Here is a 256376-nt window from a genome sequence, read left to right as displayed (position 1 = left end):
GGAGAGAGAGAGTCAGAAACATCGATGAGAGAGAAACATCGACCAGCTGCCTCCTGCACATCCCCCACTGGGGATGTGCCCGCAACCAAGCTACATGCCCTTGACCGGAATCGAACCCGGGACCCTTGAGTCCGCAGGCTGACGCTCCATCTACTGAGCCAAACCAGCTTCGGCTACTGACAACCTAATTTAAAAGTGTTAGGTCGGAAGGGGGTCCAGTAGCTGATGCATGCCTCTGCCAGGCAGATGGTGACGCAGATACTGGGCCCTTCCTAGAATCCGTAACAGGCCAGTGCACCAGGTAAATGGTGACGCAGATACTGGTCCCACCCTGGAATTCCTAACAGGTCAGCTACCAGGCAGATGACGACACCTGGAAACCGTGACGACCCCCGCGCGGGAACTCCCACAGCTCATGCTCCCGGGCCCTCACTGAACAGCTGTATAAAAAAAGCGCACCCCTCCCTGTTGGTGCGGATCCACATGCCCTGTCTTTGGGGCCCGTGGATCACCCGGGGACTCAGAATAAAGCCTTTCCTTTGTTTCTTTTCTGATTAACTCAACTCTATTTCCTACGCCACCTCCTGAGCCACCTAACCTAACAAAAAGTGGGCAACAGATTTCAATAGACATTTCTCCAAAGAAATAGACACATGGCCAATAAGCATATAAAAAGATGGTCAACATCATTAGCCATCAGGAAAATGTAAATCAGGGGGTGAGTGAATGCTACCTCACATACATTAGGATGGCTGTATTAAAAACGGTAGATAATGTTTTCTGAGAATGTGAAAAAAAATGGAAGACTTGTGCTAGGGGGAGGAAATGAAACATGAGAAACTTACTGAATGTGTTGAGGGGAGGGACTGCGGCCTGGAAAAGGTTACCGATTGTATTAGGGTCAGGAACCGTGGCAGAGAAAAATTGCAAGATTGTCTTAGAAAAACAATATGTTATAATATGCTCCAGCCAGGTGTGACTCCGTTTACCTCCCCTTTGTGCTTATGAACTTTTTGTGAACTTCTAAGGAACAGCCAATGAAATGCTTTGCATTTTTTTAACACTGTTTTGCTATAAATTTCTGCCACATGCTCCAAAGCTCCCAGAGGGGGAGATAGGCGCTGTGGTCAGCTGGCCAGCTTAATAAAGGCTCTTAAATTTAAATTCTGAGTTGGTGGTCTATCTCGTTGAGCTAACCCATAACATACTTACACACTGGTAGGAGTATAAAATAGTGCAGCTGCTTTAAAAAACAGTCTGGCCCCGCTGGCATGGCTCAGTGGTTGGACATCGACCTATGGACCAGGAGGCCATGCTTCAATTCCCAACCAGGGCACATGCCTGGGTTGTGGGCTCACTCCCCAGTGTGGGGCATACAGGAGGCATCCAATCAATGATTTTCTCTCGTCACTGATGTTTCTATCTCTCTCTCCCTCTCCCTTCCTCTCTGAAATCAATAAAAGAACATCTTTTTTTAAAAAAAAAACACACACACAACCTGAGCATCCTGGAACCAGTTGCCTGATATCCTGTTGGTTCTGTATGGGGATCCCTGTTCGTGGCGTCAGATATGGGGGGAATGGCGTTCTCTATTCTTGCGACCAGTGCAGAGAGAGAGAACGCAGGGGTTGATGAAATCTTGAATAGAACGCGACGAGGTTTTAAGGAAAAAATGAATAAAACAAGACTGGGACAGAAATAGAGGAAAGCTGGGACCAGGTGTGACGTCTGCTTTCTGATAGATGAACAGGACCCAGAGGCAGTGCAGCAACTTTTATTTATTTATTTATTTATTTATTTATTTATTTATTTATTTATTTAAATTTTATAGTCAATTTGGTGAATGATCCAAGTTTGCTGGAATATATTTCATTTTTTAATTTTTTTATTTTTTTAAATTAAATCTTTATTGTTCAGATTATTACATTTGTTCCTCTTTTTTTCCCCCATAACTCCACTCCTCCCAGTTCCCGCCCCACCCTCCGCCCTCACTCCCTACCCACTGTCCTCATCCATAGGTGCACGATTTTTGTCCAGTCTCTTCCCGCATCTCCCACACCCCTTTCCCCCCCAAGAATAGTCAGTCCATTCCCTTTCTATGCCCCTGATTCTATTATGATCACCAGATTATTTATTCACTTGATTCTTAGATTGACTTGTTGATAGATGCATGTTTGTTGTTCATAGTTTGTATCTTTACCTTTTTCTTCTTCTTCCTCTTCTTAAAGGATACCTTTCAGCATTTCATATAATACTGGTTTGGTGGTGATGAACTCCTTTAGCTTTTTCTTATCTGTGAAGCTCTTTATCTGACCTTCAGTTCTGAATGATAGCTTTGCTGGATAAAGTAATCTTGGTTGTAGGTTCTTGCTATTCATCACTTTGAATATTTCTTGCCATTCCCTTCTGGCCTGCAAAGTTTCTGTTGAGAAATCCGCTGACAGTCGTATGGGTATTCCCTTGTAGGTAACTGAGTTTCTTTCTCTTGCTGCTTTTAAGATTCTCTCTTTGTCTTTTGCTCTTGGCATTTTAATTATGATGTGTCTTGGTGTGGTCCTCTTTGGATTCCTTTTGTTTGGGGTTCTCTGCGCTTCCTGGACCTGTAAGTCTATTTCTTTCACCAGGTAGGGGAAGTTTTCTGTCATTATTTCTTCAAATAGGTTTTCAAAATCTTGCTCTCTCTCATCTTCTGGCACCCCTATAATTCTGATGTTGGTACGCTTGAAGCTGTCCCAGAGGCTCCTTACACTATCTTCGTATTTTCGGATTCTTTTTTCATTTTGCTTTTCTGGTTGGGTGTTTTTTGCTTCTTCGCGTTTCAAATCTTTGCCTTGATTCTTGTGCTCCTCTGGTCTGCTGTTGGGAGTCTGTACAGTATTCGTTATTTCAGTCCGTGTATGCTTAATTTCTAGTTGGTTCTTTATCATAACCTCAAGGGTCTCATTAGATTTCTTGAGGATCTCACTACATTTATCGGCGGCTTCTAGATAGTTCTTAAGAGACCTTAAAAGTGTGGTTCTGAACTCAATATCCTCCATTGACAGTTTCGTCCTGTTTCTTTGTCTCCACATTTTTTATGCTTTCTTGGTACACCCCCTAGTGGTCTTTGTGCGCAGTCTTGTTGTAGTTAAGCCTTGATTGTTGTCGGCAATACTGGTGATTTGACCTCCAGGCTAACTGGCTGTGAGAGTCCGCTGTGTCTGCAGTGGGAGAGCTTCTGTGCTGGATCTCTAGGGCGGTGCTAATCTAGCGATTGCCTGAGGCTATCCGGCAAATGGCTCTGAGCAGGGCTTGGGCGGAGCGGGTCCCCGGGGATCTACAGGGTGGGCAGAGTGAGCAGTTATGGCGGCTCTCAGTTCCGTCCCCAGGGGCTCTGCCTCACAGAGTCCCAGCAACCGCTGCAAACCTCAGAGAGAAAGCTGCCTTCGAGTTCCGACCGAAGCCAGACAGTCCCGCTTCTCCCATTTGAGTCTGGGTCCCTACAGACTCACCCGGATCTGGAACTCAGAGTCTGAAACTCCCTCCCGATTGAAAACAACAACCACACCCTCCGCTGCCAGCCCGCTCCGCGCGCACTCCGCACCTTAGTATTTCACTTCAGCACTGCGCCTCCTCTGAGTCTGGGTATGATATTCTCTTTCCTCCTAGTTGTAGAATTTCCACTCAGCCAGCCTTCCTGTGGTTCTGGATGATGTCCGTTCCGTCGTTTAGTTGTTTTTTGAAGTGGTTGTTCGAGGCAGCAATTTCCGGTGTTAACCTATGCCACCATCTTGGTCTGGAATCAGCAACTTTTATTTATAGCCAAATACCAGGAAGTTTTACTAAGGGTGAATAAAAGGGGGAATGTGTGCATTTTTGTAGCTTCCTTGTAAACAGTCCCCGAATCGCATTCATTCCTGGTGCTTGACTAGATTTAGATAAGAACCCATTTCCCGGCACCTGACTTTGAAGGTCAACTGAGGCATTCCCACCTCTTGGTTAGACATACCCCCAAGATAAGGCTCTGCCTTCATCATGGGTTCAGTCGACATGAATTTAAAAGAAAGCCAGCGCCTTCCCTGGCAGGGGGCCTTCCACAGTTCTGTTTCTCTGGAGAACCCTGACTAATATAGATTTTTCCAAATCGATCCTTTAGATTTGCTCCAGATGACTTTTTTTTCTATTAAATTTAAATCAAGTGAATGTGTTTCTATTAAAAATAGCATTCCTGGTTATGATGTCTTTGGGCAAAGGATTTCAACCAACCTTTATGAAGACTGGAATTTCATATTAGAAAGCCACTGCATGGTATTCATAGTTACCCACCCAATAAACTGTATGTGGTTCTCATTCTATAGGGTAGGCTCAGGTATAAATCCCATTAAATCTCCAAGTACAGAATCAGCAACATGGAACCCCAACTGAAGATTGAATACTGATGGCCAGAGACCACAATCAGGTAAATGCCACTCTGGGAAGGCTGTGTTCGCCGTGTTTATTCTCTGGATGTGCTACATGTGAATTATAGCACAGGAAATATGGTTAGAGAGGGCAAAATCCAAGCTCCTGTTTCCAGGTTAGCATATGCTGTCTCCACCCAGAGGATGTGGAATTCATGGGAAGAACTGAAAACAAGCATTCTTCAGTCTACTTGGTGATGGGGTTGGAAGTGGGGCTGTGGTCCTGGGATCCTTTCCTTCACTTGCTGCCCTGGCTCAGGACCACCTGCACACCCACTATAAAATACAATAAGTCTCTTCCATCTACATTCCAGCTAACATTGTCCATGTCAGTAGGCACAGGTAGAAGACCTTCTAGAGCAGTGGTTCTCATCCTTCTGGCCCTTTAAATACAGTTCCTCATGTTGTGACACAACCATAAAATTATTTTCGTTGCTACTTCATAACTGTAATGTTGCTACTGTTATGAATCCTAATGTAAATATCTGATATGCAGGATGGTCTTAGGCGACCCCTGTGAAAGGGTTGTTTGACCGCCAAAGGGGTCACGACCCACAGGTTGAGAACCGCTGTTCTAGAGACAATGTCACCTGTTTGATACTGGATCTAAAATCGGATATGAACCTGTAATCTGCAAGTGCATTGTGCAGTAGGCCTTGCTGTTATGGGATGTGGTGGGCATAGTGCCTGTCAAGGGTTCCACATCGTTTTGTGGTTAAACACATGGGCTTTGCAGACCCAATATCAGGGTTCAAATCAAGATTCCATCTAATATAAACTCCATGATTTGGGGCATATCACTGAACTCCCAGATTTACTATTTTTGTTGTAAAATGAGGACTATAATCTACTTCATGCGATTGATGTGCGAATCAAAGGAAATGATTCATAATATCAGTGCAAATTCTTTCAAATGAAGGAAGTCTGCACTGTTAAAAAATAATAAATCAGATGTGAGTCTGGAGGTTGAGAATCCAAGCCAAGAAGGAGGAATTTGAAGTTTCATGTAATTGTTCAAATGCTTTCACTTTGAGCTGATTCTCTCTAGGATTTCAGTCAATTCCGGAGTCAGGTGTGTGTTTAAGGGACCCTTTTCAGTCAATAACCTACAGTGTACAAAACGTTTTTGGTTTTAGCGACTAACAAAAATTAAGTGTGTAATCTTCTCTCCCAGAGTTAACAAACTTCAGAGAGAGGTTCCATTGTCATACAGGAGAATTGGTCCCATGATGCTGTCAAAATCAGGTGTCATTTGTTCATTTATTTAACAGATATTTAGTGAACATCTTCTATGTGCCAGGCTCCATGCCAGGCACAGAGAATGCAACAGTGAACAAAAGGAACAAAAGCTCCCTGCCCTCAAAGAGCTTACATTCACTCATTCAACAAGTTCTTTGATTTTGCTACCTCTAAGGCATATGTGCTTTTTTCCCCCATTGATATTGAAACTTTATTGTTGCCACTTAAAAAGCAAAACTATGTAGTTCACAAATTGGGGAAACAAACAAACATAACAAAGCATAAGGGCCATGTATGTGGTAGTTTATTAACAGCCTGTGGTCTCACACTCCTTGGTCCATGTTCTGGCTCCATTATCAGCTTGGTGACTAGGGGCAAGTTTCCTAACTTCTTTTAAGGCTCAGTTTTCTCATCTGTAAAATGGGTATTATAATAATGGGATCTTCCTCATAAGCTTATCATGAGGGGTGGAGATAATCTATGTAGAGAGTTTAGCAACTAGACACATAAAAATTGAGCGATAAATGTTAGCTGTTAATAATAGCAAAAGTGTTTATAATACAAAAACAACAACACCTATTTTGATTATAGAAAAATCCCTTGGAAAAATGAATATTTAAGTGCTGATTTACTTCAGGGACCTAAATACAGACAACAGAAACTTAAGCTGTTATCTCTTTTCACTAACTAAAAATTGAAGTTGAAATAAAACATTTCTGAAATTATAATGTACGTCAATAAGGATGTGATTTGTTTCAAGTCTCTCAGTACAAACAGTCCTTGAGGTACAATGGTTTGACTTAGAATTTTTCAAGTTAATGATGGTGCAAAAGCAATACATGTTCTGTAGAAACTGTACTTTGAGTTTTGAGCTTTGATGTAGGGCTATAGTATGCAGTCTGATACTCTCTCATGGTGCTGGGCAGCAGCAAGCCACAGCTCCCGGGCTGTCATGCTTTTGCTGAATAACATTTCCTATTAAATGCCCATACTTTTTTTTCCTTTTTAAAAATTATGGGATCACTTGTTTTCAAAGAATAATCCCATGTACTTAGTTCATTAAAGCAATTTTCTACCATCAGCTGTCAAGTTTTTTTTTAAATGATCACTAAGTGTTCACCCTAAGATTATCAATGTTATGTGAATAGTAAACTTGTTTTGAAGATTTATGTCCATTTTATAAAGTTACTAGAGGCCCAGTGCATGAATTCGTGCATCTTGAAAGGGACTCTGGGCCACGAGGCTGCAATGGGCACAGGGGTAGGTTTCGACCCATCTTCTGGGCCCCCACCCGGCCCCTCACGCTGAGGCCTGGTCACCTGTCTGTCAGCAGCCCTGCTCCCACCACTGCTGCTCCCACTCATGGTGCCACCCGCTCACATCCACTGATGGTGTGGAGCAATTGATTCCAGCACCGGCAGTGGGTGCAAGCACTGGCTCTGGTACCAGCTGTGGGTGCGAGCAGAGCCAGCACCAGCAGCAGGTGCGTGCAGTGGCTGTCAGCCCCAATCGCCCCTCAGGAACAGAGGGAGGTGGAGAAGCCCTGAAAGGCAATTGGAGCCAGCAGCCACCGCTCACACTCACCGAAGGTGCTGAGCGATCGGGGCCAGCTCCGGGCACCAGCGATGGGTGCGAGCAGGGCCCGCAGCTGATGCGAGCACCAGGCAGGACAATGGGGTGCGGGAGCAAAGAATTTTCAGTAACCACCAGAGGCTCACCCGATGACAGCAACCAGCGCCCTGCCTTGGTTGCTGCCTGCTCCACCATCCCGCCGCAGCAGACGCCTGCCATGTTCCACATTCTGCCCCCTGCTGCTGACACTAGCCATGTTCCACGTGCGCCCCCTGGTGGTCAGTGCACATCATAGCGACTGGTTGTTCTGCCATTCGGTTTATTTGCATATTAGGGTTTTATATAGAGAGATCTCATTTGTACTGAAGAGTTTTAAAAAATATAACTTACATACATACTGTTAATTTTTCTCAAAGAACTTCTTAGAAATACAGTATAAACTTTTAAGAACCACAACAGAGTCCACTATGGCTCAAACTTTAAAGATTTTCTTTCTTTTTTTTTTAATCCTCACCCAAGGATATTATTCCATTGATTTTTAGGTAGAGTGGAAGAGAGAGGTAAAGACAGAGAGAAATACAAATTTTAGAGAAACACATCGATTGGTTGCCTCCTGCACCTGCCCTAACCAGAGCCCAGTCCAGGGAGGAGCCTGCAACCAAGGTACGTGCCCTTGACTGGAATCGAACCTGGGGCCCTTTGGCTCACAGGCCGACACTCTATCCACTGAGTCAAACCGGCTAGGGCTTTAAAGATTTTCTTAAAACCACCCCTGGCTGGTTTGGCTCAGTGGATAGAGCATCGGACTGTGGATTAAAGGGTCTCAGGTTCAATTCCAGCCTAGGGCACGTGCCTGGGTTGCGGGCTTGATCCCCAGTGTGGGGTGTGCAGGAGGCAGCCAGTCAATGATTCTTTCTCATCATTGATGTTTCTATCTCTCTCTTCCTCTCTGAAAGCAATAAAAAATAATAAAAAGGATTTTCTTGAAACCCACCACAAATACTGGCTCAAGACCAAATCCCAAAGTTACACCGCACAAGACTTTTGTATTGTTGACTATTACAAATGTACTCCATCCCCTCCCCCCCAACCTCCTCCACCCAGCCCCTCCACCCAGCCATGACCCCACTCCAGGCTTTCCCTTCCTATTGTCTGTGTCCTTGAGTTGTGTGTTTATGCATATATGTTCTTTGCTTAATCTTTTCCTGTCCCTCCCCCCCCCTCCTCTGAGGTCTGTCCGTGTTCCATGCATCCATGCCTCTAGGCTTATTTTATTCACAGTTTATTTTGTTTATTAGTTTCCGCATACAATTGAGACCATGTGATATTTGTCTTTCTCTAACTGGCTTATTTCACTCAGCATCATAATCTCTAGGCCCATCCAGGCTGTCAAAAAGGGTATAAGACATCCTTCTTTTTTTACAGCCACATAGTATTTCGTTGTGTACTTACACAACTGCTTTTTTATCCACTCATCTACTGAGGGGCACTTGGGCTGTTTCCAGATCTTAGCTATTGTAAATAAGGACCAGCACAAGATTTTATGTAAGACTCTACCTCTTTAAAAAAAAAAAAAGAGAGAGAGGCTGTCAAACGCATATCTGATGAGAACCCGGGGGCAGCACTCTGTCAACTGAGACAATGATTATCCCACACTGAGCAACATACATCTGCACAGAGCACCATCTCCAACGCAGCCATGTGTGATGACAAGGCTGTACATCCCATCCGCACATCTCCACTGCTCATGCCTTCTCCCTGATCTCCTCCACAATTAGAGTAGTAGCTATTTCTGGAGAAAGCCTAGTTTATCCAGAGAACTGTGGAGGATTTGTTTTCTGGTAGGCAGATGCTTTCAAGTGACAATTTAGCTGTCAATGAAAAATAAGTGAAAGGTGTTGCAAATTCTGTGAGATCTTAGCAATTCATGGGAGCTCTGTTGACATCGAATGTATCTCCCTCTCAGTTGCCTGGGGAACTGCATTTTAATGTCACACATCAAGCAGTTCTTTCCTGACTGTAATAGTAGTTTTTCTGATGCCATGATTAAAGCTGTTCAAATGTTTGGCTTCTGGCAAATATTTCCTGACATCATTCATGACAGTGATGGATCTGAACCAATTTTAATACATTTTAAAATCCCACTAACTTGTTAAATAACCAGAGAAAGAATCCTATCTAAATGGAAAATATCTTTATTTCCATAAAAGGTATCTAAAAATATGCATGTGACTCTATAATGGTCTGCTGTTTCAAGACCAGCGGTGGTCCTTTGCAGGATTACACCTCAGAGGCCAGCGTGACCTCTCTTTAGAAGGTGCCACATAGCGAGATGCAGCCCGGTACTGGCTGGACCAGTTACTACCGGTTCCTGGCAGTTACTTCTAGATGCCCACCCACTATTCTTTCTTCCTTTGTTTTGTTTGTTTTTCGTTTGTTAGTTTGTTTGTTTTTACTGGAAGATCTCCAACTTACTCCACAGAGTCAGTATGCCTGGATTTGGCCAAAAACACATTTTCCAAGCTCCCTGCAGCTGCAATGGTCAGGTGACACGGTTCTGTCCAATGAGTTATGGGTTGCTGGGTGGTGCTTCTGGGAAAGGCCTTTGAAGGGGTGCAGATAGGAGCTCTGCTGATAGGTGCCTTGTGCCCTTCGCCTCTTTCCCCTGCCAGGAGTGCAGAGGCCATGCTAGAAGTGGATTAGCCATCTTGTGCCCAGGATACCAAAAGCCCATGCTCCGCAGGACTGAACAGAAAGACATGAAGTTCCTGAGTCTCAGATGACTCCGCAAAGCCTCCATTCCAACCCTGGACCACCTCCTGCCAGGCTTCCCATTACCTGAGAAAAATGCAGCAACTTACTGAGCCACTCAATGTTTGAGTCCCTGTCATTAGCAGCCAAACACAATTCCTAACTGATAGATCATTTGGTACCTGTAAGTGGAATTCTTGGAGTGCCTCGAGGAAAGGAATTTCCTGAAGCCCCCAAGGGTTTATGGGAAGCTTTATGGATGATATAAAATAAGGGGGCTCCCCTCCAAGGTCCCATCTACATCCCTCCTGCATGGAAGAAGTCCAATCTTGTCTTCAGCGGGGCCAGAAGTCAGGCCACTGCCCAGAATTTCTGCTCCATATTAAAGTACAGTCAGTCCAGCATCCTGCATGTGGGGTTCGCACAGCCAGGGGCCATGCAGCTGCGTAAGGTCACATGGATATGGAGAGAGAATAGGTGAGCTCACGGGCAAGTCTGAGGTCATGGAGCAAAAGAGAACTGGAGCAGAGCAAGAGAACAAGAAAGGAGGGAACTCTTTCTGGGGATTTTAACTTTCCAAGATATAGCATGCTTCTGATGGGGTCCACCTCTTAGCCAATCCATTGTTCCCCAGGCTAGACTGACAGGCAAGCACCTGCCCCACATCACCCCAACTTCACTGCACACGCAGCCTTCTTCCCCTATGTTTGATTGCTTCCCCCAGTGACCTGCAGGGAATGGATCTTGGGTTTCCTGGGGAGCGAGAAGCTGTGGCTTCCTGGTGAGGCTGCCCAGATGACCATGCATATAATGTCTGTCGTCCCCTTTGCTTTCTTCCCTTTATTAATATTAACTAGCTGATTACGATGATAACAGAGTGCTGCAAGGAAAATAGGAAACTAAACATTTGGACAGAGAGCTTTAAAAGTCCACTAGTTGGAGATCAGAAAGCTAGTGACCCCATTTTGGCAAGGCATGGCATTTGGTCAAACTGTTTATTCTTTGCTATAATTTGATCATCTCTACGATAGCAGAGTAAGAAGAGAGATGGAACCTGGGTTATTAATATTACTGCTGAGTCATTCTAGAACAGCTGTGACACCCCAAGACTTCTTACTGGGTAAGAAAAGTGATTTGATATATATATATATATATATATATATATATATATATATATATATATATATATATATATATATATATATAGTGATCTTTTATATATATAGCTTTTTACATTATAAAAGACATTCTACCCTAGCCACATAAATGAGTGGAATAATTCCAATTAATGCATGGTGGCTAGGATATATAAACTATTTAATAAGAATTTGTTGACTAATAACTTATAAAGGGAAAATCTTATCCTATTCTTGTCTCACTTCAGATGTACATAATTGCCGTGCTTTTCTTTAATTTATATTGCTTATCTGCCCATTTATTATGCCTTGCCTCAAGAAAGTAAACATTTTACAGATTGATTGAATAATGAGATTAGACTTTGATAGTTCTAGACCAGTGGTTCTCAACCTTCCTAATGCCGCGACCCTTTAATACAGTTCCTCATGTTGTGGTGACACCCAATTTCATTGTTACAAATTGAACATGATTAAAGCATAGTGATTAATCACAAAAACAATATGTAATTATATATGTGTTTTCCGATGGTCTTAGGCGACCCCTGTGAAAGGGTCGTTAGACCCCCAAAGGGGTCGTGACCCACAGGTTGAGAACTGCTGTTCTAGACAAAACTGTGAGACAACCATTGTAACTAACACTTTTCTTCCCACCAACACTTACAAATTCTGCACTTTTTCTAACATATCTTGAATGCTCTATATGTGCCAAGCACTGTTCTAAGAACTTTATTAACTGATTTAATCCTCACCACAACCCTATAACAGGATTATTATTGTAACAGTCTGTAGGTGGAAATTTATTTTAACAGTTTTGTAGGTGCAGAGAGCATGGATAACTAGGTAATTTGTCCAAGATCACGTAATTAGAATTAGTGGCTGAGCCAGGATTATTGCAAGTGTTCTGGCTCTTAACTGCCACATGTTAATGTTGCTTTAGTGCATGCTTCTTCACTCTTCATCATCATCTCCACTCCAAACTTTGGGTTCTGTGATAGCAGCTATTGCCTGATGAGTTTGGGTTTTTAAGTTTTGCTTTGTCTTGCTGTGTCTTTCTTCTTCTTCCAACTTGTGAGAAGGTGATTCTGAATTCAGGCTTCATGGTCCCATGGAGGCAGGCTCTCTATAGGGATGATTAATTTATGCTTGATGCTTTTTAAAAAAAGATTGTAAGAATTTTTATTATTATTATTATAACACTAAGGCATGAACATTTGCTGATTACTATACTGACTAGTGTGGCAGAGAATTCTAGGTCTCCCTGTATCCCTTCGTCCATCGGTGGGAGACAGGGATTGTTACTCCCCATTTACAGAGGAAGAAACTGGTTTTTACTTGCAGAATATCAGGAATTTGTTCAGCCTGAAGCCCTACCTGGACCAACCTGCCATTCTAGCCCCCAGGGGGAAAAGGACAGTCAAGTTGTCAGCAATTTCTTTTTGCAAATGTAGCACCTGCCTCGGGAGAAATAGAATGGAGGGGCTCCCTTCTGACCTCTGGTTGGCTCTTGGAGACCCAGGATTGACAACCATGAGCCCAGATGCTTACCTTGACACTTTCTTTCACACACCGTTTGTCTACTACCTGTCACCTGGTCCTAAAACCCCAGCATGTAGCCAAATTCCAGTAGGATGCACATCAATTTCCATATTGTCAGTGCCCACCAGCACTTTCGTCCATAGCAATCTGTGTGTGGCAGCCCTCCTCCCCACTTCACCTTTCACAGCTGTCCTGTTCTGACTTTACCAAAAGGAAGTAATCTGCCTCAGGTATCCGAATATCTTTCTATGTTACACTGCCCCAGGCATCCTGCAAAGGCGCAAATCACAATGCTGGCACCTGTGTAGAGCAGCGGTTCTCAACCTGTGGGTTGCGACCCCTTTGGGGGTCGAACGACCCTTTCACAGGGGTCGCCTAAGACCATCGGAAAACATATCTAATTACATATTGTTTTTGTGATTAATCGCTATGCTTTAATTATGTTCAATTTGTAACAATGAAAATACATCCTGCATATCAGATATTTACATTATGATTCATAACAGTAGCAAAATTACAGTTATGAAGTAGCAACGAAAATAATTTTATGGTTGGGGGTCACTACAACATGAGGAACTGTATTAAAGGGTCGCGGCATTAGGAAGGTTGAGAACCACTCGTGTAGAGAGAATGAGCATTAAGCAAGTTATGTTGCTCTCAATTATTTGCTTTCATCAAAATTGGAGCAACATCTAATCATGTTGTCACTTAAGATAATTTGTGATAGATCATTTTTCACTGTATAATTTGGATGCAAGGTAAATAATCTTGAGTTGTTGTTAAAACAAACTTCTTCCTATACCCATCTATTTAGTGCTTATATCTATAAAATAAAAAATTGGAGTAGAATTAATTCTGAATCTTGTCTCATTCTAGCAGCAAATCATATTCATCCACAGCTACATGAACTAGTGAGGAAGGTGAGGGACCAGTACTGTCATTAAGAAATAGGTTTCCATCCCTAACCTGTTTGGCTCAGTGGATAGAGCGTTGGCCTGCGGACTGAAGGGTCCCAGGTTTGATTCCGGTCAAGGGCATGTACCTCAGTTGTGGGCACATCCCCAGGAGGGGGTGTGCAGGAGGCAGCTGATCGATGTTTCTCTCTATCCCTCTCCCTTCCTCTTTGAATACAATAAAGATATATTTAAAAAAAAAAGAAATAGGTTTCCAATAAAATTATTTAATTTTGTGACATGTTTATTTTCTTGTGATACATTGTATGATGGAAAGGTAACTCAATCCAGAATAACTTGGAAAACATGTAGAGCCTTATGGTCCCAGGAAATATTTTTTTAAATTTATACACAAATTCTTTTTGTAGAAAGGCTTGACATGGACAATCAATAAGAGACTTCCAAATATAAAGGTTGAATAAAGATCTGTAGAGGGAAGAGAAATGGAAATATAAGTATAAGAAGAAAAATGAAGAAAAGCAAGAGCTTATTCAATAATTTGTATAACTAGATGGTGGTAGGGAACAAAGAACTATAGTATTTACTATAGTATTAAAGAATTATAGTATTCTATTGACTGCTCTTAGAATGCTGTCATGGCCTTGTTTTAAAGTGAGTGTTTAAAATACACTGCAATTTATATCTTTACAACTATTTAATCTTAGAAAACCTTTAGTTATCAACCTAACAATTGCGTGTGTGAGGCACAGGCAGTAGAGGGACACATATATCTCTAAAATTCTTTTGGAAGTGCTTGAACAAAAACAGATCTAAAGCCATGTCCAACATCCTTTGGAACCCACCCACAAAGAAGTTTCTTTTTGTTATTTATTTTATTTGAATATTTTTCTCTGACTACACACACACACACACACACACACACACACACACACACAAATGATCATTTGGCAGCTATGGTGAAAAGAGTCCAAGCTGCTGAATTTAGACGGATGTGGGTTCCAAATCCCAACTCTATACTTTACTGTGTGACCTTGGGGAAATGCTTAACCTCTCTGGGCTGCAATTTCCTCACTTGCAAACAGAGAAAAGTTGTTATGAGAATTAAAAAGAATATATGCAAAGGACCTTATAAATGTGTCATAATAAATATGATTAGAGCAAACAATCATTCCTATTCTTCCTTTTCTTCAAAATCTTTCTATCAGTTTTAATACAAAATATGAGCAAGCCTTTCATCTTTCTAAGGGAAGAAAAAAAAAAGCCTAAATGGTGTTTATTTGGCTGCACCTGTCTGTTCACTTAGTGTCACCATTTCCCAGGGATCAATATGATTGTTTGCCCCTGGACATAGTTTCCTGGCAACACACACCTTGAACTAATTCAGGTGAATTTCCTGTGTCATTTATGGTCACTTGGCTCCTGTATCAAGTGGCTCCTTGCAACCTTCCATAAATATTAGGTTTATGCTTGCTTAAGGGAAATAAGCAAATGTTATGTTTATACATCGTTTTTCTCTTGGGACTTTACAATGCTAAGCAAAGAACCATCCACTGAGGTCACCACAGTCTCTTTGAATGCAATTGGGTGGGTATTTTTGTGCGATGCAAACAGAGCAGAAAAGACTTATTCCCGGGGTTTTCTAACCTGAAGGAAAAGGAGTAATTCCTCAGTGAATCCTCAACAACTATTGTTGATGATCCGGAGAAGCACAGGAAATATCTGATTTTTCCTGCCCTGACATTTTCTTTTCTTTCCACTGGGAGTAGGCTGGCAAGGATCCTTAAGGCAAATCAACAGTCAGGAGTTATTGCCAAACCATTTAGCAAATAGTATATGAATTTTCCATGTTTTAAGTGTAAATATTCGTCGCTTTAAATTCCCTTTACCCTTCAAAGTCTGATTTTTAAAAAAATATTTCTTACTTGAATCCCTAAAGGCAGACATTAACTATAACATTCATTACATAGGTTTTTGTGATTACTAAGCAAGCATATATTTGTAATAATGATACAGTTCTTCACTAAAGAAATGACAGTTTTTCATGAGATTAAAGTCTCCCATAATCTCACCACCTTGTTATCAATTTTCTGTATTTCTTTTTAACAGTTTTCCTGTGTACTGTTGACAAAAGAAACATCCCAACCCGTGGAGACTTTTTATGAGTTTATCTGAGCCAAAACTGATGGCAATTGCTGGGAAATAAGAGCTCAAATACTCCAGAGAATGGCAGTTTTGTGGTTTCTTTTATACATTGGAGTTAAGGAGGGAAAGAAAGATTACATGAAAGTGAAAGAAAGTAAGGTAGAGAGTTGTTAACAGGATTATGTGCTTACTTGATAGGTCTGGAAAAGAGGATTACTTCTGGGATTTCAAAGGTGTGCTCACCAAGATGCACAAGAACAATGGACAGGTCTGGTTTACAAATCTTTAACTGAAGAAGTTATACTAGTAGGCCTGGGGCATGACTACCCACCATGACCTGCCCAGTTAGGAATTTATGATTTATTACAGCACCCCTTTTGCTTCCACAGAATTTACTGTAGTAAACAGAAAACCTGGGGGGGATGAGGACACATTTGTAATACCTTAACTAATAATAAAAAAAAAAAAGAAAGAAAGAAAACCACAGGACCACAATAGTGTCACTCATGCTGAAAGCCCATGAAGCCAAACCCAAATACCTGATCTAATTGCAGTTAAATCTCTCCCCAAAACATAATCAGCCTGGAATTTCCTGATCAAGACTACTGAGGTCATCTGCCTGATAAGACCCTCTGCCTTCCCCTGTGGGAAGGTGTCCTTGCCTGAAACAATCCACTCTTTAATTTCTTAGTCCCACCCTCTTTCTGGCTATGAAGTCCTTCCATTTTGTATAATTCATTGGAGCCCTTCTAGTTGCTAGATGGGATGCTGCCCAATTCATGAATTGCTTAACTAAAGCCAATTAAATATTTAAATTTACTAGGTTGAATTTTAACAACTGTAAGCTTTTTTTTTTTTTTTTTTCAATTATAAAATGCCTTGTGTGGAGAAAAGGAAAAAAAAAAAAAACTACTGGACTTTCTTTTTATTTTTTTAACATTCAATGATCTCTGAACTTCTTATTGGCCTCCTGCCCCGAAGGGGTGCCCCACCTCTGCTGCCTTAATGCCTCAGAACTTCGGTGTCATTGACCTCACACACCACTTTGCCAATCACAATCCTGCAGTGGCGTTCTTTTGGATGGATTGCATGCAATTGCTGTTGTCCAGGGCATCACCAAGACTGAAGTCTTCCCCTTCTTCCAGCAGGAGGGGGTTGGTGATGATCTCAGCCTCCAGGTTGGCCTTGATGCTCTGCAGGGACTCCTACTCCTGGGGCTGGTGCTGCCTCTTGGCCCTGGGCTGGGCCAGGTCTGACGCCAGCTGCTGCAGGACCCCGTTGAGCTGTTCTGTCTGATGGCACAGTGCATCTCCACCTCCCTGAGGATGTTCTCCATGCTGGCCTTCAGATTCCTCATCCAGTCCAGGTCAACCTCCAAGGCCTGGACAGTACATCTCAGCAGTTCCTATCTCAGCGGTCTGTGAGGTGACCACTGTGGTGCTCTCCTCAGTCTGCTGGGACCAGCACTTGTCTAACTCTTCTCCGTTCTCCTGAGCCAGCTCATCACACTGGGCCCAGATGTCTGCCATGATCTTGCTAAGGTCCTAATATTTGGGGGCATCCAACTCCACAGTCAACCCAAAGTTGGCAATCTGGTTTTTTAGACCATTTATTTCCTCTCCCCCCGCCCCCCACCGTGGTTCTTCTGCATGAAGAGCTGCTCTTCCTTGAGAGCCTTGATCTCTGTCTCCAGCCACAGCTGAATATTGGTGTCATCAATGACCTTTCTGAGCCCATTGAGTCACTCTCCATAGACTGGCGCATGGCCAGCTCCATGTCATACTTGACTCTGAAATCATCCGCAGCAAGACGGGCATTGTCAATGTACAGAACATTATGGGCCTTGCCCACAGAACTTACAAAGACCTAAGCTCTCCAGTCCTCAATGATCTTGAAATAATGCTCCCAGCCTGTGACATGGGGTTCCTTCTTCTCCAGGTATTGCCATATTTCGCTCTCCAGTCTCCAATTATCAGCCTCCAGGCTCCTCGGCCCCTCCAAGTAGGAGGTCATTCAGGCATTGCATTGTCTCCTTCTCACTGGATGTCCCCTATGCCCACCAGACACCCAGCCATCCCTGCAGCCAGGCCCCTGGGCCCCCAGCCAGCCTGCACACTGGTGGAGATCCGGAATCCTGAGCCACAGCACTGTGGAGCAACAGTACTAGCTCTCTCCTCTCACCTGTCTGGACTCCATGGTAAGGAGGTCCCAACACTTGAAAGAGACTTGCACTTAATTTCCTTGGCTCCAGGCCCACATCTCGCCCCTGCCCTGAAGCCTCTGTCAGGTTCCACAAGGCAGACTGTGCCTCTTCTGGGCTACAGCCCCTCCTCATCTTTTCTCCCTTGCTACTTACTCAATGTGTGGTCAAGACTGGAACAGCCTCCATGGCATCACCCGGGAGCTTGTAGATGCAGAACCTCTTGCCTACCCTGAACCTCCTGAATCATATTCTGCAGTTCAATGAGATTTCTTGGTGATTCTAGGCCAGTTAAGAAATGAACTGGTCTAGACTACAGTTTTCCTGCCTTGCTTCATTGGGCATCTTTCCCCCACCCCTAAATTTATTAAATTCTCTCATGCATGGGATGTCCCTCACCCCTTTCACTTCATTATCAACTTTGTGAATTTATTTGCTTTCTATTTTCATTTCTTTTCCTATTATTTAATGGGATCTCTAGAGGCAGAGGGGAAAAACTTTGTGGTCAATAATTCAGCAACTTGACAAGTTTCAGGCACAAGCCTTAGAACAGTAGAGCAATAAAAATATTTGCCATGCCCTGTGCTTGTTTTGCTAGTTTGTGTTTTACAGCTATCCTCTCAATAAGCACCCAGAAGTGAGGGATATAACAGATGTTTATGATCTTGATGGGACAATTCTTCATGGGGGAGTCTCCTGGTGCCCTGGGGTTGATTGCTTTACACCTGGAAAACTCAGAGACACTGCTGCCTGTAAGACGGACAGCCACCATTCTGCCAGAAACAGCAGCATTAAAGAATCAAATTGGAAATTACAACTGTGGGGCGGAAGAAAGTTTCCTCTACCCTAAAGGTTCTTTTGGCTGGACTGGTAGTCAAACACACATGAAACAGGCTAGCAAGAGAAAACAACCACATTTAATATATACATATGTATGGGAACCTGCACTTACATCAGGGAGTCAGAGACTCCACATTCATGAGAGGTTCAGAGACAGAAAGGGAAAATGAGGTAGATGTGACTTTCTGAGCTAGGGATGAGGTAAGTCACCTTGAGGCTTCAGAAGGTCATTGCAGGGAGAGCACACGTTCAGTGATTAGTAGTTTGCCCTGCCCTATAGATAGATTATCTCTGATAACACCCTATTATGAGCAAGGCTTCTGACTCACATACCTCTAGAGCAGTGGTTCTCAACCTTCCTAATGCCGCAACCCTTTAATACAGTTCCTTATGTTGTGGTGACCCCCAACCATGAAATTATTTTCGTTGCTACTTCATAACTTGTAATTTTGCTACTGTTATGAATCGTAATGTAAATATCTGATATGCAGGATGTATTTTCATTGTGACAAATTGAACATAATTAAAGCATAGCGATTAATCACAAAAACAATATGTAATTACATATGTTTTCCGATGGTCTTAGGCGACCCCTGTGAAAGCGTTGTTCGACCCCCAAAGGGGTCGCAACCCACAGGTTGAGAACTGCTGCTCTAGAGAGTTAACTTTCTCTTGAATCCACAGGGTCTAGTTGCCTGTAGCTCAAAATAATCTGCATATCACCGAGGTACATCCTGGGGTGGCTCTTATTGAACCTCTCCCTATACAAAGAAGACAAGGGGAATGGAACAGCGCAGCAGAGCGGCACAAAACCATATTTCTTTATTTTTCTGGGTGTGTTCTTATTTTTAGCATCACAACTGCTACTGTACAGTTGTCCCAGCCAGTCATCCAAGTATTTGTGGAAATTAACTGCAGTGTTATGAATGTTTCACAGATGGGTGAATCAAAGCTGATGAGAAAACAAACTGGTTCTGATCTTTTCACCATTTTTTGGAGATGAGTTTTATCTGACTGAAAAGAAGTATTTTCAATTGGAAACTACTACATAGAAAAAACATCTTTTTTTTTTTTTCCTGCTAGAAACTGAATACCCAACTGAAAGTGGCTTGAACGATGGTTCTCAAAATTTCCTGCACTTTGGAATTGCCTGGGAAACCTGGCTTCCACCTGGTGAGATCTGCTTTCATTCGTCTGGGATGTGGCCTAGGCATTGAAAATGATTCTCAGGTGCAACCAAGGTTGAGAACCACGGCTTACACAATGCAGATGCTAACTGTTCCACTCAACCAGCGGTCTGCTGGTGATGGGGTGGTGATATTGTAGGCATGGTTCGGGACTCAGTAATTCACCAAGGACGCAGGCTCTTCAACGTTCTCCTTATTCTTCACATGTTGTCAGTGTCTGCACTCTCAGACACAGATGGCTGTTTAGCTCCAAGCATAAAGTGTTAAACACAACAGGGAAAGTGGGATAGAAGCCATCTCCTCACTTCTCTTTGTCAGTGAAAAACACTTTCTAGAAATCCCCAACCCCACCTCACGCTGGAAATTTCTCCTTTATTTCATTGGCTAGAACACAGCCACCCATGGACCAGCTGCTAGCAAAGAAGCGTGGCTAATTTTTATTTTTAAGCGTGGCTAATTTCAATTAGCATGTTGCTTTTACAAAACAAAATGAAGGTTCTATTAAATTAATTAATAAGAGGAGCCCTAGCCGGTTTGGCTCAGTGGATAGAGCATCAGCCTGAGGACTGAAGGATCCCAGGTTCGATTCTGATCAAGGGCACATGCCTGGGTTTCAGGCTCAATCCCAGTGTGGGGTGTGCAGGAGGCAGCCAATCAATGATTTTCTCTCATCATTGATGTTTCTCTCTCTCCCTCCCCCTTCCTCTCTGAAATCAATAAAAATATATTTAATGAATGAATGAATAAACAAACAAATTAATTAATTAATTAATAGAGGGGAATGGCTGTTAGGTGGGCAACCAACAGCATCTGTCTCTGTAACCTTGTTATCCAAAACAAACTAGTAATAAACTCATCATTAACTTGTGGGATACCTCCAGGCTCCACTGGACCTGGTATTAGTTTATTTTCCTTTTGGAGCAGTTCTAACTATTTGTAAGGTGTATGATTTTGTGACTTCAATTTTTTTCTTAGAGGTCTAAGAACAAAGAGAAAATTTAATTTAAAAATAGGATAAAAATCACTCTATCTTGGTGATTAACATGTGTCTCCATTGACACGTTTATAAATCTATCTAAGATACATTATGGGAGCTACTGATCTTATTTTTCCTATTTCATGCTTTGCCATTTCATCACTTATCATATTCTTCCATTTCCCCCCAGCTTTGTTTTAAAGAGGAATAATTAAATTATAAGAAAATAAAAAATAATTGAATCACCTAAAAGGATGATGCAATGGTAATAAACAAACAAACAAAACCCACACTGTTATCCTTCAGTTTTCTTATTGCACTGCCCAAAGTATTGCATCCTTTTTCAAGAAGGAATAAAAGACTTGAGAAACTATTTTCATAGTTTGCTTTAAGGTTTAATAGGACAAGTTAAGAATTCAGAATTTTTCATTTTCCATCCATCCAAACTGACAGGATGATGTTTCAGAATTATTAGGTGAATCAGAAGATAAAAGCAAAGAGACAGATGCCAACACTCTAGACTCTAATAATGAGGATGGAATTACTCATATAAATGAAACCTGATTATGAGTTTTCAGATGATATTGTAGATGAATTTTCTCAGGCTCAAGAATCAATAAGTGGTCCATGTATTTCTATGGATAAAAAGAAAATGTGGTACTTTTTATCCTGTTACTCATTCAACAGGAAGCACATCATCACCCAATATTTTTTGGCAAGAACCTGGACCATCTTGTTTTGCTAAAAAAAAAAATGTGTAATGGTATTCTTTAATCTTTCTTTTATTGTTTGTGCACCAACATTTATTTGAAGGTTTGTTGTGTTTAAATTCTTGTTAGCATTTCTAATAAACGTTTTTCTTACTATCCCTGTATTCTTTCGGACATTAATCATGAAATAATTTCAAAATGGTGATGAGTATTTCTCTTTATGTGTTGACAAAGGTCACTCAAATTACCCAGCTGTGGGCTCCGAATCCTTTATCTGTGTCAACAAGAGAAGCATATTGATTATCTTGATTAGGAGAGGCACTGTGCCATGCTCTGAAGACAAAAACAGCAACAAAAACCAAAAAAAAAAAAAAGGAAGAAAACCAAACCCAAACAAACAAAAAACAGGCCTGCTCTTGAAGAGCTTATAACCCAGTCGGGAGTCAGGGATATAACTTTTCTCCAATCAGCTGTAAATGCCACATTAGGGTTTTTCATTGCCAGTTGCAGGATACCCTCTTTACCCCCAGCTTCCCCAGTGTTAACATCTTACACAACTATAGTGGAATATCAAAACCAAGAAACGGACATTGGAACAATCCATACAACTTAGTCAGATTTTACCAGTACAGACAGACGTGTGTGTGTGTGTGTGTGTGTGTGTGTGTGTGTGTGTGTGTAGTTCTATACAATGTTATCCCTTGTAAAGCCTTATGAAACCACCACCATAATCAAGATACTCAACTGCACTATCCACAAGACTCGCTCTTCTCACTTTTACAGTCATATTGATTCCCCTCCCCATCTTTAACTCTGGTAACCACTAATCTTTCCCCATCTCTGTATTATTTCATGAACATTACATGAATAAAATCATGCAGTGGAATGGAATCAAAACATCCTTTTGATTGGATTTTTTCACTCAGGATAACTTCCTTGAGGTTAATCCAAATTGTTGCGTGTATTGTTTGTTCCTTTTTATTGCTAAGTAGTACACTATGGTGTAAATGTGCCATAGTCTGTTTAACCATTTAGCTATTGAGGGACATTTGGGTAGTTTCCAGTTTGGAGCTATTAAAAATAAGGCTGCCATGAACAGTCGTGTACAAGAAGTTCCTGTGTGAAAATACATTTTTATTCATCTGGGATAGGTGCCTAAGAGGGCAACTGCTGGTTATATGGCAAGTTTGTTTTAGTTTTTTTAAAAAGACTGCCAAACTATTTTTTGGAGTGACTGTACCATCTTACATTTCCAGCAATAACAGTGATCTGGTTTCTCTGCACCCTCACTTGCACTTGTTATCACTATTTTTCATTTTAACTGCTATGATAGGTGTATAGTGATATCTCATTGCCGTTCAATTTGCATTTCTTTAATGGGAAAAAAAATACTGAACACCTTTCCATGTGTTAATTTGCCATCCGTATATCTTTAGTAAAATGTCTGGGTTTTGCTCATTTTCTAATTGGACTATATCTGTTTTATTGTTTAATACTGAGTTTAAGAGTTCTTTATTCTAAATATACCCAGTTACTGTTTTTAAAAAATTATAGTTGGCATACCTAACTATTTTTAATCAGCTGCTATAACATTTAATTTAAGGGTCAAATGATGTCATGAAAAGTCTCTATCTCATTGAACCACATTCATACTCCTCCCTCTTTAGCAAAACCATCGATATCAACTCCCATCCAGCTGTCTTCATAGAGGAACTCTGTGAGGGCCAGCTCCAACCCTGGGCAAAACATTTTATTTTTGCAGAGCCATGGAAGTGGCTGATGTTGACATGACAACTTTTCTGCTTTTAATTTTCCCCACTTTCACTAGACGGGTTTTCTTGCTCATTCATTTCTCTGCTTCCCCACAGCGTTAGCTTTCCCCTGCCATGGCCACAGCACTCACCTCTACATGCCTATGCAGCTCAGTTCCTCAGACTAACTGATTCTGCTTCTGTTGTCCAATTCCAACGTTCTGGGAAAGAGCTTGGACCCCTGGACTTGTAGTGCACCTGGGGAAGTGATGGCAGGGGACATGCGGCTCTCCTGGAGATGTGGCCTATGCAGTTCTCTGAAAAAACGGTACGAACAGGAAATGACTGTCACCTGTATCAGAGGGACCACAGGGAAGAGAAAGTCAAGAGAGACGAAGGGGTTCTCAGAGCCACCGCTCCAGTGGTAGAGGCACGACATAAACCAGCTCCAAAGCTCACACTATGTCGACGATGGCATTCATCCCACCAAAAATCTGGGTTTCTTGGTGAAGAATCAAGTATCCACAATTACAATAGAGAGACACATAAATTCCAATAGAAAACCATAGTAGGAGAAAACAGAAGACATAAACCTATTATATGAAATACTATTTATAATTAAAAGAAAATAGCGTTACTCCCTTTTAACAAGTTTTGCAGTAGTTTGAATTTATGCTTATATTATCCTTCTAATAAAAATACTTTTCTGTAAAAAAAAAAATACTTCAGGGTGTTTATGAGCCCTTGGGTGGTATGGCTTAGTGACATACAAAGTTAATTCCATAAAGTGATAGGAAAAAACAGAATGGCCCAAATCCCTTTGAACAAGATACCTGCTCTTATGCAAGAACACTCTAATTTTGTCCTTTAATCAGCATTAACTGACTTTCTAATGTTAAAACATGGCATTTTTAGGACTAAGTGAATGGGGTAACTAAATAGTACCTTTTTAAATTCAATCTTGGGTCTGTCCTGCTAAAATTTTTACTTATGAGTTTTCACGTATATTCATGAGTAAGACTGGTTTATAATTTTCCTTCTTGAACTAACCCTGTCAGGTTCTAATATCGAGATTATGACAGCTGCTGTCTTCAATAATGTGTATAAAATTGGGATTTTTACTTGACTCCAAATTCATTTAGCCTGGTGTTTTCTTTTTTAGAATAACTTTAAATACAGACTAACTTTTAAATTAGATTTTCTATTTCTTTTAGTTGGAATGACTTTACAGAGACATAATTCACATACCATACATTCACCCACAACATGTATAACTTAGTGGTTTTAGTAAATTCAAAGTTGTGCAATCATCACCACTATCTAATTCCAAAACATTTCATTAATCCAAAAAAAAAAAACCAACCCTGAAGCCATTGGCAGTCATTCACCCTTTCCTGATAACCCCTAGTCCTAGGCAACTACCACTCTACTTTCTGAATATTGATTTGCCTATTCTGGACACTTCATATTGTTGGAATCATATAATATACTAGAGGCCCAATGTATGACATTCATACACTCGGGGGGGAGGGTGGGGTATCCCTCAGCTCAGCCTGTTCCCTCTTGAATCCAACTGACTGATGGCTTAGGCCTGCTCCCTGCAGGATGTCCTACTGCAAGGAGCGGGCCTGAGCCTATAGTCGGACATCCTTAGCACTGCTATGTAGGCGGGAGAGGCTCCCGCCACCACTGCTGCACTCACCAGCCGTGAGCCCAGCTTCTGGCTGAGCGTCGCTCCCCCTGTGGGAGGGCACTGACCACCAGGGGGCAGTTCCTGCATTTAGGGTCTGCCCCCAGGTGGTCAGTATGCATCATAGTGACCAGTCATTCCACTGTTCAGTCTATTTGCATATTAGCCTTTTATTATATAGGATAATCATTGTGATTGGCCTCTTTTGATTAGCATGTTTTCATGGTTCATCCATGTTGTAACATGTATCAATACTTCATTTATTTTCATTGCCAAATACTATCCCATTGTATGGGTACACCACCTTTTGTTTATCAATTCATCACTTGGACATTTGGCCTGTTTTTACTTTTTTGGCTATTATAAATAATGGTGCTCTGAAGAGTCATGTACAGGTTTTTGTGGGGACTTGTTTTCATTACTCTTGGGTTTACACACCTAGTTGTGGAAACATTAGGTCATAGGATAACTGTTCAGTATTTTGATGAGCTGCCTAACCACCAGTTTACATTCTGACCAGCAATGTTTAAGGGTTTTGGTTTCTCCACATCCTTGTCAACATTTGTTATTGTCCATCTTTTGCATTATAGCCATCCTAGTGGGTGCAAAGTGATTACCTCTTTGTGGTTTTGATGTGCATTTTCCTGATGGCTAGAGATATTAACCATCTTTTCATGTGCCTTTTGGCCATTTGTATATCCTCTTTGGAGAAATGCCTATTTAAGTCCTTTGCCCCCATTTTTAAATTGGGCTATTTGTCCTTTTACTATTGAGTTGCAAGAGTTATTTACATGTTCTAGATACAAAAAACACTTTTTTTCCACTGTGTGAGTTGTCTTTTTTCTTTGTTAGTGTTCTCTGAAGCACAACCTTTTTTTAATTTTGATGTTGGCTTCATCTAGTTTTTGGGAGTGTTTTTTTAGACTGTGCTTTTGGTTATATCTAAGAAACCATTGCTTAATCCAAGATCAAAGATTTATGCCTATGTTTTCTTCTAAGACTTTTATAGTTTGGCTCTTACATTTAGGTCTTAATTCATTTGGGATTAATATGTTATGATATAGGGGTCCACTTTTTTTTTTTTTAATGTATCCAGTTAGCCCAGCACCATTTTTCAAAAAGACTACCTTTCTCCATTGAAATGTCCTGGCCACCTTGTCAAAAATCAGGTGACTGTAAATGTGAGTTTACTTCTGGACTCTCAATTCCATTCCATTGATCTTTAAGTCTCTTCTCATGCCAGTACTTCACTATCTTGATTATTATCATTTCATAGTAAGTTTTGAAACTGGGGAGTGTAAAATCCTCCAACTTGTGCTTTCTCAAAATTGTTTTGCCTACTCTGGATCCCTTGAATTTCTATATGAATTTTAGGATCAGCTTGTCATTTTCTGCAAAGAAGCCAGCTGGGATTTTGATAGGGACTGCATTGAAGCTGTAGGTCAATTTGGGGAGTATTTCTATCTTAACAATATTAAGTTTCCTAATCCATAAACATGAGATGTCTTTGCATTTATGTAAGTCTTCTTCTTCTTCTTTTTTTATATATATTTTATTGATTTTTTTACAGAGAGGAAGGGAGAGAGAGATAGAGAGTTAGAAACATCGATGGGAGAGAAACATCAATCAGCTGCCTCCTGCACATCTCCTACTGGGGGTGTGCCCGCAACCCAGGTACATGCCCTTGACCGGAATCGAACCTGGGACCTTTCAGTCCGCAGGCTGACGCTCTATCCACTGAGCCAAACCGGTTTCGGCTGTAAGTCTTCTTTTATGTCTTTCAACATGCGTAGTAGTTCAAAGTCTAAATTTCATACTTATTCATTAAATTTATTCCTAAGTATTTTAGTCTTTTTAATGTTCTGAGTGTTTTAATAAGCTCTGCTTTTGTAAGTACTTGTTCGTCTCTGTGTATTTGAATTGGGGATGATGTTTTTCCTCATTCTTTCCTGTATTAAAAAGTATGTGCTTCTTGACTGATCTTTTTTTTTTTTTAAATATATTTTATTGATTTTTTACAGAGAGGAAGGGAGAGAGATAGAGAGTTAGAAACATCGATGAGAGAGAAACGTCGACCAGCTGCCTCCTGCACACCTCCTACTGGGGATGTGCCCGCAAACCAAGGTACATGCCCTTGACCGGAATCGAACCTGGGACCTTTCAGTCCGCAGGCCGACGCTCTATCCACTGAGCCAAACCGGTTTCGGCTTCTTGGCTGATCTTACATTGGGGGAGGGGGTAAAAGCTAAAGGGCATTTTGGGGAAAATTTTAATATGAAACATGTTAGGCAACAATATTGTGTTAAATTTCTTTGGCAAAAAGATACAGTATCCATGTAAAGGACTGTCTGTGTTCCTAGGGGATACATGTAGTACTGAGGGGTAAAGTATCATCACGCATATTTCAAATGGTTCAAGAAAGACCCTGTTTATAAAGCATACATGGGAAAATGTCAACAGTAAGTCAATCTAGATAAGGGAATATCTGTATTCATTGTACTGTCTGAAATTTGCTGTAGATCTATATATATAAAAGGTTAAGCGACCATCCGACCAGTAGCTATGACACGCAATGACCACCAGGGGGCAGATGCTCAATGCAGGAACTACTGAGCTGCAGTGACTTGGCAGTGGTGGTTCTTGGATGATGCACCCCGGAACCAGAGAGAAGGGAACTCAATTCCAGAGTTTGTCACCCGCAAATCACCTTCTTGCAATCCGGGACCCCTAGTGGAATGACGGAGAGCTGGTTTTGGCCCAATCCCTGCAGGCCCGGCCAAGGGACCCCACCTGCCAGAGGGGGTCCGCAGATGCCCTTCGAGCCGCAGCGCTACCCCAGGTGCGGCCGGCCAGGAAGGGACCATGGGAGGTTAGCTCCAGGGCGTGTCCAGCCCATCTCACCCAGTCCCGCCCCGCTGGCCACCTTCTAATTAATTTCCTTTCAATGTGCACGATTCCGTGCACTGGGGCACTAGTCTATATATATAAAAGGCTAATATGCTAAGTGTCCCTCCGACCATCCGACTGGTCACTATGACACACACTGATCACCAGGGGACAGACGCTCAACGCAGGAGCTGCTGTGACATGCACTGGCCATTTACAAAGAAACGGCACTGCAGACCAGGCGTCAACAAACCAACACTCGGCTTCCTCTAAGTGAGACATAGGCCCCGCCACCATCCCGGAGTGACAGCCCACCAAGTTGCAGCCAACAATGTCGAGACCCCGTGGCACAAAATGTAGCCCACAGCCCAGCCCAGCCCGGAAATGGTTGCTGTGGGCACTGGGTAATGACATCATGTAGCAACGCCTGGCTTCCTCTCCCTAGCGACTAGCCCAGCCGTGGGCAAACTACGGCCCGCGGGCCGGATCCGACCCGTTTGAAATGAATAAAACTAAAAAAAAAAAAAAAAAAGACCGTATCCTTTTATGTAATGATGTTTACTTTGAATTTATATTAGTTCACACAAACACTCCATCCATGCTTTTGTTCCAGCCCTCCGGTCCAATTTAAGAACCCACTGTGGCCCTCCAGTCAAAAAGTTTGCCCACCCCTGGGCTAGCCTCCTTGGAGTGTCTTAAGCCCAGGAATACGACTTTATAGCCAGGTGTAAACATTTTACACTTTAATCAAATGTCTGTGAAGCATTTTCACTTGCCTCGTCTCATTTGATCCTCACAGAAGTCCTGAAGTAGGTAGATAGAAGACTCGGTAGAATCCTATTTTCTTTTCATTAGCCAGAAAATGGAGATTTAGAAAGTTTAGAAACTTGGCTGGAAGAACCAAGATGGCGGCATAGGTTAACGCCGGAGTTTGCTGCTTTGAACAACTACTTCAAAAGTGAAACTAAAAGACAGAACGGACATCACCCAGAACCACAGGAACGCTGGCTGAGTGGAAGTCCTACAACTAGGAGGAAAGAGAAATGCATACGGACACTCAGAGGAGGCGCAGTGCTGAAGTCAAATTCTGAGGTGCGGAGTGCGCGGAGCGGGCTGGCGGCGGAGGGCGCAGTTGTTGTTTTCAATCGGGAGGGAGTCGCAGACTCTGAGCACCAGATCCGGGCGAGTCTTTAGGGACCCAGACTCAAACGGGAGAAGCGGGACTGTCTGGCTTCGGTCAGAGCGAGTGCAGCTTTCTCTCCGAGCTTTGCAGCAGGTGCTGGGACTCAGAGAGGCAGAGCCCCTGGGGACAGGACTGAGAGCCGCCATAACTGCTCTCGCCGGCCCACTCTGTTGATCCTGTGCGACCCGCCCCGCCCAAGCCCTGCACAGAGGCATTTGCCGGATAGCCTCAGGCAAAGGCTAGATTAGCACCTCCCTAGAGGACAGAAGTTCTCTCACTGCTGACACAGCTGATTCTCATAGCCACTTGGCCTGGAGGTCAAACCCTCCCTGGTATTAGCTACAACAATCAAGGTTTAACTATAAGACTGCAAACAAAGACCACTAGGGGGTGCACCAAGGAAGCATAACAAAATGCGGAGACAAAGAAACAGGACAAAATTGTCAATGGAAGAAATAGAGTTCAGAACCACACTTTTAAGGTCTCTCAAGAACTGTTTAGAAGCCGCCGATAAACTTAATGAGATCTACAAGAAAACTAATGAGACCCTCGATGTTATATTGGGGAACCAACTAGAAATTAAGCATACACGGACTGAAATAACGAATATTATACAGACTCACGACAGCAGACCAGAGGAGCGCAAGAATCAAGTCAATGATTTGAAATGCGAGGAAGCAAAAAACACCCAACCGGAAAAGCAAAATGAAAAAAGAATCCAAAAATGCGAGGATAGTGTAAGGAGCCTCTGGGACAGCTTCAAGCGTACCAACATCAGAATTATAGGGGTGCCAGAAGATGAGAGAGAGCAAGATATTGAAAACCTATTTGAAGAAATAATGACAGAAAAATTCCCCCACCTGGTGAAAGAAATGGACTTACAGGTCCAAGAAGCGCGGAGAACCCCAAACAAAAGGAATCCAAAGAGGACCACACCAAGACACATCATAATTAAAATGCCAAGAGCAAAAGATAAAGAGAGAATCTTAAAAACAGCAAGAGAAAGAAACTCAGTTACCTACAAGGGAATACCCATACGACTGTCAGCTGATTTCTCAACAGAAACTTTGCAGGCCAGAAGGGTGTGGCAAGAAATATTCAAAGTGATGAATAGCAAGAACCTACAACCAAGATTACTTTATCCAGCAAAGCTATCATTCAGAATTGAAGGTCAGATAAAGAGCTTCACAGATAAGGAAAAGCTAAAGGAGTTCATCACCACCAAACCAGGATTATATGAAATGCTGAAAGGTATCCTTTAAGAAGAGGAAGAGGAAGAAAAAGGTAAAGATACAAATTATGAACCACAAATATGCATCTATCAACAAGTGAATCTAAGAATCAAGTGAATAAATCATCTGATGAACAGAATGAACTGGTGATTATAATAGAATCAGGGACATAGAAAGGGAATGGACTGACTATTCTTGGGGGGGAAAGGGGTGTGGGAGATGCGGGAAGAGACTGGACAAAAATCGTGCACCTATGGATGAGGACAGTGGGTGGGGAGTGAGGGCGGAGGGTGGGGCGGGAACTGGGAGGAGAGGAGTTATGGGGGGGAAAAAAGAGGAACAAATGTAATAATCTGAACAATAAAGATTTAATTTAAAAAATAATAAAAAAAAATTAAAAAAAGAAAGTTTAGAAACTTGACCCGACTGATAAGAAGGAAGAAATGGTGGAACTTGAAAATGACTTCAGGTTTTCTCACTGCGCAGAATATAGTCAAACACTGCTACAGTTAAATATTTCACTCTTTGTTCTCCCTGCGTGATCTACAATAATAATCTGCTTCATGTTGATATTTACTGCTGTGTTGCTGACAATTACCTGAAAGTTGGGGTGCTTCACTGGGCTGTAAAAAGTTTAGCTAAATCAGAAAGCAGGTCTAATTAAGCAAGTTTATCTATATATATAAAGCTCTTGCTGGCGCCAATTGCACGCATGTGTTTCCATCTGTCATTGTTGATCGTGAATTTGGTTGACACTTCTATTATAAACAAAGGGTCAATAGTGGTATTAAAATATTTCTTCTAATTAATTTCCTTTCAATGTGCACTAATTCGTGCACCGGGCCACTAGTTTAAAAATAAAAAACCAGGGGAAAATTATATCGTTCTATAAGAAAGCAGCTGGAAAACAAAAAAGTCCACAAGACAACCAGCCACTGATTAAGATGCTTTCTACATGGATGGGTCTCATTCTTTTGTCTAAAGGGATCTGTTCCATGTTAGTGGCAGTGGCTCACCACAGGCTGCTGCACTGATAGGAGAAGCTGTAGATTACCAGAGCTGGCAGGCATAATCCAGCGCTCACTCACTTGCTCTCTGGAATAATTAGATAATGCCCCTTTGACGAGTGTGGAGCTATAAAATAATCTCCTCTTTGATAAGCTTTTGCTACTGGCAAATAAAATTAAGCTATAACAAATTTCTACAGTACATAATAAGCTCAGAATAGACAAAATTATTGAAATCATGATGGTGGGTAATAAATTATTTCCATTTCCTACATTAAGCCCTAATTCCCTGAAACTTTTTTTTTTTTTTAAAAAGGTTTAATCTTATACAGCAAAGGCATCAGGATAATGGTTTCTTGATTTCAATGTTCTGATTTGTAAGTTAAACCAAGTCAATAGAAAAACCTCCCTTCAGCCAAATAAAGTAGGGGATGAAAATAACCTTTTGCAAATCCTTGGTATTATCAGGTTCCTATGGATCTGAAATAAAATACTCAAGGATTATATCCTTAAGTATTATACACTGTGCACAATAAGCAAGTTGAGGAAATAAAAACAAAAAATATATGTCTACAAACATGCTTTCCAAAGTATTATAAATAAACCTTTACTGCAGGATCTTGAAATCAAATCGTACTCACCATCAAACCAAATGACAAAGCAAGACAACTGCTGACATTTATATTAAACATTACTATGTGCCAAGAACTAAGTGCTTTTATCTCATTTAATTCTCACACCAATCCTATGAAGTAAAAACTATTATTATACCCACTAGAGGCCAGGTGCCTGAAATTCGTGCACGGGTAGGGTCCCTAGGCCTGGCCGGCGACCAGGGCCAATCAGGGCCTTCCAGCTGCAGGCCAGGGCCTTCCTTCCCCAACTGCCGGCTGTCGGCTGGGGCCTTCCTTCGTTCTGTGCTGCCCCCTGGTGGTCAGCGCACGTCAGTGAGCAATGGAACTCCTGGTCTCCAGGTCGAACTCCAGAGGGGACACTTTGCATATTAGCCTTTTATATATAGAGAGAAGATTTTATAGATGAGTGGACAGGGCAAAATTTACCCCAGGTTATTCAACTGGTAGGTATTGCAGTGGTTTTTCAAACCTGGGTAGTCTGGCATTGAAAACTGTGTAACCACTGTGCTATAATGTCTCCCAATACTACTTAAAAAATCAGAAATGTATTCCTTCCAAACCTCAATCATCATGAGATAAGGAATAGCCTTTGGCTCCTATACAGTGGGGCCTTGACTTACGAGTGTCCCGACTAACGAGTTTTTTGAGATACCAGCTGTCTCTCGGCCGATTTTTTGCATTGAGTTGACAGAGTAATTTGAGCTAACGAGCTCCTTAACGAGCGGTCTCGGAACAAATTAAACTCGTAAGTCAAGGTCCCACTGTATATCTAAATTTTCAACATATTTTGTTTCTTCTAACCTATAAAACTATCCTCAATTTTGAACCACCTGATTTTCTTTTACTACTATTCACCCATCCCACCCTTGTACCTTGCCCTCATTAAGTGGCTATATTTATATTAAGCTCTGCTTAGAATAATAACAAAAAAAGTATGAAATAATTGTCTTGTTTCTCAAAATAAAAAAATAATTAAACATTTTCCCTAATTTTTTTAACTACACTCTTATCAAGGCTTCCAACTTGCTCAGAAAAGTACCACTGATGCTCATAACCAGAGTACCTTACCAGGAGCACATCATGCTGGTTGCAGACTATCAAAACACTACCTTCAATTCTTTGCTTTCCTGTGTATGATGTATAGCAGGATGGGGTTGGAGGAGGAAATGATGGCAATAAATATAAAATATGTTTTTTAAAAACATTTCTATCCCATGGAAATACAATGTTAAGGCCATAACAAGTTAAATATGAAAATGTGAAAGTTTTATTTTTAAAAAACTAGGTTATGCAGATAATTAAAAGCCACATATGAAGAAATTTCCAAAACAAACAAAAGAAAACATCTCATCTACAAAAGTATTTACATGTTTAGGGCCCATATTAAAAACCATGGCCCCCTAGGTGCAGTATAGACAGGGAACAGTCAGTCCCTGGTAACCAAAAGAGAAAATTCCTACAAGGTATTTCAATGCTCAGGTATTAACACCTTGCCTTTGGTGGTTCTGAGGATAAACACACTGGGACATGCTAGTGGCCTCAAGTCAGTGACCACAACCACAAAGCTTCTAAATGGCCCTCTACTTGGGGGGCAGAGCAATCTGTAGAAATGATAGTTTTTACACATCCCCTTGCTACCTCCACCAGTATAATTACTATTATCTTATAAAGGCAAACAATTGTCTTTAAACTCTTTAAAAAATATAGAGTTTCCTAAAGACTTTTTAAAAGTCCAGATTCATCAAAGATAAATTAAAAAAAAAATCCATCACTTTCCAAAGGTCACTTCCTTACTCTATTCCTGCTTAAATGCAAAAGCTGACAGTTTCTGATTCGTAGAAAGATCCAAAGGTTTTTGCTTTTTAGGCAAATTGAGATTGTCCTTTGCTTTTTCTTCCTGGTGTTCAGTTTCTTCACTTTCGTCAGCCACATGTTTTCGCTTCTTTGCTTCAGCTCCATCACTTGCAGTTCCACCTTTGGCCTTGGCAGTCCATGCCTTTGTAAAAATATGGGAGGAGAAAAGATTTTTACTCAGTAACTAAGAAATAGGAAGAACATACTTTTATTTTTCCCAAGATTCCTGTTTATAAAGTAGCATAATTAGCACTTGAATTGTTAAGCTAATCATTAAGAATTCTCATTAAGAAATTTCTTATTACTTAATTGCAGAACACATTAAAAAATTTTACATTCTACCCCCATAACATTAATCTAAACTCAGCTTGTATTTAACCATATTAATTGCAAAATACTTTTTAAAACGCAACTTTTCATTTTGAGATTGTAGATCCACATGCTGTTATAGGAAATAATATAGAAAGATCCCATGTACCCTTTTCCCAGTTTCCCCTAATGGTAGAATCTTGAAAAACTAGTACTATATCACAACCAGGATATGAATACCGGCAACCCCCTTTTACTTCTACTTGGATGTGTGTGTTTAATTCTATTGTAGGTTCATGTATTTACTACCACACTCAAGATACAGAACAGTTCTGTCACCACAAGGATCCATCACGTTGCCCCCACTCCTCACCAAGGCCCCACCTCCTGGCAATCAGTACTCTGTTCTTTATCCCTATGACTCATTTCATCTGTCTCTTAAATCTCTCTTAATTTTTAATAGTTCCTCCTCCTACTACTACTTTATATTCTTCCCATCTTATTTACTGTAGAAAAGGGACCCTTTGAGCTATAGAATTTCTTACATGAGCAAACTGGATGTATGTAAATGTTTAAGGTTTATCTTAAAAATATTGATTACAATTTCAAGTATTCAAAAACAGTTACAACTTTTGTCAAGTTGCTTTCAGAAGCCATTTTACCTAATTCTTTAGAATTTTTATCCTTTTATAAACACCTATAAAAAATGAGAAACACAAAGTTGCTGACAAGATTCTAAATAAAGCCTGAGTTGGTTAGACCAGTTTCTAGCTTCCTCATTTTGCAATATGTTTACTCATAAACCAAGTTTATCAAGGTAAGAATCTATGTCCCCAGGTGACCATGCTGCACACTGCCATCCCTGGGAAAGTGAAGTCCCAGGATTTAATCGACACACCACACACATTCCTTCCCATTGCAACAAAAGCTGCTCCCAGCCTTCCTTCACATGCAGAAATTTATGTGAGGAGCAATAGGTACAAGCAACTTGTTCTAATTTCCATGTGAAAGGCTCGAAAAGGACACCAAAAACAGTATTCTCAGTGTAAGTAAATAACATTTATAAAAGTTCTGCTTACAAGACCCTAACGCAAGCATGTCAAACTCAAGGCCCATAGGCCACATGTGACCCACAATGAATATTTCTGCAGCCCAGCCAATATAATAGTATGTAAGAAATGTTTTAATAAAAATTTCATAACTTCATTTTTACAATATCCTGTTACACGTAATTATTAATAACAAACTACAACATTCACTAATGACTAATTACTATAATCGTGTTGCATTCATTTCCTTTACACGCCTTATACACAGGCATATCGTTTCTCTCCAGTAAAACTAACAGTGAATATTTTAGCAGCCGATTGCCACATCATTAGTCTTGGACTGACTTGTTTGGTGTGCACAACAGGAAATATTTCGCTTTTGGAAAACAAGAAAAATCGGTTTATTTGCGTTACACTTATTAATTTGTGCAGTTATTCAGTGTCTGGTTAATGTTCAAGAAAAAATATTAATTTTTATTAAAATGTTCTATTATTTTATGTTAACAATTGCTCATTTATTTCAGTGCTTTATATTCGGCATGTCTCTAATGAAATAAACCTACATTTCTATGAAAATTGAAGCTTTTGTTTTTTTGTGGCCCACATAAACTTAAACCTTGTTTATTTGGCCTGTGTTAGCCTGAGTTTGACATGCTTGCCCTAAAGTACTAGTCTAAAAATGTGAATTAATTTCATTCTTACTTGCTAATTTTATTTGCTTTTAATTTATAACTAATGCACTTTTTCTTGAGACATTCCCCTAACTTATAATATGCAGGAACTTATACAGATGTAAACAATATACCAGCCCCCAAATTAACCATTAGCAGTAAGTAATAACTACTACATATGCAAATGTCAGTTCCATGCTGACATTTTAGTTATTAAATTCCTTTCTATTCAAAGTTTGTTGAAGTATATTCAATTTTTGAAAACAGAAAAAAGTATCTATACTAATAAAAGAGAAAAATGGTAATTGGCGTACGACGATACCCTTTTCATTGGCTAATCAGGGCTATATGCAAATTAACTGCCAACTAAGATTGGCAGTTAACTGCCAACAAGATGGCGGTTAATTTGCATATGTAGGCACAATGCAGGGAGGCGAAAGGGAAAGCAGGAAGAAGCCCCCTGCCACTGACAGTGATCAGAAACCCAGGGGGGAGCTAAGAGCTGGGGGGCAGGGCAAAGGCGGCCCAGGGCCGCCTTTGCCCTGCCCCCCCAGCCATGATCGGAGAATCAGGTGCCTTTTCCGCCCTGGCCAGTGATCGCAGGAAGTAGGGGTGGAGCCAGCGATGGGAGCTGGACACGGTCGAAGCTGGCAGTCCCAGGAGCTAGGGGTCCCTTGCCTGGGCAAGGGGCCGATCCTGCGATTGGAGGGTGATGGGGGTCAACGCCTGAGGGCTTCCCAGTATGTGAGAGGGGGCAGGCTGGGCTGAGGGACACTCCCCCCCCCACACACCCAGTGCACGAATTTCGTGCACTGGGCCCCTAGTTTTCTATAAGAATCTTTTAAACTTGTGAATTCACTGAGATCTCAATCTCAACAAAATATCCTTACCTTCCTTTCTTCAGATGATAATACTCTAAATCGAAGCATTCCTTCTTTTATTATGTCTGCTTCATCTGAAAAGTCAGGGTTATCAGACAAAATATTACTTCTGTTTTCTTCCAGCCACATCTGGAACCCACTCTTTGGCCTACAAGAGCATAATCATGTAAGAAAATGTTATATTTGAGACACAATTTAAAGTGCTTTAGGATTTTTCAGGTTAGCAATCAAACACTACTCTTTGCATCACTGTATAAAGTAAGAGAGACAATTAAATACACTTGTTAATATTCTTATTACCTATTACTTAAAACTGCCTGGAGACTGCAGGAATAATGAACTGAAAATTTCTTTGTAAGGTCATTGAAAGGGATTACTCGCACTTGTACTTTCCAAGTGTGAGTAATTCATGAAGCAACCATGAATTCTGCACTTTCAACCCTTTTTCAATGTTGACAGGCTCAAGGTCTCCAATCCCACTTAGGCCTCTCTGGCCCAGTAAAATTACTCCATGTAGTCTTGGTAGGTTCTTTCTCCATTTCCCAAACCAGCTATTTGCAATCGTTAGGATTTCCCTCAAGCTCCTTAGCCATCTTCTTATCCTGGCTCTCACATCTGATCTGGGAGTGTAGGTCCTTTCTTGTATCATCATGTAAAACATGGACACAGAACATTTGTCGATTTTATTAGAGTTCATCCGACACAATTGCTTTTAGTTCACAAGTAAAGGTTTAATGCAAACATTTAATATTTATTTAGTACTTTTTTCTGTATATACAGTTATTAGTATAAAAAAACTGAATCTTAAAATATTCACTATTTAATATCTAAACTGAATTCAGAGCAAAATAGGAAAAATAAAAACCATAGCTTCCCCCTCGAATTAAACTGATTAACATAAGATAGTGATTAAATGGGACACTTATTAGTAAAAATACAATGATGACTTCTTCATTTTAACCAGTGCATCTTAAATAATTCTAGCATAACAGAGATCAAGAAATTTGGTAATGTATTGCAAGGGTGGAGAAACAAGATGTGTACAAAAAGGAACTCCAATATTGTTGGGGTGTATAAAATGATGAAACATCAATGCAGAACAACTTGGCAATATCTATCAGAATTACAAGTGCACATTAACTTGAACCATACAGAAATCTGTAGATATATGTCTATGTGAGAAATGGCATTCATATAATTATTCATTGCAGTACTATTTATACTAGCAAAAGACCTTTATCCCTAGAGAACTAAGTAAATTACGATATATCCATTCAACTAGTATAAAAAGATAAAACAAAACAAAATATTGTGTAACAATCTGAAATGACTTGCAAAAGCTGCTAAGTGAAAACCAGTAATGTACAGAACAATGTGTATGCTACCATTTCTGTAAAATGTAAAAAAAAAAAAAAGACCAATATAAGTGTTTGTATATGCATAGATTAATTCTGGAAGGCTATATAATAAACTTGTGGCAGTGACTATTTGTAGAGAGAGCAAATGGGTAGATAGGAAAAAGATTTATTCTTTGTTACACCTTTCAACCATGTTTCTCCAAGTAACTATATTACCTGTTAAAAAAAGAACTGCCCCACCGGTGTGACTCATTAGCTGAGCGTCAATCCTTGAACTCGGAAGTCAGTGTTCAATTCCCAGTCAGGGCACATGCCAGGGTTGCAGGCTTGATCCCCAGTAGGGGGTGTGCAGGAAGCAGCTGATCAATGATTCTCTTTCATCATTGCTATTTCTAGCTCTCTGTCCCTCTCTCCCTTCTCTGAAATCAATAAAAATCTATTTTTTTAAAAAAAGAACTAATTATAGGAAACGGCCAAGTAGCTCAATGGGTCACTGTGGTTCTCAACCTGTGGGTCGCAACCATCGGAAAACACATATAGCATATCAGATAATTACATTACGATTCATAACAGTAGCAAAATTACAGTTATGAAATAGCAACGAAAATAATTTTATGGTTGGGGGTTACCACAATATGAGGAACTGTATTAAAGGGTCGCGGCATTAGGAAGGTTGAGAACCACTGGATTAGAGCATCGTCCTGATATGCCAAGGTTGTAATTTTGATCCCCAGTCAGATAACATACAAGAATCAACCAATCAACCAATGAATGTATAAATAAGTGGTAAAACAAATCAATGTGTGTTTTCTCTCTCTCTCTCTCTCTCCCTCCCTCCCTCTCTAAAATCAGTAAAATTTAAAAATAAAATAAAAAGAACTCACTATAAAGTAAGCAATGTAAATAGACATAAATCAGTATTTGTGACTTTCTTAAAGTTACTAAGTATTCAGAATGTCCACTACTAGTGTCAATGTGTGATTTATAATAATAAATAACAGAGCTGTATAATTTTGTATTGCCGCTTCTGTATGCCTTTTACTGGGGGACTGCATCTTGAGAATACTAAATTTCTCTCTCTTTTTTTTTTAAATGTATTTTATTGATTTTTTACAGAGAGGAAGGGAGAGAGATAGAGAGTTAGAAACATCGATGAGAGAGAAACATCGACCAGCTGCCTCCCGCACATCTCCTACTGGGGATGTGCCCGCAACTCAGGTGCATGCCCTTGACCGGAATCGAACCTGGGACCTTTCAGTCCGCAAGCTGAAGCTCTATCCACTGAGCCAAACCGGTTTCGGCTAAATTTCTCTATGTACTGACCTTTGGTTTTCAGTGTTTTGAGGACACATAGTTGGGGTTTCAGATGACAAATTTTTAGGATTTTCTTCTTTCACTTCCTCGGTCTTATCAGCTTGGGAAGTCCTTTTCTGGAAATAGGATACTGCAGATGCCTGTAGAAGTAAACATAATGAGTACTGCAACAAAATCTAGTATGGTTTTATATGTTACAAACAAGCTTTGGAAAATGTGGAAAAATATTTAGAAATCTTATACCAACATGGTAAGTCCTGAAGTTCTCAAAAATAAGTATGCATACACACACACACACACATTTTCAAATTCCATGTTTTCTAAATGAATAAAATTATATGAGATGGAAAAGATACATAATAGATCTGTTTTACTGATAACAAATATAGAATGAAATCTGGGAGGTAAAATCAGAATACAGAACAAGAAAGGAGTAGAGCCAGGTACTACACCAGTTGTCATTAAAATGTGGGAAATTAAAAAAAACAGATAGATGCCAGAATCCCCAAGGTCTGGATATATATATATATTAGAGGCCCAATGCACAAAATACGTGCAAGAGTAGGCTTTCCTTCCCCCGGCTGCCAGCACCAGCTTCCTTCTGACACCTGAAACCCAGGCTTTCCTCCAACCGCCAGCAGGCACCCGGGATCCAGGCTTCTCTCTCAGCCTGGGCTTCGATGGAAGGTCATTTGGTCTAATTAGCATATTATACTTTTATTATTAATATATATACATATATATATATACATATATATATGTATTTTAAAAATGATTCTGAAGCAAAACCAGAATTGAGAACCTCTGCCCTTGCTAGGCAATCAATTTTAAACAACAGAGCAGAAATTTCCAGCAAAAGAACTAAATGAAATAGAGGCAAGCAAATTGGAGTTCAAACAAATGGTTATAAGGATGCTCAAGGAACTTAGTGAGAACTTCAACAATATGAAAAAGGACATAAAAAACATAAAAAAACCCCACAGAAATGAAGGACACACTTACTGAAATGAAGAATAATTTACAGGGAATCAACAGTAGTGTAGATGAAGCTGAGAATCAAAGTAGTGAATTGGAATATAAGGAAGCAAAAACCATCCAATCAGAATAGCAAAAAGAAAAAGGAATTTAAAAAAAACAAAAACAGGCCGAAACCGGTTTGGCTCAGTAGATAGAGCGTCGGCCTGCGGACTGAAAGATCCCAGGTTCGATTCCGGTCAAGGGCATGTACCTTGGTTGCGGGCACATCCCCAGTGGGGAGTGTGCAGGAGGCAGCTGGTCGATGTTTCTCTCTCATTGATGTTTCTAACTATCTCTCTCCTTTCCTCTCTGTAAAAACTCAATAAAATATATTTTTTTAAAAAAACAAACAAACAGAGTAAGAAACCTCTGGGACAACTTCAAGCATACCAACAATCGTATCATGGAGTTGCTGGAATGAGAAGGCAGCAAGAAACTGAGAACCTATTTGAAAAAATAATAACAGAAAACTTCTCTAACCTGGTGAAAGAAACAGACAAATACAAGTCCAGGAAGTATAGTCCCAAACAAGATGAACCCAAAGAGGCCCCACACCAAGACATCATAATTAAAATGCCAAAGGTTAAAGACAAATAGAGAATCTTAAAAGCAGCAAGAGGGAGTTACCTACAAGGGAGCTCCCATACACCTGTCAGCTGATTTCTCAACAGAAACTTTGTAAGCCAGAAGGAAGTGTTGCGATATATTCACAGTGAGGAAAACCAAGAACCAACCAAAATTACTCTACCCAGCAAAGCTATCATTTAGAATTGAAAGTCAGATAAAAAGTTTCCTAGACGAAAAAGCTAAAGGAGTTCATCACCACCAAACTAGTGTTATCCTATATAAGAGCCACAAAATATGGCGGCGCCCACAGCAGGGTGGGAGGAGGGGGGTTTCCATAACACAAGATGGCTGTGCCCACAGTGGAGGCCGAGTTCCCGTAACGAGCCTTAACGAGCAATCAGCAGGGACCTGAGGCTGCGCCCCCCTGGGGGGCTTGACGGGGACGCAGGCCACTCCCCCCGCCCTGGCACCAGGCCAGGGGACCTGAGGCCGCGCGCCCCCCGCCTAGCAGGGATTGACGGGGGACCTCAAGGTGTGCCCCCCCACCCCGGTGCTGGGCCTGGGGACCTCAGGCCGCGCCCCCCCCCCCCCCCAGCGGGGCTTGACAGGGGATTTGAGGCTGCGCCCCCCCTCCCGACGGGGCTTGATGGGAGACCTCAGGCCATGCCCTCCACCTGTCAGGGTTTTAGGGGGGACCTCAGGCTGTGCCCCCTGTCCAGCAGGGCTTGACTAGGGTGGGACTGGTCGGGTTTGGAGCTAGCCCAATGGGGGTGGGGCCGACCACGTCTGGGTCTCGCACGATTTCGAGGCGCACGTGGGTGGGCGGGAACTTGACTCTGGGTCCCCTGGTGTGCCCCTGACTCTGAAAAGAGGAACATTTTCATATACATTTTACTAATTTTCTTTCATCTCTGTGACACTTCTATTATAGAGAAAGGGCAAATAGCAATATTAAAATATTTCCTCTAATTAATCCCCTTATATGGTGCACAAATTTCGTGCACCAGGCCACTAGTATGAAATATTAGGGTCTTCTTTAAGAAAAAATAAGATAGCTCTACCCAGTTTGGCTCAGTGGATAGAGCATCAGCCTGTGGACTAAAGGGTTGTGGGTTCAATTTCAATCGAGGGCATGTACCTCTGTTGCAGGCTCAATTCCCTGACCCTCATCAGGGCTCGTGTGGGAGGCAACCAATGTCTCTCTCACATCCATGTTTCTCTCTCTCTGTCTCTCCACCTCCCTTCCACTCTCTCTAAAATATAATAAAGAGGGAATATGCAAATTGACCATCACTCTGCCACAAAGATTGCGGTGCCCACAGAAAAATATCCTTGGGTGAGGATTAACAACAAAAGATAAAAAATACAAGCAATAAAATAGCAATAAATACATATCTATTAACAATTGAATGAAAAACAAAATTAACAAACAAGCAGAAAAGAAACATACTTTCAGATACAAAGAACATTTTGGCAGTTGCCAGATGAGAGAGGGATTAGGGGGATGGGTGAAAAGGTGAAGGGATTAAGAAATACAAATTGGTAGTTACAGAATAGTCATGGGGATGTAAAATGTAGCATAGAGAATACAGTCAATAATATTCTAATAGCTACGTACGGTGTCAGATGGGTGTGAGATTTATCGGGATGATCACTTAGTAAGTTTATATCATGTCTAATTACTGGGGTGTACACTTGAAATTAATATAATATTGTATGTCAACCATAATTGAAAAATAAAAAATGATTAAGTGGCAAGAAAAACAGTTATAAACAACTGGAGCCTCCTGAAACAGTGAACAAACAGACAAAAAGTACGACAAACAGATCTGTGCCTTCTGCAGATGTGGGTAGTTGAAACAGTACCTGCTTAGATTTTGGCTTTGGAACTAGAGGCTTTATTACTGGAGACTTTTCATCATTTGTAGCTCGATTAAGTGCAGTAGATTTCTTATATGATTTGTTCATATTGTCTAAAATATTAGCAGAACGTCCTGAGTTCACTGAAATGGCTGGCTCTTTGGAATTGGCTGATACCTAAAGAGCAAACTTGTATAAGCATTTTATGTTTAAAGAAGTAAAAGAATCCCAATAAATTTATTCTTCCTTAAAATTTCAGTTAAGTTTATATTGTAGTTTCATTTTTGGAACTGAATGCATTTGGTACAACCCAAATTAAGATTGATCCACATATTCCCAAATATCACATCCCCAAGAAAAGCAGGGAGTATTTCAAAACAATAGGTACTTAGAAGATATGTAGAAAATATACCTTATAGCCCAAGTGTGAACTTGTACTGCTTTTGTCTTTGTTTTCACAAAGATCTGCTATAGTCTTTAATGCCTCCAATCTGGGGAGGGTCATCAGGTGGTTTGAAATATTTCTCTGTATGGAAATGTATTTAAATAGAAAATATTACTGGAAAGAGTTTACCTTGAAGGGGTTTACTCGTCCTGCGTTACTGGAGGTAACTGCACCTTTCATAAGAAAGAAACCTTCACTTAATAGTGATAAAACACAGAAGACATCTGACTTCTATAATAATAAATGAAACATTTTAATCTGTAGTATACAAAAATAAATGTACTTTGTAACTTTAAAAGTATTAACAATTGTATATGACCTCCTTCCTATTTCCAAGACAAAATAAAAGCTTTTAGATGGGAACTATACCAACCCAATACATGCAGATCTATCCTTTTCTCCTGTTACCACGGAAGAATGGTGTCTTATTTTAACTAAGATTAGTAATTCCTCTCCTTGTGCTTTCAACCTTACACCCTCCTGCTTTGTCACGAAACTTGTCCTATAATGGCGACACCATCTTAGACTTCCTTTCCCTCTTTATTGGCTGTTCAAGTTTCCCAACTTAAACAAACAAAATACAAACTCTCTCTACCCCATATCCCCTCCAGCCACCACTCTGTCTCACCTCCTCACATCAGCCAAATTTCTCAAGAGCTATCTACATGGCTATTCCCATTTCTTAACTGCTCATATATATTCCAACATCCAATACAATATGGCTTCCAGCCCTCCTAACCACCCTACAGAATCTGTTCTTGCTAAGAAATCAATAAAACTCTATGTAGCCAAATCTGGTGGATACTTTTCAACAACAAAAAAACCAAACTAACAAAACATAAAAAGAAAGCCCTAAAGGGTAAAGTATATTTGAGTAGATGTATCACTTTAGACTACTTACAAAATTTTTGTGATATTACAAAATTACAAATATTTCCTACCTGACTTAACAGCTGGTACATCAGAGAAATTTGCACTTTTGGAAAATGGGTTCTGTCCTATGGAATAATTAGATAATACAATATAAATGGGAATATAAAGTCACCCTCTACAATCAACATGATGTCTTGAAAAAGTATGGGTACAGTAGTCTCCCCTTATCTATGAGGGATACGTTCCAAGACCCTTAGTAGATGCCTGAAGTCAATAATAGCACATACAGGGTGGGCAAAAGTAGGTCTATAGTTCTTTGTATGGAAAATAATATAATAATTAACAAATAATAAAAGAATAAACTCTGTTTTGCATACTCGCAACTGTAAACCTACTTTTGCCTTATCCTGTACGTACCTGATAAAGTTTAATTTATAAATTAGGCACAGTAAGAGATTAGCAACAATAATAATAAAATAAAATAATTATAACAACATACTGTAATATGTTATGTGAATGTGGTCACTCATCTTGGGATCCTTGCTGAAGTCTTCTAAAGGCTCAATGCTTTCTAGTACAACATGCTGTCATTAGCCAGAACATTTTCTGTTCACGTCTTCTACTACATCTTAACTAAGCCCTCACCACACACCATGGCCATAACTTTTGCACTTTTGAGGTGTGACAGCAATACTAACACAAATTTCTTTTTCTTTTTTACCATAGATCTTACTAAGTTCAGCATCATACAATTTTTTCTTTCCTTATAAAGTTGAGAACTTTTATCTTTTCACTTAAAGGAAGAACTTTATAGCTTCTCTTTAGCATAACTTAATTGCCAGCATCACTCTTGTGCTTTGGGGCCATTATTAAGTCAAACAAGGGTTACATGAACACAAGCACTTCAATACCACAGTTGATTTAATAAATGAGTGACTAATAGGTGGGTAGTGTATACAATGTAAATACAATGGACAAAGGGCCAATTCACATCCCAGGTGGGATAGATCACACAGTGTGAGATTTCATCATGCTACTCGGAATGACACAATTTAAAGCTTATGAACTGTATATTTCTGGAATATTCCATTTAATATTTGAGACCGCAGCTGACTGTGGGTAACTGCAACTGCAAAAAGCAAAACCATGGATAAGGGGGATCTACTGTATTCAATTTTCCTAGCTAAGTAAAGTAGGGAAAACCCCGCACATATTTCTTATCTTTAAATTGCCTTGAAAATGTATCTTACCATGCTTAGGTACTTCTGATGTTTCTTCTGTATCATCAGCTTCCCCAGTGTCTTCCGCTTCTTCTTCAACTTGATTTCTGAGCCTTGGCTGGCTCCACTCTGTAGGAGTATTACTGTAACTAAAAGATAATATTATTCAATAAAGAGCTATATGCAAAGACCAAGTTAATATTCAGATTGGTAAAAAAATAAAATAAAATAATTCAAACAACTGAATATTTCTTACCCAGCACTCAGCTGTTTTCTGAAATCTCCTTCCTCTTCTTCCTCTTCTTCCTCTTCCACCTGGGTTGCTGCCAATTCTGCTGCCTTCTCTACGGCCAATTCACTAAGTCTTTGGGCCAATATTAATCTCCGAGAACGAGAAGCATATTTAATGGCTAAATTCACAGCATTTTGAGTCATCAGTTCAGCAAGTTCCACACAACGAAATTCTCGCTCCAGTTTACAGGAAAGCTAGCCCCAAAGGAAAACAAAACAAAACATCAAATCATGTTATTAAACTTTTTACTAGTAAAAATAAAGGAATGAAACTACTAGTAAAACTGAGAAAAGAGCTTTTTAGATACCGTATCTCATTGATTCTAAACTGTACATTTTTACACATCTTAACATCTCTGAAATTGGAAAGTGTGTTACAATTCATGGTAGGTCAGAGTTTAATTGGCAGCCATTTTTTTTCTGTCTCAGTAGTTTAAATGAATAAAACAATAGTGCATTTTATAATCAATAGTAGCTTAGATTGGCATATCAATTTAAGCTATTCATTGCAAGGAAAGTAAGAGATTCATTTAAAATTCAAACGGGGTTCTCCTAAATTTGTTGCCCACCCTTGCCAAATAGGGTAGCAAATTCAAAGAAGGAATAAATTGTAAATGATTTATTTGTTACTATTTTGCCTAGAATTGGCACACAAAACTACTAAATGAATTTGGTGGTATAGCAGGTTTACCCAATAGTTTTAAAGTGTGATTGTCTATGATCTCAAACTACCAGAAACAATTACACAAACTCCAAATTAGCAAACAACTTCCTTTACACCTTGCTCTACTTTTTATATTTGACAATATAGAACAAAGGGCATTCACTTAAAATCTCTTAGAAAATAGACTAGTTTTCTTTTGGCATTAATTTTGACAACTCAAAGTGAGGCAACTCAAGTACAATAAAAATGAGTAAGATAGCCCTAGCCAGTTTAACTCGGTGGATAGAGCGTCAGCCTGGTGACTGAAGGGTCCCAGGTTCAATTCTGGTCAAGGGCATATGCCCGGGTTGTGGGCTCGATCCCCAGTGGGGGGCATGCAGGAGGCAGCTGATCAATGATTCTCTCTCATCTTGATGTTTTTATCTCTCTCTTCCTCTTCCTTCCTCTCTGAAATCAATAAAATTATATTTTAAAAAAATAACTTAAAAAAAAAGAGTAAGATAATTATTTGCCAACCCACCATTCCAGTTCAGGGTCACAGGTGACTAGAGCCTATCCCAATAGCTCAGGGCACAAGGAGGGAATCCACTCTTGAAAGAATGCCCTTCCATCACAGGATGCACTCACCCACACACCCATACTCACTATGGGACAATGTAGACACGTTATCCACCTCACGTGCACATCTTTAGGATGTGGGAGGAAACCCAAGTACCTGGAGAATACCTCCCCCAGACATGGGGAATATGCAAACTCCACATAGTCAGCGGCCCCTGCCGGGAGTTGATTTTTTTTCTCATCAGTTATAACTTATTGACACTGAATGAAATGATGGTATTTAAGGACCTGTTGGAGTAAGATTCTCAGAGTAACTAGGTTGAAGAGGCATTTGCCAGGGACCAGAATGTTAAAGACCAGTCCCCAAAGCTACTAGTATCCTCCTGAGAAACACTGTTCCAGAGGAAACACTCCTGTAAAACTAAATGGTAAACAAATCAAACGTTTCCTTAAAAGTGTTAGAGACAGTAAAAAGGTTACTAGTGCCTAGATCACAAATGACACTTTTGTTCCTTCACAAAAGGAACAAAACTTACTCTACAATAAACGAATTGAACTTCTTTAGTACTAAAATTCAAGGCTGTGTTGCATAGCGAACAGTGAATACCATGTTTTGGAGACCTTAGTTACAATTAGCTCTGAAGTCTTAGATAACACTTTCCCCTCATAACTCTTTTCCCTCGACTTTAAAATGAAAAGTCTGGACCATTTACTCTCTCAAGAAATACTGAGGTCTACTGTCTATTAGATTCCACTGAGTACCCGGCATGGCCCCTGCCCTCAAGGGGCTTACAGCCCAGTGCAAGTTGAGCAGAGAAGAAATTACATTACACTCCTCTCCATAAACCAAATTTATCTCCAAAAGTAAAAGCACTTAAGTATCCCAGGCACCAAATATGATCACTGGCTATAGATATACACAGTAAGAGGATGACAAAAAAAAATAGATATATCTAAAATCCTTATGAAAGTTCTGAAGACTGCCCACCCTTGGAGGTTTAAAAGTCTAGAAACATTGTTGTACAGGATAAGAGCAAGAGTTAGAGGTCCTGATTCTCAAATATTATGAAGCATCAAAATCACTTGCAGAACCTGTTAAAACAGTGCAGTGGGTAAAAGCAAAAAGGGAGGTTGCACCAGAACAGTTCATTACTGCCTATAATCTTAGATACAGGGTAATGTTTTAAATATTTTAAATGCAATGTCCACTGGAAAACTGAACTTTCTTAAGGGCGAAAAACACCACTGGATACAACTTAAAAATTCTAGGCTGTGGAACTCAGTGCTAATTCACATACCTTTAAGAGATTCAAACTTAGAAAAATATTTAACTTCCATTTTTTTTTCAGTATATTTGACTTACTGCAAGCATTTTCAGTAAAAGTTCCTGTTGTTCTTTTATTGCTTGATTTTTAGTGTTCTCTTCATATTCATAACCATTTTTAGCTAAATAATCAAGGTGGTTGTGAAACATAACTGAACGCCAAAACTGTTCCTATAAAAGTGAAAAAAAATTGCTTAGAGTCAACTACCACTTAATACCAGGTAAGTTTAAATATTTATCTTAACATCAGCTTCTGAATAAAATATTTTCTGAAATACTCATCTGTATAGTATCAAATTCTAATTAATGTGATATTATGGCTTAACTTCATATACTATCCTGAAAAGGAGGGCAGAGAAAATAGAATGTTTTAAACCGTTTCCTAGCTACTATAGTTAATGCTCAGAGAATTTGGTAAATTAGTTTTTTAGAAGCCAATTTGTTTCTTGTTTAGAATTGTAAGACTTCAAATGACTTTTGATGATGCAGGACTAGGACTAGGGTGAATCAAGCCAGGTGTCTATGGCACAAAAATGTATGGAGGCACACCCCCTCAGGACTTGCCCGACCTTGACAGTGAGTGCCTTACACTAGTGAGGCACTGAGGACACTACCCACTTACCTCACAAAGTCCTTGGCAGCAGTGATGGCAATCAGGTGCCCTGGTGATCATAAGCAGTCCCCTCCCTCTCTGCTACCTCTATCTATCTATCTAATTATAAAGTAATGAATACTCAACACTGGTCATCAGGATCATTTTTAAATGGCTGTGTCATAGGCAGTGCAATACCAAATTTAGAGTGTCAAGTCAAGATTTCCACATACCTCCATCTGTCCCTTCTCTGTTGCAACCTGACAGTAAGGAAGCTGAAAGGATAATACAGCTACAGCAGGGCGTGGAAGGGTGGGAGGAAACCGAGAGCCTTTACAAGGAATGCACCTGTCAGTAAAGAAAAAGTCTCACCATAAAAACCTGTAATATTAAATTAAATATACCTCTTTAAGATAATGGCATTCATTAACAAAATGAATCTTCTTGCTTGAATAAACATTAGATGGAACAGTAAAAATCCTTATAGGTTCAAAACTTAACCTCTTTTAAGATAGAGATGTAAATTCTTTCATTCAAATTACTAAGTAACTTGATTCCTGGGAATAACATGCAAAAAATAACAAACACACTCCAGTTGGTAATAAAAATGTCCATAATGGAATATTCGAAGATTCTGAAAAGGTAAGACAGAAATATTAGCCAACAATTCCTCTATGGTTCTCTACTAGGTTTGATTTGCATTTTCTAAGACCATGTTTTCTCAAACTTCCCACACTGCTAATCACTGCCTTAAAAAATATCCTGGACATTGCTTCATAATCTGCCAGCACAACAGAAGCCATCAGACAGGAATTCCCATCACCCTTCATCTGTCAAATGTACCTGCAATTGTCTATCTTCTTCCTTCTCACAACTTAAAATGTCTTATTTTCCTATTTTCAACAGGTCACTTTGTTTTAAGGATTTCATTTCTTCATTCATCTACCCTTCTTACATTGTCGACCTCACCCTCTTTATGAATTTATTGCCAAAAGATAACAAAAGTGATCTAGAATCACCCCAATTAAATAATCCCTTCCTTGACTTAACTCCTTTTCCTTCCTTCCTTCCTTCCTTCCTTCCTTCCTTCCTTCCTTCCTTCCTTCCTCCCTCCCTCCCTCCCTCCCTCCCTCCCTCCCTCCCTCCCTCCCTCCCTCCTTTTCTTTCTTTATAAAAACCTTACCAAAAGGACATGTTCTTCATTGATTTCAGAGAGAGAGGAGAATGGGGAGAGGAAGAGAAGTGGAGAAAGGGAGAGAGAGAGGAACATGACTGGTTGCCATTTGTATGCACCCAGATGGGGGATCGAACCCGCAACCCAACCCAACTGGGAAGCAAATCCGCCACCTTCTGGTGTATGGGACAACAAACCAGTTGAGCCCAATAATATTCCACTGTCTGGATATACCACATTTAACTTTTACATTCCTCAGTTGATGGACATTTGCATTTTTAGCTATTATGAATTCTCACTTTTTAGCTATTATGAATGAATCTATGATGAACATTCAATTATAAATTTTTGTATGGATGTGTTTTCAATTCTCTTGGGTATATACCTAGGAGAGAAACAACTGGGTCATATGGTAACTCCGCATTTAACCTTTTGGAACTGCCCAAATCTACCATCTTACATCCCCACCCAGTGATGGTTGAGGATCCCAATTTCTCTGCATCCTCACCAACACTTGTTATCTTGTTTTTTTGGATGATAGCATCCTAGTGTATGTGAGATGGTATCTCTTTGGTGTTGATTTGCATTTCCCTAATGACTAATGATGCTGAATATCTTTTCATATGCTTATATATATTTTTTTTTTTGGAGAAACATCTATTCAAAATCCTTTGCCTATTTCTTAACTGTCTTTTTTTGAGCTGTAAGAGTTCTTTATATATTCTGGATACATGTCACTATCACAATATGATTTGCTTCACCCTTTAAAAAATTACACAGTACTCTAGTATATAAGTGTACAGAATTTATTTCTCTATTCTAAAGAAAATTTAGGTTTCCAATCTTTTGCTAATAGTAAGTAACCTTCCCTGCAGGATATCTTCTACATGTTTCATTTCCCACATTTGCTCAAAACAGTATTTCTTGAACTTTAATGTGCACACAAATCACCTAAAGATCTTGTTAAAATGCAGGTTCTCATTCAGTATGTCTGATAGGAGATTCAGCAATTCTAACACTGCTGATGCTGTCCATGGATCATACGTTAAATATCAAGCATTAGTGTATCTGTAGGACAAATCCTACAAGCAGAATTATTGGGTCAAAGGGCATATGCATTTCTAATTCTGATAGTTCTTGACAATTTGCCTTCCAAGGGGATTTTAAACAATGTGTACTCCATCAGCAACATATAAATGTGATTATTTCACCACAGCCTCACCAACACTAAAAGTGTTATCAAATCTTTATATTTTTCCAATTTGGTAGGTAAAAAGAGAAATCTCTTTTTGGTTTTGATTGGTATTCATCTTTTTATATATATTTGACAGCCATTTTTATTTCCCATTCTCACTACTGACTTTTTCCCCCCACAAAGAGTTTATTTGGACAAATCAAGGGACAGAGAGGCCCTGCATCTAAAAGAAGGTATTGGCCTCTTGGTGGTGAAGTGTGGCTTGTGCTGGCAACGAAGGACCTGGTGCGGCAACGGGAACTTGATCTTATAGAGTCATGGAACTGCTTGACTGCTGGATGGCGGCCCTTGCTGGCTGCAATCTCCTCCACCTTCATGATCTGGATTAAGTGGGCACGGGCATGGTGCTGGTCCCCCATAGCACTGGGTAATGGCGCCTGTGGTGGTCAGGTCCCGGTACTCCCGGTACATGTTATGGGCACCACTGCGGGGGCTGTGGCGCAGCCAGATGCCAAAGGGGGGATTTTTTTGAACACCTGCCCACAGTAAATGATTCCCCTGAAGACTTCATCTTCTTCAGTTGAGACACAAAGTACCAGAAGCGGGACTTGGCAACAACGTGGCTAGGTGCAAAGATGCGCATGCGGTAGAGGGTTGGTGTGTGGCACTTGGGGGTGGGCAGGCAGTGCCCCACCACCTTGTATTCTCGAAGTGTGCTCGAGGCCTCATGGTGTTCACTCTGCTTCGCCACCACCCACAAAAGGAAGTGTCTCTTCACTACTACCTTTTTCTTGAAATAGTCTCCACTTAAGAGTGTCTATTACATGACCCTCTTCAGATGATTTCTCTCTTACTTGTTTAGCTAATCCTTTTTGTTTTTCATGCAAAAGTTCCTACTAATACTAACCTCTAAATGTTGGAATTTCTTAGGGTTGGGTTCTGATACCTTTTTCCCTTTTTCTTTAAGTCATCTATTTATTACTATGACTTTAAATACCTTCTATATTCTAATGACTCCCAAATTTATATCTCCAGCCAAAATTTCTCCTCTGAATTTGAATTATATATCCAACACCTTCTTGATAGCACTTTTGGATACTTTGCATTTCAAACTTAACACACCCAAGAGAAAATTCACTTTCATCTCTCTTATCCATCTAGTTGCTCTTAACTAGAAATATGGATGTCATTATTGATTCTTCTCTCACTTCCAATCCCCAATCTAATAGCAAATTCTACTGTTTCTTTCTGGCATCTGCTTCTCATCATTTCCACTGCCCCCACACTAGCCATTGTTTCAGCTCAGCTAGATGAGGACACCACCTTCCTCAGTGTTTCTCAAAGAAGGCACTGAAAGCATTTGGGATCATCTGTAGTTGAGAAGGACCATCCTACACACTAGGAGATATTTAACAACCCTGGCCCCAGCTCTCTAAATGCCAGAGTAGCCCTAACCAGTTTGGCTCAGTGGATAGAGCATCGGCCTGTGGACTGAAAGGTCCCAGGTTCGATTCCGGTCAAGGGCATGTACCTTGGTTGTGGGCACATCCCCAGTAGGGGGTGTGCAGGAGGCAGCTGACCGATGTTTCTCTCTCATCGATGTTTCTAACTCTCTATCCCTCTCTCTTCCTCTCTGTAAAAAATCAATAAAATATATTTTTTTAAAAAATAAATAAATGCCAGAGTAACCCCTATCATTGTAACAGCTAAAAACAATACCCAACATTTCCAAACATCCCTGGAAGGGATAAGTCCCCTTATTGAAAACTGGTCTTCCTATTTCTAGTCTTACTCCTGCCAATACATTTACCATCATATATTCCTTTTTATAGCATAAATCAGATTACACCATTCCCCTGGATAAAATCCTTGAATGGCTTCCTAATATACTTCAAATAAAATCCAAACTTCTCTATCATGGACTATAATGCAACATATTCTAACTTTCTGATATCATCTTGGACTTAAGCCCCCCACCACCCCTTGATTCTTATATGCTAGCCACATTTAGATCTTTTCAATTCCTCAAATACATGAAGTTTTTTCTGACCTCAGGGTCTTTGCAAACGCTGTTTGCTCTAAATGGGTTGCTTTTCACCCCATTCTTCTGTAACAGACTCCTTTGCCTCCAGGTCTCATATTAAATGCTACCTCCACTTGGGGGGTAGAAGTGGCCGGGGAGAAGTCAATGAGGGGAAAAGGAGACATATGTAATACTTTAATCAATAAAGAATAAAAAAATAAAACATAAAAAAACACACACAAAAACAAGTCTTTTGTGATTACTCCACTTAAAACGTGCCCTTCTATTATTCTCTATCATGGGTCTGGCTCAAATTAATTAATATCATTTATCCCAAGCAGTAATTAATTAATATTTAGTTGTTTCTGTTATCTGTCTCCCCAAACTATAAGCTCTATGAAAGCAGAAACCTCTTTGTTCACCAAGTACTTACATATCATTGACAATCTTACACCAAGAAGATATCAGGTGTCAAAAAAGAGGGAGATCTTCAACACAATATTGAATGGGGGTATATCGGCTGAAAAATTTACACCTGCAGTAAACTATTAAATCTCTCATCAAATGCAATAATTAAGCTAAAAATCTCAAAAAGCAGCTACATTATATGCATCCAATTCTAAATCATATTTAAAAATTAGAGGTGGTAAAAGATATAGTACCATGTCTAACCAGAACTCCCCTCTCTATCAGGCTGAAATGATGTTATAGTCACACTAATAAACTTAATTTCTTTTTTTTTTCTCAATAAGTTCCAAGTCAAGCAAATAGTTGAAAACTTCACAGGAATATAAACAAATCCCTAATTTAGTGAATACAGAAAGCAAATAAATGAATGAAGGGGAAAGACAAATAAAAATACACTTTATAAAGCATTTTCTAATAGCCCACCTCAGTTGCTGGGGATTTTCATGGATACCAACCACCCAGTAGTGATCAGATTTTCCTTTGCAGTGTTCTCTTGTATTACATACAGGAGTCCACGTATTCCCAAGCCCTCTGTTAAGCATTCGAACAATGCCTTCTGAATCCACAAAACAGGGGGTACCTATACATCAATAGAAAAACAAATCACTTAGAGATATAGCTACATATTTTTTAAATAAATGCTATTTTAAATACACATAACAATGATTCAACTTTTAATTCAAAAGTGAACAGAAAATAAAAGGCAAATAATCCAAGTTTATATTCTCATAAAATTTCATTAACCACATAGAGTAAAACCTAATAGAAGAAAAGGGAAAAAAAGCCTAACATATGACTGAAATTTACTCAGATAAAGAGAAAACACTAACAGTTTCAATGAAAACTATGCCATCTGCTGGAACATAGCAATATTTTCAAAAGCCAATTTTAGTAAAAATAAATTAAACTTATATCTGAAGCTTCCTTGGTTAAGAGCGACTTGGAAAAATACCAAAACATGAGACAAGGTATGGATATAGAGAATCTGTCTTTAGTACACTTCTTTATTTTTCTCTTTCTTGGGCTTATTACAGTTCTGTCCCTCAACTCCAAGGTAAGTATCCTAGTTTCTCACCTAGTCTGCTCCCATCTCAGGGAGTACACAGCAAGTTCCCTAATTACCCCTTTTCTTTTCTGACTTCACAGCCCTCCCACTACGCAAACAGCAGTTTCCTCAGAGTCTAGATCAGATTGGTAACTGGAAAAAAAGATAAATGAATGGAAGTTATTAATGGTCACATTATTAAAGCATAAATGACTAATAATATCCCAACAGAAAATGCATCCAGAAATGGTTGAAAAAGATAAGACTGGGATTTCTAATGATGTAACTGAAGGGCAAGAATTTCCAATAATAGAAATATTTAAGCCAGGAAATAGGATTAACAGGCTCCTTAAAATAAGGTAATCATCAGTATCCTTCAAATCATCTGTCACAGCCACTACTAAATGAGTTTACAACAGCACTGTCCAACAGAAATATGTGAGGCACAAGTATAACTTTTAATTTCCTAGTGCCACATGAGAAAAGGGGGAAAGTGAAGTTAAATTTAATTTATATTTTATTAGATCCAAGATACCAAAAATATAATCATTTTAATATATAATCAATATAAAATAATTATTAAGACAATTTTATGTTCTCTTTTTAACTAAGTCTTCAAAATTCGGAGAGTATTTTATACTTAACAGCACATCTTAATTCAGATTAGCCACATTTCAAGTGTTCGGTAGCCACATGTGGCTAGGGGTTACCAAAGTAGACAGTACAGCAATAGAAAATTCCTGATTTTTGTGTGGAACCTGCTGGGTAGCCACAACTTTACCACTGATTTGTATCTCCTCCTTGTTCTGTTTATTAATAAACTTTCAGAAAAATGTATTTCCTCTTTATAAGTTTTCTAATCAGAATACTCACCAAAAAGAGACCTTGTACCGAAACAATGGCTACCTTGCCTAACAATCTCAGTTTCCAGTTTTGCCAACATAATGAAATAAAGAAATTTAAACAATTTATCTAAAAGAAATTAATTAGGAAAAAACCACGAAACAACTTTCTTCTTGTAAAATCTCTTTAATATAAATAAATGAATTTGTCTTGCCTTCAGCTGAAAATCCAACCCATACAAGGTAGGATTTCCTTGTGAGAGGAAGAGGAGCACCATGCAAAATTTGTTGTTTCTTTTTCCCCATCTGTAACAAGTGGACGCCAAGGCACTGATCCCCATCAAAGCCTGTTCCTAGTAAAAAAATATAAATATAAATCAGGTATCAAAGGTTACTTAGCTATAGTACAGTCTAAATCATATTCTAACCCAATTAAATGAGGCACCATTCAGGTAGTAGAGGCAGAACACTATGTTATATGGACTACTACTTTGGTTATAAGTAGCAAATCATTCACTCAAGAACTATTTACAGAGAGCTTATTATGTGCCAGGCACTGGGGTTACAATGATAAACAAGACAAAGTCACTGTTCTCATGAAATTCATATTCAGGTCGGAGAATACAAGCAAATAAACTTTAAAAAGCAAACAAACAAAAGAACAGAAAATGCTAAGTGCTACCAAAGATTTAAAGTAATGCGGTGATACCGAGTGCCAGAAGGAGTGTTTATTTTAGATTGGCAAGTCAGAGGTGGCCTCCGAGACAGTAAAATTTAAGCTGAGGTATGAATTGTAAGCTGGAGCCAGCCATCCAAATGTTAGGAAGAGGAGCTCCATAGCTGACACAGAGGACACCTAATGAAAAGTTCCTAAGGTGGGAAAAAGCTTGGCGAGTTTGAAGCCCACAAAGAAGCCAGTACGGTCAGAAGAGCAACAACAGGAAAAGTGGCAAGAGGTGAGGCTGAAGAGGCGGCAAAGATCAGATCATGTAGGACCCTGTCAGCTGTGATAAGAAGTTTAATTTTTATTCTAAAAGCACAGGGAAGTCATCAGAGGAATTTAAGTGAAGAGGTTTGTAGGGGTTTTTGTTTTCTTTTTTTAATCCTCACCAGAGGATATTTTTCCATTGATTTTTAGAGAGATTGGAAGAGAGAGGGAAAGACAGAGAGAAATATCGACGTGAGAGAAACACATAGATTGGTTGATTCTTGCACACACTCCGACCAGGGCCCAGGCCAGGAACCGAGGTAACATGCTCTTGACCGGAATCGAACCTGGGACCCTTCAGTCCATAGGCTGATGCTCTATCTACTGAGCAAAACCAGCTAAGGCAAGAGGTTCGTGTTTTTAACAGCTTACCCAGGGTGCTATGGGAGAATGAATTATGGAATGCAAGATTTGAAGCTGAAAGACTGGTTAGAAGGCTACTGCAAGAGCCTGAGAGATTACATCTGGGTTGGACTGGATTTTAGTGAAGGAGATAAAGAGGCAAATTTGGAATGTGTTATTCCAAAGAGCTGACATGATAAGATCTTACTGACAGTTGATCTGGGGGATGAGGGGAAGAGAAGAATCAAGGAAAATGCTTACATCCTGGCTTGAGCAGCTGAATTGATAGTATGCTGATTACCAAGAGGGGTTAACTAAATAAGAAGCAAGTTTGGAGGGAAAAAATATATCAAAAACTTATCATGACCAAGTTAAGTTTGAGATGTGTATCAAACCTACATAGAGATTTCAAGTATGAAAACAAAAGAGATGAAGGCTGGTGATATTAATTTAGATGTTACAGACTCATGGATATATTTAAAAACATGGGTCTTAATGAGATTCCCCAGGATAGTTTCTCAAACTGCATTTTTTTTTTTAACCTATGAGTGATAAAATTAATTTTAGAGTTGCAACCACCATTTAAAGAAAAATAAAATCAAAAGGCCATGAGATTTTTATTTTCGTTATATTTGCTATGTTCAGAATAGCAATATAGAATGTAGTACTTATCACGGCTAAGCAGTCAAAAGACTTAAAGTTTATGACATAAAGAGTATTAGGGAGAAAAAAAAAAGAGAGAGTACTAAAGAAGAGGGACTGTGACTACGTCCTAGAGCATTCCAGGGGTCAGTATAGGAAGAAGAGCCAGTAAAAGACTGAAAGAGCTATCAGTGAGGAAAAAGAAATCAAGGGAGTAACGCCACAGAAGTCAAGACAAGAAAGGATTTCTGATAGAATTATTCTTAAAAAACAAGCATAAAGAAATCATTGGTAATCTTGATAATCCAGTCTAAGCATAGTGGTGGGGATTGAAGAGAGACTATGCAGTGAGGAAAAGAAAGCAGTAACTTAAAAAAAAAAATCACATTCAAAGCTGTTTTGGTCAATCAGACTAGAATTAGTTTAGTTTTTGAGGCATTTAAACTCTGAAAATTCTTTTAAGATATAGAAGTAATTAACCAAACTCTTCCGTGAAGTTCTCTCCTGAATATAGTTCTTCTATAAATAAAACAAATGCAAAAGGAGGTATATAATCCAAAAAAAAAAAAAAAGAAGAAGAAGAAAAAAGCTCAAGTGATTTCCATTTACTTTAGGTTATGGTAAAATTTTAAAAGACTGAAAAAAAAATCTACCTCTATGAAAAACAATGAAAAGCTGTTCTCCATGTCCTGCCATTGACACCACAGGCCCAGGAAGACTGAAGATCTCTTTCTGAACACCTCCAACAGAAAACAATCGAAGGAGCAAGGCACTCGTGGCGGCAGCAGCCCACCCCTGGCCAAGGCATATGGCTTCAATATCCTCATTCTGGGGCATGTCCACTATCCACTCTTTGCTTGAATCCCAAGAGCTAAAGTGCAGGCAGTGAAGCTTGCTGAAAATGAAAACAAGACAGAAACAATCAAACTTTCCTATTAGGTATTTTATATATATAACTAATCATGACACCCAGAAACAAAACCAAATACGTAGTTTATTTTTCTGTTATATACACATAGTACAGAAAATGTCTTTAAGAAAGTAATTATGAAATATACTTAAAATAAACTATACTAAAACCATTACCAGTCAAGTTATTGAAGAATATTTAAACATACAGGAAAATACTCACAACATAATGTTAAATGAAAAACAAAAAAAGAAGACTAAAATCTGCAAAGTATGATCCTAGGTTGTAAATACATACAAAAATCACAACCAAATTTTTAAAAAATTTACATTTGTAAAAAAAACCAAAAAAACCCCAGCCCCATATGTCTTGCATTACAAATCAGGTCATGTCACTTTGACAGGTAGTTAGAGAATGTAACATGGGGATAATCAGGCAAAAACAGACATGTTCTGGGGTATTATGGGTGGGCTGGTATTTATACTAAACTCTTCATTCTGAAATGCCACACTATAAAAGGTGTAATTTTGTTTTATTAACTTTTTGTATTGAATTTCAACAACTGTATCTAACAGTTCAACAGTAACAAATTCTTCCTAATAATCTCAAAGTTACCTTGCTAGTTCATCAGTGCTTTCACATGCCAACAAAATAGCTTCATGGGAAAGATCCGCTATTGTATAATTCAAAGTGTTCGATAAGTGTGTTGCATGGTGTATGGAGGTATCATGGAACTCCACATCTATGGCATTGTCTTGCTCATCATTATAGCAGCGAATGATTCCAATAGAGTTCCACACCTACAAACATGTAAGGTTAAATACAAGTCTGAGAAAAACCAACACTCTGAGAATCAGTAGGCTGAAGTGGTACAAATTAACAAGTATTATAATTCAATTTACATCAAGGTTTAAGTTATAGGAGCAACCACAGCTTATCTACCTCTAAATAGTTTCAGATAACAATAGTAAACATCAGAGCTACAATAACTAATTCCTATCTTCATGAGAAGAAAGTACATATAAACACAAATTTACTAGGAAATAGAATATTTCTCATTTAATATTTTTAATTACATTACTGTCATTTAAAAAACAGCATTATAAATGACAGCATTTTTTTTTGTTCCAAATAACTGGTTTATATTATAGTAATAAATATGTATATTTTAAAGCAACAAAAATCAATTTTGGAAACTTATCTTCCACTGATGTACACTATAGACTTAAGAGGCTCTAGTGTTTTCTTTCCTTTACCACAAATGTAACTTTATATAAATAATAGTTGACAATCAAAAATTAAGATTTATTACTTGATGATTATTGATGCAGTGTTATTAAAATAAGACATCACCTTTAATATTTACATATAAATTTCTGCCAGGCCTATACCTTTCAAAAAGGACAGCAAGCAAAGTTCTCAGTGGAAAACCTCAAATAATGAACAAAGTGAAATATTAAACATTTTTAGCTCCGAAACTTAAGATAAAAAACTAATATTCATTCATCCATTTAGGAAATACATATTTAATGCCTACTGTGCAAGACACCATTCTAAGTGCTATCAGTAAACAAAATAGAAAACTCTTTATCCTGGGGAAGCTTACATTCCAGAGGGGTGGAGGGAGAGGGGAAGGGGGCAGATAGCACTTTTTCATAGATGTATCACATAATCCTATATAATAAAAGCCGAATATGCTGTGTCCGATCGTCCGTTCAATCAATCAAAGCATAGTATGCTAATGATATGCTAAGGCTGCTCAACCACTCTCTATTAAGTTCATTATATATCATTTTGCAGAGCAAAATTTTAACACAATTTTCAAAAATAAAGTTGAAATAAGACCAAGGCTGTGAGTTAACCGTAAAATAAATCAACCACAAAATTAAAATCAACCAAAGTGCTCCAGGCTAGTTTTTTAAAAATATTTTTGAAAAAGCAAGCGTTTTAAAAATACTTTTTAAAATATATATATAATTTATTTTTTACACAGAGGGAGAGGGAGAGAGAGCTAGAAACATCGATGAGAGAGAAACGTCAATCAGCTGCCTTCTGCACACCCCCCACTGGGGATGTGCCCACAACCAAGGCATATGCCCTTGACCAGAATCGAACCTGGGACCCTAATTTAGTCCACAGGACGACGTTCTATCCACTAAGCCAAATCAGTTAGAGCTTAAAAATACTTTTTACCAAACTAATTACTAATAGTGAGGTAAAATGCTTAAAAGTGAGAAAAACTATTTAAAAGTTAAGTGTAGATCCAAGGCTTACCATGAATCTGTGAGTGAGATGCAAAGGTGTAGAACCTGACTGAAATGGCTTTTGCCGGGGAGTTGGCATTGGCCCATCATATAATGGCCTTTGGGATGTTACAAGTGGTAGGTTATAAATGCTTTCTGCTTGATCATCTTCCTCCTTCTCTTTCAGAAGACTAGAACCAGTTTTTAGCATTGTAATATCTAAAATACAAAAGATTATAATTAGAGAACCATAAATACCAATGACCTGGAAAAAGAAAAGCATGATTAAATCTAATAAGCTTTTCAGTCAAACTTAGTAATTCCAACAGGCTATTTGCCTTTCACTTTGTTAACATTTGCAGTGATGGTGCAAAAGCATTGGAGGGCAAAAACTACTGGTGCCTTAGCATTAATCAAGTCAGGAGCACCAATCTATTAGTGGTCAATGCATTGTTAGCCATCACTCAATTACAGCAAAAATATAATTTTATTAAATCTTGATCACTGCACAAATTTTTTAAAAATGTTCTGTGTTAAAATAAAAAGTGTACATAAATATAATGGTTGTCTCAAAAAATAAAAGCATTTCAGCAATTGAGTTGTAAGCTGAATTGATTTTTTCCATGAAACACCATTGTTACTTAAAAGAATGTCAGATAAACTATAGTTATGCAGACCTGGGTCTTTGGCAAACATTTTCTTGAAAATGAATAGCTGATAGAATTTGTGGCCAATGATAAAATTTGAGCTTACAAACGAAAATCAAAATATTGGAAAACTTGATCCGTGGCACCGTGAGCTTGATTGCTTCCCAATATTTAAAAACTTCTGTTGAGATTGGTGATGATACTAACAAATATATTTTGGATAATGCATTCATATTAGGAAGGTCCAAAAACCTCAGTTAACCAGTATTTACCAAATTACCTATGCATATGCTACAAAGTCAAACATGGTAAAAGATCAATTCAAAGCTCAAGTTAGACCAATGGATTTTAAGAAAATATTTTTATTGTTTTTATTCATTTCAGAGAGGGAGGGAGAGAGAGAGAGAGAGATAGAAACATCAGTGATGAGAGAGACTCACTGATTGGCTGCCTCTTGCATGCCCCCTACTGGGGATCAAGCCTGCAACCCAGGCATGTGCCCCTGACCAGAATTGAAACCGAGATCCTTCAGTCTGCAGGCCGACTCTCTATCCACTGATCCAAACCAGCTAGGCAGACCAATGGATTTTAATGTAACAGGGTTAAAAAGTTCATTGAAAAGTTTTCAAGCCCTGGCTGAATAGCTCAGTTGGTTAGAGCATGGCCCCGATACACCAAGGTTGTGGGTTCGATTTCCAGTGAGGGCATATACAAAAAGCAACCAATGAATGCATAAATAAGTGGAACAACAAATTGATATTTCTCTCTCCCTCTCTCTCAAAAATCAATAAATTTAAAATAAAAGTTTTCAGATTTCACATTGCAAATAATATTTAAGAAGCTTTCATGTGTTTTTTTGGTGCAGCAGCAAAGAAGAATATCCACACTTATTTGAATAGGCTATTAAAGTACTTCTTCCTTTTCAAACTACATATTTTTGTGGGACTAATTTTTCTTCATAAACTTCCAGCAAAAACAATATATAGCAGTACAAGGAGCTCTTGAGACCAAATCATTCTCAAATGATTCTGTTCTATAAACCCAATAACATTTAAATGCAGCATAATTTACCACTGTACATTGGCATTTTACTTGTTAACATTGAAATGTGTTACTTTAGTATGTAAGTTGTTACAACAGGCATTTTATTTGAAGGGCTTTAATTACAATCTCAATTTCTTTAACAGATACAGTACTATTCAGGTTATCTATTTCTTCCTGAGTTAACTTGGGAGTTTGTATCTTTCAAAGAATTTGTCCACTTCATCTAACTTGTTGAATTTATGGGCGCAAAGTTGCTAGTAATATTCTATTACCCTTATTATATTCTGTGAGCTACATACGTAATTTTAAATTTTCTAGTATCCATATTTTAAAAATTAAAAACATGGATAATTAATTTTAATAATAAATTGCATCTAAAATATAATTTTAGCATGTACTAATGTAAAAAATGATTAAGATATTTTGTTCTTTTTTCATACTATTCTTGAAAATTTGGTTGCCTTATACAGTTAACATCATCTTTTAATTTAAACTAGCCACATTTCAAGTGCTCAATAACCACATGTGGCTAGTAGTTACCTTTTGGATAGTGTAGATCTATAGGATCTACGGTGATGAACCCTTTTTCAGCACTTATATCAGTAATTTGTGTTTTCTCTTTCTTTCTTGATCAGTCAGGAAAGAAATTTATCAGTTTTATTTATCTTTTCAAAGAAATAGCTTTTTCATTTAATTGACTTTTTAAATAGTTTATTATTGACAATTTCACTGAATTCTGCTTTTTATTATTTCCTTTCTTTTGCTTGCTTGGGGTTAATTTCCTCTTCTCTTTCTAATTTGCTAAGGCAAAAACTTAGCTCATTGACTTTAAATAAAAGTTTTAATAAAAATTGAGATTGATCAGCAGGATAGATCATCACATCCACAAGTCAATTCATACCAACTGAGTTTTCATCATCTTCTAGGAAGTGACTTCGCTGTCTAGGACGACCAGAAGCCAGCATGATGTCATCATCCTCATCATCATTTATAATCCCTTTTGAAAAAGTGGGGGTCTCAACTGTATTGTCATTTAGAAAATCACTAGCATTACTTGTATCATCTCCATCAAAAAGATCATTGTAATCTTTTTCCACTCTGCTAGATACCTTAAACAAATGAACACAAATTAGAAAATATTAGTGAACTATTTTGATAAGCTCAATTACTCAAAAGGCAATCTTTTAATATGCATCTATAAACTCTATTAAGCAATGCCCTGGTAGAATAATTAATTAGTAAGTGTATGTATGAGGATTACATTTATATAAGACTTAGTGCTTATCTTAAATGCCTTGTAGTCTATGAATGGGCCAGGAGTGTGGAATAGAGTGTGCATATACCCAAATACCAGGCCAAGTTTTATTCCCCAAAAGTTATTCCCTAGAAAAGAAGTCACCTACAAGTCCCTAATTATGACATTCTTTCATTTACTTAGGTAAGATATATTTACTCTAAATTACCTCAGTTAAGGCTAGTTTTGTTTTGTTTATTTGGTTTTTGATGCATATAGAAGTAAACAAAATAGAACCAATAGAAAAACAAAGGAAGGCAAGAAATTCAACAGAGTTCATCAATGATTCCTAGGAATACGAACATACCATGTACTGAATGTAAACAGTTTTTGAGATCACTTTAAAAGTGAAATAGTGGCCCTGGTGGGGTAGCTCAGTTGGCTGGAGCATCAAGCCAATGCACCAAGGGTGCCTGTTCCATCTCCAGTGAGGGCACATACAAGTATCAACCAATAAATGCATAAATAAGTGAAACAACAAATTGATATCACTCTCGCTCACATCAATAATTTTTTTAAGTAAAAAACAAAAAGTGAAATAGTAAGCAGGTACATTGTAGAGAGCACAAATTATTCCTATAGGGTGAATGAAACGTTAAGCCAATGGAGACGTATAGTTTGGTTTAAAATTCTGGCCCAGATTGTGTGGCTCTGGTTGAGCATTGATCTATAACAGTGGTTCTCAAGCTTCCTAATGCCGTGACCCTTTAATACAGTTCCTCATGTTGTGGTGACCCCCAATTTCATTGTTACAAATTGAACATAATTAAAGCATAGTGATTAATCACAAAAACAATATGTAATTATATATGTGTTTTCTGATGGTCTTAGATGACCCCTGTGAAAGGGTCGTTCGACCCTCAAAGGGGTCGCGACCCACAGGTTGAGAACCACTGCTTTAGATGCTGGCATTACTCCTATTCTCATTTTACAGATGTAATATATTGTGATCCTGTTTCCTTTCTTTTACAGCATTTTGTTTTTCCTGGAGTTAAGAACCTTCTCTTTCTTTAGGTTTTTTCTTGAACAAATTTTCCTAAGATTCCAAACCTCCTGCCTAAAAAGCGTAAGACTGGCTGACATTGCTCTGGGACCCACGAATAAAAGTGAACTGGGAACTTCAACATTTCAGCATATACACTTCTACTTAATCCCTTTCAGTACAATATTCCCCCTTCATCCAATGTCACAAAACTGGTAAGTATGCCTAGACCAAAGACCTTTTCTCTTTTTTTTAAAAAGATAAGATCAGTAATCTTTTTATTATTATTATCATTATCATTATTAACTAGAGGCCCAGTGCACAAATTCGTGCATGGGTGGGGTCCAGCAGGCCTGCCCTAATTGGGCCAGGCCAGCCAGGGGGAGGGTACATGGGAGGTTGGCCGGCCAGTCCCGCCTCCTGGTCAAACTCCTGGTTGAGGGGACAATTTGCATATTAGCCTTTTATTATATAGGACTTGAGAGAGACGCATCAATTTGTTGTTCCACTTATTTATGCATTCATTGGTTGATTCTTATATGTACCCTGACTGGGGATCGAACTCATAACCTTGGCATATTGGGATGATGTTCTAACAAACTGTGCTACCCAGTCAGGGTGACTTTCTCTATTTTTACCTTTACTAAAGAATAAATCTCTGGCATTCTACCAGAATGTGTATGGGGGAGAGGGAGGGGGATTATCCAGGCTGTGCACACTGATATTGAGACTGGAGAAATCTACTTGCTTGTTTTCAGCCCTACTTTTAGAAGCACCTAGTGCTATGAAATTCTCAGTCTTTGAGGAGTCAGATAGGCAAGCTGAACTAGACCTGTTTTCCTCAACTGACATCTTAGAATTCAACTTTTTGAAAAGGTAAAGGTAGTCTCCAATCATGCTTCTATTTTCCAGCTTCCAAAATAGTTACGATCTTCACTTCAACTGTCTTCCTTAACCTTATGGATTGTGCATTTTTAAAAATTCCTTTAGTATAGTTTTAATGGGGGTTTGAGGTATCAGGTATCAGAGCAGAAATAAGTGTATGTATAAAGTCTACAATCTTCAGCTGGAAGACCAAGACTTGAAATATGAATGGGTGTATCTGCCAGGCAGGGAGAATAATGAACAAAAGGAAGGAAGTATAAAACAAGGTGGACTGACTTGCTTTTTCCTTTCTCTCTCTTTTTTATTTATTTATTTATTTTTCAAGATGGACTGTTTAAAGCAAGCCTTCAAAAGGACTGCATGGCTAAGCATAAGAGATATATGGTGAACTCTAAAAGTTAAGGCTAATTCAGAGCAGAAAAAGTTTATAGGCTAAAACTAAGTTACAATTATTAACCTAATTTTTACCTATGAAACATTTACAAGCATACCTCATTTTATTGTGCTTCAAAGATAATGCATTTTTTACAAATTGAAGATAAAGACGCTCCATTAGCAAAAACATTATAACACACTGAAGGCTCAGAAGATGATTTACAATTTTTAGCAGGAAAGTATTTAACTAACAATCCTGAAAATACCTAGATAGGAAAACAGTATTTCACAAAGGTGTTTCTTAGAAAGTCAAGGGATATTAATAGGCACTATATGGAGGAAAAAACAGCTTCTTAGTAAAATATATTTGGAAAACATTAGGTTAAACAAGTTTAAACAGTTTTCTTTGTAACAGAATCATTACCAAGTATCTAATATAGTTACGTGAATCGTAATTTTCCAAGAAAGTAATGTAGTTTGTGATGCTTTCCAAATCTATATAACCACAGAAAGACATTGAAGAAACTGTTCTACCATATTACTTATTACCTTACTGCTTGGTATCTTTCCATTGGAGTTACAAACATTCTCCAGGAGCCCTAGATTTCCTTCTGCATCAGTATAAGCTATTTGACCACAAGTAGGATGCCAGGCCAGGCCACAAATTGCATAACCTTTATCATGTTTCACCCTAAAAATTAAAAAGTAAGTTCTTAAGGCACTGTCAAGAAAAATACAAACTATACATTTCTACAGGTAAATTTTAGTTAGAAAAGGTTAAATGGTAGTAATTATATATGATGCTGAATTATCGGGGGAATCAGTTTGTAAATTACAATTGTCTTAAAACTATGCTATAAACCTAAAGCTAATATAAAATAATATTGAATGACAACTGTAATTTAAAAATATTTAAAAAATAAATGGTCAAATAAAACAATCAATAAATATTTTTTGACTTTAGAGAGAAACATCAATTTGTTGTTCCACTTATTTTTGCATTCACTGGTTGATTCTTGTATGTATCCTGATTAGAGAACACACCCACAATCTTGGGGTATCATGATGATACTAACCAACTGAGATACTCAGCCAGGGCCAAAACAATCAATAAATAATAATAAAAGTGTAATATGAAAATCGACCAGACAGCCAAACCACGGAACGACCGTCGGACGACCATGCTATGACACCCACTGGCCCCAGGCCAGCCAAGGCAGGTGTGATGCGATTGGTCGGGAGCCCGGCCATTGCCCCATGATGGCCCCGTAGAGGGAGGCCCAATCCACAATGGATTGCCCCCGTAGAGGGAGGCCCAGGCTACCCCACGGCAACGCTCCAGCAGGTAGCCTGGGCCTCCCTCTGCGGGGGCAATCCATTGTGGCGCCCCAGCCAGGTGGACAGGGCCTACCTCTTTGGGGCAATCCATCGTGGAGCCCCGGCTGGATGGGCAGGGCCTACCTTTTTGGGGCGATCCATCACGGAGTCCCGCGATGGATTTCCCTGCAGAGGGAGACCCAGGCTACCTGGCCGGTGGCACTGCAGCAGGGGCCTGCCTCTGTGGAGCAACTGATCGCAGGGCTCGCGAACTATGAGAGGGCGCAGGCTGAGCTGAGGGAACCCCTCCTCCCCCACCGAGTGCACGAATTTCGTGCACCGGGCCTCTAGTCAATAAATAAAAAGGTTAAATGACCTTTGACGCACTAGTAGGTTTTTGTTTGCATTTTGACAATCTAATAATTACAAATTTGAAATGTTTCATAAGACAAACAAAAGTCTAATTAAAAAAAGCAAGAAAGAGAAAAAAGATACATTGAATCATACCTTTCCATGCAATCTTTGGTTTCCACATTCCAAACTATAATTGAACCATTAATACTTCCTGCAGCTAAATATTGCCCACAAGGAGACCAGGTTACTACATTGAGGGTCTATAAAGAAAAACAATAAATGATAATTTTGTATAATTTGAAACTAAATACTTACCTTACAAAATTCTAATTTTTATAAACCTTATTCAATATATTCCAGGTAACTTCTAATTAGGTCTGAAGACAAAGCTTGCTTACTTCTTTCTTTTTCAGTAAGTTTCAATTTCAACTATTATAAGCAGCTATTAATTTATCATGAGAAAATTATACTGGCACAATTTTAAAAACAAAATCTAGAAAAATGTTCTGGAAAGAGAGATAACACAAGGTTTCCTGTTAGCAGTCACTATCAAGATAAAGAGAAGTAGTAAGTGAAGTGAACCTTAGTAAGCCATTGCTCAACTGCTGGGCCTCTGTTCCCTTAACTGCAAAATGGGTGTGTGAGAGAGTGAGAGTGAGAGAGAGAGAGAGAATACAGACCAAAAACTTTTCCTGCTCTAAAATTGTAGAGTCAGGAGAAACCAAGATGGCAGCATAGGTAAACACCTGAATTGCTGCCTCGCACAACCACTTCAAAAATACAACTAAAAGACAAAACGGACATCATCCAGAACTACAGGAAGGCTGACTGAGTGGAAATTCTACAACTAGAAGGAAACAGAAAAGCACACTGAGACTCAGAGGACGTACAGAAGTAAAGTGCAGAGGTACGGAGGGCCGCACGTGGAAAGGGCTGGCAACTGAGGACGCAGCTGTCTTTTTCAATCAAGAGGGAGACACAGGCTCCCGACTGCTCTGAACTCCAGTTCCGGGTGAGTCTCTGGGGACCCAGACTCATACAGGGAGAAACTGGACTGTCTAGCATCAGGCGGAACTCGGGGGCAGCTTTCTCTCAGAGGTGCTTGCAACGATTAACACGGGACACTGAGTCCCAGGGCCTCTTAGGGCAGGGCTGAGGGTCACCCATATCTGTTTGCTCCACCCTGTTGATTCCCTGAGACCCCGCCCCACCCAAGCTGTGCACAGAGGATTTTGCATATGAATGGCCTGACCCTTTGCAATCTAAAATTAACTAACAAACTGCAGCTGGGTCAGAGAACCCAGAACATCCAAAAGAAGGCCCAAGGCCCCAAAGCAGCTTGCACTGCTTCACAGCTGGGCCTCATCTGGGCACCTCCAAACCCCAAACAAAGAAGAGGAATCTGCAGATCTCTCCATAGCTCCTGCTGGGTAGCCTCAGGCAGAGGCTAAATTAGCACCTCCTTAGAGATGCAAGAGCCAGTGTACCCAGTGGTCAGAGTGGGACCATCCAGATTACAACTCCTCAGATCCATAAGGGACACACTCAAAGGGCAGACTCAGTGAGCACCAAAGCCCCACTGAAGCAAGTGTTGCCCCAGAAGGGTGTCTCCAGCACAGACTTTCTCCCACTGCAGACACAGCTGATTCTCACAGCCAATTGGCCTGGAGGTCAATTCCTCCATGTGATACCTACAACAATCAAGGCTTAACTACAACAAGACTGTGCACAAAGCCCACAAAGGGGTGCACCAAGAGTGTCTACCTCAGGTAATTGGGGAGGCTGAGCCCACTAGGCCCTATAGGTCACCTAGCACAGAAAGCCACTCAATCAACACAGGGAAGCAGCCAAAATGCGGAGACAAAGAAACAGGTCAAAAATGACAGAAATGGAGGAAAGCAAACTACTGGATATAGAGTTCAAAACCACAGTTATAAGGTTTTTCAAGAATTTTCTAGAAACCACTGATAAATTTAGTGAGACCCTCAATAAATCTAGTGAGACCCTCAAGGATATGAAAAAGGACCAACTAGAAAATAAGCATACACTGAGTAAAATAAAGACTATTATACAGAGATCCAACAGCAGACTAGAGGACCCCAAGAATCAAGTCAAAGATTTGAAATACGAAGAAGCAAAAAACACCCAACCAGAAAAGCAAAAAGAATAAAGATTCCAAAAATATGAAGATAGTGTAAGGACCCTCTGGGACAACTTCAAGCATACCAACATCCAAATTATAGGGGTGCCAGAAGAGAGAGAGCAAGATATTGAAAACCTATTTGAAGAAATAATGACAGAAAACTTCCCCTACTTGGTGAAAGAAATAGACTTACAAGTCCAGGAAGCACAGAGAACCCCAAACAAAAGGAATCCAAAGAGGACCACACCAAGACACATCATAATTAAAATGCCACGAGCAAAAGACAAAGAGAGAATCTTAAAAGCAGCAAGAGAAAAACAGTTAGTTATCTACAAGGGAGTACCCATATGACTGTCAGCTGATTTCTCAACAGAAACTATGTAGGCCAGAAGGGAGTGGCAAGAAATATTCAAAGTGATGAATAGCAAGAACCTACAACCAAGATTACTTTACCCAGCAAAGCTATCATTCAGAATTGAAGGTCAGATAAAGAGCTTCACAGATAAGGAAAAGCTAAAGGAGTTCATCACCACTAAACCAGTATTATATGAAATGCTGAAGGGTACTCTTTAAGAAGAGGAAGAAGAAGAAAAAGGTAAAGATAAAAATTATGAACAAGAAATACATATCTATCAACAAGTGAATCTAAAAAGCAAGTGAATAAATAATCTGATGAACAGAATAAACTGGGGAATATAATAGAATCAGGGGCATAGAAAGGGAGTGGACTGACAATTCTCAGGGGGAAAGGGCGTGGGGGGTGCAGGAAGAGACTGGAAAAAAAATCATACACCTATGGATGAGGACAGTTGGGGGGGGTGGTAAGGGAAGAGAATGAGGTGGAAACTGAGTGGAGGGGTGCTATGGGGGGGAAAGAGGGACAACTGTAGTAATCTGAACAATAAAGATTTAATTTAAAAAAAATAAATAAAAAATAAATAAATAAAAAATAAAATTGTAGAGTCTATGATCACAAGTCTCAGTACAACTCATTTAAAAATAAAGGTCAAATACTGCTAACATGAGAATAATGTCTTCTAATACTATGTTCGGGTTAAATTTGACTTCTTAAAAATTAAAAGATTTTCTTATCAAATTTCTCAAAGAAAAACTGTGTAGTTATTGGCTAAATGAAGAAAGGCTAAGGGGAAGAAGATGGACACATACACAACAGACTGCAATTCTCCATTTCTAACAATATTTAACTGCAACTGTATTTAGGCAAAGTATGCATTAAATATTCCCTTTAGCCTATTGAAAGTGTCACTTACAAAACCTACCTGAGAGATGAAATTATCTGAAAGATCAAACTGATTATTCCAAGTTTCTCTTCTATACAGCTTAACAGATTTTTCCACAGGAACTGCTAGTAACTATTAGAAAAGATAAACCAATTAAACAAAAGTTTACATTAGATAAAACTGAAAGAGAAAAAAGGCAGAAAATTCATCCCAAGCTTACACAACATAAGAGCAAATCTGTATTTTAACTGGCAACTAACAAAACTCAGAAAATTACTTAAAATTTTGATAAGCAAAGAATGGGTGATAGTCACTCCACTGCTTGCACTGAAAAACAGAATGCTTGTTACTAAGTTTTTAATACTACTTTTTAAGGTATCTAAGGCCTTTGGATCTAAAAATTCATCTCATTTATTAGAAGAAAAGAAATAGAGCCAGAATACTTGAAAATCTTAAGAAAAGGAAATGTATCTTCCTATGTATTCTTCCAAAGAAATAGACTGGTAGAAGAAATTTAAAATGGTATACTCTTTTCATGTTACTTTTGATCTTTGATTATATCATACGTGAAAAATAGACTATCACTATAGCTTCATTTTGTACTCTTTAGTATGAAAGGTTGCATATATTATCAAATTTTAAAAGCCATCTGTATATCTTTTTCTATACTCTATCTGCTCATGTCCTTGTCTTTTTTTTTTTTTTTGAAGACCTAATTAACTTTATTAAGTGATTCATAAATCTCATGAATTGGGCAGCATCCCATCTAACAACTAGGAAGGTATTCCCACATCCTTCTATTTGGATCCTATTAATTTATAAGAACTCTTTATATATTAATGAAGTTAGCTCTCTGTCATACTGTTTCAAACTTCCCAGTTTGTCATTTGTCCTTTGGCTCTGAAATATTTTTTATCATACAAAAAGATTTACTTTTTATATTATTAAATTTATTAATCGTCTTTTCTGAAATATTTCACACATACAGGAAAGTTGACAGAATAAAGCAGATTCACCAAGATGGTCATCCTCAATGGTTCTCACCTCCTGATATTTATGCCCTTTGCCAATACAGTTACTAAATCTCATTTTCTCCACCTTTACCATACACTAAATTTCCATACATATTGGATCCATTTCTCTGTTTAATAGGTATCTATCTAGTCATTCAGTAGCAAACTTTTAACTCCTATAGCATCATAATATGTTATATAGGACTGGGTTAGACTCCATCATTTTTCTTTTTTAAGACTTTAGTTTTCCATATGGATTTTAGAATTAGCATTATTTGATTTCCCCAAAAATCTTACTGATATTTTATATTTTAATGTTGTCCAAACTATAGAATTAGAGAAGAATTAAATCTTTATTTATATAAAAAATTTCCTTTCTAAGAGTAGGATATATTTTTCTATTTAATAAGTCTTCTTTGAGTCCTCTTGCTAGTATGTTAAAGTTCTCTTTATATAGCTCATCATATTTCTTATAAAATTATACCTAGTTATTTTATCTTTTTTGATACAAAAGTTTTTTGAAAATAAGTGTTTTATTTTTGCCCACTATATTTTCTAAATGGCTATTATTTATATATAGGATTCTTATTGGTTTGGTTTTTTTTAAAAATGTTTTTATTGATTTTAGAGAGAGAGGAAGGGAGAGGGATAGAAAGCTAGAAAAATTGATGAGAGACATCAATTGCTGTCTTCTGCACGCCCCCGACTAGGGATCAAGCCCGCAACCCGGGCATGTGCCCTGACCAGGTATTGAACTAGTGACCTCTTTGTTCATAGGTCAATGCTCAACCACTGAGCCACACTGGCCAGGCTGTTACTGTTTTTGAATATTAATTTTGCTTACAGCTCCCTTAATTTTCCCAGTTCATTTTCTTGGAATTTCCTTATATGCAAGCATTTCATTTGCAGATGAGCACTCTCCTTCCTCCATCCAAACCCTCCCATAGCTTTCTAGTGTCTAACTATCTGCTAGTACATCTTCAAAATGTTAAATACTGATGGTAAGAGTGGACGTAACAAGACTGTTTCCATTAAACATGGATGAAAGAATACAGAAGTAATTCATTCATGCAAAATGTAGTCTCTAAAAAGATTCTTTAAAAAGCTGAAATGTTTCTCATAGCATTTCAATATTAATTAGATGGCCTGGGGCTCAAAAATTTATAATTCAAATAAAATAGTTACGATTTAAAAACTATTTTCACATTCAAACTTGATTAAGAACTGAAACAAATACTTTTTTAAAAGGTTGAAAATTAGAGTCACTTACCTTCCCACTTTTTGGCTGCCAAGCAAGTCTGCAGATTGATTTTGCATTTATCACATCACTGACCTTTTGTAGCAGTGGCCAACTAATAGCACATGTCTAATTAAAAAAAAAATACTTTCCTTTATAAAAATTCTCCCCAAAAGATATGCAGAACTGAATATATTTAATAGGTGGATTCTTCAAATTGATATGTAGCTCAGAAAAAAAGGCAAGTTAATTCACTTTCATCTAATTATGACAATGTTTGATTTATCTAAATTACTTTAAGTCTTTCAGAGGTGTAAAGTGCTCAAGTTTTAAGTAATTATATTAAAAGAAACATTTCCTATGTAAAATAAGTAAACTATACTCATTGAACAAATATACATATACACACAAAAAAAAACAACAACACCTATTACATTAAAATCTTAAAGTGTCTACAAAAATAAACTTCATAGATCAGGAAGAATAAATTGTCTCCTTTGCCAATCTGGAGAGCACTTTCTTCACACCTCCTTTAGAACTTTTGTCAAGAACAAACAAACAAACAAAAACACAAGCAAAAAATAAAAAAACAAAAAGAAAAAAAATATTTTATCAGGTTGGGTTAGAACAGTTGTTATGTGAATCCAAACTAAGTGTGGCCCATGCTTTATTTTATTTTTTTTTGTCCCAATACCTAGATTCCAACAGATGGTAGTTAGTTTGTAATTAATTAATAATGACTGAATTTCCCTTATTTATAAAACCTAAAAATGAAATTTTCCTGTAATTGAGTAAAAAAGCAATTAGTCTTCAACATTAGATCTTCTGCATTAGATTATGTAATTTGATCACAATAAGTTACTAATGCTACTCAAAAGAAACAAACTATAAAGAAAAAGTATTATTAATTTGACCAAATAATACAATATATAACACTCAATATATTACAGAAATGGGCAAAAGTTTTAAATTCAAATTGATGAGTTTACCTGATCTGAAATTTGCCACACTCTGACAGATCCATCACAACTAGCTGATGCCTGCAGGAATAAAACAATAGATTTTTCTGTAGTTACAGCCATAATAGTATATGGAAACTGGTTCAATTAATATATAAAAGTGGCTTTTATCAACTGGGTGAAAATTTCTAATTCTCTTACAACTTTAAACATAATAAGCAAAAAGAGAGAAGGAAAATTATTACCAGAAAGACATCCTTAGGATCAAAGGAAAGACTTAAAACAGGGGCTTCATGTCCTCGAAATGTTTTCTGCTGGCTGCAATCCATCACATCTACAACTTTGACTAGAAAGTCACTATGAACAATAAGAGTAAAGTACATGAATAAATGCCAATACAAAAGACTTTCCTAAAAGCTATGACCCAAATATTTTAAAATCACAAGAAATTTCATAATTCTTTAAAGTAACTTGTCAGATTTAATGACTGACCTTTTAGTTTTGCTCTATAAAGATGCTAAAAACACAAGTCCAGATTTCCCATTATGTTAAAATACTTCATAAGTGGCTTCCATAATTACATTTTAGATTTCTATTATTTTCTAAGTAATTACAGTCACAACCATTTTTAAAAGAGCTGTATCTTTTACTCCACCTTGGCAACTCACCAATTACATATTTTTACTATGACAAATAAACCTCAAGGGAAACCACAAAAATCCTGACTGTACAGGCCCAGGTCTACCTGAAATAATTTTTAAAATCTTCTATCAAATTATCATCTTTTACCAATCTTTTTCATCATTTACCGAATAGACTGTCTGCAAAGCAATATACATATTTCAATTCATAAGCACAAGTTTGCCCTCAAAAACCTTTACCAGTTAAAGACTTTAATACAAAAATTAAGTGAACAAGAGTCATGAAAATGTTACCCTGAAAGCAATGAATGAGGCAATTCTGTTTTAACAGAAATATTTCCTTTTCTGATATCAAAGTCTTACCCAGATCCAGCAGCGATTTTTGTACCATCACTATTAAAGACCACATGATTTGCATTTGTGGTGAAGCGAGTCAATATACCATCTGGAACTCCTTCGGGAAATGTATGGACTTGAATAGTATTGTTAGATACTGCAGTGACCAATTTTCCACTCTAAAAGAAAAATATAAGAATATTGGCAAGACAAATCCAAATTGATTGGGAATCTCTCCATAGTTAAATATTTAAAAAAAAAAAAAAAACAACCAAAAACAAAAAACCTTATAAATATAGCACATGTAAAAAAAAATTATCAGTGTACAATTTTCCTGAAATGTATATTAGCAAGAAAAATTTATTTGCTGCCTTTAGAAAACTTCACCAGCCAAACATTTAGCTTCTGATTTTTCTTTTACTTCTGGTTAAGAAAAATATTTAATTAGTATTTTTATGGATTTCCAAGTGTCATTAAAGAAAAAAAAAGGAAATAGGAGAGCTTTTCAGAGAAAACATAGCTAGTCTGAGTGAGGGATGAGCACATTAGAAGATATAGCCACAAGGGTCACACTATAGTTTCCACACTAAAATAATTACATGTCTTTCTGGAATAGGATAAAATCTAAATGCAGAATCCACAGCACCTTCTTAAAAACACTAAATAGTCCTAGCTAATGTGGCTCAGTTGGTTGAGCATTATCCTGTGTACTGAAAGTTCACCAGTTCAATTCTTGGTCAGGGCACATACCCAGGTTGTGGGTTCAATCCCAGGTTGTAGCTAGCGTGGGAGGCAGCCAATCGATATTTCTCTCTCATATTGATGTTTCTCTAGATCAGTGGTTCTCAACCTTCCTAATGCCGCAACCCTTTAATACAGTTCCTCATGTTGTGGTGACCCCCAACCATAAAAATATTTTCATTGCTACTTCATAACTGTAATTTTGCTACTATTATGAATCGTAATGTAAATATCTGATATGTAGGATGCATTTTCATTGTTACAAATTGAACATAATTAAAGCATAGTGATTAATCACAAAAACAATATGTAATTATATGTGTTTTCCGGTGGTCTTAGGCGACCTCTGTGAAAGGGTCGTTAGACCCCCAAAGGGGTCGCGACCCACAGGTTGAGAACCGCTGCTCTAGATGTTTCTCTTCCTCTCCCTCTCTCTCCCACACCCTCTCTAAAAGCAATAAAAATATATTTTAGCCCTGGTCGGTGTGCCCAATGGTGTCAGTCTATGCACTGAAGGGTCATGGGTCGATTCCAGTCAAGGGAATGTACCTCAGTTGCAGGCTTGATCCCTGCTGGGCATGTGCGGGAGGCAACTAATCGATGTTTCTCTCTCACATTGATGTTTCTCTCTCTCTGTCTCTCCCCTTCCCTTCCAATCTCTCTAAAAATCAGTGGAAAAATATCCCCAGGTGAGGATTAACAAAAAAGAAGACAACTAAGTACACAAAAAATCTCAGGCTTCTAAATGATCAGCAGATACCACTGTTTTGCAGAATTTCTAGCTAAAAGTCATAAAAGGTTAAGGATCAGCCCCAAGTACTATAGTTTGATTACTTTTCAAAAAAAGAGATTCAGTCCCAACATACTAAATCATAGCCTACCAACCCAATAGAATTTTTGATTAACCATATGGTCAATTTATTAATTTTGATTAAATGATAACCACTAAGAGAAACAAACTAGTCAAGTTTGTTAATAAATATCCTCTATCAGACAGCAATACGTCTCAGCCACATCTGCACATTTAGGACCCTTGGCCTACCTATAGCACCTGCTTCCACTCCAGTGGAAAGAGAACTTGATGATAACAGTGACATGTTACCAAACAGCAAAATTTGGGAGAATGCATACATCTGTTTGAATGACAGTACAAATGTTTCAAATTTGAACTGTAATTATACATTTATCAAGTTCAATTACTGGAAAACTAGTGAAAAGTACTATTTATGTCTACATTATAACTACTGTAAGTAATTAAACAATCCACAATAAATTCATAAGGTTGAAGCAAAGCTGACAATAATCTAAATGTGAAAACAAGAGAATCAACAAAAAACTATAACCAATTCAAGACAACACTGATGATGCTAAGTGTTCTTTGGCAAAACTAGATACACCAACTATTCACGTGTGCACATCTACAAGAATTTTGCAACCTGGCTGTGCGTTTCTTGCAGACAGATTTCTTAGTAGAGTATTGATTAAGTACCCTTAGCTCTAATGAAGAATATTGGTAACTCTTTAACAACATGATAACTAGCCCTCTATTAATATTAAAGTATATAACTGTACTCATTTACCTGAAAGATCTGAATATAGAATTGAAGTCATTTTCTAACAAATCTACTGGGAAACCAAATCACTATCAGTACTCTGTCAATTAGTAAAAGTTTGAAAAAGAATTCCTGGTCAGGGCACATGGCAGTACAATTTTACATCAGTTGCTGTAATTGTTTTTAATACCTTCAAAGCACATGAATATGCCTTTTCTCCAACATTAATGGACTTAGGATCATCATCATCCAAGTCTTCCCAAATCCTCACATCACCATCACTTCCACAAGTCACAATACAACTGTGAAGGAAACACACTCATTAAAAAAAGTCACCCTGTTTTCAGTCCGATTTTTTTAGAATGCTACTTAGGTGGTTTTTTTTAAATAAAATCAAGATATTAGATAATATGTTTTCTCATTTTACATTCATAAGCCTCAATAACAAAGACTGCTAACCTCCTATGCTGTAAAGTAAAAGGTGAGTTTAATGTTCTCTTTAGTTCTTCTTTGGCATACTAGTAAGTCTTTATCTATATATATAAAAAGCCAGGATGACTGGTCACTATGACACCCACTGTGGCCAGCGAACCGCCAGATCAGGGGGCAGGGCCAGCTGGCCAACCTCCCACAGCCCCTCCCCGCAGCAGGCCTCACCCCTTATGAGCCCCCACCACTCTGATCATGGGCAGGGCTGGCTGGCCAACCACCCATGGCCCCTCCCCCCAGCCAGTCCGGCTCTGATCAGGCCCCAGTTGGGGCAGGCTGGCTGGCCAATCTCCCACCATCTCCTCCTCCCAACAGGCCCGGCCCCAATCCACTCCAATTGGGGCCAGTCCGGCTGGACCCCACCAGTGCATGAATTCGTGCACTGGGCCTCTAGTTTGTAATAATGTAAGAAGGATGAGTATGTAAATCTCTTAACACCAGGGACCAGGTCTCCTGTGCTAACCATTGTATCTTTAGCACAAAGCTGTCTGATATATAGGAACTTTGATGTTTGTGGAATAAATAAATGGATGCAAGAGTTCAATTATCCAAAACTGATTATGCAAATGGCTACCTATAGCTCTCAAATCTTATTTTACATATTGTCTTGCAAGTGCTTTTATTCATCCAGTATGTGTCCTACCTACACATACAAAAGCCAATGAAATATAAAAATAATATGAACAATGGCAAAGAAGAGCCATAAAAAGAATTGTGGATGTTCAGAAGAAAAAGATTAACTTCCACTTAGAAAATCAGAAGGGTGGTATTTACACTGGGAAGTCAAAGGACAAGTAGGATACGCTGACATTGGTGAAAAGAGCAGTTTCAAACAGACAAAACACATGAACCAAAGTATGAAGTTAGTAAAGCTTGTGGGAGTTTCACTAGAGCAGACAGTCCAAGAAACAGAAAGAAAATGTAGAATGGGATCATTCTATTTAGGATAACCTTAATGCCAGAGTGAGGAGCTTGGACTCTCTTCTATAGGAAATAAATAAGAGGACCATAAGTATGTTTCCCCAGAATATTCCTGGTTATGCATCCAGCTGGTTTAGCATTTATCCTTAATTAGTATTAGTTCCATCAAAATTGGTTGGGGTAAGTTTGACAGATCTCTTCTTTGCACTTCCAGCTTTTGTCATGATCCTGTTTTGTAATGTAACAAATGCAATGAATAGAGTTCTCCATTTAACACATAGGTAAATCTGAGAGACAACGGATGATAACTCATCTCCCCCTTTCCATTCCTTTCTTGATGCAAAGTAACATCTCCTTTCAAGGACAACAGGTGTTAACTGATAAAAACCAAAGTAAGGTCAAATATGAGTCCTTAGGGAAAGTGATTTTTTTCAGTACCCAGTGGTGATGGGAGAAACATTTCATATTGCTGTCTCTACCAACTATTTGGTCTACCAGCCACAAGAGATAATACAAAGTTGCAAATGCCAGTTGGTGGGACCAGTGGGAAATAATAGTAAAGTACAGGAGAATTAACAAGAAATATATGCAGGTCTTAGCTGGTTTGGCACAGTGGATAGAGCATCAGCCTGTGGACTGAAGAGTCCTGGGTTCGATTCCAGTCAAGGGCACATGCCAGGGATGCAGGCTCAATCCCCAGTAGGGGGCATGCAGGAGGCAGCTGATCAATGATTCTCTCTCATCATTGATGTTTCTATCTTTCTCTTCCTCTTCCTTCCTCTCTGAAATCAATAATATATATATATATATATATATATATATATATATATATATATATATATATATATATATATATTTTTTTTTTTTTTTTTAAAAAGAGAGAGAAATATATGCAGCAAACAGTTACGTAGTCTTTTGGAGAGCTTTTAGAGTAGTTTGAACATTCTTCCTACAGTATTTTTGTCATTTACTGTAGAAATAAAAATACTAATTCTATTATTGGCTATACTTTTTAATTTTCGCAAAAACAAAAAACTTTCAGTAGCAATAAACTGGAGAAAAATACTTCAAGTACATGTTTAATAAAAAATTAAATATTAATTTGTCTACTCCTCAAGCACTTGACAATAAAAGTGTAACTTGAGCCCTAACCGGTTTGGCTCAGTGGATAGAGCGTCGGCCTGCGGACTCAAGGGTCCCAGGTTCGATTCCAGTCAAGAGTATGTACCTTGGTTGTGGGCATATCCCCAGTAGGGAGTGTGCAAGAGGCAACTGATCGATGTTTCTCTCTCACTGATGTTTCTAACTCTCTATCCCTCTCCATTCCGCGCTGTAAAAAATCAATAAAATATATATATTTTTTAAAAAGTGTAACTTGAACAAAATCTTAGTTGACATTTACCATGGGGCCTAGAATGACAAGATTAACAACTCCTGAAGAAGCATCAGATCTACTTCATAAGTCCACAGGCTGCCTGAAAACCATGTTCTGTAGCTGCCCAGTGAGTGTGATCACGATGGACAAGTCATGATCTTGTCAATCATGACTATGCTGTCCAATAGAACTTTCTGATGATGGAAATGGTCTACATCTGGCTACTGAGCAATTGAAATGAAACCGAGGAACTGAATTTTTAATTTAGTTAATTTTAATTAATTTAAATCTAAATAGCTACAAGTAGCTAGTAACTACTGTACCGGACAATGCAGCATTAAGACAAATGACCAGCGCCAGCTGGTTTGGTTAGTGTCAGCCCATGGACTGAAGGGTGGCAGGTTCTATTCCTGGTCAAGGGCACATACCTCAGTTGCAGGTCCAATCCCTAGCCCAATAGGAACAAGTGCGGGAGGCAACTAATTGATGTCTCTCTCTCACCTTGATTATTTCTCTCCCCCGCCCCCCTTCCACTTAAATCAGTAAAAAAATCAGTCTGAATTTCAGTGAAAAAATATCTGCCAGTGAGGATTTTTTTAAGAACACACACACAAAAAACACGTTGTTCTAAATCAATTTTGTTCATTTTTCATTCTAAGTTTTCTAGTGTAAGTATGAAAAGTGAAATGATAGCTGTTAATGTGCTGTTTCCATTAGTAAAAGAGCTTTTCAAACAGTTAAATGATATTGGTTTTACATCAATGTCATCAAAGTTTTGAAACAGAAAATGAGTTAGATTAATTCCAATAATGGTTTAGTTTTCCCTTCAGTTTATGGAAACAAAATACAGCTTCATTATGTTGAAAGTGAAACACCTGACATTATGAGGAATTCTATCAAACTTCATTTGAAAAGTTCAATGCTAAAGATAAAATTCTTACTTTTTATAGTAACACTATATGTTCTCACAGAGCACAATACTGTAAGAACAATGTTCTTACTAATCTATAAAACTGAAATGTACTTGGAACTTGAATTATAATTCATAATTACGCCCAATTAAGCTGTGATAATATACCAATCAAAACAGAAGCCATACTTGTCAAATTTTTAAAAACATATTTTTATTGATTTCAGAAAGGAATGGAGAGGAAGAGAGAGAGAGAAACATCAATGATGAGAGAGAATCATTGAGCAGCTGCCTCTTGCATGCCCCACACTCCAGATTGAGCCCACAACCTGGGTATATGCCCTGACAGGGAATCGAACCAGGACCTCCTGGTTCATAGGTCGATGCTCAACCACTGAGCCATGCCTGCTGGGCTAGATTATATATTTAATGTTAAATTATCAATATAAAAGACTTTTTTAATGTTAAATATCACAAATGTTTTTTAGAAAAATTGTTTTGAAATAGTTTTTGAAAAGAAATATTATAGACCAAAACATAATAATTTGCTAATCAATAAATAATTCAAAATATTATCATTTTAATTGCAATTCTCTTGAAATCCTTATCCTCATTCTCAAAGGTGTCCTAATTTAGATGATAAATTAAGAAATCCCCTGTAAGTTTCTGAGAACCAGGACAAATTCTATTAATGTCTTTATCTTCCTTAGCACACATTTAACTACGAAAAGGGAATGATTTCAAAGGCATTTCTCACCATCTGGATTCTCTATCCTCACCGAGCAACATTGTTCCCTATCAGACAACCCACCCTAACCTTTCCATTGGGCCTCATGAGATTCATGGTCAGGCACCAGCAAAATTTCTATATTATTAGCTCTTTTTCTGAACATTCCTCTAAGGACACTGCTTCCTCTTAAGCCCTCTTAAGTGATGGCCGATTTCTTTTCTACATCCCTCTGGGGCCTAGAGGTAGGCCTTCCATGCATTTCATTCATTTCCACTTGAATTCTATTGCCGCACCCTCTTTTTAAAAATGAAATTTTTTAGAAGTTTGAAAATGCCATCAGACCACCTATAAATTCTTAAAGAGAAATCCCCCTAGTTCCCTAAGAATTTTTAGCACAAGATTCATTGTTATTTTCTATCCTATCATTATTCCTATCATTATTCTTAGTGCTTTCAACATCCTATCACTATCATTATTCTTAGTGTTTTCAACATCCATATAGGTGAAACCTTCTGATACTCGATCTTGCCCTCTGCCCCATCTCAGACTCTCATAGTGATAGACTAGATTTTGTCTTTACCAATATAATATAGCAACTGCTCCACAATCTCAACTTCAATCATCCTAATCACTTATCTTTATACCTGGCACCCTTAATATCCTAACTCCAACAATTTTTTAATTCTATTAGGACCTACAATCTAATGAAACTACCTTTTCACTGTCTCTCCTTTCAAGTTCTCACATCCCTCCTAAACTGGCTTAGATTCCATAGTCTGTTACTAAAATCACTCCTCTGCATCACCCTCAAAGCCCCCGGCCCTCTTTGACTTTGTCATATTTACCAGGCAAAATCCCAACCTTGGTTATATCCAACTCTCTGCCTATTAAAAAAATTTGCACTTGCAGAACTAAGTAAGGCTGAAAAAACCCCCACAAATAACCGAGTTATATGTCCCGCTATATTCCCTGGTTCATTCAATTAAATTTATGATCACTAACCTGAAGTAGGCCTTTAGAGCTACACAGCAATCCCACTATATTCCCTGGTTCATTCAATTTTCCATCTCTTCTAACTATCTCTCTCATATCTATTTCTCGTTTCAAACCTACACCTCCTCCCTACTTTCAAATGATGACTTCATGTCCTATTCACTGAGAAAACAGAAGCAATCTATAGAAATTGTCCACATGTTCTCCCCATCCCTTATAGAAGCCCCTTCCCGCCACATGAATTTGATCATGCTCCTCCTCCATTTGGCCAATCTCTCCCTCTAGTACCCAATATACTAGCCCCACACCTAATCAGGACATCACTCCAGCAATCTTCTCTCTTTCTGCTATGAAATCAAGTTATTCTTCTCTATTGGATCATCTCCACGCATATATATGCTGTAATCTTTCTCACTTTATAACAAAACAAAAATCTTTCCTGACCCCACATTTCTACCCAATTATCCTCATTCTTTGAGTGCCAGACTCACTAACTCCAAATCCTCCCTTTCCATTCTCTTGATTCTACTGCTACAAGATTTTTTCTTTTTTTTTTTTGATTTGAGAGAGAAAAAGAAGAAAGGAGATAAGGAGAGAGGGAAAGAGAAAGAGACATCAATTTTGTTGTTTCACTTATTTATGCATTCATTAGTTGCTTCCTGTATGTGCCCTAACCGGAGATCAAACCTACAACCTTGGAGTATCAGGATGGCACTCTAACCAACTGAGCAACCTGACCAGGGCAAGGTTTTCATTCTTACCATTCCATAAGAAAGCTCAAGGTCATCCATGTCCTCCACATCACTAAAGCTAATGGTGAATTCTCCGTCCTGAATTTGATCCACCAGCAATATTTAACATAGTTTAGTATTTCCTCCTCAAAATGCTTACTTCATTTGGCTTCTAGAAATCATTCTTCTATCTTGGTTTTCTATTTTCCTTGCCAGCCCTTCTTGATCTCTAAATATTTTTAATTGTTCCAGGGCTTAGCCCTTGATTCTTTTTTCTTAATTTCATTCATTCCTTCCCTAGGTGATGCCATCCAAGTTCAAAGCATTAAATACCATCTCTATATTGGCAACTCCCACATTTAGATTTCCAGTCAAGACCTCGGTCCTGAATTCCAGAAAGCACCAGCTAAAGATGTAGATTTCTATCTCCAGTTCACATTTCTTCTCTGAGCTTTAGACCCATTTACTCAGCTGTCTACTTCTCTCGTTGAATATCTCAAAGACATCCTTCCTACACTAAATCATGTCCAAAAGCAAACTCAATCTCCACCCCCATTCTACCACTGAAATATGCTTTTCTCCAAGCTTTTTAAACATCTGTGAATGGCACCATTACTTCCCCATCTAGAATCACAGATGTTATCCTAGACACTTCCCTCTTCTTTGTCCTTAATATCCATCCATCCTGCTGATTTCACCTTTTTTAAAATATATTTTTATTGATTCCAGAGAGAAAGGGAGAGGTAGGGAGAGATAGAAACATCAATGATGAGAGAGAATCATCGATCAGCTGCCTTCTGCACGCCTCTTACTGGAGATTGAGTCCACAACCCAGGCATGTGCCCTTGGCCGGAATCGAACCCAGGACTCTTCAGTCCCTAGGCCAAGGCTCTATCCACGGAGCCAAACCAGCTAGGGCTCATTTCACTTTTTAAGGATTTTCTGAATGTATCCTGTTTTCTACATACCCATGTTTACTCTAGTCTGAGCTTCCATTACATGAACCAGACTAAGGCAGAGACCTTCTAATAGTCTCTCTGCATCCACTCCTACTCCTTTTCTTCCATGCATCCTCTCAAAAACAAGAGTCTGGCCCTAGCCGGTTTGTCTCAGTGGATAAAGCGTCAGCCCACAGACTAAAGAGTCCCAAATTCAAGTCTGATCAAAAGCCTGTACCTTGGTTGCAGGGTTGATCCCTGGCCCTGGTCAGAACTCATGAGGGAGGCAACCAATCGATGTGTCCCTCTGACATTGATGTTTCTCTCTGTCCACTCTCTCTAAAAATCAATGGAAAAATATCCTCTAATGAGGATTAACAATAACAACAACAACAAAAGAGTCTGATCATATCTCCTCTCTGCTTCAAATCTTTAGTACCTTCCTACCATATGAAGTCAAGATTCCTTAATAAAGCCCAAAAGGCGTTGGACAGGACGCCTACCTTCACAGATTCATCTCATGTCAATCTCTGCATCACAATCCACATTTTAGCATCACTAGCTTTCCTTCAGTTCTTTGAGCATACCACAGCCCCTATTCCCCTGGGGCCTTTACACATGGTGTTCCCTCTTCCTTGAACGCCAACACCACCACCCACTGCCACCACCTATCTCTTTATACTTCTTAATTACTACTCAGTCTTCAGATCTCACCTCAAAAAACACTTCCTCATGCCCTGGCCAGGTAGTTCAGTTGGTTAGAGCAGTGGTCAGCAAACTCATTAGTCAACAGAGCCAAATATCAACAGTACTTCTTCAAAATAGACTCGCCCAGGCCAAAAACCGACTTCTGCGCATGGGCCACAAAGTTTCAAGCGCGCTGGTATTTTGTGGAAGAGTCACACTCAAGGGGCCAAAGAGCCGCATGTGGCTCGCGAGCCGCAGTTTGCAGACCACTGGGTTAGAGCATCACCCTGATAGACCAAGGTTGCAGTTTCAATCCCCGGTCAGGGCACATATAATTATCAACCAATGAATTCATAAATAAGTCTAACAACAAATCAATGTTTCTCTCTCGCTCTCAAATATCAATTTAAATAAATAAAAATAAATACTTCCTCAGAGAAGCCTTCCCTGCCTCTTCAAACTACATCAACTCCCCTTCAGTTAGGCTTATCGTTGCACATATCATTTCATACTTCTGAGTGTAATTCTAAATGTACATTTATTTTATGTAATTAATCTGTGCTTGGTGTCAATCTGAAAAGACCCTGAAGTCAATGAAGGAAAAGATTGTGCTTCGTTAACATGACTGTATCTCTAGCTCTCAGTGGAACAGCCACGTACACATTTTTTCAATGAAAAAAATCAACACAGACAAGACAGGGGAAGCCACAGAATTAGACAGGGCTGCATAGGAGTGGGATTTAGAAAGATAAAAGGGACCACGACAGCCCTGGACAGGCGGCTCAGTCTGTTGAGGGGTCCACCCTACACCAAATGGTGGCAGGTCAGATTTCCCATCAGGGCACATACCTAGGTTGAGGGTTCAATCCCCACCCCACCCCCCTTTTCCACAACTCTCTTCCTTCCTCCCTTCCTCTCTCTTTAAAAATCAATGAAAACATATCCTTGGGTGAAGATTTAAAACAACAAGGTGGGGGGTAGGACCAGAATGACCCTGGGAAAATATCACCATAGGGACTAAGCAGAGGAAATAAATTGGGGGGGGGGGGGTGTAAAACCATCAGAAAGTTAAAAACAACAAAAAAGGAAACAGCATCACGAAAGCCAAGGGAGGATAACATACAAAAGAGATAGAACGGGCCACTGAATTTGACAAGTAGGCACCTACCAATCCGACAGGATAGCCCGTGAGATGCTGTGAGGAACTGAACAGAGGTGAAACACAGAGGAAAGCGCGCGTCTTTCCAACTCCCCTGGAAGCAAGATTTTACACTCATCAACTTTTTTTTTTTATATATCCTTCAACTACCAAGACAGTCCGTATAGAATAAATCTAAGGAAAATATGTGTGCCACTTTATATTTCAACCTTATTTCTCTATATTGGTACGAGTCATGTTAGGCTGACTGCTCATCTAACACATAAGAATAAATGTTCTAATATTTACACCTGAAACGTTTTTGTTTTTTTGCTTCTCAAAGTACTTTACCTCCCCGAATCGTCAAAACAGACATCCGTGTGTCCCTCTGTATGTCCGTATCTCATCGGCTTCTGTGTGGCAGGCATCTTTTCCTTCGCCTCCCTGGAAATGTTTTATCACATATAGTATTATTTTAAAGACGAAAAAGCCGGGGGCTGGGGGACAAGGGGGTCAGCCTCCCCACGGGCATGCTCCCGGCAGCCCCTCTTCCCCCACCCGAGTGGCACAAACAGAAAAAGCAAACGGAGGGTCTGTCAGACAGTAATCCTGGAAGAGGACACTCTTCTCTCCGGCGCGAGTAGCGAGAGAAGGACTCACCAAGCCGCCGGAGCCCCGCGACAGGAGAGAGCACAGGCAACCCCGGCGCGCGGACGCTTCCCGCGCTCGGCGCGCTCGCCCCACTGCGCCTGCGCCGCCCCGCCCACGCCCGGCGCTAATCCCGGCCCCAGGTCGCGGGCTGGTGACGTCAGCTGCGAGGAAATAGCCGGCTGCCCGGGGGAGGGAGGAAGACAGGGGAGGGAGCCCGACACGGAAGTGGGGGTAGCGTCTGGGGAGCAGACGGAGGCGGTGACCGCGACGTAAGAGACGGGAACCGGGCGCCGAGAGGTGGGAGCTCGCAGGAAGGCCACCGCCTCGGGAGACCTACATGAGGTGCAGGAGTGGCTGGGCTTCCCTTCTCCACCTCCGCGAGCACCCAGACTGATGGCGATGGTGATGGCGGCTGCTACTCGGACAGCCCCAATGAAACTGCGCTCGGAGCGGTGAGTGGGGGAAGGGTGGTTGCTGCCGGGCCTTGGGGATGGGGGTCCGCGCCTACCTTTCCGGCTCTTCTCACGTGCGACCACGTCCGCGACCCTGAACGGGTCCAGCCCTTCCCGGGCGCCCGGCTGGAGAATGGCATCTTTGGGCATCTTCTCTAGAAGAGAGGGAGGCAAGACCTTTCTCGAGCCTTTGATCTTGGCATCCTTCGCACCCTCACCTGGTCGTTTTTACAGAGATCAGAAGGAGGGAACATTTAATCACAGTGTTCGGTCCCTGAAGGTATGGCGAGTACATTAACGCGTAGTCTCGGGGACTCCACATATATCCCTGAAAAAGAAAGTTGGGTTTCCCTGTTCAGACCCCACTTAAGTTCACAGAAGTGCGCATTTGGATCTAAAAGAAGAGCTAGAACGAAAGTATATTGTTGAATACTTCGGTCCTTGTGATCGTTGCTAAGGTCTTGGTCATTGAGTTGATGCTTTGCTTGTGTCTTCACGTTCTCCATATTAGTAGACGGGTCTCTGATGAAAACCTTCACAGAGTGTGTGTGTGTGTGTGTGTGTGTGTGTGTGTGTGTGTGTGTGTGTGGTCCCCCACACAGCCTCAGTTATACATGGTTTAGGACATAAGTGAGACGTTTTTATGTTGTAGAGATTTCCCTGTTGTTCTTCTGTCTCGTTCCGTTTGGTAAGGTGGCACACACAGAGTGAAGACAAACCGGGGTATTGTTCCGCCGGCGGTGGCATTGTGTGTGTAAAGGGCTGTTTTGAGAGCCGGGGCTCCAAACAGGCTCGCTAGATACTGGGGTTTGCTGTGTGAATGAAGAGGAAGAGTGGTTAGCTGAAAAAAGAACTTGGGATGTGTGGGAAATTAACCAACCTAGTGTCGAATTCCCCAGTGAAAGGTACCTGAGACAATCCATCTGAGTTTTTTAGATAGACCGACTGACAAAATTTTTTTTTTTATCAAAGTAAATATCATTGGATAGACAGTAGGGGTCAAGCCGAACTCCGACATTGTTCATCTCAATACTGAATAAAACATGATGAGACTTCAGTGTAGGCACTATTCAGAGCTCAGCATAAGAAGAATTTGGAAATTGGAACAAGAATTATAGCTATGAAATGCCCTAACTATAATGTCTGTGATACCATTTGACTTTAAAAATATGAATGCGGTCCACACTTATGTCATTTCGCTTTGCTTAGCAATCAAGCCATTTGATTCATAGGCTAAAGCAAATTTTCCTTTACAAATTTCACATGTATGAAAAGAGCTTGTGCCTTACAGTCAAACAGCCCTAGGTTTTAATTTTGATTAAACCCTGAACACGCTCCTTTATTTCTCCAGATTGTCAGGTTTCTCATCCCCAAAATGAAAATGATACCTATCTCCACCAAACTGCTAAAATATATAGGAGATATTCATGGATGTATAAAACTAATTATTATTAATGTGTATTGGGTGGGCATTTGATGGTTTCGTTTAAAATGGAGTCGGTTTAAGTCATTATCCTGTAAAAATTTTCAAATATTAAAAGATGTAATCTTGTTTTTGCTAGTGTGTTTTTACAATTCTGTTTCTGTTTCAGTCAAATGCCTGCAAATTTTAATGTCTTGAGTGAGTTCATGGTCTTCCTGAGGAAAACAGACATTCAAATATGTATGAGATGATAGTGCAGTAATGAAATGTGTGTAACTTAAATGTTAGCAAGATTTCTGGTTATTTAAGATTACATGGCTTTTTAAAAATAAATCGATGTAGTTGTCTGTCACTGATGTAGCTATCAAAATTTTCCAAATGGATGTGTTTATCATTAACAGTGCATGTCTCACAGAAGTGAGTAGCTGAATGAACTCACTGAAAATGATGCCAAGGTCAGATTCAATTGCAGTGAAGTTAGTTAGCTCTGTTCTGTTGTGACCATTCATAGTACCCTTAGGCTCACAAATATTATTGGTCTCAAGGGCAATAGAAGGAGAAAACATGAATATATTACCATTTGACTGATGGTGGTATTACCTACATAAATAATAATATCACAGTGTTAGAGTCAGTTTATCCAAGAGGCATATTAGTATTGCCTTATGGAAGGGGTTTTAAGTATACCTTTTCAACAAAATATGTACTTTATATAAAAGTCATTGATCCTGTGAAAGAGAGTGTAACGATAATTGAAAAAACATTGAAGGGAGTTTAGAAATTTGTATATATCTGAATGTATCCTAAAACTCACCAGTCTTTTTAATTTATTTTTTAATACGTTTTTTATTGATTTCAGGGAGAGGAGGGAGAGAGAGAAACATCAATGATAAGAAAGAATCATCGATCTATGGGCTGCCTCCTATATGCCCCCCACTGGGAATTGAACCCAAAACCTGGGCATGTGCCCTGATCAGTCATAGCTCGACACTCAACCACCGAGCCAGACCAGCCAGGCTCACCAGCCTTTTAAATTTATTTTGGGGGTAAATAATACTTGCACGTGTACAAACCTTCTAGGATATAAAAGGGAATACAGTAGAAGTCCTGCTCCTAGCTACTTAGCTCTGCTGTCTAAAAGCAGCCAGTATTTGAGTCTTGTGTTGTTATATTGACACTGGATCCTTATGACAGCAAGACAGATATAATCCCTGTTTTAGTGATGAAAAAAACTGAGACTCAGAAAGTTTATAATTTGTTCAAGATCACACTCCTACCAGATGTCAGAGCTACAAATAGAAACCAGGTCTTTTACCTTCTGATCTAAGGTAGTCTTACTACACTGCTCTCCATATCATAACTATTGCCATAAAACTTAGAATTTAGTGACACATACCAAGACATTAAAGCAATTTTATTTAAGTCTAGAGACACCTTTCACTAGGTTATACATAAAACTTGTTCCCAAGCTTAAATATAAGCATATGTAATTATTATAAAGCAATGAAAAGAATCCTTATATAATAAAAGGCTAATATGCAAATTGTCCCTTCTACCGGGAGTTATACCAGGGGGTCCGTGGCCCCTCCCCCCAGCTGGCCCTGCCCCCGATCGCCCCTCCCACCCCATCAGAGGTGGGGCAGCCCGGCCAACCTCCCACTTCTCCCCCTGGCCATCCCAGCCTGATCAGCTGGCCAGACCCCACCCATGCACAAATTCATGCACCGGGCCTCTGGTAATCTATAATAACTTAAAAGCAGTTTGCCTTCTATTTCTGTTGACATCTATTACTAAGTTAGCTTGCAAAAACTACAAAACTTATATACATCCATAATATTTTTAAAATGTTTTAAATATTAAGACTTTTTAAAAATAGCTTGTTTATTATCAGAAGTAATATACCAGTGAAGTGCTTTATGATATTTCAGAAATGCTGAAGTCTCTTCAGCCTCAGTTTTTTGAAGTATGTTTTTGTGCAGATTTTCTAGCCTTATATATAAATAACCTTTGTTTAATCTCTTTCCTTTTTTAATCTTAATTTTGCTACTTTTCCACCTTTCATTTTTAGAAATTAGCTTCTACATGAAAAGTTATGAGTAATAATAGAAAGCAGCTAATACGTATTTTCATTAAGCTCAATGTGTGCTGCTTTTGTACATTTTAATCCTGGCAGTAAAAACATGAAGCAGCTGACATTATCCAGATTTTACAAGGGAAATACTGAAGCTAAATGAGATTTTTAAAATCAGTTGACTAGTAAGTGACAAAATTTTAATTTTAGTTTGTGTTTGATGATTTAGTAGCTCATGCTATTTCACCTGTACCATGCTTCATTTTAAATAGAGTATAGTGAAAAACTATAGGTTATTATTTTTTATGGAGCTTAAAAACTTTAAAATTTTGTCTTTAAACTAAATTGCTCTTAATAGACTGCAAGAAAACAAGCCAAAATGTCTAACTTGACCACCTAATTGAGTTACAGTTGACCCTTGAACAACTCAGGATTTAGAGGCCACAATCCCCTGCCCTCATGGTCAGTCAAAACTCTGAATATGACTTTGACTCTCCCAAAACTTAACCTACCGTTGCCCATAAGCTGTCTATTAACACATATTTTGTATTTTATATGTATGTATATATTCTTACAATAAAGAAAATAATATTAAAATCATGAGGAAGAGAAATACATTTACAGTAGTGTATGTATTTATTGGGGAAAAATTCCACATATAAGTATACCCATGCAGTTCAAACATGTGTTACTAAAGTGTCAACTGTATAATGTTTTTCCTTTTTTGTTGATGCATTGATTGATTGATTGTTTCTTAGAGAGAGAAAAAGAGACATGGATTTGTTGTTCTACCCATCTATGCATTCATTGATTGATATTTGTATGTGCCCTGACCGGGGATCAAACCTGAAAACTTGGCTTATCGGGACGATGCTCTAACCAACTGAGCTACCTGGCCAGGGCAGGTATAATTTTGATTCATTCACACTGGATGGCTGTTGTTGTGTTGGCTGTTGTCATTTTTTTTTAATTTAACAATCTTAAGTTACTAGTAAAAAAGTCAGTGCCCCTGACTAAGTAGTCAGGTATTACATGTTTTAAATATTCTTATGGCACACTGGTTGAAAATTGCTGCTCTGGATTAACTTCTTTAAGTTACAGGTTACTAGACTTTTCTCTTTATCTTTAGCTACCATGTTCAGGAAATGTACAATAATGTTAATAGCCCAAGTTAAATATTTCCTTAAAATTTATTCCCCCCCAAAAAATTATGGTAAGCCAAATATCCGAAATCATTGCTTATGCAGGTTTCCTTTTATTTATTTTTTTAATGTTCATGTTTTTTAAAATCTTTATTGCTGAAAATATTACATATGACCCCTTTTTTCTCCCATTTACTCCTTATAAGCCTGCCCTCTGGTCCCCCACCCTAGGCCTTCATCACCCTATTATCTGTGTCCATGGGTTATCCATGCATACAAGTTCTTTGGTTGATTTCTACTCACCCACCCACTTCCACCTTCCTGCTGAGATTCTATAGTCTGATCCATGCTTCTGTGTTTCTGGATCTATTTTGTTCATTAGAGTCCACATATGAGTGACGTCATGTGATACTTGTCTTTCTCTGACTGGTTTATTTCGTTTAGCATAATACTTGCCAGGTCCCTCCATGCTGTCTCAAAGAGTAAGAGATCCTGCTTTTTTATTGCTGCATAGTATTCCATGGTGTAAAGTACCACAGCTGTTTTATCCACTCATCTACTGGGCTGTTTCTAGATCTTAGCTATTGTAAATTGCACTGCTATGAACATAGGGGTGTATACATTCCTTCTGATTGGTGTTTTGGGTTTCTTAGGATATATTCCTAGAAGTGGGATCACTGGGTCAAATGGGAGTTCCATATTTGATTTTTTGAAAAACTCCATACTATTTTCCATAATGGCTGCACCCCACCAGCAGTGTACTATGGTTCCCTTTTCTCCACATCCTTGCCAGCACTTGTCATTTGTTGATTTGTTGATGGTAGCCATTCTGTCAGGTGTGAGGTGATACCTCACTGTCATTTTAATTTGCATCTCTCTCTAATGACTTTGAGCATTTTTCATATGTCTCTTGGCCATCTGTATGTCCCCTTTGGAGAAGTGTCTATTTAGGTCAGTGGTCCTCAACCTTCCTATTGCCGCAACCCTTTAATACAGTTCCTCATGTTGTGGTGACCCCCAACCATAAAATTATTTTCATTGCTATTCATAACTGTAATTTTGCTACTATTATGAATCGTAATATTAATATCTGATATGCAGGATGTATTTTCATTGTTACAAATTGAACATAATTAAAGCATAGTTATTAATCACAAAAACAATATGTAATTATATATGTGTTTTCCGATGGTCTTAGGCAACCCCTGTGAAAGGGTCGTTCGACCCCCAAAGGGGTCGTGACCGACAGGTTGAGAACTGCTGATTTGGTCCTTTGCCTATTTTTTAATTGGATTGTTTTTCTTCATTTTTTTTTTAAGTTAAATGAGTTCCTTATATATTTTAGATATTAACCCTTTATCAGATGTATCATTGCCAAGTATGTTCTTCTATACAGTGTGCTCCCTTTTCATTTTGTTGATGGTTTCTTTTGCTGTGCAGAAGCTTTTTAATTTGATGTAGTCCCATTTGTTTCTCTCTAAATATATATTTCTTCTCATTACAGCAGTCCCTTTAGCATTTCTTGCAGTGCTTCATGGTGACAAACTCCTTTAGCCTTTTTTTGTCTGGGAAGCTCTTTATTCACTATCTGTTTTGAATGATAACCTTGCTGGATATACTAATTTTGGTTTTCAGATCCTTGCTTTTCATTACTTTGAATATTTGTTGCCATTCCCTTCTGGCCTGTAGGGTTTCTGATGAAAAATCAACTGACAGCCTTATGGGAGCTCCTTTGTAGGTAACAAATTGCCTTTCTCTTGCTGCCTTTAAGAATCTCTCTTTGTCTTTAATTTTTGGCATTTTAATTATGATGTGTCTAGGCTTGGGCCTGTTTAGGTTCTTCTTGCTTGGGACTCTCTGTGCCTTCTGAACTCGTGTGACTATTTCCTTCACTATGTTAGGAAAGTTTTCTGCCATTGTTTCTTCAAACACATTCTCTATCCCTTGCTCACTTTCTTCCCCTTCTGGCACACCTATTATGCAAATATTGTTACAGTTTATGTTGTCCCACAGCTCCCTTAAACTGTCTGGATTTTTTATTGTTTTTCCTTTTTGGTTATATGATTAAGTGATTTTTTTCTATCCTGTCTTCTAATTCACTGATCCGATCCTCAGCTTACCCTAATCTGCTGTGTATTCCTTCCACTGTGTCCTTTATTACTGCTGTGTCATTTTTCACAGTTATTATACCTTTTCTTATGCTATGGAGCATCTTTGCCATCATTATTTTGAACTATGTCTGATAAATTTTTTATCTCCATTTCATTTAGCTCTTCTTCTGGAAAATTATCTTGTTCTTTTGTTTGGGGCTTGTTTTTTTGTCTCCCCATTTTGGCTGCCTATTTGGGTTTGTGACTATGTATTGGGTAGATCTGCTACACCTCCCAATCTGCAGTGCAGGTCAATGTTGGATGCTGTTTCTGACTGGCACTGGGTATCCTGTTTGGAGCTATCAGCAGTCCACCGCTTGTGGCTCCCTCTGCTGGGGCTGGGTGCCTTTGGAAAGGACCAAGATGTACACCATGGTCTGCTTTTCCTAGCCCTGGGCCCAGAAGGAGATCAGGCAAAGACTCAACGCCTCCAGAGATCCTCCTCTGCCTTCAGTCTGATTGTATTCAGTTTTGATTAGCCTTAGGCTATCGGCCACTGGGTGGGGTGAGAGGTTTTCCAACAGCGTAGGGTAATTGCTTCTTTCTGCAGACTGATTGTTATTCTCAGTTTCATAATGGGCCTCAGAAACTCCACAGATGGGGCAAGGAGTTTTCCAATAGGGTGGGGCAACTGCCTTACTCCCAATCAAAAACCACCTGGATAACAAAGGTCCACTGGAGAAAGATGTCCTCTGTAGCATGAGGGAATGACTCAGCACAGGAAATCAGGGTATCTGCCTTCTGACATCTAATTCCAGAACCCCCATTCTTGGCTTCTGTTCACACAGCTCCAGTCCATTCTTTCCTCCCTCTGCTGGAGTCCAAGGTGAGTGGCTACACATGAAATTTTGTGTGTTGGCCCTTTAAGAGGCTGTCTTTGACTGGCAAACAGCAACCCTGCTGCTTTTCACAGACAGATGTTATGTGTGTACCTTTTTCAATTCTGGTGCTCTGGGCTGGGGAGCCCACCTTGGGGTTTAGACCTCAGAGTTCTCGGTGGAAGTCCCCACAACTGAGATATACCTCCAGAACTCCAGCCCATTTGTGCCTTCACACCTTCCACCAGTCTCTGTGTGATTTCCACTTTCCATCCTTGGTTATCAGGGTTCTCTCCAGCTAGCATTCAGCATAGTTTTTCTGTATTTTAGTTGTAATTCCAGTTTGGTCCCGGAAGCGTGTTAGTGTAGCATCGACTTACTCCGCCACCATTTTGAGTGTCCTCTTAAGCAGGTTTCTTAACTGAAGAACCTTTTGGAACCTTACATAAAAGCAAACTGCTTTTAGGAAAGTAAGTGAGAAAATGGGAGAAGAGAAGGAGGGCACAGTAATACTAATTGAGTCCTTTTATTTTTGTAATCCAGTTAAGTCCTGCCTTGGCTGCGTAGTTCAGTTGGTTAGAGCATCATCTCAGTACATCACGGTTGTGGGTTTGATTCCTAGTCAGGGCACATACAAGAAGCAACTAGTGAATCCATGGAACAACAAATAAATATTTCTCTCTCTCTCCCCCCCTTATCCCTTCCTCTATGAAATAAAAAATGAACAAAAATAACTCCAGTTAATGTCCATGGGCCCTGATAGCATGAAAAAAGGAGACACAGTTGACCCTTGAACAACACAGGTTTGAACTGCACAGGTCTACTTATATGTGGATTTTTTTTCAATAAATATATTGGATAATTTTTTGGAGATTTGTAACAATTTGGAAGAACTCACAGATGAACCACATATCCTAGAAGAATTGAAAAATTAAGAAAAAGTTAAGGATGTCATAAGTGCATAAAATATATATAGATACTAGTCTATTTTAACTTATACTACCATAAAATATACACACGTCTATTATAGAAAGTTAAAATTATTTAAAACTTTCACTCACAAACATTTACAGATTATACATGATGCCCTTCACAATGGAGAAATATAAGCAAACAGATGCAGTATTAAGTCATAACTGTATAAAACTAACTGCAGTACATACCGATATAATTTCATAGCCACATTCTGTTGCTATTGTGGTGAGCTCAGTTGTGAATAATTGCTTAAAAGGCTGTGTGATGCTAATCATCCCACTGTGATAAGTTTGTCTCTCTAGTAAATTCTGTATCATAGTAAAAAGTGATCTCTCATGGTTCTTGATATTTTTCACCATATTTAGTGCAATACCATAAACCTTCACAACTTGGTACCCATATGAAGTGCCACTAGTGATCTTAGAAGTGCTCCAAAGAAGCAGAGAAAAGTCATGACATTAAAAGAAAAAGTTGAATTGCTTGATATGTATCATAGGTTGAGGTCTGCAGTTGTGGTTGCCTATCATTTGAAAAGAAATGAATCCAGTGTAAGGACTATTGTAAAAAAAAGAAAATAAAATTTTGAAGCTGTAGCTGCTGCTTACACCAGTAAGCATGAAAATCTTGCACTTTTTGTGAGATACTTTTTTATCTTGTATTGAAAATGCAGCTTTTATGTAGTATTGCAATAAGAAAGACATACTTATAGACTCTAATATGATTGGAGAAAAAGAGAAGTCATTATATAACAACTTAAAGCAAAAGGAAGGTGAAGGATCTAAAGCTAGAGAACTTCATGCCTGCAAAGAATAGTTTGATGATTTTAGAAAGAGATTTGGCTTAATAAATATCAACAGGAAAAGCAGCTTCTGCCAACCAAGAGACAGACGAGTTCCCAGGGGCCACTAAGAATGTAATTGAGGAGAAAGAATATCTGCCTGAACATATTTTTAATGCAGAGCTAATAGACACCACACCAGAGAAATTAATAGAAGATGACTTGATGGAGGTGAGTGTTTCCAAACCAGAACCAGATGATGAGGAAGAAGATGTAGAAGAAACAGCACCAGAAAACAAAATGACATTAGACAGTCTGGAAGAAGGGTTTTGATTATTCAAAGTGGCTTTTGACTTCTTTTTATGACATGGACCCTTCTATTATACAGACACTGAAACTAAAGCAAATGGTGGAAGAAGGTTTGGTCCCTTATAGAAATATTTTTAGAGAAATGAAAAAGCAGAAATATCTGACAGAAATTACAATGTATTTTCATAAACTTACACTCAATGTGCCTGCCTCTCTTGTCTCCCCTTCCACTTCCTCCATTTCTGCCTCAGCCACCCCTGAGACAGCAAGACCAACCCCTCCTCTTCTTCCTCCTACTCAACCTAAAGACAAGGATGAAGATCTTTAAGATGTTCCACTTCCACTTAATAATTAATAATCATCATGTTGTACAGTTAATAAACTTATCTGTTCTGTGTGCATGTGAAACTCTACTGTGTGGCTAGAATTGTTTGAGGGGTTTTTTATGCATCATCATTACCTAAATATTCATTGTGTAGAACATCATGTGCAAAACTTGTATTGTGAAGGGGGTAGCCTGTCCTTACATAGACATAGGTGAATGATATTTAACATGAAATTAATAATATGTTAGTTTTCTAACTGCTTTATAACTTGCCTTCCAATAATTACATTACTGTACAGCATGCCTCTCTTACAATTGGAGAAACTGTTTATCAGCCTATCATCACAAGTAAGTGGTTTTAAAATATACATAACAATGTTTCCAATACTGTATTATAAATATGACTGTAATGTTATATGCCATAAAAATTTTATAACAGTTCATTCATTAGTGTATAGGCTAGGGTACCATGAAGTAATGGTATCAATTAACACAAGACTACCATAAAGCGATCATATTGCTGCTTCTTCATTGTCAGTGCATGAATCATTATATCTGTAAATAAATATGAATTTCTTTTAACGTCTTTTCATTTTTTTATGTCTGGTGTTAGTAATACTTATATAATATCTATGGGTTTTTTTGGTATTATATAAGATCATATTGACGTCGGTACTGACAGACAATTCATTTTGTAAGTGGATGACATAAACTTAACAGTATCCATAAATACAGCACTGTATTATAAATGTATTTTCTCTTCCTTATGACTTTTTAAAAAAATTTTACTTACTGCTTTGAGAGAGAGAGAAAGAGAAACATTGATTTGTTGTTCTACTTACTGATGCATCCATTGGTTGCTTCTTTTTTGTTTGTTTGTTATTCCTCACCCAAGGATATTTTTCCATTGATTTTTAGGGAGAGGGAAAGACAGAGAGAAACATCAATGTGAGAGAAACACATCAACCAGTTGCCTCCTGCACAAGCCCCAATCAGGGCCCAGGGCAGGGAGGAGCCTTCAACCAAGGATGTGCCCTTAACTGGAATCAAACCTAGGACCATTGGTCCACAGGTCAACACTCTATCCACTGAGTCAAACTGGCTAGGGCAGTTGCTTCTTGTATGTGCCCTGACCCAAGATTGAATCTGCAACCTTGGCATTTTGGGATGACTTTCTAACCAACTGAGATACCTGGGCAGAGTTCTTTATGACTTTCTTAATAACATTTTCCTTCCTCTAGTTTACTTTATTTTTATTACAAGAATATAGTATACTAGAGGCCCGGTGCATGAAAATCGTGCACTTGTGGGGAGGGGGTTCCCCAGCCTGGCCTGTGCCCTCTCACAGTGTGGAACCTCCACAGTCGATCTCCCCAAAGAGGTAGGCCCCGCCCACCTATCCAGGGCTCCTTGATGGATTGCCCCAAAGAGGTAGGCAGGAGCCGGGTGTCCCACCCCCAGAGTCCCCGCGCGGAGCCGCCGACACCCACCTCCGACGTCACCACACAGAGCCTCGGGACCCCTGGCATCGTCTCCCTGCCGCGCACACAGCATCAGGTCCCCACCCACCCATGTGTGCCCTCTGCACACACAGCCTCCTGGTGATGGATTGTTAAGGCGTAAGGGCATGATGACCACATAAGCTTTTATTAGTATAGATAATACATATATGGTATACTAATACATAACACCATAACATACTACTGGGGTTCTTGTTCCGGCATTAAGAAGGGTTCAGCAATCTGGAGAAAGGCTGTGTGTGTAACCATAAAGAGTCCAGAGACGAAGCATAATTTTGAAAGGCATTTGGGGGTCAGAGGAGCTTAGCTAAAAGGAACTAAGATCTCCTCATCTCAGGACCCCATGCTTTTTATTAACACAAATTGTCCTGAGGCGAGGTAGAGATATACACTTAAAAGGGTCAGGGTTTCATATACAGAGTCCATTGTCAGATTGGGGGAATTAGCCTACCGCTGTTCTGGTGTTTGGCCAGTAGGAGGCAATAACATGTAGATTAAGATGCCCTGAGCTGTCTGGCAGCAAACAGTCATCCCTTTTCAGGTTTGGAGAAATGCCTTTAGCCATTCCCAACAGGTGACAACATATGTGACTCAGCCCTTGTTGAGTTCACAAGTTCCATCAACCTTTTGATGAAACTCTTAAAGTTATGACATGCTAGAATTGGCTTCCGGCACATCCTATCTAATAATAGACAAACATGGTAATTAACCGTACCTCTGACATGCTTCCCATTGGCTAATCAGGGTGATATGCAAATTAACTGCCAACCAAGATGGCGGCTGGCAGCCAGGCAGCTGAAGCGAACAGGAGGCTTGCTTGCTCCAGTGATGGAGGAAGCCAATGTCCCCCGCCTGCTGCTGCCAGCCTCTGAGTTGTACTCTAAGCAACTATGTTGCAATTATAGAAGCTAAACAAACCCCAGAAACCTGCTTTCAGCCAGCCGGGCCTCAGAGCTGGAGCTGTAACAGTGTTTCAATTATAGAACCCAAACAAACCCAGATACCTGCTTTCAGCAGCCGAGGTCTCAGAGCTGGAGCCGAGCCTCAGAGCTAAAGCTGACTCTCAGTTCCAGTGACAGCCATAGGAGGTAAATAACTCCCAGAATAAAAAGAAAAAAAGAAAAAAATGAGAGGTTGGGAGCTTCAGTCACCCGCCAGCCTGAAAATGGACCTCAGCCCCTCACCCAGACTGGCCAGGCACCCCAGTGGGGACCCCCACCCTGAAGGGGGTGTGACCAGCTGCAAATAGCCATCATCCCCTCATCCAGGCTGGCCAGGCACCCAAGCGGGACCCCCACCCTGATACGGGACACCTTTCAGGGCAAACGAGCCGGCCCCCACCCGTGCATCAGGCCTCTATCCTATATAATAAAAGGGTAATATGCATATTGACCCTAAGAGCAGAACGACTTGGAATGACTGGTCACTATGACACACACTGACCACCACGGGGTAGACGCTCAATGCAGGAGCTGTCCTCTGGTGGTCAGGGCGCTCTCACATGGGAGGAGCTCTGCTCAGCCACAAGCCAGGCTGATGGCTGCCAGTACAGCAGTGGTGGTGGGAGCCTCTCCTGCCTCCTCAGCAATGCTAAGGATGTCCGACTGCAGCTTAGGTCTGCTCCCTGCTGGCAAGTGGGCATCCCCCGAGGGCTGCCGGGCTGCCAGAGGGATGTCTGATTGCCATCTTAGGCCCAATCTCCTGGGGAGCAGGCCTAAGCCAGCAAGTGGTCACCCCTGACGGGTGCCAGATTGCGAGAGGGCACAGGCCGGGCTGAGGGACCCCCTACCCCCAAGTGCACAAATTTTTGTTCCCTGGGCCTCTAGTATAGTATATATTATACTAGAGGCTCAGTGCACGAAATTCGTGTATGGGTGGGGTCCCTAGGCCTGGCCAGTGATCAGGGCCAATCAGGTTCCCCAACTCCCCACTTCTCCACCTCCTCCTTCCCTTGCTGCCCGCATCTGCTACCACCCACCCCCAGTTCCCTGTCCCAGCCTGGGGCCCAGCCCTGATCGGGCAATCAGGACCTGCCGGCCTTGGGGAGGGATGGGATGAGGGACCTGGGAGGTTGGCTGCTGGCTCCGAGGAGGGAGCCAGCCCTTGTTCCCCCTGGGGAAAGGGGCCAGGTCCACTGCCACCCACCCCGGTTCCCAGGCCCAGTCCAGGGGCCCAGACCCAACCAGGCAAATCAGGGCCTGCTGGCTGGGGATAGGGATCAGGAGATTGGCTGGCAGGTCCTATCAGCGATCGGGGCCTGCGGGCTGGGGGCAGCTCCTGCATTGAGCATCTGGCCCCTGGTGGTCAGTGTGCGTCATAGCAACCAGTCATTCCAGTCATTTTGTTGTAACAGTCACTTAGGCTTTTATATATATAGACTAGAGGCCCAGTACACGAAATTCATGCATGGGATGGGGTTGTCCCTCAGCCTGGCCTGCACCCTCTCCAATCTGGGACCCCTTAGGGGATGTCCAACTGCTGGTTTAGGCCCAATCCCACAGGAATCGGGCCTAAACCGGCAGTCAGACATCCCTCTCACAGCCCAGGACTGCTGGCTCCTAACCACTCACCTGCCTGCCTGATTGCCCCTAACCGCTTTTGCCTGCCATCCTGATCATCCCCTAACCACTCCCCTGCTGGCCTGATTCCCCTAACTGCCCTCCCCTGCAGGCCTGGTCACCGTCAACTGCCCTCCCCTGCCGGACTGGTCGCCCCTTACTGCCCTCCTTTGCAGGCCTGCCCCCCCCCCCCCCAACAGCCTTCCCCTGCTGGCCTGGTTCCCCCAACAGCCCTCCCCTGCTGGCCATCTTGTGATGACCATCTTGTGATGACATCGTGGCGGCCATCTTATGACAATGTTGTGTGACACCACCTAGGCTTTTATTGTATTGAATAGTACATATAATATACAAAATGTGTTAATTGACTGTTTATGTTATCTATAAGGCTGCTGGTCAACAGTAAGTTATTAGGAGTTAAGTTTTTGGGGAACCAAAAGTTACACACAAATTTTTAGCTCTGTGGGGGTCAATTCCCCTAATCCCCACATTGTTCAAGGGTAAACTATACTTTAAAATAATACTGGAAAATGAACCTATATTGTTTTTGTAATCAGAAAATAATTTTTAGTTAAGACATTTTTCTCACATGAACAAACCCATTCCCATTTTTCATAGTTTTTCATTATCATTCCAAGAAATTCATTTTTTTTTCTACTATCCAGTATATTCTATTTGTGGAACCTAAATGTTTCCATAGAATACAACATAAATATCTATATAAATATATAAAAGCCTAATATGCAAATCAATCAAATGTCAGAACAATGGGTCGCTATGACATGCACTGACCACCAGGGAACAGACGATCAACGCAGGAGCTGCCCCCTGGTGGTCAGAGCGCTCTCACAGGGGGAGTGCCACTCCGTTGGAAGCCACGCTCATGGCTGGCAAGCACAGTGGCAGTGGCAGGGGCCTTTCCCACCTCCGCGGCAGTGCTAAGGGTGTCCAACTGACGGCTCAGTCGGACATCCTCCGAGGACTCCCAGACTGCAAGGGTGCAGGCCAGGTTGAGGGACTCCCCACCCCACCCCACCCCCAGTACATGAATTTCGTGCACTGGGCCTCTAGTCAGACTATAATCAATTATCAACAACTAGAGGCCCGGTGCACAAAAAATTTGTGCACTCGAGGGGGTCCCTCAGCCCGGCCTGTGCCCTCTCACAGTCTCGGACCCCTTGGGCTATGTCCACCTGCTGGCTTAGGCCTGTTTCCAGGGGGATCGGGCCTAAGCTGGCAGTCAGATATCCCTCTGGCAGCCAGGGAGCCCTCAGGGGATGTCCACTTGCCAGCAAGGAGCAGGCCTAAGCTGCAGTCTAACATCCTTAGCGCTGCTGAGGAGGCGGGAGAGGCTCCCACCACTACTGCTGTACTGGCAGCCATCAGCCTGGCTTGTGGCTGAGCAGAGCTCCCCCTGTGGGAGCGCACTGACCACCAGGGGGCAGCTCCTGCATTGAGCGTCTGCCCCCTGGTGGTCAGTGTGTGTCAGTGACCAGTCACTCCCAGTCGTTCTGCTGTTAGGGTCAATTTGCATATTACCCTTTTATTATATAGGATTGTGACCCACAGAATCTAATTCAAATATCACAGACTGACCAGATGCTTTCAAGGAGGTTTGAGGAACATAATGGCAAGTAAACTTTGCAATCATGGATTTGGTAAGAAAGTTCCCAGACTGCATTACTATTAGAATCAGAATTTATTCATTAATTCTTTATGTAATATAGTATTCTTTATAGGATCGAATTTATTTTAACTTAGTATTAACATGAATTTTGGTCTTAGATGTACATTATTGTTGTAGATCTATTAGTTCAATAAGTAACTAATATATACGATAATAATCCCTTACCCAACATCATAGAGAATATAAGTGAATTTTCTAAATAAAGTTTAACCTTTAATTATGGGGTTTTTAATAGTTTCTATAGAAATCTTAAATTTAAATCACCTTCCAGGTCTCAATATAACTAATTAGATGTTATTTAAATCTTTTATTAGAGTACAGTGGTCATGTCGGGTATTCGTTTTATTATCACTGTCATTGCAGTTGGTGCTAGAACCACAGACCAAATGGCTACTAAATCTGGGAACTTGCTTTTTCAAAAAAGGCTTTTCTGTAAACTTGCTCTTTAGACATTTGCCTCTGACTCATTAAGAAATAATGTCTTTAAAAGATGTCACTGTGTACTCTGCAGAGAAATGTCACTTAGCTGCCTTCATAAAGAATTAATTACTGAATCAGGAGCCAAAGCAATTTTCTCCCAAGTGATTTTTTTCTTATTTATTTATTTATTTATTTTTGGTTAATCCTCGCCTGAGGATATTTTTCCATTGATTTTTAGAGAGAGTGGAAGGGTGAGAGGGAAAGAGAGAGAGAGAGAGAGAGAGAGAGAGAGAGAGAGAGAGAGAGAGAGAGAGAAATATTGATGTGAGAGAGACACATCGATTGGTTGCCTTCTGCACACCCTGACCAGAGCTGGGGATCAAGCCTGCAACCAAGATATGTGCCCTTGACCGGAATCAAACCCAGGACCCACAGGCCAATGCTCTATCCACTGAGCCAAACCAAAAGAAAAAAAGAAAAGAAAAAAAGCTTTTTGCAGATACCAACAAAGATCTTTGATTTATCTGCACCTTTCAGAGTATTTTTTATTTCTGTACTATAAAAAATGGTAGTAAAGCCATCTTATCATTTTGTATCTATACTTCAAAGTTTTTTCTAAAATGATCTCTATAGCATACGTTTTTTAAAACAGTTACTGTCTCAGTAATTGTTAAAATGTTTCCTGTACCATAAAGTGATCAGTTTTGTTTTGTTCTGCCTTTTTTTCTTTTTTCTTTTTTGAAAAGCACTTGTGAGCACTTAATGAATTTCCTTCAGTGTGGCTTCAAGCTACTAGGACACACTTCCCCACCACCTCACCCCCAACACCTTTAATCTTTTCCTCAGCTCTTCTGCTGAAGAATTTGGCCTTCAGGATAACAGGCTGCTTTGGGAACTTTCTCTTCCCCAGAACTTGTAGTGGTCTGATCTCACCACATCGATGACAGGAGCAGCTACAGTCTTGTTTTGCCAGCATTTACCTGTGCCTGTTCACCGACCAAGCTCCACAGTTTATCACGGTTGACAATTGGGCAGAAGCTCTGGTTCCTCTTTAAGTGGTAATGCTGCATACCAACTTTCCCAAAGTAACCTGGGTGATACTTGTCAAAGTTGATCCACCAGCATTACCTCAGCCTCTCAGGTGCTTCTAATACAGCCATGTGGCTCAGGTGGCCAGGAAGTTTCTGGGTCTTCCTCAGTCACTAGAGGGAGTCCTCTTCAAAGTCTTGTGCTAGCCTTTCTTTCTTAATAGATCTGCTAAGTAACTTCTAAAAGCTGCCTGTTATCCCAGTAAAATTCATCAAATTTAGAACTTGTCATTTTGTAAAAGAAAATTGTATAACTCGTCTTAAAAATTCAAAACTTATGTAAATATTTTGCCCTGAGATAATTAGCAAACCTTGTGTGTTATAAAATTTCCATGATCATGTTTATTTACAAAGTATTATAAAAATTATCTTATTTAAGATTATATATTCCACAAATCTATTCAGCAGCATGCAAGCAGTTGTGGTATACTGAAAACTGAATAAAGAAATGGAGAGGGCGAAATCAAGTCCTCAGCTTTTTGGAACTCCAACTCTTACCTCAGAAACAGCACACCATCTGACAATGAGTTATTGGAACATTGTAAATCATATATCCAATATTTATAAATTTTAATTTTTCTAACTTTTAGAGAAATATAAATGGAAAACAAACGTTATTCATATTTTGAAAACTACAACATTAAGTGATATTTTGGCCCGTATATTGATATGCTATGTCTTGTCAAATCACTTTTTGCCATAACAATTTTAAAAGGTAGGACTTCTGAAGCATGAACTCAGTTTTCTAGCAAAATAATAGCCCTGTAAAATTTATATAAGGCTATAATTCTTAGATGCATAAAGATAAAAGATTTTCTGTGCATTAACTCTTTAAGTACAGGTAAATGTGTGGAAAATTTAAGGTAATGATATTTTTCACTTGATTTTATGGACACCAGCAGCACTAGCACATGTAAGAATGGTTAACCTGAAATCCAGAGATGATTGATTGATTGGTACCTACTATATACAAGTTGGTAAGCCTTGCCAAAGTAAACCTGTAATGTTAGCATGTAAATATGTATAGTTATCTGGGAGAAAATGTCAGATTGCTTTGTACCTTTATGGCCTATTGAGTTTCAATATTTGGTATATTGATTGTTTTTTACTTTGAAGAATTCGTTATCCTTCCAAAAATTATATTTGATCATAAACTATGGTTTGCATTGGGCTAGAGACAGATATTCTGTGATTTCTTCATTATCAGTCTAAAACTGGTTTAGATGCTTTAAATATGTTAACATTTATTGAATACATAACACATTTAGAATCTGAGGTGAGTACTTTATATACATTATTTCTTTTAATCCCCAGCAGCCCAGTGAAATAAATAGTATCAGTACCTCTTCTTTACAAAGAAACTAAGGTGTCAGGGTCATATGGCTAATATAAAATAAACTGGACTCAAACCATATTTTTAATGCCTGCTGTCACTGTGTTGTAGAACTGCATCCTTATCATATACATGCATAGAGATACTGAAAATGTTAAAAATTGTTACTGAATGGTAGGATTATGGATAGTTTCTACATTTTTCTTTACAATTTTGTCTACCTTGGGTTTTTCACAGTGAGTATGAATTACTTTAAATTTATTTCATCAAAATGACATATGCACCTAGCTTAAAAATTAAATTAAGCTAAAAAGCTTAGATAAGCTTAGGAACACTGCACTTCTCTCCTGTCCATCCCAAAGGCATCTACTTTCAAATTATTTAACTGTTTTTCTGATTATTACCTTTGTGTTTCTAAATATGTTTATACTTTGCTTTTTTTATTATTATTATTGATTTTTTACAGAGAGGAAGGGAAAGGGATAGAGAGTTAGAAACATCGATGAGAGAGGAACATCGATCAGCTGCCTCCTGCACACTCCCCACTGGGGATGTGCCTGCAACCAAGGTACATGCCCTTGACCGGAATCGAACCTGGGACCCTTGAGTCCGCAGGCCAACGCTCTATCCGCTGAGCCAAACCGATCAGGGCTATACTTTGCTTTCTTGATTCATCAATTATTAGACATTATCTTATGATGAGTTCTTCTTATGATACATGAGGATTTACCTCTATTTTAGTCTCCTCTTACCATTCTTGTATTACAGTTATATCACATTGTTGGTGACTATAAATATCGCTCACTGTTGAGCCATGTTTGATAATTCTATTTTATTTCTTGTATGTTTTAATTTTTCTGTAATCAGTAATTACCCAATTCTTTTTCTATTGCTTTCTTCTCAGTTGAATTTTCCAAGTCAATTCTACTTTTTTCACTTAAGATTTTCCACCTTGGAGCCTATTGTCCTTGTGTGTATATATGAATGACTTGCTCTCTAGCAGCTCTGAATACCTTCCTCTCTCCTATGTTAAATACCTTATGTCCTGTGTTGCTTTCTGTGTTTTGAATTTACACCGTAATTTTAGAAGAGCACATTATCCAATATAAGGTAAAATTGTTGACACTTTGCACATCTGAAAATGTTTTCATTTTCTCCTCATATTTGATTGTTTGGCTGGTTATCTCTTCAAGGTTGGAAACTAATCTCTAGCTTCCAGGGGTACTGAAACCAAAGGCCATTTTATTTAGTCCTTTGACTATGACTTTTCTCCCTCATGAAGACTTTACTGGGGCAGGAGGCTACTTTTATTTAGTTATTTACTTATTATTTTATTTTATTGTGTTAAAAACACTTAGCATGAGGTTTATCCTCTTTAACAAATTTTTAAGTATACAGTACAGTATTGTTACCTATAAGGTAGAAAGACTTTAGTATCTCCTTATTTTAAGGATTCTAACATTTTAGAATAATGTAACTTTTCATGTATTCCCCCTCCCCCCGCCCCCCAGCATTACTGGGTGCTCAGTGGGCTCTTTCATTATAGAGGCTTATGTTCTTCTAATACATTTTCTTTGATAATTTTCCCCATACGTTTTGTTATTTTCTATGAAAAGCCTGTATTGATCCTCTAATTTTTTAGATTAAAACAGTGATTTTTAAACAAAGAAAGCAGAACTAGAACATCTTAAATAAATTTTAATCCTTTCTTTACAGGTTACCTAGACCACTTTGGATTGAGAAAACTGTAGGAAGTTAGTAACTGCCACAAGCGAACGCCAGGTGGGGGCCCGTGTCCATTTCCCCTGTACAGAGTCCTGCTGGGCCGAGTGTCTGAATGCGCTGCGCAGGGTCTCTGCTCACTCTCCCCGGAATCAGTCGCGGCAGATTTTAGTCCACAGGTCGCTTTTCTCCATATTTCTTTGTAAACTCTTCGGCATTCTTACAGAATTTTTTACGGTCCTTAGAGTATTCTTCAGCTAGGTCAGCCCGAAGCGGGTGTTCGGTCTGGGGGTCGTTCACCAGTGCAATGAGGGACTGGATTACTTGGTCGGTTTTGGTTGCTGGCTTCCAGTTTTCAGCACTAATTACTGGCAGACAGACCTGCCCCTTTTCATCGATGTTGGGGTGATAGATCTTTGTTTTAAATGTGATCGTCGGTGGTTTGAATGGGTACTCCGCTGGAAAGCTGATTTCGATTCTGAAGGCCCCCTTATCGTATGGAGGGTTGTCGGGAACAATAAGCCCTTGCCAAGTCAGTAAGTTAGCTTCATCAACCTGGATGTTACAGAAGTTTTTCATTCCACATTTGCGGATTTCTTCAAGCTCCTTCATCAGCCTCCTGCTGGCTGCCATCTTGGGTCTGATGCTGTTGCTTTCCCAGGGTGCACTGCGGGCGGCGGAGGCCCCTGCGCTTCCTGATGATCTGATTTTAGCTTTCTTGTCTTAACCACTATTTTCTGATTTTCTGGTATTTTCTCAACTCATCCTCTAACTTCCCTATTGAGTATTTTATTTCTGCATTCGTGATTTTAATTTGCAAACCCTTATTCTCTGATTGTCCTGCACCTTCTCTTAGTCATTCTTAGGTGTAATATCTTCTCTTAATTTGGAAGAAACCAACTTTATTTTCTGTTCCTTTTATGGTTACTCTCTTCTCCAAGTTCCTTATGCTTTAGTCTCCGTTATTTATGTTACAGGCTTTCTTCAAAACTGATAACCTGTGAACATTCATATTCTAGAGTGAATGAAGCACAACAATGCCTGAAAAGCTGCGTGTGAGTCCACTGCAGGTTTGGCTGGACTTCCAGCTTTTTATTAGAGTATCCCCAGATAGCAGCACTATAGGTCTTTTCGCTTTGGCCATTCTGTTTCTTTCTGCTAAGGGAACGGGGAACTTTCATTCTGATTTTAGTCCGAAGCCTCCCCTCTGTCCTTGCTATGTCTGATATCCAAAGTCCCACACCTCTCTGGTTCAGTTTCTCCAAATAATGTCTCATCTACTCTAAGTGGTGGAGTAAGAACCATAGAGATTTAATTGCTGTCATGTAAATTTTCAACCTAGTTCCCCATTTTCCACCCTGTTCTCTACGCACATGTTCTGTAGCAGATATCTTCCAATTTCATTGAAGATGAGATTTGTGTTTTTCTCATTTATAATGGGGGGGGGGGGCAGCTACTTTCATTTCAAGGGGAAATCAAGTTACACTACTCATTAAGAAATATAGCCCTGGCCGGTTTGGCTCAGTGGATAGAGCGTTGGCCTTCGAACTCAAGGGTCCCAGGTTCGATTCCAGTCAAGGCCATGTACCTTGGTTGCAGGTACATCCCCAGTGGGGAGTGTGCAGGAGGCAACTGATCGATGTTCCTCTCTCATCGATGTTTCTAACTCTCTATCCCTCTCCCTTCCTCTCTGTAAAAAAATCAATAAAATATATTTTTTTAATAAAAGAAATATAGTAATGGAAAGCAGTAGTTATAACTAAAGGAAGCATTATAATCAGTAAAAGATTTTATAGAAAACTTGGTTGTGTTTGAAGGCAGAGAAAAATTGAAGTAGGTAAAGGTGGGAAATGTTATCACGAATAGAGGTTAGCCCTGGCTGGTGTGACTCGGTTGGTTGGAGGGTGGTCCCATACACCAAAAAGTGGCAAGTCCTATTCCTGATGGAGGCCATGTGGGAGGCAACTGACTAATGTTTCCCCCCCTCTCTCCCTTCCTCTAAAATAAAAATAAAACTCTAAAATAAAAATAAAATAAAGAATAGAGGTTAGAAAGCTTAACTGTGATGTAGAACTGACACAATTTTGAGGTAGCAAGGGGGCAAGATAGAACTCACACCCAATGGAATAGAGATGGTCATCTACTTAATAAACTGCTATTTTAGTACTTTTTTAGTAAGTAAAAAAAAAAAAGAAAAGCATTTCAAACCTTAAATGATAAGTTTTCCACATTCTTGTGCTGAGTTAAAAATTTGAAATTATGTAATATTAACCAAAAAAAATCTGTATGGCACTCTTTATTATTTTTTATCCTAAAAAACATATTAAAGTGTAAGCTCTTAGGCAGTAACAGAAGTGTCTCTTCTAATCAGTGACTTCATTTTCTTCAGTTTTCTTTGTTGCTTCTGCGTGTTTATTTTTGTTTAGTGGAATTTAGTCTGTGAACAGCCAAAGCATACTGTTGAGTGTAATTTTGGTGTTTGTGATGTAAGTGATGATGTTTCTTTCAAAATTAGATTTTAAATATTTTCCCCTATGGACTTTAAATGATTATATATCCATGAGTTTACTAAATCAAAACAGTAAGTATAATACTAGATGCTATTCAGTGTTTAGAAATGCAGTACTTTATATACCAAATCTGTGTCATCAGTTCACACTTTAAGCGTGTGACAGTCATTTGCCACTGCAGATGCTTGGTTCAAACCCTACTGCTTTAAAAGGATTCAAGTGGCTCTAAACATTACTTAACTGCTGGGATTATTAATGTTCCTCTGACATAATCAGAAACTTAATCATAATTAGAATGTTGAATGTGATTTTCTTAGTCACAAAATTCAACTTTAATTTCAAAACATTTGAAATTATAGAACCCTTCCCTCCAATTCTGGACTTAAATCTTATTCCACCTAAGAAGAACTAAGTAAATTTCATCTATGGCCAATCATTAGCATTAGTCTTAATAAAATTCAATATTTTACATTGTAAATTTTAGTATATCTAGCCAATTTCATAGTAAAGGCATTGCCCCATAGAAATTTATCTCCTTGTTTGTCAAAATTATCAAGAAGAATACAAGTGTGTGTGTGTGTGTGTGTGTGTGTGTGTGTGTGTGTGTGTGAAATACCAAATTTTTGTCCAATTCTGTATTTTCCAAAAACTGCCTAGATTGATAGTGAAGTTGACCAATTATTGAAATCAGTTGACAAAACTGCATTGAGATTATCAGAGTTTTGTCAGTTGTGAAAGTCTTTACTTGAACATTAAACATGAATCATCTGCTAGTAAATGGGTGTATGGTACATTGCCCATTTCCATAGGTACCTTGATTTGATGTGTTTTTTTCATTAGGTTGTTTATAGTACTTCATGGTTTTTAATACATTATCATCAATCCATTTATACTGTGTGCCAGCTTCTGTAGTGATATCCGAGAAAAAAATGACACAGAATATAGAGTCCCTGGCTTCAAGCAGATTACAGCCTTGTCAAGGTGAATAGTGATTAACTTCATTTTGCCTCAAGTTGGCCTGATACCTCCTCCCTGAAAGCTTGTGGCACCAAAATGTGGATAGACGCTGAAATTCAACTGATGCCAAATACCACCACTCCAACTCCAAAGAAATTCATCTTTGGCCAAGACTGTGGTTAGGAGCTTGCCTGAGCTAGAAGATTTCTTCAGCACATATTTAATCCTTTTCCATCAGAAGGATAGATTAAGAAGCTCTGTAGAAGGGCATATGCCTGTCCTTCTTTGAAAAGGAGAATAACTATCTTACTCTAAGAAGATACTTAGATTCCTCTGACTTAAATAGGTGTTTCTTAAAACCAGGGCCTCTGAATCCCAAGGAAACTGGGAAGTCATAATAGGTGTCAGACTTCCTCCTTCTCTTCCTCTCTCCCTCCCTTAGTTTCTTCCTTTTTCTCTTTTCTACTTTTTCTTTTCTTCCCTCCCTCTTTTTCTTCCTAACTCCCTTCCTTTTTTTTTTTTTTTTTTTTTTTTTTTTTTTTTTTTTTTAGCATTTCAAAACTTCAGTGGATAGTCTACATTTCCCGTGAGAAAAATTGCTAAAAAAATATTTTTGGGGGTGCTGGATCACACTGGTATCTCAGAGTGATCTGAAACATGATGGCTATTATTTGTGCCTTTTGCAAATAAAAATTGGAAACTCCCCCAAAAACAACAACAACAAACAACTGCATTGGGAATGCTATGTGGCATTTGTACTGTTCAGTGGTGATTATTTCGTAAGTTCTTTGTAACTTAAAACTTCATATTTTCAATAAATAGGAATAAAAACAAGGGGAGGGAAGTGAAGAAACTATATAGGGTAGTGGACTTCAAACACCAGCTCACAGATTTCTCAGTGTCTCTTACAACCTATTCACTGGTCTGCTGTGAAATAAAAAAAATAAGGGAAAAAGAGATTGGCATAAGATGTACCTCAAGACTAGAAATTATTTGCATTTTGAGCATATGTTTTGGTTAACAGGAGGCTTGACATCTTTTTCATGTACTAATTATGCTTTTTCATCTTGGGTCTAATTGGGTCTTAAGATGTAAACTATTTAATGTGAATGACAAATGATTAATGATTTTTTTTTCTCCCCTTAGGTACATCCAGAAAGTGCTCAGAAGAAACTTCCTGCCAGAAAAACTAAAAAAGCAGTATTTATAACACTGGAATTTTGGGGTAACTTATTAAAATGGCAGAAAATAGTGAAAGTAATAGTAAAGATGTAGACGTCAGACCCAAAACTAGTCGGAGTAGAAGTGCTGACAGAAAGGATGGTTATGTGTGGAGTGGAAAGAAGTTATCTTGGTCAAAAAAGAGTGAAAGTTTTTCAGATGCTGAAACAGTAAATGTTATAGAGAAAACTGAAGTTCCTTTACAGAGCCAAGAAAGAAAGCACAGCTGTTCATCCATCGAGTTGGATTTAGATCATTCTTGTGGGCATAGATTTTTAGGCCGATCTCTTAAACAGAAACTGCAAGATGCTGTGGGGCAGTGCTTCCCAATAAAGAATTGTAGTAGTCGGCACTCTTCGGGGCTTCCATCTAAAAGAAAAATTCATATCAGTGAACTCATGTTAGATAAGTGTCCTTTCCCACCTCGATCAGATTTAGCCTTTAGGTGGCATTTTATTAAACGACACACTGCTCCTATAAACCCCAAACCAGATGAATTGATAAGCACAGATTTGTCCCAGAGTGAATTGGGAGATGGTCAACTAAAACAAAGAAGAAACATGGAAGAAGAGGTGAACTGTTTCTCACATGCCAATGTTCAGCCCTGTGTTATAACCACCAACAATGCTTCATGTAGAGGTGGTCCTATGGCTGGCTCTTTGATGAACCTGGTTTCAAATAATTGTATAGAAGATAGTGATATGGATTCAGATGATGAAATTATAACACTTTGCACAAGTTCCAGGAAAAGAAACAAACCCAAATGGGAAATGGATGAAGAAATCCTTCAGTCGGGAACAACTCCTAAGTACCACACCCAGATTGATTATGTCCACTGTCTTGTACCAGACCTCCTTCAGATCAATAACAATCCATGTTACTGGGGAGTTATGGATAAGTATGCAGCTGAAGCTCTCCTAGAAGGAAAACCAGAGGGTACCTTTTTACTTCGAGACTCAGCACAGGAAGACTATTTATTCTCTGTTAGTTTCAGACGCTATAGTCGTTCTCTTCATGCTAGGATTGAACAGTGGAATCACAACTTTAGCTTTGATGCACATGATCCTTGTGTCTTCCATTCTCCTGATATTACTGGGCTCCTAGAACATTATAAGGACCCAAGTGCCTGTATGTTCTTTGAACCACTTTTATCCACTCCCTTAATTCGGACTTTCCCCTTTCCCCTACAGCATATATGCAGAACAGTTATTTGTAACTGTACAACTTATGATGGCATTGATGCCCTTCCAATTCCTTCTTCTATGAAATTATATCTGAAGGAATATCACTATAAATCAAAAGTTAGAGTACTCAGGATTGATGCACCAAAACAACAATGCTAGGTAGAGGGTAGGAACATGGGAATTTAATACCTTATTTTTCTTAATGCTACTTTGAGTTTTTCTACAAGGGCAGTTAAGAGTCTGAAATAAACCTCTGCCCTAAATTTTGCTTCCAGATCTGTTTATTTTTCTTATAATACACTAATTGTTTAAAGTTACACACTAAGGGTTAATGGGTATTTTTGACCAAGTGGTTTTTGTTTTTATTCTATAGAGTATATACTTGAACTTTTTTTCTTTTCTTAATTGTAATTTGCATATGATCCAGGGATATTTGAAAATTGGTAAACATTGTAAACACAGTTAATAATTTGTATTTCATTATTTTCTTTAAAAATAATCCTATGTCCTTTCTTAGATGTAAAATGCTTTGTTAACTTATGCCATTGGCATTCCTATACATAAAATACGGTTTCCCCATCTCCCTTTCCAGAGTTGTTTTCAAATTCTTCAGTAAAGCTGAGTGTTGTAATTTACAATCTATACTAATGTAATTGACTTGTAATTTACTAATAGGGATGTTAAAGGTAACAACATAGCTTAAAATCCAACTTGATGTGTTTTTACAGTATTTTAAATATTAACTAAAGCAGGATTACTAAATTTGATTAATCTCATCAGTAAGAATCAAATGAGAGCATAACATTTTTGGAGATGAATGTATTCTACAATGTGGCATGGTCATTTGTTAATCCTTGAATAGGTCTCTCTTAAAACCTGGAACATAAACATTGTTCCTTTCTCACTGGGAGCTTTAAAAATAATGATAACACTGTTAGTAACTAGTAGTTACTAAAGTTCTAAAAACAATTGTGAGGGTTTTTTTTTCTGTATTTACTTATGAACTGTTGCTTCTACTTAGCTCTTTTATAGAAACTCAGCCTGTTACTTGGGGAGATGCTACAGTTTATAAACAGCCACGCATTTTCATTGATCCCTAAATAAGTTTTCATTATTTTAAATTGAACTTGAATAAAGATTCAAGAAGTGAACACAGAACTTAGTATTCAGAAAGCTTAATATTGTTTTTAATCTTCAAGTTTCAAATAATTATTCCTGTCTTCAGAATTAACATGTCTTTATTGTAACTTCAAAAAAAGGAAAACATTTTGAGAGCTACATGGCTTAGGCCATACTGAACAGTACTAGGCAATAGGTGTAATATTTTAAATTTACTTTCCCAAGAACAGGAAAGCATTTTTAGAAACACCATTATCCCTATGTAAGATAAATGAAGTGATATCCTATCTATCCACTCTTTTTAAAAGAATCAGTGAATAATAAATCTTCTAGACAACTGTTTCTTCTGATGACCTGTTGACATATAGTAATTAATTTCTTGATGCTGGTTTAGCTCTAATAGGAAACTTTCTACCTGGGTTGAAAAAATTTTTACTAAAATTTAGTTATAATAAATGTTTCTTAAATACCATTGCTTTTATGTTGAAGTAGCATTTCTATTTCCTGCAGCTCTGCTGCTAATATAAATATAGCATTTTTCAATAATAGTGTTAAAATAAATTTTTAGCAATTACCACAAAATTAAACCAAGAAAATCTGTTCCCATTATCTTCTACCATTCTTTTTTCTCGGTGATCTCAAGATTGTCTTGGTTCCAGTGAAGGGTAGCTATTAGAATAGCACCTCTCTTAGCAGATGAGGCTCAGGATTTCAACACCAATGTCAGGATAAATATCTCTTATAAAGATGCTGTTTTCCTTTTACAAAAGAAAAGTCTCATACTACCTCATCTTTATTGTGGCACTTTTGTAGTTCACTGAGAAGCTTATCTTATTTACCAATATTACAATTCCTAAATACTCATCTTTGGTGAAAGAAAATTAATAGTATGGTAAGACTCTACCCATGATTATAATTTTTTATCAGAATTTGATAATGAGACTTTCTGTTTCTATGAAACAATTATTTTAAATATTTTTCTTTAAAAATAATTTTTATCAGTACAGAAAAACCTAAGGGATGACAAAAACAAATATTCTGTTAAAAGGTAATTTTATAAAGAAAAATGAAGCATAATTATGTTGTCTTTTATAATGGTAAAAATTGGTGTTTATATAAAATCAAAAATCTAAGTAGCTTTTCATATAGTCAAACTGTGATATATTTTCTTTGGCTTTCTCAATTTCAAGGTATTAATAGCTGTTATACTGCCATATATATAGCCTTGAAGTAGATGATCTAATAAATGAGAGCAGGAAACAGACTCATTTACTCTGAAATGGTTTGTATTTTTCTTTGATATTTGCTACAGTTAAAAGAAACCTGGAAAATCTATACATATAAAAGCCTAAGCAACTGAACGACTGGTTGACTAGTTGCTATGACACGCATTGACCACCAGGGGGCAGATGCTCAACACAGGAGCTGCCCCTTGGTGGTCAGTGCGCTCCTACAGCCAACCTCCCGCATTCCCTCCCACCCCCAGCCAACCTCCCGTGGTCCCTCCCCCACCTGGCCCACCCATCGGCCCTGATGGCTGGCCAGGCTGAGGGACCCCACCTGTGCATGAATTCATGCACCAGGCCTCTAGTAGAAATATAAATACTTGGAAAGGAAACTGTTTACCATAAAGGAAAATGAAAAGAGTAATAATAAATTTAATTTTTAAATGAATTTAAGAGGTCTGAATTTAGAAAGGGAAACCCCTTTCTCAGTTTCTTTGTGAGGACATATTTGGAAGAGCATCCAATATTCAGAAACAAACTCATGTTAAAATGCAATTATGGATATATAAGTAAAATGAGTTATGTTTTGAGAGGAACAATGTGGGAAGATACCAATAAATACAAATTTTGTAACTCTAAGACATTGTGACAATTTGAAAAGTAAATTCTAGAGTTGAGAAACCACCATGGTGGAAATATGCAGCGCTTATTGTTAAAAGAAGATGAGGTTAAAAGAAACAAGATAAAATATTAAACTTAAGAATTTAGGCATTACCTCAGGGGAAAGCCTTGACAGTGAAAGGGAACTACTTAATAGCTAATAGCTAGCCTGGACCACACACTTAACTGCACTTTGGGAGTCATCCTGCACAAATCAGGAAATAAACTTGACTTTTCTATTTCTCTGTGAAGCTTTTCAGGACATTAACCCACTCCCCTTTAAGCTGTAGCATCTTGGTTCATACTATAATTCCAAAAATATGGTGATGGATTTTTTTAGGTTTCTTGAGTATTTTTGTATGAAGAATCATGTGTGATCTTTTTATAACCATACCATTCACTTAAATAATTCACAATGGGAATGGTTTAATTTAAAGGAAGACTTAACAGGAAGAAGATTAAAGGAAGCTTTTAGTCAGCCTGTGGCTAGATTTATTGATTTGGTAATCAGTCCTGTATTCTTTCCTGAATTTCAGCTGATGGCAAATTGTGGTCAAAGAATGGCTTTCAGTTAGTTTTGACTTCTTATAAATAATAATAAAAGAATATCTTAGAAATTAGAAATCCTTTAAGAAGTTGGACAAATGTGGCAATTAGGACTCATTATATAAATTCCATTTTTTAAGTCTTTTTTAAAAATATATTTTTATTGATTTCAGAGTGGAAGGGAGAGAGAGAAACATCAGTGGTGAGAGAGTCATTGATCAGTTGCCTCCTGCACACCCCACATGGGATCAAGCACGCAACCCGGGCATGTGCCCCTACTAGGAATCAAACCGTGACCTCCTGGTTCATAGGTCTACACTCAAGTACTGAGCCATGCCGGCCGGGCTCCATTTCTTTTTATAAGAAGAACAAACAGTTATCATTTATTCAAGAGCCAAAGCCATTAAGATAAATCAAGTTATCAGCTTCCTGTCTCTGAAGTTTGGATCATTTTACAGATCCACATAGTAGAGAGCTTCCTTCCTTTGAAACCAAAACCTTGAGACCTAACTCATGAATAATATGCTTAGTTTTCATTTAAAATACTTTGTCATTTTAAGCTATAATTAGTCAAATCAGTTATGTATTGATTTTGGTAGACCAAATTTTATAGGAAAGTAGACTTATAAGATTCCTGGAGACAACACAAAGAAAACAATGCTGAAATTTAAAATACCCTGTGTTAAAATAGTGCCCAAATGAATAAAAGATTTTAAGCAAATTATTTCTACTTTGGAAAAAAATATTTATAATTTTGGTTTTATAACCAGTTTTACAATCATTTTTATTTCTAAAGAATGAACGGAAAGCACAAAGGGTTTACTTTTTTAAAATATATTTTTTTATTGACTTCAGAGAGGAAGGGAGAGGGAGAGAGAGAAACATCAATGATGAGAGAGAATCATTGATCGGCTTCCTCCTGCATGCCCCCTACTGGGGACCCAGCCTGCAACCTGGACATATGTTCTTGACTGGAATTGAACCAGGGACCCTTCAGTCCTCAGGCTAATGCTCTATCCACTGAGCCAAACTAGCTAGGGCAAAGGATTTACTTTTTTAATGACCTGCTAGAAATGAGGAACACTACAAGAATCTGTCTATACTATTCTAACAAATTAAGATATTGGGCACAAAATGAAGGTAACTTTTTTGATATGCATTGGTTTCTAATGGATATAACCCAATGGAAAGGGATTTGGCGCACATTAATCTGATTTCAAATAAAGACAGAATTTTTTTTTAATTTTCAATAGATTACTCAATCCTAAATCTTTCTTTGCCTTCATTTCCTGGCATATAAAATGTAGATAATACTTGTCACTTGACTTCTGAATTGTTCAGTTAAAGAGGTGACCATTGGAGCATACTTGAAAATAATTTCTGTACAGCTGTTAAGTGCTAATGTGTTAATAGATTTTCAAAGTATCCCCTTAGTGGACCCTGCAGATTCACATTCACTCTTGGTCTGTAATAGATTTTCTTGGCTTGATATAACAATAGAGATAATACATTTTGAATTGATGGTGTAGATTCTGCAATTAGATGAAGACTTGCAATTAAGGTTTATGTAAAATTGATGTTTGCCCAAGTTATTTTAAAAGTTGATTACATTTGCAGGAAGTAAAGATACAGGCATACCTTATTTTATTGTGCTTCGCTTTATTACATTTTGCAGATTTGGGGGGTTTTTAATTGAAGGTTTGTGACAGTCTTGTGTCAAGCAAGTCTATTGGCATCTTTTTTCTAGCAGTATTTGCTTATTTCGTGTCTCTATCACATCTTGGTAATTCAATATTTCAAACTTTCATTATTGTATTTGTTGTGATCTGTGGTCAGTGATCTTTGTCAAATCTCAGCTGATGGTTAGCATTTCTAGTAATAGAATATATTTTAATTAAGGTATATACTTTTTAGACCTAATGCTATTGTACACTTAATACAATATAAACATAACTTTTATATGACTGGGAACCCCTTTGTTTCATTTCGATATTCATTTTATTGCAGTAGTCTGGAATTGAACCTGCAATATCTCCAAGGTATGCCTGTAATCATTTTGCAGTGGTTATAATAAAATCTGAGCTTTCAGACTTGAGAGAGTGTAAAACTCAAGGAAGGTTACTTACAGTATGCTAACTTTGCTAGAATTGGACAAATTCTGTATAAACCAAGTATGAACTTGATATATACTTGAATATACAGAGTTTAAGTAGTAACTTCACAAAGCTATTAGTGCCCTTGTCAATCAGGGTTGTATGATTCACCCCTTATCCAAAAAGAAGACTGTTGCCATTTTTATTTCAAATCCTGAAGTTGATTTCTTCTTGGATGTGATTTCAAATAAATTGATTTGAATAAATTTTTGTTTCTTCTTAATTAAAACTTCATATATAAAATCCAAAGGCTTTGTATTTTGCTTTTAAAACACTGTCCTTACATCGTACATTAAACTAAGAATCTGAAAAAGAAATTTTAAAATCTATATTCTTACACATTTTCTAATTTATAATACATTCCTTTCAGTCTGTGGTGTGTCAGTTTGGGTCTTCCAAAGTCGGATGTCACGATGTGATTAAATGTGCAAGAGATTTATCGGGGTGGGGCAATACCTATGAAGGATAAAACTGAAGGGAGATGAAATCTCATAGCAAATTATAGGTCTGACATCTACGAAAGAAATGGAAGGATTGGATTGGGTGAGCAGAGTTAGGACAGTTCTAAAATAACTAGATGGCGATTTAGTTTCCAAGCAAAGGTTGTAAGAGCCGACCATGAATAAAACAAAATTTTAAAGATAACACTTTCCACGGACTTTATATTATTTGCTTCAGGCTTCCTTAGGCTCCACAAGACTGCTGTTTCACTCCTTCTATGAGGGCAGGTTAGGTCGTTCACACTAATGGTGTCATTCTTTTTTTTTTTTTAATATATTTTTTTTACAGAGAGGAAGGGACGGGATAGAAACATCGATCAGCTGCCTCTTGGACACCCCCTACTGGGGATGTGTGCCCACAACCAAGGTACATGCCCTTGACGGGAATCGAACCTGGGACCCTTCAGTCCGCAGGCCGAGGCTCTATCCACTGAGCCAAACCGGTTAGGGCAAATGGTATCATTCTTCATAGACCACTGCCCTTATCCAAAAATCTGCCTTCCCAGGCTTAGGTATTTGAAGTTCCTCTATAGTTCATTTATTGGTATGAGAATTATGCGTGCAGTGCCACATATCTGGAGATAAATCTTCATTTAAGAAGTTTATAGTAGCCCTGGGCAGGTAGTTCTACCGATTGGAGCATGCTCCAGCTATGCCAAGGTTATAGGTTGGATCCCTGGTCAGGGCACATACAAAAATCAAGCCATGAATGCATAAATAAGTGGAACAACAAATTGATGTTTCTCTAAAACCAATCAATTAAGGTTTATAGTAAAATGTCCATCCATTGACCCAACTTAACAGCTTACACAAGGACGCAAAACGTTATACGAATATAGCATCCTTTTCCATGTAAAATATATGTACCTAGTTTGCACGTGGAATTATGGCATCATGACCAGCCAGCAGATTCCGGTATTGTCCCTTTAGCTCTCGCGTTTTGGCCAGAAGGTTCGCGCCCCCCAGTTGGGCCGCATAGCGCGCTTCCTGGGCTGTAAGAACCGCCCAGCGTAGATGGAATCTAGAGCCTGCCCGTGAGCCATTCCTGGAGCAATTGAGCAATTTCCGCCGGGCCGCCCGGACGTCACTAGCCACGGTCGTTTCCTCTGAGTGCTCGGAACTCCGGAAACTGAGGAGCTTTCCAGCCGTTCCCGGGAGAAAAGAGCCGTCCGCCGGGGAGCGAGCGCGGGGGGCTGCCGCGCCAGAGGGCCCGGCCGGGCCGCAGTGCCGCCGAGGGCCTGCGGGGGGCGCGCGCGGGCCCGCCCGAGGGGAGGGAGGAGCGCCCGCAGGGGCGGGGCGCGCGGCGCTGGTGCTTCCTGTTCCGGCGTCAGGAGGAGCCGCGCGCTGTTGGTGCTGCCGCTGCCGCTGCCGCTGCTGCTGGTGCTTCCGCCGCTGGTGTCGTGGTCGCCGCTGCTGTGAGTCAAGGCTGCGCCTGGTTCCTCAGCTCTCAGCTCTCGGAGTCCTCGGGCCCACCGCTGCGCCTCGACCTTGCTGCGGGCTCGGATCTGCCGGGTGAGGCTGCTTCGGCGCTAACAGGGGTCGGGGAGGGGGCGAGGGAACGCGCCTCGCGGGAGGCGGGAGGCGGGAGGCGGGAGGCGGGCGCGGTGACGGAGGTGCCGGAGGTGCCCGAGTCGCTCTTCCGGGGCTAAGCGTATTTTTCCAGGCGTCTTCCTTGGGGCCTCGGGGGAGGCGTCGGAGACGGGAGGTCGCGCCCGACGGGTGTCTCCGCGCTTGACGTCAGGCCTGGCCTGTGGGGGCGGGGCGGGGCGGGGGCGGGCGGCCCTTCCCCCACGCCGCGCCGGGCGGCGCGACCCGCTCCCAGGCCGGTTCGCTCCGGTTACCCGGGCGCCCTTTGTTCCTGTGGCCCTACGGGGCCGCCGGCCGCGCGCCCCTGCCCCCCCCAATCATTTAATTCCTAATAATAAAGGGGAGACCTGGGCCTGCGTGGGCTCTTGGAGGAACCCCTGACCCTTGCTTAGGAGGACCCGCCGTGCGTCCGCGCCCGGCCTTCCTCACTAGAGTTGCCAGCAAATACATGATGTTCAATGCCCATTAGTTGTATAAGTAGTTTTGCTTTTTAGGATTTAAGAGCGCTTATTAGGCATGGTAGCTTATACATAGCGGAACCATTTTCCTTTTTGAGAACCAACAGTAGTGCTTTTCATAAATAAGAGTTCTAATGTCGAAGCATCAAACCATACTCACCAGACCGGGGGGAAAATGGTATGGCATTACCGCTAAATACTCGCACACCGGGTGACTTTAAAGGCCTGTTTTGGAAAGGAACCCTTATTCTAGGCGAAATTGTCTTCGGAAATCTTTCAGAAGTTCTTTGTCCAGTCGTGGTCGTTGCGCAGGAAAAACAATTTTTTTTTTCTGGCCGCTGGCGGCTGCGACCCTGCTACTCAGGGGGAGTTTGCCTCGGAAACCCGATTGGAGCTGCGAATGTCGGCGTGTTCTCCTCGCTCCTGGAGGAAGAGACCCAACTCTCAGCCGACAGCCTGGGCCCAGTGTGTTCTGAAGCTGAGAAATATTTTATCTGTAGGTTTTGGAAACACGATGAAGTGCATGGACGTAACACCCCCAGTGGTGTTGAGGCAGCAGCCCCTAATCTAATCCAACGTTAATAGTTGTGCAGCAGCCACAGGTGTGAGTTCATGGGAACTAGAAATAGCCTCAGGTCAGGTTTTACCACCAAGTAAGTTTTATGCCGAACTTGAGAGGCATCTCTTTGCATTTCAGAGGTTCCTGAGTTGAGAACTGTAGATCGAGCATAGCGATTGTAAAAGGTAACACTGGGGGAGTGTTTGCTATAGCCAGCCGGTGCCCCAGCGATTTGTTTGCAGATCTGCAAGGTGGATACTGTTCCGTCTCCTTTTCCTTCTGAGATTTGGAGAGTTGGTCTTGCTCAGAGCCAGCCAATGAAGAGCCGTGTTTTACCTAGTCAGTCATGCTTTTAGCATTTACTCTTTTAACCATATGCTATATGCCTGTATACAAAGGAAGACAAAAGAATAAATCTGTTGCCACCCAATATTTTTCTAGCACTATTATAGGCACTTGATTTATGAGTCCCATTTAGTCTCTCGCATTACTAGCCGGTTCTTTACAGTTGAAGAATCTGAGGTTCATTCATTCAAGTAAGAGGACACCGACTGTCAAACACTCAGTCAAACCTTGGTCTAAAGGCCCTCTGCTAAGACTTTCATACCCCCCCCCCTTTCTGTATTCTGTATTCCAACCCATCGGACCTGCTAACACTACCCACGGATCCTTCTTTACATCCCTCTCTCTGTCTTTGCAAAACTGCTCTCCTTTCCCTAAGGCCTGTCCCACCATCCCCTGTTCATGGTTCTTTCAGACAGCAGAGGCACTCCCCAGGTCTTCCCTTCCTCCCTTTAGGAGCTCTTTGAAGTACCCCTTTAGTGCCCTGTGCTTACCCCAGGTAATGTTTAAGCACCAGACTGAACTGAAGCATTTATTTCATCCAGTACTTTTCATTTCCCCAAAGCCTAGCACATATGTTCCAAGAAGTAGCTGAATATAGACAATATGGCTGACAGGAGGTTGTTGGGAAAATGACGTTTTAAAATTATGTTTTAAAGAAGTTTAAAATGTTCCAAAACTTCCATATTCTCAATTTCTTGAGTTGCCCAAATGTAGGATAGCTAAAAGAGCTAATACTAAAAACTCATATATTTTAAGTCAAAATTTATATATTCAATACAACATATTACTATCACCCCCCCCCCCCCCCCACCTAAACAAATCATACCATAAGTCCTCATTTCTCTTGACAGGAAGAACATTTTAATAAACATCTTACATGTTACTGATTATTAAATGTTACTGATAATTATCTGTGAAGCAGTGGAAATAACTTTCGCAGATGAAAACATGGATTCTGATTAAGCTTGCCTTTGTCAAAAGATTGAATTAAAAGGATTGATGTCCAATCCTGGTGGGTGTGGCTTGGTTAGTTGGAGCATCCTGCCACGCACCAGAGGGTGGTGGGTTCGGTTCCGGTCAGGGCACATGCCTAGGTTGCAGGTTAGATCTGGTCTGGTTGCCTGCTGGAGGTAACAGATTAATGTTTCTCTCTCTCTCTCTCCCTCCCCCTCTGTCCCCTTCCTTCCTCTCTAAAATCAATTTCCAAAAAAAAAGGATAAGCAACTTCTTTAAAATAAATTCAAGGATTGGTGTCCAGTTTTTATAACTGAGTAATCCCATACTGTTTTTCTCCACCACAATTTGGTGGCCTTTTGAAATATTTCTTGTCCAGTAGTCAACAGCAGTTTGTGGAGTTCAACTTCCTTAAACCTTCCTGTGATTGAATTACCTTTTTTACCCGAAACGCCAGAGAAATTACAGAAATGTTTTACTTTTCTAGTGTATGTTAAAAGACATTTTGTACTCTATTTTAAAATCACTATTCTTGCTGCTCATAAAATGATTCTTTTTCAGTTGATGTATAGATCTTGCCATAAAGTGATAGTGAAAGTTTTGGAGGAAATAGCTTTAGATTATTCCAAGAAGAAGGAAAAAATGAAAATCTTTCTTGATTATAAACCTTTTTTTTTCTTTTTGCCATTTTAAGGTCGCATTGGCCTCATCTTAATTAGCATAATCCAGATGTTTTGGAATAATTGTTGAGAAAAATTTAAATTTTTTAACTTTCTACAACACTTCTCATGTTGAGACACTGATGTCCTGCTGATTTTTTTTTTTTACCTTTTTATGATGAAAGTATTCCCCAGAATGTAAATTGGGATATTTCAATTAATATGAACACTGTTCACTCTAGGTATGGGAGAGCAGGTCACTTTTTCCTGTGCAGTGATGTAGAACAGAAAATGACCTATTTCCGATTACTTTGGGCAGGACTTCATTATTTTAATGATATGATTCTAGTGCTTCCTCTGTCTTCCAGAATTTGATTTTGATTTAAAATTTTGAAAGACAGAATTGTGAGTCTATTTATGGGGTAACTTATATTATGTATATATGTTTTTCAAAATCTAAAAGGGAAAAGAATAATTCTAAAAATCTGAACAGCAAGAACATATGAAATTGAATTGGTTGCTTTGTTAGTTCTCTGCTCCAAAATTAATGTGAACTTTGATACAGAAACATTTTCTGTTTTGTCAAGGCTTACCCTCTTTGAAAAGCATGTTAGTCTTATGTGGACTTTAAACTTGTCATTCACTGATAAAAGTTTCTTCAGGTGTTAGTACTAGGAATTTACTATTGTGCAAGTAACTTTTAGTGTAAAACAAACCGTAACTTAGGAATGAATGGATAATTATATTTGCTATACATTCAAGGTGTGTTTTTTCATATTCTGAGCAAAAAGCAAGTTTATAGCAGTTGTGAATTAGTAGGCCTCATGTTCTGTTTCTTCATTCCTTATGAGAACCAAATCATACTTAATGAAACTTAAGAATTCAAGGATGGCTCAATATTAAGCAAAATATATGTATAAAATATATGTGTGTGTGTGTGTGTGTGTGTGTGTGTGTGTGTGTATATACACACACATATATATATATATACACACACACACACACACACACTGTTGATTGGGTCAGGGAAAAAATAAGATCAACTTATTAGATGCCAAAAGATCTTTTAAATTTCAAACTAAAAATTAATTTAGTTAATCTCAAACTAAAAATGAGAATTAACTTAAAACATTAGAAGCAGTCCCAGGAAATTTGGGAACAAAACTTAGGTGCTTACTCTCACTATTTAACATTTCTTTGTTTTAAGACCTAGTTGATGCAAAAGAGAAAAGAGCTATAAATATGGAAAGAGAAGGTAAAATTGTTTTTTGCAAATACCATAATTCTCTATCTGGAAATCCAAGTAATTAACTGAGAAACTTTGAAGAATAAAATAATTCAGTAATTCGCTACCTACTTACAAAAATAATACACTAAAATTTTAAAAAGCCTTTCCCGTGTATGAACAACCAGTTAGAAAATAAAGTGAAATAAAAGAGCCAGTTTTACAACCACAAGAAAAAGTTTACCAGTTAGAAATTTATCTCTCAAGAAATGTGTAGGAGACATTTTTTAAAACTGAGTGATGATAAATGACAGTTATGGAAACTAGGAAAGCATACCTTGTTCTTGAATGAGAAGATCTGATATTTTAAATATATCAGTGTCCCCAAAGTAATCCGTAAATTTAATGCAGTTCCAACCAGAACACCCAACATACTTTACAGCATTTTTTTTTACAAATTGACCGGGGAAATGTAAATATGAAAATATTTAGGAAAATTTAGAAAAAAGAATAGTAACAGTAGGGCAACTGACATTAAAATGTATTAAAAATTAAAGCTTCCATAATTAAGATAGAATTTAATTAAGATAGAATTTTATGATGCAGATAAGTAGAAAAGAATAGAGTCCACAATACCTGTGGGAAATGATGGAGGCCTGTTGGTAAAGAGGCTTGGTTCTGGAATCAGACTGTACCTGGGTTTGAACCCCTTCTCTTACTGGTCACTAGCTCTGTGACCTGAAGTAAGTTAACTTGATAAGCCTCCTTTTCTTCAGCTGTAAACGGGGTGGTAATAGGATTTGGATTTGTGGGGCTCTTAGGCTGTTAAATGAGATTATGCACTTAGCGTGGTGTCTGTTCCATGGATGTTCAATAAACATTGGTGGTTTTTTATTGATTCATTTTAGAGAGAGAAAAGGGGGGACATTGATATGTTGTGTTCATTTATTTATGCATTCACTAGAGCCCGGTGCATTAAATTCGTGCACAGGGAGTGGGTGGTGGGTCCCCTCAGCCCAGCCTGCAACCTCTCCAATCTGGGACCCCTAGGGTCGGATGCCAGTCGGACATCCCTCACAATCCTGGACCACTAGCTCCTAATCGCTCGCCTGCCTGCCTGGTCGCCCCTAGCTGCCCCCTCCCTGCTGGCCTGGTCACTCCTAACTGCCCCCCCACCCCCCCCCCCCGCCAGCCTAATCGCCCCCAACTGCACCCCCCGCCAGCCTGGTCGCCCCACACAGCCTGCTGTTCAGTCATTTGATCATCCCTCACTAATCCCCCCTGCCGGCCTGGTTGTAGGCAGCCATCTTGTGAGGGTGTGAGGGTTAATTTGCATATTACCTGTATTATACAGGATTGGTTGGTTCTTGTATGTGCTCTCACAAGGGATTGAACCCACAACCTTGGAATATCGGGATGATGTTCTAACCAACTAAGCTACCTGACCAGGGTTAATTAGTTATTAATAACAGTAGAATGTGTTAAAGGTAGGTTGTCAAGTAAGTTGAGAAAAGATAGATTATTCCATAATTGTTTGGAAGAACAAAAAGAGTTTAAACAAGTAAACCTATAAAAATGCAGTAAGAAAGCATGGGTGATATTTTGGGGAGTAGTTAGGGGAGGGAAACAACAATGTGAGAGAGAGACCTCAATTCATTGCCTCCCATACACACCTGACCGGGAATGGGACCTGCAACTTAGGTATGTGCCTGCCTGGGGACTGAACCCAATACCTTCCAGTGCACAAGACAGTGCTCCAACCAACTGAGCCACACCTGCCAGGGCTGGTGACATTTTTAAAACTTGGAGTAGGCAAGGTCTTTATAAGACAGAAGCCACATGTAGTTGAAAAATTGATAAGTTTGACTACACGAAATTAAAAATATTTGTAGTGCCTAAATATACCATTTAAAGGATCTACAGATAAAAGGAATTCGGGATAAATTCTTTTTGTCTCATGTATGACAGAGCTAGCTAATTTCCTTACTATCTTACAAAGCTTTTTTTAAAAAAAAAAAAAAAAAGATGTGTACTACTAAGTAGTAAAATTGTCAAAGGCGAAAGACTGCATACTGTCTTATTCTGTTTATATGAAGTCTAAGAACAAGCAAAAACTAAGTCAGAAAGTGACTGCTGGGTAGAAGGAGAGTTGACTGGAAAGGAGCATGAGTAAACCTTCTCAAGTAAGGGAAATGTTCTGTATCTTAGACACTGTTGACCTTACACTTCAGAGATCCTTGAATTTTATTAAATGTTCACTTACTTCAAATTAAAAAAATAGATAAAAGTCCAAGGACATGAGCAGATTTACAGAAAAAGAAGTATAAATGAAGTATTAAATTTAAAAGATGCTCTACTTTCAACTTAAAGAAATCTAAGTTAAAGCAAGATGCCAATTTCAGTCTACCATAATTGAAAACAATTTTTATAAATTTAATATCCAGTGGAGAAGAGGAGTTAGAAGGGAAAGGTAGGCAGTGTAAATGGGCAAGGGACTTTAAAATTGGCATAAACTTTTGAGATGGAATTTAGATAACTACCTGTTGACTGGAAATTTTGCTTCTAGTACTTTTTCCTGGTGATAGATCTCACTCATGAGTGAGCAAAAACATATATTTGGACATGTTCACCCTGTCATTGTCTCAAACACAAAATGCAAGCAAACCTAAACTGTCACCAACATGAGTGTGTCAGCTAAATTATAGATCACTCTCGTATGATATGCAGGCAGTAAAAAGGGATAAAGTTGATAGAGCTGTATGAATTGTTACTGAAATGTTTTTTTATATAAAGTAAAACCCCTTACAAGAATGAATAAGATTCCATTTAAGTAAAAATAATGTATGCTTAGAAACTTCCTTAAAGAATATATAAGAAATAGTAAGCACTGGTTTTGAAATATTCCTTCTTCCTTTCTTTTTCTTCCTCTCTTTCTGTTTTTGTTTTTAGGAAAATGTCTGATGAATTTTCGGTAAGTTGATGCACTTATTCTTTATAAGTTTTTAGCTCTTAAGAAAACAACATAGTCCTAATAGTGGGCCATAATTCTTTACATTTAAAAGAATTCTGTGATTCTTGGGTTTTGGAGAGTCAGAGGTGATGGTGGTATGTGATTTTGATAGGTTATTTACCTTAATTTACTTATATATAAAATTTAAAAATACATTTTGAAGTATTTCTATATGAATCCTTAAGTAAAGAATTTTTAAGTGTTCTCTTTTAACCTCATATTAATAATAGCCAGTGTTCATTAAAAATTAAATGCCAGGCACTGTGTTAACTGCATTACATAAATTATCTCATTTAAGCCTCAAGTTTAACCCTAAAACTATTTTTTGAGAAAGCTAACTTTCAGAGAAATAATGTAACTTGTTTGAGGTAAAGCGAGATTCAAATCTACAGTGCATTAATTAGTTGTATTTAGAAAACTTGAGCTTCTTTGAGAATTTTGCACTGCAAAGTTGATATTCAGGATAACCCTTCAAGTTTTGTATTAAATGAATTGTTTTTAAACTGAACAGCTTCGCTTTTGAAGATGTTATAGAGGTTTATAATCATGTTTGGCGGGACTTATTTCTAAATAAGATCGGTAAGACATGCCTTTTTTGTATTGCAGTTGGCAGATGCGCTACCTGACCACTCCCCTGCTAAAACTTCTGTGAGCAATACAAAACCTAGCCAACCTCCTCAAAGCTGGCCAGGTTCCAACCCTTGGAATAACCCAAGCGCTCCACCTGCTGTGCCATCTGGACTCCCACCGAGTGCAGCACCCTCCACTGTGCCTTTCGGATCAGCACCAACAGGAATGTATCCCTCTGTGCCTCCCACTGGACCACCTCCAGGACCCCCAGGACACTTTCCTCCGTCTGGACCATCATGCCCCCCGCCTGGTGGTCCTTATCCAGCCCCACCTGTGCCAGGTCCTGGCCCCACGGGGCCATATCCTACACCAAACATGCCCTTTCCAGAGCTTCCGCGACCATATGGTGCTCCCACCGATCCAGCTGGTCCCTTAGGTCCTTGGGGATCCATGTCTTCTGGACCTTGGGCACCAGGAATGGGAGGGCAGTATCCTACCCCTAATATGCCATATCCAGGGCCATATCCCACACCACCTCCTCCCCAAGCACCAGGGGCAGCACCACCTGTTCCATGGGGCACTGTTCCACCAGGAGCCTGGGGACCACCAGCACCGTATCCTGCCCCTGGAGGATCATATCCCACACCAGGACTCTATCCCACACCCAATAATCCTTTCCAAGTGCCTTCAGGACCTTCTGGTGCTCCACCAATGCCTGGTGGCCCCCATGTGAGTGTTTAATTTGTTACTTAGCGTGCACTAATAGTCACATACACACAACTAAAAGACTGCTTGCCTCCAGTTTGTGATGGAGGATTAGAAAGCTTTTTAAACTTTCTAAAAATAAAAGGTGGGTGGGTATGTGTAGAGTAAATTTCAAATTTCAGGTAAAGCGTTTAAAAAGATAAAAACACAGTTACGGTATTCCCAGTACTAAAAATGAAAAGAAAAATTTTCCAAAGGTCCTCAAAGTCACTGTAATGTAGTAAGTAATGTCCTCAACAGCATTTTTGAGGTAAAGTGAGACATGCATTACATTAGACTTTTAAACATTTCTCAATAATATAGTATCACACCAAAGCACAAATCAATAATAGCAATCTCTGCCTGGCTGGCTTGATACAGAGGTAGATCTTTTTTGTCTGGTTGTAGTTGACATTCAATACTATGTTTATTTTAGCTGTACTCACCTTTTAATAGTGTACTTGTTAACAAAAGCTTCAAAATGAGTCCAGCTTCTCCTTTTTTTAGATGATGAATCAGTGGTATACAGTTTCATTATATTGAGTTTTTTTGGGTTTTTTTTTAGAGGGCGAAACATCAGTTTGTTGTTCTACTTATTTATGCATTCATTGGTTGATTCTTGTATGTGCCCTGAACCAGGATCAAACTCACAACCTTGGTACATCGGGATGATGCTCTAACCAACTGAGCTACCTGGTCAGAGCTCATATTTATTTTTCTATAGCATTTATACACAAACTTTATTCTGTTAGAAGCAGACCGAAGAAGCAGTTACTAGAGGTAGATTTTTAGGTCATCCAGGGCAGTGAATATGTAACATTGCCGGTCTTTGGTGCAATTTTCCATAGTGTTTTTTTAGCCAGTTTTGTTAGATTCTTAGCAGCATTCAGCTCAAGGTCCTAACCACTGTTCTGAATTGTCAGTTATGTGTAATGCTTTATGCTTTACTGTCTGTCAGCCAAGCTGGAGAATTGTTGACATCTTAGTTGAGGAGCTTGTCTAGGACATATGACAATATAGAGAAGCAGCCCACTTCTCCCATGAAGTAAGCTAAGTGAGTATTCAAACAGTCAGGATTCTCCCTGAGGGGAAAAAATCTATTTACTCTTTAACAAAATAATCAGTCTCCAACTAGATTAACTAAACATCTACCTCAGCTGTAAAAGAAGAAAATCTTAGTTAAGTACCTCCAAAGCTTCTTTTCATTATTTTAACTTTTTGCTATATATTCGCTTTAAAAATTATTTTTGTAAATTGTGTGCCAAAATAAGTGGGGTGGCTTGCTGTTTGGATTTACTAAGCAATAAGTTTAAGCCATAGCCAGGAGTTAAACTCCATTTACAAAATCTAGAAGTTTACTTTTTTTTTTTTTTCTATTGCAGTCTTACCATTAAGTTAATGGATGAAGAGATGACGCTTTGCTTTTTGAAGTACATATATATGCACAAGAATGCATATATAAAAATTGCTGGTTTCATTATTAGAGGGCATTCATGAAAGAACAACTCTTGCACCTCTCAGAAGATATCTGCCTCTTGTACTTGGATGTATAATATATCAGATGGATACAATCAGATAAAAATGTAAATCATTCAAATGTGATTTTTATTCAGTTTTTATGGAAAGTGAAAATAAGTATATTGAATAGCTCTTTGTTATAATTTGTTTAAAACAAATTTTGGATTTGTTTAAATTATGAAACTACAAATTTAAAAATTTAAGATGATGTGTGGATTATTGTTAGAACCTGCAACCTCATTGGCAAATTATTTCAAGTATTTTTCTATAATCACTTTTTCCTTAAATGAACACACTTTGAAAAATGTTCATAGTCATAATTTAAAAAATTATGCCTCTCAACATCTTGAGCTGTTCTATCCATAGAATAAATAAACATAGTCCTCTTGAGGTTATGTTTTGAATATACATTTTAAAACTGGCAGTAATTATCAGATGTTTATTAGGAAGTGTTAATTTTTCTTGAAATTTTAGTAAAAGCTTTCGTTTTGAATTTCACCTGATTTGTTTTACGTTTAACCAAGTGGGTCAAACAGCTCTTAAATCTGCCATTTGTGGAAACTTCTCTTTAATGCAGGCCAGCATGTATGTAAATTATACTCTTAAAGCATTGGTAATCTCTGTGTTGCTTTAGAGTAGCTTGAGATGTCCATATTGCTTTGAGAAGAGCTCAAGGAAGGAAATCATTCTCGCCTTTGTTTTGAACCTCACAATAGAGGCGACCTTAGGCGTTGCTTCATAAGGACAAGTAATTTGTATTCCCACACATCACTCTTCCACACAGTCCCTTCCTTATAGCCCCTTCTTCCTCAGTTTTTTAGGAGCACATCCTTTAATTCCTCCCTGATATGGAAAACTGGCACACTCTAGGGGCTATCATAAACACATGTAGCAGTTATGTTTAAAGAACCTTAGTCACACAGGCATGACTGTTCTCTTTGTACGAGTTGGTCAAAATATGATCTGTCAGAGTCTGGTTAAGCTATGTCATTGTCTCTTGCATAGTTTCCTGGATCTGTTTGTAAAGTGCTTACAGCCAACAGTTCAGTTCTGTATTTGTTGACAGGTAAATAGGTAGTTAAAGTAAGTGCCATCCTTAAAAATTATCCTTTTACTCTAACACTGAAAATAATAAAGTGTAGATCTCTGCAATTGAGTTTAAAGAAGTGTGATTGTATTACTTAAATAAGTGTTGTTTTAACCACCAAAATAGTCTGAGTAGTTTCTTGGCACCTTATCTTTAAATCAGATTCTTAATTTTGGGATAGAACTGACCATGTTATTCCTGAAATAACTTTTTGAAACTTTTATTATATCCATTGGGTTACTAAAATGTATTGTTAATTTCTTCATCAGTATAAGACAGATTTATGCTAGAACTCTTGTTTTTGCTTAGAAATATTTAGTAGTTTATTTTTCTTATAGTTAAAATGTCAAGAATGCCAAATGCTGCCAATTTAATGATTTGATAGCTACCTCCTTTTATGAAAACAAGATGGTCACCTTTGGGAGGAAAATGTCAGTGTATAAACCTCCCTTTAAAGTAGAAGATAGATTCAAGCTTACAGAATTGAAACTAATTTGTTTAGGTATTTTCAGGCTGGTGAATGTTGTTAGACAGTTCTTACATAGTGGCACAAATGGTCTTTTTTATCTTTCACCTCCTTGCAAGGCCAAGTGGCAGCTATTTACAACACTTTGGGTATCTGTTGTCAAGGTGGCCTGCAATTCACAAGGCAGGTAGCCTTAGAAAGTGTCCTATCTTAAATTATCCAGTCAGTTTCATGTCAGCTAACTGGAGGCATAAAATGAGGAAAAGTAAGATGGCAGCAAATATATCACTCCTTAAGCTTATTTTGGTTGTCCTGTCCTAGGACTAAGTTGGCAACTCTGGCTTAAGATGGGATAATTAATGTAACACTAGAAAGGATGATGTTTGACTAAAAGAAGAAGAGGTAGCAGGTTTGGGAGTCTGTAATTGAGGAGCCCGTTTATTATTGGAGAAAATCTTTTGTTAAAGGATTTGAAAGACCATGAACACAAGATTTGAAATTACTATTCCCAGTAAGTATATTAACTTCGCTAGTGACTCACACTGCGCCCTAGACAATACTGCATCTTAATCTTTGCTTTACAAGACTTTCCAACGGCATTTTTTTTTAAAAAAAATTTTAACGGAAAAATGGAAATCAAAGGGAACAGAATTTGCTTCTATATTTTCAATTCTTTAGAGAATCATTTCTCAAATTGGGGGAGAGGTTCTCTATTCTCAAAGGTACTCTGGGCAAAAAGTATTTTTAGGTTCAGGGTGGAGTAAAGAAAATCAGACATTTCGGTGGGGGAAGCATCTAAGGAAGATTGCTTTTTACAAAGGAATAATTTGCTTTCAAAAATAAGTCATGCTAGGCTAAGATGAGTTTATGGAAGACTACTTGTTAGTCTTAAGGGAATGTGAAGTGTGGAATATGTTGGCATTTGGACTTGAAGAGCAAGAATTTTAAAATAAATTTAATGGAGATAGCTGAGATGTGTTTAAGAATAGTGTTTCTGGAGTTCGAATGTTAGACTTTGAAATGTTGAACCTATAAAATGACAACGAAAAATTAAACTTTGGACCTTATATTCACACATTCAGTTTTCAAGAATCAAGGCGCCTTAAACAAGTTTAATATCTTGGCTTGTCTTTGCTGGACTCAGCCGGACACCTTTTCATGCTTGAGGATGGCTGCTTGCAGCTCTGACTCCTCAGTCATTTTGTTTAAAGCTATAGATGGATTATGCAGGAACAGACAAAACTTTTTTTTTTAACCAAACAATCTATATTTGCAGTGACTGAGGCTGTTTTTTGCTGCAGGGCTGAGAAGTGCTTGGCTTGCTGAGCCAAGACAGGCTCTGCCTTGTTCACAAAGGTTTCCCGATCATAGTCTGGCTGCTCCGTCATCTTGGAGAGCTCAAGCCAGCCTGGCCCTTGGCCCTTGCTGTTTAATCTCCTTGAGCTCTCCCATGGTCCTCTCCTCCAGCTCCCTGTTCTGAGCCACGGCCTCAGTAAAGCTGGACACCTGGGAAGACAGTTCCTCTTCTCTAGAAAAATTGCCTGCGATCAGGGACCCATGAGAGCTGGCTTCTGTCTCCTGTTTCCATTTGAGTTGGCTGCTCCCCACTGGGCCCACTCGGGGGGCTCAGCTCCATGATGCTGTCTGCATGTCTTGGTGTATTCAAAGTATTTTCGCAGGAGCTTGTGCCTGGTGAGATCACCGCAGTCCATGGCTCTTAGCTGGAAAAAACAAGACATTTTTAATTACCCAAGGGCTTCCTCCCTTCTTTGTCCATTTTACTGTTTATTGTTTTGAGTAGGTACCAGTAATAGAATAGAGAAGAAAAGGGGTGAATTTTTGGCCTTGGTCTGTCATACCACTACAATGGAATATTAGAATATTTTCTGGGAAAGAAGTCAGTTGTGCCCATATTTTACCTCATAAATAATTAGTGCTACCTATTGTACTCAGATGTACAGCTTTTGAAGTTTTGTGTAGGTGAACACAGTTCTCAAAGGTTCAATAAAATACTGTGCCTAGTTTGCCTATCAATCAGTTGCCTACACTTGTAAATGATGAGTGCCATGTCTTCCTTACCTTGAATAATCTAGTGCTGGCTTTATTTAAGTGCCACAGCTATAAATCCTGGGAATTAAACCTGAGCACAGACCTTCCAGTGTTAACGTTTTTGAAAAGCAGAAGGCTCAATTCAGATGAATCATGCTGACGCACTTAGAAAGTGGTGGGTGGCTTTCAGGGAAGACTATAATTTAATCCTAATAGAGCAATTTTAGTGTGAAGACACTTTATTTTCAGAATTCTACCAAGTAAAATAAAAATTGCCAAAATGATCAGTATTAAAGAAATGCCATGCAATCTGGCTTTTGACTATTTCTGAGAACTGCATTCATCCAGCAGACACTTAAATGTCTGTGATCCAGGTGCTTTGCCAGAAGCAGAGATAGAGAGATGAAAGCGAATGCCTGTCCTTGAGAGGGTCCCAGTCTAGGGGTGGCGTTACAGAATTCATTAGTGTGCCCGTTATCAGTTTAACCTACATCAACATATTTTGGTATTCCTGCTGGTGGAAATTATACACCCTTTGGGCATTTTAAAGAGCAACGTATGCCTATGCTTTTTTTTTTTCTTTTTGAAGTAAGAAGTTAGTATTTTCCAAGACTATGGTTTTGTCAGTCTAACTTTTCAAACATGCAAAGTAATGGGATGTTTTTCCTCCTTACTTTCCCCTGGATGAAGGCACGTTCACTGCCTGTCATTGATTAGCGGATACTGATTTGTTGCCATTAAGTAAACTTGATTTCTTTGTGCTCTATAAAGGTTTTCTGTATTTTTTTCTTGATATTGTTATTTTTTCATTGACTTAATGACAAATTTAATGTATGTAATTGTCTATGCATTTTAAGTTAAACTGCCTAGAATGTGATTTGAGACATATACATTTGTATTATGAACTGTAAGCAATGTGTTTGAGACGTTAGGTTTTATCACCTGCTGCTGTATTTGTAAACAAAGACAAATGTTGCTTTAAGAAGTAATTATAATTAGGACTAGACAATGGATGTGATACTTGATATTTTTAAAGATAAACTTTTTTGCTTTTGTGTATTATACCTGAAAACTTTAAAAAAAAAATGTATTTTCATGGCTTCACAGTTTTTCCATGTATTTTATTCTTAAGCCCAATTCTGGGCTTCCCCGAGCAAGTCCAGAGCCTAATTAACTGCAAATTTGTTGACATAAAGAAAGACAAAGGCCTGAGTCACCCCTCTGTGTGTGACCTGCATTCAGAGGCATTTATATAGGCTCTCTGGGAACAACCCTTCCTCCACAAACCCTCTTTTAGCAACGTGTGCCACTGTGAGGATTTCCTCTTCTCCCTTCAAGGCCAAGCTGTTCTTTGTAACCAAGTTATCTATATACAAAGTTAGGGAACCTTCCCTATCTCCCCCGGCTGCCACCACCCCTGCTTTCTTTTATGAATGACAGTTTTGCTCTTTCCCTAACTGCTATGCCATTAGTGACAATCACATTCTTAATTTGGTATAGTTTGCCATTTCCTTTCCACAGAGGGTGTGGGGTTACTGGCCATTCTTTAACCCCAGTGTGAAGGGACTGAATGAATGAATAATTTATAGTATGTTGTACTTTGGAAAAAGGGAGTTCTGCTTTTTGCCTTATAATTGGACAAAATGCAACTATTAACTTTTTAAATTGCATTTGTTGTCTTAGATCCCCTAGATTCCCAGGTGACTCTAACGTGTAGCCAAGGTTGAGAACCACTGCCCTTGAAGCTGAGAAATAAGATGAAGCTGTGAGATATAAGACCACTTGGGAATGGCAGTGTCCCCCCCCCCCCCCCCCCACATTGTGGAGTGACATTGCTTTAACAAGCATTCTTTCCTGGGTACCTGACCCAGGTGGGTTTGGTGTGTTTTATTCCTCACCCAAGGACATGCTCATTGGTTTAGAGAGGGGGAGGGAGAGAGAAACATGAATGTGAGAGAACATTGGTTGCTTTCCGTAAGTGCCCCGCAACCTAGGTATGTGCACTGACCAGAAATCGAACCCACAACCTTTCAGTATAAAGGACAACTCTCCAACCAACTGAGCCACAGCAGCCAAAGCCCAAGCAGCTTCTTTTGTTACCACCATACTAAAACTTAGCACCCTTTTGCAACAAATCTGTAAAGCAATATAGAATCCTAACTATTAGCATTGTCTTATTTTCAATCAGACGATGCTATAGAATTTCAATACCAGAAGAGAATTTGGGCCATCTCCTAGAGTTTGTGTCTGTAGCACTTGAGCATTTATTCATATTTGGTTGGGCAGGTTTTTATGCTGGTGCATTAACTATTTTTATACTGTGTTTTGTGGTGCCCAGGGGCTCCCGCTAAGGAGTGGACCAAGCAGGTAAAGCTTACTTCCTCTCTGCTCCTTGCTTTCACTAGAGCAATCCCATTCTTCAACTTTATTTTTATTGATTTTAGAGAGAAACATTGATTTGTTGTTTCACTTATTTATGCATTTATTGGTTAACTTTTGTATGTACCCGGACCAAGGATCAAACCCAACACCTTGGCATATCAGCATAACCCTCTGACCAGCTGAGCAACCTAGCCAGGTCTGTTCTTCCACTTCATGTATTTTACCTACTATATTAGTCAACTTGGGCTGCCATAATGAAATATCAGACTGGGTGACTTAAACAAGATTAATTTCTTATAGTTCTGGAGGCTGGGAAGTGAGGGAGCCTTCTGTTGAAGCTCTCTGATGTCTCTCACAAGGGCACTAATCCTATTATAAGGGCCCCACCCTCATGACCTGTTCTAACCTAATTACCTCCCAAAGGTCCCATCTCCCAGTACCATCACATTGTGGATTAGTCCTTCAACATGAATTTGGTGGGGTACACATTTTGCTCTACAGCACTTAAATTGTTTGGGAGACAAAAATTTGCCGCTTTTAAATTTTAAAAATAGATAACGATGTCTCCTAGTTGAGATTTGCTAAAATCTTAATCAGATTCTCAAGTATAATAGGATCTCAGGCCATCTAGAATTCTAAGCCATGCTTAAAATGTTAGTGTCACATAAGAAATGAGGAAATCTAACATGTTAAGTTTTTGCTATGGTCATGTTTTATGTTAGACAATTTTAAATGGTTATTTAGACTAGCATTCCTTAAAGCTTACTTAGATTTAAAAGATACTCTTTTTTTCTAAAATAAAAAAGGAAACCTTTAAAGAGGTTAAATTCCCATGGTCATACTACATACAATGATGACACCAGCTCTTTAGTCATAAATATTTAGGATTTTTCCACAAGATTACATTTTGTTCAAGCTTCCAATACTTTTTTTATGCAGTTCCTTGATTACCAGTTTAGATCCTTGCCTTCTCTCATCCACCAGACATCCTGACTTGTCCTCTTAAGACACCACTGAGGAGGTTCCAAAGCTTTGGGAAACTGCTAAGATAACACTCAACCAGTTAAACTCTTAGATAGGCCAAGTTAAATTGAGCTTCAGGTATTGTCCTTATTCTTACAGCTTCATGTCCTGGCAGCTAATAATGAGAGCTCTTAGGTATACTTTACATCAATTTTTAACACTCCTGCCTTTGAGATGCACTCTAGAAGGAAACAGAAATAATTCTAGTTGACACTACTAAACCCAGAACAGTCTTGGTTAAGCCTCCCAACAAACCTCTAAGACAAGGACAGTTCTTATCCCCAATTTACAGATGATGAAACTAAGGCTAAGCTATAGATACCACATAGGTCATATGTTAGGGAACAGAATCTTGTGTGCTCAGTTTTTGCTGTAAACCACTACACTCAGAACGCTGCTTTCCTAAGAACAGGTTGTCTATTATATGTACCTGCCATGGCTGCCTTAGTGCTGTAATTCTGTTTCCAGAATTGTACACCTGGAAGATCATGTCCATCGAACGTTTTGTAGCAGACGTTTTCACACATTTTGTCACTGAATGAGTTTTATTGGATATTCACTTTAAAAAGCTAGTGTTTATGTTTGAGATGTATGTCCTTCCAGTTTAGTGGCTTGGCACAGTTCTTAAATGAAGGACTTAGTTATATTTTTCTTAAGCAAAAGCAAATAATGTCCAAGGGGTAGCAGTTAAGAGTAGATTTAAGATGTGGATGTGAGAATTGTAAAAGCTACTGAATGATCAGACCCCTAGTTAGTTACTGAAGACATTGGGTGTCCAGCTGCCCTGCAGGGGAAAGATTCAGGCAAGGCTGTCAGAGTGTCTGAGACAGAAGAGGTCTCTGTTAGCAGTGGATGAGCAGCCAAGATGTACAGAAACTGTATAGATGGTGGGGGAGTCCAAGGAAGGTTCTGCCAAGTATGGCCTGACAGTTCTTTTTTAAACTTGCCAACACAGGACATGCAAAGTTAAAACATCTCCACTGTTGCTTAGTTACCGTAACACACAAAAATCCCAAGGACTATGCTTAATACCTGGATCCCTTGAATGCCCAAAGAAATCTTTACCAAAAAAAGACCAAAGTACATGACTAATCAGGACTTGTACTTGAGCTTTTTACAGAAGTGGTATGAAAGAGAGTATAGTAATGTGAACTAGGAAGAACCTCTTTACAAACTAAATGAGATTTTTTTTTGCCCCATTGATTTTAGAGAGAGAGGAAGGGAGAGTGAGAGACATCGATCTGTTGTTCCACTTGTTTATGCATTCACTGGTTGCTTCTTGTGCGCGCTCTGACTGAGGATGGAACCCACAACCTTGGCGTATCAGGATGATGCTCTAACCAACTGAGCTACCCAGCCAAGGCTTTCACGAGATTTCTTATTTGAAAGGTGGTAACAACTCTCCACTTTGGGGGCATCCGTAATAGAAATCCCACCAAGTTCTAGATGGCAAGCTTCATGGTTCAGTGAGCAGCACATTGCTGGGGATTTAAGGGACAGAGTTGTGAGCTCTCAGCACAGTTCTGCAATGATTTGGTACAACTGACTAGCTTCCTGTGCTCCTTATTAACTGTAACACAGGTAATATACCAAAGTACCACAGGAAAATGGAACATTCTTCCTTCCCTAGGCAAAGGGGTCTATTTAGTGTGTTAGCATAAATAAAAGAATACACGTTGAATGGTATCTATATGAATGTTTTTTTTCAGTTTGTCAAGTTTGAGGGCTAAACGTTACACAACGTGACAATACATTAACATTTATTGAACATCAACCTTGCACTGTAAGTGGTCAGATATTCCAGTTTTCCTGGAACGATTTTGGTTTATGTTGTTAAGGCATAGTTAGTATTAGCACACGCAATGTATTCTCAAAAGTGTGGTTTGAAGGATAAATTATATGGTGGTTCTAACTATAACAAAAAATAAGAGTGAAGATTTTCTGTGTGTATTTCCTGAGATAAAAAAACTTGTCCTGAAAATCATGTCTTAGCCTCGAAGTTGATCCTTTGGTTCACATATATTATGTGTTCTCATACTGCATCCAAGTCATGTCATTGCAGCTGCATGGCCTTCAGCAAATCCCAAAGCTAGAAGGAGCGCATTTCAGTCGGACAGGAAGCCAGGCTTTCTGTGGGGATAGAGAAGCTCTTTCGAGAAGGAGAGAGGGAATAAGGTTTCCTACTTTTCTGGGCATCTCGCCAACAGTTTCTGCCTCATGACCTGTGTCCCTTTTCCCCCAATTCTGAAAGCAATTTCCCTTAAAAGTTCCAAATTTTTTCCTAACTTAATCCTCTCTTAAACTGAGTAGCACTGAAATTATTTCCAGTGGTTTTTTTGTTGTTGAGAGAGGGGGGCTTCTTTCAACTGCTGCATACAAACATTATCAAATCTATGGTACAATTGCATTTTATTTCCTCCAGACCTGGGCTGACATGGCTCTAAATCACAGTAGCGGCGGTGGGGAGGAGACAGTGAAATTATTTCAGAGGGTGCATTAGTGGCAGGAGTAAGTGATAAAAACGTGTTAAACTGCTTCAGGAATACCTATTGGTTGAAGTACTAGTTCTCAATAGTTTGGTGTTTGGGGCACTTAAAAAAAAATTTTATATATTTCAGAGGGAGAGAGAGAGAGAAATATCAATGATGAGGGAAATCATTGATCAGCTGCCTGCACACCCCACACTGGGGATTGAGCCCGCAACCCTGGGCATATGGCCTGACCAGGAATCGAACCATGACCTGGTTCATAGGTCGACACTCAGCCACTGAGCCATGCTGGTTGGGTTGGGGCACATTTTTTAATACTAGGACCTTAGCTCTCCTCTAAGGATTAAAGGCTGCATGAGTTAGCACACTAGTACTCATCAGGCTTAGCAGGATGCCTACTACCACAGCCAAGTTCTTCCACATGGTTACACCAGTTTCTCGCATGTCGCAGGAACCACTTCTTCTTTGTTGCTTGGTGCTGGCTTAACGGGATACTCCCTCTTCCCTCCTGCAGCTCCTCACCATCCGTAGCCCCCTGTCAGCTTCACATTCCGACAGCCGTTGCCATGCAAGTGCCTGTCCCCCAACTGGCAAAAATTCGTTTTGCACGTTGTCCACGTTTTGTGACACAGCTGTTCTCGGTACACCATTATGCTGCAGGGTTTGTGAAGTTAGAATCGGAAACAGCTCACTGAAAATAGGAGTGAATAGACAGTGAAACCTCAAAATACCCTAAATTTGAATATGCATTTACTGTGAGCACCTTTCTTCTTTTTTTAAAAAAATATATTTGATTGATTTTTTACAGAGAGGAAGGGATAGGGATAGAGAGTTAGAAACATCGATGAGAGAGAAACATCGATCAGCTGCCTCCTGCACACTCCCCACTGAGGATGTGCCCACAACCAAGGTACATGCCCTTGACCGGAATCGAACCTGGGACCTTTCAGTCCGCAGGCCGACGCTCTATCCACTGAGCCAAACTGGCTAGGGCTGTGAGCACCTTTCTTAACAAGGACTGAGGAATCACATCTGACTTATTTATCTGAAAATCATCACTCTCTATTCATCCTCTCATATAATAAAAGCACATTGCGTTACCCGAGGGGGACTGGAGGAGGGATGTGACGGGTGGGGGACCTGGAGGACTCGGTACTGTCTGATAATATTCTGTCGAGGGGGCGGTGGCTGTACATGAGTCTTCATTATATTTATTTAACCCCAAAAACCTGTGATGCTCTTGTATGTCTAGTTCACATGTTTTTCTAAAAACATGGAATCTGAGCAGCTAATATTGAAAGGAAACCCCAGTTTCACCCAGGCTCTCTGAGAAAGGCCCACCTAGTGGTGACAGATCCTGAGACATGTAACAGTAGTGCCTAGAGCCAGTGTGATTTCCTTCATGCTAAAGCGGAGCTCTCGGTTGCTTTAGGAAACAAACAGTTGTGAGCATACAGGGTCTGCGCAGCGGGCCACTGAGTCTAGTGTGGAGTCTGACAACGGCACCAAGAGATTTTTTGTGAAAGAGCATAATTGCAACATAAACCCAGCAAGCCACACCCAGCACCAGACGTGCGGAGGCTATTGTAAAGCCTTCCACTGTGTAAGGCTTTGTGTTGGCCCAGCACGAGGAGAATCACAGAATGCTGAGCCCCACAAACACAGGAGGAGACAACAGGATGACATGTTCCTCGGTGATGTGAGGTAAGAGGAAAATGAGGAAAATACGTTGGAGTGCGGCGTAGGTGGGGCGCAGTGGTAGAGAGCACAGGTTCTGGAGCTGACCGGCTCTGTTTAAATACTGGCTCCACCACTCACCAGGTACAGGGTGGGGCAAAAGTACATTTACAGTTGTGAGTACACAAAATGGTTTATTCTTGTATTATTATTGGTTGATTATTGTATTATTTTCCATACGAACAACTGAAACCCTACTTTTGCATGAATTTAACCTTTTCGTGCCTTCATTTCTTCCTCTATAAAATGGAGATAATGATAATTCCCAGCTTCATGGGGTTTTGAGAATTAAATGAAGTAATCCATGTAAAGCACTTAGTGCTTGATTGATAAGCACTCAACAGATGAGAACTGGTGAGACCTGGAAGGCAATTTTCTAGGTGTTAGTCTAGCAGAGGAAAGAGAAAAGTGAGCAGGCCATTAAAAAAAAATTATTGATTGATTTAGAGAGAGGGGGGGGGAAAGAAGGGAAGGAATGAGGGAGAGAGAGAAACATTGATTTGTTGCTCCACCGTCACGCATTCCTCGGTTGACTCCCATCTGTTCCCTGGCTGGGGATCAAACCCGCAACCTTGGCATATGGGACAACGCTCTAACCCACTGAGCACCTGACCGGGGCCATGAGAAGGTCATTACATCCAGTGTGCTGTTACGGAGGCAGGAGGCATAGGTTACTCTGAAAACACCCGAGGAGCACCTCATCGCGAAACACCATGTTTTGAGCACTAACGATGTACCATGAAGTGTCCTAAAGGATGCAATCACACTGTCTCATTAGGTCCTCGCAACAGCTTCAAGTCAAGGGTACAACTCGGCTTTGTCAAAGGCAGAGCCTGTTCTCCCCGCTTACGATGCAGGTCTGCATCAGTGCCTCGAAGTACCTTGTGCTAGAAACAGTCCTGTCTCCCAGAGTGTGCAAGAGGGAGGCTGCCCTCACCTCCAGCTACTTGGACCCTAGCCGTAGTTTCCTAATCACATCCATACCCTGTGTGAAAGCAATTGACTTTGGAGATGGGCTAAGGAAATCTCAGGCTCCAGGCCTCGGTATGTGCATGGGTTGTGGGGAGAGATGAGAGGCAGGCAAGGAACGGACTGAAACAGTTAGTGTAACTATGCTACCTCTGACTAGCCCTGTTCCCAGCATTCCAGAGAACGCCCGCACCCAGAACAGCTTTCCAGGAGTTGTGCCCAGTGACGTCAGCAGCATACCTGCGAACATAACCTCTTCGCGGCTGCCCGCAGCTACACCGTCATTCTTGCTGGGTTTTGCGAGTACACATGAGCTATTCATTACAGAGTCTCAGACCCGCTACAAGCTTTGAAAACCTCACTGACAATAATTCTATTTATTGAGGTAACTTAGTGACATTATATAAATTTCAGGTGTACAACATCCTAATTCCGCCATCTGCATACCCTACTGCGTGCTCACCACCTGAAGTCTCGTTTCCTGTTACCACGTATTTGACCCCATTTACCCACTTTGCCTTCCACCAACCCCCTCCTCCCCCGAAAATCTCATATTTAGGAGAATGCTGCTTTTCCCAGGCTCCTTGGCTCCAGGTTACCTGAGAGACTAGCCTGTATACAGTGACGTCAACTGTTCTGATGAGGGGATAGATAACAGAGGCGCGTCTTGGAGGGAGTATGGGAGGATCTGAACCTTGGACAAAGGGAACTGAGAAGACTTTGACTTCGGACAAAGGGAGACAGAACAGCCCTGAATTAAACGATCAGCACCTAGGTTTTTGAACCATTCCACATTTACTTACGGCCACTTACCCTGTGCCGTGTGCTGGTAGTTGGGGAGTGAACTTGTCCAACTATTTCTGCCCTCACACAGCTCACATGCTAGTGGAAGAGACAATCATTAAATAATTTTAATTACACTTACGAGAAGTGATGGGGGGAAAGTATAGCCTCGTATGTAGGAGTCAGGTAAAGTTCACCGGGAAAACATCTGTGCTGCAATCTGAAGGATGAGCAGGATTTAGGCAGGAGACAACTTGGGGAAGGGTGCCAGGAAGAGGATGCCAGAGGAGCCAGAAAAAGGCTTCCTTTGTGAGCAGGAAGGAATGGGCCAGGAATGTGGGCAGGTATGTGTCTACATGTTGATGGTGTGGAGACAGAAGATGTGAAAAGGAATGCAATAGGGGCCCGGCCGGCGTGGCTCAGTGGTTGAGCGTCAACCTATGAACCAGGAGGTCACAGTTCAATTTCTGGTCAGGGCATATGCCTGGGTCGCAGGCTCGATCCCCAGTGCGGGGTGTGCAGGAGGCAGCCAATCAGTGATTCTCTCTCATCATTGATCTCTCTCTCTCTCTCTTTTCCCTCTTTCTCTCTCTCTCTCTCCTCCCTTTCTTCCCTCTGAAATCAATACACACATTTTTTAAAAGGAATGCAATAGGGTAGAAAACCTATGATCAGCTCTACTCTGTTTTGTCTACTAGATTAAGTTAGCTGCCGTCCCATTGGGAAATGCAGAGGGTCCAATAAACTCACTTGCAAGTCTTTAGAATCACGTGGCCCTCCAAGGTAACCATATCAGGGTGATCCTTGGCAAGGAGATCTGAGTTCCTTGAGGTCTCATTGGGCATATGTTCCCAGCTTGGTGGAAGAGGAAGTCCCCTTTTTATAATCTTAATATCTTTCAAAGCACCTGATTATGCAGCGATCTATAAGCCATTTGTGGGAAATTGTCCCCACTGTGCTGACTGGGGGGTGGGGTCTCACCCCTGGATTTACTCCAAAAGGGAAATTAGAGAAACCTTGATTGGATAATTTGGTCAGCTCACATCCTGAGTATCTTCAATTTCCCTATCTGGCTTCTTGTCATAGTTTTCTTTCTAACCCAGAAAAGCAGAATGTTTACCCCTTAAATGGTACACAAGGGGATTTCAGATCAACTGTTTAGTGTATGGCTGCTATGGTAACATCTACATTTCCCAGCAACCCCGAGACCGCATTTCCCAAGACATATTCTGTAGAACACTAATTGCTAGAGATGCACTTCAAATAAAGAGTTCCATGGTCAGGAAGTTTGAGGAGTCTACATCTGATAACCTACTGGTGGGAAGGTACCATCAGCATACAAGGCATTAACCAGTCTTTTTGCAAAGAAACCCAATATTTCCCTCATGTGTTTAACTACAGGAACTCTGTCTGAATAACTCTGTTTCCACGGCAAGACTACCTGAGGGTGTTCCTGCTGTCGAGGATGTGGAACATCTGGACCCCCTATACACTATTGGTGGGAATGCAGAATAGTATGAATGCTTGGAAAACAAATTGGCAGTTTCTTAAAAACTTAAACAGATACATACTTATAACCCACCCATTGTACTTTAAGGCAAATGTAAGTATATGTCTGTACAAAGATTTGTACACATATCTTCATATAATTTTTATTTCTAATACTTCAAAACAGAAACAACCCAATGTCCATCAGTATGTGAATGGATAAACAAACTGTAGTATGTCTACTGAGCAATTGACACACCCAGCAATGTGGGTAAATGTCAAAATATGATTCAATTCACATAATAATCTAGAAAGTGTAAGCTAATATGTAGAGACAGACAGAAATAGTCTGAGGACAGGAAAAGGTATTACAAAAGGATAGAAGGAAACATTGGGGGGTTATGCATATGATCATGGTGATGGTTTCACAGGTATGTACATGTCAAAACTTATGACAATGTATCCTTTAAACATGTATAGTGTATATTATATGTCAATTACCTCAATAAAACTGTTTTTAAAAAGATCAGAAAATAGTTTTCTGAAACAGAGTACCTATTTAAAAAAATAATAGCTAAAATTTATTGAACACTTTTAATATGCCAAACTCTATGCTAGTTAAGAATTACTACTACCGCCCTGGCCAGGGAGCTCAGTTGGTTAAAGCATCATCCTGATACACCAATCAGGGCACATATAGGAATCAACCAATGAATGCATAAGCAAGTGGAACAACAGAACAATGTTTCTCTCTCTCTCTCTCTCTCTCTCTCTCTCTCTCTCTCTCTCTCTCTCAAATCAATAAATAAAATTAAATAATTATTACATCCTTTCATACCCTCAATAACTTTATGACAGAGGTACTATTATTTCCATTAGGTAATCAAATCACACAAGCCATTGAGATGCTACGCCAGAATTCAAACCTGGGATCACTTCATTTCACTACCCACAATTATAACCACTGTATAACCTGGTTCCAGGAGGCCTTCGAGGAAATTGCAGTCCCGTGGGGACAGACACCCCTTTCCCCCAACTTACAAGAGAGTCCGTGAAGGGGAAATTTTAGTGAAGATGGAACTAATCTCTGCGTCCAAACTGAACCATTGACCCCAACAGCATGGGCAGGGCCCTGGGGAAGGATGGGCAGCCTACGGCCGAGACTAAAGCCGATGGGACCATGCACACTTGGTTCAGGCAGCTCCCCCAGTCACGCTCCTCCAGCTCTGCCCACATAGACAAGCAGAAGCCACAAAGCAGACATTGCCTTATTCCACTTCAGGAGCTCTGAGAGACATTTTAAATAGAAAACACCCGAGATTTAGAGCCGTGAGTGAGTCCTTTAACTGCTCGGTGTTCCCACTTCCTCATCTCTAAGTCGGGGAAGTTGACAGGTGTTGCTGTGGTCCCTCCTCGGTTTCACGTGCTCTGTCCTGGCCTGTATGGTTTTCCATAGAAGGCTCCGCGGGCATCACTGACACGTCTAGGAGGGTGACTTCACTTCTCTCGGCAGCTCTCCTGATTACAAGGAAATGGACTGAGGTCACACAGCAGCGTCAGGAAGTCACCAACAAAGAAAATCATTCCCGGTGGGCGCCTTTATATTAATGGTTACTTTTCTGATTATAAAAGTAACACAGGTTTGTTATGGGCACTTTAGGAAATACAGACTGAGAGGAGAGAGTTAACACAGCATATCAGAGATCTGGTTGCTCACTCCAAAGGACCCATGGCTAACCCCAGGCCAGTGCTGGGAATGCGGTTTCTAGAGTGTTCTTTCTGTTAGTGATTGATGGGTTGGTTCTGTACACCTGGAGCAATGGCTATACCTGCTTGTCTGGTTGCTTTGTACAAACATTGAGATCGACGATGTGCACCTGGTTTCATTGTTAGGGTCCTGAGTTTTGTTTGTCATAGGTGGTTGCGTAGCAAAATCTACCTACGTGACCAGCTCCCCATAAAAGCCTCGGACTCTGAGACTCAAACAGGCTTCCACGTGCAAACACGTTCCACACACGTTCCCATAGTTAAAGGCGAGAGGAGTACCCTGTGAGCCTCAGACAATGAATGGCATTGGAAGCCTGTGTTGAACCTGTCAGGACCCTTTAATGCATATCTTTTCCTACTGTTTTTGCTACGTACCCTTTGCTATAATAAATCTCAGTAAGTGTATAAGCTGCTGATGACTCTCGTGGGTCCTTCTGGCGAATCAGCTAATGAAACACACACACACACGTAAAAAAAGAAAGAAAGAAAATATAAATTAACCAAAATCCCCCCACCTAGAGATCATTGGCTAGCTTTAGAAACAGGTTTTGACCAACCAAATCATCTTGCAAAAATTCTTCTCACTTGTGAGAAGCAAACACAACTTCTAATTAAATCCGTAAGTTGCATTGTGGAGAAAAAGTTTAAATTTTATATAGGCCCCATGTTAAGTGTTAAAAGAATAATTTTACTGTTTTAAATGGTTACCAAGATTTGCCGAACTTGGCTTTTGTGCCATAAGAATGGTTTCTTCTACGACTTAGTCCTTAATGTGGAATCTGACTTTCCATCTTGATTGGGCTCCTATGGGAGGAGATCAGCACTTAATAAGAAATTGGGTATTAATGTCCCAGGAACAGGTGGTGAAAAGCAGAGACCGCCCGTCCATGTGGGCTTTGGGAGACAAGGGCCGGGGGAGTGAACGGGACCAGCTACCCTTCCATGTGCCCCTCAGCCTTCTCTGACAGCTTCCCTCGGTAACCTTAATGATAACTGCTAACATTTATCAAGTACTTACTCTGAGCCAGACACTATCCTAAGCACATGTTTTCTCTTATTTCATCTTTATAACAACCTATTCAGTAAATGTTACTATTTTATTCTTTATACAAACGAAGAAACCAAAGCTAAGTATGATTAAGTAGCTGGATAGGACCAGGGACTTAAACCTCAAATCCAAAGATCAATTGCTACACTTCGTGTCTCTTTATGTTCGTTCAATGGAGATGTCACTGTTATAAGTAGAATTTCTTCTTTAGGAAACTTCAGTTTTTACTCTTAAAAAATAAGGCTCACCCACATTATGGAAGGTAAAAAACAAAAGTACCAATTTAAATGTTAATCACACATAAAATCAACCATCACCGTTTTTTTTTATTACAGTTTGCATTCAACATTTTCATATTAGTTTCAGGTATACACACAGTGGATAGTCACATAGATTACAAGCTGTTCCCTCTGATATTTTAAGTGTCTGCCTGACACCCCCATGTATAAGATGCCCGCCACTTTTCCAACCCAAAATTAAGATATCAATATTTTAAACATTTTGCTGGTTTTCCTCTTAAGGACTTCTTTTTTGGCATCTTAAGGAGTTGTTTTTCTTGTTTTCTCCACTGATCATACACTCAGTGGGAGGAGGTCCAAATTGTCTCTCTGCAGCTCTGTGTCCTGCTCTTTTGCATAGCTGATTACATTCAGTTTGAATTTTGCAGAGTAAGACAATCGCTTACAGGTACTTACCTTTGTATTTTTTGACATCTTTATGGGCTCAGAATGCTCAGGTCCCTGTTGCATCTGCGCACTCTCCACCTCCACCTCCAATTTGGCATCAGCTGATGTCAGTAACAATAAGGCTGGTGGTTGGAGGAAGCCTGTTAGACAAGGTATGGGCAGCTAGGCACCCGTGAGGCTCCCTCCTCAGCTCCCTCCGTATTTTTCCGTGTGTAAGACGCCCCTCGATGTTCAGTCTAACGGTTTTAGAAAAAGAAAAATAGCATCTTACACACGGAAAAATACGGTAGCTGTTACAACATTGTTGACTGTATTCCCTAGGCTTTACCTTTCACCCCCCTGCCTGTTGTGTAACTACCCACTAATACTTCTTACTCCCATTCTAACCATCACAGTTTTGAGCTTTCTTTTTGAAGAGGGTGTGTCCCCAAACATGCTTTACTTAAGACTCATCCCAAGGGAGCCTGCTTCCAAGTGAAAAATCAGTCCCACGAGTTGGCACTCCCCTTGGATAAGCCATGCAAGTGTGGCATTGGCCAGAAGAGGGCGCTGCCTTCTACTTGTGTAACCATCCGCATGGGAACCAATAGGATGGAAGAGATTTTGACAGCACTTTCAATTAATTATTTTTTACAGCCCCTGATTTCAATTTTGGTAAAATAGGTGCCCATGAACTTTTAGTTTTACTATGAGACCAAAGCACCTCGTTGACAGTACTCACACTTTATGTTCGATACTGCAGACATAAAATGACTGCGACCTTTGGTTTCCTGGTGTGTTGTAACTGGTCTAGTCAGGCACAGCCCAACCAGTTTTTCCGGATCAGGCCAGCTCAGGCTGTTGCAGGAGAAGGAAGAAGCCGGGGCAGTTGGCGACTGAGAGAAAAAACTGGGAGGACCCCTGGGACTCCAGGCAGTTGAGGAATCTTCTACGGAGATACCGAGGGCAGCTTGGGAGGTTACTCATTGCGTTTGGGTTTGAGAGAATAATACTACAGCAGGCCGCACTGGCACTACAATTCTGTCTAGCAGAGCAGTTAATCTAATCTCTGGGTTTTTAATTCGAAATGGAAATTCACATAAACATAGTTTTTCTTTAGTTCTCATTAATAATTAAGAGCCTCCCTCCTTTGCTCTCATTTTAATGACAGCTTACACTTGAGCAGCTCCAGCCTTCCCAGAGGGCTTTCCCACCCACAGCAAGTACTAGAGCAGGTACTAATTATTTCCAGTTGACAGTGGGTTTGCTCTGGCTGCCCTGTAATTCAAGCCTGGGAGGGGACCAGAGGCCTGGGGCCTGGTCTTAGCTCTGTGCTCCGTCGCCCGTCAAAAATACATTCCCAACTCTCACTCATGGCTGTTTCCAAGGTCCATTAAAGCTGAATGTATGCAAACACTGGGACCCAGCAATTCCACTTGTAGGAATGTCCGCAACAGAAGTGTCTGCCCTGTTCATACAACATCGTTTAAAATAGCCAAAACAACCCGACATTTCATTAGCATAGAATGGATAAATAAACTGTGGTGTATTTCTTTTCTTTTCTTTTCTTTTTAGTTTAATTCTTTATTTTTAATCCTCGCCCAAAAACATGTTTATTGATTTTAGAGAGAGAGGAAGGGAAGGAGAGAGAGGGAGAGAAACAACAATGTGAGAAAAACAAGTTTATTGATTTTAGAGAGAGAGGAAGGGAGATAGAGAAAAAACATCACCATGAGAAAAATATCTATCAGTTGCCTCCTGTATGCACCCAACCAGGACCAAACCTGGAACCTGAATATGTGCCCTGACTAGGAATTGAACCCACAACCTTTTGGTGTGTAAGATAATGTTCCAACCAATTGAGCCACCCCAGCTGGGCAACTGTGATATATTCCTATCATGGAAGACCATATATACTAGTGAGAATAAATGAATAAGAGTTCACAGAATGTGAATAAATTTCCCCTATCTATATAAAGTTCAAGAACAGGCATAATTTATGTACATCTCTAGGGTGAATGAAGTTGAACTTTTGACTCTGAAACAGCTATAATGCCAAAAAGTTAACACTGCAGTGGAGGTAAAGAACCCTTTGACAGATTAATTATCCCCTTTGATGTCCAAGAAAGGGACTCTAACTATGAGTGCTTATGCTACACTTACTCTAAGAATGATCTTATTTATTGTCTTCTCCTGGGCTGGATAGTGGACTGCATTTTACTATAGTTTTGAGAGATATCTGTAATGTTGCATGATAGACTGCCCACCTTAATAACTAAATACATAGCATATCAAACTGTAAAAAAAAAAAGAACAGGCATAATTAATATGAAGTGTTGAAAGTCTGGTTATGGCAGTACCTCAAAGAACTAGTAGCTGGGAGGAGGGCATGGGGTCCTCAGGAGTGCTGTAATGTTCTACTTCTTGACTTAGGTAGTGGCTCCCTGGGTAATATAGGTGTGTTCACTTCGCACATTCACCCATCTGTACATTTATGATGCATGCACTTTTCTGTATGTATGTCCCACTTCAATAGAAAGTTGAAAAATCCTGATTTGTCTAAATAAATTACTTTTCCATGAGCAAAGTTTAGTTTTGCTTAAACTGCCCACACATAGCTTATCCCTGATTAAAGCAGATGTGTTTATTGTTCTACTCTGACAGTGATCACACCACCATTCCCTGAAGAGTCTCTGAAGGGTTGAGAGAGCAGGTCAACATCTGCCTTTGCATCTGTGTGTGCAAGAATGCATTTCAGGAGGCTGCCACACAGGAAGTTCATCCCCTGCCTCCAATACCACAAACACATGTTCCTTCTGTAAGGAAGAAGGAAACTTCCCATCAGGGTACGCCAACCACAGCAAACATCTCATTCAAATGACTGTCCATTTTTAACAGCCAGTGACACTAGTACTATTTTGCAGGGAAAACGAGAAACCTAACCCCTGTGTCCCAAAGGTGCAGATGGCACCTCTAGATGAGAGAGGCCAAAGGCATGGAGCAGCAAACAAGCTGCTCGGAATTGCATGGCAGGCCCTAGTGAAGTCATAAATGGAACCAGATTTCCTGTTTCCCAGAGTATAGCCTGCTTCTCATTAGCCCCTATTGCTTCTTGCAGGACCAGGGTACTTGAAAATCTTAAAGGACAAAAAATACAACACATTAGATCAAAGTTTGGCTCTCTCTGTCCATGAGCCAAGGACATTTGGTTCAGGGCTAAACACACATACACATTTCCATGTGTACACACACACACACACACACACACACACACACACTCACACTCACACCACTCTCCCTAGCGCCCTCTGCTGCTTTGGAGCGCTTCTAGCATCACTTCAGCTCCTTGTTATCTTTGTCAGCGATTCACTGCCATTGCAGTCCCACACTCCATCCCAGGGGCAAAAGAGAATCTTGAAAACCACTTTGGTAGACACCCACTCTCATGCTTTCTCCAGCTGAATTGCATTTGAAGAAGCTGGCCCCATTTCTTTCCTCCAAATGGTCAGAGGGACACCAGCTGTACTTTTGCACCTTTCTATGTCATGGAAGGGTCATCAGAACGGTGATGTCTGGACCACGAGGTACGCTGTGACCACCACAGCGGAATGATGGGGCAAGCGTGGAGGCAGCACCGAGTCAGGGGGCATTCTTCCAGGGTCTAATTGAGTCCTGGAAGTAGCAGAGGTGCCGTAGGATATGCATAGTTGGAACCCCACACCAGGAGTTTTCTGGCAGTGGCAATACTCAAGGCCAGGTAGACATATATACAAAGGAGTTCATTGTAGCATTGTTGTTACAGAGAAAAAAATGAGAAGCCACTGAAGCATCCAGCAACAAAAGTATCGTATAATATGATATCGTTGTGGGCTATCACACAACCATGAAAAGAATGAGGCAGTTCTATATTAACTAACACAAAGTGGTCTATGCTATAATGTTAAATGATAAAGGCAAGGTGGAGAAAACTAAGTATAGCATGGTTCTACTTATGTGTTTGTTTGTTTTTTAAATATATTTTATTGATTTTTTTATAGAGAGGAAGGGAGAGGGATAGAGAGTTTGAAACATCGATCAGCTGCCTCCTGCACACCCCCCCACTGGGGATGTGCCCGCAACCAAGGTACATGCCCTTGACCAGAATTGAACCCGGGACCTCTCAGTCTTCAGGCCGACGCTCTATCCACTGAGCCAATCTGTGTTTGGCCCATTTATGTGTTTTAAAATTCCTGTATGCATGCACATACAGCCTCACACCCACTAGCATTGCTAAACAAAAAGATCAAGGACACACGCTGTCAGGTTATCCCTGAGGAAGGGAATGGAAGTAGGGAAATGAGGGGAAACTTTTCAATATTGCCTTATTTTTTCTATAGTATTTGTTTATGATATCCCAATAGGTCTTGTGTAATTTATTTATTTATTTTTTTTTAAATATATTTTATTGATTTTTTACAGAGAGGAAGGGAGAGGGATAGAGAGTTAGAAACATCAATGAGAGAGAAACATCGATCAGCTGCCTCCTGCACACCTCCTACTTGGGATGTGCCCGCAACCAAGGTACATGCCCTTGACTGAAATCGAACCTAGGACCCTTCAGCCCACAGGCCAACCCTCTATCCACTGAGCCAAATGGGTCAGGGCAGGTCTTGTGTAATTTAAAAAGCAATTTTAAACACTGAGGCTATGGGGACGGAGTGTGGAGAGGCACGTTTGATGGGGAGTGGTCAGCACAGTCAGAAGCTTCTGTGAGTCAGGACTGAGGCGGGAAGTGGGCTCTTCCACAGTTCAGGGAGAGGCTCTAAACTCCTGATGATGCATAACCAATCCTTTCTTTTTCTTTCTTTCTTTCTTCCTTTCTTTCTTTCTTTCTTTTTAAATATATTTTATGGATTTTTTTACAGAGAGGAAGGGAGAAGGCTAGAGAGTTAGAAACATTGATGAGAGAGAAACATCGATCAGCTGCCGCCTGCACACCCCCTACTGGAGATGTGCCCACAACCCAGGTACATGCCCTTGACAGGAATCGAACCTGGGACCCTTGAGTCCGCAGGCTGACGCTCTATCCACTGAGCCAAACTGGTTAGGGCTCTTTCTTTCTTGTTTGCCCGCTCTGGGCCATGTGCTCTTGGTTCTCTGTCTTCGGGGTCATGTGCTCTTGGTTCTCTGTCTTCAGGGTCATGTGCTCTTGGTTCTCTGTCTTCGGGGTCATGTGCTCTTCTACATAAGGTACCAAATATCCCTGGCCTTGTCCCTGCATATGGGGACTAGTGGGTCATGTGGTGGCCCCAGTAGGAAGTTAATCATAAATTTGGGATCAATGCCAAATACCTTTACAGCTAATCACAACCAGAGATAGGTATACTCATTAGGAAATAGTTAAAATAATCTAGGGGAGAGTGAGAGCTTGAATTGGGTCAGGACAGCAGTGGGAGGCAGATTGTACACAGCTGGGCACCTGAGCAAACGAAGGAGACTACGGAGTTGGAACCAAATCCTGGAATGTAGGTGGCGTGCTGAGGAGGGGATCCAGCCCAGCAGAGCCCCTGGTTGTCTGCCTGTGGGTGTCAACCTCCCACCGTCTTATTATTAGGGATAAAAGCTGAAAGTGTAGAAGGTTTGCAACTAGGAGATTCTGGCAAGAGCTGCATGCCTACAGGGCTCTTTAACAAGAAGATGGTACTGTCCATGTTGTTGGGCCAAAGGAAACATGAAAATGTAATAGGAGAGAGAAAACTCAGGAAAGGCAGACAGCCAAAGGGGTCTATCAGCAGAATATCATGATCCCTTTTTGACCCAACATTCTGAGGCCCTGAGGGACAGAGTGGCAGTGATGTGGCCCGATTGGTGGGGCACCATAGAGCCCCCTGCCCACGAATGTCCTCCTCACCCAGGCTCCCTGTTGCCACTCTTAGGTCAATTCCACTGGGATTATTAAGCACCTCACATTTATGGTTGACCTCTTATAAGATGCAGACTCTGAAAGTAGTAACACTTGGATTCAGGAACAACTTAGTGGGATTATGATTTACTCAGTCAATTTGAGCACATTGTAGTACCAATCGCTACTGGGTACTACACTGGGAACTAGGTAGGATACAACGGAAAGAAGACTTTGTCATGGTGCTAAGACTCAGTTCCATGCACAAGTACCTACTGGACACCTGTCATCTGATAGGGAGCTGGTGCGGAGACAGGAGGAAACAGAACAATGCACAACACTGCCACCTCCCTCAAGGAGCTTTTCACTTCGTTGGGGGAAGCCGGCACACAAAAGACAGATGGAAGAAGCCACAGCTGCCCTAACTGGTTTGGCTCAGTGGATAGATTGTTGGCCTGTGGACTGAGGGGGTCCCAGGTTCCATTCCAGTCACGGGCACATGTCCAGGTTGTGGGCTTTATCCCCAGTAGGGGGCGTGTAGGAGGCAGCCAATCAATGATTCTCTCTCATCATCGATGTTTCCATCTCTCTCCCTCCCCTTCCTCTCTGAAATCAATAAAAATAAAAAATAAAAAAAGCCACTGCTTATGAAACTGCTAATATAATCAAGGGCCAACATGAAGAATGGGACTAAATGCCTGCATGTCAAAGAGCCTTTTCAGACGTGCTCACGATTGAACCACACTAACTCTTTTCATTAGGAAGCCTGGAAAAGAAGCCATTATAAACCACTGTTTTCTGAATATTAACATGGGTGTGACTTCTTGGCTCTGAGGCCTCACCTTAGTTTTTGCCCTACCCCATCTAGCTCTGGCTAGGCTGAGCACTACTGAAAGGGAGTTGTTCATTAAGCATTTATTTATAGGGTGTATAGGGGCCCGTCTCTGCTTGTGCTCCCAGCTCTGGCCACTTGCCAGGTCTGAGTTCAGGTTTCACTTTGAATGAACATCCACAAGATAATGCAGTTTCTGTTTATCATAGTCATGTCCACCAGATATCCTCCTGAGAAAAGCCTACCAGCTGCTGGCTCTGGCTGTCACTAGGGAGGGATGAGGGTGACAGTCACCCAAGTGGAGTAAGAAAGCAAGATTTAGTAACAGAGGAACAGACCTGGCTCAGAATCCAGGCATCATGCAGGGCCAGGCAGGGTGCTATTACCAAATCTTGAAGAACTGTGACTTTTTATGAAATTGTCATTAGTGAAGTATGTTATCCTGGAAGCACATTTGAGTCCAGAGACCCTTTAGGGCCCAGGAGGAAGGAGGAATGTGGACTAGTACAGGAACAAAATCGATATCTAGCCTGAAGGAGGCGCAAACTTGCTGGCTCTGGGGATAGGGACAGACTGGGGGCCAAACTGGAAATGAAGGAAGAATAAACACAAGCTGAGGCCAGGCAGCGAGGGGGCATGAGCCTCAGAGCGGGAAGGGCACAGAGTGGGCACAAGATGAAGATGGGAGTTCAAAACCAGGAAGTTCATGGAGACGAGAGAATAAGCAAAATGTTCATTGCTTCTGGTGGTGGTGGGACTGACTGGGAAGATAGAGAGGGAACTTTTTGAGGAGATACAGAGATCGTACCAGGGGGGAATTGCACGCCACCCCACCATTCTTTTGACATTTCTGTAAATGCTGACTCTGACTAATGTGTAGCTTGTAGATAAACAGCATGTTTGTACAAGAATCCTGGAAGCTAACTTCCTAAGATATAGACTCTGACCAGCAGTCATCCCAGTTCCGGGAGATTTGCTGACCTTCAACCGTAGAACCAGGATGCCATTGAACCAGGATGACAAAGACCAGCTGACACACCCCAGACCATCATTTGACCAGTTTTGAGGTCCTTATTGATAGATCCTCCCTTCCCCCAACTGGTGGGTGGAGTATGACATAACCTGCAGCCCGGAAATACCTGAGTGATTAACCATGTACTTTATATGCACTATACATTGGACCACCAATCCACACCTGCCAAATACCCTAAGCCCTTGTCCTATACGGACAATGCAGTAAGCCACCAATCAGTGTGCGCCGAGTACACTAAGCCCCCACCCCTTCCCATTCCGCCCCTCAAAAGGGGTGCCCACCCCTGCACGTGCTGCTGCCCTCCCCTTGAGAGACAGCCTGGCAGGTCCTTCTCCTCTAATAACGCCTGTAGTCCTGGTTTTCGGCCTCTGTCTGATCTTTCACTCATTGGAATAGACTGTGCTAGTCTGCATGTAGAGAACTTTACAACCTCCTCCTCTTGTTCTATTTGTTCTGCTTTCCCTCTCCCTCCTCATAAAAACCTCTCCCTGAACTGAGATGTTGAGACGGCCTTTGGACAAGAGTCCCCCATCTTCTCAGGTGGCCGACATTTGAATAAATCTCTTTCCTTTTTCACCAGCACCTGTCTCACGAGTTTGGCTTTCGTAATGGCAGGCAGCCAAACCTGGATTTTGATTACAAGATGAGTATCTTGTATTTTGAAAGAAGTGTGGGTTACACAGGTGTATCCATTTTTCAAAAGTTATTGAATTGTATATGTAGGTTTTGTGCATTTCAATGTTCGCAATTTTTACCTTAAAATTATAAACAAATTGAACTCTCACAGATCTGCTTTTAGCAATGCTATGAATTAGCAAATCTGAAACTACAATCTGTGTATTATTGAGCTGGAGGCTAATGGAAGCTGAATTTCTCACGGTGCAAAAGAAGTTACAAAGGCAGAAGGGGTATTTTTGCATTGGAGTTGCAATTATCAGTATGACTATATATCTTTGTCTAATCTTAATATCTCTCTCTCCAAATATACATATATTATTATATATATATAGTATATTATATATGTATATATAATATATTGTATATACATATATACATATATATTGTATATACGTATATATGTATATATAATATACTAGAAGCCCGGTGCACAAAAATTTGTGCACTCAGAGGGTGGGGGGGGTACCTCAGCCCGGCCTGTGCCCTCTCGCAGTCTGGGACCCCTCGGGAGATAACGACCTGCTGGCTTAGGCCTGCTCCCGGTGGCAGAGGGCAGGCCCAATCCCTAGGTGCAGCCCCTGGTCAGGCTCAGAGCAGGGCCGATTGGGGAGTTGGGGCACTGCCCCCTGTCATGCACAGAGCAGGGCGGATTGGGAGGTTGCGATGCCACCCTCAGTCACACCCAGGGTAGGGCCGATTGGGGGGTTGGGGCACCACCCCCTGTCACACTCAAGGCAGGGTCGATGGGGAGGTTGTGGCGCCACCCCCTGTCACGCACAGAGCAGGGCCAAACAGGGGGTTGGGGCGCTGCCCCCTGTCACTCACAGAGTAGGGCCGATAGGGGAGTTGGCACACAGCCCCCTGTCACACACAGAGCAGGGCAGATCAGGGGGTTGGGGCCCCACCCTCTATCACCCACAGAGCAGGGCCGATCAGGGGGTTGGGGCGCCGCCACACTCACACTCAGGGCAGGGCCGATGGGGAGGTTATGGCTCTACCCCATCACACACAGAGCAGGGCCCGTGGGGGGGGGGGGTTGGGGCACCGCACCTTGTCACACACAGAGCCGCAGGGTGATCAGGGGGTTGGGGAGCTCCCCCCTATCAGGCACAGAGCAGGGCCAATCAGGGGGTTGGGGCGCCTTCCCCTGTCACAAACAGAGCAGGGCTGATAGGGAGGTTGTGGCCCTGCCCCCTGTCACACACAGAGCTGCAGGGCGATCAGGGGGTTTGGGCGCTGCTCCCTGTCACGCTGATCCCGGTGCCGGGAGGCCTCTCAGCTCCGCTGATCCTGGTGCTGGGAGGCATATTACCCTTTTACTATATAGAATAGAGGCCTGGTGCATGGGTGGGGGCCAGCTGGTTCGCCCTGAAGGGCGTCCTGGATCAGGGTGGGGGTCCCGCTTGGGTGTCTGGCCAGTCTGGGTGAGGGGATGATGGCTGTTTGCAGCTGGTCACACACCCTTCAGGGTGGGGGTCCCCACTGGGGTGCCTGGCCAGTCTGGGTGAGGGGCTGAGGGCTGTTTTCAGGCTGGGACTGAAGCTCCCAACTGCTTCTTTTTTTCTTTTTTCTTTTTTTATTCTGGGCCAGCTTTAGCTCTGAGGCTTGGCTCCAGCTCTGAGGCCTCAGCTGCTGAAAACAGGTATCTGGTTTGTTTCGGTTCTGTAATCAAAACTCTGTATCAACTCCAGCTCTGAGATCCCAGCTGGCTGAAAGCTGGTTTCTGGGGTTTTGTTTAGCTTCTATATTTGTTACAATGTTTTTTAAACTGCAAGCTCAGAGGCCGGCAAGGCAGGTGGGGAACATTGCAGTCCTCCGTCACTGAAGCAAGCAAGCCTCATGTTCAGTTTAAGCTGCCTGGCTGCCGGCCGCCATCTTGGCTGGCAGTTAATTTGCATATTGTCCTGATTAGCCAATGGGAAGGGTAGCGGTCGTACGCCAATTACCATGTTTCTCTTTTATTAGATAGGATGTACATATTACATATATGTATATACATATGTATGTATATATAATATATGTATTATATATACATATATATATTTATCTACTTCTCTGTGTATTTCTGTATATAATATTACCTAATTCTGTCTGTGAAGAGTGCCTAGAAGCAATAACACACCAGTAGGAATGAGCACATTTAGTACTCAGATCTTGGTTTCTAAATACCATTCCCCTCTAAAGGAACCAGGAATCCTTGAGAAATTATTTATCCCAGGGTAATGCCATGGAAAGTAGAGGATGAGCTTGGCACATCTTGTTTTACGCAAAAAAAAAAAAAAAAAAAGTGTTTAAAGAATCATGAGAATATGTTGAAAAAAACTCAGAAGCCAACTTGAAGAGACTCCCACTGGCCAAATTGAAGACAATTTGAGTATCAGAATAAGTAATATTTGGAATGGATTAGACCCCATTGAATAAATAATAATCCATGTTAATATAAACAAATAATAAGAGGTGAATGGAAACCTCTCGTTACAGTAGAATGCCAACTAATAAATATAAAAGGAGGGACAGGGATAAAGTCATTAATGGATGCTAAAACTGATGGGGTCCTAGCCATTTGGCTCAGTGGATAGATCATTGGCCTGCGGACCAAAGGGTCCCAGGTTTGATTCCAGTCAAGGCCACATACCTTGGTTGCAGGCTCTTCCCCGGCCGGAGCCCTGGTTGGGGCTTGTGCAGGAGGCAACTCACATTGATGTTTCTCTCTGTCTTTCTCTCTCTCTTCCACTCTCCCCAAAAATCAATGGAAAAGTGTCCTCAGGAGAGGATTAACAAAATAAAATAAAATAAAAATAATAATACTGATGGGTAGTTTGATAATAAATAGATAATTAGAGAGCTATAAGGTATGCTCTCACAAAGTACTTATTAATTTCAAAGGAAAGAAATAACTTCACAGTGGTAGACACCACTTAATCAACTCATCAAATCTAACATCACTGTATTGGCTTAAACCAATATTGAATGCCATGTGCCTTTTGTTGGGATGCTTGAAGAAAGACACACCTTCAATTCTGTGATATTCCTACCAAAAATGCATCATCTGAATCTAATCACGAGGAAATGTGAGGCAAACCCAAATTAAAGAGACATTTTACAAAAGAGCTGTACTCTTAAAATGTCAAGGTTGAGAAATGCAAAGAAAGGCTGAAGAGATGTTCCAGAATAAAGGAAAATAAATAGGTCTGACAACTAAATGCCGTGCATGATCAGGAGAAGGGGTGGGGCGTGGGAGGGAGAAGGACATTTTGGGCAATTAATGAAATACAGGGTGGGGCAAAAGTAGGTTTACAGTTGTGAGTACACAAAACAGTTTATGCTTGTATTATTTATGTGTTTGTTTGTTTGTTTGTTTAATTTATCTATTGTTGAAAGTATTACAGATGCCCCCTCCCCTTTTTCCCACTGACCTCATTCTCCCTGCACCCACCCCTCCCAGGCTTTCACCACACTATTGTCTGTGTCCATGGGCTATGCATATATGTGTATAAATTCCCCGGTTAATCTTTCCCTACCCAGCCCCTCACCCCTGCCTTTCTCCTGAGATTTGTCAGTCTGTTCCATGCTTCTATGTCTCTGGATCTATTTTGTTCATCAGTTTATTTTGTTCATTAGATTCCACATATGAGTGAGATCACGTGATACTCATCTTTCTCTGATGGGCTTATGTCACTTAGCATAATACTCTCCAGGTCCCTCTTTCTGTCTCAAAGGTAAGAGATCCTTCTTTTTTACAGCTGCATAATATTCCATGGTGTAAATGTACCACAGTTTTTTGTTATTTATTAATTATTGTATTATTTTCCATATGAACAACTATAAACCTACTTTTGCCCCACCCTTTTGCCCACATTAATAGATAGTGGTATTATATTGATGTTTAATTCCCTGTTTGTGTTAACTGTATTGTGGTTATGTCAGAGTACAGCCACCTCTCTCAAGGAGCTTTTGGAAAATGCTCACTGGAGTATTTATGGGTAAAGGGGCACCACATCAACTTACTGTTAAATGGGAGAGAGAGGAGGAGGAGAGAAAGGGAGAGAAAGAGAGAAAGAAAGGCAAAAATGCAAACAAAAAAATGGGTCAGTTTGTACTATTCTTGTGATTTTTCTATAAAATGGAAATTATATCAAAATAAAAAGATCCTTTCTAAAACAAAACAAGCAAATAAACCTGCAGCTGTGGTCAGTAGCCAGGCAACCAACACGAGGCTCACCGCAGCCAGGAGGCCTGTGCTTCCTGTTGGGGCGGGAGCCAGCCCAGAGTGTGGCCGTTCCAGAGCCTGCAGGAGGCGACGGGCAGTCACCCCGCGGGGTCGGCTTCGTTGGCTGCAGCAGGTATTATGAAAATTCTGTCTGAATAATCCATAAATTGGTGTGCAGTTCCTGACAGTGACCATCATGTTCTTCCAGCAGAGAGGCCTTGTGCGTAGCAGTTTTGTGTCAGATGATTCTTAGATACCATGCAGCAAACAGAGAAGTCATTGGTAAATGTGTGAATGGTGCTCACATTTCATCTCTTTTTATAAAACTAATAATTGTGTAAGTCTTTTGTTTTTGTTACAGCCCATCAAGAAATAGAAATGTGTTTGCATTTTTTTAAGGAGGGCTGATTTCTTTTTTAATCTGGTAAGAGTTCAAGGTTAAAAGAGTTTAAGGTAAAATCAAAGTTTTCTCATTTAGTTAGAGTTCAATTAAAAACACTGTTTCTCTAGGCCCTGGCCCACTGGCCAGGCTGCGGGTTCAAGCCCTGCTCAGAGCACATGTAAGAATCAACTAATGAATACACAGGTAAGCAGAACAACAAAATGAATGCGCTCTCTCTCCCCACCTCCCTTCCCCCTCTGTCTCTAGAATCAATAAATAAAAATGTAAATATATATATATATATATATATATGTATATATATATGTATATATATATGTATATATATACCATTTCCCTAAGCAATTCCTCCCCAAAGAGAAGCACACATTCACAATCCACTACGGTCTTCCTGTGGCCATTATCCAGTGCCCAGCCATGGCCACAGCTCTAGTGCACAGTGATCTCTTTGCCTGTCCCATCTTTTGATGTGGCCAGAGATTCTGAAAATCTCTGAATTGCTAATTGTATGATTGTCTCCACCTTGCCCCCAGACGCTTAATAGCCAGATCGTTTTTTCCCCAGCAAACTGAATGCCCCACAAATCAAAGACCCAATTAATTCAAAGTAAACAGGTTTCACCAGGCTGGAGTGGCTCCATAGTTGAGCATTGACCTATGGACCAGGAGATCATGGTTCGTTTCCTGGTCAGGGCACATGCTGGTTGCAGGTTTGATCCCCAATGTGAGGGGTGCAGGAGGCAGCCAATCAATGATTCACTCTCATCACTGGTATTTTTATCTTTCTCTCTCCCTCTCCCTTCCTCTCTGAAATCAATTTTTTTTAAAAAAGTAAACAGACTTCTCCATGAAACCCCTAGTAACTGTCTTTATCTCAAAGAAGAAAGCACCCTGCCAGATGCCTTCAAATCCATCCCCCTGTGTAGCTTCCTCCTGACATTTAGCGTTCACCTCCCAGGCTGGGCCTGGGAGGGCAAGAGATTGCACTGTTCGGGAGTGGAGCAACCCAGAATTCACCTTGCCTTTCCCTCGGCCTGCCTGTGGGGAGCATTTTTCACTCCCATCCTGGCTGGAGCAGGGCAGTGCCCTGGCCCGGGCAGCCCCTGGACAACATTAGAGGAGGCGCTGCCCCAGGAAGGCCTGGAAAACACAGCTCATTAAAGCTTCGATGAGTCACAGGGGTGTGGACGCTTGTTGAGTCACATTCTTGCAACATAACAAACAAACCGAGAACAGGGAGAGATTCTATAAAACTCTTTCAAGGTCAGGCTCGCCCTCACTCTCCAGCCGGCCGCCAGGGCAAGGTCATCGTGGAGCGAAGGGGAAGGTGCCACCGGCCAGGGTGGCCGGAAGCAGAGCCTGCACTGGCGACTCTGTGTCTACCAGCTGGTGGGGGACATGAAACACTGGCCCAAAGACACCCTGGAGCCCATCCTCACGCAGTCGGTAGAGGAGCTTGGAGTCTGGGAGACCTGGTTTCAGTGAAGAAATCTGGGCCATATGACTCCTTCCTCCGAGACTGGCTGCACATGCACCCCTGGAACAAGAAGCCGTTTGAAGGGGAGAAACTGCGAAGACGAGAGGGAAAATGAGGAAAGATCCAGACCAAGGCAGGTGAAGCGACAGTGAGATTTCTGAGAAGCTGTCACTGCAGGTGGGGATGAAGAACAATGTCAAATGGGAGCTCAACCCTGACACAGTTGCCTGCTCCTTTCCCAAAAATCTGTAATAGAGTCAACAGCAACAACAACAATAAAGTAAAAAATAAAAATATAATTAAAAGGTTGAAGAAAAAAATCGCGGTGTTGTGGTAGCCCCCATGCACTGAAGTTACCAGAAGAGCCCGACCCACGGTGGGGCGCGTGTTGGTGTGCGGCGATGGTAAGCCGGCTTGACACTGTCAGGGTAGCTGTGACTGCAGTGAACTTCAAAGGCCCAAGACCAAAAGATGTAAGTACTGCTTAGCCCAGCAGGCTGCCAAGGGAGTGACCCCCAGCTTCCAGGCGATCTGAACCTACTCTGCCTCAGAAGCCGTGACGCAGAATCCGAGGCCCAGTGGAGCTGTTAGGTCGGAAGGGGGCCCAGGAGCTGACGCATGCCTCCACCAGGCAGATGGTGATGCAGATACTGGGCCCTTCCTAGAATCGGTAACAGGCCAGTGCACCAGGTAAATGGTGACGCAGATACCGGTCCCACCCTGGAATTCCTAACAGGTCAGCTACCAGGCAGATGATGACACCTGGAAACCGTGAGGAACCCCGCACCCCCGCGGCGGGAACTCCCACAGCTCATGCTCCCCCCGCCCTCACTGAACAGCTGTATAAAAAAAGCTCCCCCCTCCCTGTGGGTGCGGATCCACGTGCCCTGTCTTTGGGGTCTGTGGGCCGACCGGGGATGCAGAATAAAGCCTTTCCTTTCTTTCTTTTCTGATTAACTGGACTCTCTTTATTTCCTACGCCGCCTCCTGAGCCACCTAACGTAACGGGAGCCACGATGAGCCAGCTCTGACCAAATAGGGAATTTTAGAGAGCCTATGGGGACAGGGGCTAAGCTGCATATACGTGTTGAATTCTCCATGTCTGCCCTCTCCATCCTTGACTGTTATCATATCCGGCCTTCCTGGGACAGTCCTGCTCAAGAGGTACCGAGCTGTAGATTTGATAAGCTGAATATTAATAGACCAACACAGTCTAGAGAGCTGCTATGCCCTCTTCCTCCACTGGAATTCATTGGAACAAATGGAAGAGCTAGCCATTGTCGTTAGTCCTTGGCTCATCTGCATCATCCAACCTGAACATTTATGTCTCAAGAAGAAATAAAGTGCCCTAACCGGTTTGGCTCAGTGGATGGAGTGTCGGCCTGTGGCCTCAAGGGTCCCAGTAGGGAATGTGCAGAAGGCAGCTGATCCATGTTTCTCTCTCATCTATGTTTCCAGCTCTCTAGTCCTCTCCCTTCCTCTCTGTAAAAAAATCAATAAAATATATATTTAAAAAAAAGAAGAAATAAAGAGATTGTGTTTAAAAAAAAAAATCCACCAAAATCCTTTTTCAAGGCCAGTTCACAAAAGCACTCACAGCTCTGCAAGATGGAAGTAAAAGGTGAGCAGAGCCACAGCTCCCAACTCAGGCCAGTCCCAGCTCAACAGGTTAGCCCAGAGCTGACCCCTGAGAGCAAAGGAAGAGATCTCTTGAAAGGCAAATGCTCTCTGGGGTCTGAAGGCCTCGGCAGAGGAAGAGCGTAAAGTCCTAGCCATGAAAAAGGCTTCAGATTGGGAAATGACCCCTCCCGGGGCATCTCAGCAAATCTCCTACCAGCCTCTGGTCTCCAGCTGTAATTATTCTTGGTCTTGAACTCCTGGCCGGACAGAATTTACCAAGACAGAACGTAGCCCTTCATAGCCCAAGGACCCAGGCAGAGAGGAGTGCTTTGAAATTGAGCTGTTTTTAGGGCATAATTGGTTCAGACCTCTGAAACCGGAAGACAACACCCCAGTTTATTAGGGATCAAAAGCATCTGAGAGGCAGGTTTTCTGGAACCTAAAGTTTCACTGGACTAGTAGAGGCAGGCCTGGCTTATTTTCCTCGGAGCTCAGCACCATTTCTTTTAGGCAATGATCTGTAGTGGGCCACCTCGGCCTGAGACCCAAACTAAATGTTCATCCTTATGAGTAAATGCGTCTGATAGATCAAATGGTGGGAACCCACAAGAAGCAAAGAACGCCGAGACTAACACGCTGGTGCGATGGCCACACCTGTCTACAGTGTGGACACCACTTCCCCGACAGGACATCCCAACCTTGGCTTTTAATGAACTGAGATGCTGTTTTCACTCTCTTGGTGAAAATACGGGAAGATGCTTCCTGAGTTGGGCTGTGGAGAGACAGGAAGAAAGGGAAGGAGAAACCCAGGAAGACAAGAGAAGCTGCTCTGGTCCTTTGACAAATTTCTGCTGTGCTCCTCTGGCTGATCTGCCCACTCACATTCTGGTCATTTTCTCTCTAAAATAAGGCTGACCAATACCTCCACTTGTGTTGAATGTTTCCATCCAGGGCTTGCGGACAGTCTTGCAAATGTGTCATTGGCAGCAAGGAGGTCTAGGTGTGGTTGTGGATGGTGAGATGCAAATTCATCTTTGCCTCTGGAAAAACAAGTCAAAAGGTAGGGCTTGCTGTAGGTAGTCAGATCCTCTCTAAATCCAGTATATTTTACTGCAGAGTGGGATACAGAAGAGACGAGAACTAACATTTATAAGTGTGCTGGGCGCTTTAGTTATGTTCTCACTTAATCCCCCAGCAAGTCTGAGGCAAGTGGCATTCTCCCCATTTTACAGATGATGAAACTGGGCCTGTGTGTTTGATAAGGTACTAACTAGAGGACCTTAGGGAGCCGATGAGTTCGATTTGAAGCCACGTTGGTACATTCAGTAGTCCATGTGCTTTCCACAGGATCATGCATCCTGTGCTATAACCACCTCTGGTCATCCAGCTCTTCTTAAATTTCCATGGTTTTTCAAAGCGTGCCAGGAGTGATTGGCACTAGTGATTTGGATTTCATCTTTTAAACATATTTGATTTAAATTTAAATTGATTTGAATTTCATATTTTAAATATATTTGCTTTGTCTTTTTAAAATATATTTTCTTTGAATTTTATATTTTAAATATGCTTGGATTTCATTTTTAAATATATTTAAAACTGTTTTTTTAAAATTATAATTAAAAAACACAAACATGCAGTTGTTAGCTACCAAATTATAACACAGTGGAAACCCATGGCACATAAACTTGTGCTGACAGATTATTGAGCCAATCTTGAAATAAAGCTTCTTGGGCTCTCCCTCCTTTCTCTCTCTCTCTCTCTCTCTCTCTCAACAGAACTTAAAAAAAAATTTTTTTTTACTGATTTTAGAGAGAGAGAGAGAGAGAGAGATTTGTTGTTCCACTTATTTATGCATTCATTGGTTGCTTCTTAGGTGCCCTGACCGGGGATCGAACCCCAAAACCTTGCCATATCGGGATGACGCTATAATCAACTGAACTACCAAGCCAGGGCTCCTAACAGAACTCTCACATATAAATGTACCTATGGTAAAATGCACAGTTCCTAAGCATACAGCCCATGACTACTCACACATGCAGTATACTACACCCACATAACCACCACCTCTGTCAAGATAGCCACAATGTCCAGCACTCCCAAAAGTTAGTTCCCTTGTGCCCTTTCAAGTCACTAGCACCCCTCCCCCTCACTAGTCTGACTCTAGAACAGGGGTGGGCAAACTTTTTGACTCGAGGGCCACCATGGGTTCTTAAACTGGACCAGAAGGCCGGAACAAAAGCATGGATGGAGTGTTTGTGTGAACTAATATAAATTCAAAGTAAACATCATTACATAAAAGGGTACGGTCTTTTTTTTCAATAGTTTTATTCATTTCAAACGGGCCGGATCCAGCCCGTGGGCCGTAGTTTGCCCACGGCTGCTCTAGAACCATAGACTAGTTAATCATATACCATTGGTTAGGAAGGTTGTGGGTCTGCACTTCCAAGAATGCAGTGCTCAGTCAACAGCCACACAAGGCTTAGAAGCATGCTCTCAGGCCTTGGTGAGCTGTCACAGGCCCATGTGGAAGCTGCTATGTAGCTCTACTGCTTATAAAAAGTGTTGTGTATTTCAGGTCTGACTTTTGTTTCTAGGTCAAGACATTTAATAGTCCTAATAATAATTTGATTTGGAAATTTAAAAATGTTCTAGTGTCAGGTGGATACTAAACTTATCTGAGCAATCTGTTATATAAATATTCAACCACTACATTGTATACCTAAAACTAATATTGTATGTCAACTGTAATTGAAACATAAAATAAAAAAAATCTGTGAAAAAATGCAATAAAATGTGGTGTGCCTATAAAAAAATGACAAGGCAAGCTTAAAAAAATATTTGCTTACTCTTTGCAACTAAAAAAATAGAAGTAAATTAAATGCTGAGCTTGATATAAAGTCGCAATGGTTATACCTGTATTAATTATTGCAAATTTTGGTATTCATCAAAATAGTAATTTTTCCTCATAGATTAATTTCATTAGAAATATAAGTGAAATAATTTTTAACTTAAAATGTATAAAAATAAATTATTTTTAAAATATTTAAAAATTAGGGTTGATATAAGATTTGTCTGAAAAAGTTATACTAAAAAGTTTGCAACCCACATCCTAGGACATAATTTGTTTGGGCATAGAAATTTGGTGCCCTGCAAGCAGTTGGATTTTTCTCTTCTTGACATGCAATTTATCTCTGACTTACATTTTTCTGGACCGCCCTTGTTCTTTTCCTAACCAGTTTGAAGCACTTCCTCTATTTGTGGGCACAATGGGAACAAAGTAGTTGCCATTCTGCCACCTTCACCAGGAGAGCCCCACCTGAGACCTTCCTTGTAGGCCTGGACTGTGTGTGTGTGTGTGTGTGTGTGTGTGTGTGTGTGTGTGTGTGTGTGTGTTATTAATAGCATTGGGGATTGTCATTCTTGTTCCACATATCTAAAAAGAATTTTACTATTTTTTTAAAAGAGCAGTTTATTAATTTAGAGAGAGAGGAAGGGAGAAGAGACAAACATAGATGTGAGTGTGTGACATCAATCAACTGCCTGCTGCACCCCCGCTACCTGGGATCCAGCTGGAAACCTGGGCATGTGTCCTGATCAGGAACCAAACCTGCAAACTTTCAGTGAACAGAATGATACACAACCAAGTGAGCCACACCAGCCAGGGCTTAGTATTCTTTTTTAAAAAAGGGAGAGAGACCATTCTCAAAAGTCATTTCTTGAAGTGGGAGTGGGGGGGAAGAGGGGGAGTGCATGGGCCTGAGGGCAGTGATTCATCACAAAGCAGCTTGGAGAGAGCACAGGGCTATGAGCAGATGAGCTGGGGAACCTCGCTTATTCCCCACAGGATTCAGGTCAGTGAGTTGAGCTAGACATCGGGCCCTTCTGACACAAGGACCAGAGCCAGTGGATTAATGTACAAGATGGTGGTCATCAGGGGCTGTTGGAGGTACAGGTAGAAGGCAGACGGGTCCTGGGATGTTGGCTGGGGCCTCTCAGCTGCTGGAAAATGGAGGCTCGGAAAGTTGCTTGGACTGTGTGAAGCTGGACTCAGGATAGAACCAACCTAACACTTGGTTGGGCAACACACACTGAACTGGACCATGGAGACAGGCAGGACTTCCATGGTGGGAAGGGGGAGAGGAGAGTGGGAGCAGAATGGGCAACTCAGTGCAGAAACCTGAGGCTCCGAGAGAAATCACAGGGTTCCCAACCTGGACTAGACTCAAGCAATTGCTGAGTAGAAGGGCCAAGAAGCAACCCCGAGGGTCTAACCAGAATGGAAACTGAGGAAGAGGTTCTGAAAGAGACTGCCCAGCTCACAGTCAGGCAAAGAGGGCAACCTAATTCCACTCCCCACCCACTAAAATTGGAGAGCATGACTGTTGCTTCCAGTCCTGTAGGCTGTGGGTGTGGGGGAGGATGACTTTCTAGATAAAACCTAAGAAGGAATTAGGGAAGTGGGACCACGAGATGCCTGGTCCCATGTGTGACATCACCAGTGACTTACTCTGCTTTGCTGTGGTTAACTGCCCACCCCCCGACTTGCGACCTTTGTTATTTTCTATTTTTCAGTAGTTATCAGTACACAGCAGCGGTTATGGTGGCCAACCAGACTGCCTGGCTTCATATTCCAACATTGCCACTTACTAACCGTGTGGACTTGGCCAACTTGTTAAATGTCCCTCAGTTTCTACTTTTTTTTCTCTGTGAAGTTAGAATAATAATAGGACCAACTCATGGGGTAACTATAATTAAATGAGGTCATGGATGTAAAAGACAATGGCACAGGGTAAAGATTCGAGAACCATTTGCCTGTGTTGATGGTGAGGGTAGAAATACTCGTAGCAGTAGAAGCAATGACAGACCAGTGGTCATGCACTTGTTTCAGAGATAGGGGCGGGGGGAGTAGAAGAGGGTTGGGAAATGGTGCCCTATTGGCTTGGGGCCCAGAAGAATCTGAGAAGGAGAGCTTCCTACTGTGTGATTCATCTCTGGGCACCTCTCATTCCGGGTTGGTCCCCACCAGCCTGCCCACAGCTCTGGACTTCCTTCTTTCCGTAGGTCTCTGCATTGAAACCATCACAGTAGATACTTTTTCCTGCTGGGAACCTCACTGTCCCAGTACCTGATGGTGTTGTGTGCCTTTCCATCAGTCTTTTGTGCTGGCCCTCAAGCCAGCCCCTTCTCCCAACTTGGCTGTGGATATCAGCATTGTCCCAAGTGCCTGAGTGTGACTTTTAGTCGTCCCTGAGTGGTTCTTCCCTCTTGCTGAGGCCCCACAATTCAACGAGTCCTCGAATCCTGAGACTCTTACCCCACGGAATCCCTCAGATCCTCCCCCTCCGCTCCCCTCCCACGCTATCTCCTTGCCATTCAGATCCCCTTTACTGCCCACTTGAGCCATGTCAAGAGCATCCTAGAATTTCAGCCTCCAAGTTCCTCCTCTGCATTCCTAATTTAGCCTATGATTTACCACCAGATTTATTTCCCTAAAGCTGGGGTTTATAGGTTTTTTGGCTATGACTCACAATAAGAAATAAATCTTACTTCCCAACCCTGTACATACATACAAAACTCACAAAGCAATACTGTGCTTTGATATTGTTTTTATTCATGACCATGAAATTGACTTTGTAACCCACTAATGGATCATATTCCACAATGTGAAAACACTGCCCAGCGTAGCTCTAATTATGTCACCACCTTAGTGAAAGCTTTAGATAGTCCCCATCATTGACTGAGTTTACTGTAAGTTCTTTAACTTAGCATTAAGGCTTTTTTCTATAGAATGACCCCAATTTTTCTGTCTAACCATTTTGGTACCTATTTCCATTCATGTCATTTAACCTCTCCGGGCCTTAATGGTCTAATATATCAAAAGGGAAAAATATTCCCCCAGCCTGAAGGCCAGAGATGGACCTGAAGATCCATTTAGTTTCTTCTATAACAGCTATGATTCTGGGATTGTAAACACCCAATATCCAATAACCACACAACTCTCTTCTCTGGTCTCCAGACGCTCCCATATCTACTTATGTCTTTGTTCGTGTTGCCTCCTCTAGCTTCCTCCATTGAAATCCCATCAAAATCCAGCAAGAGCAAAGGACACAGGAAGAAAAGGTCAGGACATACTCCAGGAATGCAATCAGTCCACTAAGACTCCAGCCACTAAGCCTGATATTTTACACATCAGTGGGAAGAAAGATGAAACCAAAGAGGTGGCCTAAGCTAGTTTATGTCAAACTTAAGCCTTCAGACTGAGATTTCATCTTAATTTAGAAATCATGGGGAGTCATTAATATTTTCTGAGTAGGTGTGACACGAGCAAAGGTGAGATTTAAGAAGACCGATTTGCCTGGAGTTGGGGACATCAGAGGTTATTTCAATAGTAAAATGGACATAACGTGGAGCCAGTTGGTGTTGTACAGGCCAGACCAGAGATAGGTCCTAGAAATCCAGGCAGGCAACATCAAGGAGGTTCAGCTCCGGCCACCGATAAGCCTCCTGGAGGGCAGAAGGAGCACATGGTCGAGATACAAGGGGCAGACTCGAGCAGAGGGCCAAGAAGGCGCCGGCTCCTGCGGCTCTGGCAACACAGCACCGGGACGTAGCCAGGAACTGGGACCCCGGAGCAGGAGGCCACTCCTTGACAGGACTGCTGAGAGCAAAGCTCCTGATGGAAAAGAAAAGGAGCTGCCCTTTCCTTGTGTACGTTCCCCCACGTCCCGCGTGGGGTTCAGGGTTCGGTATCTGGAGGAGGGACCGCACACAAATGAAAGAGACGAGACAAGAATAATAATTTGGAAATATTGGGGCCCAGGCGGGCAAGCCCAACTCAACGGGAAGGACTCCCACTGGTGCCCAGGCCTTGCCAACCTTTTATTCAATCTTGGATACACATCTAGCTCTTAGGCAGGCAATTGCGGGAGCAGACAGACTAGCTTGAAGGTCAGTAAATATTAGAAGGATTTACTCTGAGACTATTTGGTCAGGAAATAGCTTGAGCCCCCATTGTCTGGACTAGACAATCGGTGCATAACTCTGGCCCTTGCCATGGGTTCAAGGTTCACCAGCGTTCCGGGATCCTTGTTTGCACTTCTCTGCTAGTGAAGACGATGGGCGGCTTCCTGCATTTCCTCAGGTCCTTTATGTGATAATTTGACTACCAAGCACTTTCGCAGGCTGGTCTGACTCACAGCCTGAAGGCTGAGTGACGTCACACTGCCTCCAAGGTCTCTGAGGATCAGAAGCAAACCCTCTCTCCTCCTGGGCCCAGTGCACGGCTCATTCAGAGTCAGCCTACATACAAGTGTGTTGGATTGGATTGAAAAGGGATTATGAGCTCTATCACCCCACAGATGTCACTGGCTGTCTACCTTCACTGGTGATTCTTGGTGTCTGCACCTTACACTGTTTACCTGAAAAAGCCTGCATACCAATGCTCTCTGGTGGCTTACGCTGATACTATGAATTCATTAACCTGAATGTCTTTCTAGATGAAAGGCTTGAGGTGCAGCCATGACAACGATGGTGTGTGAATGGCTAAGGGAGAAGTGAGAGTTATGTGGTCGTAAGATTTGTTTCCCCTCATGCAGAGAGAAACCAGCACCATTCCTATTTCTCCTCATGTGCTGTCTTCCAGATTTATCATAAACATCATGGACTCCCACCACCCAAGGTGCTCAGGGGTTGGGTGGAGCCCCTCAGGGAGTAGTGGGGGTTGTGAGGAAGCTGAGTCTTGTGCTGGAGCTGCTGGAATCTGTGTGGGTCCCACCATAGACAGTTCTGGCAGCCCCACCACAGGTGGGAGAGGCTGGCTGTGGTTTCTTTGGGGCAGCACGCTGCCGGGGGTGGACAGGGGGCATCTGACTGCCAGGAAAAGGGCACAGAACTGTTTCTCTAGGTAAACTCTCTATAAGCACCCGTTAGTGAGATTTCATGGTTCATAGTTATTCAGTCAACACATACTAAATGCCCCTCTACCAGCAGGAAAACAGAGAGAAGGCAGGTCAATTCCATTTTTATTTTTTGTTTTTAAAATATATTTGTATTGATTTCAGAGAGGGAGAGAGAAATAGAAACATCAATGATGAGACTCATTGATCGGCTGCTTCCTGCATGCCCCCCACTGGAGAGCAAGCCCAAAACCTGGGCATGCGCCCTGACCAGGAGTTACCATGACTGCCTGGTTCATAGGTAGATGCTCAACCACTGAGCAACACTGCCTGGGCCACTTTTGGGCCTCCCAGTATATTTTTTAAAATATACAAATGGCTAAAAATTTAAAAATCATAATATATTTTATTTTTAAAAAATGTTTTTATTGATTTGAGAGAGAAAGAAACATTGATCAATCAGTTGCCTTCCTTATGCACCCCTACCGGGGACAGAACCTAAAATCTGGGCATGTGCCCTGGGAATGGAACCAGCAACTTTTGGTGCATGGGATGACATTCAACCACCTGAACCACACAGGCCAGGGCTACAAATCATAGTGTTTTGTAAGTGTGTGTTTTTAAAATTAAAATTGCATGATGACTATTGTCTTCTTTTCCTCCTGTAAGTACAACTTGTGTCTGAATTCATGATTTCATTTACAGAAAGCACAGAAGTCCAAATCTGAGGCTCTTTATGAACATGGAGCCTGGATCTCATGCCACTCCACCCTCCCACCCCAATCCTTCCCAGGGCTCCCCTCCAAGGCCCTGATGCAGAGAAGACAGAACTCCCTCTCATTATGGCTTTGATCAATGCCAGACTGTTCACTGCTTTCATTCAACCACAGAGGGATCTCCCTTAGACTTCAAATTGAGCCTGGAGCTTTGATCTGCTCCAAGGGACTACACCCAGATGCAAGACTCTGTCCATGTCTGAAGCAAGTCTTCTGGGTCGTGAGAGCCTTTACTGCCATCTCATCCAATAAACCATGCTTCTTGGCTTGAGTTCTCTCTATGATTCTCCATAAGCTCGAAAAATGTGAGAACGCCCTATTTCTAAAAGCTTAGACACGCTCACCTGTAGCAACAGGAAAAGAAGGGATTCCCCAGAGAGACTCTTTGGCTTGGGCACGTGACAACCGCCTCTAAACCACTGAGCTAGCAATAGAAGGTGCCCCAATGTCCAAACACAGAAGCACATGATTTGATTTCCATCGTGATAATATGAGGAACTGCCAGTACCCTCTTTTAAAGAAACAGCCAAAGGACCTAACCCAAAGCATTAACATATTTACTCTACAAGATTTTGGTTTTAGGGAGCAATGGTCAGAGGGACCTATTTCTTTGAAATCTGCTTCTTTTCCAGCTTTGAGGGGACCCACACTGGGGGCTTCTATAAGGCCAACTGACCTCTGAGTCAAAACCTTGCTGGGTTTTCCTTACTCAGACTTTTCCCCTAAGAATTTCAAGCCAGCTTTGAGAGAATTAAGGAGTTAGCACTCAACCCTCACCATCTTCGTGAAGAACAGGGGGTCTGTCTCTTCTAGAAATGGGGAATCTGAGACCCTGGCACCTGTTCTGTGTCTTGGGTGTTGGGTTGATTCCTGCCCCAGAGTTCACTGACAGCTGAAAATACAAAGAGGTGGTGAGGACCGAGGAGTGATGCAGGTAGAGAGAGTTGTCGAGAACTCGGTAACCTGGAGAGTGTTGATGTGGAAAAGTGTCTACTCTTCAGAAAAAGTAGATAATCAGGTGAGAAAGAGTGGAAGGAATAATACAGAATCTAATAATAATATTATATCATTAAAGGAATAAAAATATTTTTTCATATCAATCTCATCTTAATTATAAAGAGGTAAATATGATGATGTAGTCGCCACGATTGTGGTTTTTGGCAAACAGCTATGTAATTTTGTTTCTTCACAGGCTGTAGCAAAGGAAAACATTTAAAAATGTTTTTCATCCCAAGGAGAATAAAGGACACAAGTAGAAGGATCTGTTTTCCCCCAGACCTGATCACACATTTGAAAACATAAGACACCCTTAAACATATTTATTTTAGAAAGTTTCTGTCCACTAGAGAAATGCTAGAAAACAGACCTAATTACTCTGTGTTTATCTTAGTGTTAGTTCTTGAAAGAAGAGGAAATTATATAGTCCACATCCATCATTAACTACTGAGCTTTGGACATCCTCAGTCAAGTGACTTTTAGTGTGTAATTCTAAAGGAAATGACTGTTTCCTTCCCTTTCTTTGCCTTTAAAAGTGAAAATTCAGGTATAGATTTTATATGAATCCTGGTAAATGTGGTCACCACAAGATCTCCATCTCCTGCTAGCAAGAACATTGGCCCTAGTGATTCTTTTTTACGTCTAAGAAAAAAAATGCCATTCAGCATGTATTTATTCAGTGTCTGATGTTTTACTGGGCACTGGGGACAAAATAGTGACATCCCCCCCCTCCAAAAAAAAAAAATAGAGCCTTGTGAACAGTATGGAGACTCCTCAAAAAATTAAAAATATGGCTACCATATGAGCCAGCAAATCCACCTCTGGGTATTTATAAAAAATAAAACACTAATTTTAAAAGCTGATGTACCCCTATGTTCCTTGCATCATTATTTACAATAGTCAAGATATGGAAGCAACCTAGGTGTCCATTAATAGATGAATAGATAGTGAAGATGTGAGATATAATCAATTATTACTCAGCAATAAATAAGGATGAAATCTTGCCATTTGTGACAACATGGATGGACCTAGAGAGTATTATGCTAAGTGAAATAAGACAGAGAAAGATGAATTACCATGTGATTTCATTTATATGTGGAATCTAAAATACATATCTACACTAATAAAAGAGAAAAATGGTAATTGGTGTACGATGATACCCTTTTCATTGGCTAATGAGGGCTATATGCAAATTAACTGCCAACTATGATTGGCAGTTAACTGCCAACAAGATGGCAGTTAATTTGCATATGTAGGCACAATGCAGGGAGGTGAAAGGGAAAGCAGGAAGAAGCCCCCTGCCACTGACAGTGATCGGAAACCCAGGGGGGGATCTAAGAGCTGGGGGGCAGGGCAAAGGCGGCCCTGGGACCGCCTTTGCCCTGCCCCCCAGCCATGATCGGAGAATCAGGTGCCTTTGCCGCCCTGGCCAGTGATAGCAGGAAGTAGGGGTGGAGCCAGCGATGGGAGCTGGACACGGTCGAAGCTGGCAGTCCCGGGAGCTAGGGGTCCCTTGCCTGGGCCTAAAGCGGAGCCCACGATCGCGGGGCCGCTGCAGCTGCGGGTCCCCACTGCCCGGGCTGGACGCCTAGGCCAGAGGCGTTAGGCCTGGGCAGGGGCAGAGCCTGCAACCGCGGGGAGCTGGGGGTCCCCTGCCCAGGCCTGACACCTCTGCCGGAGGCCTCAGGCCTGGTCAAGGGGCCGATCCGGTGATTGGTGATCGGAGGGTGATGAGGGTCAACTCCTCTGGCCGAGGCATCAGGCCTGGGCAGGGGGCTGAGCCAGGGATTGGGGGGATATGATGGTCCCCTTGCCCAGGCCTGAAGCCTGGGTCAGAGGCGTCAGGCCTGGGTGGGGGCCAGAGCCAGTGATCGGGGGGAGATGGGGGTCCCCTGTCCAAGCTTGACACCTCTGGAGGAGGCATCAGGCCTGGGCAAGGGGCCGATCAGGTGATCAGAGGGTGATGGGGGTCTACGCCTCTGGCTGAGGCATCAGGCCTGGGCAAGGGGCAGAGCCAGCAATCGGAGGGGTCTTGGGGTCCCCTGCCCAGGCCTGATGCCTGGGCCAGAGGCATCAGGCCTGGGCTGGGGGCAGAACCAGTGATGGGGGGAAATGAGGGTCCCCTGCCCAGGCCTGACACCTCTGTCAGAGGCGTCAGGCCTGGGCAAGAGGCCGATCCTGCGATTGGAGGGTGATGGGGGTCAACGCCTGAGGGCTCCCAGTATGTGAGAGGGGGCAGGCTGGGCTGAGGGACACTCCCCCCCCCCCACACCCAGTGCATGAATTTCGTGCACTGGGCCCCTAGTATATATATATAAAATATTATCTAATAAAGAGGGAATATGCAAATTGACCATCACACGGTAATGGTCAAGATGGCTGCGCCCACAGCAGAGGCCGACAATGAGCCTTAACAAGCAATCAGCAGGGACCTGAGGCTGCATGGCGCTGGGCCAGGCAGGGTACCTGAGGCTGTGCCCCCCGCCTAGTGGGGCTTAACAGGGCACCTCAGGCTGTGCCCCCTGCCCTGGCACCAGGCCACAGGACCTGAGGCCACACCCCGCATCCAGCGGGGCTTGATGGGGGACCTCAGGCCGTGTCCCCCACCCGGCGGAGCTTGACAGGGGACCTCAGGCTGCACCCCATGGCCCAGGCCAGGAAACCTCAAGGTGCACCCCCCGGCCCAGGCTGGGGGACCTCAGGCCATGCCCCCCACCCTGGCACTGGGTCAGGCAACCTCCCCACCCAGTGGGGCCACGCTCCCCTCTCAGTGGGGCTTGACAAGGGTGAAGCTGGCCAGGTCTGGGTCTAGCTCAACGGGGGTGGGGCCGGCTGGGTCTGGGTCTCGTGCAATTTCGAGGTACACGTGGGTGGGCGGGGACTTGACTCTGGTTCCTGTGGCACGACCCAGACTCTTACAAGAGGAAGATTTTCATATATATCTTACTAATTTTCTTTCATCTCTGACACTTCTATTATAGAGAAAGGGCAAATAGCAATATTAAAATATTTCCTCTAATTCCCTTTTGATGTGCATGAATTTTGAGTTCAACCAAATGAACACTGGGGGAAATCTATATATATCTATATATCTATATATCTATATATCTATATCTATATCTATATCTATATCTATATCGATATCGATATAGATATAGATATAGATATAGATATAGATATAGATATAGATATAGATATATAGATATATAGATATATAGATATATAGATATATATGAAAGGGGCCACATGCTAACCTGACAAGCTCAGGGAAGGCCTGCATGGCAGTCTTGCAAACTCAGAGACCTAAAATAACCACAAAGGATGGTCTGAAATTAAACTTTAACTAAAAGCAGTTATGGTGGGTAGGTACGTCCTAGGCCGGTATCTTCACTGACAAGGTCAACCTTTACCTTAACCGAGCCTATCTGTCATTTTGCATCTATAAAAACATATCCTTGAAAAGTCTGGGTAACTTGTAACTTCCCTTTTTCTGGACCCTGTGGGGCACAACCTAATGTGCTGGGCGCCAGGACAGATACCACAAATTCCTTCATTATCATGTTAATTGCTGACTGTTGGCTATCCTGCACCCACCTAAGTATGTGTCTATCATTTTACTTTTTATCCACTCCCAGAGGTTTCTCTGCTTTGCTTTCTCCCGGCTCTCTAACCTATCACCAATGGATTTCATGTAAACCACCTATATCCATCCCTCTTTTGATTGTAATGTATAAAAATAGATGAAAAAAACATTCTCGGGAGCATTATCCCAATCCATTGAGATACTGCTTCCCGGCAATTGTTGACAGTTTGGCTCAAATAAACTCACAAATTTTTTTTACATGTTTAAATGTCTATATATATATATATATATATATATATATATATATATATATATATATATATATAAAACAAATTCATAAACAAAACAGAAACAGAACCACAGATGCGGAGAGCAAGCTGATGGTTGCCAAACAGGATGGATGTGGGGGTTTGGATGGGGGAAAAAAGAGAGCTTTGAACTAGTGATAAGAACCACACCAATAGACGTAAAATTACAGTCAATGATAACTGCTTATTTTTCTGAAGAAGAAATCCTCCTTATTCTTAATTCATCCCTCTTGCTTCCTTGTATATCAGTGGCTTCCTCCCTCCAACTTCAATCTCTTCTTGTTCACTAGATCCTTCCTCCCAGCATGCTCTGGTGTGCCCCTTTAACCCTGCCTCCAAACATCTTGAAAGAATAGTTTTAGATTCTTCACCTTCTTTGCAGCCTCAAAACAGTGTAAGCTGGCTCCCACGGACACCCACTGAAAATGCTCCCTCAATACTGGCAACAAGGATCTCCCCGTTACTGAATCCTCAACCTCCCCACAGTGTCCAACACCCTGTCTACCTCCACCTGCTCATCTTCTTTCCTTCTCGGGCAGTGCTTTTTCTCTCTCCTTACACCGCTGAGAGAGTGGTGCTCCCGGAGTTCTGTCTTCAACTGTCCCTGTCTCTGTCCATTCTGGGAGATAGCATTCACTTTCCAGGCTTCAGTGACACTCTCTGTAATCATAGCTCCGGTCTGAGTCTCTCCTGAGTTCAGATCCGCATTTCCATCTCAGCCTGTACTCTTGCATGCCCTGTTGCTTCCACTGCCCTGCCCCGCTCTCCCCACTCCCAGGAAGAATGCATTGTTCCTTGCTCTGTCCTCCCATAGCACGTGCCACACCCCTCTGTGCCAGCAGCTATCACGCTGTAGCGTATTTGTCTGACTCAATAGTTGGGGGTTCCTTGAAAGCAGGGAACGTGTCTTACTTACTTTTGTATCCTCCACTTCGAGCATGGGGTAGACCCTAAATACTAAATGATAGTTTACCTTCTGGAATACTATCGCAGTAGCAGGCACGTTTTCTCCTGATCTACCGTACATCGCCAGCAATCAATTACCCAGCTCTGACTTGTTCTCCGTGCCTGCCCCCCCCCCCCCGGGCTTTCATTAACTTAAATGTTATAATGCTCATTCTCATCTCTAGAAACGTGCACTGCAGTTCTTCTGACCCAATTCCAACCCCGCCGATTCTGTGCTAGATGTAGAACAAAAACCCAGAAGCTCGCTATTTGATTGTAAGACTCTTGACCTGATGGTACGATGGGCATGAGGTCTGAGGGTCAGTGCAGAATATCATTGCAACTAATACCAATAACAAGGGACTTGGAAAGCTTTGACTTACAAGTTGGAAGAGAAAGCATCTACCTGCTCCTGAAAAATACCTACCACTCTGCGGCCACATTTTGTGGGTGTGACTTAGAATGCGCTTTTGTGGGCAGCAGACTTCACAGTTTGTCCGAAAACATCCAGGCATAACAATATACCTCTTAGCTTCTCTTTATGGTTTATGACTTCAGTTCTGCCTTTGTAGATTCAGAGCACCTGGCCTGCCCTTCAAAAATGCAGAGAAAATCTCTCTAAGTTCTCCTACTTTCTGCATAAACCACATCCCCCAAGCATTTATAGTTGCTAAGTACCGGATGCACTGAAAATCCGCACAGCACGTTCCAGATGTACAGATCTGGAAGGACCTCTGAGCAGGAACCTGTCAGTCCTGCCCGCCCCACCCTGCCACCACGGTGGAGGCAGAGCTCTGTTTGGGGCTCCACTGAGGCGGAGGCAAGAGATCTTATCAATAGCTGGTGCAGATGGCTTTCCAGCTGACTCCTCTCTGCTTCTCCTAACCTAACAGGCAGGTTGGAGAAGACGCACCCTGAGAATATTTTTGACTGTTCCACATTTAGTAAAACGCTGGGGGAAATCCATATACAGTAAGCCTGTGTGTTTGGGCGTGGAGAGTATGATTTTAGGAGAGAGAAAAGAAGAAGACAGAATCTGCTGAGGGAGTGGTAAGCAGAGTGACAGTCCTGGAGAATGCAGCAAAGTGGAGGCCAGACTCCGGATGATTTGTTAGGGGTGAAGACCAGAACATCGTGGATCTGAGCAAGCCGGAGCCAGCAGTGGACAGGCAGCTTAGCAGACAGCCCAGCCCAATGCAGTTCCCGTTAAAGCCTTCCCGGGAGCAGGGCGTCTCGAGGGCCCCTGAGCCATGGGTGGCAGTGTGGGATTCAGGGGGAAATTCTGGAACATGAGTCAAAGAGCAGTAGCAATGGCAACAGCACTGAAAGCCAGCTCTGTCTGGCTCAAGTCTGGAGCAACACACGCAGAGGACCCACAAGTCACATGGCCCTCACTGAGGTCTCCTGAGGGCTGCGTTGGGGCTTCCTGCTGGCAAGCGACCAGCTTCAGCAAGCCCCAACAGAAAAGGGCAGGGGTGGGCGGGGCAAGAGTGACATATAAAATCCAAATGCAGAAATGAGGCTAGGCCCCTGCAAGGGCCTGGAAACGGACAGAAATACTTCAGAACTCTCTGTGTGTCTCATCTTCCTCTCCATGCAAATGCTTTTTCCCCCTTTTCCTGTGCAGATTCTTGATTCGTCTCTGCCAACCATCTTCCTCTCCTCATTTCGTGGGGCAGAGCATTTCCTGTGGTTCCCAAGTTTCCTGGTACAGACACAGCCACATATACCAACTGACAGATGGTCTCTCCAGGGCCCAAATCCAAGCTCCCAGGTGACAGAATCCAAATGGCCAGCTTGGCCCTGACCGGTTTGGCTCAGTGGATAGAGCGTTGGCCTGCGGACTGAAGGGTCCCAGGTTCAATTCCGGTCAAGGGCATGTACCTGTGTTGCGGGCACATCCCCAATGGGAGGTGGTGTGCAGGAGGCAGCTGATTGATGTTTCTCTCTCATCGATGTTTCTAACTCTCTATCCCTCTCCCTTCCTCTCTGTAAATAATCAATATAATATATATTTTTTAAAAATGGCCAGCTTGTTTTAAGAGCTCACTCCTGATTTCATCAACTCCAGCTGGGGTGCAAGGTCACGAAGTGCCACAGCATGGCTGGCAGGAGCCACCCCTGTGAGGATGGCATGGAGGGAATTCTCAGACAAGTGGGCAGGAGAAATGTCCGATCGATGTCTATTCTGTCACTTGTCTCTGTTGCCACTCTCAGTGTTGTTCTTGCTGTCCTCTCTTTCCTGAGATCTTTACATGGCGGCACCCTTCTCATTATTGAGGTCTCAACTCCAGTATCACCTCCTTGGAGAAATGTCCCCTGAGCACACTTGCTAAAATAACAACTTCCTCGCCCTCCCCATTTCCATTCTCTCCCTGTTATGGGCTGAATGTGCCGCTCCAAAATTCATGTGTGGAAGTCCTAACACTCAGTATCTCAGAATGTGACTGTATTTGAAGGTAAGGTCTTTAAAGAGGTAATTAAATTAAAATTAGGTCATTAGAGTGGGTCCTAATCCAATATGACTGGTATTCTTTTTTTAAAAAAAATATATTTTATTGATTTTTTACAGAGAGGAAGGGAGAGGGATAGAGAGTTTGAAACATCGATGAGAGAGAAACATCGACCAGCTGCCTCCTGCACACTCCCTATTGGGGATGTGCCCGCAACCAAGGTACATGCCCTTGACTGGAATCAAACCTGGGACCTTTCAGTCTGCAGGCCGATGCTCTATCCACTGAGCCAAACCGGTTAGGGCTTTTTTTTTTTTTTTTTAATATATTTTATTGATTTTTTACAGACAGGAAGGGAGAAGAATAGAGAGTTAGAAACATCAATCAGCTGCCTCCTGCATACCCCCTACTGGGGATGTGCCCACAACCAAGGTACATGCCCTTGACCAGAATCAAACCTGGGACCCTTCAGTCGGCAGGCCGATGCTCTATCCACTGAGTCAAACAGGTTAGGGCATGACTGGTATTCTTATAGGAAGAGGACATTTGGACAAAGACATGTACAGAGGGACGACCACATGAGGATACAGGGAGAAGACAGCCATCTGCAAGCCAAGGAGAGAGGCCTCTGAAAGAAACCAACCCTGCCAATACACCGATCTCCAACTTCCAGCCTCCAGAACTGGGAGAACATGCATTTCTGTTCTTTAAACCACCTATTCGGTGGTACTTTGTTACAGCAGCGCCAACAAACTAATACACTCTATCCCTTTCCCTCATTTTATGTTTCCTCAAAGAGGCAGTTTGCATAGTGGTTGAGTGCACACGCCCTAGGTCTGGGCTCAATCAACAGGACTGGCAGAAGCTACGATGGGTCTGGCTGGTATGCCAGAGCTCTGTGGGCATAGAGAAGTGGCTATGGTTGGAATGTGGGTTTTGGTGGTAGCTAATGCAGAAGGCAGGCCTGGGGTCGGGCTTGAAGGACAGACAAGAAAGGGCTGAGGCTGGGCTGGGGAAGGGCCTTTCCACCTGCTGTCGCATCAGGGAGAACTTTCACTCCCTGGTGCTGCTGCTTCCCCATCCAAGAATGGGGAGGGGTCCCCTCCTAAGCAGGTTATGACCTCCACTGCACCCCTGAGGGTATGCAGTTTGGCAGGGGACCTTGCAAACCAGCATTTGGCATGTCACTGCCACCGACCCCATTTCATTTGTTGACCAGGTTTTGCTGAACCTGTTCATTTGATGAGCTGGAAGGAGTGGGTTTTGTGAAGTGGTTGAGGCATATGTTAGGACCCCCACTAACCACTTCTGAAATGAAAAGCATATGTGCACATAACGAAATAGAAACAGCATATAGGCCCAGTCATTTTGTTCTTGATTTGGAAATTGCTCTGTCTTCAAAGCATTAATTGTGTTCCCATGACACCCAGCATCTCCTTCAATCCCCCGTCTGCCAGCCACATGTTCCACATGTTTCAAACTCCAAATCCAGTGTTGGCATCAAATAGGCCAAATGTCCCAATGCCTGACTCACCTTCTCACTTGTCACCTAGAAGTGTCAACAGTCTGTGGACACAGAATCACTAAACTTGCCATCAGTTCCCAAGTGTCCAAATGTGAAAACTGGAAAGATCTGTTTTTTCCCCCATTTCTGGCTATTCCTGTATTCTGCTGTTTGTAAAACTTACCAACAATATACTACTTTTGTTTATACCTCATAAGAGCTTCATCTTTTGTGAGATGTTCTTTCCTTATTTGGCCTTGTTGTGCTCGCTTCTGGGTAGTTTCTCATCTCTAGTTCCAGGTTCACAATTCTGTTTTCCAACTTAAAAATTGGCTCTCCTGGTGTCATTTTGAAGGAAACAGTGGGTTCTGAAAGTTGTAAGGCTTGTGAGGAAGGGTAGTTTGTAAGTTATATAAATGACACATTCCAGTAAGCCAGGACAAGTAGAATAGGGAAACTGAGATGGTTAAAGGGCTATTTGGAGCTACCTGGTAAATCCCATCTTCCCTAAACCGGGAACACTTAAGAGTAAATGATTTGCATTTTTCATCCCCAACCAGAGGGCAAATAGCTTATATCAAAATACTCAGGGAGACAGATAGCAGAAGTCTAATTAGTGTCATTTGCTGACCATACCCAAGGAGAAATGGAGTTAAACTTTTTTTCTTGACCTAGAATTGGCCTTTGGTGATTCCATTAGGCCCTGGAATGCCTCAAGATCTTCCTACAATGGAGACTAGGGACCAATTTCTTAAGAACTATGTACTGGGTATCTCTTCTACTTTAATGTCTCTCAAGTTAGAAGGCCTTCTGGCTCAAAGTGCTCCTCTTGAGTTTCCGGTTCATTACCATCCACTGGGAGACTATATTCATTCTAATCAAGACTTGGAAAGGAAACAAGTTGGAACCCTCCTGGGAAGGACTCTACCACGGAGACTGCTGTTCAGACTGCAGAAGGAGGTTGGCCCCATCACACATGGGTAAAGGGCTGACCACCAGCTTCTCTGGTGGAGACACCTCAACTTGGACGGCCATACCAGGACATAGCCCCTTGAAATTAACATTAAAGAAACTGTAAGCTGTCTATTTGCCTTAGGTATGGCAAATTGCAGGGGCTTACAATGTGGGCTTGGGAAATGTGTACAATCCAGATCGTGCTTACCCAGTTAAGTTATTGATCATAGATAACTTGAATGACTTGGATATTTCGGCCTTTAGGCCAAAAAATTGGCTAGGACTAGATTTAGGAATAGATGTCACAAGACAAGATCCCCTAGGCCACTGCCATCACCATGCAAACAGAAGTAGGATATAAGGGAACGAATGCCTGGGTGGAATGGATTAAATATTCTGTATGAGCCCTAAATAAAAGCGACTGTTACGCTTGAGCAGCAGGAAGGCTAGAGGCCCAAGTGGTCCCATCCCCATTCGGATGGACCTCAGCCAGTAACGGGGTGGAATGTGTGCTTGCCCTGTATCAGGAGGAAACCACTTGGGGAAACGCTGCCTGTAAGACTCTCTCCCTATTGTTCCCATCCAACAGAGGTAAAGAGCAGGAATTCCCCCAAACGATCAGGCCCCAATCGGGCCCTGTCCTCCGACGTAAACTATACCTTCTGCCTCTCAAGGGGAGGAACAGTGCTCAGTTTATGAGACATTTATCCGGATGCGTAAATGGCCACGTATCCTCAGAAGCCAATCACGCTGCACTGTCGATACCCTGTGCTGATGTCTGGTGGTGTTATGGGAGACTCTTACTTGGGCCTTGCCCAGCAAATGGAGTGGGACTTGTGCGCTGATACAATTGGCTATCCCTTTCACGTTGGCATATCGTAAACCTTTTTCAATGGACAGACAGACTAGGAAGGGGAGAGAGAGTTCAAGGGGCTCCCTTGATCCCCATATGTACATAGATCCCATTAGGGTTCCAGGAGGAGTGCCAAGGAGTTCAAGGCTAGAAATCAGATTGTTCTGTGCTGGTAGTCCACTGTAAACAAGAATGTGGTTGGATTAATTATATTTACTAGGACCAGCAAAGGCTTGTTAACTATACTTGAGATGCAGTTAAAGGGACAGAGAGCAGCTAGATGCCAGCAGAGGATGACGTGGGAGAATAGATAGGCCTTGGATATGATTCTGGAGTTTGTGTAACGTTGGGGACCAGTGTTGTACATTCATCCCTGACAACACAGCTCCAGACAAAACCATCACTAAGGCCCAACAGGGATTAACAACTTTAGCCAATGAGTCAGCTGAGAATCCTGGAATTGAGGGTCCTTTCTCCGATTTAGCAATGGTCCGGAGAATGGAAGGGAATGACAGCAGTGGATATTATATCATCCCGTGTATAAGAGGTCTTAGCCAAAGGTTAATTGAAACCGTATTGACCAAACAGCAAAATAATCTTCTCCTAGAGTCTAGGACCAGGGGTGGGCAAACTTTTTGACTCGAGGGCCACAATGGGTTCTTAAACTGGACCGGAGGGCCGGAACAAAAGCATGGATGGAGTGTTTGTGTGAACTAATATAAATTCAAAGTAAACATCATTACATAAAAGGGTACGGTCTTTTTTTTAGTTTTATTCACTTCAAACGGGCCCCACGGCTGACCTAGACACTGCAGAGCATGAAAGTCAACGAATGTTAACCAAGTTTGAAGAAAAGAGTTAAATAAGAAAAGGGGGGAATTGTGAGAATAAACAAGTAATCTTTTCTGTCAAAGCAGGGAGTTTAGGCAGCCGCCATTTTGGCTTACATGACTTGCAGCAACCCTGCAGGCCGCCATTTTGAAACGGCAAAGGTCAACCCCTTCCTTTAAATTAGCCAATCATGTAAGAGTGTGAGCCTAAGCTCTGTGACCAATCAAGAGTGAAGGACAGATCACATGCATCAGAATAAAAGCCTAAGCAGACCACCCACTCAGTGTATGTGCTGCCAGACTCTGAGTTGGTACATACCTTGCTGCAGAAGTAAAAATATTTTCCTTGCAAAAGAAAAAAAAAGAATTGGCTCTTCTCTCTCCTCCAATTTTTTTCTTTCTCTTTTTAAATCATCCTTGAAAACCTTTTCTTTGCTTTTATTAGTATTTTCATTTCCTACTTGCTCCTGGCTCACTCTAACCCAAGTTCCAATCATCCAGATCAACCTTCTGGCATTGCCACCATCTCCCTCAAACTTCCTCTTCCTGGTCCTGGAGAGATGCCTCTCATATGGTTCTGGATTTTTATCAGGGTCCCCAAATCACTGTATTAGTAGAAATCAGCCATCCTGTTGCTTGAGGGCTAATACTGCACTGGTCCCTTATTTTATTTTTTAAGTTTTTATTTCAGAGAGGAAGGGAAAGGAGAGAGAGATAGAAACATTGATGATAAGAGAGAATCATTGATCAGCTGCCTCCTGCACGCACAACACTGGGGACTAAGCCCACAACCTGGATATGTGCCCTGACCAGGAATCGGACTCTGACCTCCTGGTTCATAGTCAATGTTCGACTACTGAGCCACACAAGCTGGACCTGGTCCCTTATTTTCAATAGCAAAGTAGTTCATACATAAAAGTTACTTGACAATATTTTTATCATTTTTATTAGATTGCTTTTTACATTATCTTGGAAGAGTTTATATAGACTTCAGGTTGGGTACTAATGAGCCATTTATTGCATGGGTACAAATTTAAATTCCCATGTACACCCTGATCACAGCAAAATCCTGTTAGCTTTAAGGGGCATGAAGTTGGCACCCAAGGATACATGGGGATGTGCAAGTAAGGAAGTGAAGCCAAACATATGTCTGACCACATTATGTGCAAGGTGTATGTGAGCCCGGGCGTAAGTGAGTAAGAGCATGAGCTTTACCTATTCCTGAAATCACCGAAGATTACCAGAGAGAAAGATAAGGGGGTGACTCACCCGTCATCTTCATAACAGCCCATTGGCTATCCCTTTTTCTTATTTACCAGCAGCTAATCCACTAAGAGCAGTGGTGCCACTCCTGCCTATGTGGCCTCATGACTCAAAGTCTTAAGATTTACAGCATTTTCTTAAAAGACAAAGGCCATACCTGTGGGTAACTCCTTTCAACACCCATAGGTTAGTCATTTATTGCAGATGATCCATTCATGTAAATTGATTGCCAGGTTCCCTCTTCAGAGGAGAGGTCATGTTTTCATAATTGGTCCCCAGCCACACAGTGATTCATCCCCAGCACAGTGGAACAACGAGGCAAGAACAGCACCAGCCACTAAGGACCTTTCTAACTTACCCTAGAGCCGCGGTTCTCAACCTGTGGGTCGCCAATCTGTGGGTCGCGACCCCTTTGGGGTCGAACGACCCTTTCACAGGGGTCGCCTAAGACCATTGGAAAACACATATATAATTACATATTGGTTTTGTGACTAATCACTATGCTTTCATTATGTTCAATTTGTAACAATGAAAATACATCCTGCATATCAGATATTTACATTATGATTTATAACAGTAGCAAAATCACAGTTATGAAGTAGCAACAAAAATAATTTTATGGTTGGGGGTCACCACAACATGAGGAACTGTATTGAAGGGTCGAGGCATTAGGAAGGTTGAGAACCACTGCCCTAGAGGATGCCAAGACGACTTCTCAATCCCAGCAATGGGTCCTTCATTCCACATTTCCCCCTAGCCTGAAAGCTGGGTGAAATAATTTGTCTTTTCACCATTTATTATTTGGTTATTTTAGGGAGTACAGGAATTACTGAGGAACCAGATGATATACCTGGTTTTCTCCCTAGTTCACATAAGCCAGTCCCTGAAAGCATTCATTGCTGTGTTTTTCCAGCTGAGTTGTAAAAGTCAGGACTCTGGATTCTGCCCCTGGACAAGAAGGATGAACTTAGCTAAGCAAATCACTTTCCCTGACAGTAAAATGAGATGATATTACTTCTCTATTTCTCCCAACGAAAAAGAGAGTATACATAATTTGAATTTCCTGTGCAAAATGTATTAAAGAGGTGGCTGATATTTGCTTCATAATGAAATTGCTTTGAAACTAGGTCTACTTATCCAAAATAAGTGGTCAGTCTCGAATCAGTTTCCTGGGGAATAGACATTACATTTTTTTCATTGTATTTTACAAACATAGTAACCCATTCATTGAAGCTTTCACTCTTATATGTTTTATCATTTTTAAGGGGCATTAAATAGCTAACTAGCCCAGCCAGCATGGCTCAGTGGTTGAGTGTCGACCTATGAACCAGAGGGTCACGATTCCATTCCTGGTCAGGGCATATGTTCAGGTTGTGGGCTCGATACTCAGTACGGGGCGTGCAGGAGGCAGTCGATCAATGATTCTCTCATTATTGATGTTTCTATCTCTCTCTTCTTCTCCTGTCCTCTCTGAAATCAATAAAACTTTAAAAAAAAGTTAACTAAAGTGGAAAAGCATTGAAAATGATAATAGCAAACAGCCAAAGGATTTTCCTACAATCTCCACACTATATGAATTTAGTCATTTAGCAAATATTGAATGCCTACCATGTACCATTTAGCAAACATTGAATGCCTAACATGTACCAGTCAATAAAACAGCAAAGACACATGGGCATGTGTCGGGGTGGGGTGGGGGGAGGCCTGGGAGAAGTCAATGGGGGGAAAAAGGAGACATATGTACTACTATTTGTAATACTTTAAACAATAATAAATAAATAAATAGGAAACAGCAAAGAATTCTGCGTTCAGGGAGGGGAGTGGAAGAAAGGCAGGGGCCCCAACAATAAACAGTAGACATAAGAAATAAGTAAAGTCTATAGCATGCTGGAAATTGATAAATACTATGGAAAAATTAGAAAAAGTTGAACTGTGTAAGGGGGGATCAGCAGCATGAGGAACTGGGGAAGGTTGGAGCTGCAATTTTTAAAAAATCTTTTATTTATTTTTATTTTTAAAATGTATTTATTGATTTGAGAGAGAGAGAGAGAGAGAGAGAAAAGGGAGGGGAGAGAAACATCAATTTGTTCCACTTATTTATGCATTCATTGGTTGCTTCTTTTATGTGCCCTGACCAGAGATGAAGCCCGGAACCTTGGCATAGCAGGACGATGCTCTAACCAACCGAGCTACCCAGCAAGGGCCTGGGGCTGCGATTTTAAACACAGTGGTGACATGGTACATGCATGGAGAAGGTCACATTTGAGCAAAGACTTGAAGGAGATGAGGGAGTTAGTAGATAATGGGAGAAGAGAGTTCCAGATACAGGCAACAGCCTGTGCCAGGATGCGAGCGGAGAGGGAGTCTTGTGTGCAAGGAAGACCAGCCGGGGGGCCTCGTGGCCTGGGTGGGGTAGTCGAGGGGCAGGGTCATAGCAGGGAAGGCCCAATGTAATTGCTTGCTTCCTTCTGGTTTCTTACAGCTTTATGGATCACGTACTCATTGTTCTCTGACATCCCTGGACCCCAAGTCGCCAACATGATAAGGCTACTTGGGTCACTTTCTGTAATTTCTAAGTTCATAGAAACATTGCAGCCCATTAGCGCCGTACATTTTAAAAACATTGATATACCCATGTCTTGGCTCTTGTGAATAATGCTGCAGTGAGCATGGTGCAGATATCCCTTCACGATAGTGATTTCATTTCCTTCAAATATAAACCCAGAAGCGGGATTGCTTGATCATATGGTGGTTCTATTTTTTTTAAAATATATTTTATTGATTTTTTACAGAGAGGAAGGGAGAGGGATAGAGAGTTAGAAACATCGATGAGAGAGAAGCATCGATCAGCTGCCTCCTGCACATCCCCCACTGGGGGTGTGCCCGCAACCAAGGTACATGCCCTTGACCGGAATCGAACTTGGGACCCCTCAGTCCCCAGGCCAATGCTCTACCCAGTGAGCCAAACCAGCCAGGCTGGTGGTTCTATTTTTAACTTTTTGAGGCACCTCCATACTGTCTTCCATCATGGCTGTACCAGTTCACATTCCCACCAACTGTGCTTAGGGTTTCCTTTTCCCGCATCTTCGCCCAGATTTGTTATGTCTTGTCTTTTTGGTGGTAGCCGTTCTAACAGGTGTGAGGTGATTTACATCTCCCTGACGGTGACTGATGTTGAGCACCTTTTGGTGTACCTGTTGGCAATTTGTATGTCTACTCAGGTCCTTTGCCCGTTTAAAAAATTGGATTATTATTTTTTTTTACAATTGTGTTGTATGGGTTTCACGTATATTTGGAGGACTAACCTCTTACAACTATATGGTTTGCAAATATTCTTTCCCTTTCTGTAGGTTGCACTTTCATTTTATTGACTGTCTCCTTTGCTATTGTGGGAAAGGAACAAAATTTCTCAAGGTTCTTCTGCCTGATCTAATAATCAAATAGACATGAGACAGATTAGCAAGAGGAAATAACCAAATTCAATACACACAAATGTATGGGAACCTCGCATCCATGAGGGAGTCAGAGGTCACACATGTAGGAGAGGTTCCGAGATAGAAAGGGGGATGGAGGTACATGACGTCCTGAGCTAGGAGTGAGGTAACACACCTTGGGGACTTCAAAGGGTCATTCCAGGATGATAAGAGGAGCAGATGTTTAGTTAATAAAAGTTTGCCTTCCATATAGGTCAATTGAAAAAGTTACCACTGATAAGCTCTATGGGCAAGGCCCCTAATTCAAATTCTTCTAAGCAGTTAAAGGGGGTGCAGAGGGTAGATGTTTCTCCTGACCATGAAGCTAAAGTTGCCTTTAGCTCAAAACAGTTTGCTTACTACAGAGGCATAGCTTGGGGTGACTCGTTCTGGACCCCGCATTGTGCGGCTGTTTAGTTTGGTGCAGTCCCACTTGTTTATTGTTGCTTGTGTTGCTTGTGCTTTGGTGTTATCCAAAGAAATCATTGCCAAGACCAATGTGAAGGAGCTTTCCCCCTGTTTTCTTACCGGAATTTCTTTTAACATTTTTATTTATTGATTTTTAGAGAGAAAGGAAGGGAGAGAAAGACATCACCACCTAGCCACACATTCACTGGTTGTTTCCTGTATGTGCCCCACCAGGGATTGAACCCACAACCTTGGTGTATGGCCACAACGCTCCAACCAACTGAGCTACCCCGCCAGGGCTCGTCCAGGAATGTTATATTCTCAGGTCTTACATTCAATTCTTAATTCATTTCAGATAATAAAGTTAATTATCTGAACTTAAAAAAAATTAATCTTGGACATCCTTAACCATTTCAGTCAGCTATTACCCACTTACATGAAACCAAATACTACATGTAATCTCTCTCCCAAGCATCAGTATTCTTTCCTAGAGGAGTAGCTGTGCCCCATTCCCCCTTTACTAAAGGTATTTTGTATTTAACTGTTCCCTCCTTCATCTCCAACTTCTCTGAAAAAAGATAGATTTTCTAGGAAGTGATTCATTATCTCATTCATTCATTCATGAAGCAAATATTTCCGGAGAACCTGATGCACACCAAACACTGGGTAGACGCTGAAGATGCAGTGGGGAGCAAAGCAAAAACAAATGAGCTCTCAGTGTGAGGGGCATGTGTCCACATCAGAAAGCAACGAACATGGGAGCAACTCACCTGGGATCTCAGACAACTGGACAGGGCCCTTCCCCCGACGCGAGTGACTGAGCACTTCTTGGGAAGGCTTTGATTCTGAGAGAAGGGTTACGTCAATTCAGTGCAGAAGGGATGAGATTGCCTGCAATTCAGGCAAAAAATAAGCAAACACCATTAAAACAAGCAAGCAATCAAAAAGTAAGTCAACACCATTAAAACAAGCAAGCAGGTGCAGTACGTGCTTCGCAGACTCTTCCTCCCGCCCGCCCCCCCCCCCCCCGACACCCCCGTCCCCCACCCCCTCACGTCTTAGGTGAGGCTGGTGAACTGACCACCCTCCAGGCCCGGGGGGAGGGGGGGCTGGGGAGGGGGCCGCCCCTCAGGGTCCCACCCGCCGTCTCCCGCGCCCGGAGGGTGTCCTTTGCACCCGGCGGGGCCTGGGGCTCGCCCAGCCGGTTCCGCAGGGAGAGGCCCGGTGGGCAGGGGTGGCGGCCCCGCCCTGGGAGAGGCGGGCCAGGCCGGGCGTATTTGAGGCGCGGAGCTGCCGCCCCGTCCAGGACATCACGACCTCCCCAAGAGCCACACCCGGAGCAAGCAAGCGAGCGAGTGTCAGGGTGAGTGGCCTGGGCGTCCGGGACCGGAGACGGGGACCCGACCTGCTGGCGGCTCGGTTCGGGCAGGGGCGAGGGCACCGGGCACTGCTCGGTGCGCTGCCCCCTTTGCAGGGCTCGGGGGACAGGGGGGTGCCTGGGGCGGGGCTTGGCTTCCCGGGGCTCTGGGCGGCGGGCTGCAGGCGGGGACGGCTGGAGAGCCCGGAGCGGAGCGGTGGGCGCCGCCTGGGCGCGGGTCCTCGTCTTTTACCCCCGGAGAAGCGGACTCCGGCGGAGTTAGCAGCGTCTCGGGGAGACACACTCACAGGCACCTCCTGGGTGTGGTGGGGACGGGTGTGTCCGGACGCCGGGCGTCGGCGCAGGGCACCCTCTGCTGCCACTGGGAGGCTGAGCCGCCGTCCCGCCCTGGCGCCGCGGGACCACCTCGGAATCCGTGCTGGGAGGGCGCGCCCAAGCTCGGCCTTAGGAACTAGGTCCCCCGGCCCAGACGCGGACGTAGTGCCCGGGGTCTCTAGGGCTGCACCAGGCACCCACCACTTGGCTGCCCCAGCACTTGATCTTGCTGTGAGCTGTCTACCAAGCCCAGCAGCGTCAGGGGGACAGCTGCCCTCTGGATGCTGATCCCACAGGAAAAGGTGCTGCCCCACGGCCGGCAGGGGCAGGTGACCGGCTGGGCAAAGACCGAAAACACTAAGCTTTTGCAAATCCCTCATTTGAGCATTAACGATCGCAGATCTGTGCTTGAGGATGTGTAGGGTGTGGCAAAATGTTGGTCTGAGTGTGCAGAGCTCTAGTTGAAGTTGCGTGTGTGTGTTAAAAACACGTTTGAGGATTTATTCTGAATGATCAGTTATGCAAATAAAAACACTAAAATGCATCAACTCTGAGGATGAGGAGCTCAATACCAGGGGATCGGGGACACACAGGTTGAGGCTGTGGCAGGTTGCAGGCTAGCCCTTAAAGCTAGTGATTCCTGTTCCAGATACTGTGGAATATTTGTAAAGTGACTCCTGGGAGTTGGGTTGCTGGACAATGGGGACAGTTGGTCTTCCGTGACCCAGTCTGTTTCTAGTATTCTGGGAAAGAAATAGAAGGCAGGCTCAGTTAATTCTGACAATAGTAGTAACAACAATAATTAAATGATAGCAATAAAAATTGACAACTTGGGCACAGAACACGAGAAAAAAAAATTTCACCAACTTCCAAAATTCTGACTCACTTGTCTCAAGTTCATAACATTCATCTTTCATACTAGGGAATTCTGTTTCCATGAAAGTTAAATTTAATAATAAAAATGTATTTTCCCACAATGGTCATTGTGGAAAAGACATTGACTTTGAATCCTTCGGCTTTCTCCTTTCTTTGATGGTTGTGCCTCATGCTTCATCTTTGGGAGATTGGAGCTGCTTCCTAACCTCATTATGTTGGGGGGTTACATTTAGAATCGGCACATTTGATGACTGTCCTTGGATGTTCTGAGACCATGGTAACTGATCTAGAAGATAGCCTCTCCTTTGGAACACAGGCTCCTGCCGGGGGCAGCTAGGTAACATTGTGTCTCCTGCCTGAACTGGTTCTGCTCATTAAATCCTGAGTGGGTAGCCTGCCAGATAGCGCTTGCTGCAGGCTTACAATTTGCTGCTGACTAAGTATCATGTGTTCTATCTTGACTGATGATCAGCTTTTCCATGGGGGGAAAATCAGTAACTGAGAGGCATAAAGTAACTTTACCTTCCTTGATGCTGAGGAAGTATGATGAGAAAGAAATCCTAGTGAAGGACCCGTTTCCTGTATTCCAACTCATTCTCACCAACTTTGGCTTTTGGAAAGTGGACTTTCCTCCAGTCCTGCCCGGCCTTTGAGCGAGGACAGGAAGTAGACGCCCCGCCTGTGTTCTGTGGAGAGAAGTGCCTTGGGGTTCTGAGGAAATACACTCACAATCGACTTCCCTTACGGCTTGTGTAAAAGTCAGGGCCCTCTGTGAGCAGAACTTTGAGAAGAGCTCCTGGGAGCCCCAGCAACTGGATTAATTGCTAGGTGAGCCTAGAATAACATAGTAGTGCGGGCACTGCTGTTTATTAAAGAGAAAAGCTACAATTAACAGACGGTCAGCCTTCGGACTCATGTTTAAATTCCTTATTCCAAACCAAACTGAAGCACTTCCTGCAGGATTTTCCAAAAGTGAAGACTCCAGCATTACTTCCCGTCCGTTTTTGTTTGTCTTTAATGGAGTCTTTCTTTTCTGACTCTTCAAAATTCTCTGATTCTGGAAATGCCAGAATGGAGTTCACACATTATAGATTCAGTTGCATGGGGAGAGTTTTCTTACATTTGATTGTCTCTCTCGATAAAAACTACTCATCTAAGAAAAAGAAATAAATTTTCCAGGCAAGTAAGGAAGGTATTTATCTAAATAGATGTTTTTTTATTGTTGTATTTATTTATTTATCTATCTGTTTTAAGTTCTAAGGTTGCTGACCTTGATTTCAAAAGAACTTTGGTTGCCCTGGCCGATTTGGCTCAGTGGATAGAGCATTGGCCCACAAACTGAATGGTAGCAGGTTCAATTCCAGTGAAGAGCACACACTTCAGTTGCAGGCTGGATCCCGGGCCCGTTGGTGCAGGAGGCAACCAGTTAATGTGCCTCTCTCCTCTTCCCTTTCTCTCTCTCTCTCTCTCTCTCTCTCTCTCTCTCTCTCTCTCTCTCTCTCAAAATGAATGGAAAAAATATCCTCAGGTGAGGATTAACAACAAAAAAGGATCCTTGGTTATAACCCTTTTCAAAAAAAGAGATCTGATGGTTATGAGTTGACAAAATCAAAATAGCACACACCCAGTTTTTGGAAAAGTACACGTTGCTGGTTTAAATGTGCTTATAATCAGCCCAGTGACTGTGCACAACGGCATTCTTGTGTTCAATATCATTGCACACTGAGTCACCCATGATCAAAAGCATGAGCCCTTTTTAAATTTGTTTACAACTTCAGCATGTTATGTAGCTCTGAATGAAGAAGCTACGTCATTTCTAAATGAAGTAATTAACACTTTCAAATTTCAAAGTGTGAGGTTTAATATTAGTGTAAAATGAGCCTGAATTAGGGGTCAGGTTGCTTGGACCCTGGTCCTTGGGCAGCTAATGACAGAATGACTTTGGGCCACCATGTCAGCTCTCCGAGCCTCAGTTACCTCACCTCTAAACGTGTGAATATTTACTTTTCCCTGTCAATTTCATAAGATTATTATCAGACTCAAAATAGGTAAGGCATGTGAAAGTGCTTTGTAAACTGCAAAGCGCCACACAAACGCAGGCTGCAATTAATTCTGATGGGCTCGCCTAATGTGTCACAACACAATCCAAGCTGCCATCCCAGGCGTATGTGAAACACAGTGGAAGTGAAGGGAAGTCGGCTTTGTTTGTTTTGGTCATGCTGGAAAATGAACTGAATGTGCTTGAGCAGAGACTTTATAAAGAATCTTGGAAATGCCATTTTCATGTGAATTTCTGGTTGCCTTTAAACACATCTTAGTTTGATTGGAGTTATGATAATAAGCCACTTTATCAGGCCAATGGCGCAGATTTGGCTGGTTTTCATCATTGAAACTACCCTTGTTTCTTATTGACCTCTGTGTGTACATATATGTAGGGAACCACATGCGAATCAGTCTAGACCAGTAGTTCTCAACCAGACAGATTTTGCCTTTTCCCCGCTTCCCCCAGTGATATTTGGCAATGTCTGAGGACATTTTTTGTTGTCACAATTGGTGGTGGTGGTGGTGGGGGTGCTACTGACTGTGCATTAAAGCCAGGGATGCTGCTAAACATCCTACAATGTACAGGCACACCCCCCCTCCTCCCCGAACAACAAGAACAAAAAGCATCCGACCTGAAATGTCAGTGGTGCCGAGGTTAGGCATTAGCCCTACACAAGGGGGATATTTAAAAGAAGTGAAGACACTTATAAAGTTATCTCTGGGTCTTTGGTATGCTGCCCAGGAGTGGAAGTTTATGCAATAAAAGGATCTAAGCTCTCTGTCCACCATGACGTTCAAGACTGTTTTCTACTGGTATCCAAAATGACACTAGCAGAGGCTTTAGTTTCTTGACTTACTAGTAAGTAATGTCCTTTCTCTCCTTTTTCTGTAACAACTCCTCTCTCGAGCTCCCCCAGTGGTAGCAGCGGTTTCCTAGGCAGTGGCAGCCTTTTGGGGAAGGAAGCGCAGGCAGAAGAGCACCCGCCTTTTGCTTCCAAAGGTCAATTACTATAGGAAACACAGTGCATGGAGAGTCAGCAGTTTCCCAGCTTGGAAGGTGGACACGGTGATAACCTACTTCCAAATACATTTGAGAATGCCCAGGTTATAAGGGAGACTGCAAGAAATAAATATCGTGTGTATAGATGAAGCACACATGGAGTCCTGGAGGAGCTCTGTCTGAGTTTTTACCCAAAAAATCTAATATTTTACATTTTTAGGGCCTATCAAATAGCTACCGTTTGTTGGATCCCTTGTCATTTTAAAAAATGATTGAGCCCGGCTGGCGTGGCTTAGTGGCTGAGCGTCGACCTATGAACCAGGAAGTCAGAGCACATGCTTGGGTGGCAGACTCGATCCCCGGTGTGGGGTGTGCAGGAGGCAGCCAGTCAATGATTCTCTCTCATCAGTGATGTTTCTATCTCTCCCTCTCTCTTCCTCTCTGAATTCAATTAAAAAATATATTTTAAAAAAAGAAAATAATTGAGTAAATATCATGAGTGAGCAACTCAAGGAAAACAGAGATGCTGACTGTTTAAGGTCCGGGCAATTTTGACTATAGCATAGGTGATCCTGAGTCGAGAAAACTCACACCCAGGCCTCAGGATTCAGAAGCCGCCCTCCTCCCCTCAGTGCTGGAGTGTCTGCAGTGGGAGCAGGTATCAAACACCCTGGCAGTTACAGGGAGGAGCAGGAGAAAGCAAGAATGGTGTGTCAAGCAAGGCCATCCCCTTGAGGCAGCTTTGGGCAAGGCAAACCCAAAATATTTTCCTCCACATTGCCCAACCTTTTTTTTTTTTTTTTTTTTTAACTTTAGTCTGTTATAATGCCAAATATTTCACTTGGAACAACACGTACTTTTTCAAAACAGCAAGCATTTGTGCCTGCCTGTCTTCATTGCTCCACATCGAGGCTTAGCTCAAACAACACCTCCCCTCTTAGAAGCAACTGTTCTGGTTGTGACTTCCTGCAGCTCACAGCCTGGCTCATGGCATGCTCGTTCGTGATCCCTCCGGCCTGTGGAGCCTTTGACCACTCAGGCCTTGGCCTATTCATCTCCACACCCAGACAGGAGCCTTCACCGTGCCCGTGCAGAGCAGGCACAAATGTGTGCAAACGAAGGAATAAGTAATCTGCAGAACTCCATCTGAGGGGCATGTCTTTCAGATCCTAAGAATCAACCAACTGCTTTCCTCCCAAAACCCTAAAGAGGGCAAGGGGCTGTCCGTGAGAACTAGCACCGGTGGGGGAGGTTGATATTAACATGCAGACCTTTGTAAGAGGTGGTGGGGTAGGAGCACAGGAAGGACAGCTAGTGCGATTGGAGCTGAAAGCTCGGGTTAAAGAGGATTTGGTATCCAGTTGGAGTGCATCTCCACCCTTGGATGAGACATTTTTGTGGTTCCATGCTATTGATTTAGAGGGATTTTGGAAATAGATTGTCTTGTGCTAGAAGAATGCCTGTAAATTGAGTAGAACTGCACAACAAACTATTTGTGATCTTAAATTTAAATGGTAACTCATGAAATCTTTTCAGGTCAAATCATAACCTATCTTCTTCCTCTTTTTTTGTCCTCTCAGGAAAATGGCAGACGGTTTTTCGGTAAGTGTTTTATGTCTGCTGTCTTACTTCCTAATCCCATGGAGGTGGAGAGTTTTGTTTTCAGCACCAGACTTTCCCTTCTAACGCTTTGTGCCTTCCTCTGGCCTCCCCTGTCCAATGTGGGCTTCTTGGCCGGAGTCGTGTTTTTCCAGTAATAGATCTGGGAAGAAAGCCAGCTAGAGAGAGGCCTGGGATCACTAAGAGCAGCCCCTTTACCGAAAGGTCTGGGGCCGAAGTGGGTGGATTCTGTGGGCCAGGCGCTGAGAAACAGCTGACAATGGGAAGTGTGGTACAGTCTGAGTATCCTGATTTTTGTGATTATTTTTCTCATGTCAGTTAGAAAATACATGCGTTTACATTGAGGATGGATAGCTCTATTTTAGCAAATTACAAAAATGCAACCCTGCCCAATATAGACGATGGGCGACGTGTACTGATAAAGTGCACATAATCCCAAAGTCTAATTTGAGCCTTTGGAACTCAAAACTATTTAATAGGTGGAAACATTTTTATGGATATGAGTTGCATATCTTCCTATGTCCCCCCACTTTAGATCTCTTATTCCTGTTTTCCTGAAAATTCTGTTTTTGTGAATGTTTTTCATCCAGGAATTGTATCTTTTTTTTTCCAGCTTAATGATGCCATATGTGGGTCTGGGAACCCCAACCCTCAAGGATGGCCCGGTCCATGGGGAAACCCGCCTGCTGGGGCAGGAGGCTACCCGGGGGCTGCCTATCCTGGGACCTACCCCGGACAGGCACCCCCTGCCGCCTACCCCGGACAGGCACCGCCTGCCGCCTACCCCGGACAGGCACCTCCTGGCGCTTACCCCGGACAGGCACCTCCTGGCGCTTACCCCGGACAGGCACCTCCTGGCGCCTACCCTTGCCCTACAGCACCTGCTTATCCCGGACCTAATGCCCCAGTGCCCGGCCCTGGACAACCAAGTGGGCCTACGGCCTACCCTGGTGCGGGCCCCGCTGGTGTCCCTGCTGGACCACTGGTAAGATGGAGTCAGTCATTTCATGTACTTGATTGTGACCAGGGCAAAGCTAATGAAGAACACAGCAATCGCCTGGGCTGTGGTGCCATCACTTTGCAGTGCTCTGGCTCGGAGCTAGTTCTGGGCACCACACCTGCATAGCGCTGCAGGGAGACACGAAGCTTTACTCTCACTGCTTAGGGCCATATTCTAGGACCAGCCACAGTGTATGCTGGTCCAATAGAAAAAAATCGTTATTTGTATTGAGTTTAGTATGAGCAGTGTTGGCATAAAGAGACGCTAATGCGTCTTTTGAAGGCATCTGTAAAGCAGCTTTAATAAAAATCAAGTTAAGAGCATAGTAATGGGGGAAAGTTTTCATTATTAGTATTAATAACACTACGTAAACAGCATGTCCAGCAGTGTGCTTCTACATGATGATCTCATCTGAACCCATAACCACCCGATAAGATACTGTTATTATCCCCACTTTCCACATGAAGAAATGGGACAATAGCATTATATTAGCTTGCCCAGGACCATAGAGAGAACATGGGGGAGGAGGGGAACCAAGGTAATCTAGTTTTGAAAGACCTTCTAAAGATAATTTTGTGATCTAAGGATTGAATTTTCGTTGATATTAAAACGCATTTTAGTAAAGAAATTCTACGCACAAAACCTTAATTCTGTAGGGCTTTAAACACATCTCAGACACAGATCCTTCCCTTCTAGAGTTACAGTCCAGCTGGGAAGTAAGCAGATATGAGGAAAGAGTTCAGTAACAGCCTGGGGGCAGACCCTCTCATGAGTAGGTGAAAGGTGGCACAGGTGGCATCTGATCTGCTTTTAGGTCAGCTTAGAGGAAAGTGCAGAGAAAGCGTTGGGGGTGTGGGTGGCATTGGGCAGGGTCTAGACCCAGATGGTTAGTCCACTGCAGATACAGGGGCACAAGGAGTCTATACAAAGGAAGAGGCAGGTGGGAGAGAGACTACAGAGGAAGAACCTCAGGATCTGCTGGTTAAGTCTTGGGAGTTAGACAGGACTGGCTTTTCAAGACCGGACAGCTAGGGCACCAGGAAGGGGACTGGTGGGGAAGAAGGCAGGAGAGACGGTTCCAGTTCATACCTGTTGAATCTGCAGCACCAGGAGGGAGTATGGGACTAGTACTGATCAGGGCTAGAGATAAAAGACTTGGATGATAGTTGGACCTGGGGTTGGGGGGAATTGTAAAGGGGAAAAAGAAGAGGCCAATGATGGGGCGTTGGGAATATTTACAGTACCTTGAACATAAATATTTGCAGAATGGACTAGGAAATGTATTAACTAGAAGATGTTTATTCCACAAATATGGAGTATCTGCCACACACTAAGTACTCTGCCGATGCTGTGAGTAAAACATATTGTGCAGTCAGGGGATTTATCTCTTCAGGCCCCGGGCACGGTGGCCCGAGTCTGGACAGATGGCTTAACTTAAGGTTGTGTTAGTCACACGTATTAATAGTATTTGAATATTAGCAACATCTTTTTCTTTCTTTCCCCAAGAAAACATGACTCTGTATTAATACACATGTTTTTCATCCCCAGACTGTGCCTCATGAAATGGCTTTCCCTGGAGGAGTCATGCCTCGCATGCTGATAACAATTATGGGTACAATAAAACCCGATGCAAACAAGTAAGAGCAAACTTTAAATGTCTAACACATTTGTTGATTGGTTTTTGAGTAAAGACTGATCTATATGGAAATTTAACAGACTTTTTAAAACTACACATTTAGAGTCTTGGCTCTTCCATAGTATGGGATTATCCCATAAATCAATACGTGTTCCCACCAAGGGGACAAGGTTTCCCTCACCAAATCTTGGTTTTCTCTCAGAGCCTGAATAGAACTGAGTTCTACGTTGTGAGGAGAAAGAGGAAGAGCAGGGTTCTTCCTGGCAGGGAAAGCTTTAGCATTAAAGGCCAGTAGAGTCTTTGTAATGTCATGTTTGGCCATCCCTTCACTCTGAACCATACTGTGTCTGAAAAGCCAAGCATGCACTTTAGATAACCATAAAAAATTAGGATGCCAAAGCAAGAGGTCCCACTTGACATTGTGGTGAGTTGATCCGAGAGCTTGAATAGTGTCCCACTGCGTCCTCATGCTCATGCAAGACTTGCAGGTCACCGTGCTGTCTCAGCTCTCGAGCTTGGCTGCCATGCCCGTCTTCACAGTGGGTGCAACTGCAGGGTCACAGATTCCCATGGTGTTGGCCTGGTCTACAGATGACAAGGGGCAGGGTGGGGAAGCCCAGTCTTCTGAGTAGTCACTATTTACTTGAAAGGTTTGAAAAAATTGTTCAAGTTAAAGACTTCATCCAAATAAGTCAACCTTTGCCATTGGAACTGGTTTGATTGAGGTGAGCTATGAGGGGTAAGACTTTAAGCTGCTTTAGAGAAATCCATGCTGACTTGGGGCTGCCCTGGGACGCCTGGCTCTGGTTATTACCACTGGTTATGCTTACATATAATACAAACAGGCTAAGGATATTTATCCTGAAGCCCTCCAGTCTGCCTGTCGCTGAGGTTAGTGGTACAACTAAAGCTCCTGCAGGCATTAATTAATGTGTCTCTGGGTCTTATAAGTAGTATACAAAAGATACTAACTCAAGCTGTGTACACAGGTTTATTCGAGGATCCACAGACAGCCTCTATGAGCATCTGTCACCTTGCTCCTGGTGAATCTACAGTAACCACCTCCTCTGTTACCAGGAGATGGACTGGCTTCTGCTCTGTTCATTTTACATTCAAATAGCCCATTCACTCCAACCTCTAGCTAGCCTCCTCTGGATTCTACTCTAAAGCTTACCTCACAGCAAATTACAAAACATATATATCTTCTGCCTATGTCCTTAGCCATCTTTCCTCCCAATAAGTACACCGTATTCTGTGCATACAGCACTCACAATTTGTTAATTTTTAAGAAATATATATTTATTGATTTCAGAGCAGAAGTGAGAGGGAGAGATAGAAACATCAGTGATAAGAGGGAATCATTGATCTGCTGCCTCCTGCACTCCCCCTACTGGGGGAGTGGGGGGATGGAGCCTGCAACCCAGGCATGTGCCCTTGACTGGAATCGAACCTGGGACCCTTCAGTCTGCAAGGCTGATGCTCTATCCACTGAGCCAAACCATCTAGGGCACAATTTGTTAAGTTCTGCTCCCCTCTCCCAACCCCTACTGCACAGAACCACACTGGTATATTTGTCTTTATTTAGGGTTATTGTACTGGAAACTTAAACTCCAATTACACCAGAGATGTAGACTGAGACTGTGGTAGATCAAAACTCATTTTGGTTGAAATGGCCAAGGTGATAGGAAACTGAAATAATTGTTGCTTGGTCCTGCACATTCTATGTAAGGAATTAGAAGAGAATGCTTAAGGTGGTAGAGATGACCATATCTTTAGCCATTAGATATTTAGTCAAATACAATTTCTATTGCCATTTGACTCTTTTGGTCCTTTCCCTGTGAATAAATACATCTGTGGTCGGGTCTGTTACAGGGTGAATCCAAGTACCCAGGGAATTATCATTAGTGGGTCAGGAGTGCAGATTCTGCTTTAAAACAAGAGTACCAGCAGATTCTGTTAGTGGTCTGTGGAGCACACTTTGAGAAATTGGGGGGTAGGGTTAGTACTTTAACAGTCAGGGGACTTGTGTTTGTGTTAACAACCAAGGAGAAGGAACGGGGTCAAAAAGTTAAGCCAGCACTTGCATCAATTCCACTTCATATCTTGGAAAGTTCAACACATTGTCATGATTTTACAAATTAGCAACAGGACATTAACTGCATAATCTCATTCCTTCCGTTTTAGGACTAGGTTTTTGGTTAACTAGGAGGAAGCCAGGAAGTTGATCTTTTATTTATGTGACTTGCTTGCCGTCAATAGGTATTAAAATCAACCTGGCAGGGCAGGAAGAAGGTAACCATATCGTCTGCAATGGAAAGCATAACCTGCCCTTACAGTGGCTGCAAACCTCTGTAAGGAAACCTTGAAGGGTTTTCATGAGTAGAAGGGTAAGCAGGGAATTACAAATGAAGAGAATGATAGGACCAAAGACAGTGAGGCAAAACAATCCAACACGTACTGTTCTGTTTACTTTTAGTATTTTACTAATATTTGGCCTAGTATACAGCTTGAGCACATTCTCTGGTTTGTTTTTTGTTAAGAAAATGTTCCTGTATTTTATAAAACGTTTTGCTCTTTAGAAAAATCGCGTGTTCTTCACTTGATGCAAATACACAACTTGAATCATTTTACTAACTCTGGCCTTTGGTTTGAACAGACTTGTTTTAGATTTCAAGAGAGGGAATGATGTGGCCTTCCACTTTAACCCACGCTTCAATGAGAACAACAGGAGAGTCATTGTTTGCAACTCAAACCTGAATAATAACTGGGGACCGGAAGAAAGGCAGATGATTTTCCCATTTGAATGTGGTAAACCATTCAAAGTAAGTTATTGCTATTGTTATGTATTGATAATTCATATTGCTCATGGGGAAATCGCTCTAAAATCAAGATGCACTTGAAATGAATTTTGGGGAGCTATCCTGAGACACCTAACCAGCTCCTCCCCATCCCAGGCGCCCATGATCACCAGTAGGCTGGAACAGGACTAGGATTTTGGAAAGGGTTCCCAGCTCCATACTGTTACCACCTCTGAATTTAAGCTTTTCTGGAAACGAGAAAAATAGCATCTTTAATAAAAAAGGCAGAAAGTCTCCGAGAGACTGAGACTTAGTCCCTTAAAAAACATAGTGACATAGAAACCAAAACTAAAAATTTTTTAAATTAAAAATTAATTTAAAAAGAAATTAGGTGACATTTAATATTATATTAGTTTCAGGTGTACAACAGTCAAAAATTTTTAATTCTAAAATTAATACATGCTTCTGAAAAGAAAAATGTATAGATTTTTTAATTAACTGAAAAAGTTCTCTATCCTTTATATACTGAAGGTTGCAACTTAGTGAATATCTTTCCAGTATTTTCTATGACATACAGCACTTTTGATTTTTAAGCACTGCTTCACCAAATATTTAGTAGGTTCACAGTACTAGTTGGATTGACTGTAGAGTGGGCAATAACACAGCTAGACTATAAGCTTCTTAAGGGCAGAGACAAATAGGGACCATATTCTACATTTAATGGACATCTTTCAGGATCAGAACATTGTTTAGATATGTTTCATTGTTTAGATATGTAATAATTCAAGAAGTACTCTATTGATGAAACTTTGGCAATATTACCAATAAAATCTGGGAAGGTTTTATTTTACTAAAACACCGTTACTGACTTTGCTTATTCTTCTTTGCTTTCTAGAAGAATAATTTTATTAAAATATACATGTCTAAAACTCAGATATTGCCAAAGTGCTACTTCAAAAAGGATTAAACACACCCACTATTGGAAGACTATGTTTTCCCTCTTCTTGCCCAAAGTGGTTATTATCCAACTTCATAGCATTTGCTGCTCTATCAGGGGATCCCTACTTTAGTGTTTATTTTTACTTTTAGATGCTGTAGGCCATATGAAAACTTTTTATGTAGACACATTATTTTATGTAACTACATCATTATGTAGACAGTATTTATTCCTGTGTGGCTTCAACTATATAGCTTCTAAAAATTTTGTCCTTTTTATTTTGTGTAAATCTTTGACTAGTCTGGAGTTTATTTTTGCTGTAAAGTTACTTTTTCAGGATTTTAATCTGTTCCACAAAAGATGAATGTGGACACCCTGAGCTCAGGACAGACTGGTTTTGAAATCAACGGGCATTTCTAACAGTTTTGTGTACGTGCCATTTCAGATCCAAGTACTGGTTGAATCCGACCACTTCAAGGTTGCAGTCAATGATGCTCACTTGCTGCAGTACAATCACCGGATGAAAAATCTCAGGGAAATCAACGCATTGGCAGTTAGTGGTGACGTCAGTCTCACTAGTGTTACACACACTATGATATAATCTTAAAGGGGCAGATATTCTTTTAAGAAATAAAAATGAATGTAAACCTTACCCATTTAAAAGTTTCATGCTCACTGTAAGTGAAAAATTTTGCCTTTATTCAACAACGTCCTTCTTATAAATCATTCACTTAATAAATATTCTAAGAGTTAATGGTTTATATGTCATTTATTTGGGGCAGTCTATTCTTGATAATGAATAATGGGCTCAATGGTAAAAGAAATATGTAGCAGAGGGGCCATTATATAGTAGGTCCTCAATAAATGAAAATTCCCTTTTGATTTTGGAAAGGGTCTTGTTCTACCCAAGCAGTTTTCTTTCACTTAGTCTTTAAGGATTTTCCTAATACCTCATAATTCTGGAGTCCAATAGCCCAAGAACACTATCTAGTTGTAAGGGACACTGAAGGCTGCCAACACAAAAATCCATTCCCGATGTCCTGATAATTGTGGTTTTATTCAGGTATGATCCCAGATTCAGTAGGGAATCATTAGTTTAAGTCAATCCCCCACTCACTCCGTCTTACTGCAGACAGACATGTGGCATTAGCTGGCCTGACTAGATCACAGGGAAGGACATAGCTCTGATTACCACTAGCAGCTACATTATGATCCCAAAGGACCCAGCCTCAGACACGTGCCAAAGACAACAGAATGTTGGTTCTTGATGCCAACATTGAACTGTTAATTATAAAGTGCCTAGAATCACCCTGACAACTTATGAAATACATTCCTTATTGCTAAGCCAGTTTGAGTTCATTTTACTATTACATAGCAGCAAAAGCTTTCTAAATGATTCACTAGTACACCTTACTAAACTTACCACCATAGATTCTACGACTTTGGTTACTTTGCACCAACACCTTTTACATATTCATGCCTGAGCCCTTGGAAAGCCCTAACTTTTATATATGCTACTTGGTTCTGCCTGTCTTGCTTGAATTGTTCAATTACAGGCTGTTAATGAATAAAAGCTATTTTCATCTTTTGGCAAAACTTTAGGCATTTAGAGAACATTCTTCTAAGTCAGCACCCTACACAGCCTCCCAACTGCTCGCAGGGATTTAATAAATACTGTCTTTCCCACAAGCCTAATACCCCTTCCTCTGACAATAAAACAACATGTGTTTTCTTGTTTGAAAACCCCTAATCTTATGGGGGGTTATCCATAAAGTTCTTGCTTATTGTTCAACTCACTGGAAGGCAGAAATGACTGGGCCCGGGTCTGGTACAAGCGTTAGCTACTCTGAATCTTCTTGGTGCTCTGTTATTCTGACAGCCCTGCCTTCTACAAATCTATAGCTAAGATTTTTATACAAGAGAAAACATTTCAAACACATTAAGTGATTGACGTAATTTTCTTCAAAGGAATAAGGTATTTCCTTCAAAGCCTGTCATTCATGTCAAGGGGAAAATAGGAAAGGCAGGAATTTAATGGGCGCCTAGTTAACCATTTGAAACTATAACATGTAAACTGACATCAGCTGAGCCAGAAAGCTCATCCAAACAAACTCAGTATGCCCTGGAAAATCAATATGCAAAGCTGTTCAACACTGACAAATTTAAAGTTCAAACTAAAAATAAAGTATGAAAAGATACAAATATTTCTGTCAAAGTTTAGTATTATATTTTGATTAAGCGAGTAGTCATAAGCTCTGAGTAAGTGTTCTTGGCTTTAAACTTATACATCTTAAAGAAGAGAGGCAAGGCAGTGATATAGCTTTTATTCTGCATGGCTGTTGTACAAAATATCCCCACTTCCCTTGAGAAATAGTATCATATCTAAAAAACACTTGAATGAACACTGAATATTAAAATATTACACGACACCATATAAATCGGTTGAATAGAAGCAAACAAAAGTACAGTCTTCAATCTTTTGGTATTCTAAGAATATACCCCACAGTATTGATAATGACAAGAAAAATGTTTGGAATTATTTTTACATTCAAAGTTCTTCTGGTTGTTCTCCACTGAGGGCCCTTAGAGGTGAAAAGGTAATCAGGTTACCACCAAAGGAAATGTGCCTGGCATGCTCTCGACGTCTCCTCTCCACGGGAGTAAATGGATTACTGCAGATTAGGTCCGTCTAGAGAATAAATTCAGAGGAGTCACTTACGGAACCATTAAGAGTTTCACCAACTGACTTCAACATTGCAAGTTAATAGTAAATTAATAACATAAATAACATTTCCACAAAACAATAAATTAATTAATAACATGATTGTGCAACTTTTCAATAGATCTAATTTCAAATAGTTTTTAATTGAAAAGGTATATTATTAACAGTACATGCCTAAAAAGGTGATTAGTAATATGCAAATGCACTTCAGCAGCATCTGCATGATGAATACAATTGAGGCCATATCTTACGTCATATGCAGATTTCACAAACCTACTCTAACCATATAACAGCATTTAATAGGCTTTGTACTTGAAGGCCTATTTTTATATTTTTTTGTTAATCCTCATCCGAGGATATTTTCCATTGATTTTTTAGAGAGAGAGGAAAGGAGAAAGAGAGACAGAGAGAAAAACATTCATGTGAGACACATCAATCAGTTGACTCCTGCACACACCAGACTCTGGCCTAACCAGGGATGGGGATTGAGCCTGCAACCGAGGTGCGTGTCCCTGACTGGAATCGAACCCAGGACCCTTCAGTCCGCAGGCCAATGCTCTAGCCACTGAGCGAAACCAGCTAAGGCTGGAATAAGTAATATTTTTGGTCTAAAATAGACAGATGAACATATAAAAAAATTAAAAAATAATTTCTAGTATTTATGAAAGTAGAAAAGAATTCACAAGGAGAAAAAAGAATAAGGAAAAGTATAAGGTACTAAGATTTACCAACAAGGTAATGTATAATTATGAAACAATTTGAATCATATTATGAATATATCAGAACCATCTGGCTTGTAAAATTTCTGCTGAATTCCCTTGTACATAATAAGTTGTTTTTCCTCTGTCTGAATTTAACTTTCTCTCTTTTTCCTTAACTTTTGCAATTTTAATTAAAATATGTCTTGGTGTGGTTCTCTTTGGATTCATCTTATTTGGAATTCTCTAAGCTTCTTGGACCTGGATATGTTTTCTTTCCCAGTTAGGATTATTTCTTCAAATAATTTTTCTGACCCTCTCTTCTACTTTTGGGACCCTTACAAAGCAAATGTCATTCTGCTTGATGTTGTGCCAGAGGTCGCTGAAAGTGTCTTTACTTTTAAAAATTCCTTTTCATTTTACTGCTGTCTGGGTGTGTTTCATTGCTTTGTCTTTCAGCTTGTTGATTTGTGCTTAATTTTTATCCAGTCTCCTATTGAATCCCACTAGTATATTTTTCATTTCAGTTATAATTTCTGTTTGGCACTTTTTATGTTCTCAATTCTTCTTGCAAATTTGGTGAGCATCTTTATGACAATTACTTTGAACTCTTTTTCTCAGGTAGGTTGCTCAATTCTGTTTCATTAAGGTCCCTGACCCATTTGGCAGTGGGCACTGGAAAATTTCAAGGTAAGGCTGTAAACCAGAGTTGTTGACCTTGGCTACCCAGTAAAATCACTTGATGAAGGACCTACTACAGATCATTGAAATAAAAACATCTGGCATAGGGCTGAAAAACAATGTTGTAAACACTGAGTAGGCAACAGACCACTTTTTTATTTGTGCCACAGTGAATATAAATCAGACAGCTCTGCCTACAGAGGAATTTATAGTCAATAAGGGAAATAGATTCCTGAAATTATAATAAGTTAAGAATATAATATATTCATATTATTCTCTTAAGAAGAGATTATATACACCGATAATGAACTCACAGAAAGAGAAAATTTTATCCCATTTATCACTACAACAAAAAAATTAGGATACCTAGGAATAAACTTAAGGAGATAAAAGACCTGTACTTGGAAAACTACAGGACGTTGAAAAAAGAGATAGAGGAAGATATAAACAAGTGGAAGAATATACCATGTTCATGGATTGGTAGAATCAACATGATTAAAATGTCCATACTACCCAAAGCAATCTAGAGATTCAATACAATCCCCAATAAAATACCAATGGCATATTTCACAGATCTGGAACAAACTCTCCAAAAATTCATATGGAATGAAAAAAAGACCCCGAATAGTCGCAGCAATTTTGAGAAAGAACAAAGTTGGAGGGATCACAATACCAGATATCCTATCCTATCCTCATATATAATAAAAGAGAAACATGTAAATTGACCGCCCCTTCGCTATGCTCACCAGCCAATCAGGAGTGAATATGCAAATTAACCCAACAAAGATGGCGGGTTGATCTGCATACACAGGTGCCAGGTGGAGAGCAGAAGCGGGAGAGCCGGCAGCTTGGGGGGACGTGGCTCCCAAGGTCGCTCCCTCGGTCACTCCCTTGGGGGAATGTGGCTCCCTCGGTCACCAGGCAGAGAGCAGAGCAGGAGAGCCGGAGGCTTGGCGGGCCATGGCTCCCTCAGTTGCTCCCAGCCTGGGGAGCACCAGGAATTCTGGGAATAGTAGTTCTGACGGTAGCCCCAGGACCGGAAGCGGAAGCCCAGAGTGCAGGGAGCACCAGGAATGCTGGGAATCGTAGTTCTGGTGGCAGACGGATCTCCTAGACACTAGAGCAGAGGTTCTCAACCTGTGGGTCGCGACCCCTTTGGCGGTCGAATGACCCTTTCACAGGGGTCGCTTAAGACCATCCTGCTATCAGATATTTACATTACGATTCATAACAGTAGCAACATTACAGTTATGAGGTAGGAACGAAAATAATTTTATGGTTGGGTCACAACATGAGGAACTGTATTTAAATGGCCAGAAGGTTGAGAACCACTGCACTAGAGCAAAGTGAGCCCGGAGCAAGTTACTGTTGCAGTGGGGGATGGAGGGAAAGCAAAGGTGAGACACATAAGTAAAATCAAAGTGTCTAGGAAAAATTAAAGGGAAGATATCCTAAAACTTCCAGGAAATCTCCACCAATGAAGCAAAGAAAAAAAATGCCTCTATTATTCTGTGAGCAACAAACCAAACTGGGTTGGGGGTCTCAGACAATTCACCCATATGATTGCAAAGACAGACAGAAACTCCTGGATTGGAGAGGGTTCCCCTGAGGTCTCCCAGATTGTAAAGGGTGCAGGTCAGGCTGAGGGACCCCCTTCCTGCTCCCTGTGCACAAATCTTCATGCACCAGGACCCTAGTCAACTTATATTACAAAGCCACTGTTCTCAAAACTGCCTGGTACTGGCACAAGAACAGACATATAGACCAATGGAATAGAACAGAGAACCCAGAAATTGACCTAAGCCATTATGTTCAATTAATATTTGACAAAGGAGCCAAGAGCATACAATGGAGTTAAGACAGTCTCTTCAGTAAACGGTGCTGGGAAAATTGGTCAGATACATGCAAAAAAAAAAAATGAAACTAGACCACCAACTTACACTATATACAAAAATAAACTCAAAATAGATAAAAGGCTTAAATTTAAGATAGAAAACCATAAAAATCTTGGAAGAATCCATAGGAAGCAAAATATCAGACATATCTTGCAGCAATATGTTTACCGAAACATCTCCTAGGACAATGGAAACAAAGGAGAAAATAAACAAATGGGACTACATCAAAATAAAAAGCTGCTGCACAGCAAAAGAAACCATCAACAAAACAACAAGAAAGCCCACTGCATAAGAGAACATATTTGCCCATGTTACCTCCAATAACAGTTTAATCTCCAAAATTTACAGGGAACTCATACAACTTAACAAAAAGAAGATAAACAACCCAATCAAAAAATGGGCAATGGACCTAAATAGACACTTTTCAAAAATGGACATACAGAAGGCCAAGAGACATATGAAAACATGCTCAAAGTCACTAATCATCGGAGAGATACAAATCAAAACAACAATGAAGTACCACCTCACACTTGTCAGAATGGCTATCATTAACAAATCAAAAAACAACAACTGCTGGCGAGGATGTGGAAAAAAAGGAACCCTTGTATACTGCTAGTGGGAATGAAGACTGGTGCAGCCACTGTGGAAAACAGTGGATTTCCTCAAAAATAAAAAAATGGAACTCTCATTTGACCCAGTAACCCCATTTCTAGGAATATATCCCAAGAAATCAGAAATAGCAATCAGAAAGGATATATGCATCCCTAGGTTCATAGCAGCACACTTTACAATAGCTAAGATTTGGAAACAGCCTAAATGCCCATCAGCAGGTGAGTGGATTAAAAAACTGTGGTATAGCTACACAATGGAATACTATGCTGCTGTAAAAAAGAAAGAACTCTTACCATTTGTAACAGCATGTATGGACCTGGCATTATGCTAAGCGAAATAAGCCAGTCAGAGAAAGGTAAGTATCACATGATCTCACTCATTTGTGGAATATAATGAACATAAACTGATGAACAAAAATAGATCCAAAGATACAGAAGCATCGAACAGACCATCAAACCTCAAAAGAAAGGAAGGGGAAGGTGGAAGGATGGTTAAGAGATCACCAAAAGACTTGTATGCATGCATATAAGCATAACCAATGGACACAGACAATAGGGGGGTGAGGGCCTGTGCTTGGGGGCAGGAACGGGCTGGGAGAGGTCAATGTAGGGAAAAAGGAGACTCATGTAATACTTTCAACAATAAAGAATTTTTTTAAAAAAAGAAGAGATTAAATGTGTCCAATTGTATGCACCTGTGCCTATACATTAATTAACTTGGAGAGATGAGAGCTTTTATAGGAAGACTTCACAGAAAGGCTAGTGTCTGAACTAGACTTAGAGGCAAGAGATCACCAAAAGTAAAGCCAATGGAACTTTCAAATAAAATAGCTTCCAAATACAGTAATCTAAAAGGAATGGGATGAAAATAACCAATGACTAAAGGCAACACAGACATTATCTTCCCAAGTGCATGCTTCAGATGGGCAGAAACCTTGCCTTATGTTTTTCTTGCATTACTTAGAAATACCTATCATAATCCGAGCCACATATTAGATACTCAAATATTCAATCAATTTGTCATAAGAAATTTGATACATAAATCATATGGAAATATAAATCTTCAGAGTTTAATACTAAAAATTACTATATTTTAAAGTATATAAACATGAAAACTTTGTTTCCATTGATAAAATTAACAAATGGATTTCACAGTAAAGAAAACAATGAAAAGATGTAAATTTTAAACTTTGTATACAAATTTAAAAGTGAGTAATATTCTTTTTATAAAACAAATCATAAAGACACTTTTCAAATTAAGTTGAAAAACTTACTGACTCAAGAAGATGGCATTCAGTAGTAAGACCTTTATTATCAAATAATACTGAAAAACAAAAAAGAATTATTTTTAACTTTTTAAAGAATATTCTTGTAGTTAGAAATAAACAAACCACTGAGAAATATGAAAAGTTCCATATTATCAAATGCTAAGACAAAAATATAGGTCATCTTATGTTACAAGGTTTTTAAAAATGTTTGACTTTCGCCCAGCCGGTGTGGCTTAATGGTTAAGTACTGACCCATGAACCAGGAGATCACTGTTCGATTCCTGGTCAGGGCACATGCCCGAGTTGTGGGCTCGATCCCCAGTAGGGGATGTGCAGGAGGCAGCCAATAACTGATTCTCTCTCATCACTGATATTTCTCTCTCTCCCTTTCTCTCTCCAAAATCAGTAAAAACCTATTTTTAAAAAGTATGTTTGACTTTTTAAATAAAGTTCTTATCCTTAATTTTAGTATTTTAAAGAGTCTTCTATAAACAAAGCTCATGCTTGTAATAGTAAAAGTACGTAAAAGATGCTAGAAGAACATAGCTGGAGTGTATTCAATGTTTGGCAAAAGTAATGATGATTTTGCCTTAGGCTCCAGCCAGGACAGCACCATAGAGTAGCAGATGTAAATAGTAGGTGAAAATGTCATATATTATAACAAAAATACAAGAGCCAGGATTAAAAATGGCGGCGGAGAAAGTGGATACTACACAGACATGCTCCCAGGACCAAAAATAGAAAAGCCATTTCCTACTGCACAACAATCACAACAAAGTAGGTAGGAATAAAAGCATTAGGGAAGAAAAATAAGGCATTTTGAAGAAAGGCTTGAGGATGTATGTGCATTGAAAGAAGAACTAAAAAACACTTCAGGGAATTTTTCTAATTCTGAGTTTTCATAAATAATGAAGGATCCCAAAAAGTTAGGTCTAGCCTGGCCAGTGTGGCTCAATGGTTGAGCATCTACCTATGAACCAGTAGGTCATGGTTCGATTCCGGGTGAGGACACATGCCCAGGTTGCAGACTTGACCCCCAGTGGAAGGCATGCAAGAGGCAGCTGATCAATGATTCTCTCTCATCATTGATGTTTCTATCTCTCTCTCTCGTTCCCCCTTCCTCTCTGACATCAATTAAAATATACTTAAAAATGCTACTTATGTCCAATGTGGACTAGTATCTGCTGTTGATTTTTAATAGGTTTACCTCAGAACGCTGTGGGTGGAGAATGGCACACTACAATACAAACTAATTCTCATAAAATATCGACTTTGTCCAATTTTTCAACCTTTGTTTTTAGAAACTGGTACCAGAGGTATTTACAATAACCTATGCATTAGTGCAATTTCATTTATTTAACAAAGCCTCATTAAATGTATTAAAAAGATCTCACCTGACTGTAAAATTTTAGTCTCTTTTTCCTGTGAGATGTTATGTTGTGATGGTATATCTTTTTCAGGGCTACTCATCAAAACATCCTGTGTTGTCATTGAAGAATTTAGTTCCATTCCTTCCACAACATCTGAAATTTCTTCTGTTTTGTTAGTATTAATATCACACGCCACTTCACCAGCAGGTAGAGGCAAGCTCATTCTTTCACTGGGCAAACAATCCATCTTGAAGTTTATCTTACTTACATCCTGGAAATAAAAATGATTATTATATTTAATTATCAAACATTGAAACAATTATAAAAAGTAATTTTGCTATTAAAAATAATAAAAACAGAAGGATGACATTCTGAATACAGGCTAAAGAACACTGTAAATCCTACTATTTTCTTCTTAAATAATGAGTTCAGGTAATATTATAGCAGCAGTATGATTGAAGGAAAGTATACAGCAAGTATCTGTATTCACTTCAGAGATTGGCAAACATTTTCTGTGAAGTGCCAAATAGTACATTTTTTTAAAGGCTTTTTGAGCCGTAGGGTCTTTGCCACAAATATTCAACTACATTCTATTGCAAAAGCAACCAGATAAAGACATGAACAAACAAATGTAGCTATGCTATAAGGAAACAATTTACAAAAATAATCTTGATGTAAGTTGGAAAATACAGAATGGCACTATGGTCTCAAAGAAGCTAAAGGCCTTTGAAACAAGAACTATTATTTAATGTTACTGATTTTATTTTACTTTTAAAATATGTTTTTATTGATTTCAGAAAGAGGAAGGGCTAGAAACATCAATGATGACAGAGAACCATTGATCAGCTGCCTCTTTTACACTCTCCACTGGGGATTGAGCCCATAACCTGAACCATACCAGCTGGGCCTGACTTCAGATTTCTAAGAGAAATTCTGGGAGCTGTTTATGGAGTTACTATGTGTAATTATATAAGTAAGTAACATGCTGGGCTGTCTAGTACACTAGAGCAGGACTTACATGGTTTACTTCAATTAAATCTGGTAATCTAGGACACTGAGCATCTTCTACTATGCTGTTCCTGAAAAAAGAAAAAAATAGCATTGTACTCAGATAATCAAACATATTGCAAGCTTTTGTGTTTGAGACTATCCTTTATGGTCAAAGATGGCACCTGGTCCAAGATCAGGCCTGATGCAAATAGATTAGTTTAGGACTATAGCTACTACAGGATAGTCTTACAAAGCAAATGCATTCTTCCCCAGAAAGCTCATGAGCTTGTTTCCATGCTGGTATTTCACCAGCAACGCTCTGAACCTCATGCAAATCCAGAGCTACATACTAGAGAAAGGTTAGGACAGCGGTTCTCAACGTTTGGGTCGCGGCCCCTTTGGGGGTCGAACGACCCTTTCACAGGGGTCGCCTAAGACCATCGGAAAGCACATATATAATTACATATTGTTTATGTGATTAATCACTATGCTTTAATTATGTTCAATTTGTAACAATGAAAATACATCCTGCATATCAGATATTTACATTACGATTCATAACACTAGCAAAATTAGTTATGAAGTAGCAACGAAAATAATTTTATGGTTGGGGGTCACCACAGCATGAGGAACTGTATTAAAGGGTCGCGGCATTAGGAAAGTTGAGAACCACTGGGTTAAGAGAAAGCTGACTTCTAGGGAGTAAGAAGGGGTGAAGCGACAACTCAATTATTGTATAGCTGGAGTTGGCTACGTTTATTATTAGTTATAGAATACACAGCACATAATCCTGAAGTTCTTAACTTGCAATTTTATTTAAAATATCTGTCTCAACCTCATGCAAGTTGTAGGGTTTTTTGTGTTTTTTTTTTTTTTTAAATATATTTTATTGATTTTTTACAGAGAGGAAGGGAGAGAGAGAGAGAGTTAGAAACATCGATGAGAGAGAAACATCGATCAGCTGCCTCCTGCACATCTCCTACTGGGGATATGCCCGCAACCCAGGTACATGCCCTTGACCGGAATCGAACCTGGGACCTTTCAGTCCGCAGGCCGACGCTCTATCCACTGAGCCAAACCGGTTTCGGCGTGTTTTTTTAATATACTTAATTTTTCTATCTTCGACTTCACTTTGCCTTCGTTGCAAGAAGTCATTTATTTGCAAGATACTTTCTTTCTGTACTATTTTTGGGAATTAAGCAAAAAATTTTTTAGAGAGTAACTGTACTAATCACTTAAATACAATTAAGGATCTTCTTAGAACAAGATAATAAAATACAGAACATACAAAGTAATATGACTTGCATTTAAGAAATGACAATAAATTTGGTATTTTATAATCCATATTTCTAGAACATCTGAAATATTTTAGTCCCCACAAAAGCTAAATATACTTTGGTTTATATCAAAAATTAAAAATTCTAAAACCTGCACCATGACTGTCTCTTTCTGATAATCTGAAACCTCAGGAGAAGATATACTTCAAAACCTCTGTGGAGACAGCTTTGTAGCATTTTAGTCACATCTCTCAGGTGTGGAGTTTCCAGAAGAACACAAACAGATCTCCTCACTGACTTTTGTAAGCACAGAATTACAAAGTTAGAAGCAGCCATGCAGGACGTGCAGCCATGCAGGAGTGACCAGCCAGAACAAAGAGCTGTCAGTCTTAAGGAAAGAGAATAGAGAACTAAAGAAATTTCTGGCCATCCTGAAGGAATCACCAAGTTGGTATCAAAGAAGCAGGCCAACCACACCTCGACCAGTGGGCATTACTTCCCCAACACAGTCAGTTCTCAGCATAGCAGCCAAGTGGTCAGTCCATCCTCCTCGGTGGCATCTGTCTCTTATAGAGTGGCTGGCTGCAGGAGCGTGGGACAAAGAGCCAGAGGCCTTCAGGGAAGGCGCACTCCCAGAGACTCATACTGAAGCTCCTTCACCAGCTTCCACTCACGGCCTATCTTACAGAACTTCATTTGCCTCCTCTGGACTGGGGATTTTTTCTTTCAGACCATCCCTAAGTAGCAGGGATTCAGGCCACATGCAAGTACTCAACCCCAACAATTCAGGTCAGAGGGAAAGTAGAAGCCCACTGGAGAGGCTTCCTGGTTTCCAGCTACCAGCCCTGCAGACTCTACCAACAAAGACAGATGGGATTAGCCACGGGGAGAGAAGCATGGGCCACTCCCAGACAGATCACCTTCAAGGTCTGATCTACACATACTGCTGAAGGACAGACAGTAGCACCCAATACCCATTAGGCATGATGGCCTTAGAAAATGTGCCCCTGGCTGTTTTCATTCTGTACTTCCTATCAATCTTTACCATGTACACCAACCATGTCAAATTTGCAGCCCATGGGCCACATGCAGCCCACAACGAACATTTTTGCGGCTCAGCCAATATAACGGTATGTAAGAAACGTTTTAATAAAAATTTCGTAACTTAATTTTTACAATATCCTGTTATACATAACCTACATATATAAAAGCCTAATATGTAAATTATCCCCTCGGGAGTTCTACCGAGAGTTCGATCACTCGCTATGATGTGCGCTGACCACCAGGGGGTGGCACGGAATAAAGGAAGGCCCCGGCCAGCAGCCCGAATGCCCCAACAGGCCCTGATCACAGACCAGGCCTATGGACCCTACCCGTACACAAATTTCGTGCACCAAGCCTCTAGTTATTAATAACAAACTACAATGTTCACTAATGACTAATTACTGTAATTGTGTTGCATTCATTTCCCTTACATGCCTTATGCGCAGGTGCACCATTTCACTCCACTAATACTAGCAGCAAATATTTTAGCAGCCAATTGCCACATCATTAATCTTGGACTGACTTGTTTGGTGTGAGCAACAGGAAATATTTCGCTTTCGGAGAACAAGGAAAATAGGTTTATTTGCGCTACACTTATTAATTTGTACAGTTATTCAATGTCTGGTAAGTTAATGTTCAAGAAAAAAATATTAATTTTTATTAAAATGTTCTATTATTTTATGTTAACAATTACTCATTTATTTCAGCCCTTTGTATTCAGCATGTCTCTATCAAAATAAACCTATGTTTCTATGAAAATTGAAAGTTTTGTTTTTGTGTGGCCCACATAAACATAATTTGGCCCATGTTAGCCTTTGAGTTTGACATGCTTGATGTACACTCTGTATTACCTCCTTGAAAAGTGGTTAGGTCTTATGTAAGGCTAGTGCTTCAGGAAGATTACATTTCTCCCCAAGACATGTGGTTCTCTTATTTCCTACAACTTGAAACAAAGGTTATAGAAACATTTCTTGTCATTCTTGCGGGCGAGGGTAATATGCTCATCAACCATGTTTCAGTTCTAGATTTCATTTTCTAGTTTTGGATATATTCTCCCATTGCCAATGTTAGCAAGCAACAATTCTGTTCCCTGACCTAATTTGGTATGCTTTTTTCTGTTTGCCCATCATTTCCTCTATGTCTAGTTATTATTAGAACAATAACTTTTGCCCTGGCCCGTTTTTCTCAGCGCGGTTAGAGCGTCGGCTGACAGACCAAAGGGTAGAGGGTTCAATTCCCAGTCAAGGCCACATACCTTGGTTGCAGGTTCCCCAGCCCCTGTACAGACTCGCTCAAGAGGCAACCAACCCATGTGTCTTTCTCATGTTGATGTGTCTCTGTTTCTCTTTCTTTCTCTCTCTCTCTCTCTCCCCATCCTTGTCCCTCCCCTTCCACTCTCTCTAGAAATCAATGGAAAAAAAATCCTCGGGTGAGGATTAAAAACAAAACAAAACAGTAACTTTCATTTGTTTCCCCTATTTCAAAGTACATGAACATTGTGAAATCAAATTAAAAATGTCTTTCATACTAGTATTTTACCACGTTAACAATCTGAAATAGTATTTCATGTTAATATCTATTAAACTCTTAATAACACATTAAAGAACTACCTGTTTTCAGGAATATTTGAAAGCAAAGTCTTTTCATCAGCCTGTTCCCTTCGGGCACTCCGAGGACCAGGATGCTCTGGTGACGCAGTTTGGCTGAGAAGGCCCAGAGCAGCCCTGCTGTCAGACACAGCTTTGCTGACAGACGTAGGTGTCCTAAGTCTTTGAGAAAGACGTTCAGAAGAGATAGAAAGTCCTAGAAGATGAGAGAAATCACCTCAGTACCAAAAGTTCTTTCATTCATTTTTCATTACAACTAGGAAGACAGTGAAAATTCTTCCAACTCCCCTACCAAGTACTCTCTTTCTCCTGTAAAATAATGTTTGTTAAAGTCAAATGCCCAGGATCTTCAGTTAAAGACAGTACTGAACACACACATTACACTCTGCTTCATCTCGACATCCCACTGCTGTAAGCAGGAAGAGATCAACTTAAAAGGCAGAATGCTACAAAGACCAAGGAATCTGCCGAAACCGGTTTGGCTCAGTGGATAGAGCGTCGGCCTGCGGACTGAAGGGTCCCAGGTTCGGTTCCGGTCAAGGGCATGTACCTGGGTTGCGGGCACATCCCCAGTAGGAGATGTGCAGGAGGCAGCTGATCGATGTTTCTCTCTCATCGATGTTTCTAACTCTCTATCTCTCTCCCTTCCTCTCTGTAAAAAATCAATAAAATATATTTTTAAAAAAAAAAAAGAAAAAGAAAAACAAAGACCAAGGAATCTAAAAAAGAGACAATAACCAGAAAATTTTGGAAGCTGAGGTGTAGATGGGTGAGTGGAATTTTACTTAGTAGACTCAAGAAAAGAAATCCTAAGCAACTAGTCAGGAAAGATGAGAATCAACCCCTCAAAAGAGCTGGCGGCCTCAAGTTTCTCTGGAAGTGGAGATAAAGATGGAGCTAAAACAAGATTGGTTCAAAGTCACTTCAAAGAACAATTAGAGCCCAGGTTTCTTTCCTCATTCTGCACAGCTGGGCAACTGTCATCATCCCTTTCCACCACCAATATCAGAATACTGGAGGCTTATTTTCCCAAAAAAGGAAACAAAGGGTCTCTGGCTTAGGGATAACAGGTGAGGCTAAAAGATGGGTTCGATATGGAAAACAAGGGGATTAAGTGAGTATTTACAAATAACCTGTTGAGACACAGGTTTCCTCCCCAACATGGCTCCTGAAAGACTGGCAGCCAGAATTATACTCTCCAGGCAACAGGCTAAAAGAATGTTCTCTGGGGAATCTAGCCCAAGAGAAAAGACAAAAACAGTGATATGCAGGTTCCCAGCATGAGGGCATAGCTAAGCCACCCACAGTAAAGACCCTGTCCGCAGCCATGAGCAGGCTGTGAGCAATCACCAGCATCCGAGGAAAGCCTCTAATGCAGTGGTTCTCAGCCTTGGCTGCACATTAGAGTCGCCTGGGAATCTTTTTAAAATCCTGATTTCTGGGCCTCATCCTCCGGAAATTCTGTTTCTTTGTTATGGGGTGAGGCCACAACATTAGTAACAAAGAAACAGAATTTCCGGAGGATGTGGCCCAGAAATCAGGATTTTAAAAAGATTCCCAGGTGAGTCTAATGTGCAGCCAAGGTTGAGAACCACTGCTCTAATGTGAGAGAGAAACCAAAACCCAACAGATGAAAGTATCTTGGAACAAACACTGACGACAGGGGAAGGAAACATAAAAGCTATCATTACTGCCCGCAGAAAGATAAGATAGTGCAGTTATGAAACAAGTACAGGCTGTAATAAAATGAAACACCCAGAGAATGAGAAAGAACTATTGGGAATTAAAAACATCATAGCTCACATGAAGTTGAGGAAATCCAGAAAGTAGGAGAAAATAAGCACAGGAAAGAAACATAAAAGTAATCTCTTTACCAGGAGAAAAAATATGTATTTCTGAAGAAAAAGATCAGAGAGAACACGAGCCAGTAAATCAAAGGAATAATTCAAGAAAAAACAACAACAACCCTACACTTGTTTAGAGAGGGCTGTAAACAAATTAAGACTCCAATGCTCTCTGAAGAATTACTAATCACTATGCTGTACACCTGAAACTAATATAAATAAATTCAATCAAGATAAATAAATCCAATCTAATAAAGATAGTCTATGAAAAATTGCTATTGAAAAATATACCCAGTTAGAAAGTTATAAGACTTATTTCCTGAAATACTAACAACTGGTTTCACTGGAATTTTTTAAAGTTAGGAAATTAGTATACATATTTGTCCCCAGAAAATCAGTTTTCATACAAATGAAAATAAAACCAAAACCACCCATAAGTTTCATTTTAAAGCACAGCTAGAGCAATGTGATAGCTTGTTGACTAAGTTTCGTTTGCATTTAAGTTCTAATCCAACTTATAACTAAGAAAAGCCCTAACTTCTCATGCTCCCATTATGTTCCTTACCTCTTGGGATCCTGTAACCTACCTCACGGGATTGTGGGGGTCAATAATAACAGATGTGAAATCACTTAGAAAACATAAAAGCAATTTCAGAAGATATATCGCACTTAAAGGACCCATCCAAATGTGATTTGCATGTGTTTGCGAGTGAGTATGTAGTCTATTTTCCAGAAATCAGAGAGTTTATATGCCTTCATGTGAAAACAACCTTTCACTTCTTATACAACCTCCCATCCAATCCAAATATTTAAGTAGTCTCAGCAGAAAAACTAACCTGAGAATGATTTAACGGGACTTTCAACTCTGAAAAAGCCAGCATCAAACACAATTTTATCAACTTCCTTTGGCACTACAGAGGCTGCTGCCCCAGCATGTTCTTCCTGCCTAATTCTCTCCCTCATTGCATTTTTTATGGCAGCGAGGCGATTTCTAGCTGCAATTCTTCCACCATCGTCCTGTTTTGGTTTACTTGCTATACCGGAGACGACTTTTTTCTGCAAAAAGAAATGATGGAATTTATTAAAGCTACTCATTACTACCTTACACAAAAAATAAAGCATACATAAAGTATTTCGCACATTCATCATATACTTGTCAAGTTCCTCGTGTGTGCTAAAAATGCTGGGGTCAAAAGGTAAAGGACAAAGTTCTTGCTCTCAAGGAGTTCGTAACTTCACGGTGGAAGAGCTAAATAAGGACACTGAGAAGGACAAACGTCGTGTTAGAGACAAATTCAGAGGGCTATAGGAGCACATAAGGATAACACTTAAATCAGTCTCAGAGGCATCAAGAAAGGCTTACAGGAAGTAGCACTTAGGCGGAAATCACAGTTAGCCAGGCTAAAATATGATGTGAGGTAAGGGCTAGATAGAGAAAATAGTATGTTTGCAAAACCAGAAGCAAAAGAAAGCATAGAGGAGTTGGCAAGAGATCCACAACAGCTAGATTATAAAATCCCTTACATGTTATGGAGCCACATTTACACAGAGAACAAAGGAACAGAGATTATTGATGATTTTTAATCATGAGATTAAGATTATTGCATTTGTATTTTAAAATGGTCACTCTGACTATAGGCTATAGACTAGAAGGTTACAAGCAAGGGAGAAAGGAGACTGCTACAATGATACTGGGAAAGATGATGGTAGTTAAATTGAGGAAGAAATGGAAAAATGTGAAGAGATATGTAAGAGGCCCAACTGAGAAGACTTAGTGTATTTGATGGGTGTGGAGTGGAGATAGTGAAATGGAGAAAGGAAAGAACCAAAGAACATATCAGGTTTCTATCTTGGTGGGACCGTAATAGCATTCTGTGAGACAGGGAAACATCAGTGTGTGTGGAGGTGATTTCAGTTTGAGATACAGTGATTTAAGGTATAGTGAGTCAGGATACATAAAGCTTAGCACTAAGTATGGTCCGATTTTGGGAATCATGACAGGGTGGGTAGGATTTCATAGGAAGAATATGAAAGGAGAGAAGAGAGTTGAGGTAGGAATTCTGAATATGACAAACTTTGAAGAGATAAATGAAAAAGAAAAAACTTGCAAACATAACTAAAGAGGTAGGAAGAAAATCAGTAGAATATAATTTTAAGAAAGCAAGAACACTGTTTAATACTGCAGAAGGAACATTTTATAATTAAGTGTCTGGTAACATCAGCAACTACTGGATCAATAACCTTGGTGATATCTGTTCTAGAGGCATAAAGAGGGGTCAAGCTGAATTGCAGTGAGTTGGAGAAATAAACGGGAACCCAAATAGTATGGACAACTTTTTCAGGAAGCTTGTCTGTCATTGCAAGAAAAATGGGAAAAGAAGATGGCGGCATAGGTTAACGCCGGAGTTTGCTGCTTTGAACAACTACTTCAAAAATGAAACCAAAAAACGGAAGGGACATCACCCAAAACCACAGGGGCGCTGGCTGAGTGGAAGTCCTACAACTAGGAGGAAAGAGAAACGCATACGGACACTCAGAGGAGGCGCAGTGCTGAAGTCAAATTCTGAGGTGCGGAGTGCGCGGAGCGGGCTGGCGGCGGAGGGCGCGGTTGTTGTTTTCAATCGGGAGGGAGTCGCAGACTCTGAGCTCCAGATCCGGGCGAGTATTTAGGGACCCAGACTCAGGCGGAAGAAGCGGGACTGTCTGGCTTCGGTCAGAGCGAGTGCAGCTTTCTCTCCCAGCTTTGCAGCGGGTGCTGGGACTCAGAGGCAGAGCCCCTTGGGACAGGACTGAGAGCCGCCATAACTGCTCTCTCCGGCCCACACTGTTGATCCTGTTCGACCCGCCCTGCCCAAGCCCTGCACAGAGGCATTTGCCGGATAGCCTCAGGCAAAGGCTAGATTAGCACCTCCCTAGAGGACAGAAGTTCTCTCACCGCTGACACAGCTGAATCTCATAGCCACTTGGCCTGGAGGTCAAACCCTCCCTGGAATTAGCTACAGCAATCAAGATTTATCTATAAGACTACGAACAAAGACCACTAGGGGGTGCACCAAGGAAGCATAACAAAATGCGGAGACAAAGAAACAGGACAAAATTGTCAATGGAAGAAATAGAGTTCAGAACCACACTTTTAAGGTCTCTCAAGAAGTGTTTAGAAGCTGCGGATAAACTTAATGAGCTCTACACGAAAACTAATAAGACCCTCGATCTTATATTGGGGAACCAAATAGAAATTAAGCACACACGGACTGAAATAATGAATATCATACAGACGCCCGACAGCAGACCAGAGGAGCGCAAGAATCAAGTCAATGATTTGAAATGCGAGGAAGCAAAAAACATCCAACCGGAAAAGCAAAATGAAAAAAGAATCCAAAAATGCGAGGATAGTGTAAGGAGCCTCTGGGACAGCTTCAAGCGTACCAACATCAGAATTATAGGGGTGCCAGAAGATGAGAGAGAGCAAGATATTGAAAACCTATTTGAAGAAATAATGACAGAAAACTTCCCCCACCTGGTGAAAGAAATGGACTTACAGGTCCAAGAAGCGCGGAGAACCCCAAACAAAAGGAATCCAAAGAGGACCACACCAAGACACATCATCATTAAAATGCCAAGAGCAAAAGATAAAGAGAGAATCTTAAAAACAGCAAGAGAAAGAAACTCAGTTACCTACAAGGGAATACCCATACGACTGTCAGCTGATTTCTCAACAGAAACTTTGCAGGCCAGAAGGGAGTGGCAAGAAATATTCAAAGTGATGAATACCAAGAACCTACAACCAAGATTACTTTATCCAGCAAAGCTATCATTCAGAATTGAAGGTCAGATAAAGAGCTTCACAGATAAGGAAAAGCTAAAGGAGTTCATCACCACCAAACCAGGATTATATGAAATGCTGAAAGGTATCCTTTAAGAAGAGGAAGAGGAAGAAAAAGGTAAAGATACAAATTATGAACAACAAATATGCATCTATCAACAAGTGAATCTAAGAATCAAGTGAATAAATAATCTGATGAACAGAATAAACTGTTGATTATAATAGAATCAGGGACATAGAAAGGGAATGGACTGACTATTCTTGGGGGGGAAAGGGGTGTGGGAGATGTGGGAAGAGACTGGACAAAAATCGTGCACCTATGGATGAGGACAGTGGGTGGGGAGTGAGGGCGGAGGGTAGGGTGGGAACTGGGAGGAGGGGAGTTATGGGGGGGAAAAAAAGGAACAAATGTAATAATATGAACAATAAAGATTTAATTAAAAAAAAAAAAATGGGAAAAGGGGTACAGATAACTAGAGGGAACTGTGGACAACACAACTTTAGGTTTTTTTTCTTTTTTAAATGGAAACAAATATAAGATCCTAAACATGTCTAAAATCTGATGGGGAAAAAGGGAAAGAGAAAACAAAGCTAACTGATGGAATAAGAAGTCAATGAATAAAAAGTAGGAGGGAATGGTGTCAAAGTACAGATAAAAGATTCATTTTATTTTATTTGATCATCTTAACAGTGGCCTAAAAAATAAAGTAGAAAGAGAGAGACATCTGGTGATAAGGGGAAGAATTGCAAGGCTCTGAAATAATGCTATACTCATGCAGCTATTATCTACATCACTGATATTAATGTTTCCATGACTCAAAAAGAAATACCCACAGTATACTTCAAAGTATTCAAGCATCCTTCACTCTTTAGCAGATATGAAATTCATTCAATCTATTTCATCACTGTCCTCAGGGTATTTGTCATGAGACTTAATTACTACAATAATTTTATAATAAGGTTCTCTCAATACTTTAACAGATTCAAAACAGAGTTTTTATGTAGATTACATTGCATAATAAAAAACCAACCTAGAAATCTGATTTTATAAACAAAGGCATTTTTCTAAAATCTAAAAGAAAAACTGGCAATGCTCCAGGTGGTTTGAGAAGTTTCCATTTGAACCAAAAACTTTGAGTTAAAATATTACTAAAAAAAAAATTATTACAAATAGATTAAGAACAGAATCTATCATGTTAACATAGAGAATTTTATAGAGAAAAGTAACAGGAAATTTTATAAGAAAGTAAATGGAAGAAGGTAAATGTTCTAAAGAACCACTGTTCCTCTTTTCTATTTAAAAAATTATTTCCATTTTGAAATATATCACACAAAGGGTATATATAACAGAGAGGTGGCATAGCCTACTGGTTAAGAACAAGGATTCTGGACTGAGAAAATGTGGCCAGAAACCCAGCTACACCCTGGACAAGTGATTCAATCTTTCCTCAGATCTCTCAACTGTGAAATGGGGATAAAAGTACCCATCTCATAGGATTGTTGAGAAGCTTAAATGAGTTAATACATGTAAGGTACTTGGAACAATATTTGGTACAATATAAATTATCTACTACTACTACTAGTACAGAAAATATATAAGCATAGTTTAAAGAGTAAAATAAATGTGCACATATTCACTACCTAGCAATTTAGAAGCTCTCAGGGGGCCCTAATTCAATCACAGCCCCTCCGTCTCTCCCTCCAGAGATAACCGTTTTGAATTTTATGTTGATCATTTCCTTATTCTTTCTTCGAAGACAATCAGTATATTGTAAGTAATATATGGAACTCATTTTGTAAAATGATGAAAAATCTGAAGCTAAATGTTTTTAAAGCTTGAAAATAAAAATTCACTAAAGTAGAAGAGTCTATATTAGAAAATCACAAACTTACCCGAAAGACCTTTTTGCTTATATTATTATTATTATTATTTTGCCACCCAGAGTCCTCAAGTTTGGTCAGATTATTGAACTTCTGGTTTACATCTTCTATCTGTTAATAAATAAAGCACAACCATATCAGTTTAATGCTAACCATCTACACTAATAAAAGACAAACATGCAAATTGACCATACCTTCGCTACACCATAAGCCACGCCCACCAGCCAATCAGAGCGGCTATATGCAAATTAACAACCAAGATGGAGGCCAGCAGCCACAGAGCTGGAGCGAGCAGGAGGCTTGGTTGCCCCAATGATGGAGGAAGCCAAGCTTCCTGCTTGCCGCAGCGGCTCTGAGCTCCACTCAAAGCAACAAAGTTTCAATTATAGAAGGTAAATAAACCCCAGATACCTGCTTTCACATCGCAGAGTACTAACCACTATACGATCACGGCGAGCTACTGGGGACCTCAGATACCTGCTTTCAGCAGGCCGTAGCCACAGAGCTGGAGTGAGCAGGAGGCTTCCCTCCCACCCGCCCTGGCTGGCTCTGAGCTCCTCTCAAGGCTACAAAGTTTCAATTAAAGAAGGTAAATAAATCCCAGAATAAAAAAAAAAGAAAAAAAGGAGAGGCTGGGAGCTTCTGTCACCAGGGGGCTTGGCCAGCCTGAAAACAGCCCTCAGCCCCTCAACCAGACTGGCCAGGCACCACAGTGGGGACCCCCAACCCTAAAGGGGGTGTGGTCAGCCTGCAAACAGCCATCAGCCCCTCACCCAGGCTGGCCAGGCACCCCAGTGGGGACTCCCACCCTGAAGGGGGTGTGACCAGCCTGAAAACACCCATCAGCCCCTCACCCAGGCTGGCCAGGCACCCCATCGGGACACCCACCCTGATCCAAGACACCCTTCAGGGAAAACCAGCCGGCCCCCACCCATGCACCAGGCCTCTATCCTCTATAATAAAAGGGTAATATGGAAACTGACCCTAACAGCAGAACGACTGGGAATGACTGGTCACTATGACACACACTGACCACCAGGGGGCAGACGCTCAATGCAGGAGCTTCCCCCTGGTGGTCAGTGCACTCCCACAGGGGGAGCTCTGCTCAGCCACAAGCCAGGCTGATGGCTGCCAGTACAGCGGTGGTGGTGGGAGCCTCTCCCGCCTCCTCAGCAGTGCTAAGGATGTCTGGGTGCAGCTTAGGCCTGCTCCTCGCTGGCAAGTGGACATCCTCCGAGGGCTGCTGGGCTGCCAGAGGGATGTCTGACTGCCAGCTTGGGCCCGATCCCCCAGGGAGTGGGCCTAAGACAGCAGGTGGACATCCTCTGAGGGGTCCCAGACTTCAAGAGGGCATAGGCCAGGCTGAGGGACCCCCCGAGTGCACAAATTTTTGTGCACCAGGCCTCTAGTCTATACTAATAAAAGGGTAATATGCTAATTAGACCGGGTGACCGGCCATCTTCTGGACATCCAACTTCCTTCCGGACAAAGCCATGGTGGTGGGGGCCAAGGCAGAGGCAGTTAGGGGTGATCAGGATGGCAGGGGAGGACAGTGGGGACTATCAGGCCGGCAGGGGAGGGCAGTTGGGGGCCATCAGGCTGGCAGGGGAGCGGTTAGGTGGTGATCAGCCGGGCAGGCAGGCAAGTGGTTAAGAGCCAGTGGTCCCAGATTGTGAGAGGGATATCGGACTGCCAGCAGTCGGACATCCCCTGAGGGGTCCCAGATTGGAGAGGGTGCAGCCTGGGCTGAGGGACACCATCACCCGTGCACAAATTTCGTGCACCGGGCCTCTAGTATTATATATAACAGTGATGGCGAACCTTTTGAGCTCGGCATGTCAGCATTTTGAAAAACCCTAACTTAACTCTGGTGCCGTGTCACATATAGAAATTTTTTGATATTTGCAACCATAGTAAAACAAAGATTTATGTTTTTGATATTTATTTTATATATTTAAATGCCATTTAACAAGAAAAATCAACCAAAAAAATGAGTTTGCGTGTCAGAGGTTCGCCATCACTGATATATAACAAACTAATGAACTGACACTTCAAAAAAAATTGAGTGACTTAGATTGGTGACATGTAAAATTACATGAAATCATTCTCAATTTAGTATTCAAGTGAAGAATTATTATGGTAAAATTGTTCATTATTTTTGGTCTTATAAACCTCCACACTCTACATAAAGCATGTCATATATGAATAACTCCCCTAAATTATTTTTGATTACTAAAATGGTAAGAGATATATTCTAAGTTATGCAAGGTGAACAAAATATCTGTCTCTTTTTAAACAGTTCATTCTCCTACTGAAAGATATATATTGGTTGCTTCCCAGTTTGGGCAATTAAAACTAAAGCTGCTATAAACATCTGTGTACATGTTTTTGTGTGGACTTATGTTTTCAACTCTTTTGGGTAAATACCAAGAAGTATAATTGCTGAATCCTATGGTAAGAGTATGTTTAGTTTTGTAAGAAACTGCCAAGCTGTCTTCCAAAGGGGCTGTACCACTTTGCGTTCCCACCAGCAATGAATAAGAGTTCCTATTGCTCTCCATCCTCACCAGCATTTAGTGCTATCAGTAGTTTAGATTTTTTTAAAAAATGTATTTTTATTAATTTCAGAGAGGGAGGGAGAGATAGAAACATCAATGATGACAGAGAATTATTGATCAGCTACCTCCTGCACCCCCCCTATTGGGGATTGAGCCCGAAACCCAGGCATGTGCCCTTGACCAGAATTGAACCTGGGACCTTTTAGTCCGCTGCAGGCTGACGTTCTAGCCACTGAGCCAAACCAGCTAGTAGTGGTTAGATTTTTGTAATTCTAGTAGGTATGTCGTGGTATCTCACTATAGTTATAATTGGCAATTCTGTAATGATATGCTGACCTGCTGTATATACCTTCTTTGGTAAAGTGTCTGTTCAGGTCTTTTGCCTGTTTTTAACTCAGGTTGTTTGTTTTCTTATTGTCGAGTTTTAAGAGGTCTTTATATATTTTGGAAACCAGTCCTTTATCAAATGTGTCTTTTGTAAAGATTTTCTCCCAATCTGTGGCTTGTCTTCTCATTCTCTTGACACAATCTCATTTTAAAAGATTTAAATAATGTACTAGCAGCAGGATGGGAATGTATGATCCCCATTCTTCTGGTTTGTCCAGTCTCCTTCAAAGTGATAATCACTGTCAACAGTTTGGTAAACATGTTTTGAGTCCCTTTACTATGCATCTATACACACAGCTACTCACAATCTCTCCTTAAAAATTTTTATAATATGTAGATGGTACCTCAATACAGCTCTTTAAAAATAAATAAATAAATAAATAAATAAATAAATAAATAAATGCCCAGGAGCCAACTTGAAGAGGTCCCCCCACTGGCCAAAGCTGGAAAATGAGCATCAGTAAAGATAATAATTTTAGGGGGCTGGGTGGGAATGGGCTAAGGGGGGAACAATGGAGATATCTGTAATAGTGTCAACAATAAAAATAACGTTTGAAAAAAACGATAAAAAGGATAAACAATGCAGACACATTAAATACCTTTAATTTCAGAAATGATACTTAAAAACAAATGTAAATAGTCATCACTAAAGGATGCTAGTAAACTAAATATTATGAAAACTGATAAACATATTAAAACTGGTAATAAAGTAATACATTATGATGAATAATGATTGTTAGCTACTAGTTATTGAAAGAGTATTTTATATACTTATTTCTAAAATAAGCTCAAAAAGCTAGAAAGTGTCATCTCCTCCACACTTTTACTGATCTTCCTAGTAATTCCCTCTATCACAGCATTTTTTTACATTAGATTGAAACTGCATGTTGTATCTGACTCACTAATGTGCCTTATTAACAACTCTTAGTACAAAGCTTGGCACACAGTAGGAACTCAATAATGGCTAGATGAATTGAAATACTAAAGACTAGAGTTACTTATTTTCTCACATGTATAATCATTATAGACTATTCAACAGTTGACTAATCTCAACTTCCAACTCATATAGAAATTATCTTGACAATATAGGGAAGGGGGACATCAGTCATAAAATATAGACAGTGCTTTATAATTTATAAAGGTGCTATGGAATATCTCATTTACTATTATAGTTATCTAAGCAGCTACTATTACCTCCATTTCACTACTGTTACCTCACTTAAAGAAAAAAAGAAAAGACTAGACTCAAAGTTAGTGTATTCAAAACACTGACCACATACCTGAAAACTAACCATGTCCCAAAATCCATCCAGATCTGTACAGGTAGTCTCCTTTTCACCTCGTTTATATTCACAATCATCCACTAGGCCTTCAAATTGTTTGAACCTTTCTTTCATAAGGAGTCTTGTTTGACCAACTGTTGTGCGAATAAGATCTTTAGCTACAGGAAATACAAGGTTTTTAAAAGTTAAAGGACAAAACGGGATCTTTATTGCAAAGCCAACCAACTGATAAGATACCTTACCCCAAATACCCTAGTGCTTGCAGAATCAAATTTTTACCTTAAAGCAAAACAAAAATTTCTTCTACAAAGTGTTGTCATACAAATACTGTTCCATATTGATTTGGGTAATTTTCATTCAGAAAATATTTTTATATAATTAAACAATACCAGATATGGATGTCACTCATTGAGTCATATGAAGAAAATCTGATAATAAAAAAGGCAAATGTCTAATTCTCAGGAATGACAATATTTTAGCCCAGCTGGCGTAGCTCAGTGGTTGAGCATCAACCTATGAACCAGGATGTCGGCCTGGGTTGCGGACTCAATCCCCAGTGTGGGGCGTGCAAAAGGCAGCCAATCAATGATTGTCTCTCAATATTGATGTTTCTATCTTTCTCTTCCTCTCTGAAATCAATAAAATATAATGTTTTAAAAATATTCTATTTACACCTTTTAAGTCATGTATCATTTTAGTACAGAGATGTTAGTGAACATACATTGAGATATGAAAAAATTCTTCCTTTTTGAATAAAGTATAAAGCTGGACAACACTATATTTTTAAAGTTTCAGATCAATGTAACCAAATTAAGATGAACAAAGCTAAAATGTAAAAAATACATAAATGTTCCCTCACCATCATCTGGGATGTCCAATTCAAGCTTCCTGTCCCATTCGAGGCAGTGAGAAGTTAATTTCTCAGTTTCTGACTGGAGAATATTTCTAAAATTATGACATACATTTCAGTTTTACAAATGTTTCCCACACTAGTATCTAAGCATTAGCATTATGACACTTATAAAATATTAGTTTCCTAGAGGTGATTTTATGAACTGTGATATATTAAAACCCAAACAATACAAGTACATATCCTACATATATGGCCATCCTTCTACATCTAAAACTTATGTGGATGATTAATGCCAAGAACCCACTTTTCACACTAATCTTTCTAGTTTTTTCTATTCTTATTTTTCAGAAGCTGAACAGAAAGAATCCAGACATCCTATAGTTCTTAGTTCTCTGTTACCATCTATGGAATTAAGACCAATCCAACTACCAAGAGTAAGTTGAAGATAAAAACTGTTAAGTCTGGAATTTCATTGATAGGGCCTTATAGATTCTGATTATTAAACCTTGCCTGTCCAAAGGCAGTGGTTCTCAACTGGAGTCAATTCTGTATCCTCATCCCCCTTACCACCGACATCTGACAATGTCTAGAGGCATTTTTTGGTGTGGTGTGTGCCACGTGTGTGTGTGTGTTTAGCAGGCTTTTTTATTTTTTGGTCTTGAACTAGAGGAGTACTACTGGCCAGGGAAGCTACAAGACATGTGTAGAGGAGCCCTCCCCATACACACACCCCGTGAGAATTATCCAGTCTAAAATGTCAACATGCCAAGGTTGAGAAACCCTGGCCTAAGGTAAATTGAATGTGACATAAAAGAACAATTTAATTAATGAGAAAGGAGACTTGGCTTAGATCTGACATTATTTAGTTGGCAATGTCTGGAGGCATTGCTTATCATCTCAATTGAACAACACATTGGACTAGGTCAGTGGTCGGCAAACTGCGGCTCGTGAGCCACATGCGGCTCTTTGGACCCTTGAGTGTGGCTCTTCCACAAAATACCACGTGTGGGCGCGTGTGTACAGTGCAATTGAAACTTCGTGGCCCATGTGCAGAAGTCAGTATTTTGTGGAAGAGCCACACTCAAGGGGCCAAAGAGTCGCACGTGGCTCATGAGCCGCAGTTTGCCGACCACTGGACTAGGTAATCTCTAAAATCACTTACAATTCTAAAACCTTATGTTATAAAAACAATTAAAATGGCTCTCAAACATATAAAAAAGATGACTCATTCATCATACAGAAAATGAATATTAAAACTACAGCAAGATATTATCCCTATCTATTTGATTGGCAAAGCTCAAAAATTTATTAATATTGCATTGGGAAAGGTATTAGAATTTTTCTGCTACATTCACTCAAGAATAATAGTATGTAACCACTTCCTACGTGATGTGCTGGGGGTCTTTTTCCAATTGCAGCGCTCTGACTTGTTTCCAAGGGATTTAGGTGACATGAATTCTGTTAATTTTCACTCTTCACAGTTGGAGAAACAATCCCATCTCATGATTTAGTGGGCCAAAGAGCCTCCTACTATCTTCCACTATCCAGCTTTCATAAAGTAAACATTAACTTGGTTTCTTGGGGGGTGGGGAGTAGGAGAAAACAGAAATTCCCATATCTTGCTGGAGATAATATCAATAAAGATCTTTATATGAAAGAACTGAAAAGCAAACAAGGTTGTTCTTTCAAGCCTTGATTGTAATAGTAATAGAGTGAACCAAATGTAAATAACCAGCAAGTAAACTGTGGTACATCTATATACCTATTAAGAAAATTGTTGTATATCCATGTAATTGGATACTATTTGGCCATTACCAAAACACATACGAAACAACATGAGAAAGCTTTTCAGGTTCTAAAATAGAATGTCTTCAATTTTATTTAGAAAATAAAATGGAAACAGAATAGTATGCTATTGTGGGTGCTCGTTTTTAGATCTTTATTGTTGAAAGTATTACATATGCCCCCTTTTTCCCTCATTGGCCCCTTCTAGCCCACCCCTACTCCAGGCCCTCACCACCCTATTGTTTGTGGCCATGGGTTATGCATATATGCATGCAGGTTCTTTGATTGATCTCTTCCCACCCAGCCACCCACCCCTGCCTTCCCTCTGAGATTGGACAGTCTGTTACATGCTTCCATTATGCTATTGTTTATATGGAAGGAAGGAAGGAAGGAAGGAAGGAAGGAAGGAAGGAAGGAAGGAAGGAAGGAAGGAAGGAAGGAAGGAAGGAAGGAAGGAAGGAAGGAAGGGGAAAGGAAAAAGAAAGGAGAAAGGAAAAAAAAAGGGGAGGGGAGGGGAGGGGAGGGGAGGGGAGGGGAGGGGAGGGGAGGGGAGGGGAGGGAAGGGAAGGGAAGGGAAAGAAGATAGCACACTCTCCCTCTTGGGAGCACACCCCTGTCTTTCTGTCCCGCCTCTTCTTCTCTATAGGCACGTTACCTCTGCCTTTCCTTCTCCTAAGCTCCAAGGACCCTTCTTTTGTTTCTGAAACTTGTTTCCTGAGCCTGCACAGCCCAGCTGGCTCCCTTCTACTACCTCTGTAACTTTCTAAAGAAACTTTCTCTTATAATTTGAAAAACAACAACAACAACATGTTTGTTTGTCTACATATGCATTATCCATCTCTGGAAATATTCAGAAGAAATAACACTTGCCTCCATGGAAGCTTCTAACTATGGGGTTGGGAGATAGAGCTGGGAAAGGAGACCTTTTTCTACTTTTTGAAGATCACCCAAAATCAGTTTCCCCCAAGTCATCTATTATATTAAGGTGAAAACAGTTTAATGTTGGTCTTAAATGTCTAGACATTACAAATTTCTTACAGTAGGAAAAATGGACAAACCTGAAATATGGCACATCATGCTGTGGCTGAGATAACTGATCTTCATTTATTTCAAGTGATGGGACTTCTTTCATTGGAAGGCCGCTTGAATTTTTAGTAGTATCATTTGTATTTAAGACATTTTCTACAGGTTAAAGAAAATATTACATATAAATTTCAAAGCAGCAACTCCTAAAATGACATCCCCCACAAGACAAAATTTTTTAATCCTTCAATTTTTTTCACTGTTGAATTTCAAAACTTTATTTCTGCTTCAATTTCATTCAACACATCTCTAAAGTGTCTTTCAATATTTTCATCTCTTCAAATTTAAAGTTATGTCCCCTCTTCTCAGTCTGTATTCCTTATATGAACTGTCCCTCTCTCCAAACCTTTTCCTATGCTCTCTAACTTCTATTGACCCTGAGATCACATCCCTGAACTATTGGTGAGGAAGGCTCTAAAACAAATCTGTAGTAAATAAAAATCCAGAAAAGTAAAAATTTAATTGAAATACCACACATACCTTTATTCCAAACTGTTAGAGAATCCAGAGGATATTGTAATTTATTTGAATCTTGATGTACTGTCTTGGCAGAGTCAATTTTACATTTTTGTGCCAAGATTTCTTTTGTTGCGTCTGGAGTCTTATCACTAAAAACAATAGCAAAGATATACTTCATGAAACATGGACCCCATATTTCTGAATAAAGGATTTCAAAAGTATGTTGCTTTTTAAAAACCTGGGATAAAATGGAAATTAGTTTCTATTTTTTTTAAAAAAATGTGTCTATTCTATAAGGAAAAAATTTTAAAGATCATAGTGAGAATGTTCATCTTTACTAAATGTAATGAGATCCAAAGATTCTGGGGATCTCTTCATAGAACATAAGCACTTAGCAGTCTTGGATGCTGCTGGGCAGTTTCTAGTAAATTTGCTGCCAGCCAGTCTTTGCACAACAACCTTATCGTTTCTTTTAAAGATTCCAACTCATTTCCTCCCACTCATCCCTTTGCAAGTTAAGCAATTTTGTCTCTATAGTTTTTCTAAAGTAATACTCAGCAAAATACACAAACAAAAACCCAAACGATGTCTAAACTACAGTATTATAGCAGCTTCTTCTTTCTAAAAATTTATTTATAAGTATTATAATAAAGTCATTTATTAAATGCAAAAAGCTACAAATTATATCATAAAAATGATAACACATAGGAAATATCAAAACTGTCAAACATTATTGTAGCCTTCTGAAGAATTTTTTAAGAGACCAAATTTTCATGATTTGTAATTACATCAATTACTAACTAAATAACAACTTTAAAAAGCACAAGACAAATCCAAGAAAGGCATTTGTTATCTATCTTTGCAAGGAATCCGCTATTAATATTACATTCTTACACTTCTGTTTTTAAAGGGGTCCAGGTGAAACTGGGTGTCAAAAAAGCATTGGCGCTTCTTGGAGTCATAGGTGTGACTTGATAGGTCTTCAGACCATCCAGTGGCTGAAACATAAAATCTTTAGGTGCGAAGGAATTCTTTCCTTTCATTTTTACAGTATTTGTGTTAGGTAAGTTTTCCATTTTTGATAAGACTCCATCATTTGTTGCACTGGTTTGTGAATCCAAATTATCTTCTTCACTATCAACTTGAAAAGAAATTACCTAGATGTGAATAAACAAAATAAAGTGAGAATTTGTCTTCTGAGGATATATTCGGCCAAATTTTATAGGCCTAAAAATGTGAAAGTTGAGATATATGTGCCATGTACATAATTTAAGAGAGAAAAATAAATACCTCTAAATATATACAAAGAATCAGAGAATCAGCTACACTAAACCACTGCTATGATCCAGAAAGAGAGAGAACCAATCCTATTAAAAGAACTAAATAATAAGTTTTAGGTATTACAACAAATTGAAATGTATGAAAACTAAGGAGGAAAAATTTACTCACCTAACAAACACATATCTTTTTACTTTAATTATAGTGATAATTACAATGGTGTGAGAATCATAAATCCAAAATTTATTGGATGACTGCTATTGTCAAGGACCAAATCCTTTATCACATGAACAAAAATATTTTTCAATGTGACACAGTAAGATTAACCATATAAAATGTGAAGCATATTTTCGTTTTCAAGTCAATTTAAATGCTACTTGATTTTTTTACTGGAAATATAATTGACATTTAATACTATACTAGTTTCAGGTGTACAGCATAATCCTATCTAATAAAAGAGAAACATGGTAATTAGCCATACATCCGCTACCCTTCCCATTGGCTAATCAGGGCGATATGCAAATTAACTGCCAGCCAAGATGGCGGCCGGCAGCCAGGCAGCTTGAAGCGAACATGAGGCTTGCTTGCTTCAATGACAGAGGACTCCAACGTTCCCCGCCTGCCGCTGCCGGCCTCTGAGCTTGCAGTTTGAAACATTGTTACAAATATAGAAGCTAAACAAAACCCCAGAAACCTGCTTTCAGCCAGCCGGAATCTCAGAGCTGGAGTTGAAACAGTGTTTTGATTATAGAACCCAAACAAACCAGATACCTGCTTTTAGCAGCAGAGGCCTAAGAGCTGGAGCCAAGCCTCAGAACTTAAGCTGGCCCAGAATAAAAAAGAAAAAGAAAAAAAGGAGCGGTTGGGAGCTTCAGTCACCCATCAGCCTGAAAACAGCCCTCAGCCCCTCACCCAGGCTGGCCAGGCACCCAAGCGGGACCCCCACCCTGATCCAGGACACCCTTCAGGGCAAACCTACCAGCCCCCACCTTTGCACCAGGCCTCTATTCTATATAGTAAAAGGGTAATATGCCTCCCAGCACCGGGATCAGTGGAACCGCGACTCCCAGCACCGGGATCAGCATGATAGGGGGAAGCGCCCAAACCCCCTGATCGCCCTGCGGCTCTGTGTTTGACAGGGGGCAGCGCCCCAACCCCGATTGGCCCTGCTCTTTGTGTGACAGGGGGTGGCGCCGCAACCTCCCCATCAACCCTGCCTTGAGTGTGACAGGGGGCGGTGCCCCAACCCCCCAATCGGCCCTACCCTGAGTGTGACTGAGGGTGGCATCGCAACCTCCCAATCCGCCCTGCTCTGTGCATGACAGAGGGCGGCGCCCCAACTCCCCAATCGGCCCTGCTCTGAGCCCGACCAGGGGCTGCACCTAGGGATTGGGCGTGCCCTCTGCCACCCGGGCGCAGGCCTAAGCCAGCAGGTTGTTATCTCCCGAGGGGTCCCAGACTGGGAGAGGGCACAGGCCGGGCTGAGGGACCCTTCCTCCCCCCTGAGTGTACAAATTTTTGTGCACCAGGCTTCTAGTGATTCTATATTTGTGTATTTTGCAAAATAATCACCACACATAGTTACAATTTTTTTGTGTGTGATGAGAACTTTTAAGACCTATTGCCTTGGTAATTTTCAAATATATAATGCAGTATAATCTATATATATATATAAAAGCCTAAGTGACTGTTTGACCGGTAGCTATGACATGCACTGACCACCAGGGGGCAGACGCTCAATGCACAGGCATGGAAATATGGAACAGACTGATGAATCTCAGAGGGAAGTGTGGGGGAGAGGGGAAGGCGGGAAGAGATTAACTGAAGATCTTATATTCATACTAGAGGGCTGGTGCACAGATTCGTGCACTGGTGGGGTCCCTTGGCCTGGCCTGAGGGGACCGGGCCAAAACCGGGAGTCCAACACCCCCAGGACTTACTTATTTTATAACTGGAAGTTTATGCCTTTGACCACTTTTACTCACCCACTTAAACATAATTTTTAGAGGTTTCTATGTGTCTGATGCTTAATGAATTATGAACTGAAACCAGAGTATTTCAATCAGGACACGAGTTTAAGGGTAACAATGTCCCTGAGGCCAGCATGAGAATGAAAGTAAAAACGAGTGATATACAGATCATGTATCATAGAAATGTACACTTGAAACCTATATAATCTTATTAACTAATGTCACCCCAATACATTTCAATTAAAAAAAAAATAGAGTGAACTTGAAGGGAGGAGCTCTGAGGTATAGCTGCTTGTCTGTGAAGATTCACCCTATATTGCCTTCCTGGAGGATCTGTTTGATTTTCAATAGAATATAGTCAAATTTTTATACTTTGACATAACATGTTTTTGTTTTGTCTTTAAGGTTATGGAATTGTAGTATGGATTATAAACCAAGGGATTGGTCTTCAAAACTGTGGCTTTTTTTGAAAACTCTACTAGGCCCTATGCTAGATGTTACCAGAAATGCTAGTTTATTTAATTCTTCATACTAGTCTATGTAGGTATTACATGTTAGACATGGGAAAACAAATGCATATCTTGTCCAAGGTTATATAATTAATTAATTGGGGAATGGAGACAATATTCAAATTCAGGCCTAATTAAATCCAAAGTCAATGCATTACACCCTTCCCCATCAAAGCTAATTCTCATAAAAAGGTTTCTGTCAACTGTGTTCTTATTATTTATTTATTTTTTCTATATCCGGTTAACCAAATTATGTTTTTTCTACCTATAAAGATCTGAAGATAAGATACCTGAAAACAACAATAAATCCTTTTATGCTTCTTAATGATTCAAAAGTTTTTAAAACTCATGTAGATTAACTTCTTGAGCAGTTCTCTATGTTTAATTTCAACCTCATGAAAGCAGCAATAAGGTTTCCAAAGTATCTAGAAAAAAATATATGTTTATAGATTACCTTATCAGGTTGAGTTTCTACATTTTTCGCAGGCCTTCCTTGATTTGTTGCTTTTCTTTCTGCTTCATTATCTAAAATAAAAATAAAATAAGTCATCCATGTTGACCAGACAGAAAATGCTGCATTAAAAGCACTAGGGCCCGGCCAGCGTAGCTCAGTGGTTGAGTGTTGACCTAAACCAGGAGGTCACAGTTCGATTCCAGAGCACATGCCCAGGTTATGGCCTCGATCCCCCGTAGGGGGCATGCAGGAGGCAGCCAATCAATGATTCTTTCTCATCATTAATGTTTCTATCCCTCTCTCCCTCTCCCTTCCTCTCTGAAATCAATACAAAAATATATATATATTTTTTAAAAGGTGTTAAAGTACTTTACCTTTTGCCTCTGAATATCAAATATATATGGTAGAAAATTAGGAAAATTTTAAAAAGCACAAAACAACAATAAAAAATAATCACCCAACATTGTATTAGTAATAATCACTGTTGACACTTCAGGGTACATTTTTCCAGTTGTTCGTTATGTTCACATATTCACATACATGTTTTAGAACTGTGCTCATACGGTTCACCTTTTGACCTGTTTTTCTTTCCCCACTTAATATACCATGAACCATGTTATTAAGCGTTTTTTCACAACATTATTCTTAAATGTTACACCACCCCATTTTCCAAATGAACGGACTGTAATTTATTGGGGCTATTAATTCTTCACTTTGAAGCACTTATACCAACTGAGGATTCCCATGTTCAAGCTCCCACTGCTAACTGGATGTTGGGGCATAAAACCTATCTTCAGGGAACTGGAATCTCTCATTTCCTCCTCTCCTACTCAAGGAAGTACATAATGAATACCTCAAGGACCAAAACATTCTAGTTTAGTCATTGATCAAGAAGTAGTTCTTACCATTAGTAGCTCTTGTCACTGGCTTTCTTGTAGTAGATGAGACAGTTCTGGCCATCTGCTTTGCTGCTAGAGTAGCTGATCGAGTCATTCTTATTGATGTGGGCATTTCAGGCTGGTCAACTATGGGGAAAAATAATCAAATCAAATTCTTTTTATAATTACTAAATTATTGTTATGACAACATCAGAGCTTATAATTGCTAATATTCCTACCTTTTTTCTCTTTATTCAACACTTTCTTTTCAGAAGTTTGTCTTTGACCAGGTCGAGTTGCTTGAATATCATTCCCAATTGTAATCTATTTAAAAGATTAGGTGCTACGTGATTTAATTGCATAATAAGTCAAACCATCACATTTCTAATCTGTAAATTGACCCCCTCATCTGAAATATGATTATAGTAAATAACCCAGCAAAATATCCACTACCTCAAATAAAATGGGATAAAGAAAAAAGTTTTCCATTATAAATTTTCTTACCACCTTTTTTTAGATTCCTAGAATTTAGAAAATGCTAATAATTCAGCATTTTCTAAATTCTAAATGCAACCAAAGCTATTAAAAAGGACTATAATCACCTAAGAGTCCTTAAACATACCAGGCATGTCTTCACTTCAGGACTTGTGAATTTTGTCTAGAAAAATCATTCTCCCTGATAGAAAACTCTTTGCCATAGTTCACTCTTCTATTTCCTTAAAGACTTTATTAAAAATGCCACCATCTCAGTAAGGCCCAAGCAAAATTCTACTTAATTCACTAACCACCATCTCCCTTCTTTTTTTATTCCATCTGACATAATATGTACTTATTTTCTTATTGCTTATATCAGATAAAAACAGAGAATTATTTTGTTCCCTATTATATCCTACCTAGAGCCTAAAAGAACATGGTAGTGATTCAAAATGTATTAGATACATGAAAGTTATCTTCCTCACCCCACAAAGAGGCATGCAACTTCCCCCTTCCCCACTTGACTTTTAGTAATCTTCCTAGTAACTTTATCCATCACAGTGTTTTGAAAATCCATAATTTATAACACCCACCCTATATGCTGTATATTCCTATCTGCATTTTCATGGTGTCATGGACTGCATAATAGAAGACCAGTAAACTAACAAACAAAAAAAAAGTGTGACTCAAAGACAAAGTTTGGTATAGATCTCATAAGGGATGTCTGGGCAAAGACTACTTTTTTAAAAATTTTTTATTTATTTCAGAGAGGAAGGGTGAGGGAGTGAGAGATAGAAACATCAATGATGACAGAGAATCATTGATCAGCTGCCTCCTGCACACCCCACATTGGGTGGGCAAAGATTATTTTAAGAGAGTATTTCCTTAGCATTTAGTAAAAACTGCTCTATGTCACCATACTAATAACAGTGATTCTGGTACTATTAACTCTAGTAAAATAATCACTATACTTAAAGCTGGCAAATTAAAAATAAATTTACTTATTCTGAGAAAAGAAAGTAAAATTTGTCATTTTAGTAACAATTATCTATTATCAACCATACCTTAGTTTGCTCCATTTGGTCTTTGGTCTTTGACCTTGTCATCCGTACAAAAGATGAAACAGTCTTAAAACAATCAAAACAAGATAAAAAAATTTTAAAAATGAACTTGCAAAATTACCTCCATGTCTCATTATGAAATAAAGTTCTCATTTAAAAGTTAAACTTTATCTGTAGTTATTTATGTCAAAAAGATACTTGCTAACATAAATTACTATTTTTTTTTCTGGTTCTGACCCGATTTAAATTATCTTTTTTTAATTTTTTTAATTTAAATTATCTTTAAGTTAATTGAACCCGCCACCTTTTAATGTACAGGACAATGCTCCAACCAACTGAGCCACACTGGCCAGGGCTCTTCCTGCATTATTAATTTTTTAAAATATATGTATTTTTATTGATTTCAGAGAGGAAGGAGGAAGGAGACATAGAAACATTAATCATTGACTGGCTACCTCCTGCACACCCTCTCCTGGTGATCAAGCCCAAAACCTGGGCATGTGCCCTGACTGGAAATCAAATTGTCACCTCTTGATTCATAGGTAGATGCTCAACCACGGGGCCACACCCGCTGGGCCTGCATTATTAATTAGATAATGGTACAACCTCATTTTTTTTTTTTTTTAAATATTTTTTTTTTATTGATTTTTTACAGAGAGGAAGGGAGAGAGATAGAGAGTTAGAAACATCGATGAGAGAGAAACATCGATCAGCTGCCTCCTGCACATCTCCTACTGGGGATATGCCCGCAACCCAGGTACATGCCCTTGACCGGAATCGAACCTGGGACCTTTCAGTCCGCAGGCCGACGCTCTATCCACTGAGCCAAACCGGTTTCGGCAAGGTACAACCTCATTTAAAAGCCTCCCTGACTCTCCATATCTCACAGGATAAATGCCAAGTCCTCTGGCATAGCATTCACTGTCTAGCCTGGGTCTACTTGCTTTCCTTGTTTTATCCTATTGCAATCTACCTACAGTTACAACGAGAGACCTGATTTTCATCTTTTGAGCTACTATTGTCAATCCCACCTCCTAGTAATTAGTTGAGTGAATAAAGGGACTAAGGGGAATGGGTAATTTTAGTCATTTAATCTCTTAAAATAATTGTTTCTCAGCCTTTTGGCTAAAATCGAGTATAATCTCTTAAAGAAAAAGGAACTATTCCTCTATATCTACTTAGGATACTAAATTTACCTTTATAGGCTCAGCTTTCGTTGTATTCCGGTTTGAAAAAAGAAATGAAGGCACATCAGGTCTATAAAGACCCACTTTAAACACTCCTCGTTTAGCTTTCTCTCTTTGCTCTTTCAATTTTTGAAGTTGCTTTTCTTCTTTGTATTTCTGGAGCATTTGTTTCCGTTGCTCATGTAGAAGAGTTTTCACTGACTCTAAGCAGGAATAACAAACAACCAAACACAGTACATAAAAAATTTCAGATCAAGAGTTATGCAAATGTCAAAAAAATCATTTTGTCTAACTTCAACAGCAACTAAGAAATGCTTTGAGAAACTTCTTAACTCCTTAGCACTCTAATCATTTCAATCCCTATTCTTTTAAAATTTCTATTTCTTTTGCTTTTAATTGTTCCAATATTTATTAACTGCTTGCTTTGTACCAGACATGTATTACTACCCTTTTCACTTAATTAAATTCTATGACAGTCAGGGTCTAAGCTGACCTCCCGTGATTCTAACCACCTGGTGAAGTCATGCCCCTGTGTTGTCGTCCCCTTCATCAATGAATAGGGCTTTAACAAAAAGAGTACTATGGAAAAGGAGTATGACTTCCAAGACTAGATCATGAAAGAAATTCCAGTTTTTGCCTTGCTCTCTCTTGGATCACTTGCTTTGGGGGAAGCCAGTGGCTATGTGGTGCTAGAAAGAGAATTAGGCAGCCCTGTGGAGATGTCTACCTGACAAAAAACTAAGGCTGCCTGCCAAAAGCTAGCATCAACTTGCCAGTCTGTGAGTTATCTTAGAAGCAGATCCTCCAGTCTTAGTCAAGCCTTCAGATGCACTACTGGATGACATCTTGGCTGCAACCTCCAGAACTACCATACCCGACTGAGCTGCCCCTAAATTCCTGACCCACAAAAATTGTGTGAAATAATAATGTTCTTTTTGTTTATAAGCCACTAGTTTTGGGGTAACTAATAGAATGTTTTATTTTAAAAAAAATATTTTTATTGATTTCAGAGAGGAAGGGAGAGGGAGAGAGATAGAAACATCAATGATGACAGAGAATCATTGATCGGCTACCTCCTGCACAATCTCCCTGGGATCAAGCCCACAACCCTGGCATGTACCCTTGAACAGAATCAAACCCGGGAACCTTCAGTCTGCAGGCCGATGCTCAATCCACTGAGCAAAACCAGCTAGGGCTATAATTTTTTCCTTTGATATTAAAACTATTTGTCAGTTTCTCTAGCTCCCAGTTATTATTCTTTTTTCTTAACTTTATTAAGGTATTACATATGTGTCCTTATCCCCCGATTACCCACCCCCCACCCCCCACTCTTGCCCTCACCCCTCTAGTGTCTGTGTCCATTGGTTAGGCTTATATGCATGCATACAAGTCCTTTGGTTGATCTCTCCCCCTAACCCCCACCCTCCCCTACCTTCCCTCTGAGGTGTGATGGTCTGATCAATGCTTCTCTGTCTCTGGATCTGTTTTTGTTCATCAGTTTATGTTGTTCATTATATTCCACAAATGAGTGAGATCATGTGATATTTATCTTTCTCTGACTGGCTTAGCATAATGCTCTCCAGTTCCATCCATGCTGTTGCAAATGGTAAGAATTCCTTCTTTGTTACAGCAGCATAGTATTCCATTGTGTAGATGTACCACAGTTTTCTAATCCACTCATCTGCTGATGGGCACTTAGGCTGTTTCCAAATTTTCGCTATGGTAAATTGTGCTGCTGTGAACATCGGGGTGCATATGTCCTTTCTTACTGGTGTTTCTAGTTTCTTGGGATATATTCCTAGAAGTGGCATCACTGGGTCAAACAGGGCTACCATTTTTAGTGTTTTGAGGAAACTCCATACTGTTCTCCACAGTGGCTGCACCAGTCTGCATTCCAACCAGCAGTGCATGAGGGTTCCTTTTTCTCTGAATCCTCGCCAACAATTGTCTTTTGTTGATTTGTTGATGACAGCCATTCTGACAGGTGTGAGATGGTATCGCATTGTCGTTTTGATTTGCATCTCTTGGATGATTAGTGACTTTGAGCATGTTTTCATATGTCTCTTGGCCTTCCTTATGTCCTCTTTTGAAAAGTATCTATTTAGGTCCATTGCCCATTTTTTGACTGGGTTATTTATTTTCCTTTTGTTAAGTTGTATGAGTTACCCCACTTATTATTCTTAACTTAAGATATTCTCATGTTTATTTAAACTGGTTTGAAAAATATGTATGGCTACTATGTGCCAGACATCTTTAGGCAGTAAGGGTAAGTAAGAGAATTTCTGCCCTTGAAGGGCTCACACAGTATTGTAGGGAGATGAACACAGTTTCAATTTGGCTTAGCACAGATCAAATAGTAGGAGAATAAACACTCAACAGAGACTTGGTACAAACCTGTCTGGGGAGATCAGGAAAGGTTTCTAAGAAGACAGATAATCTGAGAAGGGTTCTGAAGAATGAGTATATGTTTGCCACTGGCTAAAGGTTAAAAAAATTCAAGGAAGATACCTGCACAACTCAGTAAAATTTACTTTTTAAAAAGCATATATTTAAATGGGTGAATTTTATGCTGGAAATTAGACCTCAATAAAGTTGCTTTAAAAAGATAATCCAGGCAGAGAATAGAATGTACAAAAGATGATGAAGTGGTCAATCAACAAAAAAAACCCCTATATCCTCAACTTCTCTGATTGTTCCCTTCATCTTTTGATCTCAGTAAAACTGGCTCTCCCTTGAAGACCATGCTTCCCTAGCTGTCCTCTCCAGTGTTTGACTGTTTTTTTCTCCCACACTGGTAATATCATTGGGCCTAAAGAGGGAGGTGTCTCATCACTGCTCCCCACTATTTCTTCCCTAAAAGATCCCAGCTTCACATTTCATGTCATCAGATCATACTATCAAGTACCACAATTAGTCATCTATAGACCCCCAGGTTTCACCCATGTTCCTCAAAAGCGTTAGCTCCTAGTTCACTGTCACTGCCTCCATCACTTTTCTTGTACAAATCTTGATGACCCCTCCAATACTCTGGCCTCTCAATTCTTAGGCTTCCTTTCCTCCAAGGAACTTGCTTCTACTATACCTAAGCTACCCATTCCCATGGTCACATCCATACCAATATTTCACTGGAATGTAGCTCCTAGTGCAGCCGTGGGCAAACTATGGCCTGTGGGCCGGATCCGGCCCGTTTGAAATGAATAAAACTAAAAAAAAAAAAAAAAAAAAGACCGTATCCTTTTATGTAATGATGTTTACTTTGAATTTATATTAGTTCACACAAACACTCCATCCATGCTTTTGTTCCGGCCCTCCGGTCCAGTTTAAGAACCCATTGTGGCCCTCGAGTCAAAAAGTTTGCCCACCCCTGTCCTAGTGCCTGCTATATAAACACAACTAAATAGAAGTCCAGTGACTCCTTCTGGTTAAATGCAAAAGTTACTTCCCAGTTCTCTTTCTCTCTATAGCATCCCTTCCCTTCTAAGACACTCTATTATTATCATTTGTTGAGATCATTTCTTTTTTTATCGGTTGGTTTTTTTTCCTTCCTGATGACCCTTTAAGGCAAACTGCATGGAAGAATTCTTTGTCCTTCTAAGAAATGTTTTCATTGGCAAAGTATCTCATTTCATAGATTCTCCAATCAGTTCTACTTTATGTCCCTTTTCAATTTATCTTGTCAACACTTATCTTACCCAAGCTCCAGAAATAAGAACTTTAGAATTCCTATAAGGCAATATAGAGAATAAAGTGTTATAATATTCCATAGATGAATGGCTCCAACCTAGCTATAATAGCTTTAGCCTAGCCTTTACCTTAAATAGACAGAAAACATCAAGTTATTCAAAATGATATTATAAAACTCCATTCTTCTGGTCAGGGATTTTTTTAACCTCAGTTATTAAATCAATTTCTCTTCACTCTCCAAAGCACTTAAAATTACAATAAACCTTTACTTACTTGTCTTGACACTGGCCTTTTCTGGAACAAGCTCTTGGGATGTCTCGTCTAATTCAAGAAGATATCTACCTTCTAAGGTTGGAATGTTGACATCTTTCAAGCCAAAGTGTCTATTTCGTTCATATTCCTTATGTCTGTGTTCTTTTTGAGACAGAGATTTCCTATGAGCAATTTTAGTTCTAATCATGTCAGTACTTAAATCCTTTCTGCGTCGACTGGCAAAATGTGATGAAGACATCCTGTCAGGGAAAAGATAGAGACAGACCAACTCACATGGCTTTTCATTTTATTATGTAAAAAATTAAGATTCCAGTTCACCTCCTGTCCCAACCTCAGAGCCTTCTGAAATAAAAATGTTCAAATACAAAATGGAATGTGACACTGAAGAGTGGGAAGGAGGTCATCAAAAGATAAGACGGTACGACCTATTCTGGGGTTCTAGATAGGACCTTGTTTGTCAGATAAAGTGAAGCTCAGGAAGCTACAGTCCATAATAATACAGGATAGTTTCTTAACCATCCCCTAGTGATGAATGCAGGCAACCTGCTATATTTTTCTCAAGCCAAAAACCAAACCAAAACAAACAAAAAAACATATGAGATGCCTAGTAGACAAGTAAGGATGATAAATAGGCACTCAATATATGAGATTAAGAAAAAGAAGGGTTTTCAGAATTACCAGGGTGCCATAGAAAGATAACCAAATCAGTCTGCCCTGGGGGGTGGGGGGGAGCAGAATAAAATTATTTTCGGCCATGTGAGACATTATATAGTTTAGTTGGCATATGCCCGTTTCATAGAAGGATCCTTGGAGAATGTATTCAAGCAATACAAGGGAGAAGAACAAGAAAGAGGATGCCATGGGTTCCAAGAAACCATGGATCGAACTGACAAAGAGAATATAGGAAAGTGGAAAGTCTAAGGGAGTTATCTGTGCGTCTGGTATAGCGAACAACCAAGACAAACTGGAGAAAAAGGACTGGCTTTCCAGAGAAAATTATTGCCAGCTTAAAGGAAAAAGGGGGTGGGGAAAAGAGGGAGGGTCTGCAATCAGGAAATTTAAAAAGTTATAAGCACACTATGTTCTTCAACAATAATAACTAAGGAAGCCCATTAGAAAACTCCAAATAAAAGAAAAATCCACACAAGAATTGCAACAAATTCAAATGTTACATGATTTTTAAGCAATCAACAAGAGTATAAAAAATGAGAATTCTTCTAACCTGGATGCTAATAACATTCTCCTTTAGGAGCCAGGGGGAGGGGGGGAGAGTAACAAAGGGCTGTGCTTTTCATCAAGAGTTCTCCCCTATATGATGTGCCACCTCCCACAAGCATTGATTTGCTAAATATTAATAAAACTTATACATTAGTTATTTTGAAATACAACGTAGCACTATACACACACAGAGAGAGAGAACTAGTACTAATGGCATATTTAATTATCTCCTAAACCCTAATGGGTAGTTAGATATTCTCGCCATTATACAAATGAGGTAAATTAACTGCCCGCGTGAGCACAGCCTAAAAGTGCTGCAGCTGGGATCCCAAGCCGGGCAATCCGCTCTTCACAAACATGTAAACCCTCTTCTCGGGCTGCCTGGAGCTCCTTCCAGCTCAGAGTCTGCAATGCCTTACTCTGGCTTGCCTACACGTTCTCGAGCCGGGTGTTTACAGTCGCCCCAGGATGGTGAGGAGCTGCTGAAATTTGCTGTCAAGCCAAGGATGCTAAGTATCCACCCGCTCCACGGGCCGATTACGCCCCGGTGGGGAAACGCTGACAGCGACCTAGATCGAGGCGACAAATATTTAATCCGGAGGGCTGTGTTTTCAGCTTCGGGAAGGACAGGGAACGTGGTCCCAGCGGACCCTCCCCCGAACGCGGCGCGTCCAGCTCGCAGCTGCAGGTCCTCACATCCTTCTAGAAGGAAGCAGGCCAGCGCTCTCCCTCCGGCACCCCAGCACCCACCTACCTGAGGCAGGTCTAGCGTGAAACCTCAAGCAAAGAGCAAAGAACTCTCTCGGTCTGGAAACCAACGCTGCCCCTAAAGCAGGAACGTCCACACCACCGGCCCCCGCTAAATTCAAACTTCCCACACCCAGCCTCTGATTGGAGGGATTTTAACCAACACTTCCGGGAAGCATGCCCGCCTCTTCCCTTCGAAGAAGCTTGCGATTGGTCTGCTCCTTGCGATATTTGAATTGATTGAAAGGCGAACGGACCGTTCAGACGGGTGTGAGCGGGACCGATGGGCGGGTCCGCGACGCGCTGTTGTTGACAGGTCCGCCACGCGCTGCGGACTCGGGGCGGGGCAGTGGGGAAGGGAGCGGGAACCAGGGCTGGTGCGGCCGGGTCTGAATCCGCCCGGACCTCCCAGGGGCCCGCGGGTAGCCCAGAAAAGACGCAGGAGCTCTGACGGAGAGGGCACTCAGAAAGTTTGCAGGGATTTTTAATGACCTTATTTGGTTGCATAAGTCCAGCAGAGCGTACTGGACTGTTTCTTTTTTTTAATCTTTATTGTTGAAAGTATTACATAGGTCTTCCCTCCCCCCGCCCCCATTAACCTCTTCCAGTCCCGCCTGTGCTCCCCCACCCTCTCCCAGTCCCTCACCACCCCATTGTCTGTGTCCACGGGTTATGCATATACTGTATGCATATAAGTTCATTGGTTGATCTCTTCCCACCCCCTCCCCTGCCTTCCCTCTGAGGTTCAACAGTCTGTTTTAAAAAGGGCTTCCCATACCAAATTTCTCCTTACATGGGTAAGTGTTACTTTTTTACCCCCATTTTTTTTTTTCTATTGAGGTAAAATTTAAATAGCGGAAAAGCATAGTTTTTTAATATACGATTTGATCAGTTTTGCTAAATGGAAACAGCTGTGTGACTGCCACCCAATCAGGATATAGAGCAATTCCATCACCCAACAGTTCCCTTACACCCCTTTCCAATATGCCTTAAGCAACCATTCCTCTGATTTCTATCGTCTCAAAAATAAAGGTGGTAGGTACTCATTAGTGTCTGTCTTTTTTCTCACAGCATATTGTTTTTAAGATTCATCCCTACTGTTGCATGAAGCAGCAGTTATTTGATGAAAAGTATTCTGTTGAATACTTTATCCGTTCACCTGATGATGGACATTTGGATTGTTCCAGCTTTTAGCTGTTATGAATCAAGTTGCTGTAAATATTCTTGTAGGCATGTTTTATTTATCTTGGAGAAATATAGATGTGAAAAAAAAAAAAGAAAGAAATATAGATGTGGAATTTCTGGGTCGTTCTGTATATGCTTAACTTTATATAAGAAATTGCCGAGCAGTTTTCCAAAGTGGTTGTAACAGTCAACCCCTCTAGTAGGTGTGACATGGTATCTGGGGGCTTTTTTGTTTTAAATATTTTTTATTGATTTTGTTTAGAGGAAGAGGGAGGGGGGAGAGGGGAGGGGAGAGAAGGGGAGCCTGGCAGCGATTACCCCAAATAGATGTGATTTTAAATTGCCACTTTATATGGGGCAAGTTTTCTGCACTTCTCTGAATATCCTTTTCCTTATCTATCTCTTAGGAATGTTGGGAGGATTAAATGAAATGATCAGTTCCAGTTCTGCTGCCCACCAAGATGCTGAAAAGTATCAACTTCAGAGGAGCTTCAGAGGGAGAAAACTCCAAGTTATTGTAACATTCAAGAATGTGAGCAGTCTTTTGTTGGTTTTGCCCTGCAGTTGTTAACTGATTAACCTCTCTTGTCTCATCTTTTCATTCTTTGGCCTATCCTATATAATAAAGAGCTAATATGCTAATTAGACCAGATGGCTGAACAACCTTCCAGAATGACCTTCCGGAATGACCAGAGGGTGGGGCCGAGGGGCCTTGAGGCAGCCAGGGCCGAGCCCCTTGTACAAATTTTGTGCATCGGGACCCTAGTTGTATTTTAATTTAGGATATCTCAGAATTTTTTCCTGTCACTTTTTTACTGTGGTTATTAGGAAATTTTAAGTTATATATGTAATTCACATTATACTTCTATTAGAAAATACTGTCATAGTTTATAAGAAATGTTGCTGTTTGAAATATCAGGGAACAGACTGGCTATCATCAACAAATCAACAAACGACAAGTGCTGGAGAGGATGTGGAGAAAAAGGAACACTTGTGCACTGCTGGTGGGAATGCAGACTGGTGCAGCCACTATGGAAGACAGTATGGAGTTTCCTTAAAAAACTGAAAATGGAACTCCCATTTGACCCTGTGATCCCACTTCTAGGAATATATCCCAAGAAACCAGAAACACCAATCAGAAAGGATATATGCACCCCTATGTTCATAGCAGCACAATTCACCATAGCTAAGATCTGGAAACAGCCTAAGTGCCCACCAGTAGATGAATGGATTAGAAAACTGTGGTACATCTACACGATGGAATACTATGCTGCTGTAAAAAGGAAGGAACTCTTACCATTTGCAACGTCATGGATGGAACTGGAGAGCATTATGCTAAGTGAAATAAGCCAGTCAATAAAGGAAAAATACCACATGATCTCACTCATTCATGGACAATAGAGACCATTATAAACTTTTGAACAATAATAGATACAGAGGCAGAGCTGCCTCAAACAGATTGTCAAACTGCAGCGGGAAGGCCGGGGAGGGTTGGGGGGCAGGAGGTAGGGGGGTAAGAGATCAACTAAAGGACTTGTATGCATGCATATAAGCATAACCAATGGACATAAGACACTGGGTGATAGGGGAGGCTAGGGGACTGTCTAGGGCGGGGGGATAAAATGGATACATATGTAATACCCTTTGTAATACTTTAAGCAATAAAAAAAAAGAAAAGAAAAAAGAAATATCAGGGAAAAGGGACCATCTCACCCCTACTCAAAAGATCTGAGCACACGGAAGCACCCTCAGTTGCCAACCCAGAACTTCAGATAAGAGGTATAAGGGTCAAAAAATAACTTTCCTCCCACTTTTCAAAGTTCTTTTGGCAGTGCTAATAATGAAATCAACATGAGACAGATTAACAGGAGAAAATGTCAAAAACTTATTACAGATACACATTCAGGAATGCCATTAGGATATGAGAGCCAAAGCCTGACCATTTTGCTCAGTGGTTGAGCGTTGGCCCATGAACCAGGAAGTCACAGTTTGATTCCTGGTCACGGCACATAACCTGGTTGTGGGCTTCATCCCCAGTAGGGGGCGTGTAAGAGGCAGCCAATCAATGATTCTCTCTCAGAATTGATATTTCTCTCTCTCCTTCTCCCTTCCTCTCTTTGAAATCAATAAAAAACATATATATGAATATGAGACTTGAGGATGCATTGGGTCATTGAAGTTTAAAACCATTCTGGATTAAGAAGGGGTCTGGAATTTCAAAGGGAAAGTAGGCAATTCACAGATAGAAAGAGCAAATGTAATATACAAATTCTTGATAGATTACCAAAAAGGAACAAGTGGAATCATTGATCGATTCAAGAAAAGTTTATAATGTAAAGAGTGGAGAGCAGTTTTAGAGTCCAACCCACCTAGCTCTAGACCTGGAGCTGCTTAATTTCTGTTTTTAAATCGCCAACCATTTTAAATTGCCATTGACAGGGATAATATCAATACCTACTTCTTAAGGTTGTTGTGAGAATTAGAGAACTTAGCATAGAAGCTGGCATATAGTGAGCACTTTAAAGATGGTGATTACCATTAGATGTTTACAAAAGGGGGAAAGTTAGGATGAAACCCAAATCCTGTGGGCATTTCTCTGTTCTCTGGACTGGCCCTATTTCCAGCAAAGCAGGGAGTGGGGAGTGGGTGGCAAATTAATTATGTAATCAATCCATTTGCCTTTAACATTTAAAGCTGAAAGGAGGGTGAAAGGGCTCTAAATTCTCCATTGCAATTAAAGGATGAAGGAATCACATATCTTTTTTCCCGTATTTTAAAGATACTCTTACTTTATATGCCTAATAAACGTTTAATGCCCCGGGGACAGAATCCATCTAAACCAGGACATGGATTTGCAGGCTACCAAGATGAGTATTTGAAGTAGTAGGGAAAGAATGTGGGTTTGGGCCCCACAGACTTGAGTTTAAATCCCCAAATTGCCACTTTCTAAACCAGAGGTTAAAGACCATATATGGCCTCCTGCACATACCCCAACCGGACCGTGCCAGGGATCCAGCCTGCAGCCCAGATACATGCCCCTGACCAGGAATCAAACCCTGTAGTGCGTGAGCCAAGCTCTAACCAGCGAACCACACCATCCAGGGCCAAGTGAGCTGTCTTGAAAGTGTATCCTTCAAGTCCTCTGTTGAGCCATTTTAGAGCAGAGAGCCTCCAGTTTGTTAACAGTATCTTTCCCATGGATTTTAAGCTAAAGATAAATTATATAAAAGTATCTGGTAAATAATAATTTTCAATAAATGGTACTTTAAAATACTAGCAACAACAATAATAATAACAAAATCCTTGAATCTACCAATAGAAACCAAGTGCATTTTTAATTAAAATATTGAGAAATAAAGGGCAAGAGGTATTACTATAAAAAATTAGTAATAATGACCAAATTTAACCTTAGTTGGCCACCACTATAAACTGGCAGAATCTTTCTAGCAAATAAACATAAGAGATGTTTCCCAATCAGTCTTTTTTTCTTTTCTTCTCTGGCTGATTTTTTTTCTTTATTGATTAAGGTATTACATATGTGTCCTTATCCCCCCATTGTCCTCCTCCCCCACCCTGCGCCCCCCCAGCTCATGCCCCAATCAGTCTTACTTCTGTAAAGGGTGGTTAAGGTTTCACACAGTTCCTAACTTTGTAGGCCATTGCTTTGGATCTGCATTCCGCACCCTACGTCTACCCCAAGTTTCACTTTGAAATTTAAAGACTGTAGAACTCATTCAAACTTTTCTTATCCACTTATTGCTGCTCTCTTCCACAAATAATGAAAATCTGTTTATGATTCTTCTCTTGTTATATCGTAAATCAGCGAATGAGATACAAGATGCCTTAATGAACCAATTAATTAGGAGTCCTTTATTGTGGGCGGCCCAGGGGAAGGTGTCTTTTTCAGATCTCTGAGGGAAGTCACACAGGAAGTTTCCTGAATTTTATACTTTTCGAACTCCTTTGTTTGCAGATATTACAAAGGGCTCTGTGTGAGTTATTGCTACAGACAGTTGTAACCTTGAATGCATAATGAGCTTGAACTTGGCATAAGAATATGGGAATTATTATCAGTATTAGTCCATATTAGTCTATTACATTGGATGGCTAGCTTGCAAGGTCAGACAGTTAAGTTTATCTTTTTCTATTATTTGAACTAAAAACAAAGTCATTTTATAGAATAGGAGACTGTCTTAAAGTGACAGAGTTTACAATGACAGAGTCTACAGGACAAGGGGTTATCTAACAATAGCAGGGAATTTCTAACAGCAGTTTTTTATACAAGATGGAAGTTACTATGCTTCACTCTCAGAACTGTCTGAGAAAATATAGCAGTTATGCAGTGAATATGTTGATTGACATTTTTATTAAATAGAGGTTTTCAAGAATTACATAAAGTGACAACTATTTCATTTTTTATGGTGCTATGAATTCATAAAATATGATTGAAAACACTTTTTAAAAATCTCTGTAAAATTTAAGTATATACTTCCAAAATTATCTCTGAATATGTGTAGGAATTGACAGATTACAATTATTTAAGTTATGCACACATATTGACAAAGCCTGGAAAGAACTCTGTGATATAGCAAAATTGTTGAGACTTTCTTGTGTTTTAATATCTACCAGCGTTGTAATCATGGTTTTTGTACACTAAATAGCTTAAAAATTCTTGCAAATAGCTGAATCTAACTATATGTCCCTGAGGATCTAATCATGTGTTAGATTTTTGTTATTTAAAAAACACATCTTGTCAGCTGGTGTGGCTCGGTGGTTGAACGGCAACTCATGAACCCATGAACCGGGAGCTTATGATTTGATTGCGGTCCAGGGCACATGCCCGGGTTGTGGACTCGGTCCCCAGTGTGGGACATGCAGGAGGCAGCCAGTCAATGATTCTCTCTCATCATCGATGTTTCTATATCTCTCTCCTTCGCCTTTCCTCTTGAAATCAATATAAATATTTTTTTTAAAAAAAGAATAGTTTATATATAGATTTTTAGAGAGAGTGGAAGAGAGAGGGAGAGAGAGAAAAACACTGATGTGAAAACCTAACATTGATTGGCCGCCTCCTGCAGGCCCCCTACAGGGATGGAGCCCATAACACGGGCATGGCCCTTGACAGGGAATTGAACCAGCAACCTTTTGGTGCATGAAATGATGCCTAGCCAACTGAGCCACACCAACCAGGGCAATAATGAAATGTTTTGAATGAAAGACTGCATGCTCATTAACATTGCTTTGTCACTCTTGCTCATTTTTGTTAGTGTCTCTTTCCTTCTAGTTGTTTCCAAGTGTTTCTTTTGGGTAAATTATTTATCTATATAAGGCTAAAGAAATTTGTTTTTTGATGTGGATTTTTAATTTAATAATTTATACATATATACTTTTAAAATTATTTTATTAAAAATTTTGTTGTTTTTCTTTTTTATATTTTGTTTGCTTTTGTCTTTTTGGTGTATTTTTTTAGCAGCTGTTCACAATATTGGGAGGAATTTAATAGTCAATTTTCAAAGTAAAGGTCTAATGCCATAGGAATGTTTTAATGAGTTCTTTATTAAATATATCTTATTAATATTAATGAAGCAATACACTAAAAATAGTTTTATTTATTTTGAATTATAATTTTTGTTAGAAAATAATTCCATGCACATAATAAAAAATTAGAATAAAAACGCTTAAAATGAAAAATAAAATTCTCCCTCCCCTTCCTAACTATCCGTTTCTCCCCAGCCCTAATTCATTTCCTGGAGATCACCCCTGTTAACAGTTTCTGCTTTTAGTGTAATATCATATTCTTTCAAGTTTGATCAATTTAATACAGAATCTATTAATATCCCACTGTGAAAAATTAAGAATTGTTGTG

General features: G+C 40.6%; 6 protein-coding genes and 3 pseudogenes across 8 annotated transcripts; 4 read left to right on the top strand and 5 right to left on the bottom strand.

Moving 5' to 3' along the window:
- Positions 1-16731: 16731 nt before the first annotated feature.
- On the bottom strand, positions 16732-18064 carry LOC132230933 (keratin, type I cytoskeletal 18-like; annotated as a pseudogene).
- Positions 18065-33270: 15206 nt separating this feature from the next.
- Positions 33271-87153, bottom strand: WDHD1 (WD repeat and HMG-box DNA binding protein 1). 2 transcript variants are annotated; one of them, XM_059695305.1, is made up of 26 exons: positions 87080-87153; positions 86771-86863; positions 77698-77809; positions 75241-75392; positions 74482-74593; positions 74267-74317; positions 73311-73406; positions 71067-71159; positions 67797-67903; positions 66522-66663; positions 63338-63545; positions 60777-60964; positions 59118-59302; positions 58246-58487; positions 55836-55973; positions 54157-54313; positions 49107-49221; positions 48321-48452; positions 45701-45930; positions 45475-45593; positions 44293-44349; positions 43481-43524; positions 42913-43083; positions 39472-39602; positions 36800-36938; positions 33271-34022 (listed from the first exon to the last, which is right to left on the bottom strand). In XM_059695305.1, the coding sequence occupies exons 2-26, from the start codon at positions 86845-86847 to the stop codon at positions 33822-33824; spliced, it is 3399 nt and encodes a 1132-aa protein (XP_059551288.1). In that variant the 5' UTR covers positions 86848-86863; positions 87080-87153; the 3' UTR covers positions 33271-33821. The 2 variants fall into 2 exon arrangements, with proteins under 2 accessions (XP_059551288.1, XP_059551291.1); XM_059695308.1 differs by lacking the exons at positions 77698-77809; positions 87080-87153 and having other exon boundaries at positions 86771-86864.
- On the bottom strand, positions 51414-53058 carry LOC132227739 (large ribosomal subunit protein eL20-like; annotated as a pseudogene).
- An 86-nt stretch (positions 87154-87239) lies between the features above and the next one.
- SOCS4 (suppressor of cytokine signaling 4) lies at positions 87240-117399 on the top strand. Its single transcript, XM_059695282.1, has 2 exons — positions 87240-87522; positions 112455-117399. The coding sequence occupies exon 2, from the start codon at positions 112547-112549 to the stop codon at positions 113870-113872; it is 1326 nt and encodes a 441-aa protein (XP_059551265.1). The 5' UTR covers positions 87240-87522; positions 112455-112546; the 3' UTR covers positions 113873-117399.
- LOC132234257 (ubiquitin-conjugating enzyme E2 L3-like) lies at positions 107913-108474 on the bottom strand. Its single transcript, XM_059695298.1, has one exon. The coding sequence runs from the start codon at positions 108472-108474 to the stop codon at positions 108010-108012; it is 465 nt and encodes a 154-aa protein (XP_059551281.1). The 3' UTR covers positions 107913-108009.
- Positions 117400-121217: 3818 nt separating the features above from the next.
- MAPK1IP1L (mitogen-activated protein kinase 1 interacting protein 1 like) lies at positions 121218-136252 on the top strand. Its single transcript, XM_059695292.1, has 4 exons — positions 121218-121429; positions 128654-128675; positions 129321-130013; positions 131411-136252. The coding sequence occupies exons 2-4, from the start codon at positions 128658-128660 to the stop codon at positions 131420-131422; spliced, it is 723 nt and encodes a 240-aa protein (XP_059551275.1). The 5' UTR covers positions 121218-121429; positions 128654-128657; the 3' UTR covers positions 131423-136252.
- A 62810-nt stretch (positions 136253-199062) lies between these two features.
- On the top strand, positions 199063-206227 carry LGALS3 (galectin 3). Its single transcript, XM_059695373.1, has 5 exons — positions 199063-199084; positions 199716-200087; positions 201651-201739; positions 204395-204560; positions 205919-206227. The coding sequence occupies exons 1-5, from the start codon at positions 199067-199069 to the stop codon at positions 206072-206074; spliced, it is 801 nt and encodes a 266-aa protein (XP_059551356.1). The 5' UTR covers positions 199063-199066; the 3' UTR covers positions 206075-206227.
- On the bottom strand, positions 203028-249466 carry DLGAP5 (DLG associated protein 5). 2 transcript variants are annotated; one of them, XM_059695314.1, is made up of 19 exons: positions 249333-249466; positions 247361-247599; positions 243413-243606; positions 242220-242282; positions 240921-241005; positions 240709-240828; positions 239804-239874; positions 236487-236749; positions 235614-235741; positions 235109-235232; positions 232272-232357; positions 231410-231570; positions 227197-227295; positions 222317-222536; positions 219640-219832; positions 215737-215797; positions 214743-214989; positions 213355-213404; positions 203028-208162 (listed from the first exon to the last, which is right to left on the bottom strand). In XM_059695314.1, the coding sequence occupies exons 2-19, from the start codon at positions 247596-247598 to the stop codon at positions 208022-208024; spliced, it is 2544 nt and encodes an 847-aa protein (XP_059551297.1). In that variant the 5' UTR covers position 247599; positions 249333-249466; the 3' UTR covers positions 203028-208021. The 2 variants fall into 2 exon arrangements, with proteins under 2 accessions (XP_059551297.1, XP_059551302.1); XM_059695319.1 differs by lacking the exon at positions 213355-213404.
- LOC132234394 (RING finger protein 212B-like) lies at positions 217154-218765 on the top strand (annotated as a pseudogene).
- Positions 249467-256376: the final 6910 nt, after the last annotated feature.

Source organism: Myotis daubentonii, chromosome 1 (genome assembly GCF_963259705.1).
Source record: "Myotis daubentonii chromosome 1, mMyoDau2.1, whole genome shotgun sequence".
Taxonomy (NCBI): domain Eukaryota; kingdom Metazoa; phylum Chordata; class Mammalia; order Chiroptera; family Vespertilionidae; genus Myotis; species Myotis daubentonii.
The sequence above is the reverse complement of the archived record's forward strand: the minus strand, read 5'-3'. Positions and strand labels throughout refer to the sequence as shown.

Bases quoted from the DNA above. Each gene is read 5' to 3' on its own strand.
- LGALS3 (XM_059695373.1), top strand. The intron at 201,740-204,394 runs GTAAGAGCAAAC...TGGTTTGAACAG, and splicing joins ATAAAACCCGATGCAAACAA to ACTTGTTTTAGATTTCAAGA. The intron at 204,561-205,918 runs GTAAGTTATTGC...GTGCCATTTCAG, and splicing joins AATGTGGTAAACCATTCAAA to ATCCAAGTACTGGTTGAATC.
- SOCS4 (XM_059695282.1), top strand. From the start codon at position 112,547: ATGGCAGAAAATAGTGAAAGTAATAGTAAAGATGTAGACGTCAGACCC.
- LOC132234257 (XM_059695298.1), bottom strand. From the start codon at position 108,474: ATGGCAGCCAGCAGGAGGCTGATGAAGGAGCTTGAAGAAATCCGCAAA.
- WDHD1 (XM_059695305.1), bottom strand. From the start codon at position 86,847: ATGCCTGCCACACAGAAGCCGATGAGATACGGACATACAGAGGGACAC. The intron at 74,318-74,481 runs GTAATAATTTTC...TTATTCCTGCAG, and splicing joins ATCCTAAGGATGTCTTTCTG to GCATCAGCTAGTTGTGATGG. The intron at 43,084-43,480 runs GTAAACTCTTTC...TTTGCTCTTTAG, and splicing joins GACGAGTAAACCCCTTCAAG to GTATCAGCCAATTCCAAAGA.
- DLGAP5 (XM_059695314.1), bottom strand. From the start codon at position 247,598: ATGTCTTCATCACATTTTGCCAGTCGACGCAGAAAGGATTTAAGTACT. The intron at 235,742-236,486 runs GTAAGAATGTAA...TATTGTTTTTAG, and splicing joins ACCCCTTTAAAAACAGAAGT to TGATAAGACTCCAGACGCAA. The intron at 215,798-219,639 runs GTAGTTCTTTAA...TTCTTTTTTCAG, and splicing joins TCAAATATTCCTGAAAACAG to GAACAGCATAGTAGAAGATG.